This window comes from Homarus americanus, unplaced genomic scaffold (assembly GCF_018991925.1).
Source record: "Homarus americanus isolate GMGI-L3 unplaced genomic scaffold, GMGI_Hamer_2.0 scaffold26591, whole genome shotgun sequence".
Classification (NCBI taxonomy): Eukaryota; Metazoa; Arthropoda; class Malacostraca; order Decapoda; family Nephropidae; genus Homarus; species Homarus americanus.
Genome location: NW_024755595.1, coordinates 537,501 through 742,500, shown reverse-complemented (window position 1 = coordinate 742,500; position 205,000 = coordinate 537,501). Strand labels below are relative to the sequence as shown.

Here is a 205,000-nt window from a genome sequence, read left to right as displayed (position 1 = left end):
ATTTTCAATATTATTTAGTGTCAGACAAGTTAGAGTATCCTGAGATGAACATTGTAATTACGTTCCGAGTCTCAAGGTACGACGAGTTGACGTGTCGTACTGAATGGATGAAAGGAATATTGACTATCACACCATTGCTAGGCATCATGTCTTATCTTAGGGATGCCTACATGACCACTTACTCGAAGGGGTCACTTAGGTTATGTAGGTCAATTATTTTCCCTCTTATAAGCGGGTGAGTTGGGTTGAAGAGTCAAGTTGAGGCTCATAATCTTCCGATACCGTTCATGACGTTCAAGTGGCGTCACCTGCAACCGAATGTAAACATGATCGGTTTGTAATGTACTAATTCTCTCTGTGTTGCAGGTGTGTCCCGGGGCAGCTTAGTAGACCAGGTGAGTGAGCTTAACTAAGTAAAGAATTATCTTCCTATACTTTGTTGATTATCAAGGACGAATACTTTTTCGCCGCCTATGTAAGATTTTACTTTCACAGTTATCTGAGAGATTTTTTTTTTATTATTGTCATTTGAAGAAGGTTTTAAAGGCTTTTTTTTTCTTTGGTAACATTCTCAGAGTCGTCACAAAGATCCAGTAGGACTGTGGAGGATCTGGAGTAACGGGGAGGAAGAGGAAGGAGGAGGAAGGATACCGTCACGGTTTGGGGAGTTCCCTCAGGCTGCGGTCTCTACTGATGGCCAGCCTTGTGCTCAGGTCACAATGTAAGCCCGCGGGGTGCAACGGTGGTATATAGTGTTACAGCTCTTTAACACTAGTCTCTCCCTCTGTACTGACCTCCCTCCTCTCTCCTCAGGGATATCTTGCGCAAGAACGGCACGGCAGCGGACGCGGCCATCGCAGGACTCCTGTGTATAGGAGTGACCAACACACAGTCTGCGGGTCTAGGAGGGGGGTTCCTCATGACCTACTATGAACAAGCTGCAAGCAAAGCGTACACACTCGATGCTCGGGAGGCCAGACCAAGTGGTGGCTCACTGGGTATGAATGATCTTATACATTTATATTTTGTGAGAGAATAACTGAAAAGCATAAATGTCAACTTCAAATTCAATTTCATTATGTATACTGATGTGGACAAAAGGGACGATGAGACAAGAGAGGTCACAAGTTGTTTACCCTGGGGCCCCCATAACAATTGGCCCTCCGGCCCTGTGTAAAAAAGAGAACGTTTCCCCCTCTTGATGTGTTACAGAAGACAAGGGGGGGGTGGAGGCACTTAAAGACATGATTAAGCTTCAGTCTCACACAAATAATCTGTCTCCAACATGTTTAAATCCCAATACTGTACTAATGTTTTGAGCGACACTTTTAGAGATGTAACAAGTTTTAATTTTGACCGTGAATATAATCTCGTTCTCTCTCTCAGGCGGGTCAGCCATCGCCGTGCCTGGAGCGTTACGTGGCTACCGTCAGCTGTATGAGAGGCTGGGAGGTGGGTTACCATGGGCCGAGCTGCTGCGCCCTACAATAAAACTATGTGAGGAGGGCCACCCTGTCAGCCCGCACCTCGCCCGAACTCTCAGGACCCACGCCGACACCATCCTCTCCCACCCTACCATGAGGTCTGCCTGAAGGTGTTGCAGCTTAATAGTATATACTGAATTAAATTCATACTAGTCCATGTTATTGTAAGTTGTTTTTCTTCTTCATCTCAGTGTTTCATCTTTTATTCCTCTTCTTTTTAGCTTTTTTCAATCCTTTTTACTTAATAGTTTTATCACCGCATCACCGAATAAGTAAACTTTTTCTCGACAAGCAACTTTTTTGGCAAGCGTTGCCTTCCTAAGACAAGCATATACGGTATTATTTATCTATCTATCTACCTATCTATCTATCTGTTATGTGTTCTCTTTATACGAGCAGTGTGTTCATCAACCCAACGACAGGGACGGTATACCAAGAGGGAGACATTGTGACACGCCCCCAGCTGGCCAACACCCTACGTCTCCTCCAGCAGGACAGTGATGCCCTTTATACGGGTCCTCTGGCAGAAAGTCTCACACAGGACATCCAGAACCTAGGAGGGACGCTCACCAAGGAAGACCTAAAACAGTACAGGTGATGTCGGCCTCAAAGTTGTTCCTTAAATAAAAACTGATAAACAACTTAATTGTCAAGGTATAATAACTAAATCATTACATACTAAATTTTCCGACAAAATACCTATTGAGACTTGGAGGTGGGGGGGGGGGCAATTTCTACCTCCGACTCCCCTTTAGCTACGCCACATTTGTCACAAAATCCACTAGTCACCGATACTTGCAAGATGCATACTTTCTAGTACTTGAGGTATATGATAAACTTATTCAGGTAGATGTTGCACTAAACACTTTTTTATGTGAATATCTTAATGTTTTGCCTTTAATAATAAATTATATGCCATACTTTACAGACCTGTGTGGAAGGACCCTGTGAGAGTGAACCTTCAACATGGTGGGTTCACCATGTACTCTTCACCATCACCTAGCTCGGGTCTCGTCTTGGGCTTCATCCTCAACGTTCTGGACGAGTACGGACTCACTCCTGACAGTTTAAATGACCAGAATGTCGTCCTGACCCACCATCGTGTGGCTGAGGCCATGAAATGGGCCTACCCCAAGGACACCACGTTGCGGAACTCCGTGAATGTAACGGAGGTAAACCAACAACTCATGATACTTTTAAGATAGATGTATTTTTTTTTTTTAGGTTTAGACTTGTGCTTTGAAGATTCTCGGGGCAAACGTGTGTAATAATAATAATAATAATAATAATAATAATAATAATAATAATAATAATAAAAATAATAATAATAACAATAATAATAATAATAATAATAATAATAATAATAATTAACGGTTTATTAAGATAAAATGGCAGCCCGAAGGCTGAAAATATACAAAGAACAAAGATGAAAAGTTACATATGGTGAAATCGGGGAGTGGGTCACTTGATTGACAAAAGCTTTCAATACAAAAATAAAAGAAACATAGAGGCCTTGGGGGCGAAAATGTAATAATAATAATAATAATAATAATAATAATAATAATAATAAAGAACCATAAAGAAATACAAAATGAAAAAAAATCAAAAGTGAGAAACAATATATGCATGTTGCGTTGTCAATATCAAGAGAAACAATTGAGACTCTGCAATTGTGTGTAAATGAGGCAGAAAGTCAGATCAGCAACCTGGGGCTTGGTCAGAATTTTCGTGATGCCATGTGGCAGCAGAGTCTACCATAGACAAACACATTATGCTTCCAATTTCTTCCCAGGCGGTAGTACCTCCCTGTTTGGTAGCTGCCTAATATCTACTACCTACTTAATTGTACGGACCCTTCTATATGTTAACACAGGTGAGCGCTCCGAGAGAACAGCCCTTATGGAATTTTTTTCTTGATACTGTATAGCATTGACATGGCAGCCATAAATAAGTGAGTCCAGTTTCTGGATGAGGGCCATCTCACAGAGCAAGTAGCCGGCTATACCTTCTTCTGGATGGGTGAGCCTGTCAATGAGTGCTATTCAATTTACGGAGTCAGCATTGTTAATCACCACACCATCTTACACCCATTAACGAAATACTCGTACCTGTCGGTATCAACGAGTGTCTCATGAAGTTTTGTGTTACACTGAACAACTCTTGGCATGTCTCCTTCATCAATGCTTACGCCCCAATGCTTAAAAACAGGATGATGTCAAGGAGGCCTTTTATGTCGGCCTTGATAAGCTGCCAACCTCTTCTCGGTTCTTACTGCATTTGAGACAAATCTGATATATACTTTCGGCGATATAATCATGTTGTTATTGTCGCATTGTCTGAGCCACATGCACAGCAGCTTTGTGTGTGCAGCGAATTTTAGTTTGAATGGCTTTACGGTAGATATGCATTGTTTAATAATTCGTAAACTTTTTTCTCTCAGCTTCCACAGTACATGACCTCTGATGCCTTTGCTGCTAGTATTCGACACCTGATTCAAGATGATAAGACCTTCAATGACTTAGGGCACTATGGAGCCGCCCCTGCTGGTAAGATTGACCCTGGCACTGCCCGCACTTTTCTAGATGACCCCGACAGTGCCCACATCTCCCAAGATGACTGTGGCATTGTCCAGTTCTCTCTGATGGCACCCAACGGTGACGCAGTCTCTGTAACCAGTGGCATTAACTCATGGTAAGAAGATCATTATATATCAAGAAGGTACTGAAACAAGAGGGGGGCGGGGGGGGGCAACATGTTCTTTGCTCCCACTCCCCTCCCTTGGATGTGGTCCCAATTGTTTCTGTTCTGTATAACAAAATTCAATTGACTTATGTCCGATGATAATACTTAACTGACTTGTGCTTATTCTGTTGTGTTGTACCTGTGTTGTATTTGCTGAATATATTGCTTTAGTCTCTTTTATTACATGTACATTACAGTACACTGATACCTGGTACAGTGGCTGGCGAGTTTTGTTGACGTCTTAGTATATTAAGATGAATGGGCAGTAGTAACCTCTTTATAGTGGCACATTGTTCCTCTTTATGTAAATTGAAATTAAATAAGAAATTTCAATATTCATAGGTTGAAGAGGATAGTCTATGTGAAACGATAATATAGTGATGTAGTTGTCCTTACACAACGACTTAGTGCAAATTTCCTCCCCAACCCCCAGTATATGCTCCCTTCCCCCCATTTCCCTGCCCCCTCCGTCTCCTTACGTCACACCGCCGTCACCACCACCCAATTTTTATCGGATGGTAGGCAATGACGTTATATCTGGTAATCAGAATTTAATCTGTAACTATACTGGAAATATCAACATTGTTAGATGGAGAAGTTCTTTCTTAACACCGTTACCTGACCGCTATAAAGAGGTTACTTCTGTCCATCCACCTCAATTTGCTATGTCAACAAAACTCAGGGGGTTGTACCTATATTGAGGTCTCTAAGTACCTAATTTGAACATGAAAATGAAGAGAAATGTGACATTTTCTCACTCAAGCCTAGGTGCCAGGGTCCGATCCCGACAGACTGGTCTCCTCCTGAATAATGTCGCGGCAGATTTACCTCACCACCGCTCGCCACCAGCCACTAGCTCCTCAGGTGGTCCCGCAGGTGAAATGCTCTTAATCAGATTCTTATGTTCATTTCCCAGAAGTTACTCAGAAAATAATAAGTTACGAAATTGGTTTTGCTACTTCAAATAACATTGCTATTCCAAGAAACTACTTTGAGATATGGATGATTTAAGCATATGAAATAATGTTGTGCTTCAGCCTCAATGCGATTACGAACGTTTTAGAAAATTTTCAATTAATATTTTTCTGCATCTATTCATTAATGTTCCATATGTCTTTCTCATTCTCCTTCCCTGCCTCTCCTAGATAAGTCCCACGTTTGTCACATGAGCCCTACAGTGTTCGTGGACGCAAGGGGGGACGTTCGCCTAGTCATCAGCGGAGCAGGAGAGGGTTGGGTAGCCTGGGCCGCCACCTGGATGGCTCTCCGCACTCTGTGGCTGGGGGAGAGAGTCACTCAAGCTGTTCACGCTCCAAGAATGCACCTGCGGATGCACCCTATGGCCATCCTTTACGAGGAAGGACTCTCACCGGTATGTGTATATTATGTGAAGAACTATTTTAAATGAGGCAAGTGTTAATGCATCTTGTAACCTTATGGTAACAAGTAGGGTGTTATCTTCAACCACTTAGTACAGTATAGTTTTGTAAGTGACTCAGTAAATACAATTTACAATCTTCCTTTGTTATTATTGATAGTTAAAGTGTCATTTACTTGAAGTATGACTAATGGTTTGTAAAAATGGTTCCTTATAAATATAAAAACTTCTCACAGGAAATCGTTGCTGGTTTACACGCCAAGGGCCACAATATGGAGAAGCAGAGTGAAAATTCCGCCATTTATGCAGTTGCCAGGGAGAATGGCAGAAGGATTCATGCAGTGGCAGACTTCAGAAGAGGAGGCGCAACTGATGGATTCTAATACGATGATCAGCTAAAGTTTATATAAAAAATCTAACCTTTATTTTTTTTAATATTTACAAAAGAATCCTATCGTATCGTTGTTTCCCGGAAACTTAATATTCATAATTTCAAACTACAGTATAGCGTCAACGCTTACCCCAGAACACATTAGCATGGATAAATAACATTAAAATTGTATTTTCTTTGTTTCTCAAACCTCTCCACCTTGGGTGACCATTGATTAATTGCCTGGTTTGTGTCTTACAGGAGGTGGGGAAGAGATAGATCCAGTCTGTGTGGCTTATAAGTGGCGGCGTGGACTACTATGTAGAATGCACCCTTTATAATTTTACATGTATACATAATGCTCTATATTAAATAATTCTTCTGTATTGATACGAATCTCGTATTGATCTCAAATTAATTTTACTGTGACAGCAGATAATTTATTTATTGATGCACATGTATTATTGGAGCCCAAATCAAGATGAATCAACACTATTTTTTTATGTATCATCTCTTTGTTCATCTTACCTCTTATGGCAGTGCTGTGTACATGAAATATTTCATGGACATTTTAACAGTAATACTTATGCGTCTCTGATATGACAGGTATTTATAGTTCTCTAAGTGTGTACCTACTGTATAGTCACTTTTGTATAGTTCACTCACTAAACATGTTTGTACCAAAGATGAAATTTCCACACATTCTAGTATTGGAATAAAATACAATGTATTTACAGAACAAATTTATTTGATGGAAACATCAGTTGTGTACCTTTATCTAAACTTAAAATGTGTGTTTGTGTAGGAAAGTGTCTGCATGCGTTTGTTTGTTTGTTTGTCTGTCTGTTCGTAGTCTCTGGCTATAGTTTTGAAGATGGCGAGCTTAAATTTGGCACAGGGATGCACCCACTCCAAAAGTGTTCGGTAGGTGGGATTATGGGATTGGACCCGTAGAGGCCGAGCCCCCACCCACAGAGAAGGACCCCTCTTTGAAAATGCGTGACTTAACTCAATATGAGTCTGTTGATTATTCTGTCGTCTGCTTAGAGTCTAGTAGTAAAAAAAATTGTTGACAGAGGAAAGTCCTTTAAACAAGGAATACGAGGTGGCCAAGTATATCATGAGGAGCACCAGAGGTACTGGTAGTATAATCGTAACGCTCATATCTCTCAACGCTGTCATGGGTTCCAGTCCTGCTTGGCTCAGACACGTGAGAAGGATGTTTGACACGTAAGAAGGATGTTTGTAAGAAGGATGTTATCCAGTGTGACTACCAAACATCAAAGGTTTCCTCCGGGTGCTCCGGTGTCCTCCTGTACTAACACTGGACAGACCAATCGCCTGAATGACTTTGTAATCTGGTAAGTGGTGAAAGGACACTATTAAGAAGTACAGGTTGTGTCCTATCAGTCAAAAAATGGTGTGATGCAGCTAAGAATAGGTCATGTGACGCTATAATGTTTAATGGTCAATTTCTCGGTACTTTGCCAATGTCAATGATAAAACGTCGTGATGGGAGACAAAAAGTTGATTCGCATGATATGTTAACCTTAAGTCACGTTGTGGATCTTCAAGTTGGTTGTATCTTTCCAAGTGATTCTTGCTTGTGAATGATGTGTTCAAGAGATTTTAATGGAATATAGGTGAGTAATGGTTAAGTTCTGTCTGCAGCCTTGGAAAGGAGAATTGTTTTTTCTGCAAAGCTAGTCAGGAGGTAACGAGTAGGTAAGAATGGTGTAAAAGGATTGCGGTTGGTAGTGGTTTCTTTTGTGCCCTCTGACTGAAACCGCATATTGAGTGGCGAGGCTTCGTGTTTAATTGCGGATATAGGGTTGCAGGTTGGGGGTTATGTGGGTTGAGGAAAGGTAAGGGTGTCAGCCTTGTCGAGAGGTGTTGTGCTGGGGGGAGGGGTGGGGGATGTGGCAAAGGAGAGTTGGGAAAGAAGAATAGTCCCTAACCAGAATCACAGGGACCCCACAACAGAACATGCAGAAGTGATAACAGAATAACCACCCCCCCAAAAAAAAAATAAAAAAAATAAAATATATATATATATATATATATATATATATATATATATATATATATATATATATATATATATATATATATATATATATATATATATATATATATATATATATATATATATATATACTGTATATGAATATGATTCGTATGTATTAATTGTTACAAGTTAGCAAAATATTTTCAACGGACTGTTCATTACTTGAAATATACTGGCCGTGATGCCTAATCTTCGGTTAATCCTTTCAATTATTATCATACACCCAGTATCTACTAACAGTGTGCAACATAGAACTGGATAACCATTCTACTGCTCTCAAGAGTCTATTAAGTCACGGGAAAAAGCGAGTCGTTAGTGATATTATTGGCTAGGAATATTCACTGTCTTCTCGCCCAGTCAGATCATTCGCTGGCAGTACAGTCAGTGACGTACTGTAGACAGGGAACAGGTGTAGACTGTAGTGAGTGTGTAATGTAATTGGAGATGCAATGCGAATAGGTGATAGATGTACAGCAGGTGTTGAGCACCCACACCACCTTGGCTGCACCTGCTGAGAGCCACAACACATGCTGGTAGGTCGGGGTGTTGCAGTGTCTGTTGGTGTTGCCTGGAGTGTAGGTGTTGTAAAGGGTTTCACTGAAAGTTGTTGGTGTTAAAAAAGCTTCTTGTTTGACGTATGTGTTAGGTAGGTTGGACGATGCCTTGCAGTGTAGTGTGTCATCATGTAGGTGGGAGTGGCTCTTTGAACCAGTTAATGTTAGTCTCTTGGGCTGCACGACGAGTGTTTGAAGGTGGGGACTAGTGTGCAGGTAGGTACAATGGTTGCTGTCGAAGGCTGAATTACTCAGAATAGGCAAACTATACCTCAAGCTTTGTCAATAAATTTAAACTAAAAAAAACCTAAGTAGTGAAGTAAGTTGGGGTCCTTTTCGTTAACCACCCATCACATTTTTTCACATGAAAAATATATTTTTTCGCTAGTTTTCTTGCTGTTTTAGATGATTCTGACATTTATCTTTGGGGCAAATAATTTTTTGGGTGAACGTATAGTATCACACCGGTCTTTATTTTCGTATTAAAAATGTGTATCTCATAATGTTTACACAATTCTAAGACATTTTTCTTCTGTGAGATTTCCACCGGAAATTGAGGATAACCGAGATAATAATTTTTCAAGATTATTACTTTCGCTGAGTCACGTGACTTGTTTACTTATGGCAGAGGTGGTCTAACCCCCTGCTCATGCATCGCTCCAGGCCTCCGTCTTCGCTCTTTAAGCGACTGGGGCATGAACAACGGGTTAGGTTAGGTTTTCTTGGTTGGTAATATAATTTATTTATTGTAAAAAAGAAATCCAACTTTTTCCATTATGATTGTTGGGTTGTGGGGGGAGAGGGTATAAAAAAAACGTTATTTCCGGAGGAAATGAATATCAAATTCGTTCGAAACTCATCAAAATACATAGGAAAAACCTATTTTTAATATCGTTATAAAGACCGGTGTGATACTGTAAATTGTCCCGGTTTTTTTTAACATAACATAAGAATGGAGGAAACTGCAGCGGGCCTATTGGCCCATACTGGGCAGTCCCATTTACACCCAACCCCTATTGCTCATATAAGCATCCATCCTATGTTTGAAGCTATCCAGCGTATTCAAGTTAATGATGATATTTGGTAACTTGTTCCATTCATCCACTACTCTGTTTCCACACCAGTGTTTACCTATTTCACGCCTAAATCTAAATTTATTTAATTTAAAACCATTGTTACGAGTTCGCTCCTGGTTGGATAGTTTGAGTACCGTTAGGTTATGTTGGTTGGTTGCTTTGGTATGAGAATAGTTTATTTTAGGTGTGTTTTACTCAAATTTGACCTCCATTTTTGTGCAAATTTGTGGTTTCTGTTAAAATGAAAATTTAATTTTTAAAAAAAATAAAAAAAATAAAAAATATTTGCACAAAAAAATGAAGGTCAGATTAAAGCAAAACACCAAAAATAACCTATTCCCATGCCAAAGGAACCAACCAACCAACCAAACCTAACCTAAGCTAACCTAACCAAAAAAAAAACTAAGTGATTTGCCCCAAAGATAAATGTCAGAATCATTTAAAAAAAGCAAGAAAACTAGCCAGTGTGTATGGAGATTTGAATATTGCAACACAATACAGTACGTACTGTACTTTATTCAATTTGCAGTACATTTGATTGCTTAAAGTCATTTACTACCCATTAAGCCTATAGTTTCAACTACTAATATGCTTACTAAACAAAAATACACTAAGGTACAGAGGGAATGCCTGTGACGAACTGATGTACAGTATACAGTCCAGTATTGTTGCTACCAAGACCAAATAAAATGATAGGGGGAGCATCCAGTAACCCAACTGACACTATTGTCAGCCATCAACATTGAAGTTTTTATCTTAGAAATTAGAGTTTATTTCCAATGCTCTTTTGCAAAAAAAAAATAATAATAATAATAATAATAATGTGAAAAACCTTAAGAAGTCAGAACTGTGATATGGTATTATAGTCTTCCTTATGTGGCTACTAGCTAAAGGGTTAAAATGACCCAGCCACTAAAATAGCTTATGAAATGTGTTCAATTAAACAAAAATACTATAAGCGTATCTCCAGCAAACCATAAAAAAAATTTCAACTTGTAGTCAGAAGCACTAAAAGTAAATTTTTGTTTTTCTTTAAGTAGTTTGAGTTAATTAATATATTGTACCTTACTTGTTTCACAGATATATGCAACTTACAGGTATCAAGTATATTAGAAAGTGAAGCAGAAAATGATAGAGGGAGCATCACCAGTGACTCAGGCCCTCCTGGGTACCCTCTTTACTTGGGGTCTCACAGCAGCTGGCTCTGCTGTTGTCTTTCTGCTGTCGGGAACACAGGTTCGTTTCAAAACCAGAGTGAAACTTTTAATTTACTCAACTGTGTCACTATTTATGATACAGTATTATCAGGATTATATAACTGTGCCAGCATGCCTTGAGAGTTCTAAATGTTGGCCAAATTTGAAAATTAGATTAATATCCACTCTCATTTTGGACTCCATAAGAATAATGCTTATTGTGAAGGTACATACCTTAAAAGGGAGAAGTCTGAGGATTTTTTGTTGGTGAGCATAAGCATGTCTGCTCTGATTCACTTTTATTTAACATTAGCTACAAATGATGTCTTAGGGACCACTACAGCAGTACAGTACTTCAGATCAGTCTCACCTCTACACACAGAGAGAGGACACACTTGATTCTCAGACATGGTTTTAGACACAATTCTGAGAGTTAGTTTTACATTTAACATGTGTATGGTATAGTTTCCTGCTCAAGTGCTTTTTATGAATTTAATGTTCCTTATACTGCACTGTATTATCAAGTGTTTATTTTTCTAGAGAAAAGTTTTAGATGGCAGCTTGGGGTTTGCTGCAGGTGTCATGACAGCAGCATCCTTTTGGTCACTCTTGGCACCTGCTATTGAACTGGCAGAGACATCCGGCTCTTATGGCGAAAATGGGGAGTGGGCCTTTTTCCCTGTTGCTGTTGGCTTTCTCTTCGGTGCCTTATTTGTGTATGCTGCCGATGTGTTCATGAGCTCAATTGGGATCCAGTCACCAAATTTAATTTTAGGTAAAGGACATTTTTTTCATATTTTAGGAAAGGAAAGAACTATTTTACTGTATATAGTACTAACATCCTTATCACACCAATTCGGACCATATTGTCATGTTGATGTTTTTTAGGGCCATGCCCTCAGACCCGCCTTTAGATTTTAGGGCCATGCCTTCAGACCCGCCTTTAGATTGTTTTATGCCAATAGCATATACATCAGTCTTTTTTTGTTTTTTAAGCCTTCATTTTATGGTACTATTTTGTAATTGTCTAACCTTTTAGTACACAAGGAGATTCTTTCATGTTTTCCAATTGTATTTTTACATCCACTAAAACAAACCATTGAAAATGTTCTAACTGTTGACATTTTATATTAATGCCCCAGCCCAAAGAGACACTAAGAAAACTGATGGGGACAACGGTTACACCCGTCACTCTGTGTACTACTCTCAACAGTCTGGTAAGTTGTTCTCCAATTTTTGTATCGTACAGTGCTATTTAATTTGAGCTTCAGTTTGCTCTATTTATAAATAAATTTTTGCCGGAAGACTTGTTTATCTTGTAATATGGAACTGTACTGTATGTACCAGGTGTTATTCTTCAGTATTCTCCCAGTTACATACACAGTAATGTAGAATTTTGTGGATGTGATTCCTTTACATTAACTATAGAAGGAGTTGGGGTTTTATCCTGATCACGTACATGTGTATTGTACAATACTGTATGTACTGTATTTGGTCAGCTGGATCATGCCCTCACCATGACACCCAAAAACATTAGCATAACTTCAACATTGCAGTGTTGGCATCATGTGCTATAAGTCACTCAGGACAGTTGTAAGGTTTTAAGTAGAAGATTGATCATAAAGTGCCTAAGAAACCATTCCTTCTCTCAAGGGTATGGTATAAGGTGGATTATACTGAAGAGCTCACTGACTGAGAGATTCCTTGTTACGTGCACTGGTGCATGGCACATAAATGGCAAGACACAATAGCTTTTGTGTGTATGATGAAAACAGCAGTCTCTGAGCACCTTTATTTAAGGCTATGGTTTTACTTAGAAGGCATAACTAATTATAAAGCACCTAGTCACTTTTTCATAGTGGGTTATCATTATATTTTTGAGCTACACAATTTATGTCTCGCAACAGTCTCAGTTGTTAAAGGGGATTTGTTGGTAAATTTTCCATTTTATTTTTATTTTATATATTTTTTTTAGAGAAAATTCTTTATACGGTTACTCGCAATTTTGGGGTTGTGACCCCCAAGTGAGAAGAGTTAACTTAGCACAAGGAATTGATTAACTGGTAGCCAGCACAGTACACACCATAGCAGAAAAATGCCTCATCAATCCTGTCTGGTTCCAGGTGTGAACCCATAGGTTTAGAGGCCAGAGTGCTGCCAACCATTTCATGGATCCCCTATTTTTTTTATTATGTACAGTATTAATTAATTTGTTTGATTTTATTAGTTAAAATATATAACTACAGTATCCACATTCTCTCAGTATTGTAGTTGTAGTGTGAGTACTGTATTGTATTTCCCTTTTTTGTATTTTCCTTATGCCTCTGTTTAGTTTGTTTTGTTTTGTTTCCCTTATTTCTCCTCCCAAAGACTTTGATATCATGGAGCTAAACTTATTTGTTTTTGTAGAGTCATATGCATCACCCTATGTGGAATGTTGGAAATATCTCACATGAGATTAAAAACAAATGATAAAGTAACTTTTTTCAAGTGTAGACATCCATAGCATTACATTTATCTAATTACAGTAGATAAGTAACTCAACATGTTCTTTATTGATGAAATACTTGCTGTACCTCTTTATGTAAGCAAAAAACTTGATCTTTCTTCAGATATCAGTGAAGTAGGGCAAGGCTCCCGTGCCAATGCTTTCACCTCAATCGACTTCAGTATGTATAATTTTATCTAAATTTGTATAATACTTTTTTCTTTTTAATTTAATTTTATTTCACTCGGTGCCCTCTCTGAGCAACCTACATCTTAAAGCTTAAGTCCATGAATTGAAACCTGAAGTACACCTTGAAACATGAGAGGCTTGGACTAATTCATCAGTTTATTAGATCTTTCCATCTTAGCCAAGTCCCTGAAATGGAATCTTTCGAGACAATGCCACTATTTATAGTAAAAGACAATGAGATGTAACCCAGTTGACAGTTCAAGATACACACAAGCTGATGTGACATCATGGCTCTTTGCATTCTTCTTTAAATGGTGACTGCTGTTTCCAGAGATCACTTTTCTGCTGCTTGGTTATGACAGGGAGGCATAGCTTGTTAATTAATTTGTCCCAGCCTTTAATACATTAAAGTATACTTTGTTTTTTTATTCAGGGATATATTGCTATAATATACAAGTTGCTTAGTCGAGGCACACTTTTTAAAAGGGGTATCAGAATCATTCCTTTGTGTTGTGAATTACCAAAAAGTTGGAAGACATACCTCAAGAGAAAATGGGACCATTAATCTTGTTGTAAGCTATAGCTGAGTGCATAACTTAATAGGCTTATGGGTCCATTTGCCTATGTACTGTATTGTTACCTATCACATTATGCTTATTAGAATGCCAAAAGAATTTCTCTTTGCGTGTAATAACACCCATGTGCTTATTGATTGGAGCAAGCTTTAACGAATGGTAAGTTGTAAAATGTCAGCACCATACCAAAGTTTCTCTTTTTATTATTAAAAGAATATATAAATATCTATGTCTACAAAAATGGTTCCCAAAATAATGAGATGATGTTGATTGATAAACAAAAAGCCTCTAAGTGGTTTTTTTTGTATTAGCCGTTTAGTATGAAAACAAAAACTGTTTCCTGATAGACTGTTATCCCAACTGTACTTGTAGGGCTTTTGGGGAATTGTAATGTTTCAGTATATTTAAGTTCTTAAATTTTGTAGATTAGTGAAATATGTAATGAGAGTGTTACTACAGTAATGGAAGCCTGTATGTACAGTCACTAAAAAAATATTCTTGACCCATCTGGTAGCATCTGAGAAAACATAAACATAAATAAAGGCCAACAATTATGCATCAAGGTAAAACTTTGCTGTGCCTTGTTTTATTGAATACAGGATAGGGGACTGAAACATTGTAGCAAGATCTGAATGTTTGTGCGAGTACAGTAGTGCTACCAGACATGTCCAGAGTGCTGTATTTTGTTGGCAAATGTACATAAATAGAATACTATGACCTATTAGAGCCAACTTTAATTAAATTCTATGAAGGGAAAATTTTATCATGCTACTGTAGTTTTGAATTTAAATATTTGCTGAATGTATGAACATAGAGAAAGCTAGTAATAGACTCAGTATACTGTAAGTGGACTGCTTCTTCCTGTTTGTCCAACCCCCTCACCTCTGGTGCATCTTTCATCCCATACTACCATCCTCTTCTGCTTTATATACCCATTCTGTTTTTGCTACAATTCTTACAGTAATTACCAAATACTTTCTGTAGCATAATCAATGGACTTATATCTGTACAGTTTTCACATTCATTCATATCACCTCTCCATTTTTATAAGGAAATTATACCTGCTCTTGTTATATATATATATATATATATATATATATATATATATATATATATATATATATATATATATATATATATATATATATATATATATATATATATATATATATATATATATATATATATATACACTGTAGCCTGTTCACTCTTGTCATTTATTCTGTCATTTTATAATATGATAAATGGGTATACAGTATATGGAAGGTGATGGAGAGTAGGTAGGGGTTATATTGTAATAGTTCAGAATAGAGAGAACAGGTTAAAGAGCTCAACCTGTAGCTGAGGACTACATAACACAATCACCAAAAAGTGACCTGGAAATACCATATGTGGCGAGTAATTAGCATTGCAAAAGTAATTACAAATTTGCAGATATCATTTTGACAAGTAATTACACGTATACAGATATCAAACTGTGGATGACAGATCTTAATCAGCATGTTCAGGAGTACATACTGTATATCGATATATTTTTTTTTTTTAATTATCTAAGAATTGAAATTTAATATCTAACTACAGTACTCAAGTACATCCAAAATAACACATAAGCACCAAAAAGTGACCTTGAAAAACCATAGGTGGCAAGCAGGGGCCTAGATCCTTGGGGGGGGGGGAGATATACATCCCCCTCTACAATCAAATTGTAATAAGGTATTTCTTATATAATGTAATTCTTAATAAAACCATTGCATTTCCAATTTTCCAAGCTTAGGTCAAACTTCCCACTTATTGGAGCATGTGTCTCTAGCTGAATTCGAGGGGAATGCTTTGAGATTGTGAGTATTCATTGCTGGCTGATTCCACCATTTTGAAGAGACATCTAATGAAAATGCAGAGATAAAAAAAATAAATAAATATAGTTAATTTTGTGCGAGAGGTGTCCAGGCGCCAACGCTATTAGTAAGTTCGTGTTATTATATTTATTTTTCATAGTTTTAAGCACAAAAGTAATTAGTGGGTGTTTATCTTGGTAATTTAAGTATTTTAGTTTGCAATAATAACAAGCTTATATTAAAAAATTCGTGGATTGGGGGTTAAGGAAATTTTATGGTTTGTCAAGTTTTGTCCATTGTACCTTGGCTTACCAGAATTATATTCTTTTGTATTGTACAACATTTGCAAAATAATAGAATAAATTCTTTCTTATTTTTGTAGCTTCTTTTCATAGTCTAATAAACATGCTTAATGATGTCTAGTTTTATAGTTACAGAATACAGTGGTCCCTCCATTAACTAGCACAATTGGTTCCACAGAGTCACTCGTTAACTGAAAATCTCGTTACCTGAATTTATTAATTCAATGGTTTATTGGGTAATTGGTTCCAACTCACAGAATTCCCTTTAAATTAATTAAAAAGTGCATACAAAGAACTGTATCCCAGTAATAGAATTCACAAAACATTAAATATAAACAAAGTAATTGTAGACACAGTTGATGACGACATGCCATATTCTTTACAGAGTGCATTGGTTCTAATGCCTTCTTCGTATTTCTTAATAATTTCTTGTTTCACTTGAATTGAAATCGCCTTTCGATATTTTTTTGAACCCCTGCTTGATAATTTCACCAATAAAATTTTAAGTTCACAACAATTTATTTTACTAATTCCAATTTTTTTTTATTTAAACCAACACTGCACTGTATATATTATCAATATGCTAACCAAATTTCAGAATAACCAATAATTTTAATGTAAAAATGCAAAAATATTCAAGAGCACAACTTTTTCGATGTTTACTCCACTGGAACAAAGCTATAAACAGTGAACCGATTATTGGCAGACGAGTCCATCAGCTGATGCTCGCACCAGAACGTTTTTCTCATAAAGCTGTCGTTAATAGAATTTTTACTTGTTAATAGAACTGAAAGTCCTTACGGGAGGTAACTCATTAACTGAAATCTCGTAGATTGAACCGCCCTTTAATGGAGGCTCCACTGTACTGTATACTTGTATACATAGAAATACTGTATATATGTATAAATAATATCTCCGTTAGCCGGAATCCCTCAAACCCAAAACTCTCCGATAGCTGGAATTTAAATTTTCTCGGAAAATTGTTACCAAAGCTGGAATTTTCTGGAAAATTCCAGCTTTGGGAAAGATTTTCCGAGGGGCACATTTTCCGGAAAATTCTGAGAAAATTTTCCCTATACAGTACCTGGAAAATTCCAGGGATGGGGATATTTTCCAGAGTTTGAGAGATGATGTAATGGGCAATTTATGGAATTTCCGAGAAAATTTTTCTGTTATCCGGAAAATTCCAGGGATGAGGGATTTTTTCTGGGTTTGAGAGATGATATAATGAGCAATTTATGAAAGTTACGAGAACATTTTTATGTTACCTGTAAATTTCCGGGGATGGGGGATTTTTTTCGGCTTTGAGAGAGTTGTCTCGTTACCCGGAAATCTCTCATTCCCGGAAGTGCTCTGCACCAATTGCTCCAGCTAACGGAAATATCACTTGTACTTCATTTACATGTCTCGGAAGTCATCCCCACCTTCAGTCACAACAAATCTATGCCAGTGGTGCAAACATATTTGTAAATTCAGTCAAGAGTATTAGAGTGTTTAAGTGAAATCGGTTATATTTTTAGTCGTGCAGCCGAACTCCTCTTGTAATGTAAATTTGGCAATTGCAGACTTAGTCAAGCAGAGAAGGGGAGATGGAGGAGACAGGATGTCTCCAACAGATGAGATGATGAAGAGAATCGTCAAAAAATGCAAAATGAATTTCTTCAGTGGAGGAGAATACTGTTGCTTATCATTGCAATCACTGTGCACAACATCCCTGGTAATTATTGAATAAAGTTTACATTGTTTTTTTGTTTTGTTCATGTACAGTACAGTATTATATTCTTACCTCTAGCTGTTATGTTTAGAGAGTTGGAAGGAACAATACAGTACAGTATATCCATAAACAGGTACTGTGATACTACATACAAAATTAAAAGTATAATTATTTTTAACCCCCATGTGTTCTCTCTCTGCTGAATAAACTGATCTAATATTAGCCAATTAAAATATTAAAAAGTGGCAACCCCATAGTGAAGGGGTTAAGAGGTAAGCATGCTCTTGTTTATTTGGAAGTGAAATTTGATTCTTAACTGATGCCCTCTGTCAGTCAGCTCATGTTACTCTGTATGCCTGAGATGGGGATGATCCATCATCCTCAAATGAGAGAGGCTAGATGCAAAGGTTACACTCTTGAACCAGGAGGTCCTATTAATTCCGTTATCCACCCAGTCTGTACACATACCTGCCAAGCTGTACATGTCTTGATTCCAGGACTGAACCTCCATTTTGGATCCATTTAGTCCCTAGCTGACAAGCACCACAAACAGCCACACTTACACCTGCATTGCTGTCTGCATTATTTTAACATTTTACATTATCATGAACATAATGTAATTGAAAGTATTATTATAAAGTTAAGAGATATTTTTACTTATACAGCAGAGGTTATGTTCTTAAATATCTCTGTGAACCTCAAATCCACAAAATGAAAACTTAAGGGGTACAGTATTGGGAAAAATTGCTTTATGGACTTTACCCTTATAAGTTGTGACTCTCTCTCTCTTTTAAACTGTACCCTGAATCAAGGTTTGTGGATATTTTGTGGTATTTATTTTCAAGAAAAAAGTGAGAACATAAAGTTTATTATCCTGAAAAAAAAGTTACTGGTAATATGATCATGAACTTTACCCTTAACCCCTAGGCTTGGCTCATGTAATATGACGTTTTGTAATTTCATGGTACAGGTATACTACTTGAATTGCCACCTGAGCCTGGCTAGATTATGTTGCCAAGTAGGCATTTATCTTTTGTTTGCTCACACATCCCAGTCTCCATTCTTAGTAGCTTCTCAGCTTTTGTGATATAGGGATTTCATCCTTGGATTTCATGTGCCTCACCATGTGTTTCTAACCCCCTTCCCCCACCCACTACCCCAAGCACAAATGTAGTAGAGGACTCTTGACCATCAGTAGATTCATGATCAATTACTGGAGGCAATAATAATAATAATAATAAAAATAATAATAATAATTTAAATAGCTATAACATAATAACACAAGTGTCCTGTACCTTATACTCTCTCTACTGCCAACCTCACCCCACTGCCTCACACACGTACCACTTCACTCACATTTTCGGCTCCTCCCCATTTGATGACAACTTGTGGTAGGAACATGTATTTATTTACTGCTTATACAGTATCATGCATTGCCAGTTTGTAAATTTAATTTATTTTTATTTTTTAATTTTCCTGAATACCTGTATAGTACCCACTTGGGGGGGATGCCTACTATAGCCTAGTGCCTTAGGGTTAATGTTAATGATGATAAGTTTATCCAATAATGTGATGTTGAGGGTGACAATAAAGATGAGTTGATGGAGGTAAAATTCTTGAGACCTGCTTAGCTACAAGGTTTACCAGAAAACAGGTTTTTGCATTTTTCCTCTAAGTCTCAGAAGGAACTTGTGAATTGTTCTGAGTTGTAGTTTTCTTCAGGAGCACACCTCCTGCAGAAGCCTTAAGTTTATTATTTATGTTTCTCTTGCTCTTCCAGTATATTAATAGTTATATTTAGTAAATAAAAGATGCTACTGTACATTATATGTATTATTAGACTTAAAATTGTCTTCATTTTCTGCAGAGGGCCTTGCAGTTGGAGTGGGATTTGGTGCTATAGGTAAAACTCCACTTTCAACATTCAATAAGGCCAAGTAAGTTTCTTTTATAACCTCTAGGGCATCAAAGAGTGATCTTTGAGATCCATAGTATTAAATCTTCCATGGCAGAGCCCTTCTATTGCCTGATGACCTTGGTAAGAAAAAGGCAAGATATGTTTTCCACATAGAAGAGGTGGTTGGAAATTTTTTGGCAAGCATCATTTTTCACCCAGCCAAACCAGGGATGAAAAGTTTTGTCTTATTTGATCATGTTGACTCAAGGTCCAGCAAGGCTTCAGGCCAGAGAGTAGAATCCGTATCAGTCTTGCAAATTTCAAACCCCTTTCAGTCATAAAAAGTAGTAATTCTCCTGCCCACACAGTTCCTAGTTGTGTTGCCAAACTGACAACAGCTCTTTCATGTTACATAGGCAGTATTGAAATTCCAGCAGTATCTTGTAGTGGATCATCATAGAGGATAAGTGTTGTACTCACCTTACACTTATAGTATGTGTTACACAGAAAGTTATCTTTTTTAATGCAAAATTATGTTGTATTCACTGTTTATGTATTATATAGTTAATTTGCCTGTGTCATAGTGGATACTTGACACTGATAAGAAGGGAGTTAACGTATTCCTTGAGTATCAGCTTAGGCCATGGCAACATGTTTCAGCAGTCAGTTGCCACTCACGGCTCTGTGCTCTTTGGGGACCACTACTCGACTTTGTAATTAATTTTTGGTAACATCAACTTAAAACTATGGAGACTACAATTTAGGAAATTGGATTTGAAGTTTTATTCCATAAGTCATAGTATACAATATAATTCAAGAGTAATTTTTGTGAAACATATTATGACCTTAGATAACTGGAATGCATGGGGAATTGAGTGTGCTGGATAATCGTTTTTTTTTCTGGATGTTTGAGAGTTAGTCCTATGCTGTAAATACACATCTCAAACTCAAGAACATCGCCATAGTAAATATATTATAAAAGGAATAAAGGGGCTGTACTCACTCTTTATGTGGCACTGCAGTGGTGTGTGTAATCCTATTTTACAGTTGCAGATACAGTTACCGTACTTGTTGAGCTTGAGTAAATATGATTACAGTAATCACTTAATTCATTACTCTTTTTCAGGCTTCTTAAGTTACTTAAGATTATACTTAAAACAAATTTTCTTCATTAAGGGCACTGTAATGGTGTCACCCAGTGTGTTGGCCAACACGGAGGGCTCTGCGCCGCACAGCACCTTTAGTGGCCAGAAATGGAACCATGGGCAAAGCAGTGCCAAATTCAAATCATTTTTTCTTTTTTTTTTTTTAAATATGATTAGACATTACTTACTGGAAATTGACCCCACCCAAAAAAGATCCGGTTGCTTGAGTTCCAAATGGTTAATTGCTTGATGTCTGAGGTCTTATTGTAATATATTCACATTGAATCTGCACTATGTGCTTGATATTAAAGATGATTGTTGGCCTAGCAAATGTTACAAATTCTTTAATAACATACTATAATAATATTACCATATTTATTTTTTATTAAAACCCTTTCCAACTTCAGTGAAAGATACTGTAGTTGGAAGCAAGAGCTTACAGACTCTCATATGCTGTCATTCATTCATTTTAACCACTATAACAGGTGTGATCTGCCATGATGCTCCTCTATGAAACAAAAATATTAACACTTATTTTTCTCAATAGGAACTTAGCTCTGGGTATTGGAATTCAGAATTTCCCTGAAGGGATGGCAGTTAGTCTTCCACTGAGAGGAGCTGGTCACTCTGTGTGGTGGGCCTTTTGGTGAGTAGTACTCTCTGACTTTTTGTGAAATCAAGAAAGTTTACTGTTGAGTAACTTCCAGCTCTGAATTACAGTATCGAGGAAAATACACATACTACTATAAAGAAAGAAATTTCATGAACTTTTACTGAACCCTTTCCCTGTGGCTATATAATTACTAGGCACCCCCTGTGCAGTAGGATATAGGAAATTAAATATAATGTGTTTATCATAATTAAATTGTATAAATAAATAAATAGAGTAGTACTCACTCACACTCAATATTATGTCGGTCTCGTCAGGATACAGGCACCCTCCCTGTAGGTGTTACGTAATAACATGTGCTCTGGTTCCGGATGTAGCTAAGTCTGACTTATGCAGTAATTAATTATCGATATGTTTCATTTGATAACACCCCTTGTGCAAATGTTTGATCATTTTAAAGTAATTTCTTCTTTTTTTTCTTTTGGTGTTGTCTAGGTACGGTCAGTTGAGTGGGATGGTGGAACCCATTGCTGGAGTATTAGGTGCATTGGCTGTGTCTTTATGTAATCCAGTGTTGCCATATGCTCTAGGATTTGCTGCTGGGGCTATGATATTTGTTGTTGTGGATGACATCATTCCAGAAGCACAAACAAGGTAAGAATTGTGATGCATAGATTTAGATAATGCACTCATAACTAAATTTTTGTGACTTAGGTATCTTAAGAGCAACTCTTTATAATGTATTTGTGGTATTACTCAGCCTTCTATTGTGCTCGAGGAGATACCATTATTTTTAATGTTTATAGTGTATGGCATCTACTGTATTCCGTTTTGTTTCTTCACCACCAGGGACAACGGGCGATTAGCGTCAGGCTGGTGCATTGTGGGCTTCATAGTGATGATGGTTCTGGATGTTGCACTTGGATAGCGAGGGCTGTGTGATACATCTCATCTTGTTAGTCCACTAGTTTTTTATACATTGATTTTATTTTGATTATTGAACTGTTGCCAACTAGTCTGTTACTGTTAAAAGGTTGAGGGGTTTTTCTTAGATACATCAAGTGCATTTGCTTTGTAAGATGCAAGATGTGTGTATACATATTGTGTACCTACACTTCTGTGCATGTACATAAACACACATACAGTACTGTACATGCATATAGGGAGTTTTACCAATGTTTGTGGCTCTCCTGCATTGTGTTGACACCATGAGTGCATGTAGCTTTAGCTAACTTAAAAATAAAGCCTGGCCACTTCAATGCATCTTCAGGGATTGCCATAAATTTGGCATTCAACGTGAAAAAGGATGAACCAAAATTTTAAGACAAAGACATACTGTCTTTAGTTAAATGATTTTGAATTTACGGTAACTACAAAAGAGACAATGTGTGACCAAAATATTTCTAAACAGGTCAGTAACATTTATAGTTTTATTTTAAGGTTGTAAGGTGAGAAATTAGTAAAATGCTCCCTGAACAAGTTGTCTTGGTTGCTCTTAACAATGTAGGGGATCTGATTGAAGCCTTTATCATAGCTACAGTCTTGAGAATGACTCCAATGGTTGCTGTAGCCAAACCCATGGTATAACCAGTATCATACACTCATCCATCTCCACTCATCTTATGACTTGCAGTTTTATGTCCACACCGATGCCTTTCCTTGACTGCTAGGGCACATTACCAGCATTAATACTTGCAGGTTTTTTCCAGACATTATTTGCAATCTAACGTCATAATTAATTTCCACAATGCACCCTAATCAGAAAATTTAAATTTGTCGATAGATTTACAATCTACCACCTATGTCCTCACCACCTTATCATGCAACGATAACTTTTTTCAACTACAGGGTAATCATGAAGACATTGGCACCTTATATTTTATCTTTGGAGCTTAAGCAGGCATAGTGTGGACTTCTTTAAGACTGGTAATTCGTGCTGAATTAAGTCAACTTGGTAGTCTTAATGGCGATGACCAAATTTAGGACGTAGTGGTCACAGCTAATGCTTTTGTCATTTTGTTTTTGTTTTTTATACTCTACTGTAGTTAGGAGTTAGTGCCACAGTGGGGTAAACACACACCTTTCCGAACCAAAACATTCAAAACTGGCTGAGGCAGGTAAGATGTATAAAAGAATTATGTAAGATGTGTTAATGAGTGTTTTAATGAGAGGCATTGGAGGTAAGTCTAGAGAAACACCATTGTGAACAGCTCCCTCATCAGCATCAAACTGCCTTAAAATATCCAATTTCGTACCCAAGGCAATTATTTTCCTGGTTTTCTTTGTGCTACACACTGTATTGTTACTTGCTGGGCATTTCAGAGGCATGTTGTTGAGAGTCTTAACCAAAGAGCATAAAATCATGCATATTTCTGCATTGTACGCATTGCTCTGACCTCACTAACTGAGGCAGGAGCACTTCTTGGGTCCTAAAAAAGAAACAATGATAAACAGGGAGACTTTAAGCAGGGACCCCTTGTAATAGTGTCTTCTAACACAGTATCACAGCTTTTGTCTTCATTTGAAGACTCCTATTGTGGAGGTTTTGGAATAAAGACAAAGGCTTGAGAACTCTCAGTTTTTATTTTGTTGTCATGTATTTTATAAATGCGCGCACACACACACACACACCTTGTTTAAATTAGCTGTGGAGTATACATTTAAATAGATTTGTAGGAGGATAGGAATAACTATCACATTCCATATTATTTAGAGTATATTTGCCAAAGTTCACATTAAAGATTGCTTCACAAATTTTTCCACTTTACTTTATAAAGTGGCCATACCTGTAGTATACAGTACAGTATAGTGGAATATTTGATAAATTACTTTTATTATGTAATTTTGTTTAGGATAAGCATATACTGTACTATGTGTGCATTTATTTATTTTTTATGCTGAGCTAACATAGTACAGTATCCTGAATTTTCTCAACAGTGAAGAAAATCCATTTCCAAATTTTAATTTTGTATGTGAATTTCTGATCATTACAAAAAGCAACAGTGAATTTAAATTATCTTGATAGGGGTTAAGATGCCTCCAAAAATGCCCAGTAAAAGAGATAAATATACTGTATACCACTGAAAATAAGATGAAAACTAAATACAGTGGTCCCTCGGTTAACGAACACAATTTGTTACAGAAGGTCGTTCGTTAACCAAATCCATTGTTGCAATGGGATATTGGGTAATTGGTTCCAGCTCACCAAAAAGTACATACAAAGTAAAAAAAAATGCAATAAAGTACACCTACTTTGAGGTGTGTATGTAGAAGGCTCCTGGTTGATGATGATGATGGGAATTAGAAGTGGGGGTGGAGGAGAAGGGAGAAGAGAAGGAAGTGGGGATGGAAGAAAAATCACATTCTAGGGGACCCATACTTGATGCCGTCGTTTCACCATTAACATTTTAAGTTCGCTAGGTGTAATTCAAGATTATTTTCTTTTAATCAACACTGCACTGTGCTGTATATTGTCAATATATTAAATATATTTCAGAATGACCAATAATTGTACAGTACTGTAAAAACGTAAAAATACTTTGTGTTCAAGAGACCCACAAGTAAGATGTTTCCTCCACTGAACAGAGACACAAACTGACGCCTTGGTGGGTGAGTGAAGTGGCTGATGGGCGCACCAAAAACTAGTTCCCTGTACTGCAATTATGTTAAATATGTGTTAAAATGACTAATAATTTTATTATAACTTGGACAAATATTGAATAACACAACCTTCTTGATATTTACTCCAATGGAAACGAATATAAGCCCTAGAACCGATTACTGTATTGGCGGACTAATCTTCCAGCTGGTGAGCAAGCCAAAACATGTTGACACGTTTTCGTAAGATTTCTCCAATGGAAACGAATATAAGCCCTAGAACCGATTACTGTATTGGCGGACTAATCTTCCAGCTGGTGAGCAAGCCAAAACATGTTGACACGTTTTCGTAAGAATTTCGTTAATCGAAATGAAGATTCTTATGGAAAGTAATTCGTTAACCGAGGCACTCGTTAACCGAGGGACCACTGTTTTGTATTAATTAAAAACTAAGGTGGATTTATTTTTTAATGAATTTAATGATGGTTATGAACAGAGGCTCAGGGGTGTAAAACTTACCGTATAGGAAAGATGATATATAGGTATTCAGACAAAGAATTTGCCCGAATTATATATTTTACATCATGGTGACTGACAATCTATCCCCATCCTAATAGCCGTTGCCTGTGACTTAACCACCAGGATTAATGTCTGGTCCCAGTGAACCTCAATTCTAATGGCCACTCATCCTTATGGTGTGGTTAGGGTATGCTATATTGGGGCCCATTTTATTTACAACCTTATACTAAATTTTTCAGTGTTACAGTTCATTGTGTACTTAGTTGTATCTTAAACTGTCTACTGTCTAACCCTGCTATGCAGTAGTTTGTGTATTTTTTCCAAAATCTTCTCCCATCATAATACTGTACATGTTAGTTCGAGACCTCCTCCATAAACCATTATCGTGGCATATTTTTCAGGAATGTGTCAGCTTGGTTAAGCCTTTGCTCTCTAACTCTCTCCTTTCAACTTATTTCTCTCTCTCTCTCTCTCAAGTGAAATTAGTAACCTATTACTCTATATTTGGGTCACATTTTGTCTCTCTCCCTTTGGGTTTGTGTATTTTTTTACATAACTGACTTGCCCGTCGCCAATACTGATTCAGAAAACAAAGAAATATCAAATTATTAAAGATGTTATGGTTTTGCATTCCTGTTATAATAAGGAAGATAATAAATTGTTGGCTCAACACTGTGACTGCAATGTTGTTTAGTTAACCCATGTGATGTTATGCACTGATCAATTGACTAAAAATAAGATACTAAGCCTAAGGAGATTATATTCCAATTTTCTAGCTTTTTTTCTTTTCTCTTTTCTGATTTATTGAACTAAGAGTAATGTTCGTTTATTTCCATTTGTAGTTTACCCTTTGGTTAATAAGAGTGATGTTACTACTGTACTTATGTTAGGTTACTTTGTCTATTATTGGTCTTAACATACCTTGTACTGTATTGCATGTACACTCGCAACAAAAAGTATCGGTGCATACTGTAGTGTGAACAATTTGAGACCAGTGACGAATAGGTATTGGGAAAGGCGAGTTGTTCCAGCCGTATGTTGGCAGCCCTGATTGTCAGCCATATATCAACACCTAGTGGAAGGTGGGGGGGGGGGTGGTTATGAGGATGCACTTACCAACCTTCCCGACATATCACAGTGTATACGTAACGTTTCGGAACTCGTCGATCTCACCCTGCACCGATACTTTTTGGTGCAAGTGTACAGTAAATACAAATTGTTACATATGCTTGGTATTGGTGAACTTAGAGCAAATATTCTACAGTATTTAGAGATCTTTCAAGGGAACATTGTAGGTGACTCAGTTATATGGATGTTTTAGTGGGTATTTGGTTTTTTTAAGTGTGTTGGTGTTGAATAGTTCTGTTGTAGTGTGTTAACACAAATCTAGCAACTGACAATAGATTAAATAATAAATAACTATTGTGACTCTTTGCATGTCCATCTGCCAACTAATCAGCTGCCTTGGTACAAACTGACACTAGGTCTTTGTTGCAAAGTTCAAGTGAAAGGACTATTATCTGATTTATCCTGTCACTTTCTGCCACCTATCTTCCACTATTCTTTCTTCCTACACATTCATCCTCTTCAATTAAGATTTTTGTACTATTGGTCCACCATACAGAGAGATGAGAGAGAAGTAAAGAAAATAGATGAAATAGATTGATGTGAATTTCTTATATTCTTTTGTTCACCTCATCTTCACTCGTGTACTATTTTGTACGGCCTTTGGGAATGGACTAAAGCTGTTTGACAGGCAAACACCATAATGCAAGTCATTATATTCCATATGAGGATATTTGTCCTGATTAGAGTTTTTTCTCCTAGTGTTTAGCTGGAGATCATTTGTTTTGTCTTTAATTGGTAGACAATCAGCCATATAATTTATGTTCGGCATAGGGAGGTTTATTGTAAACAATTAAATTGTTTTGTTTGAAATGTCATTTTCTTTGCATAATACTGTACTGTATACAGTATTTTTTTTTTTTTCAGTTTACATCTTTACAGGCAAAAATAATTGCTAACAGCAAATTCAAGATAGAGAAGAGGATACTATGGTAAACTATAGGCAGGTTGTTATCTTATGAGTGATATGACTATTCTTTGTATTGATGTATTTTTGAGAGGAACTTTTAATTTATGTACTGTATTTATCTTTATAAATTTATTTATTTATGTATATTTCTTTATTTCCCATGTTAAGTTCATAATTTTTACAATCCGAACAAAGTGATTACTTACCTTATTACAAATAAACCTTGATATATTGATAGATTGCATTCCTGAAAAGCTGTCCATAAATTGAAAAGGATTTTCATATTCATTACTATATATTCCTACAAAAAGGAACAACTGTGACACATAATAAAATGACACTAATCATGTTTTAAACCCATTTTAAGGGAAGTATTATTTCAAATAATTTATAAAAAAATTGTACAGTACTAATGAGTTCATCCAAATTAAAATGTATTACTATCACCATATTGGCTTAGTGAAGTATCACTGCCAGTGACATTCTCCTCTAGTGTTGTTGACAGTCTTCTTGCAAATGTGCTAGAGGTTTACCTGCTGTGTACTCTAACAGAAGCACTTGGTCATTAACTACTGTTTCTTATCCAGTTGTCACTTAAACATACAGTAATACTGCTGTATAAGGTATAAAACAATCAGCTTACCCCAATTAATATCTTTATGTGCAATACTCCACAAACTCTTCACAAATGAAGCTACACACATCAAGGTTATAGATAACACTGTTCATTGACCTTGTTCAGTACATGAAGCTCCATATACCTGTGGCAGTGCCTCGGCATCTCTGGTGTTATGAAGAAATAATGAAAATGTTTTCATGACTCGGGGGATTTTCACCTGTAAATTGATGCAGTAGATAAAAAATAAATAAAAAATCTGCACATTGGATGTCTATGAATTGAGGTGTACTATACCTGTAAATGTTTTGAGCCAAATCTAAGATTAAAGCAGTTACCCTTGAGTTTACAGTAGTATGTAGTTTTTGTAGCCTTGCAGGTCAAAATATCTGTTGCTATTTATATCAGTATCATCATCATTGTTTTACAGCCATTTTCTGTGCTTGTGTGGGTTAGCCAAGAAATAGTCCATTAAAATTTTGATGGCTCTTATGATATTACTATTAGTGTACACCTGTGTTCTGTATCATTTGTTTTTGAAGACCAAGCATTGTCATAAGAATTATTTGTCCCCTTCCCTCCAAAAAAGGGTATTCAACCAAGGTAATTATTAAATCTGTTAATTATCATTATTATTATTATTATTATTATTTCTTTTTTTAAGAATGTATTATGAATACAATACTTTGCTTCTCAGTAGTTAAAGCATCCAAAATTGAGATGGTGCACTTGCCTCTCACCATTGTGTTCAGAGTTCAATCCCTTGGTTGGATGTGAGAAGGGTATTATCCAGTGTGACCCTACTAAACATCAAAGGTTTTCTCTGGTTACTCTAGTTTCCTCCTTTAATAACACTGGACAATAAAGGACAAAGTCATCAGGAACAATGGGGGATTAAAAAAGTTACTGGCCTATAGATACCTGAATGGGTAACAAATCATAAGAAAGCATTGTTTATTTTAATCACAAGAATCAAATGTTGTATTTTCTCTCCAGCATATTAAATTAGGGTTTGTCAGTTTTTGTCACTGCCAACCATGCCTGAACATTGCTTGGTTTCATTTTCAGTGCTTTTCAGTATGATAATAATTATGGATATTGGCACACCTGATCTAGAACCTGTCCTGGTGACCATACTACCATGCAAAAAAAAACAAAAACAAGAAGACGAAGAAGCAGTAAGGAGAAAAAAGGTGGGAGGGGGTAGGTGGGAGGGGGTAGGTGGCAGGGGGTAGGTGGGAGGGGGTAGGTGGCAAGCTGATAAGTTCACATCCAACTCGGGGCCTTACGAGGGTCACAAATCTCTCTTTTTAAACACGTACTTAGTTATATCCAGTCACAGGGCGGAGGATGCTGGGCCCAGGCCCTGTTTGCAAGACGAACATTTGTAACTACAGGACTCGAGTATTTCAATAAATTTCATAGGCTTTAGTCAGTGCCTAATGTGCCTATGGCATAATTCAGCCCTGCTGTGGGGCCTCCAGGAGTTGTTATACAAGATATAATGAAGTTAATGACATCAAGAGGAACCTGACCACTGCAAGCTGCTCAGCACACAAGGAACTGCAAATCAATAGATCAGACAACAAGCACCCAGATGGAATCATGCTACTCCCCTGGAAGGATGGTAAGCAGCTATACATGCCTTTGGAGCTTCATTGAATTTACAAAACCGTCACAGAACTTACATGGTTTTAAAAATCAGACTTTGTTCAGTGACGACTTTTTTCAAATTTGTCTTGAGTGCGGAGGTTACAGTATACAGGCAGTCCCTGGGTTACGAACGGGTTACATTCCTGGACCCTGTTTGTAAGCTGGAACAGTGTTAATGCCTGAGTTTAGATTAGGGTAGGTTAAAGCACAACCCTCTCCTTACAAAACAACAAGAATGTCCCATACATAACATACAGTACAGCATTGTACTGTATAATATAAATACTGTAAATAAAGTACTGTAATGTAAAAAATGGGATTTTACTTACAATTCTGCCCCTAAAAGCAACAGTAATATCCTATACTTAAAAAATATTGTAATATTAGTAGTGATGTTAATATATAATAAAGTACAGTAATGTGAAAAATGGATTTTTAATAGGAATTTTTGCAATGAATTTATTGGAATTCCACTTGTAAGTCTGGTGTTCATAACTCGGGGATTGCCTCCTTGTTTTCTAATAGCAGAATTGAATAGGTTTGTCAGTCAATGAGTATAATTTTGATTGGAGTAAACTCCACAGAACTTTTCCCTATGTTCCACAAAGTCCGAGAAAAATTAGTATTTATAGTGTGTATCCAGGTGAATGAATGAATTTTTGTTAGTGTATGTATTATACAGTATACTGTATATAAACGAATGTCGAGTGGTGATAGTGTTGTGTGGAGAGAAGCGAGAGACCGGAAACATTGACCAATATAAGTTTGAGGTAACGTATAATTTAAGCAGCTTCCCATCCGGTGGACATCTTTTGAATGAAATTGGCGCTGGCAACTTTTTGCGTAGATGTGCATCTCAACTGTCCTTTTGTTTGGAGAAAGTGGTGTCTTAATATTTACTCAAACTGTATTATTGGCGGAATAGGAATAATTAACCATATTATATGTATACTGTACAGTATGTGTGCTAATTCATTCGATATGAATTATTAATGTCCTACAAGACGACAATATTTAGGAACTCTACATTTATTTTGCAACAATGTTTAATACGCAATGTAACAACCAGCCGGTGAAATCTGCTGAATATTATCACGACAAAGTTAGTATTCACATACATTCCAGTATGTGCAGGTCTTATTATGATTACAATTAAATTCTATAATGCATAAAGACGAATTCAAAGACATTCATAAAGGCAGATTGATTAGAATCCCATTTTTAAAGTTAAAGATGTTATAATTTGATACTTTTCACTCTTGATACTCCTAATATAGACGTGCATTAATGACTTACAACATTCCAGTGTTCACTTTTAGCTAATCTATATCACAAAGCCCCATAAGCAATATTTTCTCTCTTGTTTTCCTCTTATGATAACATTGGGTGATTATCACCATTATTAACTTAAATTGTGATGGAAGAATGCAGGAGATGCAGAAATTAAATGTCTTGCAATTACAGATGCTTTAAACATTTTTATTCAGAATTTCAAGGGCATGTGCAGATATAATGTAAGGTACAATAATTCTCATGTGACAGTAGCATTATAGAGTTGGAGTTTTAACTTATATATTAAGAGAAATACACCTAAAAACTACATGAGTTAATTGCGTAGTGTCAACAAGAGCCAAAGCTGTCTGCTAACTTCCCAGTCAAATGAGAACCATTAATACACGCGGTTTATTTAAAGTCAAAAATTTATTTGGTACTTAACAGGAGTCAAATTTAACGAGTGTAAATATTAAATGCTACAATAATTTTTATACAAAGAACATTTTAATTCATCACCCAGCTTAAATAGATGTATAATGGTTTATATCCCATTGTAAATTAACTCAGCTCTGGTCTATGAGTGTTCATCTCGGTATACTGTGACCTTCATTGTAATACACCCGCATGTATGATATGAAATATAAATAGAGGATCATTTAGGAATAGCATTTAGATGTTTAAAAATAAAATAATACAGGTAAGAGGAGGAATAAATTAAATGTTAAGGTTCCCGTTCTCCCTCACCCTCCCCAAGTTACCGCCATTTTGTTTTCGTGTTGGGTATTGACTTTCGCTTCTTCATGACTATTTTAGTAAGTTCACATCATTAAAGACATACTAACCTGACCAATAGGCCTTTTTCACACCCATCAATATAGTTGGGGCGAGAGTGTGGTGCAGAAAACGGTCTTAAAAGTGTTAAAAAGCGATCAAAGTGCGAGGTAACAAAGACAGGATGTTTCCCTAGTCGCCTTTCAAAACAAACGGTTTCCTGGAGGGACGGAAATGATTATATTACTCCTGGTCAGTTAATGGGTTAATAGTGTCAGTTGCACAAGACGGTGTATAGTGGCAGGGTAAAAGATATTATTGGTTACAAGTGGAAGAAGAATTAAGTGATGGCCCGGACACCTGAGATGGACCATAATAAACACAGGGGGACACACAAGCCGCGGTGATAATTATTAGTTATCCCTCTTCCTTGTCTCTCTCGTGTCCCTCCTTAAACTACATCTGACGAGTGTTGACAAGTAACTGGTTTGGTTCTAAAGTGAGTTGTACATTAGTGTGTGTTGTAAGTGTTGGGTGGGTAGGGTTAAGGGGGTTGATGCCAGCCGTCCACAACACCTATCCTGCCTTATACAGTAAAGCAGGAGTTTGTCAGTTGTGTACCTTACTGAAAATAGAGATGGGACAAGAATATAACCCAATATGTCCTTGAGAATGTTGATAGTAAATATTTGAATACCACATAACACATGTTTATTCCACTGTAGGGTCAGGGTGTTTATGTGTAAATGGATAATATTAACTTAATAATTAAAGTTGTTATTTATTTATTATGTATACAAGACTATATTTATATACATTTAATATATATGAATAAACTCAAACTATATAATTGCTTGACACATGAAATTTAAACAGGTATTCTTCCTGTGTTTATGGATTACTAGATGTATCAGCCGTGTTTATGGTACTTGTTAGAGAGTTACTGTAGTTTGTGACACAGTAAAATATGAATGTAAACTTTATAATAAGGTGAACAGTTATCATACTAACCTAGACATTTATTGTTTATACCAAACACATTTACTTAACCAAACCTGAAGTAGAATTTGTTAGGTATTTGTCACATTGGTTAGGTTAGAAGGATAACTGTTTTACCATGTAAACTTTGTTTGTATTCCTCCATGTGTTGTAGACTATACTGTAGTGCAGCTTGGTGATGTAAACATTCTTTTCTTATTTCTAAATTTAGTCGAGTTTATGAAGCAGGTCACCAATTTATGTTTGGAATAGTTTGATGGGATGTTTGGTTAAATGCAGATTTTATAGTCTTGTGAGGACAACAAGGAAAAGTAAAACTTGAATTCCTGAGAATTGTGTTCAATCTCCATAGGAAGCAGAAACAACATTCCTAGTGAGGAATACATCTTTAGACCATTTATGAAGACAATACCGGTACTGTACATGTCATCTGCTATAGAAGTGGTTAAGAGTTGAAGGAGTGTGTCTATGTACAGGACTGATCTCCTTTTAAGGAGATGTAATGCAGGATTTTCATGAACTATGTTTGACTTTCTTGCTCTTCCATCAGCTTTATATATACAGTATTTTGTGTATTAAAGTAAATGGAGCGCCTATATAGCTGGGTACTGATGCCTCAGCTATTTCATATAGTAACAGCTTGTGAGGCCAGGTACCCTGGTTAATACAGTTCATATTGTTAACCAATTCTAAACCACGCTGCTATTATTTTATTTTTTTTACCTGGGTTGCAGAGTACAGTACAGGTATACGGTATTTATATGCAGTATATAATATATCGGTAGTATTCCAGTTCCCAGTCTGGTTGTACTTCAGTTATTGTTTTCTTTCTTTTTGGAAAAAAAATAATTAGAATTGAAGGTTAGGTATACAGTAGTTTCCTTTAAAGTTATATTTCACTAAGGACTACTGGAGACCTCTGGTATTATACTTGTGTGGTTATTTCCTGTGATGGGTCAGATGGTAAAATAGCCTGCAGTTGTATATAGCAAGGTTGTTTATTGACAATATATACTGTACCTAAGCTAACTTTAATCTAATTTAACACAGTTATAGGTTAGGTAAGGTATGTCATCAATTATAACAATAATCAACCCTGCTGTATACAACTGTTGTCTATTTTACTCTCTGACCCGGCTCAATAGTCACTTCCATTTCTTTATACAAGTTGCCGCTGTTTATTTAGCAGTAATTGGGAACCAAGGTGTTAATCAATTGGCAAATTGTGTTCCAGGTTCATGGTTCACCAGTGCAGTTGGTCAGTTGTCAGGTCGTATCACAAATCAATTTGTTAAATAAATTCACACCTAGGTGGCCTTAGGTACAGCCTTCCTCAAATATGAGAACTACCATACTTACTGTTTTATAGTGATGCTGATTCGTTATATAATTATTGGCACAAATTGTCGTTGTGTGTTGACGTTTGAACGTTTTTAATGGCTTCAACATGAAGAATAAACCATATACAATACTGTACAGTATATTGTTGCATTTATTTTGTATACAGTATTTGCAAACATAAATATACATTTGTTTTCAATGAGGTTATGGTTCTTTTCTTTTCAAAGTCCTGAGTAGACTTATTCTGCAACATGACAGCAGGATCACCATTGGTTTGTACCAATATGCATGTTTTTAGAGGTGCCGATGCTTATTAAAGGCTGTTCATGAAATGTACTCCCAGTATTTTTTTGTATTATACTGTAATTTGTTTGTGTATTGCCTATAACATTATATGTACAGTACAGTATACAGTACTGATTTAGCTCACATGGCTATTGCTTCTGCCAGTCTTATCAGAGTTTTTGTGTGGCTGACCACAGAACTGCCCTATCCACATACTACTGTGCAGTCCTGTAATGGGAACATTGGAAAGACAGTCATGGATTAATTCATGTTTGTTGTAATAAAAGTATCTTTCTTCTGTTTATTTATTTATTTATTATACTTTTGACATTGAAATCATTTATCTTGTTAATACTGTACTTTGGAAGAACTTGTGTAGCTGGGTACCTTGGCTATTTAACTCAAGAATTTGCATAGCCAGGTGCACCGCTCTCACAAGATGTACTACAGTATATGTTATGTTTATGTTTAACTGGTGAAGTTCTATACATGGTTTTGGATTTTGGATATAACAAAACAAGTTAAAAATGCTGGAATCCTTTTTTTGTTTATTAAATCAATAATATTGTCACAGCACATAACAATACCAGAATAATACCTGAGGTCTCCAGTAATCTTTCTTGAAATATTACTTTAAAGGAAACTAGACTTAACCCAACCTACCTAATGTAACCTTCACATAGGGAACTAAAACACTACAGTACTGGGTAAGAAAATACATAAAACTGATAGTTATCAGTGAGGTGAAGAATTAGTTGACAGTATTAACTGTACTGTACAGTACCTGTATTATACAGCTAGGCAAGCTGTTACTGTTAAACAGCTGGGATACCCGGCTCCGTAGGCACTCCGGAATACTACATTAGAGACTTCCCTAGCTGTGAGATACCTTGTGATGCTGCTGAAATCAAGAAAGCTTCTTGGGTCCAGATTACCAATAGGGTCAGTGGATTTGACCTGGTTTTGTGGGTGCTTCTTATTGTTGCAGCTCAGTCTAACCAGATTTCCTGGAAACTTACCTAGTTACTTGGGCTCATGTTATTTATACTGGAACCTGAAACTTACAAGTTATTCATGTTTATAGATTTAGTTATTCTATTTTAGAATAACTGAATTAAAAGTAACTTTGAGTACTGTATAGCAGATCAGAAATATTGGTACAGTATTCTCACTAGCTACCCATTCCTAGCCCAATGATTTCAGGGGCAGGGACGCTACTCGTTCCATATGTTTGTGTACTGTACATGTACAGTACTTTTCATATCTCCTTTGTTTTGTAAAGTGGCAAGGGATCCTTCCAGTCTCTCCTCCCAGTCCTTGATCAGGTTCATCATTGCCATGTAATGTATATCCATAACGACCTCATTTGATTAGGTATAAGTACCAGTACACTTGGAAGGATTTTCTCAGGTTTTGTTTAAAGATTTTTGGTGGTCTGCTCAATTTGCCTCTTGTATTTTATGGCAACAGGCTAAAATGTTGACATTTAGTATTCACACTTACGTATCTGAACATGCAAACTGCTTCTTTTGGGGACTCATTAACACATTTTAACCTTCAGTATGTAATGATTCAGCATGATATGTAATCCAATACTTGTACTGTATCTCTGCCAACTTATAGTTAATAGCTAAATTATTTTCCACTAAGGCTAATGATTGAAGTAGATCATTTATGAATTGATGGTTCATTTGCTTCCTTGTACAGTATTGCCACTTTTTCTATTGACAGCTACAATGGTACAGTAATTGGAGATAGCCTAATATTTTTCACTTTACAATATGAATAAAAATTCTGACCATTTGTTGTTATATTGACAGGCAACATGGTAATTAGGAGTACCATGAAGTGATCCCGTGCTCTCGTATGGAGCATCCAGATCCATACAGCACCATGTCACAACCCTCATCTGATAAGAGCAGAGATCCCTACCGCTCCTCATATGCAGAACATCAGGTACATCATGCAGTGTATGCAACAGTTTACAATATTTTATGAATTGGAAATCCTGAAGCTATTGTGGCAGGGCTGGAAGAATAATGAAACACTGATGGCTTATTTGTAGTTACTGTTATAACAGTGTAAATAAGTGTTAGAGAATAATAAAATAAGTTAGTAAAATGAGTAAGGAAACTAGTTGTAAAAAATTGCATTAATTTATTTCATTGTTACCAATTAAGTACCCCTGTACACAGTTTTTTTTTTTTTTTTTTTTTTTTTTTTTTTTTTTTTTTTTTTTAAACAGCTTTGGGGCTTTTATTAAATGAAAGACATTCCCCTGAATGATCAAAGTTAAACCAAATCACTGCACAAAATGTGTTTGGTGCCACTCTAAGAGAACAAATACATTATGGGAGGATGCTTGTGTGCAGAAGTGATGTGCAGTACACCCACATACTGTACTGTTCATTTTCCCACATTAAAGTACAGTATACAAATTCTTGTGTATTGCTAAATGTGATGGTATATTTAAAAAACATTTGTGTTTGTTTGAGTGGAATGAATGTTCAAAACACTGAAACATGGTCATAAGATATAGCTAATCTTTTTATGAGCAGTTGTTTGGATGCTTGAAAACTGAGTATTGCCTGTGCAGTACTTATGTACTGTACTGTAATAAGTTTTTGTAGGTTAAGGCTCATGTATTAAATGTTGAAACCAAATTCCTTTAAAATTCTTGTTGAAATATATGAGAGGACCATTTGGTATCCAAGATTTGATTGTTTTTATCTTAATTTTAATCTTTGTTAATATTTCTGTTTCACTACCATACTGTTTTATAAATCTTGTGCTCCATGCAAAACCTATACAGTCCCATCCATTACAGTTCTGGCTTATTTCTATGAATGCCTCCAATTATTCACATCCCCCAACCAGACTTACCACTTAAAAATTTTGATGTGTGTGTACTATATATATAAATATCTACATTGAGTATTTCCTGCATTCTTGGTATCTTTTTCTTCTGTGTTAAGACTTCTTTGTACTGTATGTCTATACATCTTAACTGCTTATCCACCAGCTCTGTGTAGGATTCAGTCATATGTTTTTTCACATGCTGCCTAAAACAGAATTAAAAAAAAATAAATCCTGGCCCATGATTACCTGGAAAATATCTTGCACACAGCAAAGAAACTTGGTAGACTTCTGCATATGTATATTTGGATTACCTGCATAGATTTTCTTGCTGTTTTATTGTTTCTGCAACATTGAAGCCAAATGTTAGTATGTTTACAGATACAAATTTAGTTTCTTTCTGATTTATTTTTTTTACCATATATCTGTTACTTCCATTTTGTAAAGATGCCAATGGTGGACAGGAATAACATTGTCACTTACTGTAGATGTTTATTTTATTTTTATTTATTCACATATTTTAATATTTTTTAGGATATGATGTTAAGTGAGGATGAGGAGGAGAGTGCTACGCTGGCTGAGCCCATGACCCTGGAGGGGGCAAAGCAGTTAGCACAGACGTCGGTAGTAGTGCCAGCTACGACCCCAACTCCGCCAGCAGCCTCCTTGGCATCAGTGTCCCCTCCACCCCATCCTCTCGTCGCTCCTCCACTAACATCTCCTCACCACTCGTCTCATCATCACCATCACCACCACCATCACCATTTGACGTCCCCTCCACCTCCGCCGCCACCGCCGCCGCACCACCATCACCACCACCTGACTCCGCCTCCACCACCACATCACCACCTCACTTCACCCCCACCACCACACCACCACCCTCATATCACACCCCCACTGCCTCACCATCATCACCACATGTGGGGACCGCCTTCAGTAGCTCATGAAGAGGAGGAGGAAGAGGAAGAGCCCCAGGATTTACCGTCAACAGTAGATATACAGGCAATTCGAGTGAGTTATTTTTTTTGTGTTAGTTGTTCCCTCTCAATTTTAAACATGACCAAGCTTAGTTTGAAATCTTACCTTCACATATTGTTTAAATGGGGATGAAACACACTGAAGCATTAGCTGACACTCATGTTTAATAGATCTGCAAATACTGTACAGTCACATTATGGGAAAGATTTGGACAGTACAGTATATTGTTATTTCCCAGCTTTATTGTATGTGTTAACTTTAGGTTTATTGACAGCTTGCATGGAAGACGTTTGAGAACATGAAACACAGAAATAAGATGTGGAAGTGAAAGAATTATTGGGCAGAGAACAAGTCAGGGTTGCACTTGTGGTATGGACACTGAGGGATTGAGAAGTGAAAGAGTGGATAGTATGAGATAGAGGGTAAGACCAAGCAGGAGATGGAAAGAAGTGGTGAAGGGTGCAACACAAGTGAGGGTAGACATCCAAGAAGCAGTTGCATGTGTGAGTGCGTAGAGCTTGGAGGCGAGTGATTTTTAGGGAAGCGTGTACACTATGTGAAGTGACAATAATAAACCAGATTTGGGACTTTTCAGTGGAAGGGGAATGCAATTGTAGAAAACATCTTTTATGGCAGTAAATATGAATGAAGAGAAAATGAGTGAGTGAGTGAGTGAGTGTGTGTGTGTGTGTGTGTGTGTGTGTGTGTGTGTGTTTGTCTATGCTCTTGTTTGCAGCCACCCTGCATAAAATTGGAAATGGCTTACAAGAGATTATAAAAATATATGTTCCACTGTGTTATGTACTGTATGCATTTTAACACTGTAATTCTTTACAGGACTCTCCGTCCCCCGATCATTCTAAAGGCCAGTTGATGACAATAAATGAAAACTGGGACAGTGTTGAAGATCAAGATCAAGGTGATGAAGACTCTGATGCTTATGAATCTGATACTGATGGTTCTGAATCAGACTCAGACTCGAGGCTCAGTTCCAGGTCTCATTCAGTGTCGAGGGAAAGTATTAAGTCTCGTTCTGCATCACGATCTCCTTCTCCAACCAACTCCAAGTCAGATAGTGGGAGTCAGGTAAATTACATGTGATTACTGTATAGGGTTTTAATATCTTAATGATGAGCTTTTTTCACTGTACAACAGATCAGAACCAACAAAGAGTGATCCATATTTTGTTGTGTTCATTACTCTCTCTCACTCATACCTTTTTAAGCCTCCCAGCTCTTAATGGAGGAAACAATGCTCTCTTGAGATAGATAACAATCCATCAAAGATTTTATATTTATTTTATTTATAAGTCTTGTTATTATCACTTGTTACAGAAATTATTAATTCTTTTACAACTTTTCTCCAGTATAATGTGAGAAGGCTGTTGAAGGAATTCTCTTTTTTGACATCCATTTTCCATTTGTTGGTTTTCTTGTGAACAAAGTTTTTCAGGCACTGTAAAGCTCAATGTTGTTGCCTTGATAATATTAATTTTTTTTTATCTTTTCCTGACTTAGTTTCTTGTATTATGTGAAATATTTTGTGTACCATTTCCAGGTTCTCTTAGTTTCAGTTGTAAAAGTTGTTAGATTTAGCTTTTGTTGAAGTTCTGCTGTTAATTGCCCTAAATCTACTTTCAGGATTCTGATTCAGACAGTTCAGATTGGAGCGATAGTAGCTCCTCTGCGTCTGATGATGAAAGGAAGAAGGGGTACGAAGATGGAGACTCCAGTCCTATGAATAAACCGTTACCGAGAAGGAAGCCACAACTCACCGCACCAAAGCTAACTCTGAGTGAAGGGTTTGGGGGTGCAGGTAGAATAGATGGAAAGGTAAAAGGATCGGCACCATGTTCTCCTGGGTCCCCTATGCACAAGTCATCATCTCTTCTCTATGAAAAGCATAAATCTTCACATGCATTCACCTCATCCTCTTGTGATTCCATAGCAACTGTTGGGTTTGGAGTTGGTAAAGTTACCAAGATGCCCGTGTCAGAGGAGAAAGGCTCTGCCAAATCGAGTATTTTCAGTGATGATGAGACTAGTGATGGAGTTGATAGTGAGAAAACTAAAAATGTAAATAAAAGTGTACATTTATCAAAAACTGATGAAGTTAAACAATTACAGCCAGTGCCATTGCCTAAAGGGACCGATGATAGTTCAGTTAGAAATGAGGAAATACCAGATAATAACTCGCAGATAGTGAAAGAGACACTAGCCAGTGAAGCAGAAACCAATAGTGTTGTGACTTCTGGTCTTGTAAGTGAACCAAAGTCAGAAAAGAGTGCTCCAGTCCTCGAAGAAAATATCACTAAATCAAAGACCATTAACGAAAGCAAGCCCAGTGTACCTCTCCTTGGTCTGAAGTTGGAAGAAACGAGAACAATTTCCTTTCAGCCTTACAAGAGAGATAGTGTGTCGCCACCTGAGAGAAAGTGTGATCCAATAGCTAGATGGGATGATACTGATAAGGACAAAACTGAGGATGGGAAGAACATGCCATTGTCTGTAGCGGAATTGGAAGAAAGAAGGCGGGAAAAAGAACTGGAATTAAATCGTGAATTTGATCGTTTACTTTTTAGCACAAAAAACCTAAATTTACAACAAAGCGAACAAAAAGCATTAGTGTTGAATGATTCATCCAAAAATCCTGAAAAGGCAGTGAAAGAAACCACAGCCAAGTACAATAAGGTTTATGACTCCCCAAAATCAAGCAAAAACGCAGGCTCTGATGCAGCATCTCATAACAGCAGCTTACAACTCAACAAAGTTTCAAATGCCAGTAAGAAAGAAATAACATCAAACAATTCCATTGAGCACTGCACTCAGACATTTCATTTAGAAAGTGTCATGGATGTGAAAGAAAATGGCCAAGATAAAAACAAAACTAAGTTAGAAAAGGGTGCTTGGGAGGAGAAGAAGAAAGAGCCATTTAAGACCGACGAAAAGTCAAAGGAGTTTGTCAAGGAAGTAGTGGATAAAAAGGAAGCAGAGAAGGGTCATACACCACAGGACAGTAGTAGTGACAGGACATTGAATAAGGAAGTGGCCACAGAAAGAAAATTTAATAAGAATTCTGTGTTTGAAAATAAAAGCAGTAGAGATGTTGTAAATGAAAGAAATTCAAGTAAAGAATGCAGTGCTGATAAAAGAATATGTAAAGAGTTTAATTCTGAAAAGAATTCAAATAAGGACATAAACTTGGACAAAACCACTATAAAAGAAACAAATTTTGAGAAGTGTTTGAATAAAGAATCCAATTCGGAAAAAAGACCAAGTAAAGTTTCATCTGAAAAGAAAACTGTGAAGGAAGTGAATAGTGAAAAGAAATTTAGTAAGGAAGTCAATAATTTAGCCAAAAACAGTAATGACTCTACTGTTGAATGGAAGTTAACCAAAGAGATGAACCATGATAAACTGACTAAAGAAGTTGATGTTGATCAGAAGGTGAAAAAAGATCCTTGTAAAGAAGTTCACTCAGAGAAAAGATGCACAAAAGATAACGGCTATGATAAAAAGACGAGAACTGAAAATGGTGAGGACCGAAAGCTAAATAAAGATTCACATATAGAAAGGAAAGGTGGCAGAGATTCATCTCTTGATAGAAGATTAAATAAAGAACTTTCTCCCGAGAAGAAGAAAATCAAGGATGCTGCCTCAGAGAAGATGCAGAGTTTAGATATGCCAATACTTGACAGAAAAATCATTGAGGACTTGTCCATTGAGAAGAAATCAAACAAAGAGTCCACAGAAAAGAAACAGCTGAAGGAATTGTCTTCTGAGAACACAGTAAGTAAAGATAATAGTCCTGGAAAGAAACTTGAAAAGGATGGAACATCTGAAAAGAGACCAGGAAAAAATACTACTCCTGAAAAGAAAGGAAGTAAGGGAAGTACTGCAGAGAAGAGAACAAGTAGAGATTCAAATAAGTCCTCCATTTCAGAAAGAAAAAATAAGGTTGTCTTGTATGAGAAAATTAGTAAAGAAATTGTTTCAGAGAAGAAAGCGGGCAAAGATTCTTCTCCTGAGAAAAAGCAAGGAAAGGAAGAAAGAAAGCCAAGTAAGGATAGGAAACAAAACAAGGATTCTGTTAAAGATAAGAAAGTAAGCAAAGAGACGAATTCAGATAAGAAATTCACCAAGGAGTCTTCAGGGGAGAAGAACTTGAACAAAGTTTCTTCCTCTCCTGAGAAGCGAAGTAGCAGAGATGCTCATGAAAAACGCTTAAGCAAAGAAACTGTCTCAGATAATAAAAGATTAAGTAAAGAGTTAATGATTGAGAAAAAAAATAAGGAAATTATTCCAGACCAAAGATCCAGTATGGAATTTATTTCAGATAAAAGATGTGACAGAGAACCCAGGGCAGAGGAGAAAAATAAAGAACTCAACTTGGAAAAATTGTCTGGCAGAGAGGTAAGCCTCGAGAAGAAATCGAGAAAAGAATCTAATTTTGAAAGGAAACACAGAAGAGATCCTGGTTATGTCAAGTGCTATAGCAAAGAACAGTTCTTGCAGGGTAAATCTGATATAGATCCTGGTCTAAGAAGGATTTCTATCACTGAGCCTCTGTTTGAAAAGAAATTAAGTAGAGATGCAAATTTTGAGAACAAATCCATCATTGAGCTCAGTATGGATAAGGTATCCAACTCAGAGCCTGGTTTTGAGAAAAAATCCCTTAAAGAAATTGATTATATGAAAAGATCTAGTAAGGAGCATACATTGGAGAGGAGTGGTACATCTAATGAAAAATTTATACACAAATTGTCCAACTCGGAGAAGAAATCAAATAGAGATTCTGGTCGTAAGAGATCAAAGAAAAAGAAGAAAAGATACTTGGAAGAAAGTTATGAAGACAAAAAATACAGCCAAAATTCATATTCCTGCAGCAGAAGTGCTTTAAAAAGGGACTCATTTTGTGAACACTCAAATAATAAGGAACATTCTCCAAAAGTTAAAGATCAGAGTGAGAGAGGTGTTAATAATTCTAATGAAAAGTCTAAATTATACCGGATAAATAAGTTATTTGAAAATCATAATATTTTATTAAAATCGTCTAATGTTAGTTCATCCGAATCACATAAATTTACCCCAACAAATAAAACAAACCATAGCAGTGATATTTCAAGTGGCATTAATAGAAAGGAGGACAGAGAGACTAGTAGAGCAGACGCTGTTTTACCTCTGTGTATAAAGGGAAAAGCGGACCCAAGTGAAGAATGTGATAAACTGACTCACAACAAAAGTGCCGGTGAGAAAGCCTTTGCTTGTGTAAGACCAACTATAGCGGATGTTGTGAAAGGTAGAGAACGGAGAAAAAGCACGGACACTGAGAAGCATAGTGGTAGTGAGAAGACCAAGAGAGGGGATTCTTATAGGGAAGACACATCAACAGACAGCGAGAGTTCTGAGGAACTTAATGAGAAGGTGGATTTGGACACTGAGCAGACTCAAACCTTTTCTGTCAGTGAAAGCAATTTTAACCAGGTAAGTAAAGATACTGTAATGTATTTTAACAGTAAGAAAGAATGCAGGACATCAAATGAAGTTATTTTGGCCATCTTGCATTACAATGGGAAAAGGTTGGAGACTACAAAATGTTGATTTACCTGTACAGTACCATACTATGAAGAGATATATCTAAGACTATTGATTAAAGATTTGTCAAATATTCTTGGTGTCATAACTTTTCAGGCTTAAGCAAGTTGGCTTCCACTAGAATTGTTTGAGGAGGAGTTAGTCCTTCCGTGGATTTATATGCAATGCTTATAATTTTCAACTCCCACTGTGTATTCCTAGTCAATTAGAAGGCTCGGTGGGAGTTGATAGCTTTTTTTTGGATTTTAATTGCTGGGATCAGATTGATCTCTTCTCCCTTCTCTCAAATTTTTTGAGTTAGCTTGAAGTGGAAGTTGAGGGCACTATAGTTGTAAGGGATTTCTATAGTTATAATTGCCTTTTAACTGAGCAGATTATGGTCCCCCAACCCCCTTGCTTCACCTTGGTTCTTCACCGTAAAGCAGAGCTACTCGGCATTTTACAATTGAATCTGAGGGTGGGTAGAGACTTGGTCTCTTGCCCAAGTTCCCATTTTGCAATTTACATGCATTGATTTTATAGTTCCTCTGTACATGGAATTTAGAGTTTATGAATACAAAAAACTTGGGTCATGTGACTCATAGGAGCCTTTATGTTTCCAAACCACATGAGTGTTTCCAGCATCCTTCCAGTTGTGTCATTTGCAATGAGAGCTGACCATCTGTATTACTTGACATTTTGTTTGAAAATGATGGTCTGTTGTGCACAGGGAGGCATCAATTAATCAGAAAAGGGATTTAGGATGTTTCAGCCCCCCAAAACCCTAAAATAATGAAACTGGAAATCAAGAGTCAGTAGACTGGGATGGAAAGTTTAATCAACTTCAAGTGTTTGTAAAAAAATGCTACTAGCTTGTGTTTCTGTACTTCTTCAGCTTAGCTACCCAATACAGTGTACCACTGCCCACTTGTATTGTGAATGATGACCATTCTTTGAAAAGTAAGAACTCAAAAGACTTTGATGAGAAATATTATTTAATTGTGGCATACTGTAATGAATAAAATAATATAGAGTACCAGTACTATATAACCTTTGCTAATCTGATTACTAAATAGGAAGATTAAACAAGGCTTATAGGTTAAAACTACTGTACATATAAAGGCCTCTGTGTTTTTTACATATTTCAACAGAAAGGAATGCTGTTTTGTGGTGGTCAGTTAAAATTATCCCTCAAAGAAAATATGGAAGAGGTGAAACTAAGAAGTTGGGAAATTTTAAGGCAGGTGATTGACATGGATTAGCATGTAGGCTTATGGTGATAAGATTGTTGAATAAATGTATTACTTGTATTACAACAGTGTCTTATGTACCTTGCAGGGAAGATTGACGATGAAAATTGCGGCAATGAAAATGGCAAAATTTGGGCGAACAGGTTTACGGGAAGTGACAGGAGCAGCTCTGCCAACGAGATCCGATCTTCACACACCTCAACGCACGGAAAACTCCATGAGCATGTCTTTTAGTCCCTTTAGACGGCCTAGAACAGTACCCCAGAAACCTCAGTCGGTCAATGCCCAACCTGAAACTCACAAGGTAAAGACCGTAGCTGAAAGAAAATCCTACACAGATGCTCTACCGCCAAACGGCTCAGTTCGCTCCGTCAACTCCAAGGTCCATCGAAAAAAGGTAAAGAATATTTTTTTTTCTATTACTTCTTCAGTTTTAGTCAGCATTTAGACCTTAGAAATTGGAGAAAAAAATATTTGATCACTGGAAAATATTGAAAAACAACTTAACATAATTATGCAAAGGCCCTTTGTTGTTCTTTTTTTTCATATTTGTTTATGCTTTTGCCAACATCTGACTTTGATTGCCAGGATGATTTTGATCAATTTTATGTATTTTTTTTGTATTAGGTTCTCTTATAAATGTTGTTTAGGAGTCTCCTCAACTTTGATGCTGCGATTTTTGAAAAACTGGCTTACTGAAGAACAGTATACTGTACACTATAATAAACATGAAAAACTTATATGCAAAACAAATGCATGAAAAAAAAGAGAAGATAATTTACCTACCAATATTGATCTGTAGGTGGTGGGGTGTTTAAACATGTGGGGCTGTGCTATTTTAAAGTGGGAGGGAGGGGCCGACTGCCACTAACGGTGATGAACATGTGTCTTCCATAATAACAGAGGTAATTGAGTACCCTATTGAGTTTTTGGTAACATGATGAGGTTTATTGGGGCTTGTGATGTGCTTTAATAGTTTGGTCCCTAGCAGTATTGTAGATGTAACAGAGAAATCAGTAGATGACCAGTTATGATCTAAGATACTGTTTACTTACTAAAGCAGAGAGCTTGGTGTTGAAGGTTCTTTGATAAATGAAATAGATCCTTGTCTTCCAGATAGAGGGACTGTCTGCATTTACTCAACTTAGAAATTTAATGCTAATATTTAGGTGACAACTCCTTTACCGGATATCAGTGTAGGACTGCATGATTCACTTGAATGACTGTATGACATCAAGCAGTCTTTGAAAATGTAAGTACTGTATATCATGTGCTACATCTGAAATAATGAACTAGATTATGGGTTGTTTCATGAGGATGTGAAGAAAACTGAGGGGATTTCCTATAACTTTCATAAAAGGAAGAGCTTATGTTTAGCAGAGATTTGGTTGAAAGGATGCTGATTACAGTAGACATATGTCTCGAAGTAGGAATTAGATATTTATGCTTATGAGACACTACTGAATTTCACTTGCCTCTGATGTGCAAGCACATTAATTTGCCTGAAGAAGGGAAGGTGCCATAATTTACTTCCAAAGGCAAGAAGATTTTTTTTTTTTTTTTACACTTCCTCCTTTTGCCTCACCTTTGTGTTTCAGCCTTTTTTGTCTTTGCTTCTATGCTTTAATTTATCTAATTTCTTTCTTTTTACACCCCCCCCATTTTTTTTTGTCTTTCCTTCCCTTTGCCTCTTTTACACTTCAGATTTTTTAGGCAATATCTTTGCATCAGAAAGTATCTGTTACACTAGGTGTAAAGTGCATAGCCAAGTTGTGCACGAAGAATACGTGGGAGGAGGAAAAATATAAGATGAAAGCTTGTATCACTGTGCACGATGACTGATTTAGGTGACTTACACATTTGAAGATCCCAAATGTAATGAATTTTGAAGACCATGAATATTCTCCTCATCTATAGTGAGCAGGTAACAGTATTACGTGCAGAGGTTCTTGAAACCCAGCTGGTGGTAGATAATGTAATTCTATTACACCCTATATGTGATAGTAGCTCTAGACCAACATAGCAGAGGTTTACTTATCATGTTCTCTCTGATTGACCTGAGTGTCAAATTCTGATTCACCAACAAACCAAGTTGTGAGGCCTTGTGAGAAGACCCAGTGATTGAGTTCATGGCAATAACATTTTGGTCAACCATGACAGCCACAAAATTCCCCATCTCCCATCTCCCAAGGGGAAAAAAAGTTGCGGTGATGAGTGTACAGCTGATGCAGAACTGCCTGAGGCATAGCTGCATTCCAGGACTTTAGGGAGGGAGGGCGGGGGGTGGTAAGTGGAGATGCTGTTGGGAACCCTCAGCCTTTGTTTGCCATACTGTTGTAGGTTATTCCTATATCAGTGGATAAACTTAAGAAATATCTGCCAAAATTTTTTTTTTTTTGAGTTCCTATGTATAAAGCTCAATGTAGCTCAATGTGCTTACCGTATACATTCTTACGTAGTACAATGTGGCAGTTTTTCTCACCGTCTATATGTACACTGACTGCAGCATTCACAGTAACTGTGGTCTATTAGCATTTGTGTGTGATTTTTATTTTTTCTGTGCACAAACTTGTTATGATTAGTAGAGATCATTCAAGGTAAATGCAATACTATTAAATTTGTAGCCTGTCTTGTGTATCATAATTGTTTCTCTGAACTTGATTGAGAGTGATTTATGGTAAGTTTAGATTGTCATCTATCAGAAAGGTTGTATTGTTGTGGTTTAACCCTTAAATGGCAGTCATCATCCACTAAGTAGGGACAGCGGCCATCATCAGTGGAAGTTTCTTGTTCATTTCACTCTATTTTTGTGCAAGTGGGAGCAGAGCAGAGAATCCTTAACTGCTGGTTAGTGAACATTGTGCCTGGGTGGTTGGAAGACTAGGTGTTATCTCCTTCAATCTCTTACACTACAGGTACAGTTATTTAGGTTTAAAAATTTAATATCCTGTAGTAAAAGACAATGGAGAGGATAGGAACAGTAAGAGCTGTTCTTTATCACCTCTCAACTGTTTCAAACAACCATAAGTTTGGTGGAGTTGATACACCACAGAATATATACTTGTGAAAATTCTGAAGACTTTGTAGTTGAAAATCAGATTTAGTTTGATGTGAAATATAGCGAATGAGCTACAGTACAAACTTGCATTGCATTAATATGGAAATGTAGGATGTAGGCAATAACATTATGGAATCTGTTTGAAAGAAAGGAAATACAGTACATAATATTATTTAAAAATTGATTTTTTCCTTTATCTGCAATACATCTTGACCATTAATGATTAGCTAATGATTTTTTATGTTATAGCAAGTTGTGTTCAATTTTAGAAGAACACCTCAGGATCAGCGTCCTTGAGTTGAAGGTGCACATTTTTTATAGCAGCCATGTTAAATCTTTTTTCAAGTGCACAACATTGTAACTGTATCATAGGTAATGACAACTAAGAAGTCTGCAATTTTGATAACTGCTGTGCAAGAGCCTGAGGAGCATCTCAACTTTTAGTAACATGTATAGATATTAAATTCTCTAGGTCTCATGTTTGCTGGTAATGATAAAAGGTAACCATAAATAAAGCTGAGCCTCACTGTCTGAGGACGATTGTCAGTCAGCTGGTGCGTGATGGTGTTTGCTTCAGTGCCAACTCTCACCAGGTACTGTGGATGGATTATATAAATTGAAGCTTAACAATTTCAATGCTGCTGTCATTGATGTTGCAGTACAGTATTGTACATACTTCTAAAAAAAATCTGTTATTTGTTGACTTAGTTTAGGTGTTATTGCTATAAGGATAATTACTTTATTCTGTGGTCATGGAGGTCATCTTTTTAGTGTACATTACCAGTTTGGTGCAGACTTAACTAATTTTAATGAGCCAAACATCACATGGGTTCATAATTAGCAAATGATTAATGGCTCATTAAAATCCTTTCATTGCAGCAGGAAAAGTCTATAAAGAACAAAGGTGAATGATACGGTATGTTTAGAAGGAAAAAAATCAGCATATTATTCCTATAAAAGACACAAATGAAGCCTTTACGCCTAGAATGAAAAAAAAAAAGTTAAGTATCACACTTCAAAAGAATAAAACTTCTGTAAAACTAGACCTATGGGTGTATGCCACACTTAATATTTTGTTTGGCTAACGCTAGACAATTTTATTAAGCTCAGGTGACACTTTACCCAAGGGGTTAAGGCACTAGTCTCAAACATTGGTACAAAGTGGTATTTGTAAATGAAAGAAATTGTTTGTCCAATACTGTACAAGTAATCTACAACACTTCAGTTAGAAGCTAATGTCTTTCATCTTTTTAAATTTAGAAATAATCAGTTTTATAGGCCAGGAAGAGGACAAGACATGGGTCATCTATGTCCATAATATTTACAAGGATGACATATTCAATTTATAGAAAGCAGTTGCTAATAGTCTCATTGGTTTACAGTCTGAGGATTGTGTTGGGCAGTGGTTCTTAAAACTATTTGTCCTTTGCCCATAGATGACGATCTCTGCCCCCACCCCCCCCTTCATATCCCCTGCTACTCTTATGGTGCAGTTTACTGAATATTATTACCCTGCAATTCATTAAGTGATTTCAACAACATAAGAATGTGTCAAGGACTTAACCTCCTTACTTACCTCTGTTGGATATTTTCAAATGATTTATGATGTATCATTAGGTTCCACTTTAACAATGTCTCATATAAAAAGGAGGATATTGACGAAAAAAATAAAAACCTATAAACATATATTAAGTAAATTACAACAGACAACAATGGCTGATCAACACAGTTCAAAGCCGTTACAAGTCGGCACTGAGGTAACAGCAGTGAGACAGGGTGACTCATAAGCCACACGGCAACGGCTTGTCATACACACAGCTCACCGCCGCACACAGTTTACCACCACACACAGTTTAACGCCACACACAGTTCACCGCCGCGCACAGTTCACCGCTGCACACAGTTTACCACCACACACAGTTTAACTCCACACGGCTCCAACACACAGTCATCAATCCCAAAAAAGCTGTCGAGCCAAAAATACCTTATCGAACTTATTCTTATGATATATAAAATAAGTGTCCAGTTCATATTACATCTGATAACTTTAAAACTAAAACACAAAAACTTAGAGAGTAGGGTAGAAGAGTAGCTCCTGGCAAGGCAGCTCTCGGCTAAGTGACGGAACATGCCTGGCCAGCCACACCTCAACTCTGATCTGAAACAGTGAACCACCTCGAGATTCACAAGAAAATGAAAATACTATTCAACTAGGAGGTAATCCCTTCACAAACAAAGATATCTTCCATTTACAATTTTAGTTGATAATCCATGTGCAAAACAGTACAGAAAATATTTGCAGAGGTAACACTAGCAGGTACTCTTATGAAAAGGATTGTATTGGTTCTTTTTACTTAATTTTTGTAACACAATAAAAACAATGCAGCTATATTCCTTTTTCAGTTCTAAAATTTAATCCACATTTAACCATTTGTTTTGCGATACAATGCTATTAAGAGGTACAGTATCACAAGTCTTGCTATATTTGATGATGTCTGGCTGAGTGCATATCAAATATCATACTCTACATCAGGCTTCTCTGCTTTGTTTTGATCCCAACCATGCTGAAAATTTTACTTCACAAATAAGTCGATGAAAAGGGGATAATGACCTGAAGGGCTCACTGGCTTATATTCTGGTACACTAATAGGTACTTCACCCAAAGCTTGTGTGTGTACACTTTTTGTATAGTAAGCCCTAAGTGGCAACATTTCTCCAGACCCCTCGTGCCCCTTCCCCTGAAATCTTCAGCCTCCTGCCTCTTACCACATATAATGGGTGACAAACAATTTGATTTTACGTCCAAACAAAACCCCTCAATAGTTGCCTGGCCGAAGGCTTCATGTCAACAAGGGTAGAGGGTGAGGGGAGTCTTGGAAAGGTTGATATCTTACTCGAAATTCAGATGATTAGCATCAGAGTGTCTACTCGGTCCTTCGGGATGGATCCCACATGTTCACACACACACATTTAAGTCTGGTGAATTACCCGGCTTTGTCATGCAGAAAAGTCACCTCCTTAGCATCTAGAGCATTCGCAAGGCCCTTTGGGAATGGAATGATGCACTAGGCAAGGATCTCTTGGCAGGAATATGGTCTGTCCCAGCTTGGGCTGCACGGGTTCATCACCCACATCATGTGGCGGTCAGTGAAAAGGACAAAAATGTCCACACAGTTAGTAGTTATTAACTCCCAGTATTGCTTTTCGCCGGGGGCTTCATTGGGAGTCTGATCGTACCTTGTCATTTGGGGAATTTGGTTTCTTGGTCACATAATTGAATGACTCGTCACTGACACCGACCTCACTTCCTACACTTGTTGACATGAAACCATCCGCCATGCAAAACAAGGCAACACCAACTATCGAGTGATTTTGTTTAGGTGTAGAAATACAGTAAAATTGTCTTAAAGCTGCTACATTTAGTTTATTTGTACCTCAATGGTTTGTCCGTTTAACGTTCGCTGTCGCCCTTAGTGTGTGTATGTGTGTGTGTGTGTGTTCTTGGTCATGTGTGTGTGTTTATCCGTGGTTATGTATGCATCCGATTGTGTGTGTGTGTATATCTGTGATCATTTATGCATCCGATTATTTGTGTGTATATCCATGGTCATGTATGCATCCGAGTGTGTGTGTGTTGCGTTACATGTACGCAATCCAATGTTTATGCATACGAGTATGCATGTATCGCCCCAGTGAGTGTTTTATACTCGTGTGAGTGTAGTCATTAGTTCTTATACGCCAGAGCCCATTAAATCTGTCTAACCTTGACCAAGATGACACCGTGGAGTATGGCGGAAGTGTTAACTGACGCGACCGCGGGAGTGAGCAGTGGTAGTAGTACAGTAGTCAACACGTAGGGAGCTTGGCTCATGTCTCCTCAGTCGCAAACTCTCTTCAGACAGACTTACATATGTAGGTACTGTATGGAGTTAGGTATGAAATATAAATACAGTATTTCCTGTGGTAACAATATCAATAATGTGGTGCTGTAACTTATTCAGAAATTTAAGTACACATACAAATTTAGATACAAGGTGGTGTCTTGTTTTAATGTGAATAGAAAGTTTTCTCATAACTAATTAACATATTCGTGTAAAGTATCTTGAGCTGAGAACAACAGATTATTGACTAAAAGAAACCCAGGTGTTGTACTGTCATTTAGGAGATGTTGACATTTTTCGGATTTTGTCCTGTCAGCTGGGTGTACATTGGCTTTATTGTTGTGGTAGTGTAAAAGTTTGTCCTTTTGGGAATTTGTCACTCAGGATTATTGTCAAGTCGGATTTGGTCTCGTGCTTTTCTTGGCTGGGATTTTTGTCCTGTAGGATTATGTCTGCATCGTGTGTGATTAAGCTCTGACTCGGGGTAATGAATGGGCGTGAACTTGGCCGAGCAGGAAATGGTAGAATAATGCCGGCAATTCCGTGTCCTTGAGGTGTGTTGTTGGCCGTGATTATGGGCCAGATTTATATCCCCGGGGGAGGCACGGCTCATGGTGGGGGAGGGAGGGAGTGTCGCCACGAGGGTGTGTGTTGCTGACACGCCACGCTGTCGCCAGTACTTTCTCCCAGCCACTGTTGCTCCCATAGTACTGTAGTTGTTCCTTCCCTCCCACACCACTGGTTCCTAGCAATCAACTTTTTCCACCTTCATCCTCCTCCTCCCCTCCTAAATGTTCCTTCGTCTTTTGTCGCTATTCATCCTTCTTTTTATTCTTCCTCCTTAATGTATTTTCTTTTTCATATTACTTATTTTTTATCCTCGTCCACATTCAAGAAATGTCTTTTCCTTACCCAGCTGCACAGTGCGACTTGTCTCTTATTTTGTTGTTATTGTTTTCCGTTGTGGTTTATCTTCTTGAATTTCACTTTTTTTTTCTTCCTGCACTGTCCTCTCCTTGCCCTTGCTACACCGTGCGTGTTACTACCTATCTTTTGCTTCTTTCCGCTCCTCTTTACTCTGTTGCCCCTCTCTCCCTCCCACTCGTTAAACCCACGTTATGACCCCCATAAGAACTGGATTTCATTGTTTACTTACGAGTATACAACGCTACCAGTATTCTCAATCTGACTATCCATGTCTGGCAGAGCGTAAACTGTCAAACTATGACCAACACTCACCTAACTTTGCCAGTTATATTAACTTAACTTGGTCGAGGTTGTACAGCATTACATGAGTTACAATAGATTGGTGGAGATTATTCGATGACGTCTTAGTCCATATTGTTTCCCGCAAAAAACAAAAAGTCTTGTTAGGTGTAGCGTCGTGTTTCTTATGGGTTTATACTTTTTTTTCCAATTTATAGCTCTACTTACTTTTTACGTTAGTGCTTATGTGATACAAAAAGTTTTAATTTTGTATCCTGTCAGACAACAGAAGGAATGTGGATTCGTTCCTGTTCTGAACAAACGCATGATTATGGACCCAGTATTGGTTTTTTGGACCATTTTCGAGCGTTTCATGTGATAAAGATTTTGAAGTGTGTGAAAATGAGGTTCGTAAAAGGTGACATTAGACAGACATTGACCAACACTTAAGTTGGCTTGCCCTTGGCAATCTGGCGAAGCAATGAAGTGTTGCTGCTGTTGTGATAATGGTGGCTGTGGTGTTTGTGGTAGGAGTGTTGGTGATAATGACTGTGTTGTCGGTTGGTAATGAGGGCGTTGCAGAGGGGGCACACAACACCGTCACCATAACACGTGACGTTTATGTCAACCTTGGCCCTGCCCGCACCTCGGCTAGTCAGTTAGTGTGGGAGCGGAGCTTGGACGGGCAAGCAGGAAGAGTTGACTCGCTCACCAGATGTCATCAACTACACCGGGGGTTGCCTGCCCTCCTGCCTCCCCTTCTTTCATTCTCGCTGTGTCTTACCTCCTTCATACAAATATTCATTTCCCTCTCCGTCCATACGTAAAGTCATGACTCTATCTCATATAGTACCTTAGTTTTCTCTTGTAATTATGGACATCCTCACACCCCGTCATATTGTACATTTTATATAACGATTTCTTTGCTATAGTAAATCTTTTATCAGTGCGAATTTCGTAACCGCATTGGCCCCAGATGTCTTGGCCAAGAACATTTTGCTCCCAAACGTTGAGACTAGGAATGTTTGCCCAAGACCATTTCAACCTCGAATGTCTACACCAGACGTCGTGGCTGAAACGTTCAGGTCCAAACATCCTTGGCCAAAACGTTGTGATGGAAATATTCATATATAATGTGTTTGAGGTTGAAACCCCTCTTGGCTAAAGTGAACTGTGCTGAAACATAGACTACATTCACTGCATCGTGGCCGTGCATAGTTAATCTGGCGACAAATGACTGACGTCGAAGCTTGGCAGTATGACACACGGGCCAGCCAGCCAGAGCTCGGGAGTGTGAAAAACCTCTTACGTTAGAATTTTCCCTCATTAAACTGGTGATGTGGGCAGGCACCTGTTACAATATAGCCCCAGTGCAGTTTTGACGCCCCTGGTTACTCATACCATCTTTGTGTTTGTCGTATCTTGTAAGTGGACCAGTTTCAGATACATTCTCACATCTCAAGTGAAGGGGAGGTGAGAGGGAGGAAGACTTAACTTACGAGTCTTTGAGAATCTGGAGCCCTGGATGTTGCTGGTGCCTTTGGCTTCTCTCAAGGTGAACCACTCACAGGAGGAGCAGCAGCAACTCCGACCCTCTGCTCTCCTCTGTCTCTGTCTAGCCTTTTGCATGTTGTATGTTGTCTCTGCTGTGTGTGTGGGGGGGAGGGGGTATGATTACAGAATGGGACTGTAGTATGGAGGTGTATGGGTTGTAGGGAAGAACTGTAGAGTGGAGTGGTGTGATTACTGTGTGATACAGAAAATAAGGATAAGTCTATGGTTGTGAATGTATATTATAGGTGTTTATTGGATGGGACTTGGACGAGTTTGTGACATTGGTTCGGGAGTGACGCGGGATGGATGGTCAGCTTGGGGTAATGAATGACGTGTGGCCTTTACCGAGGGCGAGGAACTCTTATTGGTGGGGGGAGGGGGGCGTAGGCCTATACCTCTTGAGTTATCGTCTCGCTTCTTGACATAAGTGTATTTTTATCTTTTGGATATTCATCCCTTTCTTTATCCTTCGTCTTCTTTTCTCCCCTTTCCTCTTTTTATCGTCTTCACTTATTCTTCTTTTCTTTACCTTCCTTATCATCATCTTTTATCACCACTCCTCTGATGTCTTGACGCGGGTTACGGGAGTAGTTGTAAACGACTACAGGGATGTACGTGAGACACCCGCCAATGTCAGTGGACGCGTCAAGAATGTGTTGTTACTGCTTGACACGACTTGTTGTCCTTTAGCGAGCACTTGTAAGTTTTTTGTGTGTTGGCTGCTAGAAAAGACGATGGGGGGGGGAGGTGGGTGATAATTGTGGTGGGGAGGAGGTTGATGTGGTAGGGAGGTAAATGATATTTGTGGTGGGGCGAGGATGGAGGTACGGGGATCAAGGTCATCCCCAAGGACCTGTTGCTTCTTCTACTGCTGAAGCTGCTGTTGGTGGAGATGGTGTTGTCATTATTGGAGATACCGTTGGAGTCACTGGTAATGGTGTTGATGATGGAGCTGTCGTCGGTGTTGGTGCTGTCGTTGGCGGAGGTGGTGGTGATGGGGTGGGGTGGTTTTGGACGAGCCGCTGAGTTGGTGATTGACAAAATGTGGAGGAGCGCCCCGCTCCCTCAGGGCTGGCCATTAAAAGGTTTGTTTGGAGGTGTTGGTGCTGTGGTGACGACTGCCACTTGGAGGTACAGTACAGCCGCTTCTCGCCCACAAGTGACGTTAAGTAGCTCTGTGTTTGATTATACCGAGTGGTTCGTCTTATGTTTGTCCTCTGTGTTACTGTTTTATGTGCTCAGTATTGTTCACTATTGTGTACACGATTGAGTTTACGTTAAATGGTCAGTTATGTTTAGTTATTGACATTTACTCTCACGGTGGTTGTGTGTGATTAATGTTTAGTTGATAATGATGAATTTTAAGGCTTGAATATGTGTTTAGAAGGTGTTTGTTGACTCTCCTAAATGGAGGAGAGGGAGTGGATCTGCTTCGTCATTGAAAGTGGCACTAAGGCAGTGGGAGGCATGTTGCCAGGGGGGTTTATAGCGCCTTGTCCTGTCTGTGTGTTAGAATGATTAGTGATGGAGTGTCCTTGTGTATTTACAAGTCAGACACATGAGATACACTAGACATCATTCGTTACACATGCGAGACACCACATACCTCCCTGCATGTTTTAATTAACTCGTTAGGCACGCTGTACAAAACACTTAAGATTAGCTGCGTAACACCATTATGCATATGACTTAGACACGCTGCTCTACATGCCTGATATAATGCTGTGTGGTGGAGGTGTTTGGTGCTCAGCACACCATCATGGGGGTTTACTGACCACCTACAGTACAGTACAGTACGTTAACGCTGTAACCAACACCTGAGAGTGGCTGCCCGACACGTTAATGCAGGTGAGTGAGTTAGTCACACACCATTTCTGAACCCAACACTCAGATCCGCCACCCAGCGACGCAGATGAATTAATTATCTAACACCTCTGCGTTTGACTCGTCAGATACGCCGCCCCCCACCGCAAAGGTTCCACAGAATCGTTACTTAACGTCTTAGCTGAACATATAAGTTTGGTTACTTGAGCACTGTTGAGCCCCATCAGTGCTTCATCATGCCACTGTTCGGAAATGACCAAGTTTATATCTTCGTGTCTCGGTTAAGTGACCGCCTTTGTGTTGTGTCGCAATTATTGTACGGTACCTCAACTGTATACCTAAAGCTGTAATTGAACTACTATTTCTGATTGTGACTCCAAACCAACACCTAGTGTCTCGGTGTACCACAAAACATCTCAGATGCTATACTCAAGGTGTGGTGAATGGTGAGGGAGCAGTTTTATATGTGTGCTGGCTAGGGAATGGAGGGAGGGGGTGACAGGTGGTGGTGGTGTTGCGACAGTGACAGGAGGCAGGGGAGGAGAGGGAGGGTCGGTGGTGTGTGACGGAGGGGTGAGAGAGGTGGGGTGGGGGGGGGGCTGAGTCAAGGTTGTGAGGGAGGGGGGAGACTGGCCCTGACGTGAAGGTTGACGTGTTTGTGTTAAGATTTGGGGGGGAGCAGATGGAGGAGACAGATTGATGATTGAAGCTCAGTCGAGGCTTAACGTGTGTTGCTTTGATATGAGTACTGTAATATATAAAGTGTATGACGTGACCGATGCTTGGGCCTTGGTGCCACGGTGAAAGAGCAAGTTTTATAAAGACCCCTGACATTAGATGAGTTGAACTTGACATAATGACTCCTGCTTCAGTTGAACTTGACATAATGACTCCTGCTTGAGTTGAACTTGACATAATGACTCCTGCTTGAGTTGAACTTGACATAATGACTCCTGCTTGAGTTGAACTTGACATAATGACTCCTGCTTGAGTTGAACTTGACATAATGACTCCTGCTTGAGTTGAACTTGACATAATGACTCCTGCTTGAGTTGAACTTGACATAATGACTCCTGCTTGAGTTGAACTTGACATAATGACTCCTGCTTGAGTTGAACTTGACATAATGAGTCCTGCTTGAGATGACCGAGAAGTGATTAACTAAAGTGATTGGCTGTAGGAGGTGAGGGAGAAGAAGAAGTTGCCTCACCTCCCTCACCTCTTGTTATCGGTATGGGTAAGTCATGTGTGAGTGGTGGTTGAATATGTATTAGTTGTGTGTATTAGCTCAGTGGACCGACCAAGGCAAGGCCAGTGTGTGTGAATGGTCGACCGAGCCACCCAGCCATCACAGACTTCTTCCATCACCCCAAGACTACAAAAGTGTTGAGAACGTGGGTGGGGGTAACTGCTGCGTCTATCTATCTGTTTGTCTCTTAACACGACCATAAAAACCTTACTTGATAACACCACCATCACTAAACTTGTCACAGCGGAAGAATTTCGTAAATATATCGGGTGTGTGTAAGCCAAAAGGTCAGGCATCAAGGCCAGGGGACGACATAAAAGATAATAGTCACTGCCAGAACCAAGTTATGTGCTACACGAGTCTTAATTGTCGGATCACAAGACCAGTGTCACACCACGGGTAAACTAGAACTGCCCCAAAACGTTGTTGAGGTTTACGAGTTGGTTACATATATCTCTCTTATGATCCAAAGGGTTATAGTGACAGCAAAATGTAAACAAACAGCTTTAGATATCACTCACGTCACTACCGTAGATGATATACAGACTCCCACACACAAACAAGCCGGGGGGTAATTACGTGGAAAAACACTAGGTGAATGAAGGTGGCCACAGACCGCCCCCTGGTTAGCACTGCGGTCACCTCTCTCTAGTATTTATCATGTAAGGCAATTTCCGGTACTTAGCAGGGGGAGGGAGGTGTTCAGTGGCGCCTCTCACATACTTGATGGTTGCCAAATTTCCTCCCGTAGGTGATGCCGTGTTTACCTCTTCTCAGCTGTCTGCCTCTCGTTCTCCCTCTGTCTGTTCCATTATTATTCTTTCTCACCCTCTTCCACTCTCCTCTCTTATCTTCCTCCTCACCTCCCACTGCCTCCAGACGTCATTTTTATCCCAGTAGTCCGTATGGTGTGGGTTAACCTTTTTCTGTTAGTGATACAGTTTTAAGTTACCTCAGGGAGTAATATTATTAAATCCAGATTAAAGGGAAGACACTTACATAGACGACGAACTTGTTGATAAAATAGATTTGAACTTTGCTGTGAATTCTTTTCAGTTCCTCTTCCATGTTTTGTAGAGTGAAGCTTCTCTGCCCTGGTGTAATTTTCTCAGTACAGTAGGTATGGTTTTGTTGCACTATAATTGTTTAAATATAACAAACTAACCTTGTTTGTTTTTCTGTTTCAGGTAAGTTGGAGGCGTGTGAAGGAGTAGCGGCCAGCTGGTTGAGTGAGTGTTGTTTATTATATTATATTTTATTACTGTATATCATTCTTATTATTACTGTTTTACCGTTGTGTAAGTATCGTGGCCAAGTACACGTCTTTGTCGGGGAACTTGCCCCACTTACCATGCAGAGAGCTTACCTTACTGGTTGCTCGGAAAGCCTGGCGCAGTGACCACTCGGGAGATGTTATGGCTTATTGACCACTGCCAGTGTTTACGAGTCAGTCCACGTGGGCCTCGAGTCAGGTGTCAAGGGATGGTAAAGGAAAGTTAAGTATGATCTGGAGACTCTTGTGACCTCTGTTATACTGGTCATTTTCCACCAAGATATTTGTTTTTCTCTAATTCGTGATTTAGACCCGGGACCCTTCGTCTGCTGGTCTGAAACAACGACAACTGCGCCACCGGGTTTGCTGTGGTCGGGGTTGTGACCAGGACAGTATTGTCAGCTCGTACCTATGGAAGACTATACAATTACCTACTCTTACACACAGTGGCAACATAATATAGAGGCAGATGAAGGTGTATTTACTCACACGTCATCATCACCAAGGTGTGGATGGGTGTACGGCAGCTGGACAGTGAGGGAGATGAAGTAGGAAATGACTGATAGAATAGCCACCCACACACCACACACACGCGCTATAATAAACATGCAAGTGACACACACACACACACACACACACACACACTACAGCTGGGATGCGGGCTAGAACAGGAAATGACATATTGACACACACACACACACACACATGGTTATTTGACATACGAACTCAGACGAGCCTCCAGACGCCCAGTTAAGGGAGTGTCGGTATATTTTGACGCCTTGGGTATTATTTTGTGCTATAGCTAAGATCCGCCAGTTGGATGCGTCTCCATTTATGAGGGATTTTTTTTTTCTTCGGAATTAGAGACTCCAGACTCTGCAGCTACAGGTACCGACACGTTGTCACCCACAGAAGAGGAGTTCCACCCCCCTCTTGCCTGCACTGCTTGTACCAAAATAACTACACTAGTACATCACCAGGGTGGGGTCGCCTGCACTCACAGTCATTTCCTTCCTGACGTGTGTGTGTGTGTGTGTGTGTGTGTGTGTGTGTGTGTGTGTGTACGTGGACAAGAGAGTATATAAACAAAGGGAGACCTGAGCATCACACCTGTTGGCTGGTCGACCACTGTTGTGTTTATGTTTGTGGCGGCGGCGACCTCGGGGGGGTGTATTGCCCTCCCTCACACACACACACGCTGCTTGTTGTGTCTACCGATGTTTTCATCATGGTTGTTCCCCTGGTCCTGCTGGCGTCCTGTGTATGGTTGTCGTCATTGCTGTGAAGTCCTCCTAGATATGTTGTCTTTCTGTCTGTTTTCCATTAGAGAATCTTAAGTGAACGTGACCTGTTATGTGTTGTAAGGGCGGGGCAGAGTGTAGGCGGTTGCTGGGATCTGATATGTCTCGGTGTGACTTCAGGTTGGTGTTGAGGGCATGACCTGTGTGGGTGTAACCTGGTGTGTGTAAGGTGTGACCTGGTGTGTTGAGGGCATGACCTGTGTGGGTGTGACCTGGTGTGTGGAGGGCATGACCTGTGTGGGTGTGACCTGGGATATATGTGTGAAGGCCGGGACAGCGCGTGGGCATGTCTACGGACCCCAGCCTTCAAGCAGAGCCTCTCTATAAGGAAGTACGTTTAGGAGTGTCGGCCACTGTTCACCCACTGATGTGGAGAGAGAGAGAGTGAGTGAGTATATTACAGGTGTCTGTAGTTCCTCTGGTGAAACGGGAGGAAGGACGAGGAGGCACCTGTTTTGTTGACCTTGCGGGTAGAGGTGCGTGTGTGCCTCCCCCCCCAGTGACCCCTGGTGTGTGATGCCCCTCTAATATTGGGTTATGTCCCCAGAGTGTGTGAGGTACCCCGAGGAGAGGAGTGTGTGTGTGTGTGTGTGTGTGTGTGTGTGATACCCCGAGGAGTGTGTGTGATACCCCGGGGAGAGTGTGAGGTACCTCGAGGAGCGTGCGAGGTTTCCCCAGGAGTGTGTGAGGTACCGCGAGGAGTGTGTGAGGTTTCCCCAGAGAGCGGTGGTGGCGGCGGCAGATATCGTTCTCATTATCAGGTGATGACCCTGGGAAGCTTATAGGTATAACAACAAGGCGTGATACTGTACACGTGACCTCACAGAAGGTAAAACGGCTGACTTCGATCTTTTTAGGTATTTTATTTTATTCTTGTTTGTGATATGTATTATTTTCGCTTCCAAAGTAATTGATGTCATTGGCTTTGACGATGATCGTGTGTGTGTTTGTCGAAGTAGAAGTCAAAACAACTTCCCGTCGCATCGTTAAGTGTCCCTGAGGAAGTACAGTACCCTTTAAAAATATATGGCGGCCCCTTAATATACAGTACCCCAGGTTTGGTCATTCCCAGGACTCACCCCCCGCCTCACCCCTTCCCCGCCTCACCCCTTCCCCCACCTCACCCCACTCCCCCATCTCACCCTCCTCCCCCGCCTCATCCCCTTCCCCCCAGGTTTTGCGGTGGTCCCTGGGACAGTGCGGTGCCCCCCAGGGTGTATGTGGTGCCCCCAGGAGGCCCCCCATAAGGCGTTGGTGGGTGTGCTGGGCGGACGCTCCCTGTCGGGTTATTTACCCCTGACAATCCAAGGTCAGGCCACCCCCTCCCCCTCCCTCATCTCTCGCTCGGCCCCGTCCCCTCCCTTGCTTGATTGCTTGCCTGCCTGACTGCCTGGTCCTACACCTCTCGCCCGGCCCCCTCCTCTCTCACCCGGGCTTGCTTGCTTGCTTACCTTTTCTTACACCTCTCACGCGGTCACGTCCCCCTTTTCCTTACCTTGCTTGAGTGCCTGCTTGCGTGCCTGGTCTTACTCGTTTTACCTGGCTCCGCCCCCCCCTTCCCTTGATTGCATGTCTGCGTGATTATTTGTCGACCAAATTATACACCTTTTGCGTGGTCCAGCTTTCTTTTTCCTTGCTTGCTTGCTTGTATCTTGCTTCCCTGCCTGATCCTGTACCACTCTCTTGTGTGCCTGCTGGCCATCCTCCTCCAGCGACCTTTCTTGTCCTATCACCTCCCTCCAGTCTCGCCCGACCTTCAATTCTGTTGTGCTTGCTTGCTTGCCTGTCTTCAGATTAACCTGCCCCCGCATCCCTTTTATCCCGGGTTGATTGCTTGCTTGTTTTGTGTCTCCCTGCACCTTCCCTTTATTGCTTAATATCTTGGTTACTTCCTTCCTACCATCTTCAGTTCCTCGTTTTATCTCCATCGCTTCTTACAAGGACTTCAGTTCCCGGATTCTCGAAGGTGTGTGTGCGTGTGTCGGGTTGTGGTTAAACGGTCACACTGTGGTTTACGGAGTTTAGAAAGATGGATACGCTATGGCAGGTCTGCTGAGATATGTACGTATAGTGTGTCCCCTGTTGCAGTGCCTCACCCTTCAGTGCCTTGACTCCCTGCTGGTGGTGTTTTGGTCCTCCTGGTGTAGTGTTGTAACCTCGCACGCTTCCTTCTGCCGCCTGTCGCAAACCCCGTCATTCTTCGTCACCTTTATCACACTACACGCTCCCACCGCCGCTACATGCCCACATTTGACGCGGGGTATATACTGTACAGGGTGTATTTGACGTAGGGTATATAGAGGGTGTATTTGACGCGGGGGATTACACATTTTAGATAAAGAGGGTTAATTCGATCCCAGTTTCTGACGGATTTTCAATAATGAGTGTATTATGCGTGGCTGTTATAGGTGTGTGAACAGTTAGGGTGTAATTAGCGTTGGTTTAGGAACACGTGTATATGATGGAGGTTTCCTTATTCCACTGACATGTGTGGGACAGGTGCTGGACTAGCAGCTCGCAGGTGTGAAGGCTGGACTGAGATGTGGTTGTAGTCACGGTATCAGATGTGTGTGTGGGGGGGTGGGGTGGAGATGGCTGGCGTCACACTTATGATAGTGGGGAGGATCCTGAGGCGTCCGTCGTTGCCCCAGGGGACGGTGGGGGAGGGGAGGGGGGAGGGAGAAGAAGGGGGTGGAGGGGGGAGGGAGAAGAAGGGGGTGGAGGGGGGATATCACTGGGAGCTGGAGGGAGGGAGGAAGGTGGGGGATGTCCTCGACCACCATGCTTGCTCTGACCCACTTAGTCCCTCCATCCCTCCCTCGCCACCCAGCCTCTCAGTAAGGTGTAACGACGAGGATTATCTGCCTGCTTCAACCGGACAAAATTCCACCGGTAACTTTCTCCCTTTAGAACAGAACCCACATCACTTCAGTCTACTGTACACATCCCAGTTTATGCCACCTGAAGATCAACCACCCTCTCTTACCCTCCCCTCCCAGGTAGCGTTAGGGGTGGTTCATCGTCAGGTGGATTAATCCAGAGTGTCTAATCTTGAGGTGATCCCAGAATCCCTCTGTGAGAATGGTAATATGGACGAATTTCCAGCGATTGTGACTCTCCTTTCGCTCTTAATGCCCAATTACGTTGGGTTCTGTTAGGTTAAGTGGGAGTTTATGGTTAGGTTAGGTGGGGGTGTTCATGGTACAGTTGGTGGTCGGGATTGAGGTACGCTCCTCCTGGCCTCCGACCCAGTGAGTCAAGTTAACAACACACGTCTCACACTGTGTTCGAGTCACATCTGACTCGAACCTTTCAAATATTATCCTGGAGAGAAGACAGTTTCCCTCTCCCTAAAAAGACAGCGAGACGTGTAACAGGTTTTGGCTAAGGTGGGAAAACCGTAACACCCACCGCTGCGTCACCTAACCTAACCATAAACCCCCCACTTAACCCTCGTGTGTGTGTGTGTGTGTGTGTGTGTGTGTGTGTGTGTGTGTGTGTGTGTGTGTGTGTGTGTGTGTGTGTGTGTGTTTTCGCCCGTCAATAATATATATAATGTTTTTGAGAGAGCCATTACCGTGATGGCTGGGTTAGGTCTTATATTAACTCGGCTTATCTTCCCAACAGGATTTATGTCTCCTAAACGTGGGGATTATATCAACAGTTGTTAGCCGGTGCTGTAAACTTATGCAACTGCTCACTGCACTGTAGAGAGGGGGAGACTTTGTGTACTTTTTACTTCTGACACACACACACACACACACACGGAAGTTTGAATTTCTTTGTTCTGTTTATCTGATTGACCCTTGAGGAATCCCCGTCCCCCTCCCCATGCTATGTCAAACGGTAACCTGTTCAAGTGGGTCTCATCTCTTCTAGACCCCAACCTAACCTAACCTGACTAATAAGATTGGACCCCGGGCAGACCTATTATCCATTACAACTGGTGCTCATTTGACCTACAATCTTGTCAACAGTTGGGAGCAAACAGTGTGGCGTCTCCTCAGCTGTCACCCGGTCTCCCGTTGTTTACTTTTTGTTGTTACACTGCCTCGTAACTCTTGTGTAAATAATTGTTGCTTTCTGAGAATTGGGTAAACACTGCACTGGATCTCACGTCACACAGATGATCTTGGTTACGTCATTCCCACCATTACAAATATACATTACAACAGAGACGTTTAAAGGGAAGGTGCTGTACTTTATGGTCGTCTGATACCCCCCCCTCCACCAAGCTCATATCACACGTTGATTTGATTTAATACTAACTCTCCCTGGGGTGGTTAGTTTAGGGGAGATTAGTTTAGGCTTGGTTGGGTTAGGTTAGGTTAGGTAGCGCTAGGGTGTTTAATCTTAGGGTGATATAGGCTGGAGGTTCTATTCTTTGGGTGATACAGAATTTCGACGATAAAATCACATTATAATGACGTGGATGATAGTTAGTGAGGGAATGACAAGAGAATGTTTGGTCAGTGGAGGGACACAAGCGAGACAGGTGACCGCTGGGAGGTTTAGTGATGGAGGATCAACCACTTCACGTGTTTACATTTTCTTTTTCTGTCAATTTTATCATAGTGGACAGTTGGTATCTTGTAGCGTTCATTCCTGATGTGTGTGTGTGTGTGTGTGTGTGTGTGTGTGTGTGTGCCAATGAAGAAGCTCAGGAGGCCCCACGATGTTTGTTTGACCAGTGAGGACGACTGGCTGAGTAAGTGCGTGCGCGCGCGCGCAAGTTTGTGTGTGGTGGGTCTCAGAGGCAGGCTGCAGCTGCACCCACGTGACACTTGCACGCACACAGAGGGAGACGTAAATAGAAAGACGGCGAGAGATATGAATAAAAAGCAACAGGAGAGAGAAAGCTCGAGTTTGTTGATTAATTTGATTTTCCTGGAATTGTTCCATGTAGCTGTATCCGTCACACCCGTCTGTGTGTCTGTCCATGTACAGTCTGAGAAAAAAACCCCGCCCTCTCCCCCCCCCCTAGCGCTATGTTCTGAAACCCATGACGAAGAATTTTGGTATACTTCTCTGTTCAGACGAAGCTTCGCTGTCACTTCTCCCAAAGTCTTCGTCATGGGTTCAGAACATAAGGTACGGTAAGTGTAACGTGACTGTACCTGCCTTGGTAACTTGTCACTGCAAAACCTTTTATGTTTCTGTCTCCATGTCTGTTAGGCAATTGATCATGAACTGTTCAAAAAACTTCTGCAGAGCTACAAACTTGTGTTTTTGTTCCACACGACATAAGGCTGATGTCTGGGTTCACCGCCTCCTGGGCCAGGAGTAATCCCCCTGAAACTAGGAAAAGACGAGCCAGTTTTTCTTCGACGGCCTTATTGTCTATGTGACGCCTCTCGTTCCTCAAAGGAAAGTGCAAACACGACTTAAATGGCCAGCACACGGCGAGGGGCACCCTATTGTCTATGCTTTGGGGGGTGCGATGTCTTCTACAAGCAGTGTGCACTTCGCTGTCCGTAAGCAGTGGCCACACTGTCATCTACACGCAGCAGGAATGTTGCAGCTTGCAGACAGTTAGCACGTTGATGTCTGCAGGCATTTGGACTCATCATTATTTGTAAGATGTGGTCGTGGCAGTGTCGACAGGTAGTGGGCTCTATACTGTCTGCAAACAGTGAACATGTCCTGCCTGCCAGCGGTAGGCACCTCACCGTCTGCAAGCGCTTGGTATGTCACCGTCTGCAAGCAGAGGAGCATGTGCTTTCCCATAATTTGTCCATTTATTACGTGTTTGTATTTGTGCTTGTAGTGATGATGATGATGAATGTAGATATGGTGGTGGTGGTGGAGAAGACTGTCTGGCGTGGCTCAAGATGAACCACTGAGGCTGTCGTCATCCCCGTGGACGTTGCCCTCACCCGCCCGCCCTCCTTGCTCCTGGTACTTGCTTGCTCACACACACACTTCCCAGACCTCCTGCCCGAATTGATTTACGGAATATCCCTCAACTCTGTGTATATACCAGTGTTCATGTGGCTCGTTCTCTCTCCAATTGTTTTATTTTCTTTGTTTCTTGTTATTTTTTGGTTCAATTTGCTTTCTACTATTTGTTGGATTTTATTAATTTCATCTGTGCTGTTTCTTGTATTTGGTTCCTTCTGTTATTGTATTCCCTCTGATCCTCCTTTCCTATTTATAATTTTTAGTCATTATCCTCCTCTTTGTTCGTGTGTTCCTCTTTCTACTTGTTTTCTCATTTTATTGCCTACTATTATCATCACACTTCTCACGTGTCCATAATTATCACAATGTCCTCTTCATCTCCCCCTCCTCCCTTTTTCCTTTCCCCCTTCCCCCTCCTCACCCAAACTACAGGTAGATAACAAGATAACTACCTGTAGTATTGGTGAGTCCGTATACCTGATCTATTAACACAGTGTGAGCCAGACTCCCTGTACACCTGCGTTAATTAACACTATATTATTTTACCTTGTTCTACAAATAATAATGTAGGTGTAATAAGGACGAATATACAGGTATACTTCCCTTAACCTAACCAAACTCCATTACACACTCTGAAAACAATATTTTCAAAAGACATTTAGTGGATTACTGACTCAACACCACCTCATCTGTGCTGTACATGTGTGTGTAGCTGAGTCACTGGGTGGTGGGCTGGGCTGGGCAGTAAGTTGACCCCTGGAGTTGTGGGTAAAGCATGTTTGTGTTAAGTCGGTGGGTGCAAGGTGGGCGGAGGCAGACAACCTTCAGTGTAGTAACGCGGCAGACTCTCCCTTCAGATACACCGCTACCATAACCTCCTTCATAACTACAGTCAAACTTTAATATAGCCAATGACAATAAATGTAACGAAACCTGACCTAATGTTATCCAATTTGACCTTAGATTGAGTCCATTTTGAGTGTAATAAATTGGTCAGGAGTAAATATGGCTAATTGGTACGATTAGTGTGTTACATAGGAGTTAAAGTTGGATTACATTATTGATATTTTGTTACATTTGTTGTTGTTGGGTATTACTGTACATATAAGGAAGGTGAAATATTATGCTAGGTTACATTTTTAAGGCGTGTGTATTATATTTAAGGTGATGATTACAGTAATTTGTACGTTGTTACTAGCGATCCCACCATCACTACGACACACACACACACACACACACACACACACACACACACACACACTAAAGCAAAGTCCCAAGCGTGTATGTGCGGTAATAAGCACCAACACGTGTATACGCACGCAAGCAAGCACGCTAATGCACGTTCAGAAGCACGCTCATACACGCACATTTATACATGCACGTACTCCCGCTTGACGTGTTCCTACACGCACGCAATGGCTTGCACACCTACCCGCCCATCCACTACTAAACACAAGCTACTGGTGTTGAGCATTTGTGTGTGTGTGTGTGTGTGTGTTATGATCAGTATAAGTTGTCCAGTAACAGTATGAGTGTCGGTCAGGGTATTCATTATGAACCAGCCACCCCCATCACCCCGACCCCATCACCCCCATCACCCCCGACCCCCCCATCACCCCCACCCCCGATCCCCCCCTTCGATCCCCATCGCCCCCCGACCCCCATCACCCCCGACCCCCCATCACCCGACCCCCATCACCCCCCGACCCCCATCACCCCGACCCCCATCACCCCCCCGACCCCCATCACCCCCGAACCCCATCACCCCCCGACGTCCCATCACCCCCGACGTCCCATCAACCCCCCATCACCCCCGACCCCATCACCCCCGACCTCCATCCATCACCCCATCCCCCTCGTCCCCGGTCTGATACCCTCCTGTCTGTTACCCCAAGACATTCCCCTACCATCGACACCTTCCCCCATCACCCCCACTCCCCCCTTTCCCCCTGACTAAATTGGCCGTTTCAACTGTCGTCTCGCCGGTCCACACATTGTTCCTGGAGCAACATCGTCATCATCATTATCATCTTCCTCCTCCTCCTCATCATCATCATCATATACTTGAGAAAGCGAACGACTTGACCTGACCTCATTTGACCTTTTCATCACTCGTCTTTGCGCTACTGTACTGTTCCCTGTAGTCGTAGTTTATCGTGACTTATTATACACGACAGACAGTCATGATGTGCGGTGGTCGATGGGTTACAGCACTCGCCTCCAAGGGTCGGTGGTTCGATCCCCGGACACTCCCACTACATCCAGCTGTACATGGGTGTACCTAAGTTACCAAATTAGGGAAGTGAGTGTGGTGGAGTGCAGTACCGGCCATATGCTGCCTCCTTGTGTACTGAAGGCTCGGTGTTACTGTATGGTCTTGCCTATGGGACCCCACTGTCACTCGACAAACACCCATCACGGTCCTCTTGGGTTGGGTAAGGTTAGGTTAGGTTGGTTGAGTTAGGCTAGATTAGGTTAGGTTGTTTCCCCCGTGTATGCCCCTGATAAGCGAGAGGCTCTAGTAATGCCTGACCACGTACTGTACGGCCGACGCTACACGGTGTCATACGTCCTACCCGTCCTGGTGGTATTCTTAGAAGACCAGGTGTGCTGAGTGCAGGTGTCACCTTGACTCTAGTGTGTAAGGAAGTTCGCTATGTGGTGTGTAGTACGTCTGCTGCTGCTGGGAGAGTTGGTTTTTGTTGTGGTGGTAATGAGGGTGATATATAGTGAGGTTGATGGAGGGTGAGGGAGGTGATGGTGAAAACGAAAGTGATGAATGTGGCATTGACGACTGAAGTACGTAATTGTGATGTTTGGCGATGGTAAAGGTCTTGGCAGCAGAGGTGAGGGAATGTTGCTGCAGATAGTGAAGGTGAGAGTGAAGATGGCGGCGATGGGAGCATAATTCCAGGTGGGCTGGGAGTGGCGGGGAGAGACCTGGGGTTGGGGCGGGGCAGGGCTGGGTGGCGTGCTTGATCAGTGCCGGGGGGCAAAGGAGCAAGTCGGTGGCCAGTGGATTGCACAATTTGTCCCCGGGGCGGGTGGTGGTGGTGGGGTCACACGCCTCCCCCGGCTTAGAAAACGAGAAGATATAACAACACGAGGAGAGAGAGAATAAATTGAGAAAAGAGACGGGGAAGAATTAAGATAAAGCCGAAAGAAGGAAAATATAAGTGAAGGAGGAAGGAAGGAAAAAGCGAGGGAGGGAATAAACGAAAGAAAATAGGAGAAGGAAAATAAACAGTAAAGGAGGAGAAAAGAAAGCGAATGAAGGAAGATCATGAGGAGGAGGAGAAAGAAGAAGATGCAGGAGGGAGGGAGGGAGTAGTAGCTGGAAGGCCCGGCAGCCAATTGGCAGACCCACTGGCAGGCAACAGGCGGGAGGGGGTGGTCACACATACACACTTGAGGCCCACATCACAGGTGCACCGCCAAAGAGAGAGAGAGACACACACACACACACACACACACACACACACACACACACACAGAAACCAACTTGGTGTGTAGGGTTAAAGTCTCCCTGTACTTTACATCTCCATTTTACACAGTGTTAGGTTAGTTGTTATTTATTTATTTGTGGCGGAGGAGGGGGGTGGGGGCCTCATCGTCTTGGTATACTAGGAAAAATAATAACATGTCTTCTACCTTATCACTGACGAGTAATGTTTTGGTTGGGGTTAATAAGGCCACTGTAAGCCCCCCTCCCCCCTGGCCACTCGAGCTGTTCCTCCCTGTTGTTTGGTGAAGAGAAACTCAGTCAGTGCCTAAATGAGTCTCTGTCTTGTATCACAGTGATGGGGAAGGTGTATTTGTTTTTTGTTTGATTGTTTTTATTCATTCCTGTCATTCTTACACATCATTGTGGTAGGAAATGTGTGTCTTAGTTGTCTCGCGGTTAGGTGCTGTACTGAGACATGTGACAACAATACTCGTACATTCCACGTCGTCTGTGTGACCTAATAACCAGTGACATCAACTTAACGTGTCCTGATAATGTACCGAGGAGGTTCACTCTGCTGGACTTGTTTATACAGTGAAACCTCTAACGGACTAAGTAGAGAGGAAATTCCGTTATATCGAGGGTCCGTTAGATGTGAGAGAAGTCCGTTATAAGGAGGTTCATAGTCGACACGATAACTGATTTTTTTAGGCCATTAGACACAACATAAACGTGGTCTTCACACACACAGAATCAGTACCATGTTCCTTCTCGAGTCATCAACTGTTCGTGTTAAGTCGTGTGTTTCGCTGTGGTGATGAAACTCGGTAGGAACTGTTCTGTATAATGGGTTGGTTACATATGTGTGTTAACTTCCTTATGTGTCATCTTTCTCGTGTGACCAGATATTTGAAATTGTTGACGCGTGATACCAGTTGTGTTTTTGTCACCTCAGTTCGGAAAAAAATGGAGAGTGGAGTAATTAATATATATTGTATAACATTCTTTTAATTTAGTTCTCATGCCGTGTATGGTGTGGAGTGGACGTGTGTAACCTTAACTGTGTTGATGATGTTTAATACGTTAATTTAAGTCAGCAGTTAGGTACGTTTTTGTATATTCACTTAGGAACAATATTCATCGTAGGAACATTTTGTGAATTTGGACCCCGAGGATTTTCTCCCTCCTCCTCTCCGCCCCCTTGATGTTTGGTGCAAGGGTGTTCAGCTCTGAGAAAGGGGAGGGGGGGGGGGGGGGAGGAGAAGGAAGGGAGTGCTATCGTTTCCTACCGCTCTTGTTAGTACAGTATATGTTTTTCTTTTCCTAGTGATGGGCGGTTTGGGGGAGGCTGAGAGGGGTGGGCGACCAAAGGAATGTCCGTAGTGGTGGTGGTGGTGTGATGGTGGTGAGTAATACTAACGAATTGGGCGTCGAGTCACCCAACTGTCACCGGTACCTGCCTGCCTATTGGCCTTTTGTCTCTTGGAATTTTATATTGTTATTTATTATTGCTATATTTTTTTTTTGCGTAAGGTCTGTAGTTGTTTACTTTGAATCATATCATCAATAAACAGCAATACTTGTTGAGTTATGGTTCGCCTTGATTCCTGGAACACGGATTACCTTGATTCCTATAATATGGAACGCCTTGATTCCTATGACGCAATTCCCTTTTTTCCTGTGACGTGAATTTTTTTGCATTCAATTTGTAACGTGAATTTCCTCTACTAACCCCCACACTCTCCCGCCCCACATACCCCCCTGCCTCATTGCAACCCCCCCTGCCTCACAAATTTCCCTGCTCCAATAAAATTCCTTCGCCCACAAAACCCCTGCCCCATTGTAAAACCCCTGCCCTCAATAAATCCCCCTGCCTCACAAACCCCGCCCCACATACCGTAATTTTTTCAGGTCTGTCGTCAGTGTTGGTTTTGCTTGTAATCCCTACCGTCTTGTACTGGTACAATGTGCTGGGAGGGCTGAGTCATTAAGATGCAGAGTGTGGTGTACAGTGATGGGGGGGCGTGTGTGCTTGAGTGGGGTGGTGTGGTGTATAGTGGATGGGGGGCGTGTGCTTGGAGTGGGGTGGTGGTGTTGTGAGGTGTGTGTGGGGCGTGTGCTTGAGGGTGGTGGTGGTGTATAGTGTGTGGGGGGCGTATGGTTGAGTGGGGTGGTGGTGTTGTATAGTGTGTGGGGGCGTGTGCTTCAGTGGGTGGTGGTGTTGTATAGTGTGTGGGGGCGTGTGCTTCAGTGGGTGGTGGTGTTGTATAGTGTGTGGGGGCGTGTGCTTGAGTGGGTGGTGGTGTTGTATAGTGTGTGGGGGCGTGTGCTTGAGTGGGTGGTGGTGTTGTATAGTGTGTGGGGGCGTGTGCTTGAGTGGGTGGTGGTGGTGTTGTCTAGATCCTGTTTCGTAAGTGATGTCAGTGGTTGAGGGTTGTTGTTGTTGTCGTTGGTGGTGGTGGAGTGGGGCAGCCACCTTGCCATCTACCTCCCTCCCTCCCACCCACCCACTCCCTCCCTCCCTCCCTCCCACTCCCTCCCACTCCATCTTTTCCTCCTCCTCCTACTGTCTCATCCACGCCTCTAGCTCGTCTTCAGTAGCTGCATCAGTAAGTGTATTCACAACTATCAGGAGTATTAAATGTTTATATCTAAATTACTGGCACTGTACAGTATGTATTTCCTCTGTGGTGACTTTCAGAAACTTCTATGTAAAGAAATTTATATTAAGTTTTTTTTTATGAGTTATTTATTGTAGTATGGTGGGTGGCTGAGGGAGTATGTTGATGGTGGTATAATGTTAAGGCAGTAGGTTGGTGGTGATGGTGTACTGTTGAGGGAGGAGGAGGTGTTTGTGGGGAGGTGCTCTTGTAGTGGGGAGGAGTTGACGAGTGTGCAAGGGTTGAATCTCGTTCGTGGTGTAACATGTTGGTGTAGTGGCGGCAGGTGCTTAGAGGAGCGCAGACGGGCCACAACAAGCAAGCAAGCAACAGCAACTTGGCCCTGCGTGTGTTTGTGAGTGTGTGTCCGTCTGGCCTCTGACACGGGCAGGACTCGCGCGTAACTTGGCAAGCGGCTGGCTGGTGGTAGCGGCGCGGCGGCAGGGCGCTGCTAGTCAGTCAGTGTGCTGGCAACGGTGGAGAGGTGTGAACGTGTGTGTGTCTGGGTAGCGTGCGCCTCCCCACATAAACACGCCCACCTCACGCGCTCAACCTCGTCCCATCACTCAACCACGTGGGAGGGACGTGTACGGACGAGGGATAACGTGGCGACCCCTTCACCCTCCGAGGAGGTCATTGTCTAGTGAATCATCGGCGTCACCCACGAGGATATTAAGTGATGAGAGGCAGAGACAGCTTGAGCCCAGAAACACGTGTGAGTTAGCTGGCTCCCTCGCCCGCCCGCCCGCTGGCAAGTGACCATCCGACACCACTATTTTTCTCTACACTTTTGGCTCAAACTTGTGTGTGTGTGTGTGTGTGTCTAGTGATGTACGTTACCAGGCGTCGATTGTGTTATGTAAAGTGCTTGTTGAAGTGTCCAGTGGCACACAATGACTCGTGGTGCCGTGAGTGCCACCTACACGCTCAGGGCTTCTTGTTGTGATGAGATTATAGATCCGTGTTTCCTCATTATTCTACGTGTGTTTTATGAAGTTGTGGTGATGTAGTAAGTGTGTTGCACCTGCTCAGTGAAGACAAGTTACCTGCGGTACCCACAAAGGTGTTGTCATTATCGGTTTATGCCTCCAAGTGTTAACAATAAATTGTCAATAAGAAAGTGTGAGTGCGACGCACCAGGCACTCGACCACCCGTTCACTCACCTGGGTGCCAGCTCAGGTGTTGTGAAATTGGACCTATTGTTCCCCCCTCCCCCCAGCTGACCATGTCTACTAGAATAATAGACCAGTAATGATCACTTGACGGGTCACTGACTCGTAAACAACCTGAGTGTGTCAGCAGACATGTGAGTTAAAGACGTAGACGAGAAGCTGTATAGAACCACCACCGTGTTAGTGACGGTGTGGCCACAAACCTTAAGTGATGGAGATAGTGAATGGACACTTGGGAGAGGACCGTTCAGGGTGGAGTGACTGGTGAGTGGAGCGGAGGATGAGGATAGTGGAGCCTTGGTGGGTGGAGGCATGACAACGGAGGAGGACGCCAGCACCACCAGCGCCTCCCCCACGATTGCATCATTTTCGCCAGATAAAGGTGAGTCATTAGGGCGCCCGAGACTGGGAGTCAGGCCACCCGCCGCCGACCACACGTGTGGGGGGGGGGGGCACAACACCTCAACTCATGTTTTACGCAGGCTTGTTATTTCTAGGTAAACAGATCCACTTATTGTTGTATAAACCTTTTGTAGTGAGGAGTTATGTTAAGATAAGATGTGGTTTTAGCGTCGCCTCGAGGACTCTGCACTTTAAAACATATATTTAAAGACGTGTGACAGAATTTACTTGATCGAGATAAGAATTTAGTCTCACTTAACCAGTCTGTTCAATCGTTCACGTATGTCAAGTAGAGAGGAAAAGAACACTGCCCTCGACACCTCCCCCTCCTCCCTCGACACACCTCCCCCTCCTCCCTCTACACCTCCCCCTCCTCCCTCCTCCCCCACACCCTCCCCGACACACCCTCCCCACACCTCCTCCCCTGACACACTCCTCCTCGACACACCCCCTCCTCCCGACACCTCCCCCACCCCGACACACCTCCCCCACCCCGACACATCCTCCTCTCACCTCGATTGACTCCCCCACCCTCGACACACCTCCCACCCCACACCTCACCCCCACCTCGACACACCTCCTACCCCCACCCCGACACACACCTCCTCCCCCACCCTGACACATTTCCACCCTCAACACACCTCCACCTCATACACCTCCCCTGCCACCCTGACACACCTCCTGCCACCCCGACACCTCCCCTGCCACCCTCGACACCCCCCTCTCCCCCACCGACACCTCCCCACCTCAGCACACCTCTCCCCACCCTCGACACACCTCTCCCCACCCCGACACACTTCCCCCACCTGACACACCTCCCCACCCTCGACACACCTCCGTCCACCTCGACACACCTCGACACACCTCCATCTCGACACACTAATTCTCGACACTTCACTCGATTATTATTCTCCCCACCCTCGGCACACCTCCCCCCCACCGTACCTGTAGCCCCGTGCGACCCGGTAATGGCCCACGTGACCCGCCGTGTTGTGAACCGTGAGTCACGCTGTTGTCACCCGCCAGGAGTCACGTGGTGGTCTCCGGGCCCCTGTAATGGCCCACGTGGTAGTGTACTTAATGGTCCACTTGGTGGTTTATTATGGTCCACTTGCCATTAGAATCGTGTGGTGCTTTAAATGCCCCATTGTTTTAAGTGTTGGTTTTGAGTGAGTGTTAAGACGAGGTAGGGAGGGGGGAGGTAGGGAGGGAGAGGAAGGGAGTGATAAAGTAGGGAGGGGGGGGCTACTCTGGGCCAGGGAGTGGGGTAGGGAGAGAGGGGTAAGGAAGGAGGGAAGGAGGGAGGACTCAGGGCCAGTGAGACGACGGTGATGGCGATTTAAAGAGCTGCTGAATAGAACAAGAGGGAGTTTGAGAACCTTTTGTATCTCTACTCCTGTAAATTTGCATATTGTACTGACGAGCTGTGTGTGTGTGTGTGTGTGGCAGGCCAGGGTGGGACTGTAGCAAAATTTGGTGGCCTGTATAAAGTTAGTATGTAGAGGGGAAGGGGGGTGACTGATGTGTAGTGTGGGGGGGGGGGGATAACGGGTACATTAGAGTGTGTTGTGGTTGTAGCCTGAGGGGGAGTAATTAGTATGTTAAGTGTGTCATACTTCCTTCATAGTATGCCCAGTATGACAGACTGACTTGGGCCGGGGTAGTATACATATTGGATGGATTAACTAGTATGTTAAGTGAGGTATACTGTAAGGCACTATGTGTGGGGGGCGTACGAAAAGCTTCCACGGTGGAGGGAGGGAGGGTGGAGGCCAGCTGGTGCGGAGGATGAAGGGAGGGGCATAGGTGGCCACAGTGCACCTCTCCACCCCTGAGGGTGATGTGTGAGGAGCCCAGGAGGTGACCTTCTCCCTCCTCCCTCCTCCTCCTCATTCTCTGACCCCAAGTTAATTTTGCTCTTTTCTTTTTTAATTTATGTTTCCTTTCTCTAACTTTCAGTGTTCTTTTTTTTCTTCTCCTCTCTTCCCTATTATTGTTATTATTTTTATCACCATCACCTATTCATAATTATTGTCCCCTCAACCTACTTATTATCTTTCTTTCTTTTTATTTTGTCTTTTTCGTGTTGTTGTTCTGCACCAACTTGTAATTTGACTTAATTTTTAAGTATTATTATTATAAGGGACACTTGGTGGAGGTCTTCCAAATATGAAATCATTTACTCTACTCTAAATATATTTGAACTCAATGTTTATTTACTTGTATCTCTTACTAAATTATTTATATATTTTACAGATGTTGGCCTAACATTGTGTTTTTTATGTCTATATTAATTTTTATATCTTTTTTACCGTTTTGATGTAATTATTTTTTTCTTTTGTGTACTATTATTATTGTTATTATTTGTTGTGGAATGTCGCTGTTTCGTTTAAGATTATGACATTGTGTTGCCTCTAGTGGACCTGGTATATGTATATTGTCGTTATTAACCAGGTCCTGTGATGTGAGGGTCCTGTGATGTGGGGGTCCTGTGATGTGAGGGTCCTGTGATGTGAGGGTCCTGTGATGTGGTCCTGTGATGTGAGGGTCCTGTGATGTGGGGGTCCTGTGATGTGGGAGATTACTGTGATGTGGGGTCCTGTGATGTGAGGTCCTGTGATGTGAGGGTCCTGTGATATGGGGGTCCTGTGATGTGAGGGTCCTGTGATGTGAGGGTCCTGTGATGTGGGGGTCCTGTGATGTGGGGGTCACCATGATGTGAGGGTCCCTGTGATGTGAGGGGTCCTGTGATGTGAGGTCCTGTGATGTAAGTCCTGTGGTGTGGGGTCCTGTGATGTGAGGTCCTGTGATGTGGGGGTCCTTTGCTGATGTGGGGGTCCTGTGATGTGGGGTCCTGTGATGTGAGGTCCTGTGATGTGATGTGAGGTCCTGTGATGTGAGGGTCCTGTGATGTGAGGGTCCTGTGATGTAGGGGTCCTGTGATGTGAGGGTCCTGTGATGTGAGGGTCACTGTGATGTGAGGTCCTGTGATGTGAGGGTCTGTGATGTGGGGTCACCAATGATGTGAGGGTCCTGTGTGTTACAGGAGCTCACCCAAGTTCTAATAATTATGCTTCCTACATAACCTAACCATTATATTACAACTAAGACCCATTAAGACTGAGACCATTAGAACCGGGTCACATAATGTTAATAATGGTTGTGGTAGTCTAGGGGTGTTAGGCTTATTATTAGACTGGTGCCATGATGGTGCCAAGAGGCTTTGTCACTATTTGGGAGAGGGAGGGGGGGGGCAATCAGTACTTGGTGATCGTCTTATGTGTGTGACCAGCGGGAGGCGAGCAATAATGGGGATGTGTGTGTGTGATGGTGGTGATGGTGGTGGTGGTGATGGTGATAGTGGTGATGGTGGTAGTGGTGATGGTGGTGGTGGTGGTGGTGGTGATGATGGTAGTGGTGATGGTGGTGATAGTAGTGGTGGTGATGGTAGTGGTAGTGGTGGTGATGGTGGTGGTGATGGTAGTGGCGATGGTGGTGGTGATGGTAGTGGTGGTGGTGATGGTGGTGGTAGTGATGGTGGTGGTGGTGGTGATGGTAGTGGTGATGGTGGTGGTAGTGGTGGCTGGTGGTAATGGTGGTGGTGGTAGTGGTGATGGTGGTGGTGGTGGTGGTGGTGGTGGTGGTGGTGGTGGTGATGGTGGTGGTGGTAGTGGTGGTGGTGGGCTACAAGGCGGTGTGGGAGTGTTGCTGGACCAGGTGTGCAGGTGGTACTCCCTCCCTCCTCCCTCCTTTACTGTACACACCCTCCTCTCCTCTTCTTTCTCCACTTTTATTGTACATCCTCTCTCCCCTCTCCCCCTTCTCTCTTCTTCTCTCGTCTTTCTCTTGTCTACTTATCTTCCTTGTACATCCCTATCTCTCCCTTTTGTACATCTCTTCCATCTCTTCCATCTCTCTCTCTCTCTCTCTCTCTCTCTCAGCCCTATCCCACTCACCCTCTCTCTCTTCTCACACTCCCTTCCCACTATCTCTCAGCCCTATCCCACTCACCCTCTCTCTCTTCTCACACTCCCTTCCCACTATTCTCCCTCCTATCATTCCTTCCACCCTCTCTACTTTTCCTTGCCCCGTCCCTCTCAGTGTCACTCACATTCTTCCATTCCATGTCATCCTCCACACATCTTCCCCTTCCGTTACAGTGTTGCCCCTCCCTCCCTCCTTAACTTTCCATTCCAGTGTTGCCCCTTCCTGCCTCCCTCCCCTTCCATTCCAGTATTGCCCCTTCCTGCCTCCCTCCCTCCTTTTCCAGTGATGCCCTTCCTTGCCTCCCTTTTCATTTCAATGTTGCCACTCCCTCCCTCCCCTTCCATTCCAGTGTTACTCCTTCCCCTTCCCTTCACGCGCTCCGTCCCCACACTCCTTCCCATCTTAACCCCACTTTACTCTTTTGCTTCATATCACCTCTTCCCCCACTCTCCCTTTCCTTCCCCATGTTACCTCTCTTCCCCCCTCCCGTCTCGTCCCCCACTCTCCCTTTCCTTCCCCATGTTACCTCTCTTCCCCCCTCCCGTCTCGTCCCCGCCCCTCCTATCTCTTATCCTCGTCGTGGTCGGGGGAACAGCACTGCTCGTCTTCCCCTGTTGGTGTGTGGTAGGAGGAGGTTCCCCCAGTTTCTTATGACTGCTGGTGGTGGGGAGGGCAGGGAGGCGGAGGTGTGAGCAAGCAGGTGGTGTAGAGTTAACATAGCTGGTGGAGAGTTAACATTAGTGGTGGAGAGTTAACATAAGTGGTGGAGAGTTATCAGTAGTGGTGGAGAGTTAACATTGGTGGTGGTGAAATAATGCAAGTGAGTGATATCTTGAAGGTCAGGTGGGAGATCACTCCAGGTTCCATAAGAGAGAGATTGGTCTGAAGTATACTGTAAGTGAGGGTAAACGGATCATGGACGGGGTGATTTAATTAGATGGATTGGTGGAAAGGTCGTCGAATGGATGACTAAATGGACGAGTAGGTACTGTAGGTTGGGTGAAGGACTACTGTAGCTACCCCAATCTTTAAGTAGGCCTTCCTCCTTCAGGTAAGTCTTCCTCCTGCACATAGGTCTTCCTCCTGCAGGTAGGTCTTCCTTCTGTAGGTAGGTCTTCCTCCTGCAGGTAGGTCTTCCTCCTTCAGGTAGGTCTTCCTCCTTCAGGTAGGTCTTCCTTCTGCAGGTAGGTCTTCCTCCTTCAGGTAGGTCTTCCTCCTTCAGGTAGGTCTTCCTCCTTCAAGGTAGAGTCTTCCTTCTGAGTGGAGTCTTCACCTCCTTCAGGTGAGTCTTCCTCCTTCTGGGTAGGTCTTCCTCCTTCAGAGTGGAGTCTTCGGCGCTTCTGCAGGTAGGTGCTTCACACCTCCTTCAGAGTAGGTCTTCCTCCTTCGGGTAGGTCTTCCTCCTTCAGGTAGGTCTTCCTTCTGCAGGTAGGTCTTCCTCCTTCAGGTAGGTCTTCCTCCTTCGGGTAGGTCTTCCTCCTTCAGGTAGGTCTTCCTTCTGCAGGTAGGTCTTCCTCCTTCAGATAGGTCTTCCTTCTGCAGGTAGGTCTTCCTCCTTCAGATAGGTCTTCCTCCTTCAGGTAGGTCTTCCAGCAGGTAGGTTATCCTTTTGTTGGTAGGTTATGCCCCTGCAGGTAGGTTATCATCTTACAGGCACATCTTCCTCTTACATAGTGACCTTCCCTCCTGGTTGACCTTCTCCTGCAGGTCGGTGGCGGTGCACGGTAGCTGCCACACTGTTACGCTTCACTGACTCACTACCTGTAAAACCTTGAACCCCCGCCCGCCCCTCCGCCCGGATCCCCCTCCCTTCACCCTTTGATATCACGCTCAGGTGATAATGAGCGAACCTTGAATCTTCGACGCTGTCGTCGTCGCCAGGGCCAATGAGGGGGGTGGGGTGTTAGGATGGAAGGGTAGAGTAAGGGGGATGGGCTAGTGGGGTCCGGGACGAGGGTCCGGTCTCAAAGATTCGTACATTATGCTTTTTTACTTTTTTTTTTTACAGAACCAGGATATTATAACAGAACGCATCTACGGTAGAATCTCGACTCTTTTTCTTCTTTATTGTTATTTCTATCTGTGTTTTGTTGCGTAGCTAAGCCAGTAACACACTATCTTGGGGAAACATATAATATATGTGTATGTGAACCATGAGATACCTTGTGATGTGTGAAGTAAGGCAGTTAGATGCCCACATCTGCTGAAGGGAGTAGTTGAACACCCTGCAGGTTATTTGAAAATCCATTTTTTCATCAATGCTAAAGTGGGTCAGTTAGCTTCGTCCCCGCGCAACTAGTCAAGGAAAGGAATTAGAATCCATCCTTAGTGTGTTAACGGAGGTTTAGGTCCACGCGTTCTCACTTCTCTAGTTAGGGAATCAAAATCTGTCCCCGGGTTGTAGTTAAAGTGAACCAGTTAAGATGCGTTCTCACATCTCTTGGGAGGGGGAGTGTAAAGTACCAACAACCACCGAGAATCTGGGGTCCGCCCGTCCGTTCGTCCAACCAGCCAGGAGCCTCGTGGGAAACCTTTGGGTCGTCATAGTATGTACTGTATGTGTGTGTGTGTCGGGTTAGAGCCATGGAAAGGTTGCCATGCACGGTTAAAGTAATACAAATTGGTCTACACAAGCAGGGAGGGAGGGGAGGCCAGCCAGTAGTCTCTTTTGATGCTCAGGATTTATATGAGAAATGGCAAGAGGAGGAGGGTGAAGGATGAAAGCAAGTGACGCCTCGCTTCCTGTTGCTGCTACTGGTGCTGCTACTGTATCCTCCGGGTGCTTCTATTGATGGTGCTTCTATTGCTAACCTTTGTTGATGATGTTGTGGCTGGTTGGTCGGTCCTGATCCCGTTATGCTCTTTCCTGTTGCTACCGGTGACACTGTTGATGCTGAGTCTCTGTTATTCCCGTTAGAGTCCTCACTGCTAGCTTGAGGCCTTACTATTGTCTTACCTGGTGTGGCTGCCTGTTTGTCTCTCGTTCACACACACACACACACACACACTCCAGTTGCTGTGTCTGTTGCGTTGTCTTTGGCGTTCTTTTATTTTAAGAGGCGATGGTCTACTTCTTTATCTCTCGCTCGTATCACTGTTTCTTCGCGCGTGAGAGAGAGAGAGAGAGACTGGCTACTACACCATCACCAGCGGGCCAGCCTGTCCTTCTTGGTGAACCAGAGCGCCTGAAAAACGGGTCTGGCTTTTTTATTTTTTTTTTTTACACCCACAAGTATCTTAAACTGACTCCTCGCTCCCACTTATTATTCTGGCCGCCCAGTCACCCTCGTTCTGGGGCTCGCTGTGTCGTTCTGTCTATCTGTCTGTCTGTGTTTATAGAGAGTAAGAGAGAGATTTCAATAAGTCAGACAGGGAACAGCTAACGAAGGTCGAGAGAGAGAGAGAGAGAGAGATATCAGTAGGGTCAGTGAGAGAGGCAGCTTGTAAGACACTTAATACGATGTAGAACTTTCACTGTTGTTTCTTCCCAGTCAACAAGAGGTGTAGGTAACAGTGTCTTGTCCATCCTGGGATAAATAAAATAGTTTTGACGTAAAACAACAACAAAAGATATAAGGTGGGGTTGTTTTTTTTTTCTAACCTATGGGCGTATATTTTTATTCCTAGGTAAATGGAATGTGTGGTAGTAATATCTCTCTCTCTCTCTCTCTCTCGTCCCGTTATCATCCTTTGTGGTGGCTAGATTTTAACGGCTAATCCATCCCGTGCGTGCTTGGGTGTGGGGGAGGGGGGAGTTTACGCACGCGTGACGGTGATGGCGAGCAGGGTGTGGAGGGGGCGGGGTGCTGGTCTGTTTTTATGGCATTTTTAGAAGCAGTAACACCTGGTTGTAAACGATGACTGTAAATATTGTGTGAAAAGGGGTAATGGTTTCTTGTTAGTTTAGTTACGGGTGGTATAGGTGGGCGGGGAAGGGGAGTTGGTGTTTGTGTGGGTGGAGGGGAAGGGTGTGTGTGTGTGGAAGCGGAGGGCGTTAGGTGGATGTATTGTGGAGATGATGTGGGTAGCACGTGCGTCTGTGACTTTGGAAGTGAAGTTCGCGGGTGGGAAGGTGTGGGTGGGATTAATTCACGCGGGCGGATAGTGTGTGTGGGTGTTGGGAATTAAAATATTTGGGGTGTAGTAGTGCGTGTGTGTGTGTGTAAAATTGAGCGCAGGTGGTAGGTTTGTGTTCATTGGTAGCATCACACACACCTGTCCCCCTCGTGACCAGCTGCTGACGTCACAATACTACCGCCTCGCCACCTGTTGACGTCATTGGTGGTAGCGAAGCCCCCTCTCCTCCCCTCCTTTTCCTCCTCCTGCTGCCAGCTGTACTCACTCTTTATCTCGTGTGTGTGTGGGAGGATTGGTTTACACACACACACACACACACACACAACACCACAACCGCATCCAGCCCATACGAGCACGAACTGATCGCTATACAGCCCAGTCCCAACCATTGTAAAAATTATCAATAACTTGTAATCAACCAGTGTATTCTCTCCCAGCCAATCTTACTTTTTGCACTGTCACTATGTTGAAATGCCCTGTAGTTTGAGCTTCTCCCCACCTAGTTAATATATATATATATATATATATATATATATATATATATATATATATCACTTATGTTACCTGTATATTATTTGTAAATCAAGAGACCCATTCCCCAATTATGCAACTGTATTTTCAGCCTTCCGGCTGCCATGCTCTTTCAGCAAACCGTTAATTATTATTATTATTATTATTATTATTATTATTATTATTATTATTACACACTCGTACACGCACACGCATTTAATCCTTAGGAACAGAACAGAAGTCTTTCTTATTTACACAGCGGTTAGTGGTGTCTGAAATGTCAAGGATAAAAAAAAGGCCCATTTAAACAGTAGAAGAGGTCTGCTGCCCTTCACCACTAAGAGATATAAAAGGTTTTCCCCTTAGGGTATTTTAATAGTAGTACCATTCACACTGAGGAAAGAAAACACACCATTTAAACAATAAGACAAGTGTGCGACCTTTAACTTGGCCTTTTAAACTGTAGTACACGTGTTTAAACTTTGCAGGAGTGAGCACCTAACATCTGCGTGGGTGGAGGTGGGGGGGGGGGTGACGTGGTGTGTATTTATAGCAGTAGGTGCGGGTGTGACAGTAGCGGAGTGACGACCTTGAGTTGGGCACGGGGGTGGTGCCCTCCTTGGTGGTGCGGTGCCTTACAAGGCCACCTGCTGGGTGTAGTGTAGTAGTGCGGGTGTATCCTACGTGATGCTGTGACCCTGGAGGAGGTATTGGCTTGCACGTGTACGGTACTTTATTCTTAGTATCTCTGTGACGGACGTAATCATCTGTGTGTGTGTGTGTGTGTGTGTGTGTGTGTGTGTGTGTGTGTGTGTGTGTGTGTGTGTGTGTGTGTGTGTGTGTTGGTTAGGTTAGGTTAGGTAGCTGAAAGAGGAAGTATCTTATTTTGTACCCCAAGATGTTTTTTCCTCGTAGGTAGGTGCGTAGGAGGGTAGGTTAGGTGTTTTTAAGCTGCACCTGTATTTGTTTGTCTGTGTCAAAGACTAGTCCATCATCACCGGACTCGTCTACAGGTCTGGCCATGAACACTACGTAAACATTACTTGTCTAAGGTAATAACTCAGGGCCACAGGACATGTTAAATACTCAGGGTCAGGAGGGATGTGGAGGGGAGGGGGTGAAGGCTACCCTGTGTTCCTTGGTTTATATCAAGGTTTAAGGCAGAGTTGTGATGGTTTATATTAAGGTAGAGTTGTGGTTTATATATTGTGGTATTGTATACTCCCGTGTCTTTAGCGTTTTACCATTTGGAAGAGGCAATACAGTGTCTACATGTTGAACAATATTGAGTTTCCCAATAAATAAATAAATAAATTTAAAAATAAAAATGGATTTGAAATGTCGACAATGAATTTGTTTTTATTATTATTATTATTTTTGATCTGTTTTTATGGCTATGACACGTAATGTTTATCTCCTGTAGAAAAACACCTGCTAACACCTGTATGAACCTTTGTTGTTGATTGTCGTGTTCACACCTGCGTCACTTTCGGTCCCCCCCTTCTCTTGGGTTTGTTTGGTTTCTGTTCACTGTTGTCTACTACCATTATGTCTACTCTTAGAATGTCACATATTCTCAAAAGGTCAGTTAATGATGACCTTACCTACCTTACCTACCTTACCTAACCTACCTTACCTTACCTACCTAACCTAACCTAACCTTACCTTACCTTACCTTACCTTACCTTACCTTACCTTACCTAACCTAACCTAACCTAACCTAACCTAACCTAACCTTACCTTACCTTACCTTACCTTACCTTACCTTACCTTACCTAACCTTACCTTACCTTACCTAACCTAACCTAACCTAACCTTACCTTACCTTACCTTACCTTACCTTACCTTACCTTACCTAACCTAACCTAACCTAACCTAACCTAACCTAACCTTACCTTACCTTACCTTACCTAACCTAACCAGACATAACTTAACCAGACATAACTTAATGGTAAACAACTACATCGTGTGTGTTGGCTGTAATGGAGTAAGGATATAGTTAATGGTGTAGGACGTATGGTGCAGGAAATGGTGGTAGTAGGTCACACCATCACCAGGGGAGGAGGGCAGTCAAGATCACGTACACCGTTTTACCACCAACCATCCATCTTTTTGTGTGCATTTTTTGTTGTTGTGTATTATTGTGTGTGTGTGTGTGTGTGTGTGTCAGCTGTTCCTCATCCCTCTTAGCTTTTTGTGGTCATTTGCATTTTTTTTATCTTTTTTTTTTTTTCGGGATAGGTTTGCACTACGCCGCCGTGCAGCGGAAATTATATACGCCGCCGTGCCTTGAGTACTATACGCCGCCGTGCCTTAGGTACTATACGCCGCCGTGCGCCCAGAGTACTGAACGCCGCCGTGCCCAGTACCGCCACGCCGCCGTGCGCGCCAGAGTACTATACGCCGCCGCTGCCTCGAGTACTAGACGCCGCCGTGCCTTGAGTACCATACGCCGCCGTGCCTTGAGTACTATACGCCGCCGTGCCTCGAGTACTAGACGCCCTTTGACCGACAAACCCAAGCATGGTGTTTCGACTATGATGTGATAGACAAACTCGGGTATCTATTGAGTACAGTCTGGGGTTACAGTGACCTTGAGACCCGGGTTTGTGTTTGGTCGTGAACCTCGGAGGGTACAGTCATATTACGGTACTGTTATTTCCTTACCAAAAGAACTCTCTGATTATATACTTCTTCAGAGCGTCGAATATTAGAGGTGTATGTCAGTCTGTTTTGGTTTCTGTCTGTCTGTCTGTCTGCGTAAGAGGAGTGTGGGAGTTGACAGCACGTTGTTGGCTCTATATTTCAGTGAACGTCTCAAGTTATTCTCTAGTGTAGGTAAGACTAACACGTCAAAAGATGATTGGCTAAGACTCGTGAATCCGAAGCATCTATGGACTCAATAATGCATCCGTCTACTGCTCCGGGTTCACGAATCTGAATCTCGGGGTTCATGGTTCAGGGGGAAGAGTTTTGTGGGCGAGTGTACTGGACGTTAGAGCCGGGTGGTGGTGGTGGGGGTTGCGGGCATGGTGTGTTTAACGCCTGGCTTGGTAAGTGAGTGAGCCTAATGGAGTAGTGGTGAGGTATGTTGGGAGGGCAGGGGCCTAGTCGGTCCTGTGCTGGTGGTCTTTTGTGTACCTTGTGTGTGTGGGAGAGGAACACACACACATACACACACACACACACACACACACACACACACACACATTGTTCATTTTTATCATATTTAACGGTGATGGTGATTAATAATGATATTTGGAATTTAACTTTGACTGAACTGTGTGATTTGGATACTTGAGGCAGTTAGCGTGTACAGGTAAACTGATATAGCCTGAGTGAGAGTTGCTCAGGTGTGGTGTGTGTGGCTGTCGTGCCGGATCAGGTTAGCCTCCCTGTAATTGGGTCTCTGGAAGGTTATCAATCACTCATCCTCTAATGTGTTTTATGTGTGAGAGGTTAGGTTAGGTTAGGTTAGGTTAGGTTAGCGTTGAGGTGGTTAGGTTAGGTTAGCGTTGAGGTGGTTAGGTTAGGTTAGGTTAGCGTTGAGGTGGTTAGGTTAGGTTAGGTTAGCGTTGAGGTGGTTAGGTTAGGTTGGGTTAGGTTGAGGTTGGCGTTGAGGTGGTTAGGTTAGGTTGAGTTAGCGTTGAGGTGGTTAGGTTAGGTTAGGTTAGGTTAGCGTTGAGGTGGTTAGGTTAGGTTAGGTTAGCGTTGAGGTGGTTAGGTTAGGTTAGGTTAGCGTTGAGGTGGTTAATCGTCAGGTGATCCGTTATTTGCCCCTTTTTGTGTGTGTGTTTGCGTGCGTGCGTGTGATTTGGCTTAAGTCAGTTACAAGGCTAACTCGCTGGTATTAGTCTTGAAGAGCGCTCCCCTCATCAGCTGTTGTGGTGGTGGACACGAGGGTGGGGAGGCGATGTCCACTTGTGTGTCTCTATCTGGCGTCCCATCTACTGTGTTTCCCCCTCCTCCCCTCCCCCCCCCCCACCCCCACAACTCTGTACGAATTCTGCTTCTTCATCCTCTTTTACTCTCTCTCTTCTTTCATCCTGCCTTCTTTACCTCCTTTCCCTTCCAGTTTGGCTCTTCACCCTTACCTTCTTCTCTCCTTTCATTCCTTTACCCACCTTTCCATCCTCTTCGCCCTCCCTCCCTTCCCCACCCCTCATCTCGCCTTCAGTCTGTGCGTTTGTTCATCCCGTCGTCATCTATCCCTCCCTCCCTCTTACTCTTCCTTCCCCCTCTCCCTTCCTCTTCCCCTTTTGCACCCCTTCCTCTCTCCTCCCTCCCTCTGCTCCCAGGTGAATTCGGTACAAGTCAGGCACCTCTCTCTCTCTCTCTCTCTCTCTCTCTCTCTCTCTCTCTCTCTCTCTCTCTCTCTCTCCTCTCTGTCTCTGTCTCTGTCTCTCTCTCTCTCTCTCTCTCTCTCTCTCTGTCTCTGTCTCTCTCTCTCTCTCTCTCTCTCTCTCTCTCTCTCTCTCTCTCTCTCTCTCTCTCTCTCTCTCTCTCTCTCTCTCTCTCTCTCTCTCTCTCTCTCTCTCTCTCATACTGTGCAGTTGTAGAATATATACCTTTATTTATACAAATTTTACAGGGACTAGCGACCAGTAATACTAATAATAAAGTTACTAAAATAGTTGATAACAACAGTGCTATAACACCAGAAGGTGATTGTGACGCTGACTGATACCAACTGTCACGTGAGCAGGTTGGTAAAGGAAACTCCCTGAATAATTTATTACATTAAAAGTGGAACGGATGACACAGTTCTTCATCCTTCTCGGTCTGGGTTGCATAAAGAGAGAGACTACCGGAGCGTCATTGGGCAAACTGAGATGCAAAATAATCCTAGTGGAATTAAATTAAATCCTGGTAGGTAGGGTATGGGAGGCCGTAAGGTGGGAGGAAGCCTTTATGAGCAGCAAGGTGTGCCCGTCCAGGTGGGAGGTCCCTAGTCCTGTGGGTCCAAACTCTAATGGTGAAGATTAGATTCGGTCAGGTTAGGAGCTGTTAAGGCTAGAGCTCATTTGACCTACACACACCTGTGATGATACCTGAGTGTTATCATGTTCAGGTATTAAAGGTGACAATTGTTGTTAAAGGTGTGATGTATGTGTGTCAGGCTACTGGGTGTACACTGTAGGTGTCAGGGTGTGATGTGGCAGCTTTCCAGGCATGCGGGGTGTTGGGATGAACGTATGATGTAACGGTGCTTGATTGGTTTTTAACGGGGATAAACGTGAGTGTTTGTGGTGGCAGTTACACGTGTGATGTAATGGTTCAGTCTTGGGGGAGGGAGGCACATGTGATGATCACCACAGGTAAGATGTGTAAGAAGAGTGGAGGATGCTCATGTGATGTAAGGATGAGCAGTGCAGGGTGTGAGAGGAGGGTTAAGGTGCACATGTGATGTAAGGGCGGACGGGAGGGTCGGCGGCGGCTCCCACGTGTGCACACCTCTACACGGGGGTTGTAAAGGTGGCCTGCAAGGGTCCCCCTGAATGAAACTGGGAACGGGTTTTGCCCGCACAAAGACGAGACACTCATTGCTGCAGCGGCGTCGTCGTGACCTGCCCAGACGCTCCGCCTTCCCTCCCTGCAGTGTGCGCCCGCCGGGGGGCATCATACCCACCACCACGTCAATCATACTCTCAAATATACTCACTATATCTCGCTTGTCCTGGTCTACCTTGATGACTTTTGGTGTAGAGTCGAGAGAAGGTTACGTTTGTAAAATTCAGCAAGGCAAGGCAGCGCCTGGACGAGGAAAAAAAATTGGGGGCGGAATATTGTGTTGGAGGGCAATAGGTAGCAACTTCCGGCTGGTGTGAGCGTGGGTAAGGGAGCGAGGAGGGGGAGGGGGAGGGGGAGGGGGGGTGAGGGGTGGACGGGTAGGGTGGTGAGTGTGTGTGTCCCTCTGGCTGATGCATAGTGGGGTGCATTCCTACGCTACCACCACCAGCACCGGGGCGGGCGTCTCTCACAGTGCGTCGGGGAGCTCTCACACTAACGCTCGCCGGGTGGTGGGGTGTGCGACATACATACACTAGAGGGGGACCACCACCACCACATCCACCTTATGATCCACTCCTCCCTCGCTGTCTACTCCACCATGCTGCTCCACGCCCTCCTCCACCAGCGTCAGGTACGTCCTCAACACCCTCCTCCTCCCCCACAGGTACACCTACACCTGAGCGATAGGTACCTCACACATTACACCTACACGACAGGTACACCGAACACCACCACCTTGTCGTCGAACACACAACATGTAATACACTCACCTCACACCTCGGCCAAGACAACACATCACCTGGCACCTGCATCCAGAAATTTGGAACATGTTTCTATGCCAGGAAGAAGCCCTCAAGTCACCACCTCGTCGGGAGCTGCAGTGAAAAATTCGTCGCCAGGAATACCTACAGTGTCCATCCCATGAACCAGTGATGTGTCGTATTGCACAGTGTTAGTGAAGTGATGTGTCGTGTTGCACAGTGTTAGTGAAGTGATGTGTCGTGTTGCACAGTGTTAGTGAAGTGATGTGTCGTGTTGCACAGTGTTAGTGAAGTGATGTGTCGTGTTGCACAGTGTTAGTGAAGTGATGTGTCGTGTTGCACAGTGTTAGTGAAGTGATGTGTCGTATTGCACAGTGTTAGTGAAGTGATGTGTCGTGTTGCACAGTGTTAGTGAAGTGATGTGTCGTGTTGCAGTGTTAGTGAAGTGATGTGTCGTGTTTGCACAGTGTTAGTGAAGTGATGTGTCGTGTTGCACAGTGTTAGTGAAGTGATGTGTCGTGTTGCACAGTGTTAGTGAAGTGATGTGTCGTGTTGCAGTGTTAGTGAAGTGATGTGTCGTGTTGCACAGTGTTTGTGAAGTGATGCGTCGTGTTGCAGTGTTAGTGAAGTGATATGTCGTGTTGCAGTGTTAGTGATGTGTCGTGTTGCACAGTGTCAGTAAGAGATGTGTCGTGTTGCAGCGTTAATGAAGAGAGATGAGTCGTGTTGCACAGTGTTAGTAAAGAGATGTGTCGTGTTGTGTCGTGCTGAATTATACAGTTACTAGATACATATATTTTCTGGTCGTTGTTAAGAGTGAAACCTGAGCCAGAGCGACCAGCCTCCCGCCCGCCAGATCCTATTTCAGCGGCGGCTTTACAGTGGCAATTAGTGCAGTGGTGTTCTTTACTTACTGAAAACAAGAGCAAAACAGCCCAGGTTAAGCCGCCGTCCCTGTGATGCTCGTACCGTTTGTGAAGATGCGGTACATACTCGTAAACCCGAACTGTACTGGTCCTTGGTGATTGGTGCGGTACACTTCTATCCTGTACTTTAGTTAAGACCCCCCCCCCCCCCATGCTGCATCTGTTATTCCCGTTACTGTTTTGTTTTTGGGTACTTTATACATGTACTGTACTGGTAAATATGTGCTGGTAGTACTCATGTTACTGAAAAATGTGTCGTAATTTGATTTTGCTTCACATGATAGATAACATTGTGAGGTAGAGATGCTTAACGGTGTGAGAGTTGGTGTTGCGGAGGGAAAGTGTGAGAGTGATGCACCAGGGGGAGACTAGGTACGGTGCGTGGAGGGAGGCAGTAACTGTGTGTGAAAGGTAGTGGACATGGGGTGGGGGGTGAAACAATGTGAAATTGGGTATGGTGAATTGAAAGAGGATTGCAACAGTGTGAGAAAGGGGCAGGGTGCTTGGGGGGGGTGGGCGTTTAATACAGTTGTGTAAGTGATAATGGTGAGAAGAGTTACGTATTAAGGTGGGTATGATACATCAGAGCTGCAGCATAGTGAGAGAGGGAATAATGCATTGTGGGGGTAGTGAGAGTTGCAACGTGCAGGGGACGGCGGTTGGTGGTGGTGGTGGTGGTGGTGCAGTAGCGGCGTGCAATCCGACTCGTGGTTGGCAGCTCTGCCCTCTACCTCACGCAACCCGACCTGTGTGTTGCTTCCTACATTCTTACCTCCAGCAGTAGTCCCTCTGGTGTGTACCTCACCTCCTGCTTCTCTCCCTTCTCCCTCCCTCCCCCTGACGATCCTCACCCGTCTCTCCCCCAGCCACTTGGTCCCCCTCTACCCCTCACTGATGTAGCGTACTTAATTGGTGGGGTGAGAGTGAGAGAGATTTTGTTTGTTTATTGGAACCGAAGCTCCATGGATAACGTTCACCTTAGCTCTGGGGGAGGGGCTTATGGTGCTCCTTCCCTTCGTTATGATGTATGACCTGGTGTGGGACCTCCTTGGGTGACCCTGCTGGGTATGGGACCTCCTTGGGTTACCTCAGGTTTTCTGCCTGCTGAGTAGGACCTCCATGGGTGGAAGAAACCTGCTGGTGTGGGACCTGCTGGTGTGGAACCTCCCTGGGTGACCTATTGGTGTGGGACACCTCCTTGGGTGACCTACTGGTGTGGGACCTGCTGGTGTGAGAGACCTCCCTGGGTGACCCTATTGGTGTGGGACCTCCTTGGGTGACCTACTGGTGTGGGGGACCTCCTTGGGTGACCTGCTAGTGTGAGACCTCCCTGGGTGACCTACTGGTGTGGGACCTCCTTGGGTGACCTACTGGTGTGGGACCTCCTTGTGACCTGCTGGTGGTGTGGGACCTCCTTGGGTTACCTGCTGGTGTGGGACCTCCCTGGGTGACCTACTGGTGTGGGACCTCCCTGGGTGACCTACTGGTGTGAGACCTCCCTGGGTGACCTGCTGGTGTGGGACCTCCCTGGGTGACCTACTGGTGTGAGACCTCCCTGGGTGACCTACTGGGGATATAACGTGGAAGACATTATTTTATTGTCACAAACGTAAAATAAAGGGACTACTTATACTGTAAGCCTTGACCGTATGTCTGGCACCTGACTTGACACTCCTGACCCAAGGTGAAGACAAGCTGTTTGGTGTTAGTTTTAACCTTGTGAGATGTTTGAATCGTACAGCTGCCTACTAAATGTCATGGGCTTAGGTTGGCCACCTTCTTCAGGGACTTTAGAGCGGGTCTTCAGGGTAATTGGTTGTGTCTGTGTCATCATTCGTATTTATATTAGACATTTGAGGTGCGGTGACTGTGTTGTGAGATCCACTGCTGAAGTAGTTGTTGTAGGTCGTGGTGGGTGGTGTTGACGCCTCTCTTGTAGATTCCTGAAGTAGCCTGCAAGGTGTCTGGGTGAAGGGCGGCCGTCTCCCGTGGGTGACGGAGAGGGGTACTGGGTTGACCTCGAGAGGGATAGTCATTGTGGTGCTTAGGTGTGTGTGATGACGTATAGTTATATAATATTTTCAACACGCACGCACGCAATCTTTTCTACTCACTCACTCACTCCCAGTCCACACAATCATTTAGTAATACACTCACTCACACTGACACACACACACACACACATACACGCACACACACACACACACACACACACACACACACACACACACACACACACACACACACACACACACACACACACACACACAGCCAGACGTCACACTGTAGTAGTAAACCTTACACAGACAGCCAGGTACCTGTACCTGAACACTGGTGATTTGTCTCATCTGCTCCACCCATAATTAAATGTCAAATATAGCAGTGTTATGATATCCCCACCCCCACACCTCCTGTTCTCGTGGTATTTCAGAGGGAGGGTGGAGGCTCACCTATCTCGCTTTCCTTTCCCTCCTCATCTCCTCCTCCTCCTCTTTTTTCCTCTTGGTTCCCATCGTCCTCCCGCCGCTTCCTCCCCCTTTTGCTTGCCTTTTGCCTCTCCTCTTCCTCCTCCTCCTCTCCCCCTTTCTCTTTTTCCGTTCTCTTCCCTCTTGCTCCCTCCCTCCATCTCACTTCTCTTACTTCCTGTTCCTTGCCTCTCTCTCTCCCTCCTCTTTCCCCCCTTGAGCTATCTCCCCCTCTCTTCACTCTCACCCCATCATCCCCCCCACACACACGCAAATTCTAGGTTGGATTTCCGATATATAACTAAATCTCATTTCGATACATAGCAATTTGTCATCAAAGTATATGTTTCTTTTTATCAGTTACAATTTTTTTTTTAATTTTTCCAATTTCATTTACTCTCCATTAATAACAGTTTTAATCGTATTTGCATTACATTACTTTAATTACATTGTTTTGTTTTATTTTTGTCGTTATATTTCATGGGTTGGGCAAGATTGGCTGAGGTAAAATGTGTGTGTGTGTGGGATGACAGATTCGGAATGAGTTGACTTTCTCATATGAAGGACGTGGTAGTGCTCATAACGTGCAGTACACTATGTTAATTAATTTACAATACCGGTTAGTCTGTCGTGTTTTGGGGGGATTAATTTGTGTGTTATTATTGTTCATTACTTTAGTGGGTTTCAGTTATTTACTCGAGCCCACACACACAGGCCGTGACGCAGCCAGGTGTCATATGGCTGGTTAGTCAGTCGGTAGCCTCGTCAATCACTGCCGCCGCCCTTATTATTGTTATCTACTACCGGGGACACCAGGTCGATACCGCCCTTATGGACCCCCTCCCCCACACTGCGGGACTCACTTGCCTTAACTCGTTTTGTTACACTGCTACCAAGGATTTTTTTTTTGTCATATAGTCCAACGGTGGGGTAGGGTGGTGGTGGGGGACAGGTGTGGAGTGGTGGGGGGCAGGTGTGGAGTGGTGGTGGTGGGGGGCAGGTGTGGTTTGGGTTGTGTCCCATGTTTGTCGTGTAGGTACAGGCTGGTTGTCTATACCATTGGTCTATACAAGTTGGAGTGCGTAGTTGCTTGCTTCCATACAGTATATTTGTGCTGGAGGTGGGGGTGGACTTAGTCAATTTGACTCACGTGGAACAGGTGTGTGTCTCTACCTGCCGCCTCAATGTTTTGTGTCTGTCCCACATAGCCTCCCCCCCCACCCCCTTACTGGCCCCCAGCTACAGTACACCCATCCTCCTGTCGCAGACCTTCCCTACTGCTCCCCACCCGCCCCAACACACACACACAACTCTCCCATGGGCACTGTTCACCCTCCTACACCCTGGGGGACCTCCCACGCACTCGCTCCCACCCTCCTCGCTCACTTCCTCTTCCTCCCACGGAAAGTGATTACTGTACGTTGATGTAATTATGGATTAGTATTCAGCCACAGTGTAGTATTGATTATTATTTTTCACGCCACGAGACAACGGCTGTAGTGAATGGCTTTGTGACCTAGTTTATCGTGTGGGGGGGCGGGGGAGGTTGGAGTGAAGTGAAGGAGGCTGGTTGCATAGGTGAGTGTGGGAGGGAGGAACAGGCCAGGTGTGTGGGGGGAGGAGGGAGGGAGAGGGATTGGAATGTGTGTGGGGGGGATGGAGAGAGGAGGAGGCTAGGTGTGTGTGTGGGAGGGATGGAGGGAGGAGGAGGAGGAGCCTAGGTGTGTGTGTGTGTGTGTGGGAGAGAGGGCGTGGGTGTGGGAGGTGTGTGTGCAGGTAGGTTCATTGCAGCAGTAGCTAATACACTTCTGGAATCACATTACACGTTATACCCCTCAGAGGCTTTGTTAGTGAATGATGTGTGTGTGCGTGTGTGTGTGTGTGTGTGTGTGTGTGTGTGTGTGTGTGTGTGTGTGTGTGTGTGTGTGTGTGAGAGAGATATACCTCGTAGTATATTTCGTTACGTGCACGAGTACCTTATTGTATGAAGGTGTGTTTAGTTTGCAAGTGTGGTCGTGTATTGAACGTGTGTATCATGGTAGTTATGTTGTGGTGTATTATTAGGCGTCATAATACATTGTTGATTGTTGTTTGCATGTGTGCTATTCCCACTCGTGTACACTTTATTCTGTGCTCTGAAGTGTGTGTGTGTGTGTGTGTGTGTGTGGAGGAAGGAGGGTGTGTGACGAGAAGAAGTGTATGGGTGAAGGTATGTGTGTTAAGGGGAGGGTGTGTGTGGTGGGAAGAGGCATGGGTGTGTAGTGGGTGGTTGCGGTAATTAAAAAGTGGGGCGTGGCGGGTGTAAAGTAGTGGTGTGTTAGCGTGATGATTGAGGGTCCCAGGGCGGTGGTGGCGGCGGCTCACCTGTGTTTGTCGCAGGTAATTGTTTCTCCTTGAGAAGTGGGTAGAAGAGGTGGATAGTTACCCTGCAGGAAAAAAGGGAAAGGGGAGGTAAGAAAGGTTGATTTGGACTCGGGAGAAAAGGAGATAATAAACTAGAAGGAAGAACAAATGGAGTTAAGAGATGAACGGAGTAAGGGAGGTGGTGTGTACACAGGCGTGATACACACCAGCAAGACCCTAGACACTAGTGACGCAATATTACTCCTGAATAATTCCACCTACTGTAGTCTGACCTGACTCCACAACACTTACAAGGCGGGAGTCACTAGACGCTGCTGTAGGCGACGACCTCATCATATGGCACCAAATTGGCCATCCTGGCCAGGTGTTTATTGTCATACTTGGCCTGCTGGGCCAAGTTGCCTTACCAGCGGCCTTCTCGTGGCGGCAGGGGTGATGGTGTGGTTGGCTGGGCGTCGGGGGGAGGGGGTCGCCGTGGGCGTCATGAATGTGGGCGAATGACTCATTGTTATGGGTCATTATTGATACCCCAGCAGGTGGGTGGGGGCAACACGTGCCGCTCCCGCCACCCTGACTCAGGCCCACACATGTTGTTGTTGTTGTCTCCACGGGTCAGTGAGTACTGTACATGTTATAGTCTCCCGCCACAGTTCCGTCAGTATAAGGCCGCTTGCTATGTGTTGGAGCCTAAGGAACTCCTGGCTCGTGTTTGGACGTGGCGTCAAATCTTGTTAAAATATACTAGTGTGTTAACCGTCGACAATGTTTATGTTTTATAATGTATTTTGTTGTGATATTTTCTTCGGTGTTTAGAGTTAGTCCCGAAGTTAATAAGAAAAACTAAACACCATTGAAGGAAGCGTCATTAAGTGTTACCCTGTTCTCTCCATAAGTTAACGCTAGTTATTGTTGATCAGTGTTGTTGATCAGTGTTGTTGATCAGTGTTGTTGATCAGTGTTGTTGATCAGTGTTGTTGATCAGTGTTGTTGATCAGTGTTGTTGATCAGTGTTGTTTGAAATGTACGCTGGTAAAAATGTCTTCTGGTGTTGGGTTCTAATTTTTGTTTTGTCTTTTTCAGGTATGTTCGAGTGTCTGGTACGGCTTCTGTAGACCGATGGTACGTATTATGACTATGTTACGTACTGTCGTAGATAGTTTACGTACTGTGATAAGTGGTGGATGTATAGGAAATGATCAGGAGGAACGGATAAGAGTATAGGATGAAGGATATAAGGAAGGAGGGGGTGGTGGCTCCCGGGGGGAGTATCAGGTTTAGTCCAATGCCTTGGATGCCAACTCCTCATAGACCAGTTTAAAGGCCCCGGATAAAATGTGCAGTGCAGTAGGTGTCGGGGTGAAGGCTGTGGTTATGTGGTGTACAGTAGGTGTCGGGGTGAAGGCTGTGGTTATGTGGAGTACAGTAGGTGTCGGGGTGAAGGCTGTGGTTATGTGGTGTACAGTAGGTGTCGGGGTGAAGGCTGTGGTTATGTGGTGTACAGTAGGTGTCGGGGTGAAGGCTGTGGTTATGTGGAGTACAGTAGGTGTCGGGGTGAAGGCTGTGGTTATGTGGTGTACAGTAGGTGTCGGGGTGAAGGCTGTGGTTATGTGGTGTACAGTAGGTGTCGGGGTGAAGGCTGTGGTTATGTGGTGTAGTACAGCAGTGTGTCAGGGGTGTGGTTAGTAGGTGTCAGGGGTGAAGGCTGTGGTTATGTGGTGCAGTGTGTTGAAGGCTGTGGTTATGTGGTGTACAGTAGGTGTCAGGGGTGTGAAGGCTGTGGTTATGTGGTGTACAGTAGGTGTCGGGGTGAAGGCTGTGGTACAGTAGGTGTCATGTAGGGTGTGGTGTATGTGGTGTACAGTAGGTGTCGGGGTGGATGTGGTGTACAGCAGGTGTCGGGGGTGAAGGCGTGGTGTACAGTGTCAGGGGTGAAGGCTGTGGTTGTGTGTGTGTCAGGGTGAAGGCTGTGGTTATGTGGTGTACAGTAGGTGTCAGGGGTGAAGTTAGGTGTGTGTATAGGTGTGGTGTGGTGTAAGGTGTCGGGGTGAAGGCTGTGGTTATGTGGTGTACAGTAGGGTGTCAGGAAGTGAAGGCTGTGGTTGTGGTGTTGAAGGTGGTTGTGGTGTACAGTAGGTGTCAGGGGGTGAAGGCTGTGGTTATGTGGTGTACAGTAAGTGTGGTGAAGGCTGTGGTTATGTATGTGAAAGTGGTACAGTAAGTGTCGGGGTGAAGGCTGTGGTTATGTGGTGTACAGGTGTCTGAAGGCTGTGGTTATGTGGTGTACAGTAAGGTGTCGGGGTGAAGGCTGGGCTGTGGTTAGGTGTGTGCAATTATGTGGTGTAGGTGTCGGGGTGAAGGCTATGTGGTGTACAGTAGTGTCAGGGGTGAAGGCTGTGGTTATGTGGTGTACAGTAGTGTCGTGAAGGCTGTGGTTATGTGGTACAGTAAGGTCGGGGTGAACATGTTAAGTGTCGGGGTGAAGTAGGTGGTTGAAGGCTGTGGTTATGTGGTGTACAGTATGTCGGGGTGAATACAGTAGGTGTCTGAAGGCGGATGTGGTGTACAGTAAGTGTCGGGGGTGAAGGCTGTGGTTATGTGGTGTGGGGGGTGAAGGCTGTGGTTATGTGGTGTACAGGTGTCGGGTGAATGTGGTGTACAGTAGGTGTTAGGCTGTGGTTATGTGGTGTAGTGTCGGGGTGAAGGCTGTGGTTATGTGGTGTAGGTCTAGATATGATCACCAGAGACTTTATACATATCTAATAATTTTTTACCATCCATAATATTTGATCCGATGGGCAGCACTACTCGCTCGCTATGGGGAGGGGGGGAGGGGGCAGTTGAGAACTTGGCCATAAAAACGAGGGGGTAATTACAATGAAATCACCTTGTGCGCTGCAGCCGGACCCGTAAATGATCGTTGAAGGTTTTCCTGGCTAGCGTTTTGTACCAGAGGGGAGACGAGAGGACAATAACACCGGAGTGGGGAAAGATTATTGTTGTTGTTGTGTGATGGTACCGGCCTTGTTTGTGGTAATGGGAGGGATGGGAAATGGTGGGATGGGGACGATGGGAAGGAGAGACAAAGAGAGGGGGTTGGTGGTGGTGGGTGGGTGATAGCTGGGTAGGGGATTGAGTATGGGAGGAAAATGTACCTATATATTGGTACTTGTGTGTGTGTGTGTGTGTGTGTGTGTGTGTGTGTGTGTGTGTGTGTGTGTGTGTGTGTGTGTGTGTGTGTGTGTGCGGTTGTTGCTGATACAAGCCTTGTGTGGTTGTTGGGGAGGGACGAGGTAGGAGGTAGGGGGGGGGTAGAGAGGTAAGGAGGATTGTAGGGGGGCATAATACTATAGAGACATTGTTGTGTTGTAAGTGGTAATAATTCGGGTCGTTGTTTGTATGGGCGAGGGGTAGTGGAGAAGGATAGTGGAGGCTAGTGAGAGGGTAGAATGAGCCGGGATAGGTTATTAAGAGTTTAGTAGAGACAGAGACAATAGCACTATGCCAGGTCAGTGTGAGGGAAGATTATTGTTGTGTTACTTGGAGGTGAGAGTAGTGAGTGTTGTCTGTATAGCAGATTATGCCATGGAGGGAGGGGTGTGATTGCTGTACAGACACACTACACTCCTTCCTTACACATGTTATTGGATAGATATTACACAGATCGATCATCACTGTAATTTGTATTAGTTTTTATTATTATAACTGTGTGGTGACCCAGGGCCCTGCTCAGGTGACACGCGTCCCGACTAACTTATACAAGGAGACCCAGGTGAGAACCCGTCGCTACCCCTCGTGTTGTGATGACTTATTAACCACCACAGGTAGGAATAACCTGGCCAGGTAGGAGTAGGATCCATGTCCCCCATCCCCTCTGTGTGTGTGTGTGTGTGTGTGTGTGTGTGTGTGTGTGTGTATAACTGATTTTTTTTGTGCTGTTGTTTTTTCCCCGATTTGTTTAATTTTCGACAAATTTTACTTACTTTGTCGAGTGTGTGTGTGTGTGTGTGTGTGTGTGTGTTTCCCTGGCGCCCTCTGGTGGTAGGGAAATATCGTCCCTTTTGAAGTATGATACAGTTCTATTATCAAAGCTCGTTGCTGTTCCCGGTTAACCTGACGCCTTCCTATAGCCGCTGGAACAACCGCGATTGGTGAAGGGCTGCGCCGCCTTTGTAGTTTGATACAATTTAGGTGTACTGCGTTACACAAGCATGGTTGACGCGCGTGTATTGGTTGACATTTCAATTTAATTCTCAACCAAGTTTTAGGGTTTGAAGCAGATAGTTTATTATGTTTTGTCTTGGAATTGTACTTAGAAACCTATCCTAACATAAGCTAACTTAACCTAACATGATGGAACGTGATGGAACTTAATCAAACTCCTTAATTAATGTTGTGCGAACTGACGGGGTCGTGTATGGTGGTCCCTGGTCACGAGTGACGGGTCAGCTGGGGTGAGGGATCCAATACACAATAATTTGTTCGTTTACCATTTTGTAACCGCCGCTTATGTGTTGTTGTCCAATCTGTTGTGTACCCCCCCGTTCCCTCCTTTTTCTGGGTTCGCCCAAGCCGATTTCGTGATGAGAGAGAGCAAGCAAGCAGGACGAATAACAGAGGAGAGGAGTTGCTTAGGTGTTCTTTTCACCCCGGGGTCAGCAGGAGATACAAAGGTACGCTGCTGGGGGTCAAGAGTACACTGCTGGGGGTCTCGGGCACGCTGCTGGGGGTCACGTGGGCACGCGTGTACGCGGCAGGGGTGCAGCGAGTCACGTAGGCGGACTGTTGGGGGTCCCGGGGTGGTTGTGGAGGTGTGTTGCTCTTGCTCTCTGGCCAGTGGTGGCTCCAAGACAGCAGTAGGTTAGAGGACGTGTGTGGTGAGGGGTGACAGGTGTGTTTATGGTGCTGTGTGAGACTGGCAGGTGTGAGTGTGTATGCCTGGAAGTATGTGGGGTGACAGTGTGTGTGTGAGAGAGAGAGAGCACGCAGTTGTGGGCAGGTGTGAGCGAGCCACGTGCCACCGCCGCCATCGTCAGCCTAGCGGATATCACGTGGGGGGTATCAGACGGATATGAACAGGAAGTGATTAGTGGTTCCCGCGCGTCCACTTCCGTCCTACGCCTACCTCCCTCTCCCGACCCCCTCCTGCTGTTGCTTCCCCACCACCAGCGTGACTACCTTGTCCTGTAAAGAGTGTGAGAGACACACACAAAGGTAATGGTGACAGTGATTGAGTGTGTGAGAGTGACACTTGAGGAACCGGACTGACGGGATCTACAGTATATTGTATTTTAAGTAGACTTCAGCGTCACCACAAACCAAATGTGTTCTTACTGTGATGATGATGATGACGATGGTGATGATCATGTTCCGGTGATGGATACCTGGAATACGTCTCTCTCTCTCTCTCTCTCTCTCTCTCTCTCTCTCTCTCGTATTATGAAGTTACACTTTTTTTTACGTGCAGGCCTGTAGCGTGGCTTGCTTTTCATCTAACTCAATCTCTCCTGCCGTAATAGGGTATTGGGACATGTGAATTTGAGGTGTTGTAACTTTGTCAACTTTTTTTTTTCATGCGTTTCGTGAATAGGCTTTTGACCAGTTGGAAGTTTATTGGGATTATTTTGCCTTTTTTTCGTGGCTCTTTTGTCAGTGTTTTGAAACTTTTCTTGGTGCCGCCTTGTTAACATTCTTACTGACAATGGCCCCCCCAAGGTGAGCATCCTGTACTGTTTGTAGTTCTCCTGACGCTACCTTGTGTGCCTTCACGCTGCGTCCTCCAGGGGGTGCTGCTGGTACTACCTTTTCTCTTCCCTCCCTCCCTCCCTCCCAAAAGAAATAAACTACATCACCTTTTCCTTCAAGAGGTTAACGAGTTATCCCTCCTTCCTCTCACCTTCACCTTCCTTCTCTTTTACACTCCCTCCCTTCGTCCGTTTATCACCCTCTCCCATTCTCTCTTTTCCTCACTTCCCCCACTCACTCTCCCTTCCCGTCCGTCCGTTTCCTCCTGCTCCCTCCCTGTCCATCCGTTCTCCCCCTCCGCCGCTCCCGTCCGTCCGTCCCCCTCCCGTCCCCGCTCTCCCTCCTACTCTATCCATCACTCCCTTTCTCCATCCCGCCTCCCCCCAATGGTGCCCCCCGCGGGTCGCCTTGACCAGCGAGAGGAAGGCGACGCTCACCAGCCACCGGAGGACGTCAGTTTTTGTCCCAACAACCATCGTTGGTCCCTGTCGTCGACCCTGACGACACCACCACCACACTACCATTACCTGTTTCACCACCTTCACCGCGACTACCACAGTTACTACCGCCAATAAGACACCACCACCGCTACTACTACACCCTCCACCTCCCAACAGTAATTATGCCTCCACTAGAGTAACTACAGTAGACGTCACACCTCTTACTCCCCACCCCTTAACCACTTCTCTCTCCCCCTCCTCCCTTCAGTGATGGTTCATTCGACGACCTCGTTGTGTCTGTGTCATAATTACTACCTTATGGTTCCCTGTTGTTGTAAAGCTGTGGTGGAGGGGAGGGGTAAGAGGTACAGGAGATAACTACGCCACAGCGTGGGAGGGGCCCTCGGGCTGTACACTTGCCTTCCCACTCACTGCACTTGTAGATGGAGGTAGATGGGATAGCTGCCGTGTTATGGTTAGCGATGGATGGACTATGATTGATGTTGAGGGAGGATGGTGGAAGGTGAATAGAGAATGGTAGGAAATTGGGCATGGGCTACGTTGTGGGCATGGGTGGGGTAGTTAATGAGGGCAGCACCTGGTAGTAGAGGGATAATGATGAACTTTACATGCCCCGCCCACCTGGCGCAGGTAAAGGTGGCCCCCTCAGTGCACCCAACTGTATGTTGTAATAATAATAATAATTTGTCAAATGTCAGGAAGAAAAGTTTCAAGTTCCTTTTGGTAATAAAGTTAATTCTAGGTGTAATTATTTATATACAGTAATATTTTATTTTCAGGGGATAGTAGAGTGGTGAGCGTGGGATGGGGGTGGGCGTGGAGTGGTGGGCGTGGGGTCGTGGGTGAGGGCGTCAAGGTGTGAGTTGGAGTAGATTAAAGGGCGAGGTACCGGATAGGACAGGTGAATTAGGTCGTGAAAAGTGAATGAGGATGTAGAGGGGTGGATGGGCGGTGTGGGTGGATGGATGGGTGGGTCAGGTTGTGAAGGGGTTGGGTTTGGGTGGTTATGGTAGTGGCAGAGACCGTTGGTGGACGTGGTAGGGGAGTGTAAACAGACAGACAGACAGACAGACACAGACACATGCTGGGGAGGCGGGACACTACACAAGACCCGCTCTGGTCATGCGTGAACCTTCCCTCCACTCCCTCGGCATGACAACCTGATGGCCCTCCCTCCCTCCCTCCCTCCAAGGCACTGTAGCCATTAAACGCTGCCCTCCATCACCACCGTGTGCCCACTGACCTCCAACAAGTCACACTCATACATAGAAATTTACCAAACTATTGCTAAACTGACTCGCTGCCCACCCTCACCCACCCTCACCCACCCACCCTCCCTCACCCACCCACCTATTTAGTGTCTATGGTTGCGTCCGTCCTCTGCTTGTGTGTGTCAGTCGGATTAAGTTTGTGCTCGTTATCGTGTTTGTTTATGTCTGCTTCTTTGTTGTTATTGTCTGTGTATGTTTGTTTATCTGGTGGTTTGTTTATCTCTGGTTGTGTGTATGTGCACAACCGTAAGAGCTCGGTAATGAAGGTTGGCGTCAGGTCGGGAAGGGTAGGTGGTAGTGGTGGTGGTAGTGATGGTGGTAGTGGTGGTGGTAGTGATGGTGATAGTGGTGGTGGTAGTGGTGGTGATAGTGGTGGTGGTAATGGTGGTGGTAGTTGTGGTAGGTAGCGGTGGTGGTGTGTGTTTTAGCCATTATATGAAATTCTAAGGTCAGAGGTGAGGAGATCAATAAGTTATCGGCAGCCGCTGGTCCAGGTTAGGTAGTGTGTTACTGGGGGCCGTCCGTCTGTCTGTCTATCAAGGTCATAGGTCAGTACTATCCAACACAGAAAGCCTTGGTCGGTCATGTCAGATGTGTGCTGGAGGTCATCTTCCCCTTAGTCTTGGTGTGGCTTCAAGGTCAAAAGGTCACGGGGTCATTGGGGTCTGAGACGTGGGGTGAGTAGCTGACTGGCTGGGGTCAGTAATGAGAGATGGTTATGTGTTAATGATGAGTTAAAGTCAAACGCCGCGAGTGTTAGAGGTCAGAGGAGGTCAGGACTGGCTCCATGTTTTCCTTCTTAACTGACAGGCTGATTAAGGAACTCTCTGTTTATTTAACGCCGGGGGATCAGAGCCGAGGTCACGAGGAGGGAGGGACGGGAGGCACAAGTAACGAGGGCGGAATATACTATACTGATTATTTTTGTCCTACATTGATATGGTATGGTTGGTGTCCTTGTTGTACAGTGCCGAGCAAGTTATCACCTACCCCAGGAGATGGTGGGAGTGTTGTTGATGATGTGCCTGAGTTATGGCTTAATTGTCTGTCCTGTGTTAATTGTCGGTGTTCTTGTGTGTGTGTGTGTGTGTGTGTGTGTGTGTGTGTGTCGGTGGAGGTTCTGGCACACGCAGCTAGAATTCGACCTACTGAAGCCGTAAGTAGGACTCCACTTGTATGTGTGTGTGTGCGCGTGCTAGTTTATATATATATATATATATATATATATATATATATATATATATATATATATATATATATATATATATATATATATATATATATATATATATATATATATATATATATATATATATATATATATATATATATATATAGTACGTCGATGTACATGAGGTGTTTTTTGGTTATATTAGTGTGACAAGTGCAGGTGACTGTGTGACAAATGTGTGGCAGGTGTGTGTGTGTGTGTGTGTCAGGAGGTTGTAACAGGTGCTGTTTGGTGGTGTGAAAGGTGCACGTGACAGAGTGCGACAAATTATTTTTTTACAGGTGTGTGTGTGTGTGCGTGCAAAAGCAGGTGTCTCATGCTGTTGGCAGGTAAGGTGAGTCTGAGCTAAATTATGTTCCAGATGTGACAGAAGTGTGACAGGTGTTTGTGGTGTGTTTAGAAATTATGGCAGGTAAGAGGTGAGGGGGGGGGAGAGGGAGACGAACAACCTCACCGACAACTATTTATACACTTACTACCACCACTCTGTTGCTAATAGTTGTGGTAGTAGTAATAGAGGTGTTGGTTGCATTGGTAGTGATGGTGGTAGTAGTGGTACGGTAACTGCAATAGTGGTATCTAACGTTAATTGTGGTGTTTTTGTTTTGTAGTTAAAATTGTGGTAGTTGTGGATGGTAGTGGTAGGTAGTGTCATTAGAGAGGCTGTGTGGCCAGCTGATGACCCACAAACAGCTGGTCTCTGCCCGACCTCCATCCCTGTGAAGATTCATTATTCCCAAACTTCTCTCACTGCTGCCCGGAACCACGTAGCAGGCACCCGGCGTTAGGGAGCGAGTCACTGTGGCTGTATGTATGTCATATACTAATACAACGTCATTCAGCAAATTGTGTATTAGTTGAGGAAATTAGTATGGGTTTTCTCGGGGACCAGGTATAGTGTATAATGCAAAGGTACACGAGTATATGGACCATACAGCCAAACATCGCGGTGAAGCTGTGAGCGAGCGAGAGGTGAGTGAGGTTACCCCGCGTCAGTAGTATCCTCCAGCAGGCCTTGATCCTGGTCGACCTCGTCCTGTAGGTGTTTGTGTGGCGCTGTAACCTTCCCTTCCACGGTGCCACTTTTCACGGCACTCACCTCTAACACTGGCTTCTTCACCACAATTCTCCTCCCTAAGCCTTATAACCTGTCAACTATTCTTCTGGGAAATGTGGGCCGCCTCTTCCTCCCTCTCCTACCCCCTTAACTGGATGAATCACCTAACACATTGTGTGACAGACACTCACTCAACCACTGTACTCCACCCCACTCCCTTGTTTACTCACCTGATCAGCCGGCCTCCCTCCTCCTCTCCAGACTTTAGTCTAATAATCACGGCCACACACCTTGACTAGCCTCTCCCCTCCCAGCTCCCATAATGGAAATATGGACAAGATAAATCCATTGTTTCTCTTTTCCTGTGTGGTTATATATATATATATATATATATATATATATATATATATATATATATATATATATATATATATATATATATATATATATATATATACAGTATATGTGTGTGTGTGTGTGTGAGAGAGACGGGGGCCAGACACACACACACAGTAGGTGGGGGATGGAGACTGGCTGGTGAGTGAGTGGGTGGGTGGGCACCTCAGTGGGACCGCCACATAACTATTTATATCTTTGACGCAAGAATAGCACCAATATGTGAAGGTGGATCACCAGTTTGTCGTGCAGGAGTGTAGCATACTCAGTGGCTGCTGTAGCCAAGTGTAAGGAACGGACGGTGTGTGTGTGTTGGGGGGAGTGTGAGTGAGAAGCGCGGGTGTGAGAGCCAAGGTTTAGCGGGCCAGATCAAGCCGACGATAACTGGGCAGTTGTACAAACAAACTTTAGCGTGTCGAGGACTCCTTGTTGCAACTGGTGTGCCTCTCTGCCACCCCACCACCACTTCCACCTTACTACTACCACCTTTGCTCTGACACCAGCCCACCAAGACCCCTTGAGATCGACCTGATGTCACCTGGGGTGGCTACACCTTGGTTGAGTGACAACCCCCCCTTACAACACACTCTCCCTCGTGAACCATCAGAGACCCTGGTGAGTGTGTGTAATGTAGTAAAGGTGTGTCAGGTGTCCGTAGCTCACACTCCCTGACTGGTGAAACAGTCATCAATACTAATGATTAGGTTAAGGTACAGTAGGTCGGGACCCGTTGTTATCATTGTGTTTCATCAGAGAGGACCTTCCACATGTGTAAGTGTAGAAATTTCGTTTTAGGAGAGAGAGAGAGAGAGAGAGAGAAAGGGGCGCCAGTTACCTGTAGCAGCAGGACGGCGGTACAGTACACCGACACGCCGGGCCAGTGACGCACACGGCCAGTGAGTGACGCAGCAGCGGCAGTGTGGGGAGTGACCTTGAAAACCCACAATCGATTCTAGTATCTGCGTGTTGTGCTGCCCGGTTGCCAGCGGCCCATTTTTAGGAGGCGTCGTGGGGAAGGTTAGGGTGACAGGGTCGAGGCACGCCCCAGGGCACGGCTTACACTGTGTGTGTGCGTGTAAATTGAGGTTCATGTGTGTGGTTTGTGGGGGGGGGGTGAAATAAACGTGGGCCGTAATGACCAGTCGTCGTCATCAGTGGTGACGGGGACAGCAGCAGCGGCGGTGCCTTCTTCACCCGTTAACATGTAGTACACATCTTTGTCACCCGCCCCCTCTGACCACCTTACCTGGGACCCAACCTTCACATGCACACCTGTTCCCACCACACACACCTTCACTTGTTCTATGCACACCAACACTCCTGAACGCGTTACACCCACACACCTGAACGCGTTACACCCACACACCTGAACGCGTTACACCCACACACCTGAACGTGTTACACCCACACCTGAACGCCACCCATTACACACCTTGAACGCGTCGCACCCACACACCTGAACGCGTCACACCACACACTGAACGCGTGCACCCACACACCTGAACGCGTGTTACACCCACACACACCTGAGCCACCTTACACCCAACGCACACCCACACCTGAACGCGTTACACCCACACACCTGAACGCACACCCACACACCTGAACGCGTCACACCCGAACGCGTCACACCCACACACCTGAACGCGTTACACACACCTGAACGTGTCACACCCACACACCTGAACGCGTTACACCCACACACCACACCTCGAACGCGTTACACCCACACACCTGAACACACCCACACACCTGAACGCGTCACACCCACACACCTGAACGCGTTACACCCACACACCCGAACGTGTCACAATCTCCACACACCTGAACGCGTCACACCCACACACCTGAACGCGTTACACCCACACACCTGAACGCGTCACACCCACACACCTGAACGCGTCACACCCACACACCTGAACGCGTTACACCCACACACCTGAACGTGCCACGCCTACATCTTGGAGGGAGACATAATAGATGTTAGTGGATCAATTAATCAATACGGGATGGCTGAGGTATAGGGGCAGTGTAGTGTATTAATGAAGGGTTAGGTGGTGGTGGTCTGCCCCGACACCTGGTAAGTGAACCATGAGAAGCCATCAAGAGCATCATTACGATCTCCTAAATGACGTGATTAGGTCATTATCTCAGCTATGAATCGACGTGAAAAAACAAATTAGATTGTTTGTGAGTAGTTCCTTCAGTGTTTAGTCTTACTTGAGTATGTCTGTGATCAAGTTTATTCACGTGAGTTGACCATAAGACCTAACGAAAAAGCAACATTGTAATATAACACAAACTAACCTAACCCAGCTAATTTTTCTGGTTAGGTCAGGTCAGGTCCTTACCACCGTGACCCAAACCAAAGGTACTACATGTTGAAGCACTCCGGGAGGTGTGTCGACCATACTGTGGCCTGACACTCCTCTGGTGCCAAGATGGGTGCCAAGTTATTTCTTAGTTTAATACTTTTTCTTGTCACTTTATCCTGGTTTAACAAGAGTTATTTGTCGTTTTTTATCTTGGTTTAACACGTGTGTTTTGTTGGTTAAACCCACAGTCTAACGATCGTGGATGACTATTTTTTACCATAGTTTATAATAACCTTGTCATTGTACCTTAGTTAAAGTTATTATTCTTGACAGTATGTTGTAATGTCAGTTTGTTCCACAGTTTAGTTGTTGTCATCCCACAGTTCCTTCTTGTATTAGTCTCGTTCATTGTTCCGTCAGTGGTGGCCGCGTCCACTCATCACTTCTGCAGCAGGTTAGTAACAAGGTGTTTAGTGGCTCCTCTTGTGCTGTTCACTTGGTGTTTGGTCTTGGTTTCATTCTTTTACTGTATTTCTTAACATGTACGTAGTGTGTGTGTGTATGTACAGCGTATCGTTCACTCATACACGTTCTTATACAGACATGAATACATAACCTATTTATTACACACACACTGTAATACACACACACACATGGCCACACACACACACCACACACACACCTACTCACCACACACACACACACACATACACACACACACACACACCTCTTACACACACACACACACACACACACACACACACTCTTTACACACACACTACACACACACACACACACACTACACACACACACACACACACACACACACACACACACACACACACACACACACACACACACACACACACACTTGAGCGTCGACAGATGTATAATGATCCTCTCTCCAAGTTCACGTTGTGTGTGGGAGGTGAGGGATGGGCCGAGACGTCTGGACGATGGTAATGTGACACCTGTATTATGTGGATAGGTGTGTGTGTCCAAGATAAGGAGGTGACCAAGGCAGGTGTAAGGTGAAGTGAGCAGGTGTGTAGGTAAGCTGCTTGTGAAGCTGAGGCAGTAGGTGAGGAGGGGCAGGTGGGTGTCGGCAGGGTGAGGGAGGAGGAATTTGGTCGGTTGAGGGGAAGGTGGCAGGTCGGCAGGTGAGGAGGAGGAATCGGCAGGTTGGCAGGGAGGGGAATCGGCAGGTGAGGAGGTGAGGGGGTAGGTGAGGGGGAATCGGCAGGTGAGGGAGAGGGATGACGGGAGAGATATTTGCGGAGGTGAGGGAGGAGGAATGCGGAGCAGGAGTGAGGGGAGGAGGAGGAGGTTGGGAGGGACAGGTGACAGACTGTGAGGGTGAGGTGAGGGAAGGGAGGAGGTGACAGACGGGTGAGGGGGGAGGAGAGGAGGTGACACAGGAGGAGGAGGTGACAGGTGGACAGCAGGTGAGGGAAGAGGAGGAGCAGGCAGGTGAGGGAAGGGAAGACGGGAGTTGGAAAGGTTTTAGTAAGAGGGAAAACATGACTGTCTGCGAGAAGGGAATGGTGGGGAGATGGGGTGACGAGACATGTACACAGGAAGGAAAGGATGAGAGGGTAGGGGAGGCAGGTGAGGTGAATGGTGAGGGTGTGAGGCGTAGGTGGCGGCGTGGTATTGATCCCTCCCCCCCTGTCCTCTTGTCTTGCACGCGGTGGACGGACGGACGGGTCCACTGGTGCTGGTGGTGGCACGGCTGGCCTAAGGGATAGTGATGAGGTGGGGGGGGAGGGGTCGTGCCTCCAGGCCGCCTGGCTGACGATGACCGCTGGTGGTGGGTGGCCTGCATGCACTTCGCCTGTCATTATCCTCACCCCCCCCCCCCCAACCACCACCACCCCTCCTCACCCCATGTTTGTCCCCGCTCGCCCTCATTCCATCTCTGCAGCCCCCTGGCCCTGTGTCCTGCATGTAAATTCCCTGACTGACTCCTGCTGTGCCGCCTACCCCACCTCATCCTTCTCCTCTGTCCTCCCCAACACATTCCCTGCCCTTCTGTTACCCCCAATCTGACTCAACCTGCCAGACACCCCTTGTCCCTCCCACATTCCCTCTCCTTCCTCCTCTCTCGCTCACACACACACACACATTATCTGCCTCTTTCATCCCTTCCCCCACCCCTTACCTCCCCCTTCCCCACTGAAACCCCACAAACCCTCCATTATTTTCCCCAACCCTCTTACATAAATTCCTGTCATCCTCCTCACGTGTCTCCCCTCACCTCTCCCTGTCCCTCCGTCCTCCCCCTCACCTCTCCCCTGTCCCTCCGTGTCTCCCATCACCTCTCCCCTGTCCCTCCGTGTCTCCCCACCTCTCCCTGTCCCTCCGTGTCTCCCATCACCTCCCTGTCCCTCCGTGTCTCCCATCACCTCTCCCTGTCCCTCCGTGTCTCCCATCACCTCTCCCTGTCCCTCCTGTCCCTCCCCCTCACCTCTCCCTGTCCTCCGTGTCTCCCATCACCTCCCTGTCCCTCCTCCATCACCTCTCCCTGTCCCTCCGTGTCTCCCATCACCTCTCCCTGTCCCTCCGTGTCTCCCATCACCTCTCCCTGTCCCTCCGTGTCTCCCCATCACTCTCCCCTGTCCCTCCGTGTCTCCCCTCACCCTCTCCCTGTCCCTCCGTGTCTCCCATCACCTCCCCTGTCCCTCCGTGTCTCCCTCACCCTCCCTGTCCCTCCGTCCCATCACCCTCCCTGTCCCTCCGTGTCTCCCATCACCCTCTCCCTGTCCCTCCGTGTCTCCCATCACCTCCCTGTCCCCTCCGTGTCTCCCATCACCTCTCCCTGTCCCTCCGTGTCTCCCATCACTCTCCCTGTCCCTCCGTGAAATCTCCAACTTCCCTGTCTTCAACTTTCTCACAATTAAAATCCCCCACTGCCGCCTCTCCCACAGTCACCCTCCCACACTCCCACCCTCCCACAGTCCCCCCTCCCACCTCCCACCCCTTCTTACATTTACCCCGCACCTCATACATCCCTGGCTGACTCATCATTTTTTTATTCCTTTCACCCAGCCCATCCTACAGTAGCACTCACTGACCTCCTGCCTCCGCTGCATTCTTCCTCCTTGTGGATGTCCTCCTCACCCCCGCCACTAGCACGTAAGACGTAGGTCACAGCTTGATGACAGTAGGTGGGTGATAACGAGTGGTGTTGTGGCGGTTCATTAGTGTGTGTTGGTCTTGTGTGTCGTGACGGACGTCCTTTCTTGATAACAATCTGTGCCGTCTGGTCACGTGGTTGTGTTTGTGTCGTTTGTATTGTAAGGTAGATGTGTGTGGGGGTGAGTCAGCGTAATACCACAAGAGTGAAGGTTTCAGCACTACGCTTACTGGGTGTAAGTTATACATCCTCCCGTGTGTTCCCTGTCTCTCCCCAGGTCCTTCAGGGCCCCCATCTACTCAGGCCTGGCGGGGCCCTTCTCACCCAGGGGACATAAGAGCCCTCACCAGGTCAAGTGAACCCGTGTCCCCATGGACCTCACGGACCCTGGCTACACCTGTTGAACCCCTCCGCCCTCTAGCTTGGTGAAGACTAAGACCAGCGACCTGGTGGGATTTTGTCCACTTTATAAACTTGGTGATGAGTTTTTGCTTAATGGTAAATTATGTGGTTCTTTGCATATTGACTTCTTCAATAAATTCAGGCTGTGTTTTACGAGGTTACCGTGAGCCAAGTGTCTCTCTCTCTCCCGGACCCTGACCTCTCGTGAATCATTGCTCGATTTACTTATATATTTTAAATAGAAGGATGATTTATTTATAATAATTATTAAACATAAAGAGATACATTTCTTGGGACCAAGTAAAATTTTTTACTTCATTTCTCCGGAGATGAAGATGAGGCCACTTTGATCGACGGGTCTGTATTGTAGGGACAGGTGAGGTGAGGTGAGGTGAGGTGCCCAGTTTAGATTGTGGCACCAGTTGTACCATCGTCTATACACGTTTCTCGTCGTGGAATTACAGCTGCCTTGTAATGATAAGTGTTGGGGTGTGAGGAGGTGGTGCGTCAGGGTGTGAGTGGGAGGGAAGACCCGTGATTGGCGGCCTCGACTCTGGGTTTTCCACCACAGTTCCGGGCCGAGGAGGTCGCCCTCGCCCACTACTGGAGTCTCCCGCCGGTGACGGGGCAGGATCCACGCGTATTCGGGTAACATGTGTGCTGATTTGTCCTTGTCAGCCATGACGCCAGCGTGTACTCGGACAAGGACATACACTACTTTAATTGGTTTAGTCATCCATGACAGTGTTGCAGCTACGGGTAAAGTGTTTAGTGATCAGTCTTTGTTTAGCACAGTGTCTGCTGATGACTTCTACACTACTCCCTGTCTATGTCTGATACACTAACCTAACCTAACCTAACCAAAATCCAGCGTAGTTCACATTGAACCAAATTGAGTAAAGGGACTTATAGCTGACGTCACGGTGGACAAAGAACCAATCAGCGCAGGTCGTGTTTGTATACGCGAGAGGATTTAGCGTTTTTCTGGCGTGTGTCCCTGGTGGGCGGAGTGTCGCCTTACCGTGGGCAGGCCTCCCTCGTCAATATTGCACCTCCTACGGATTATCACTCTACGGTCCCTGGGTGTGTAATGTATCGGTGCTCCCAGCGGACGGGGTCGAGGGGATCTGGCTGGCGGGGAAGCTTGTGCCCAACTGAGTCCCTGTTTAATTTTTCATCACAACCAAGAGAGCGGCGCTAGTTACGGTCGTTACAATACTATACGATCACGGTGTTATCTTGTGAGCCAGAGGAATGTGGATCGTATGGTTTGGGTCGGGGTGGTTAGGACCTAACCTAACCCCACCCTCTCACAGTCTCCAGTCAGAAACATTTAGTCAGGCTCACGGCGGCGTCATCCAGGTGGTGCTGGGGTCAGGTATCACATACAGGTTGAGGCTAATGGTATACACATCTCTCTCCCTTTATGTCTGGATATTTGAGACCAGTTGGCGGTTTTTTAACAGCTGTATTGAAGTTTAGAAAGGCATTAATTTGTTTGGGCGGGCCTGAAACTGTCTAATTAACGCGCGCTCACAAGCCCACATAGTTGGACATTAAATTTGCACATGTTAGTCGGCAGTTTTAGGAATACGTTAGTAATTAACTGACGTAGGCGAGGGATTGGGGCGGGGGGGGGGGCAGGACTTGGTTAGCTTGTACAGTATATTCATTTACCACCTGACTGAACATGGCCGCACCTCAAGGACTTGACCTTATCTAAATTAGTGACGGCTTGGGATAAAAAGCCGAGCGCGAACCTTCAACACAAATTAGGAGGTTACCTACTTTACCTGGACGTGACAACAGCGGATCTTTATTCTGCCGGTCATCACTAACACACAGTGGTAGTGTGGCGGAGGTACAGGTCTGTGTGTCCGTCTTGCTGGTCTCTCCTTTTAATCATATATCCAGCTCGGCTCGGCCTGTGTGAGCTTGAGACTGTGCCCAGTATCCAGCTGGATGACATAGTTGTGTTAACCTTGACTCCCGCTCTCCCTCCCTCCCTCCCTCCTCGGTTCACAAAGAAAATCCCGCTGGAGTAAAAACTTATTTGACAATTTCCCTCCTGGCAAAGTCCCCGACACCAAACTAACACAAGAGAACGTAATCCCATCAGCTTACTTTTTAAGGTCCCTTTAGCCGGCAAGGGTAGGTTAGGTTAAGCCAGGTTAAGTTTTAGTTAGGTGCTGTGTGTGGGGGGTGGGGAGGGGCGTGTATCACATGGGGTGGGGAGTGGGGGTACCGTGTGTCAGGTAGACGGGGAGGTACCGACATGTACCGTGAGTTGGGTGAGGGTGGTGGTGTCCTAGTGATAGATTCATGCATTGCGTGGCGGCGTAAGTAAGGTGGTGCCTGCGGGCATCACCACACTCAACTCTGCATTGATCTGCCCGCCTAGTTCCCACGGGAGTTGATGCTGCAGGCGCCACCACCAGCGGTGACTGTGGCGGTGGTGGCACTGCCCACTCACGCTCCCCCTGCTGCTGGTCACGACTCCCACGCCCCCACCACACTCCTCTATGCATCTACTGCCGATGCTTCTGCTTTGTGGTGGTCACTTATCTTGCATTTAAATGCTTCTTTGCTGCTGTTATTTGTACTGCCAGTCCTGAAACTCGCTTCACCCGGCGCTCTTTGTGGCACCGCTTGCTGCCGCCCACGCGAGTCACTGCCGCTGGTGCTTCGGTTTTACCAACCACTCCTGGTAGTGACTACACCAGCAGGAGGGTGTTGTATGGCGGCCAGGGTCCAGCTGGGATGATGATTGGTGGTGAGAACAACACACTCCAGGAATTGATGGGAGAGGAAGGTGCCACATGAAAGGTCGGTGAGAAAAACCACAACAATAAGGATTAATGGAAAAGAAGCCGCGACAATAACAACAATATGGGAAGGAAGCCGTCACGGTAAGGGTTGAAGGGGAGAGGGAATAGCAAGTGTAGACAAGGGCGACTGTGCGTTGGTGGGCGGGGTGAGTGGCCGGGCTCGCCTACTACAGCCAGCACCAGTGCGTGTAGTCCTCCGTAAACATGTGTACAATACCTGGTGGCTCACAAGGCCACCTAGTGGATCACCTGAAGATTGGGCACCCCAGTTTATTTCACCTGATGATGAAACACCCTAACGCTACCTTAGGCGATGATATACCTTGTTTTCAGTGTACCATTACCCTGGGTATAGTGTCTTATGTTATACCTCAATAACATAGGTATACTGGGTACACCTTCATCACCCTCCAGTTAAGGTGGGTAGCACAGGCATGGACGTCAGCCAACTTGGGGATGCAAATAGTGATGATGACAATTTAAAATAGCTCTGTGTGCAGTGTAATAATAATAATAATAATAAACGGTTTATTGAAAAAGTTTGCAGCCCGAAGGCTGAAAATATACATTGGACATAAATGACTTATTACATACATTGGTTGTTTAACAAAAGCCTTCATTAGAGAAAGATGAAGGAACATACAGTGAACATACAGATTAATGTTTACACACGTAGATCATGTGAGCTGAGGTGTTGAACAGCAGACACGGAGTGTAGTAACTCCCTCACAGATGGCGTTATGAGGGGCATCACGTGGAGTACTAGTTCCCTCACAGGTGTGTGTGTGTGTCGGGAGTGATAGTGTGTGTCTGTGTGTGTGTGTGTGTGTCGGGAGTGATAGTGTGTGTCTGTGTGGCGGGAGTGTGTGTGTGTGTGTGGCGGGAGTGATAGTGTGTGTGTGTGTGTGTGTGTGTGTGTGGCGGGTGTGGTAGACTGTGCGGCGGCTGTGGTAGACTCTGGTCATGAATGCGGTGGGGAGCAGAGAGGGGGGAGGGACAGCTAGTTGTCGTGGGTAGGGGTGTTTATTTTCGCCTCCCCCCCTCCCCCCTCCCTCCCTCGCCGCTCAATATAAAAGTTGCCGCTTGCCTGCCTGCCTGCCTCTGCTTGTTTCTGTTTCCTGATTTTTTATTTTTTTTTTTTGCTGCCTGTGGTTGTGTTCAAGGCGACGACACCTCTCCCCCGGTGGATCGCTGTTTGGCGGGCCTGGCGTTGTGTTGGTCCACTGTAACAGCAGCTGGTGGGTGATGTTTGGGCTGATTTAAAGTAATGTTTCGGGCAGTTGTGTTTTGTTCAGCGAGGAGGCGGGTGAGGGGAGGTGTAAATTAGGTTAGGTTAGGTTAGGTTAGGTGGTACAGCACGTGGGAGACAATTGGGAGACGCCTAAGGACGACAAGCTCCAATCAGCACACGCTTTACCCACATAGGCGTGGATTTTGCCAAACCTGCCTCGCAAGTGCTTTTGCTTCTAGACAACAACAAAATCAGTATTGACCTCCCAGAGTGCTACTGCATTATTCCTAGGCCTCCCCGGGTAGTGAGGACAGCGGTCAACTTCAATCAAGCACCCACACATTGCAAGCACAGTCGCTGCCGCCCGTGTGCACGTGACCTCGTTGCATTTTGCATTGATTGGAAAAGTTGGTTGGCGCGGCGCTTGTGTGTGTGTGTGTGTGTGTGTGTGTGTGTGTGTGTGTTGACTCGCTGCTTCCCGCCCCCTACCACCGCCTGCAGAGGGTGGGGGGCATGGTGCGAAAATTTGGGTTCGAGCTGTGATTTTCCGTTTGCCTCTCCCTCCCTCCCTCCCTCCCTCAGTGATGCCTGGCTATTGTCTTCTGTGTTTTCCCTCCACCAGTGTATTGAATGACAGTCTCTCTCTGTTTGTTTACTTCCATCTTAGTTGTTTGCCTTTGATTACCCTTTTGTTTACTCCTACTTTAATTATATTGTTTGATTGTTGTTTACTCTCACCTTAATGTATTTTTTTATCATTGTGTCGGACAGCTATTGTTTACCTCCCTGGTTTATTACGTCAGCTGCTGTTTACACTCCCCCCCACCCCACCTGGCTTTTATTATAACTGTGTGAATCAGCTGCTGTGATGAACTCTCCTCACCAGGTGTTGTGTGTCGGTCGCTCGTTCAATAACTCGAATGACTGTGGTTCATCTGTGGTGGTAGTGGTTGTTGCTGTTGGCATTATGACGAGGTTGTTGTTGTTGACGTTATGGCGAGGTTGTTGACATGACGAGGTTATTGTTGTTGTTGACGTTATGGCGAGGTTGTTGACATGACGAGGTGTTTGTTGTTGTTGACGTTATGGCGAGGTTGTTGACATGACGAGGTGCTTGTTGTTGTTGATATTATGACGAGGTTGTTGTTGTGTTTGTTGTTGTTGACGTTATGGCGAGGTTGTTGACATGACGAGGTGCTTGTTGTTGTTGATGTTATGACGAGGTCGTTGTTGTGGTTGTTGTTGTTGACGTTATGACGAGGTTGTTGACATGACGAGGTTATTGTTGTTGACGTTATGACGAGGTTGTTGACATGACGAGGTTATTGTTGTTGACGTTATGACGAGGTTGTTGACATGACGAGGTTATTGTTGTTGACGTTATGGCGAGGTTGTTGACAGAGGTTGATGCAGTTGGTGGTTTGTTTTATCTGTTTATCGCCGCTGTAGGATCATTGACCCCTGCGTTGTGGGGTCCAGCTGGTCTCTTAAGTGTATCTCTTGAGCCACTCTACACGACCCACTGCTCTCTCTCTCTCTCTCTCTCTCTCTCTCTCTCTCTCTCTCTCTCTCTCTCTCGCTCTCGTATACTACCACGGTACTATAGTCAAGTTGCTGTGTTTTATATTTAAATCTATAGCTATATAATTATTGGGACCAGAGTTGATTAGGTTACTCGTATCTAAAGGCACTGCACCCGTTATGGCAGTGAGGTATTTTTATAGTTCTGTCATCCATAGTTGTTTGTGACGTGGAACAAGTGAGTCGATCGTCCAGGATGCTGCTGAGCCTGACCCGACACCACTGTAATGAGACAAAACTCACAAGAAGAAGATTACATATAGGTAGAATATTGATAGTATAAGAGTATAAAGAGAGGAAGACTTTGGTAGCGTGGCCGTGATAGTTATTTACACTGTCAGTACACTTATCGTATCTTATACGTCAATACACTTCTATTACGTCTTAAGGGCGACTTCTCAAACACTGCTTCGTTACAACTCTTTATTAATTAACGACATGACATGGACACATTAATAACACCTTCTATTGAAGTTACTAGGACATTATGTTTACGTTACTAGGACATCATATTACGTTACTAGACACTCTGATTCTCGGACACGAACATGAAATGAATACACTTCCCACGTAAGTAACTCATCCCACGGAAAGCTCTGACAAACACTCACGTGACCTAGGGGAGGCCTAGCAGGGAGACTGCTTAGCGGGACCACTGGTGTCGGGCGGGCGCCTGCTTAGCTGGGACACCGGAGGGAAGTCTCGGTCCTGACCGGAGGCGGCTTGCCTCCGGCCCTGACTTCGCTGGAGCAGCACTAGTGGTGTCGTAGCTGGCCACCTTGTTACAAGACAACTACTTCTCTGCGAATCCGCGAGGGAGGACCAGGACGTCCTATATATTGGGAAGCGAGCCGTCAGGTTCAGCTGGCCTGGGGGGCGGCGAAGGGTCTCCTTACATTTTGACCCCGCAAATGTGCGGTCAGGCCTGGACTTTTTCAGAACTATCTGGGAAAGTCATCAGGTGGGGCCATGTGTATATTGGGAGAGCAACCGTGAGAGTTCCCCTACACTTGACTTCCCAAACGTCGTGTCAGACTGGAGTTTCTGAGATGTAAGGAGAAGTCGTCAGGTGGGGCCGTGTAACACGAGAGGCCTTGAGTTGGGCTCCAAGGGTTACAAGTGACCTGGCTAATTGTGAGGTCAGGTCCGGCCTTTGTTCAGAGAGTAGGTTATTGTATATCGGAAGAGGGTCAGCTGGTGCCTTCTTACATGTTTTGTTGGGGCCACATGTCACATGGGAGGGGAGCTAGGCTGATTTACCATCCTTGGTCAACCGCAGAGTTACCCTATACTTTTGCCCTCGGCTAATGTCCGGTCAGACTGGAGTTTCTGAGATGTAAGCTGTGGCCTGACAACCCCTCACTACACCTCCCGCCAAGACCAAAGCTTACATGCTCAGAGAACTGATGACACATTTAAAGTAGACAGTAACATCATGTGCAGTATCTAATATAGTCCCTGAGGCGATAATGCATCCTTACATTTTACAAATTATAACCCTAGAGATGTATGTTTTTCTACTGGCATAGTTTGATCTGACAAAGCTTACTATACCTCCCGCCAAGATTAAAGCTTCTATGACAGGAGAAAAAAATAAAATACATACACAGTAAGTGAACATAGAGTGATCTAAAGATCCTTCATATCTAGCATAGTGTCCGAGGCAAACTTGCAAATCACATTCTACAAACAAAAACAGGTGTTACATTGCCTAACCAGGCCGTGTCAAAATAATAATTCATCTCAGTCAGTAAATGGCTACAACATTGTGTTTGGTAATACAAAACATTGATCAAATGAACTCATAGAAAAAGTGACTAATCTTTTTTAAAAAAACATTCTTTGTAGTACATGTTAACAAAAATCAGAGAATTAAATACAAAATACAAAATGCTCCTACTTCACATGTTAGGGTGTTATATCTTTTTATTACACATCAGCAACATCAACAACATCAGTACATTTGTTGGGTTCAGCATGGCTCAAGTCCTCCATCCAGCTGGTATCTGAAAATAAGGAATGCTGGCAGCACAACAACGGTAGTCGATTGGTCCTTTTGATTATCCACCTTGTCATCGTCGACTTTCTTCTGATGTCAGCACAGCGTCTCTTCTGTCTTCACATAGCACGTTTTTCTTTCTTCAATACCGCACTTTGTAGGTCGTGTCACCACATCTGACTTCTTCTCACTTCCTCCTGGTTTCTATCCTATTCCAGATGATTTTTCTGTTCACCTGTTCTTCCTCTACGTTTAGAGCCTTTTCATATTCCAGACGATTTTTCTGCTCGTCTGCGTTTCTTTATACATCTTCGTTTTCCGTCATATTCCAGATGAATTTTTCTGCTTCATCTGCATTTCTTCTCTGCAACATCATCATTTTCAACATATTCCAGACGATTTTCTGTTCATCTGCCGTCGGCCCTCTCCGGCTGGGATGAAGCCGGTCCACTGTTTGGGCTGTCGTCTCATTAGATAACTCGTAAGGCAGGTTCCGCGGACCAGGCCTCGCCCTCCGTACGTGAGTGTCGGCGAGACCAAAGACCGTCCTGTCTTACACCTTCCACAGTGGTGAATCCCTCCCTGGCTGGGCTCACCAGGGTTCGTTGTGTGGCACTTCATTCCACACTCCTTAACTTCCTAGTAGAAAAATATAAACTCTTCTTAATCCTAGACCAGGTAGGACTTGAAAGAAGTGGGGGTGGTGCGTGGCGGGTGTGGTGCTGCATTCCTCACGCTGCATTCCTCACGCTGCTACTTCTCTTCTTATATGTGCTGTGGACGGATTCCGGCTAGCCATGGGGCGGTACTGTGTGTGACATTTGACAGAAACAATCCTAAAGGGATGATGGATTAGTTGGAAGTGCATTCGCAAAAAAAAACAGATATTTACTTTATAAGTTACGTCAATGTTTGGTAACTATTATTTCCGTCACGACAATTTTCTCATTAGGCTGGGTCGGGGAGTGAAGCTCTGCTCACTACATTGAATATTATTTATCACTACGCGTCAAAGAGTACATTACAAATCATACTAGCATAAAAACACACTGAGTGAAGCTCTGTAATTATCGCAATGTTAAGTAACACTAACCACCAATTTCGAAGCATAACTCACAGGACAAAACATTGGTGGTCACCCGGGCGGGCGGGGCGGGAAACATTCGGCCATGATGCGCGCGTGACCTAGGGAAGGCGTACCCGGGACGGGGCGCGGGGCGGGGCGGGGCGGGGCGGAGCGGAGCGCAGCGGGGCGGAGCGGGGCAGGGCAGGGCAGGGCAGGGTGGAGGAGGCGGGAACGGATGGGTACGGAGGGTGAGGTGAGGGTTAGGACAGGGAGGAGGATGTAGGTTAAAAGACATGTTAAGTTATAACAGTTAGTACAGACACCGCTTCTATCGCTAAAACACAATGGGTACATTTAACACTGACCGACAATTAAAAAGCACTTGGGATACTGAGAATTTCACAGAACGCGGGGAACACTGAGAAATTACGTTAAGCACTGAACATATTTCTAAACAAAAAAAAATTCGCGCATACCACGACGAGAGACATTTACTTGAGCTGTAACGGTGACACACTAGGCCACTTTTCACGCTACGACACGGGAATTACTTATTACACAATTGTAGACAAACTTAGACTGAAACAAATGAAGGATGAAACGAGCCAGGTGTTATGGCTAACCGAGGGAAGGCGTGAGTTTACGTTAAGTTCGCTGCTACCATTATAATAACTAAGCGAGGGAGGCGTGAATTACATATATAGTTCGCTGTCACCTATAACAAGAGACAAGGAGAGCGTGAATTACATATAGTTCGCTGTCACCTATATAATGTAACTATATCTTGCATGAACTCCTTATCACGCACTTTCGAACAATACTCAAACAACGAGTCAGGTGTTATGGCTAAAATGAGGGAGGGCATGGGTTTACGTTAAGTACACTGTTACCAATAACAAGGGACGAGGGAAGCGTGAATGCCACCAATATAATGTTACGAATGCAACCACCCTTGTACTGCCTGCTTCGTCAAGATAGTTACGAGATTACTTCAAAAGATTCTAACTATCACTGTACTGAACACTAAAGTTAAGAGGCGTGAGTATTACGTTAAGGCGCTGCCACCATTGTAATGCTACAAAAATTTACACAAGATGATTAATATATATATAAGAAGAATATTTAGTAAGAGAGTAAAAGAGAGGAAGACTTTGGTAGCGTGGCCGTGATAGTTATTTACACTGTCAGTACACTTATCGTATCTTATACGTCAATACACTTCTATTACGTCTTAAGGGCGACTTCTCAAACACTGCTTCGTTACAACTCTTTATTAATTAACGACATGACATGGACCCATTAATAACACCTTCTATTGAAGTTACTAGGACATTATATTTACGTTACTAGGACATCATATTACGTTACTAGACACTCTGATTCTCGGACACGAACATGAAATGAATACACTTCCCACGTAGGTAACTCATCCCATGGAAAGCTCTGACAAACACTCACGTGACCTAGGGGAGGCCTAGCAGGGAGACTGCTGAGCTGGAACACTGGTGTCGGGAGGTCTCGGTCCTGACCGGAGGCGACTTGCCTCCGGCCTCTGACTTCGGCTCGAGCAGGCCTGGTGGTGTCGTAGCTGGCCACCTTGTTACAAGACAACTACTTCTCTGCGAATCCTGGAGGGAGGACCAGGACGTCCTATATATTGGGAAGCGAGCCGTCAGGTTCAGCTGGCCTGGGGTGGCGGCGAAGGGTCTCCTTACATTTTGACCCCGCAAATGTGCGGTCAGGCCTGGACTTTTTCAGAACTATCTGGGAAAGTCATCAGGTGGGGCCATGTGTATATTGGGAGAGCAACCGTGAGAGTTCCCCTACACTTGACTTCCCAAACGTCGTGTCAGACTGGAGTTTCTGAGATGTAAGGAGAAGTCGTCAGGTGGGGCCGTGTAACACGAGAGGCCTTGAGTTGGGCTCCAAGGGTTACAAGTGACCTGGCTAATTGTGAGGTCAGGTCCGGCCTTTGTTCAGAGAGTAGGTTATTGTATATCGGAAGAGGGTCAGCTGGTGCCTTCTTACATGTTTTGTTGGGGCCACATGTCACATGGGAGGGGAGCTAGGCTGATTTACCATCCTTGGTCAACCGCAGAGTTACCCTATACTTTTGCCCTCGGCTAATGTCCGGTCAGACTGGAGTTTCTGAGATGTAAGCTGTGGCCTGACAACCCCTCACTACACCACCCATACCTGCAGTGTTATGACTCACTGCCTTCACACACCTGTCCTTATATGTGGCTCTAGAGGCGCTCTCTCACCCGCCCCCACATGGATGCTATGTGTGTCTGAGGCTGTAACTTGTTGGAGTGTGTGTGTGTGTGTGTGTGTGTGTGTGTGTGTGTGTGTGTGTGTGTGTGTTGTTATTGTTGCTGTTGTTGCTGTTGTTGTGGTGATGATGATGTCCATAAAGACCCCAAATTAATAATATATTCCAGGCCAGTGTAACAAGTTGTATTTTATCACATGTCAGAGATGCCGCTCAGCCTCCCAGTCCCTCCTCCCTCTCTGTAATTATTTTAAAAGGCCTGAGTAGGTTTACAGATGGGTGACTGGCGCGTGTGAGGTGGGAAGGGGCGGGGCGGGGGAGGAGGGGGTCTTGTGGAGGCCGTGCGGTCAGGTTTCACATTCTGATTCTTTATTAAAAAAAAACAAATCTTTCAAGCTCGCACGCCATTGATGAATAAGAGACAGGTGTGTGGCTTAAGGGTTTCATTAATAAAAGTTAAATGAATGTATAAACAACACCTACACTGGATTCTTCACTGTAAAGACGAGTCCCTTGTGTCATAGAGCCTTTTTTCCTCGGCCTAATAAGACTGAAAAAAAAGGGAATTAAAACTTGAAAAAAGAGCGACAATGAGGACACCAGGACAGACACGTGTAGGGGGTTAAGCGGAATGCCACACGTGATCAGTAAGCGAGTCTCCACACACACACACACACACACACACACACACACACACACACACACACACACACACACTCAACCCGTGGACCGCTCTGGGGGTTTAAGGCCGCGTTTGTACCTTTGTGATGGGGAATCGTAAAAGTACCCTCTTGTTCCTTTTTCTGCGGTAACTAAACAGGGATTGTAGAGGGCGTGTGGGAGTAGCTTGGATACACTGTGCAAAACCTCCACCATATGTTTAGTCCCTGGGTTTATGTGGTTGACGTGGCCCAGAGTGATGGTGTGGGGGGTGACAGCCATACAACCTTCAATCTCATCTTACCTCTTTGGCCTTCTTCTCTTACCTCTTACCTCCCTTGCCTTACTATACCTCCCTGGACCCCTACTTCTGTGGCCTCCAAGATTCGTACATCTGCCACACACACACACACACACACACACACACACACACACACACACACACACACCTTAGTATTTTTTCTGTCGTGTGTGGAGTCTACTGGTTTTCACTTCCCGCCCGTACATGTTTTGGGGTGGGGGAGGCGGGGAAGAGCGTTGTGTATTCGTTTCCTCTTGTGTGTCTCTACCGTGTGCGTGTGTACATATGATTTACCCCCAGACCCACATCCTCTGTTGCTGTGATGCCCGAGCTGTTCTGTGTGTGTGTGTGTGTGTCAAGGGAGAGGTTTTATGCCTGCTTATTTTGCCTGGCTGGGCGAGTCCTCCAGGTTTGGCAGTGATGTGAGCATCTGTCTGTCTGATTGTCGTCTGTCTCCGCGTCACTGGGATTTATTATTTGAATTGGGGGTAGGAAGTAAATAGCCAGGTGGTCGGCTGTATTATATAATCCATATAACTGGAAGTCGTAAACTTTTACGGCTGACTGTAGAGTATACTGTAGTCCAGTCAATAGCAGGTGTGTGTTTGTGTGTGTGTGTGTGGCTGGCTTAGTATATTCCTCCCTCTCTCCCGGCGTAACAGAGTCTCCACAAGCGTTACTGTAGCAATGCGTTTATCGCGGTTGTCATCTGAGAGGGGGAGGGGGGTTGATATGGAGGGCAGGGCCGGAGGGAGTGAAGGTAAAGGGCGGGGAGAGAGCGGCTCAAGGTAGGTAAAGCCACATGAGGAGCTGTGGATAGGGGCAGCGAGGGGAGGGAGGGAGGGGTAGTGGTGGTGAGGGGACCCGGGGACACTTCTCACGACCCAAGTGTTTCCTGACGAGGCAAAAAACTCTCCTACTATTACAAGGCAGGACACAGCTACCCTGCCTGCTGGTGCTACTGCTGGCGGTGATGGTGATTATTGTTGGTGGTGGTGGTGATTGCTCTTACTACTGCTGTTGTCATGGTGATGCGGCGAACGAAAAAAATCACACACACACGATCTCTCTCTCACTCGTTAGTTACTGACCCGTTTACACCTGCCTCTTTACCTACCTGTATGTCATGATGACTCGTCACCATCATACACATATATCTTAAGTACATCATCATCATCATCATCATCATCATCATCATCATCACAACCACCACCATCATCACCACCACCACCACCACCACCACCATCATCACGCATAACTAAATATATACCTGCTGTTTAAACCGACACCTGATGCGCCCTATACACTGCCCTACATATAGTACTTACCTTGTCCTAATTTGATCACGGACATGTACCCTACTGCGCTAGTTCTATCACGGTCACGTACCCTGCTTCGCTAGTTCTATCACGGACATATAGCCCAGACTAAACATATCTCCGTGACTCGGTCTGTGTCCTGCATACTGGTCTCATGTGTCTCGTCTCTTGGGGTGTTGCCAGTCATCGGTATTTGCTCTGGCTGTAGAGGATAGTTTTTGAGTGAGTAGCTGTGATGTGGTGATGAGTGTGTGACTGTGGTGATTGATGTGGTGATGAGTGTGTGACTGTGGTGATTGATGTGGTGATGAGTGTGTGACTGCGGTGATTGATGTGGTGATGAGTGTGTGACTGTGGTGATTGATGTGGTGATGAGTGTGTGACTGTGGTGATGAGTGTGTGACTGTGGTGATGGGTGTGTGACTGTGATGTGGTGATGAGTGTGTGTGTGTGTGATGGTAGGTGGTGTGAGGTATTAGTGCTCTATATTGCTCATAATTACACGTTATTGGTCACACCTGATGGTAACCCAGAGACAGCAGTATCACCCTTGTTACGTGGAGGTCACCTGTCTTGTCAACTTTATCGTGTTGTTTTTCTATAAGTGTACAGTGTATATAATTCCTCTAGTACTGTTAGTTTTTATATCATGTTTATTGGTAAGTTATCCCGTTGAGGCACAGTGCCCGCCCTTCCTGACCTCACTGATAATGTGGTGCTCCTAATTTTTTTTTTCACAAATGGGCTAGTGAACAGTTCTTGTTCATCCTTGATTTTGCACTTCTCCAAAACGCTAGTAATTAGTGAGAGGCCTCTATCATGGGTGACTGTGGCACCTGCTGATGGTGGGTCAGTGTCACCACAGTTGTAATGGTCACGTGCTGGTGAAACATCCACCAGTGTTACCTGTAAAGTATCCTTTATGATAACCAAACAAGTCTTACACCTCTTATGTTATCTATATTTATACGTGTAGTAATGTTTTCCAACAATCTTTGAAGACACGAATCTAAATCATCACCCATACTGTATACTATTCTGTGTACTGCAGTATTAGCTTGCGTAAGCTCTCTGTCATCTGGCCCAAGTAAAGGTGTACTGGGCAGTGCACGACTGTACTGTACTTGTGTACCGGGAATGTGAGGGTCAATGAAAGGTGCTTGTCCCAGGCTGGACTAACAAGGGTCCCCCGGGGAGACGTCAGAGTGAGCGCCGCAGCACCTTGTCTATCACACCTGTAGGTCCACTCACCTGTGTGACGCAATGAGGCACCTGGGCCAGTGTCTTTTGGCTGTGTGATGTGTTGTGAGGCGGTTGGGTGTAGTAGTAGTATAGTGGTGGGTGTAGAGGTGTAGTAGTTGCCGGAGTAATAGTGAGGGCGGCAGTAGAGCGGGATGTAACCAGGGGATTAATAGGTGTGGTGGCGAGGCCGGGGTAAAAACTTGTCCCAGCCAATATGCGCCAGGCCCTCCCTCCCCATCTCCCTCTCTTGTGCTTGTTCCTCTCCCTCCCTCCCTGCTGATCTTCTCCTGTCTCACCTTTCCATATTCCTCTTTTCCCACGCAGTTTTCATTTAATCACTACTGTACTGATTCATTGTCGTTATAAAGTCATTATCTCGATAGGAATATGACCAGACAGCTCGGTGTTGTTGACGTCATTGTAGAAAGTTGCAGGCGTCTGGCGGCCGACTGTCCCTTCCTCCCTGTGTTTACTCTCCTTGGCTGGGTGTCACTACCTCAACGGGGACATAAATATTCTTCCCCGTTATGGTGGACGGCATTGTGTATTACTGAAAATTGGAGACATAGGCGTCTACTGGCCCCTGTTGCTTCTCATCCTCCTCCAGTTTAACCTATAGATGTGTGTGTGTGTGTGGACCGTCCTGTTTGTGACCGCCTTTACCCTGCCTTCCCATCATTTTCTTTACCTTTCCCTCTCATATTTTCAATACTATTTTTTACTGCTCACGTCGTTGGCTGGACGCTGCTAACTATCCCTGGTGATGGTGTTACAGTCAGTGTGTGTTGGTGAAGGCTTTTGACCCTCCAAGCCTTCTACTATTCCTCTGTCTTGTATGTACTGAGTTCACTGTCGCGTCACTGTCCATATTGGTGTTTACGTCAGTGTGTGTTGTTGTAGGTAGGAGGCCTGGGCGTGTTAAGCACCTCCTCCTCCTCCTCCTCACTCTGGTCTCCGGGCGTCTGGCTCGACCTGTCGCCCGCCCACTACCTCTCTTGTTGTTGCTCTCTGTTGATGTTTGTTTTATCCTCAACCTCTACCTCGGTCTTGGCCTCCATTGTTCCCTACGATTATGTGTTGTTACTATGTTACTGGTGTGTGTGTGTGTGTGTGTGTGTGTGTGTGTGTGTGTGTGTGTGTGTGTGTGTGTGTGTGTGTGTGTGTGTGTGTGTGAGAGTGATCCTGCCCGAGGAGTGGTTATGGGGCGGTAGTAGCAAGGATGCAGGTGTGTGTCTGTCTTTGTCTCGTGTGTGTGCGTGTGTGTGTGGACACTAGTCTGTGAGAAAATAAGAGACCAGCAGTGAGAGTACGGATGGTTGCGTTAAGGAGTTCGTGATGATGGCTGGCGAGAGAGAGAGAGAGAGAGAGAGATCCAAGTTGTGGTAGTGTTAGCTGAGCTTACTACAACTTGTTCTCTCCTGGAGTTGCACACATCCCTCCCTCACTCCACTACGCATCAGAATAACAACACGGATACGTCTCCACCAGTTCACACGTCATTTTAAGAACCTGATAACAGTACACTCTAATTGATAAATTAGTTGAGCATGGCTTAGGTTAAGTCGGCTGGATTAGGCTAATTAGGTTGGGGTTCAGTATAGGTAGGTTAGGTTGTGTTAGATTAGGATAAGGCTATTAACGTTACGTGGCGTTTGGGATATTGTCGTACAGGTCTTTAAAACTTATTAGCTATCTTTGTGTTGTAACACGAGGCAGACGGCGTTAGCAACCACCTCCGCGTCTCTTCACCTGCCGGACACACACCTAACACCTGCCGGACACACACCTAACACCTGCCGGACACACACCTAACACCTGCCGGACACACACCTAACACCTGCCGGACACACACCTAACACCTGCCGGACACACACCTAACACCTGCCGGACACACACCTAACAATTCTTTGATACCATCACAGTTTGTTTAATGTATTTGTTTGTTTGTGTGTGAGAGAGAGATGACAACTTGGACCACTTAAGCAGTTGTGTTGGTGATAGTGGTGCTGGTGGTAGTGGTGTCGAAAACAAGCAGATGTGCGGTAGTTACTGGTGTACTGTAGCTGATAGTGGTGGCAGCGTCTGTCTGTTTGCGGTGGTGTTGGTATTAGTGTGTTGTGTAGGGCAAAAACAAGCCAGCAGCCGGTAGTTACTGCTGGAGGTGATAGTGGTGCTGGTGGTTGTGGTGCCTGGTGTTAGTGGTGCTGGTGGTAATAATGCTACTGATGGTGTCTGGTGGTAGTGGACTGGTGTTAGTGGTGCTGGTGGTAATGGTGCGTACGTGTGTGTGGATGTGCTTGCCTTTATTTGTTAGTTGGTGTTGCTTAAAGCTGACTGCGGCTGGGGTCTGGGCTTATCGTTCCTGCAGCAGCTTCCTGTGTCCTGGCTGGCCGACCCGGGACTCTCTCCACACAACAAAGTTCCCCCCTCCCCCCCATATACTCCACCTGTCTGCCTTTACGATGCCACAGAGGCCATTTGCCTTCCCCACTTGACGGGGCTCCCTGACAATACTTGCTTCTGTATGAAAGTAAAGTGCCACTGTGTGTGTGTGTGTGTGTGTGTGTGTGTGTGTGTGTGTGGACGATCGAGCTTGCGTCTATCAGCTTTATCTGTGTGATCTCACCTCTTTGTGCCTACCTACCCGGCCCACTCTCCACCCTCGCCCGCCTCGCAGTATAATTTGTCCACCTCGGGATTTTTGGTTGCCCCAGTCCGTCGTTCCCACCGCCGCCTCCTGCCTCTCTATCTCCCAGGTTTTGTACTAGATTCTTATGTATATCGCGCGCGCGTGTGTGTGTGTGTGTGTGTGTGTGTGTGTGTGTGTGTGTGTGTGTGTGTGTGTGTGTGTGTGTGTGTGACCAGATGAGAGATTTATTTACTAATTTACCATTTGTTTTCTCTTCTCAGGTATGTGGAGAGTGTGTGGCGGTGTTGACGAAGGCCCACGTGAGTACCTTACCTTACCTTACCTTACATTACCTTACCTTACCTTACCTTACACTCGTGCTGCCTGCCACCTCACTCACTCACACCACAACCTGCCACCTGTTTACACTGCCACAGATGTTTGGAACATACTTGGTCTATACTGGCCTAAACAACAGCTCTCAGACAACACACGCTTACATTATACAACATTCAACTTCAAGTGGTATAAAGACAACTTTTATTTACAATGCAACGTTTGTTTTTTATGTAACGTTTCACCCAAAGGATAGAATCCTAACAGTTATACAGTAATTGTCATTAACAGTAGAAAGAGATTGGCGTGTTTTACTCGCCTACACAACGGTCACTGTGTGTCACCTCTCAGTAGTAGACAGCTTCGGTGGAAACAACAGTTGTGCAATTATCTGTAGACAGCTATTTGTTTTTGTTTACACTCGGGTCACCATCAAGGGTACGAAGCTATTGTTTTCTTAACGGTAACCTCTAAGGGTGTAAAGCCAGCGGCTGTTTACATCGACACAGCTGATCCATTGTTTGTTTACACCCGATACTGGTAACACAGCAAGGACTGTAGCGTAACGAGAGACACAGACAGCAGGTAGGGCGAGAGAGAGTGGGTGGGTGTTAGCATCAGTTGTCAGGATATAAAACTAATGACCCCCTTAATCCCCACCCCCATCTGTCTCTCTCACACACACAGAGAGCGCATCTTGCTTGACCCCGGCGTCTAGATCCTGTCTGAATTCCCGTACCCAACTCTCTCTCTCTCTCTCTCTCTCTCTCGTGTACTTTGCATATTTACTGTGGAGTTACGAATTTGTTGTTGTTGAGTGGAATACCTTGAGTGGGCCGGGGCGGTACATTTAGTGGTCAGGTCGGAACAGTTTAATAGCTCTGCTTACTGGGACATGATCGCCTACAACCCGTCCGTCAGTCTCTCTCTCTCTCTCTCTCTCTCTCTCTCTCTCTCTCTCTCTCTCTCATAAGCTCTAACGTTCCTGATTTAACCAAATATATGAAGGTTACATTTAGTAGAGTAATAGGTGTGTTAAGTAGACCAGGAAAAGTGTGTGAGTATTTTAAGAGTGAGAGTTGTTTTGGTTTTTATGATAGAAAGATTTGTGGTAAAAACTGAGGGCCAGTGTTGAGGCTGGTGAGGTGAAGAACGTTTACAGTGTGTCCAGCAGTAATTAGGAACCTGGGTGTTAATCGATTTGTGGATGGTGTTCTGGGGTATGTTTAGCCAGTGCAGTTGGCGAGTTGTCCGATCTTATTATTCCTTAACACTGGGTCATGCAGCTCGTATACTTAAGGTTTGGCTGTTGTGTTGGCGACACCATCTACACTTTAACCACTTCACGCTTAAGTGGCCTCAGTGCCGGCCAGCCTCGAACACGAGGAGCAACCATTATTATTATTTGATACACACACACACACACACACACACACACACACACACACACACACACACCAGTGTTATCTTTCAGTAAGTGGCACCCTCCCCCCAGGCAAGGCACAGTGCCACGCATGAGAACCTCGCTGACTGTGTAGCAAAAGTTTCACATTTCAGTGAGTGGTGTTGTGGGACCAGCCTAAATAATCCGATTTCATAATTAATCTGACGGAACAAAAAATAATAGTCAGGAGTTTCAGACCGTTGGTTAATCGCATTTAAAATAAAACAATATTGCCCATTGCTCTGTATTCACCTGTAGTATTCAATTGCAAATGCCGAATTTAATTATTAACTTGCAAATTGAATTTTTTTGTTTGCGGAGAGTGGAAGTGAGGGATGAGGGAGTGTTTGGTGGAGGGACTGGTGCAGGTGAGGAGAGGATTATTGTGTGTGCTTCACCTTGTAGGAGAGTGAGGGTGTTCAGGATAGAGTAGATACACTTTTACCCTGGTGACCTTGACCGGTTTGTTTGTTCAAGGTCACACAGCGATGACACTTGTTCATACATCAGATACACACATACACTTGGATACATATTTACAGTTGGCGTACATAATTTCGTTGCGTCTTATCTACAGTAAACGTGTGCACTTGTAAGTATATTGGTGTTTAACTTCAAGAGAAACACACATACGGTGCAGAGACCATCATTATATGTAAACTTGTGCTTACAGGAGGCAGCCACTGGTGAAGGCTTTATACCGAACAGACGTGTAAGTGTACAACAAGTACTGGTAAATTGTCGTGTGTGTGTTGTAGTAGCTGCGAGATGACTGAAGGTGGCAGTAGTTGTGTGTCACCTGGTGTTAGTGATGGTGGTTCTCGTCTTAGTCTTGTTAATTCCCAAGAGATATTACTCGCAAGACCGACTCCATCACTGCTTTTGGTGCCGTCAACTAGAGGAGTCGTTGTCAGTAAGACTGTTGGCGTCGTTACCGCTGGTCGGCGGCCACAGGAAGCATGAATCTTTATTGACGTTGATTGTTGCCAAATTGCACCTGATGTGAATTTTTAGGGGAGGGCAGATTATAGGTGTGTGGTGAGCTACGGTGTATAACTCTGTGACTCTATTGGTCAGGAGCGCTTCTTACCACCTCACACGCAAAAAAAAAATATGCTCGTTTAGCGGGTCGCGACGACGGAGTGGCTCAGAGGCCACGCCGGGGTATCAGGATAGCCTCGGGTACTGTCTCTTACTGGCTGGCGGTCAGTCAGTTAATCAGATCCTTCACCGCCTTCAGATTGTCTCTGCTTACTCAGTGTCGTGAACGTAACAAGTTTTGCCAGATGTGTGGTGCTGCTACGGTCTGCACTAAGTACAGTACAGTACAGTATAGTACAGTACCTTGTTCAGAGTTCCTCAGAATTGTGGATGGATACGATTTGTATTGGAATAAGAAATTAGGACAACCAAGATCTTGACGTAATGTAGAGTTTGAAATATTAAATGGAAGATCTAAAATGTTTTTGTGGAGCACGTGTGAAGATGTCAAGAGACTCTAAGAGGTGGCGAGGGACTTGAGTGTAGAGAGAGGTGTAGCGGAGGGAGAGGAGTGTAGAGGGAGGTAAGGGGAGGAGAGGAGGGAGAGGACGGAGGGAGAGGTAGAGGAGGTGAGCAGGAGGTGGGGGAGGGGAGAGGAGGTGAGGAGGAGGGAGAGGAGTGGGGGGGAGGAGGGGAGGGAGAGGGAGGGGAGGGGAGGTGGGAGAGGGGTGTAGGGGAGGAGAGAGGGGTGTGAGAGGGAGGGAGGGGGGGGGAGGGGGGAGGGGGAGGGGAGGGTGAGGGAGGGGGAGGGAGAGGAGGGGGTGTGGGGGAGGTGGGGGAGGGGAGAGAGAGGGGGAGGTGTGGGGAGGGAGAGGGGAGGGTGTGGGGGAGGAGAGGAGGAGGGGAGAGTGAGGGAGGGAGAGGGGTGTAGAGGGGAGGGGGGAGGGTGTGGGGGAGGGAGGGAGGGAGAGGTGGGGGAGGGAGAGGAGGTGGGGAGGTGTAGGGGGAGGGAGGAGGAGGTGTGAGGGGGAGGTGAGGGGAGGGGAGGGAGGTGGGGGGGAGAGGTGGGGGAGGGTGGGGGAGGGAGGAGGGGGGAGGGAGGAGGGTGTGGGGAGAGGAGGGGAGGGAGTGGGGGAGGTGTAGGGGTGTGGGGAGGAGAGGTGTAGGGGAGGGGGGGGAGGGAGAGGGTGTAGAGGGAGGAGGGGAGGAGGTGTGGGGGAGGGGAGAGGGAGGTGGAGAGGGAGGTGGGGAGGAGGGAGGAGAGGGGAGGGGGGGAGAGGAGGGAGGGAGTGTAGGGGAGGGAGAGGAGGTAGAGGAGGGGAGGAGTATTCTCAACGTGTTTCTATACAAAGTTCTACCAGGCCACAGGTCGTCACAGGAGGGTGGAATCGGTTAGACGTGTGTGTGTGTGTAAGTAATGGCGGGGGTAAAGGGGGAGGAGGGGGTGGGGGTAGGGAGAGTCATTGCGGTCGTAATAAATTGGACAGGTCAATACTAGAGGTCAATATGCGAGAGAGTGGTATCCGGGCGAGCGTATCACACACACACACACACACACACACACACACACGGGCGATGCTGAAGGTGTGAGGGAAGGTTGTTACTCTGGCTTAAGGATGTGGGGGGGGGGGGAGCTAACTTAGTTTATAACCTAACCAGTCCTACCTCAATCTAATCTCGCAAATCATGTTACACTGCCAGTCTTAATGTAGCGTATCAACTTTATTTAACTTAACACAGTCTACCTTGGATCACTTGAAGATTAGGCACTCCATTTTAGGATAGGATAGGTTGGGTTAGGATTGGCTAGGATAGGATAGGATAGGTTGGGTTAGGATTGGCTAGGATAGGATAGGTTGGGTTAGGATAGGATAGGTTGGGTTAGGTTGTATAATAATCATCATGTATTATATATATGCCAGTGTGTCTACTGTAAGAAGACATTTCAGTTGATGAGGTTTTGTCCAAAGGGATATATTTTATGGTGGGATTTTGTCCGTCCACTGGTCTACCAATCCCTAACTCCAACCCCCAACACCCCTCTTCCTCCCTCATCACGTCCCCCTCTCTCCCTCCCTCAACACCTTCCTCATCCCACCCTCAGCACCCCCCCATACCCCAACACCACCCCCCCCCTTCCGTGACTCGGTGTCTCTCCACCACAATCACTACCACCTTTACTTAAGTTTTCCAGTGATTATGTCGACTTTGAATTCACTTCGCATTCAGAATATATTATGCCAAGAGTATCTATACATTTACAGTACACACCCAGAGTATTGAAGCACGTACAGAACAGGTACAGGTGCTTAGACGCATACAGATATAAACAGGGAGAGAACGTGAAGGTACAAGGGAGTACAATAAAAAAAATACAGGTACAGTGAGAGGTACAGCTGCAGATTTAGGTCCAAGTGCAGGCAGGCAGGTTCGTGAAGTAACACACAGGCAACTTACCTAAATGTTCAGGATTGTGCAACCTCTTGAAGGGAAAGCTTTCAATAATTTTCAATGGGCTGTGTTGCTTAAACGTTGTCAACAAACCTGACCAATGTTGTCAATAGTCCAGAGAGTTGGGATGGCGGCTTGAAGTGGTGGGGGGGGGGGTGAGGTAGCTGATGTGCTGGAGGGGTGAGGTAGCTGATGCTGGAGGGGTGAGTAGCTGAGCTGGAGGGTGAGGTGCTGCTGGAGGGGTGAGGTACCTTACTGGAAGATAATGAAAGGGTTTTACTGACGAACCTGTTGCTTGGTATATTAAGATGTCGGGTGACGGGGAGGTGCAGGTGGCATATAAAAAGGTGGTGAGGATGGGCCGATGGGGAGGTGAAGGTGACATGTATAAGGCGGTGAGAATGGGCCGTGGGGGGGGGGTGTCGTTGTAAGGCTGGGTCGGTGGGTGTATGTGTCGTGTGTGAAGGTAATCAGGGGCCAGGGTGGCGACGTTGGGGTGGCTGCCACACATACCATTGTTACCTAGTCATATAAATGCGTGGCGGGGCAACACCACCACCACCTTCCTTCCCTCCCTCCCTCCCTCCCTCCCTGGCTCGTAAATCTCCCGTCCGCTCCTCGTTACAGACACGTCTAGGTGAACACGCGGGCGAGTAGGTGGACGTTTTTACTTCAGAACCTCAACGATCAACCGCGCTGTAGTACATAGGCAAACCGTAACAGCCAAATTGATCTGAAGTGTTCCCGGGAAAAGTTTAGTCATGAACCAAGGTAAACGTCCGCCAAACATGGTGTGGCAGGTTTGCTGACTTGGTGCATCAACTGAAGCTCCCCTCCTCCCCGCCCCCATCTTATTTCCATTAAAGACTAAACCATCCATGCTAATCTAAACAAACTTAACCTAACATAATCCCCCCCCCCCCAAAAAGTGGTTAATTCAGATGAAATGTGGTGTGGTAAGGGGGGGGGGTGAATATTGAGGTGATTCGACTTAGGAGACAGGTGTGATGAGTACTTGTATAGTTCACCCCAGCATGAGTCATCACCCACCCCACACCCTCGTGACCATGTGTGTGTGATAATAAATAAAGTAAATGTGTTGTAAGTCATCCTGGCAGCGTCACGCTCGCCCCTCGTGTGTTATTTCTACCTCTGTTATCACAAGTACTGCACCAGTTATCATATGTTGCCGGTATTATCCTCTTCTTCATGCTAGTGTTACCTCCAGTTTTTCTTCTCTCTGTCTCTCTCTTACTCGTCTTCTGCTCGTTCCTAGTCTTGTATTTATTTATTTATTAATAGTTTCCTTTATCACCATTTTAGTTTCCTAATCTTTTGCTTCTCGGTCTTTCTCTGCAATTTTCTCCCTATTCTCCATTCATTTCCTTTCTCCTCCTATGAATTTGTTCTTTCTCATTTTCTATTGTTTTCCATTTTTCCGCAAAACTGTCGATTTCGGTACACCTGCAACGTTCACTCCTTCATCACCTCCGTCAGCTCTCCTATGGTTAAAATAGGTATTAGAATTTGTTGCTCACTTGAAAGATTTGCTCGGTAGATTTTCACCCTAATGATTGATAGCCCTGATGCTACCTGGCGAGTCTAGGTTATAGGTTAGTTTATTGTTGGGTTAGGTTAGGTTAGGTTGACTGTACCCCTCCACAGTCGACATCACACCAGCACCTACCTCACCTAACATGGCCATTGACAATGTCTTCCTCCTGTTTTTTATACACTTTTCTTACCAACATTTTAAGAAGTATTGAATAATACTTCGTGGGGATGGTTGGAGCGCTCACCAACAAATGTAGTATATCTTCAACAATACAATGACCTGTCTTGTATATCTGCGTCACTTGTCACAACGTACCCAAATTGGCAGTGAGAAGTGCGCACGTGTTTGAGTGAGTGAGTGACTGGGTGTCTCAGATGTGAGTAGGTGGGTGATGTTTGTGTATATAAATCTCAGGATGGTTGCTTCTCTCGTAGTGTGTGTGTGTTCGTCTGTATGTGAACCAGATCTAGTCAATACCACAAGAGGTTCAACAAGTCGAGACCTGACTGAAGAAATGACCTTGATGCGCTAGTGCTGATGTGGGGCTTGGTCCACAGTCTGACTTCAGGGTTACTTGTAAAGATCCTACTTCTGCTTGTACACTTAAGACAAACAGATGTACAGGTTAAAGGAATGATTAAGTCAAGTTGAACTAACAAAAGAATACTATTTTATAATTATGGACAGTTAGTGAGTGGCGCCTGGGAAGAGGTGTGGTGTTGTTCAGTGTCAGGCTGGGTGATGGTGGCGGTAGAGGTACTGGTGCCCCCTGCTTGATGGCTTCTGAGAACACCAGATTCAGACCTTTACTGTAAAAACGCGGGTGCCCCTGAACTCTGGGAGGGAGAGGGGAGTGGCAATTTGATCAACCCTCCCAGCATTTCCTCTCCACTGGGGCAGCTACTGGTCGCTTCTGAGGTAGGGAGGGTAGGTGTAGGTGGGGAGAGAGGTGAGAAGCATGCTGGTGAGGTATACGGAACCATACGTAGCGGCCTTGGGAATTGCATTTTTCCCTTAAAGAATAACATTATTTTGAATTTCCATTTGCAGTTCATATGGGCTTCTTTGAGAAACTGAGAAGATACTTTGTGTTAAGAATGTAGAAATTGAGAGGGGCTTCTCTCTCTTTAAAAACCTGTGTTTCCTTAATTACAGTGTAAGGAGTGCCAAGATTTAACTGTATGCTGAACACATGAAACTTGAGTGTAGGTATTCTTGAAAAATTAAATGCTCTTCATTAATGAGAGAAATGTGGTCAGTAAATTTTAGGCACCCATATAGCTTATCTGGGTTAAGGCCTGTGATATCATCACTATGTGGAAGTTTGTTTACCTGTACTTTGTGTTTAAGCTTTACTCTTGTTAATATATTTGAATTTACAATACTTTTATAATGTATCTTTTTGCAGGGTGGCGGTGTGAAGGCCGACATGAGAGTACCGGCAGCGTCTGTGTACCGGACGGGCGGTGTGGGCGGCGTGGTGGGGTGTGTAGGGGTGGCAGCGTCAGCCCCTGCTGCTGCACATCCACACATAGACCACGATGAGGAGCAGATCTCCCGCCTCGCCCACCACCTCTCACAGATCTCCGGCGACCATGATGGCTTGCAGGTGAAAACTGACACACACACACACACACACACACACACACACACACACACACACACACACACACACACACACACACACACACACACACACACACACACACCTCCATTTATAAAACAATTATAACCAATTTATCATTTTCTTTCCAAGTCGTTTATTTATACAATACAGTACAAACTAATCCAGCTCATAATGGAATTTAAATTACTAAAAAAAATACTCAATAGGCTATATGATATTATTGCTGAGGTACAGAAGTAGTAATAAGGATATGACATAGTAGTCTTAAATGCTTTCTTAGAATCTTAAAAAATACCATGATACCCAATATCATATTTTCTCTTAACTAATCTGAATGAAGAACATTGAATGAATTATTTAATATAACTCCTGTAGTTCAATATTGTACATTGTTGTTCATTGTACACATGCTCAGGTTGTCCTCCCAGGGCCCACAAATAGGCTGTATAACTTGTGGATACCTGTAATCTTTTACTCGCTTCTGTTTCATCAGATGTACAGTTTGCTTTGGTAGAGGGTAAAGGTTGACCAAGTCTTTTTAGTGACATTGGCACCAAGCATATTGTTAATATTATTTGTATTGTGAGATTCACTACTTAATATTCATTGGGTAATTATTTTAATGTATTTTTGTATCATTATATTGATATATTTCCTTCTTACAGGTGCTGGACCAGGAAGATTTGGCTGCACTGTTACCAGATGTAAGCAGTGGTATTGGCCACCAGGATGGGTCATCTGTGTCCCTTGATGGGTTCACCGATGACGTTGTAGTGTCTCGGACGGGCTCTGACACCGAAGGGGACGAACATGGTTCAGATGTGGCCGGTGATGACGACGACGATGACTTACCGGACGTTATTGTGCGTGAAGCTATCAACTCCATGGCTATTGTGGGAGATGAAGCTGCCCTCAAGTTCAACACAGTGCTGATGGATGATTTGGATGATGTTGATGGTAGAAATCGGAGTCGGCATCACCAGCACTCCCAGCATCAGCAGGGTCAGAGTAGGTTGGGGCAGCAGCAACGGACGGCAAGAAGTCCGAGGGCAGAGACGGGCTCGAGGAACCGGGATGAAGTAGTACTCGGAGACAAGAGAAGAAGAGGACGGCCACCTCGGTCACTCATCACAGGAAAGGATACTCATCAAGAAGAAGATCCAGATCCCCCTCCCATGCCAGAACTAGAAAGTTATGTTCCTTTAGACTGTAATGTGTCAAATGTTTCCCCAGACAGTGGTATACAGTCAGTGAGTGGCTCTCCTTTGCACCATATTGGTTCTCCACCACACCATCATTCTCCACTGTATAGTGCTGGGAAGTCTGTTGATGGCTCAGGAAGCCATAATCGGCCATATTCCCCCACATTAGTTTCTCAAGATTCACCTCCACCACCCACCTTATTACCAGCTGTTACTCCCCCACATTTGTTAAGTTCACCTCATTATGATTATGATTCCCCAAACTCCCCACAAATGCCAGCCCTGAAGTGTCAAGTAGATCCACCCCCTATACTGCAGGCTGATAATGCTAAAAGAACTAGTCTTGAGGAACAAGGCACATTAAAAAAGAGAGGACCAGGGCGACCAAAGAAGCAGCTAGAGAGGCCTAAGCGACCAAGAGGAAGACCCAAAGGATCTAAAAACAAAAGACCAAAGAATGTGGAGGGACCACTCACAGTAGATTTCAAGGAAAATGCTCAGAGCCTTCCGAGAGACTCGGACAGTTTCAAGTGTTATAGAAGTGAACTTGGATCTAGTGCACCCGTGGCCCATGTGTTGAATGTGTGTAGTGAGGACAAGTGGAACCCTGATATAGACACAGAGGACCTTCCTCCACCTCCAGAGCCCATCCCTCCTCTGAAACGTGGACCTGGCAGGCCCAAAAAGATCCCTCCAGTGTTAGAACCCAGTGTACCCCTCCAGGAACCACAGATAAACAAAGTACAAAGTGAGCACACAGCAGAGCCTTGTGCTGAACACAGTGCCAATCTTTCTAGTGCCAAGCCCAAAATCCAAGTAGCCAGTTTTGAGCCATCCAATTCCATGAAATTTAATCATAGGAAAACGAGAGACGAATTATTAAGGGGAAAGCGGCCAGTGGGTCGACCAAGGAAATACCCCAAAAGAGAAGAAGTAAACTCCTCAAGTAGTTTACCTGCCACTGCAGCTAGTAAAAAATGTTTCAGTGAAAGAATAATGCACAAAATTATCAATGAAAAGGTTCGTAATAGTGAAAAATCGGATAAATTATCTGTCCGAGTTGAGGATATTGAAGGTTCCATGGAACCCTTCAGTGATCCTTATGCATTTCATGACCTACCTGTCGGAAGCCTACAAGACGCAGAAAGAAAGCATCAGAAAAAAATCCTCAAGCCAAAGTTCAACAGTGAAGGTATCCCTCTGGAAGGGAAGAAGAAGAGAGGAAGGAAAAAAGAATTACCAGCAATATTTGAAAAGGTATATGGGAGTCAAGATCTGAAAGCCAAAATTAAAAGTGAAAGCGGAAAGCCAACATTCTGTGCAACTACATTGTCATTCAAACAGATACACAAAAAGAAGAAGAAGAAGCCCAAACACTTCAAGAGCAAACATAAAAATATTGTGGACCCAGTCTTTCTCGCAGACTTGGAAGATCTCACCAGAGGTATTCAACAGTGCTCCATATCTAAAATACCAATCCTTCAGCAAACAAAACCTGGTGAGGTACTTTTACCCTCAATATTTCGTTTAAGAAAAGTATCACTTGCAGCAAAGAAAAGACGTGGCAGTGAAAAAACCAGGACAAGTGACAGGGAGTCAGGAACAGAAGGGGAGAGTGGCAAGGAGAAAGCCTCAGGCAAGAGGAAGAAGAAATTACAAGAGGTGCCAAAGCAGGTTAGTTCTTTGCTCAGGAGAATTCTGTGCATTTCTCTTTATTGTATTGTATTTGCCGACTCTGTGAATACAGTATATATAATCTTGCCCTAACTCACTGATACATGTTTTGACGTGGCACCCAGCTTGCATGGCTATCCACAGCTAGTGTAGTTTATAACTAATTTGCAGTTGCTTTTGTTTTACCAGTAAAGGTTCAGGATATTAGATATAAATTATGACAAGTGTAATTATTTTTTTATTTTTTTTTTACATTAAGGTTGATACAGCTCCACTTCACTGAGAATGGAGTAAATTATATGAATGAAGCATTTTGATAACAGACAAGAAAGCTAATTAAGCATGTTAATGAATAATGAAAGTTCTTGGTGTGCATTTGTGAAAAGGTACTAGAGAGAGTTGAAGTGAGAGTTAATGCAGTAGACACATACTGTACATAGTGACTGACAGAGATTTGGCTATATTTTGCATCTATGTGGGCATGACAAAGTCTCAATCAAATCATTCAATTCGGAGTTGTATTCAGAAAGTTGGCTGATACAGTTGAAAAGATTGTCTGAGTAAAGTAAGTGTAGGTCTGGGGGAATAGGTGAAGTAATGAGTGAACACAGTTTGAACACTGCAAAAGCTGTTAATTTTGTAAATCTTTCTGTGATTGTGAAACTGATATACCTTTTCTCTCTCTTCAGGGTCGAGAGCGGACAGAAGCAAATGAGCAAAGGCTTCCTCTGAAAAAGCGACACCGCCACATTTCAACGGCAGTGCCTGCTACACCAGAACCCCCCAAAGTTGACAACGTAAAGAGTGAAGTTAGTGTAGCTAAAGCAAATGAAAAGGCAAGTTGTGCTGACAAAGATTCCAAAATTGAAAAGGAGGAGAAAGATAAATTGAACAAAATTGATCCTCGGTCAGAGAAGGCAACAGTTCCAAAGCCTAGTGTACTCAATGAAACGCCAAAGCCTGTGAGAACTGAAAGCAAAGTAATTAAACAGAGTACTGATGACATTAACAAGAAAACAGAAGAAACTATGATAATAGAATCAGTAACAAGAAAACTAGAAGAACAAGTAGCCAAAACTACCAGAGCTGAAGAAACTGTCCAAGTACCTGAGATCGCAAATGTTAAATCTACTGATGATTCTGAGGAGAACAACAAAGTTACCAGAGTTTGTGTCAGTGAACCAGTTGTGAACAAAGTAGTAGAAAAAACTGAACCTGTCACACGAGCCAACAGTGAGGTCCCCACTTCAACTCGTACCACAACCACAACACCCAAGAAGAGGCACAGATTGGAAGTAGATTTAGCTAACACTCCTGCTGCAGCAACAAGAGCCACAGCAGGATTAGTTAAAGGAAAGACTGAAAAGGAAGTGCCAAAGACTAAAGAAAGGGAAGTGTCTGTCAAAACTCCAGTAACAAAGTCTCCAAAAGTTACCAAAGATCCGGTCTTCAAAGATGTTGGAAGCACGCCTCTACCTAAGGTGGAAGACACCAGTGACAACAGTTCTAAGGTGTCTCTTGCAGAAGAAGGCAAACCAAATAGTATTGTAGGAGTAAATAAATCTCAGGAATCAGATGAATCCCCTGCACAACCGTCTAGTGTCCCTGAGACTGTGTTTGAATCTCAACCCCAAAAAGAAAGTTCTGGGACACACTCAGACAGTGATATACCCAGTGAACATGAGCCATTGTATGAGAGTGACCAGAGTGGTTTCATGTCCGATAAAGAAGGTCCCAAAGAAGTACCAATCAAACTGCCACAAAAACGACGTAAAAAGAAAAGGGAGTTAAGATCACCGATTCCAAAAGTAACAGATAAACTTCCTCCGGCAGAAGTCACAGAAGACAATGACCCTCCTCCATCAAAGAAGAAGAAAAAAATAAAACGAAGGAAAACAAATCGAACAGGTTTTCCTACAATTAGGAAAAAGAAACGGAAGGCCAAAGATTTCCCAGAACAAAAAGGAATTGAAAAAGAAGGGAATTGCCTTAATATTGAACCAACAAGTAAAATCAGTAGTCCAGAAGAATGTCCTAGCAGTCAACCCATGGAGAGCTCTAGCAGCATGCCTGTGGAAGGCTCCAGTAGTGTTTCAGGGGAAAACTCCAGTAGTCTTCCTGTAGAAAGCTTTTGTAATGAGAAACAACCCAGTGATCCAGAACCAGATAAAACAATAGATGATGATGATAAAGAAGCCCCAGATATTCCTGCCATTCTTCCAGAATTTGAACCCACAGTAACAAGGTCAAGTAGAGATAAGTTGGAAAACCCCTCATCTAAAAGTCCCGTCCCAGTACCAGCCCCCAGACCACGGGGACGCCCAAAGAAGACCAGTGCTGAAACCAAACCACAATCGAGAGCACCTTCTGTATCACCATCTCAGTCACCAGAGAAAGTTCCCAAACAGCTTCGAGAATCATTAAGGGAAAGAAGATCAACAAAGTTAACAGACTTTGCTCAAGGTGAGAAAAAGCCAGATCCAGAACAGGATGAACAACAACTTGAGAAGATGCTGGAAAGAGTTGCCACAGGCATTGGATGCAGAACACGGAGGAAACGCGACCTAAGCGAGGAGAGTCTCAAGATGATTCAGTCCGATGGAAAGAGGCAAAGAAAAGGAGAAGAGGAAGTAAGTTTTTTATAATTATTAACTCCCATTTACCTTCAGGGATTCCTCTGAGTGAATTATATCATAGTACAACAATTCAAACATGAGTTCATTAATTAAAAACAAATACTGTACTAACAATCCTCATCAGTTTACAGTATAAGTGCTTATTTCAATTACCAGAAGAACTATAAACTATAATATCAGTAATATCTCTTCATAAGGACCATTATGTTCATCATCTTTTCAATAATAACATTAATGATTGCTTCTGGAAAGTATCTTATGGTATATATTTACAAGTAAAATTTTTTTAATCATCACATTTTCACACACAACATACCATATAGCACAACAATCATATACCTCAATGAAAACATATACTGTACTGTCGTACAGTATATTATTATTGATATCTTAACTACACATAGTGATACTGTCTCGGCGTCCATCCAACCTTAATGTAGAACTATCTTCATTTTGTGCTGTTATTGTTTAATGTTAGTACAAGTGAACTACTTATCATGTAACCTAACTTGATCTAGCTCAAAGCACCCCTTACCTTTTAATTTTGTTATTATACAGTAATCTTTAAAGTACTACCGGGTAGCTCTCTTCTGTCAATTACAATTAATATAATTTAAAACTTTTCAGGTGGAGGATAGTGATGCTGTCATCTTGTCCTCTGAGAGTATGCCCAGCAGTGAGCCACCATCTGGAGATGAAAGTAACCGAACTGTACCTGGTAACAGGAGAGTTCCTCGTTGGCGGAAGAAATACCTTGTTGCGGGCCTCTTTTCATCTTACTACAAGGAGGATGAGTAAGTGTAGATTATTCTGTAAAGTTATATAATTATTTTAGGATTGCATTTATTATAATATTAAACCCTTGCTATTCATGGCAGTTAGGTTCCAAGGAATGGAGCAAGTTGGCAAGACTGCGAATAGTAACTACCTCAGTGCACTACTGTATACCTGTCCAGTTTATGAGAAGCCTAAGTCACCAATACTACTCTTCTTCATATGTGAAGTTTGGAGCTTGTTGAAGTGTACTGTACAGGAGAATGAAATCTGGTTACTGAAGCATAGGGAGGTCATCAGGATTACTGGTGCAAGCGGGTGCTGCAGTGGTGGTTGGTAGAGAGGCGGATGGTGGAGAGGCGCATGGCGGGGAGGTGGGTGGCGGGGAAGGGCAGAACATCACTTTTAATGGTGAATAATTTTATGAAAAGAAAACAGTGAATGGATGGAGGCTCACCTATGAATTAACTGAGTGTGGGCCATAAATACTTAGGTGTTCAATCATTGTGCAGTTTGAATAACCTAATCATACTCTACATAGTTTGATGATAATTTAGTTTTCCATTGCATCATTATTTCTTTTCACCTTGCAGGCCCCGAAGAAGAAATGGTGAAGTGTCCTTGCCAAAGAATAAGCTAACTTATGATCCAGAGGAGCATGTGCATGGCCTTCTTCCTCCACCATGCTACTGCCGTAAATGGCTGAGAGAGAGACACATTGACTTTGTGCTACCATACGACCTTTGGTGGCTCCATGAACACAACATGCTTCCTGGAAGAGATATTGTGCCATCGTGGAATTACAAAAAGATCAAATCCAGTAAGTGTACGATGAATTGGGCATTAAGTAATGGTATAATTATCATAGTTAATATTTGGTAAAGAATTTATAATGAAATTGTTTAAGCTGGTCAGTAAAGATCTTTGCTATATCCTGAAACATCATCAATATTTATTTTTTTAATTTGATATTTGGTTCTTTAGTTGCATATACTGTATATTACTTTACTATTAAATGGATCTGTTTCAGATGTGTACTATGATGTCAAGCCAAATCATGATTATGAATTACAAGCATGCAACTGCAGGCGCCCCACCAAACCTGGCGAACGTGGCTGTGGTGACGATTGTATTAACAAGATGATGCTTATTGAGTGTTTCTCGCAGACTTGTCCTATTGCAGACTCATGTGGTAATCAGCCTATCCAAAGGCATGAGTACAAAACATGTCTCCAGCGTTTCATGACTCCAAACAAAGGCTGGGGCATCAAGGCAACTCAGGAGATCAAAGCTGGAACATTTATTATGGAATATGTTGGTGAAGTGGTTAGTGAGAAAGAGTTTAAGGTGAGGATGCAGACTAGGTATGCCAATGACACTCACCACTATTGTTTGAATCTCGATCGTGGAATGGTCATTGATGGACATCGGATGGGAGGAGATTGCCGATTCGTCAATCATTCTTGTGATCCTAACTGTGAAATGCAAAAGTGGTATGTCAATGGCCAGTATAGAATGGCTCTGTTTGCCTTAAAGGATATTGATGAGGGAATTGAGTTGACTTATGACTACAATTTCTCTCTCTTCAACCCTGCTGAGGGACAAGAATGTAAGTGTGGATCAGAAAATTGTCGTGGCGTTATTGGTGCCAAATCACAAAGGGTAAATGGTTTTATTGATGATAAGAAGAAAGCTCCCAAGAAAGATATGGGAAAGAAACGTAAGCGTGGAACAACAACTGAAGCAGATAACAACTACATTCCCCGTCCACATTTCACTCCAATCAAGCCACTCTCTCACCAGCAACAACTTTTTATCTTGACTCACAGATGTTTCCTTATTCGCAATTTAGAAAAGGTCAAGAAGTCCAGAGATCGTTTAAGTCGTTGTGCTGAGAAAAAACATGAAGAAGTCTTGGATGACCCGGATGAACCCAGCACCAGAGTTGAAAAGTTTCTTACCCACTTTACTGCTCTTAATACTGCTCGATCTGTGAAAACACGACGTCTTGCTCAAGCCGAAGATGACCCCGAAATGACCCGATTAGCTAAACTAGCACAAATCTTTAAAGATATTTTTGATAAACTTGTTGCATCTAGAGATGGCAATGACAAACCCTTGGCCACTCCATTCATGACGTTGCCATCCAAAAAAAAGTATCCCACATATTTCATACGAGTTGGGGAACCTATTGATTTGGCTTTAGTAGAGAAAAACATTCTTACAGGCCATTACATTACTGCCGAGTCATTTGATCGTGATGTAATGCGTCTGTTTGCTAACAACCTTCGATTTTTTGGGCGGAACACAGAAGTGGGGCAGATGGCTGTTGGTTTAAGACGGGTATATAGTGAATGTAAGTTACAGTTCAAACCTTTACTTGAAGAAGTTCTGGGAGAAGATGCACTCCCTCCTGCATTTGCTAATTCTAGTCCCAATGAAGAGTTCGAGGATGAAGATGTGATTCGGTGTGTATGTAATCTACACCGTGATGAAGGAGTTATGATACAGTGTGAGAGGTGTCTGGTGTGGCAACACTGTGACTGTATGGGTGTGACGGACTCTCCCGACCACTACCTGTGTGAAGAGTGCTCACCACGCCTTATCTCTCCAGAGGTTCCCATGAATCCTCAGCCTCCAGATGCTCCCCGAGACCACAAGTATTTCATCACCCTGCTGAGAGACAACCTACAGGTCAAGCAAGGTATGAGAAATAACACAACCTTTGATGTTTAGGAAAGATTCATAATAATATTAAAGTCAACTTAGAAAATGAAACCCATGATAAAAAGACAAACTTATATTAAAATATACAAATCTGATGGAAATTGGCTTCCTTGTCATTTGTAAGTCGCAAGTAGAGTACTGTACTGTACTTATAACTGAAAAGGATGTCGGTGAGCTTTGAAATTTTATTGTTTTAATAAAAAATTGCCTTTTAACAGGTTATATTCTCAGACATTTTTATAACTATGCGAATAAAGTCTAATGGTATAAAGGTGTGGGTTCCCAGTATCCTAACCTGTTCTCTTAAACTAAATTTTGTTAAACAGTTTATTCTTACCAACCACACCACGCTCCTTGAAAGGAAACACAATAAGGCATTTTTTCTAAAGAAGAGAATGTCCCCAGTACTGTTGTGATATTATTGGTCAAATCAACCAAGCTCATTCTAAAATGTGGCTGAAATTGGTTTGGGATATATTGTATGTATTTCACGAGACACCTTTTTAAGGATTGCTTTTTCATTGTCATCTTACTCTGTAGCCACACATCAAGTGCCTTTACCAGTGAATCATTAAAGCATTAGACATGCTCAAGGTAGCTGCTGCTTATTCTTGTGACACTAATTGTATCATCTTATTATGTTTTTACTGGTCATTGATCTAACCAAAACTTGACTGTTCTCAGCAAACTTCTGGCTTTGAGTTTTGGGTTGCATCTATCAAGAGATGAAATGATGTCAGTAATTAAGATGATGGTAATGATAGTGATAAGGATGATTGTGATAATGCAAGTTAATACTAAAGCATGGTCTTTTGTCCTAAATTTCTTCAGTGATTAAATGTACGGTATATATAGGTATAAAAATATAATCCTATTTGTCTCAGGTGACAGCGTGTATATTCTGCGCGATCGGCCTCAGCAGAAGCCAGGAGAGAGACGGCAGCCAGCGTACCGCCTCGTCAAAGATGTCAAACCCCATGATCTCCTAATATTCAAGATAGAAAACCTGTGGATTGATGAAAAGTATGATTTTTTCTTTTCTTTTATTTATATTTTCCATTTTATTATACTGGACACTGTGGTTACTACCATTAAAAGGAAAAATTATCAGTTCACTATATGCAAAAATAGTTTCATACACTGTATTATGTACTGTATGTAGAAAATACAGTAATAGAATAATTTAAAGGGGTAAGAAATGACTGAAAATTAATATGATTCATATTTAGATTATGAATATTCAACATGGATATACAGATACAGTATTTGCATTTCTTATATTAATTGTTCTTTCTTTCACAACAGGGGAGACAAGTTTGCATTTGGTCACCATTATTTACGTCCACATGAAACCTTCCATGAGCCATGGCGAAAGTTTTTCCCAAATGAAGTCATCCGTTCACCACTGTGTGAGATCTTGCCCTTGGACATGGTAATAAATCATTGCTGGGTCTTAGATCTTAACAGCTACTGTAGGGGACGACCCATAGGAGCACAGGAGGACCATGTATATGTGTGCGAATATCGGGTAGACAAAGGTGCCAGAGTGTTCTCCAAGATAAGCAAACCGAAGTACCCTATCTGTATCAAGCCATATGCCTTCATCACCTTTCCAGAGAGGCTAAGACCACAACGGACATACACTGTGAGTACAGTTGTGACATGAAATTTAGTAATATTGTCAAGAAGTTTAAAATTATTTAGGTTACCAGTACAGTACTAATGTTAGAAAGGTTTAATTGAGATTTTTCCATTCTTATAACTATAGATTAAGCTATGATTTTAGTACTGCAGATTGTAATTCAAGATGATGGCGGCAGTGGTGGTGGTGGTTTACATGCTGTGTGGAGAGGGTGGTGCCGAGTCATCTGGGTTAGATTCCACATCACTTATAGTAGAAGTAGTCTGGATAACATCAAGGGGAGAAAGCACAACTATGGGACTGTCACCACCAGACATAAATAGAGGTAGAATGCTGGAGTGGCTGCAAGCTCCTGCAGCAAAGAAAGTGCAGTTGGGTGTGGAGGTTGAAGGCCCTTGAGAAGGGTGAAGGCAGACCAAGTTTTGAAGAACCGCATCATAGTTGTCTACCTTATCAAACGGTGCTTTTGAACTTACATCTCCCTGTAGGGTGCAAGGATAGTGTCTAAACCATGCTTAAAATGCGATGTTTTTATCTATTGTGGCCTGCATAAGAGCCTCAGCCTGTGATAAAAGTCAGCCACCTTCTTCATAGACAATTTTTTAACCTGAGAAACCACCTCTTGCTCCTGTTTATTGTAGTTCGTATCACCACCAGCCATATTCATGAGATCATCCCCATTCAACTTATTATCCTGGGAATCAATAAGTTCCATTATGTCTTCTTCAAGGCCTAAGAAGTCTACTGCATCCATCTTATGTCACATGATAACAACATGTTGCACTGCTGTTGAAAATTTGTGGAAGCCCTTGAAATCATTTACTCCCAGGAGTTGTTTAATATGATTCAGGGGCAAACAATTTTGTCATGGAACAAATCTCTATAATAGGAATCAATTAAAATAGGTTTCAAGTTATACCATTCTGAGTTATGGACAACATTTCAGAAACATAACCCTTCTGTAACGTGAAAGATGCCTGTACTCAGAATATATTCATAAATCTTGTTTATTTATCACTGTTCTCATATTCACCACAATGATATTATTCAATAATACAATCAGAATTTTTCCCTGTCTCTTTCAGCCTCATGAGGTGATATCAAACAGCAGAGGTCGCAGTGGAAGCAGTGGAGGATCGAAAGATTGTCGTGGCGGATCAGAGGAGCGTGGGAGCAGTAATAGTAGTTATTCCAGCAGTAACAGCAACACCAGCTCCTCTTCTACAGCCACAACAGCCACCACAAGCTCCATTGCAACCACAAAGTCCAGTGCTGCTAATAATACCAACACCATCAGTAATAATAGTGACACTGTTACCAATATTAACAACAACAACAACAACAATAGTAGTGGTACCAACAACGGAAGCAGCAGCAGTAGCAGCAGGAGCAGCAGATCTCGAGACCGAGGGGTTCCTCCGCCTCCTCCTGATGAGATAGATGATCACACCCCACTGGCTACTGTAAGAGCTGAGGCCAGGGCACAAAAGGCATGTGATAGCTGGCACCCAACCACCCTTGGCTTTTCTTGGGTTAAGCTCCTTACACCAAAGCTGAGACATTATAGCAACAGTGATTAGAAGATAATGTCAGCTTGATGTTGGGAGCATGACTAATTACTGATTTTCTTGGGTTAAACTCCTCACACCAATGCTAAGAGGCATTATAGGAACAGTGAATAGCAGATAATGTCAGCTTGATGTTGGGAGCATGACTTTACTTATTACTGATATTCTGTGGTTTTTCTTTAGCTTCGCATGAGGTCTTTGGTATGTCTTTACTTTTCATTTAGAAATCTGTGACAAGTCTTCTTTGTGTACCACAGAAAATCAGATCCATTGAGTAAATTTTTTTCTTAAATCAATAATTATCAATCTGGCTGTAACTATTTTTCTGTAACTACTTTTCATGAGAAACCTAAGTTTGCAGAGTATATAAAATCATTAGCTTTTTAAAAAAAAAAAGCTATGAACTTATTTAATTTTCCTTTATTTCCAAAATTATTGCTACATTTTTTAAGACGGCCCTCCTATCCTCCCCCGTAGGATTACAGCATGACCTATGGCTTGGGAATACTAAAAGCCTGTTTGCTTGTTTTGCTCGTACTCTACAACTGTGATGGAAAATATTTTCAGTAGTTCAATTACTTCATTGACTTTCTTTGAATACTGACAACTATGAATTAATTCTCTTGTTCATGCACATTCAAGCCAGCATGTAGAATATATTTTAGTAAAATTTAAATGGGGTAACTGGGTTATCTTTGCTTAGCTGCAATAAACAAACTACATTGACAATGTTATAAGGTCTTGAACTTATTTCTGGCTCAGGCAGAAGGGTACAGCAATTGCTAGAATTTGCACAGGACTTGCCTTGTTTAGGAATCTGACTAAGCTAACCCTCTTCTGTTTGAAAGGTAATGATATGCGGTACACACAAGACCACTAGTATTTGCCATTATTAATTTACCCTTACAATATCCCATGCTTTTTAGGCAGCCATGTGTCTTGAGTTAAAAAAATAAATAAATATAATTTGGTCTTAAAATGTATATACAGGTATAAGATATTTAGTATTCAGACTTTTCTATGAGGAATTGCTACAGAAGATTTGCATACACACTCTTATTATGCCTGACAATTATTAACACACACCTCCTTCCAACAGCGTGCCAAGAAACGTGTTCGGGTGAATAAAGTGGCAACAAGACTTCTCACCCAACTACCAACAAAGGGTGCAATAGACTTGAGTTATTTATTGGAGAACAACAAAAGGCAGCGCAAGAAAACGGCAGCTTTTACCTCCTGAGATTGGCTCATAGGCTGGAACGGCCACCTCACACTCAAGGAAATGGAGGGGCAAGTGTAAAGACAAGAATTAGGATAATTAAGTAATTAAAAATAAATTATTTTTATTATATATATATATAAAATATATATATATATATATATATATATATATATATATATATATATATATATATATATATATATATATATATATATATATATATATATATATATATATATATATATATATATATATATATATATATATATATATATATATATATATATATATATATATATATATATATATATATATATATGTTTTTTTTTTACAAATTGGCAGACAGATAGCACTCTGTATTCAAAATTTAATTTTGAGGTATTTCTTGTGTCGTGCCAGCCTTCTGTGATTACAGAAATTTAAGCAATAGAAAAAAATAAAATTTTAAGGTTTGCTCAAGTTGTGTGCATTACTGTTTTGCCAACAAAGGGTGTAACCTGTCTGCTAAGTTTGAGAAAAAATGTTTTTGAATGGGATGGAAAACAGACATTGGTTGATCTGACTCACATGAGGACATCTTACTAGAAGCTTGAAGATAAATAATAATAAAACCTTGATTCATGGATAATAGTTTTGGCCAGATGAGAGCTTGTTGTAATAAATCAGGTTGTTTATTATTACTGTGTCTCTTGCTGGGGAGTTTGTTGTTTTTACTTGTGAGTCAAGAAAAGCAGATGTTAATGGAATAAACACATTTTTATACCATTATTGTCTGCCTTCTATTTGTTATTGAATGTTAGCGTGTAATCATTATTGGTGTGAAATCCTGTATGGTATGCGAGGAACAAGATACTCTGCCCATACAGGAGAAGGCAGAATTCTTTGAAAGATACAGTATTCTTAAATGGACTGAAATTCAGAAAGTTTTATAAAATATGTGAGGCACTCTTAGTAATATAAAAAGTGTGGTGCTTTTGATAGAGATGGAAGAATGTTGAAAAAGATTGATGGGGCCAAAGCTTTACAAGTGACAGAGCTTTATATTCTTCTGTACATACAAATAGAAAATTAACCCGAGAGACTTGAAGTGGGGAATGTTAGGCTTAGGTTTGTGAAATTGAAGAACAAAGTAATTATCAGATAGTACAGATCTGACAAGGAAACTGTTAATCTTAGAAATTCCTATGGAATACTTACTTAGTATATATAGAAATGATCAAATTGGTCTTATAACATGGATGGTGATTAACTCCAAAAATTTTTACCTAATTTTTTTTATTTATTTATGCTGGAGTTTTAGTTGTCTAGTGGTTCATAACTTTGTGAGAAGAACCTCTGACCTGAAAATTTTCCGAGTTACCATTTATATACTGTACTTTGAATGCAGCTGTAAATTTTTTTATGAAGTTCAGATATGATTTATAATTAATAGTACAATATGATGCTTTTTCATATGTTAAAAAGTGTTAACACTGAAACTGTGTAGTGCATCATGTGGTCTGATTACATGGGCAGAAAAATGAGATTAGAGGCAAATAGAATCATGAAACAGGCAGCTAAAGGACAAGTTCAGTGAGTTTCGTGTGGGCACAAAATTGCACATGATGGTCTGAGGAAGGCTTTGTTCTAGCCTCTTTTGTACTTCAACTTCTTAACCAGAATATGCCATAGATATTGCAAAGGATTACCACTGTACTTACTGATTTATTGTTGTAAGTTCAGCACAATTACAAGGTTTTAAACACATAGAAATATAAGAAATCATGGCTGTAAGTTATCCAATTATATAATTGTACTGCTTGTGTAGATACATAGCTGTAAGAAAGTACAGTACAAAGATTTTTATTTTTTATTTTTTTTATACTAGTGTGTTAATATTAAACTTGAGAGCATGCTTTTCTGTAGGGTAACTAGTCACTGGACGAATTGCCATGCATTTGGTCGATCCTTCCATCATCCCTGTGTACAAGCAATGAAATGAAACTTGTTATCAGTATGATGCAAATTTCAGTATCAGATACTGAATTCACATGCAAGAGGAGTATGTAATACTCATGTACACTTTCATACTTGTAAATTAAGACAACAAATCAAAATTTTTATAAAACCTTAGAAAAGGGCTGGATTTTGTAGTAGATGTTTAATCTATGATAGTAAGTACAAGGATTTTTAAGTTATTTGATTGAGATTTTTAATATATACTTTTAATAATGAATTTTACACTAAGTCAGATTTCTGGTTTCTCTCAAGTATCTGTAAATATTGTTTGACTGGAGAGCAAGAAAGTGACTGAATGCTGTGCATTGTTGTGTGTAACATAGAAGGAATATTTTTATAATGATGTCCGGCAGCTCTTTTGTTCACGTCATTGTTATTACGGTGTCATACACCCTTCGCTGTTTCCCTCATGTTGTGTTTACGTTTGTCTACGTATCACCTGGCAAGATCAGAAAACACCCCCAACACTAAAAAGAAGATAAATTGCACAAAAAAAGGCAAATTTTAGAGATTCGTGTATCGTTTTTCTTGCCTTGAAAGTCAGATGACAACAGGTAGCCTCGTCCTCCCAGGTGGTTAGTTTGTTTTTTAGTCCGGAAGGTTTTTAGAGACGGGGAGGCACTTTTTCATCGGGGTTTGCCTAGGAATAATTGATTACAATAATTTAGTAACCTACCAAAGATATTTTGCAAAATTCAGAACAAATTTTTTTTGTTATCAAATTGTATCTATGTACAATTAATTGAAGTTGTTTTACTAAGTGTCTTTATGGTAAAGATTGATATTGTAGTGCTTTGACAGATAAAAATGCATGTACAGAAGTTGAGATTATAATTATTGTATAAAACAATTGCTTAATGTACAGATCCCATCGCATAAACTATTTTGATGCGTGCATTCCAAGTGTTCCTCCCCTACTAATAAATCCAGGCTGATGATAGCGCATATTTGTAGATATATGACGTATGAAGTGAGTGAGAGATTTTTTGCTACTGTTTGGATGTTGTTTATTCTTTGTATTTGGAGCAGTGGCAGAAGATGCGTGTTCCTTCGTCTCTGTTACCGTGTCCTGCTCCATTGTTCACTCCTATGTGTCCTGCTCCATCGTTCACTCCTATGTGTCCTGCTCCATCGTTCACTCCTACCGTAGTGTCTCCCAACATTTTCTCATGACTCACTCACAATAGAATTAAGCAACTGCAACAGTACCATTAGTTCAGAAAGCTTTTTGCCAGTTAATTGCTGTTGACGGATGTTGTGCATGGTTCACAAAAGTGTTTGTACATGTAACATTTGTTCAGTAGCATTGGACCATAGTTAACGTCTGTGGTAGCCATGTTGGCCCATTTACTGTGGCGGTAACTTAGTGTCACTTCTGCCTGCCACTCCATTAACTATGGTTTGCCCTCTTACCTAAGCAGTTTACAATTTTGCCCCCTAGTTATACTTATTTGTTGGGAGCTCCTCTGTGTCGTAGATTTTTAAAGTTTATGTTATTCAATCCATGTACAAGTGGCGGGAAGGTGCATACCCCTATCAATTACAAAGCGAATCTTACTTTCACTGTCCTATGATATGAATGAATACTGCAGTTCACTGAAAAATTATTTCCATGACAATAGCCCAATATGCATCTTCCCTTATCTCAGGACATAATGTTCATTTGTACATAACCATGAAATTCATCTCAGAATAAATTATAATTTTAATTATGTTTTTCAATATCCGTAGACCAACATAAAAGAAGGCAAAAACTGTGTATGGGTTTATGTATTAATTAAGTACTTCAGGCTACAGGAAAACCTCAGTACAACTTGTCTGTACCAACTACCGAAGGAAAAATGCCTTGGATACAAGATAAAAAAACTTGCCAAAAAAGTTAAAAAAAAATTTAACTACACTGAAACAATACAAATAAATCATTTAAGGATAACACAGTAAATTTTTTAAACAGAGATCTAACTTCAAATTTGGGCCTATCAAAGTAATGACTGCCATTCATTGTCTACTTATATAGTACTGGTGACAACTTACTCTCTCTGCACTTGAAAGAAAAACATTCCTAATTCTTCACTCTTTCATCTCACTTATCTTACACATCCCTCCTCAGTGCTACAAACCCCTTTGCAATTCCACACACCCCTCCCCAAGTTTACACACTTCTTATTCTTACATACTCCAATCACCAATCACACACACATCCCATAATAATAATAATAGCTGGTCTTTTGTTTCGCAAAAGTGCCAGTTCTTCTTAAGAAATCACGAGTGCTTGAAACCACAAATCAAAGACATGAGAATAAAAAGAAATACTGTACTGTAATAAAAGATCACAAAAAGTGACAGTTCAACTTCTATCATACATATGCCCTTAAGTTTTAATACTTCCTAAACCCTGTAATTCTCCATCACTATCCTTTTCAGGATCATTAGCTTAGAAAAAATAAATCAATCAAGGTGTGAAGTTGTTTCTTAAAGGCCTCCACAGAAGTTAGCTGCTTCATGGAAGCAGGCAACCAATTTTACAATCTGGGTACTGTATAGGAAAAGGATCAAGCACCAAAAGAACATTCCCATACTGCTTTAGGCTTCTCAAGGTGTGAAGGATCATCACTACTACTGCACAAAATCATTTCAGGATGTGTAGTCAGTGGAATTAGTAGGTTGGCCAAATACTTAGGCTCACCTAACATTAGTGTGATACAATAAAGCACTCAAAATATACACTAGAGAGCTCTGGAGGCAAGTGATGTCACTGCCTTTCAATCTTCGACCAATACAGTGTACTCTTGAGAAATTTATACCAATATACAGTATTATAATGGATGTACAATTTGTGTGGAAAAAAGTAAAATTAATCAATGAATATTATTTTCTAATGATATATTATGCCATAGTTCTGGTTCCGTGATGTTAATATTTGTGGACAACAGGTATGGACCGAGGCCTCTCATCCTGGTCAATTTATAGTAGAGTTGAAAATCAGAAAACCATAGTACAGTACTAGAAAAGCTATTATATTGCTTTTGTTGCCACCAACGGAATCTCGAATTTTTTTCTTTGCAAACAATAGTTTAGACAGGTCTAAGACAATGGCCCTAGAACTTCAGTTCAAATGTCAACATACACACCCAGGTCCTTTACACATTCGTTCTCTGTTAATGCTGTTTCTTTGTCCTGTTGGGAATGCCCACCCGCGGTGATATACCCTTATGGTGTACTAGAGTCTAGTACAACACTATAAAATTACACACCGGTTTCCCCCTTTGTGATCAAATAAAAAGATTGGTACTTGCGTCAGCACCAGAAGGTAGGAATGTGAACATTTCTTCACACCTTTTTCGGTAATATTTTCTGCAGGAGGAGGGTGAGGGTGGCTACTCCAACCTCCCCACACTACTACCTCACTGTCTTGCCTCTCACCTATTGCATTCCCTCATTAGGAAGTCTGGTCTCTGGCCTCCCAGCTCTAGAAAACCCTGTCTGTGGTACCGGTGTGGGTCTAAATGTCCTTTTTTTAAAGCGAGGGTTTAAACATTAATAGAGACCAAAATTTGATATATTTATCTAAGACCTAAGAATATTCCAAGGGGGTGATGGAGGGTTAGCTTAGGTTAGACTTGTGTGTGTGTGTGTATCACCAACTCTCTTTTTCCATTTTCTTGGCTGCCTTCCTAACTCGTGCCAGTGCCAATTTAGCCGGCGGGGTGGACATCGAGTACCGGATGAAGGGTCTTTTCAACATAAGACAACTCCAGGCAGGAACAAAGGTGTCTGCAGCTTCCTTTACTGAACTTCAGTACGCAGACGACCTCACCCTTGTCACTTACACTGAACGCGACTTACTGGAGACCCTGAACACCTACTCAGATGTGTATGCACACTTCGGCCTCGAGGTGAATGTACGTAAGACTCAGATTCTCTTTCAGCTTGCCCCTAGTTCAGACACACCTCCACCATCCATCCAGCTTAATGGTATAACCCTCTCTAATGTTACCCACTTTCAGTATCTCTGCTTCCACCTGTCCACCACCTCGGACATCGATGAAGAGGTTCAGCATCGGATTAGATGTGCATCTTAAGCCTTTGGTAGACTTCAAAACTGTGTCTTCAGCTGTATGGCAGCGAAACATGGGTCACATGCAGGAGGCACCTCAAGGCACTGGAAAACTTTCACCAACGAGTTCGCTGGGAAGAAAAGAGAACAATTGCCACTATTCTTGCTGACACCAACAGAAGTAACAGGCTATCATTATTCATGAACAACTATGCTGGACAGTCACCTAACCTGAAAAAGTGCCAAGTCGACCCCATCACCTGGAAGACGATTACTCCACACCTTAACGCTTGAAGGAGCACCACACAAAGTGTCAATACTTTCGAGTTCGCCTGACTTCATAATGAGGCAGACAAGCGCCAGCGTCGGAAAGACGCTGCCGCCGCCGCCCCTCCTGCACAAGATGTAGCCCCCCACATGTGCAACATCTGTGAACGATCCTGCCAGTCCCATAGAGGCCTCTTTAGTCACCTCAGAACTTACCAACGTATAGGTAGCATTCTTAATAACTCATACCATTGTATCATGGCTAGATGGTCGTCATACTCGATTCCGAGTGACAGCATAGTAGTAGTAGTGTGTGTTTGAAGACAGTAAAATGCTTTGGGCATGTATTTTGTTCATTTGTTACAAAGTAATCATTACCTCTTCTGTTGAGTGAAAATCGTAAATGAGTGAATCGTTAAAAATAATTGCGAGAAAAGGTTGTGGTTGTGAAATGTCACTTGTGGTTGTGTTTTATTTATGGAGGGTCGGACGTGAGAGGGGAGTGAAAATGACACACACACACACACACACACACATGTCTAACTTAACCAGTTGCTATTGGTTAGTAAGATGGGGAACTGAGTAAAGTAAAATGTGGTGATGAGTGAGTGAGTGAGGGGAGGTAGATGTGAGAAGAATGACTCCAAGACGATGAGTGAATGATTTAATTAAAGGGAGTATGAGAGCAGCCTATAGTCAAAGGTTCCATTTGTGTAGGTATAGGTCACGTAATGGGTGAGTTAGTTGGCTTTATAAGTTTTTTTTTGACCTATTAGTTGGCATGACGTGGTTGGGGGAGGTTGCTGGGGGGTATTTTAGCGAATGGGGTGTAACGACGAATTAAACTTTTATCTGTGAGTGATAGTGTACATCTGCTCACTTTCTCACAGTATGGAAACCCTATTTCCCCTTCCTTGTCTCTCTCCCTCCCCCTCTCTCCCCTTTCCTTTCCTTTTTCCCTTCCTTGCCCCTCCTCCTCCTTTTCCCCTTCCCCTCTCCCCCAATCCCTCACCTTTTCCCCCTCTCCTCTCCCTTCTCTCTCCCTCACCTCCTCCCTGTCCCCCATCCCTCCCCCCTCGCACCTGTCCCCTTACTTCTCATGACCATCAGTTAAGGCCAATTGAGATCTTCCTACTCTGCTCCTCACCCTTTATATTAACCCTTTCCTCCCACCCATGTGTCATGTATCAGCCACCCATGTATCATGTATCACCACCCATGCATTACCATTGTTATGTCATGACTTATCAACTTGAATTACGTTAAAGATTAATATGCTAATGAGGGCACATATGGCACAAAAAACAATTGGCAACTCAGCACATTTTAGCCCGAGGTTCAAACACAGCCCCCTCTTTATCCCAGCAGTTCAGGAGAGGAGCTTTGGAATCATTTGCATTACAAAAGATTCAAATACAATTTAATAAAAAAAAAAATCAGTGTGTAGGTTCCATAAGATAAATTAAATCAAGAGAATAAAGAATACACATAATCCTTAATAAACCACTAATACATGCAGTAAATAAACCATGAACTACTTTGTAATATCACCATTGATTGCTCTTTACACAAAATAAATAATAATAGAACAGCACTGAATAGATAATACTCAACTAAACCCTATTTGAAAAGGTATCCACCACTAACAAACTGAGGCGTCCTCCCAAGGCCAGCCATCGCGCCATATTCCAGGGGACTACAACCCTAATACTAATATTAATCAACTCCCACATTAAGCTATATAAGTACCTATATATACACACAGAAAATATTTTATTGTATCAATTATCAGCCCTGATTACACACAATTACAAAAAATATTTTATTTACACTAAAGGGTAACATGCCTAAATATATTTCACTATGCGCAACGCACCACTGTACATTACGCCATGCATAACACCATCCATGTATCATATATCACCACCCATGTATCTTGTATCAACCATCCATGTATCATGTATCAACCACACCACCCATGTATTATGTATCTACCACCCATGTATCACGTATCACCGCCCATGTATGTAGTGATGGTCATGGACTGGTGACGCAGGTGAGGTTGGTGTAAGGCGGGGTGAGGGTGGTGGCGGTGTAGGGCGGGGTGAGGGTGGTGGTGGAGGGCGGGGTGAGGGTGGTGGTGGAGGGCAGGATGGGGTGGTGATGGAGGGAGGGTGAGGTGGTGGTGGTGGAGGGCAGGGTGGTGATGTGGTGATGGAGGCGGGGTGAGGTGAGGTGGTGAGGTGTGTGGAGGGCAGGGGTGAGGTGGTGATGGAGGGGGGGTGGGGGTGGTGGTGGTGGAGGGCAGGGGTGGGGTGGTGGTGGTGGAGGGCGGGGTGAGGGTGGTGATGGAGGGCAGGGGTGGGGTGGTGGCGGTGTAGGGCGGGATGAGGTGGTGATGCAGGGCAGTGTGGTGGTGGAAGGCAGGGGTGGGGTGGTTGTGGCGGGGCAGGGCAGTGTGGTGGTGAGGGTGGGGTGGTGCATGGGGCAGTGTGGTGGTGGAAGGCGGGGTGAGGGGTGGTTGTGGAGGGCGGGATGGGGGTGGTGATGCAGGGCAGTGTGGTGGTGGAAGGCGGGGTGAGGGTGGTTGTGGAGGCGGGATGGGGTGGTGATGCAGGGCAGTGTGGTGGTGGAAGGCAGGGTGAGGGGTGGTTGTGGAGGGCGGGATGAGGGTGGTGGTGCAGGGCAGTGTGGTTGTGGAGGGCGGGGTGAGGGTGGTGGTGCAGGGCAGTGTGGTGGTGGAGGGCCGGGTATGGGTGGTGGTGGAGGGCCAGATAGCTTGCAGCGGTGAACCTGGACTGGCTGGCCACACTCCTTTCTTTTCCCCGACACATTTTTGCTTATATTTTCGTATTATAATTACAAGACTTTTTATTGGTCACAATCTTTCTATAAGAATATATTAAAAATAAATAAAACGACATAACGTTGCATTTTATCCGCATTACTAAATATAAATCTAGTATTCAGCACTTGAAAGCTTCATGACCCGTATTGTGAAAAATGGCAACTCGTGAAATACTTGACAGTTCTTTGCAACATGGAATCCAATTTATCTTGTTGAGCTTCTTCTCACGTATGTTTATTACATGGAGATGGAGGTGTGCATGTTTCACTGTGTGAGTGAGGAACCAGGCGTGTGGAAGGTGGGTGTGAGTTTCAAGATAGGAAAGTGGTTGTTGCGTTGTGATGGGTCGCGCAGGACGCTGGTAGACGGGTCAGCTGTTCCCTCCCGGCCGGGCCCAGTTAGTGGTCTCTCCGCTGTGGCAGCTGCTGGAGGTGTATGAAACGCGGGGGTCGCTGTGATAATGATAGTGATAACGAAGGTGATGGTGAGGGTGGTGATGGCGAGGGGGGAGTAGTAAATATGCAGTCGATGTGCGTACTGTGATAGTAAAGGGAAATATGTGTACTGTCTTTCGGTAGCCGTTTAAGTTTTCCGCAAGAAACTAAGCGAATCCCCTTTTCCGAGAGCCCTTGTATGTGGCTTTCCCATTACGTATTTGTATAAAATGTACAGCTGGAGGTATTCTCAATAGCCTAAGGTATCTTTAAAGGATAAGAAAAACGAATTGAGTGGATATCCTCTGTGAACGAAGGTCAATTAGCCACTAATAAGTGAAACCTAAAGTAAAAACCAGATTATGCCTATACGTGTCGTGTCGCCCAAGTTACCTCAGCAAGTCGTGATCACATCTTAGTAGCTAAGATTTGTATCCACGGATAGTAACCTGCGGGTAGACCAACGTCAACAACCATTTAAGAAAAAACCCTTAATATTGCAAGTAACGAAGAAGAGAGAGGAGATAAACAACTAAGCAAGATAAGGACACTGGAGGGAGAACGAGAGTGTAGCAAGGAACCAACTCACCAGGTCAGTTTCCAGCCTTTACGTCTTACTCCTTTGAGAACCACCATATTTCTCATGAATTTAGTGAGGAAACTTGCCATTAGGCATTATTGTGACCCTTGAAATCACTTTTATATTGGTTAATTATCTAAATCAAGAAAATGGAATTGGTTGAGACTTGCTGCGTGAGAAGTGTCGTCCCGTTAGCCACCTATCATTTGCTATTTCCAAGGCAACTGAAACACGTTGTGGTGGTGTGACTGTTAATACATATTTCAAGGATAATATAATAATCTCCGCCTCTTCAAGACTCCTTTCACATAGATGGTAAGTATAGTGTAAGGTGTTAGTATCATGCTTCAAGATTAACTCATTCTTCTTGAGACTTCATTTATAAGAGTTGAAGTTGTGTAAAGGTGGGGGAGAATGACGGGAAAGGAGGGAGTCGGTGTTTCCTGCTGATCCTAGTTACATTAAATTGTTATTATTCCTTAACTGACGAGTAGTAATGCATCAGTTAATCGTGTATCGTTTAATATTTCAAGGATATATTTAACTATGTAGGTCTTCCCTGATATTAAAACGATATACAAAAAATAATAATACAAAATAATACAAATAATGCATACGGAATTTCGTCACAACTTATTATTCATATTTTTAGATAATATTGGTAATGATCTCTAAGGGTGAATAAAGATACAAAGGAGGAAATAGATGATAATGACTGATGAATGTTATAAAAGAAAATAGAAACAAAGATGATTATGCAATAAATAAAACTTGACAAGACTATCAGGAGGCGGTGACACAGTGAGATGTTCAGTAAATAGCGATGCTCATAGTTAAATAATATCCACCAAAAGTTATACATAGATGGATTTCTATAGCTGGGATTTTATCCGTCTGTATATTTTGTAGGTTAGGTTACCGGGATTTCTATTTTTATTTGTGTTGAGTATTTTACGTTGCTGGGATTTGTTGAATATTGTACGTTGCCAGGAATTTATATAGTATTTATTTTGTTGAGTATTTTACTTAGCTGTTTTTTTTGTATCTTAGGTTGCCGGGATTTTATTTGTTTATTTTTGTTTTGTATCTTAGTTTCGTATTCTTAAAGGTCTCTGTTATTCCTTGTAACTGAAGAAGTAAGAATGTTCCCAAGTGGCTGATTTTTGCTGTGATTTCTATGGTGAAGTCGACCAGTTTGTTGCATTTATTACTTGTACAGTACTACTTGAGCTACTTCAAATCACCTGAACATTAACCCATCCATGCTAACCTAACCCACCCTAAACTAACCTATTCTAAACCAGCTTAATCCGCCCTAACCTAACCTAAACAAATTTAGCGTATCTAGCCTAATCTAACGTAACTTAAACTAAACTAACCTAATCTAATCTAAACCATCTTAATCCGTCTTACCTAACCTAAGCAAATCTATCGTAATCTAAGCTAATCTAACAACTTAACCTAACCTAAACGTAACTGGTCTAATCCACCCTAACCTGAGAAAATCTAATGTGATCTAACCTTATCTAGCTTAACCTAAACCAGCCTAACCTAAGCAAATCCTACGTAATCTAATCTAACCTAATGTAATTTAAACTGAACTAATCTTATCTTACTCGCCAGGTACGGTTAAGGGTTTTTAATCATCAGGTGGGTTGGGGGCTAATCCTTACGTGATCCAAATGTACATCGTCCGGGGTGGCAGGAGGTGGAGAGAGAGCGGTCCTACTAATTACCCAAATGTACCCAAATACTAGTCGAGAAATGATTGGCAGTCCGATTTATTCATGTAGGACCATTATTTGACTTCATTGCGGCTACATTTGGGTAATTAGTCGGACCCGGTGGAGTGAGGACAAGGCAAAGATTAACATGGTCTTGAGGTTACTAGAAAAGTTACCTTGTATATTTTCCGGATGTCGAGACCTTGCTTACCTCTTCGGTGTCCTCGTTCAATCTTTGGCCTCGTGTAGTGTTTTATGCCTGTGATTTGTTCTTCATGGTCTCTTGTGTATCTCCGATGGTTACTGTGTGTTTGATTTTGTTTTTGAAGGGTGTGTTGTGTTTTCGCGTGTGATTGTGTGTGTGTGTGTTCTTTTATGGTCAATAAAACAACTGACCATACCGCACAATAATAAACACCGTATACAGTCACTTAACACGCGGCCATACCATACAAGACTTACACAATACCACGCAGCACATAACACCACCTTAACATTATCGTAGATGTCAATCAAATCGGAGTACCGTCCTCATAACGTCCAACAACACAGACACACACCACACCATGATACCACACACTGTACACCACCACACCACACTGTACACCACACCACCACACTGTACACCACACCACACTGTACACCACACCAAAGTACGACACCACAGTACACCACAGTACACCACACACTACAGTTGACATCCGCCCTCTAGTCCTGCTTCCTGTAAGTTCAACAAGGTCTTCGTGAGAGAAAAATGTAGCCTCAGCTTATATTTTACTGGAGGCTTGACTTATTTTTCTTGGCTTAGTGAGTAGAAGATGGGACACCGCCCTTCAGGATACTGGTAGGGAGGGAGGGGAAGAGGAGAAGGGGGGTTAGGAAGTGAATAGGGATTAGGGCTATTGATGGGAGGTGGGGAGCAGTGTTGTATTTGGGAGTAGAAAGGTTGAGGATTGTGGCTGTGAACTTCGACACGTCTACCCTAGCCTAATTTATCCAAACCTTGACCCACCATGTTAAGTTGCCCAGCCATGAAGGTAGCTCAGCTTATCTAACCTAACCTATTTTACTAACCTTCGGCTCGGTGAAATATATTGGACGGTGTCTAGGTCGAGGACTGGCAATTGGTGACATTATTGATTGTGGATGAATATATTTGTATCTAATCTTGCTTTGAAATAGGGAACGCGAATTAAACTAAATGCAGCATGACTTAACCCTATCCTGATGAAACCAAGCCTAGCCAATCCCCGTAACTGTTAATGCTTCTTAACTAATGGGTCTTAACTCTAATTTCATTTATTTAATTTTAACGTAACCGGATATAGTTACATTAAATCATCCCCTCGTGTTTCTGATTTGAATCATAGTTATCTCAATTTATTTAAAAGAAAAGGATTGATTGGTATTAAATGAAGTTTACTGGCGCCTGAAAAAAATAATTACTCTGCCTTTCTCAGGTTGCCAAGATAATATCTCATGTAATTTCAGACTTAACCTTGGTTGTCGTCCCCTTAACCTGCTGCTGTAGATGACCACAACATACACAATAATACTGAAAATCTAGCCACAGGTTAAAGGATTCGATAAAAAGATTCTAACACTGCAAATAATGATAAAAATCCATCCTATAAAAAGATTCTAATTCTAACACTACTTGAAATCACCGTGTTTTAGCTAAATGGTGTTGGAACTCGAGAAACAGATCAACATAAGCAGTAGAGAGAGTCTTGCACTATAAGCAACGAACATAACATAAACAATGGTGTTGAAACTCGAGGACATAAATAAAAAGAGATTCGGTAAAGAGATTCTAACACGGCAATAAACAGACCACAACAATCACAGCCTCACGAGCACCAAGGGTAAGAGTTAACACCGAGGGTTAACATTAAGAGATTTTAATGCTACAAAGAGTGAGCACACGATAGATAGAAGCCTTAAGAAGAACCATAGAGACGAAAACTTACACACACAATAAGTTAATCTTTTACAATTAACAAAGGAACAAGATAGATTCAACCAGTCTTAATCTTCGCTAGGCTTGTTGCTAGGCTCGCTTTGTGATCGGAAGGCTAACCTTGGCTGTGTTACGTTGCTTTGATATTCTCAACACATAAGTTAGTCTTGGTTAATTAGCTTAGGTTCACGAGAGGAAAGCTGCGCTAAACGAGGCTAGCTGGTTAATTTAAGCCGTGGTGGCTCAGTTCATGTTTGTTTAATGATGAATAAACTGACACTGAGAAATGGAAGCTTATGAGATAAGCGAAGCAGGTCGTATATTGTATGTGTGTGTGTGTGTGTGTGTGTGTGTGTGTGTGTGTGTATAAGTGTGTATGTGTGTGTATGTATGTGTGTGTGTGTGTGTGTATAAGTGTGTATGTGTGTGTATGTATGTGTATGTGTGTGTATAAGTGTGCGTGGGTTGGTGTTTCTTCAGCAAGCACGTTCGAGCACCCATACCACACACACACCATCACCTCCAACGCTCACCACACAAGCCACAACTCGCCACCGTGACTCGTATGTAAGTATTTAAGTCAGTAGGAATAATGGTGTTGCGTTTCCTTGTACTACATTTAGGCTTCGTGGTGGTGCAGCGTCTGTCCTTGTATGTCAAGATTAGAAGCATCCATTGAATTCTGAGCCCTCATTATTATTATTATTATTATTATTATTATTATTATTATTGTTGTTATTATTGTTGTTGTTATTATTATTTATTATTATTGTTGCTGTTGTTTTTATTTATTATTATTATTTTATTATTATTATTATTATTTATGATTATTATTATTATTATTATTATTATTATTATTATTATTATTAAGTGTTGGTTAGGTTAGGCAAAGGCTGATTTAGTTTTTTTCTGGATTAACCTGGCCAGGTGAACATGGCCAGGTGAGCATGACAACACAACAGGCCGGGTATTTAATAATAAAGAGTAAGTTGCGTGGCTGACTAGGCTCGCTGCACCTCGCCGACCCTTCCTCCTCTCTCTCTCTCTCTCTCTCTCTCTCTCTCTCTCTCTCTCTAGTAATGACAACGCGACTTGGTTAATTGTTGGCGGGGAAGTCGTGAGGCATTCCGTGGACCACACCCTCATGTACTTATTGAGGAGAGAGAGCAGCAATAAGGAAGGGAGGGAGGGAACAGTAAGGAAGGAGGTAAGGAGAGAACAAGGAGAGGGAAGGAAAAGCAAGTTGGGAGGGAGAGAGAGGTCAACACTGGTGATAGCGTCCATGAATGTGTCGATCATAATGCTGGCTCCCCTCCTCACCCCACCACATCTGCTGCTGCTGTTGAACCATGTAATAATTTTTCTGTTGCTGTTGCCTCTGCTATCGCTGTACTGTTGCTTATGGTATTGTTGTAATGTCGCTGCAGGCGGTACAGGCTACTCGGCGCTTCCGCAATTGTATACGTTCTGTACTCTTCCTGTAACCTGCGGCGACTGCTTCTGTTGATGATGAGTCCATTTGCTGTAACTCTCCCGTTATTTGTATTGAATAAGCTTGTTGCTGCTCCTGCTGTTGCACCTCTCTGTATACTGTTGTTATTATACGTGCTATCCCTTTACTGTTGCTGCAGCTCCCGTCATGGCTGCTTCACTTTCTTTTGTTGTCCACTCGCTGTTGTCACAGCTCCGGCCAGCTAACAGTCACACGCGGTCTCACATTTCCAGTTAGGACAGTTTAACGTAACAAACTTAGATAATCCATTTTTGTGTCGTCGTTCAAGTGATATAGATAGGCTGCTGCGCCCTCTTATACCAAGTTAAACAGACTGAATATCGTAAGAGCGTTTATAGTAAGATTGATACGTTTTCACCTCTCGAGTTAAAAGGAAAATTTATCTTGAGAACCTAACCTAACCTCCCGTACGAACCTTTGGGGGTCCATCTTTATGTCGTAGTTTGAGAGAAATATATGCGAATATATTTAAGATCTGGCTTTGACATGTACGGTATAGTCAGAGGTAGAAAAATGACATCAGCGCCCGTCAGAAATCACTAAGTAGACAAGCAGAAAAGCGACGGTGTGGGTGGGGCCAGGGAGTGGTGGCGTGGTGTGGCCAGGAGCGGGTGTGGCGTGGTGGCCAGGAGCGGGTGTGGCGTGGTGTGGCCAGGGAGTGGGGGTGGTGGTGGCCGGAGCGGTGTGGGGTGTGGTGTGGCCGGGAGCGGTGTGGTGGTGTGGGGTGTGGCGGTGGCGGAGCGGGTGTGTGTGTGGTGGGGAGCGGTGTGGCGTGGTGTGGCCGGGAGCGGTGGCGTGGTGGCTGGAGCGGGGTGTGGCGTGGTGGCCGGGAGCGGTGGCGTGGTGGCCGGGAGCGGTGTGGCGTGGTGTGGCTGGAGCAGGTGGGCGGGGAGCGGGGTGAGGTGTGGTGGCTGGGAGGTGTGGTGTGGTAGGAGCGGTGTGGTCGCCCTGAGGTTGGCTGCTGGCGGTGATGGTGGTGACAGGCTCTGACAATATCACCCCACCTCCTTCCCTCTGCCCTGAAGCTCTGCATGTGTGTGTGTGTGTTGAGAGAGAGAGAGAGAGAGAGAAATCCCTCCCTATCACAACACAACAAGACCTCAACCACAATTGTATATCCACACACACACACACACACACACACGTGAGCACTTGACAGATTCGACCCCGGGGACGTGATGTGCGACTCCTGAGCCAGCTCCCTCACCTGCCACGGCACTCCCACCATCACTGTCCCCTACTACTTCCCCACCACCGTCCCCACTACCACCACCCTTCAATAAGCAGGTCTCGCCTCCCTGACCCCAACACCTCTTAGCCTTGCACTGTCACCCCAACGCCCCCTCTTCCACCTCTCCTCACTTAAATTTGTCTCTATTTTTATACTGAGTTCGTGTGTGTGTGTGTGTGTGTGTGTGTGTGTGTGTGTTTAGAGTCGTGAAAGTTATGGTCTAAGACACTTGTTCTCTTGTCAGCGATGTGATGTTGGTCACTGGAACAGCCCTCTCTCTCTCTCTCTCTCTCTCTTTATGTGTGTGTGTGTGTAATATCAGCCTTAACACAACTCGGACGAAGTAAACAGAGCTAGTCCATCAACTATTAAAAATTATATATAAGATACAACAGTTTATATCAAAGGATGAAATATACTGTATATCCGGATTTTCAATGATTATCAAGGATTCCCACGTTAAATTATCCTCATAACTAGAGTAACCTTTGCCACGCTCGCTTAAACTCCGACACAATGCTAGCTTCCCCAGCCAATTTCCCAACATTAATTTTTCTACGTATTAGGAGTTGTAAGAACACCTCTTTTTGGGCTAACGTAATAACCTACGTCACATTGCTTGTTCCTTGACGGTACTCTATGATAAAGTTTTCCACCATCTACAAATATCAGGAAATATTAATGTGTTCACTTAGTTTAGTTACGTCACAGATAAATTCTCGTGGCCATTCAAGGTGGATTTTCCGTATTGCTGTAGCTTTAACAATGTATTTAACTGACTCCTTTTTATTCGATAATAATAATAATAATAAAATAGTCTGAATTAAACTAAAAAAAATCACATACGCTGTAACTGTTATTGTCTCCCTTCTCTTCACCATATTAAAGGTTATATTATTACAGAACATTACATAAAATAGATCCCATGAAGACTGTAACTCAACTGTAACAGAAGCACCAACTTGTAATTTTCCACTGTATCTTCATTGCCATCTCCAGGGACCCAGAATATAAAGGTTTTTGATCACGTGTTCATTTTTAAGCGAGTTGTCTGCTTTGGCCGCCTATACTGACCTTCTGAAAGTGAGGAGTTTTTATTGTTGTACTTTTTGTATGATCAAGTGTTGTGTAATGTAGCCAGTAATCATGTGAGAGAGAGAGAGAGAGAGAGAGATGACATCTTCTCCTTAAGTTTGTCGTTGAAACATAATGGTGTGGGGGAGGAGGCGAGAAAGGTTTTTGAACGTATTTTTGTCATCTTTCTTTCTCCTTGTTTATTGATCTCCCTCTCACTGTTTCTCAGAGGGACATTGGCTGCTATAGAAAATTTGTGACCAATGAAGACAATGTAAACGACTCGACAGAACAACTTTAAACGAATCAGGAAAAAAACACAAACTTGGAAATCTTTGTAACCAATCAAGAGGAAGAATACAAATACGAAGATAATTTAACCAATCAGAAGGATGGTAACAGTGACTTAGGACTCCACCAAATGATAAACAGGAAGAGGTAACAGGAAAACAGCGTGTTGAGGCCGTTGAAACCAACAGAAACAACAAACAGAAGAACGGCGACAATTACCGACCGTTGAGGTGTTGAAGACAGTGACTCAGCGGATGTTGGCGGGTGGGTGTCATGTAAACCACCCGTCCGTTATGTGAGTCCGGTAGGCCTATGTTGGGTGAATCCGGTATGAGGGCGAGTTTGGTATGTGAGATGGAGTTCGGTATGTGTGGGTGAAGGGAAATGTCCACCTGTTGTTGACATACTATGGCAACAGTGTGTGTGTGTGTGTGTGTGTGTGTGTGTGAATTAAACATTGCAACAGAAAACTTTTACGAAGTCTTCATCTGATACGACTTGTTACGGTACCGGGTGGAGGAAGGAGGTAGAGGGAGGAGGGAGGGGCTGACAGAGGGAGGGAGGTAGAGGGAGGAGGAGGGGGCTGAGGTCAGAGGGAGGGAGGTAGAGGGAGGAGGAGGGGAGGCTGAGGAAGGAGGAGGGGGCTGGAGGTCAGAGGGAGGGAGGTAGTAGAGGGAAGGAGGAGGGGGCGGAGGTCAGAGGCGGGAGGTAGTAGAGGGAGAGGGGCTGGAGGTCAGAGGAGGAGGAGGCTGGAGGCAGAGGAGGAGGGGGTGAGGCTGGGAGGTGAAGGAGGGGTAGAGGAGGAGGAGGGGCTGGAGGAGAGGGAGGTAGTAGAGGAGGAGGAGGGGCTGGAGGTGAGGGAAGAGAGGGGCTAAGGTCGAGGGAGGAGAGGGGCTGGAGGTCAGAGGGAGGAGGAGGGGCTGGAGGTGAGGGGAGGAGGAGGAGGCTGAGGCCGGGAGGAGGGGAGGAGGAGGGGCTGGAGGTCAGAGGGAGGGGAGGGAGGAGGGAGGGGCTGAGGCTGGGAGGGGAGGGAGGAGGAGGGGGCTGGAGGTGGGAGGGAGGAGGAGAGGGGCTGGAGGTCAGGGGGAGGGAGGTAGGGAGGAGGAGGGGGCTGGAGGCCAGAGGGAGGGAGGTAGAGGGAGGAGGAGGGGCTGGAGGTCAGAGGGAGGGGAGGTAGAGGGGAAGGAGGGGGTGGGAGGTCGGAGGGAGGAGGAGGAGGCTGGAGGTCAGAGGGAGGAGGAGGAGGGGCTGGAGGTCAGAGGAGAGAGAGGGAAGGAGGGGGGTGGAGGTCAGAGGGAGGAGGAGGAGGCTGGAGGTCGAGGAGGGAGGTAGGGAAGGAGGGGGTGAGGAGTAAAGGGTAAGGAGGAAAGGGAAGTTTAAGAGAGGGGAGGAAACTAGGAGGAAGGTTTTGCTGGTAGTCTGCCTCTTCCCTCAAATACTAGATCACTTTTTCTGACGGTCAACTCTTCTGGGCAGCAGAGTGTGCAGCACACCGTACAGCAGCAGGGCACAACACACCGGTACAGCAGAGTGTACAGCACACCGGTACAGCAGCAGAGCACAGCACACCGGTACAGCAAGCAGGGCAAACACGTACAGCAGCAGAGTACAGCACACCGGTACAGCAGCAGAGTACAGCACACCGGCAGCAGCAGAGTACAGCACACTGGTACAGCAGCAGAGTACAGCAACACGTACAGCAGCAGAGTACAGCACACCGGTACAGCAGCAGAGTACAGCACACCGGCAGCAGCAGAGACAGCACACCGGTACAGCAGCAGAGTACAGCACACCAGTACAGCAGCAGAGTACAGCACACCAGCACAGCAGCAGAGTACAGCACACGCAGTAGCAGGGCTAACACACCGGTACAGCAGCAGAGGTTACAGCACTGGTACAGCAGCAGAGTAAAGCATACTGCAGTAGGGTACAAAACACGGTAAGCAGAGTACAGCACACTGCAGCAGAGCACAGACACTGGTACAGCAGCAGAGCACAGCACACTGGTACAGCAGCAGAGTACACACACTAGTACAGCAGCAGAGTACAGCACACTGGTACAGCAGCAGAGTCAGCACACTGGTACAGCAGCAGAGTACAGCACACTGCAAGCAGCAGCAGAGCACAGCACACCAGTACAGCAGCAGAGTACAGCACACCGGTACAGCAGCAGAGTACAGCACACCGGTACAGCAGCAGAGTACAGCACACCGGTACAGCAGCAGAGTACAGCACACCGTAAGCAACAAGGCACACTAGCACAGCAGAGAAGAAACACACCAGTACAGCAGCAGAGACAGCACACTGGTACAGCAGCAGAGCACAGCACACGGTACAGCATACAGGCAGCAGCACACTGGTACAGCAGCAAGTACAGCACACGGTACAGCAGCAGAGTACAGCACACCGGTACAGCAGCAGAGTACAGCACACCGGTACAGCAGAGTACAGCAACCGGTACAGCAGCAGAGTACACACACCAGTACAGCAGCAGAGTAGCACACTGGTACAGCACACTAGCAGCAGCAGAGTCAGCACACCGGTACAGCAGCAGAGTACAAACACTAGCAGCAGAGTACAACACACCGTACAGCAGCAGAGTACAACACACCAGTACAGCAGCAGAGCATAGCACACCAGCATGCACACCGGTACAGCAGCAAAGTACAGCACACCGGTACAGCAGCAGAGCAGCACACCGGTACAGCAGCAGAGTACAGCACACCGGTACAGCAGCAGAGTACAACACACCGTGACAGCAGCAGAGTACAGCACACTGGTACAGCACACCAGTAGAGAGAGCAGCACACGTCACAGCAACCAGTACAGCAGCAGAGTACAACACACCGGTACAGCAGCAGTACAACATACTGTACAGCAGAGTACAACACACCGGTACAGCAGCAGAGTACAGCACACCAGTACAGCAGCAGAGTACAACACACCGGTACAGCAGCAAAGTACAACACACCGGTACAGCAGCAGAGTACAACACACCGGTACAGCAGCAAAGTACAACACACCGGTACAGCAGCAGAGTACAGCACACCAGTACAGCAGCAAAGTACAACACACCGGTACAGCAGCAGAGTACAGCACACCGTTACAGCAGTAGAGTCCAGCAGCAAAGTACAGCACACTGGTACAGCAGCAGAGTACAGCAACAGCCACTCAGACTATATCCTGGGGACAACATTGACCACTGGACCACTTGTCTTATATTAGTCTCGTTAGCTCCCTCCCTCCCTCCCTCCTTCCCTCCACGTTCGTATGTTTACTGGTTGGCTGGTCAAACAGGTGTTCTCTTTGAGTTACTGTCCTCTCTGCTTAGGTCGGCATTGCTTAGCCTCCGAGGAACGAGATCTTCTGCCCCAAAGCCGACAACAGTCGCAGATATTGACTATGAGGCAACAGTCACTGAATGCCTCATAGACCTGCGGCTCAACTAACTCAACACAGCTAGGATAACTACTTATGTATTAGGATATTTAATATTAAAGTAATGAAATGGTGGCGAAGGTGTGGCTATTGGGGGAGGCTGGAGGCCATTAAAAAATAGTAGTAGTAATAGTAGTGCCAACTACCTGTTGCCACACCTGTCCTTCCTCTACCTGCTCCCCACTCACCGTCACAAAACCAATTATATTAATAAATCTTTCCCTTTTTACCTGTCCTTGTACTACCTTGACTACCTGGATCTACCGTCTACTGTCTACCGGCTTCAAAAGGGACAGGGGAGAAGGGGAAGGAGAGGAATGTGGGGTTGGGTGGTAGAATTTTGATGGAGGGGAAGGGGTAAGGGGAGGTAAAAATGTGGTCTGGAGTGAGGAAAGGGGAGAGGAGGGGTCACTTATCAGGTTTATAGAGACAAAAGGTCCATGATGCAGTTGCAGGGATAAGGGCTAGTTAGGATGTTTAGGAGAGAGAGAGAGAGAAAGAGAGAGAGGAGGAGAGAGAGAGAGAGAGAGAGAGAGAGAGAAAATTATCAGTCAAAATTATCTAAGCATGACCATAATGTTATAGTAACATTCTCCTTCCTTCAAGCTTAAAGGACCTCTTCCTCTCTCCTTCCTTCCTTCCTTCCTTCCTTCCTTCCTTCCTTCCTTCCTTCCTTCCTTCAAGCTTAAAGGACCTCTCCCTCCGTCTCGCCCTCAGTTACAGGTGATGTCTCTCAGTCTGTCTAGGTGCGGGGAGTGGCTCCGGGAAGACAGGGACGAACAATTACAGGCCCTCTGGTACATATAGGTCAGTCACCCCTATAATAGTCGAGGTGGTTTTCTGTGGATGACTATAGTGGAAACTGGGCCTATTGACGTGTGTGTGTGTTTTATGTTCAGTAATATCTCTGCTTCGCTTCTACACACACACACACACTCTACCTCACTCTCTCTCTCACTCATTCATCAACTCTCACTCAACTTCTCACTCACTCATTCTCTGGCTCTTTCACTCTCCTACTACACACACACACACACACACACTCTCTCTCTAGGCCTTGATCACACTTCCATTTAAGATAGAAAACACTGGGTTAATTGTGTTATGTGGATAACCTCGCCGTGGTGGTCACTCGTTGCAGGAACCAGGTCAGCGCTATCCTGCACAGAGCCCTGACTGCTGCCCCTCGTGAGCTACACTACCCACAGAGCCCTTACTGCTGCCCCTCGTGAGCTACACTACCCACAGAGCCCTTACAATATACCCACAGAGCCCTTACTGCTGCCCCTCGTGAGCCACAGAGCCCTTACAATATATCCATAGATGCCTTCGTCAGGCTCTGGGTTATACCATGAGACAGGAAGAGGCGTAGCTACTGTAGGAGTGAATGTGTTTATGGTCCGTTCGGTTTGGGGAATTTTCTCTTTCTCTCTCTCTTGATTGATTGATTGAGTGAGTGCAGGAGAGACGAATGGTGAATGATGAAAAGGGACGGAGGTGTGTGAGAGAGAGAGGGAAAATGAAAGGGTTGTAGGAGAAAGAGGAGGAGGAGGAGGAGGAGGAGGGAGAAGAAAAAGACGACGCCCTTATGAGATGCTTGGGGACGTGGTAGGAGGAGGAGGAGGGGGAAGACGGAAGGAGATGTTCAGGGTGGATGGAGGAGATAATTGATGGAGAGTTGATAAGTAATTATACTCTTTCTTTGCCTCTGAGTCATGTGTGTGGAGAGAGAGAGAGAGAGAGAGAGAGAGAGAGAGAGAGAGAGAGAGAGAGAGAGAGAGAGAGAGAGAGAGAGAGAGAGAGAGATATGCGCCGTCAGATGTACTAATATAAACACAGGAACAAGAATGCTGACCACCCGAAGGTAAACACTGGGTCAGCTGATTCACCACTTGGTCAACACTGCTACCTGCTCACCTCTTCACCTGCATGGGCTAGGCGTAACTGATAGGGGCGAGGCTCACTTGCTATGGGCTAGGCTTACCTGATATGGGCTAGGCTTACCTGCTGTGTCATGCCCTAAGGGAGATGTAGTATGTAAGTAAACACCTTCACACCCCGCCCCATGATAACAACCTCAGTTTTATCGTCTACCATCGGCTTGGAATCTTATCTGAAACTTTCCGGTAGCACTCCAGGGAACCGTTTTATCACCGAAGATGGTTCATGGATGGGAGTGAGCGGCTGTGTGTGGTATGTGTGGTCCCTGGTGAATGCTTATCTTCTGTATACCATTACGAATATTAACACCTCGACGCGTTATTTGATGATCTTGTTTTATTTCCTCTGTTTTATGATGCTGGTCTTGTTTCTGTAGTTTTTATACATTACTGTTTACTGATAGTTAAAACAGGTTATGTATAATCCAATGATTAAATTATACTGAATATAGTATATAAACAAGTGGACAAATGATAAGTGTTATTGAGTGATCACAGGGGCAGGGTGCGGTCGGCCTCTCCTCTCCTCACATCACTCAGTCAACACATGTCATATTATGACGCCCAGGTTTAATTTATCTCCCCTAATGGGTTACTAAATAACGGCTCATCTACGACTAGTGACACGTTCGGCGCGCGTGACGCCCATACAGAGGTGTGGGCGGGGATCATAGATGAGGCAGGATAACCTCTCCCATCGCCACAACACCAGACTCGTTAAGTGTTGATGAAGTGATGGGCGGGAGGTCTCATCCAGCGTTAGATTAGGTTAAGTGAAATTTGGTTAGGGTATAATATCACCATTAGGTCTCGCACAGCGGCCCCACGTCATAGAAAATGGAGGAAGGTTTGGTAACTAGAGAGAAAATGTATAATAATAACAAACAGAAGAACCTTTACAAAAATATTTTTATATATTCCTTAATTATACTAATGTAGAGGTTGTGTGTGTGTGTGTGTGTGTGTGTGTGTGTGTGTGTGTGTGTGTGTGTGTGTGTGTGTGTGTGTGTGTGTGTGTGTGTGTGTGTGTGTGTGTGTGTGTGTGTGTGTCCCGTGTGTGTGTGTGTGTCCGTGTGTGTGTGTGTGTCAAGATAGAGCAAACACACACACACTGGACCTATAAACAACAACACTGTCACCTCTGGTCCCGGATGTGCCCCTGTCAGTAAAACCCTCCGTCTATTTTCTTTCATCTCCGGGTCTGTTTTCTTTCTGACATAATTGAGTGATTGTCCCGGATGCTCAGACAGACATACGTACTGTAACAACCTGTAAATATTACGGTAGAGTCACAAGTGTAGTTTTAATGCCATTTTGTATAGCGTGTTGGGAAGTTTTGGCTCAGTGGGACGGTTTGTATGTCGGAACCTTTGAGGAGCTTGTGTCTCATACTCCACTTAACGTAACAACTTGTTTGCTACAGCTGTTGTAGGCGTGGCCACCACACCCACCACGCCCTTGTCTTATCCCTTCACACACACGCACACACGCGCGCGCGCTTATGCACCAGCAGAAGATTATAAAAAAGAACATACATTCTTCTCTCAGGGTCACAGGACACGGTGTGAACTGTATGTATGTATGTATGTATGTAAAGACGATGTACACACAGGTTCCAAAAGTAATACTGTGTTAACTGTAAACCCCCTAATATTTCCCCTTAAGCGGGTACAGTAAGGTACAGTCTCTTGTCGGGTACAGTAAGGTACAGTATTTTGGCGGGTACAGTATATTGTCGGATACAGTAAGGTACAGTATCTTGTCGGGTACAGTAAGGTACAGTATTTTGGCGGGTAAAGCAAGGTACAGTATATTGTCGGGTACAGTAAGGTACAGTATTTTGGCGGGTACAGTAAGGTAGAGTATTTTGGCGGGTAAAGCAAGGTACAGTATATTGTCGGGTACAGTAAGGTACAGTATTTTGGCGGGTACAGTATCTTGTCGGATACAGTAAGGTACAGTATCTTGTCGGGTACAGTAAGGTACAGTATTTTGGCGGGTAAAGCAAGGTACAGTATATTGTCGGGTACAGTAAGGTACAGTATTTTGGCGGGTACATCTTGTCGGATACAGTAAGGTACAGTATCTTGTCGGGTACAGTAAGGTAGAGTATCTTGTCGGGTACAGTATGGTCTGATCTCTTGTCCGGGTACAGTAGGTACAGTAGCTTGTCAGGTACAGTATCTTATCCAGGTACAGTATCTTGTCAGGTACAATGGTAAGAGTATCTTGTCGGGTACAATGTCTTGTCGGGTACGAAGTAGGTACAGTATCTTGTCGCGGAGTACAGTAAGGTACAGTATCTTGTCGGGTACAGTAAGTACAGTATCTTGTCGGGTACAGTAAAGGTACAGTATCTTGTCGGGTACAGTAAGGTACAGTATCTTGTCGGGTACAGTAAGGTACAGTATCTTGTCGGGTACAGTAAGGTACAGTATCTTGTCGGGTACAGTAAGGTACAGTATCTTGTCGGGTACAGTAAGGTAGAGTATCTTGTCGGGTACAGGTACAGTATCTTGTCGGGTACAGTAAGGTAGAGACGGTACAGGGTAAGTATCTTGTCGGGTACAGTAAGGTACAGTATCTTGTCGGCAGAGTATCTTGTCGGGTACAGTAAGGTACAGTATCTTGTCGGGTACAGTATCTTGTCGGCAGTAAGGTACAGTATCTTGTCGGCACAGTAAGAGTATCTTGTCGGTACAGTAGGCATCTTGTCGGGTACAGTAAGGCAGTATCTTGTCGGGTACAGTATAGAGTATCTTGTCGGGTACAGTATACAGTATCTTGTCGGGTACAGTAAGGTACAGTATCTTGTCGGGTACAGTAAGGTACAGTATCTTGTCGGGTACAGTAAGGTACAGTATCTGTCGGACAGGTAGAGTATTTGTCGGGTACAGTAAGGTACAGTATCTTGTCGGTACAGTAAGGTATCATTCTGCCGGGTACAGTAAGGTACAGTATCTTGTCGGGTACAGTAAGGTAGAGTATCTTGTCGGGTACAGTAAGTACAGTATCTTGTCGGGTACAGTAAGGTACAGTATCTTGTCGGGTACAGTAAGGTACAGTATCTTGTCGGGACAGTAAGTTCTTGTCGGGTACAGTAAGGTACAGTATCTTGTCGGGTACAGTATGGTCAGGTGACGTGAGGAGTGCGGTCTACAAGTCGCTGCCAGCGGACACTAGGAAAGATCAGTTTTGTTTCTTACAACACCCAGGCGGCCTTGTGGTGGTGGTGTGGTCTGGTGATAGTGGTGGTGGTGGATAGTGGTAGATGGTGGTGGTGTGATAGTGGTAGATGTGGTGGTGGTGTGTGGGTTGTGGTGTGTGGTGGTGGTGGTTGGTGTGTGGGGGTGGTGGTGGTGGTGTGATGTGGTAGATGTGGTGGTGTGTGATGTGGTAGTGGTAGATGTGGTGGTGGTGGTGATGAGGTGGTAGATGTGGTGGTGGTGTGATGTGGTGGTAGATGTGGTGGTGGTGTGATGGTGGTGGATGTGGTGGTGGTGTGATGGTGGTGGCAGATGTGGTGGTGGTGTGATGGTGGTAGATGTGGTGGTGAATTGTGATGGTGGTGGTTGTGGTGGTAGTGATGGTGGTGTGATGGTGGTTTAGTAGTGGTAGTAATTGTGGTGGTGGTGGTGAGTAACAGTGTTGTGGGTGAAGTCCGTGGTGTTGTGTTGGTAAACCTGTTATTCCGAGAAGTGTAATGGATCGTGTTATTACCTTACGAAATGACCTGAAGGTGTGTGTGTGTGTGTGTGTGTGTGTGTGTGTGTGTGTGTGTGTTGCAAGTAAGGTAAGAAAGGAGAGTAGGAGGAGAAAGAGAGGGGGGAGAAAGAGAGGGATGGGGGAAAGGGATGAGAGGGGAAGCGAGAGGGAGAGTGAAGGTGGTCAGGAGGAAATTGTTGGATATGTGTAACCAAGAGATACAGGTGAGGGTTGACTACTGTCACTCACCCTCATCTTCTCTCTCTCACTCTCTCTCTCTCACCTTGTCTCTGTGTCTCTCTCTTTCTCTCGCCCTCTTTCTGTCTGTCTCTATCTCTGTCTTTCTCTTGCCTTTTCTCCATCGGCGAGTGAGTGAGTGAGTTAACCTCCAACCTAACCCTTCCTAACCTAACCAAACCAAACTATCAGAAAAGAGGATGTTCTTAAGAAGATAAATAAACTAAAGAAGACAAAATCCCCAGGGCCGGATGAAATTTTCCCTCGAGTTTTGAAAGAGTGTAGGGAACAGATTAGCGGACCCCTCGTAAACTTATTTACAAAATCATTAGACACCGGAGTTGTGCCAGAGTTGTGGAAACAGGCGAATGTAGTACCCATATTTAAAAAGGGAGACAGATCATCTGCGTCAAATTACCGGCCGATCAGTTTGACGTCAGTAGTGGGGAATTTTCTTGAATCAATTATAGCAGATAACATCCGATCGCATTTAGAGAAAAGCAAATTAATCTACGACTCTCAACATGGGTTTACAAAGGGAAAATCTTGTCTAACAAATTTGCTGACATTTTTTAGGAAAGTCTTCGAGGTAGTAGATAATGACGAAAATTACGATGTTATTTACTTAGACTTTTGCAAAGCATTTGACAAATTGCCGCATCAGAGGCTTCTGAGAAAATTAAGACTCGCCAGTATCGAGGAAAGTTTTAGAATTGGATAAAATCGCATGGCTCACCGATAGAACGCAGAGGGTCAGCGTAGATGGTGATAAATCTGGTGGGGCCGTGTAACCAGTGGGTTCCCCAGGGTCAGTACTAGGCCCACTCTTGTTCATAATCTACATAAGCGATCTAGATACTGGGATCAGCAGTGACATAAGCAAGTTTGCGGATGACATCCAAAATAGGGCGGCAGATTAATTCAGGGCAGGATGCAAATGCAGTACAGGAGGATCTAAATAAACTGCAGGGGTGGTCTGAAAAATGGCAAATGAAATTCAACACCAGTAATTGCAGCGTACTTAATATTGGAAGAACAAATACTGTCAATGTATACAGCCTTAACAACATCAACCTAGAGAAGTCGACTTGTGAAAGAGACCTAGGGGTACTTGTAAGCCCGGACCTACGGCCTAGAAAACAGTGCGTTAATGTTCGAAATAAGGCAAACAGAGTACAGTATTGGGTTTTATATCTAGAAGTGTAAGTAATAAGAGTGCAGAGGTCTTATTGCAACTATATCTTGCGCTAGTCAGGCCGCACCTCGATTATGCGGTTCAGTTCTGGTGCCCCTATTATAGAATGGATATCAATTCACTAGAGTCGGTGCAGCGAAGAATGACGAAAACGATTCCGGGACTTAGAAACCTTCCATATCAGGATAGGTTAAAGAAAATAAACTTGCATTCCCTAGAAAGACGAAGAGTGCGGGGAGATATGATAGAAGTATTTAAGCGGGTGAAAGGAATCAATAAAGGGGATATAGATAAAGTTCTTATAATATCCGAGCAGGATAGGACTCGGAGCAACGGATTCAAGTTGGATAAGTTTAGGTTTAGGAGGGAGATAGGAAGAAACTGGTTCACAAATAGGGTGGTGGACGAGTGGAACAAGCTTAGCAACTTTGTAGTAAGTGCTGGAAAATTTCAAAGGGAGGCTGCATAGATTCATGGATGATAGAGAATGGTAGTAACTCTCGACAGGAGCTGCCATGCACAGGCCAACCTGCCTATTGCAGACTCCTTATTTTCTTATGTTCTTATGTTGTCGAAGGTCACACGAAAAGGTCAGAGTGTGTGTGTGTGGGGTGGGGATCTCCCTAATACGTCATCGGCACTATACATGACCTTTCTTAACACACACACACACGTTATCTCTCTCAAAGTACAGTACTGTATCCATAGTGTTGTGTTGTATTTCAACATCTTGTATATTGTATCATAAACTTTGTATTCTAAGTACAGTTAGGGGGTGGGCAGGAGGTGGGGGGAGTCAGGTGGCTTGAATGACGTACCATTAATAACTGTTACGTAACTCGGTCGTCTCGTACTTTTACTGCAGACAAAAGACGGAAGCTCTCTCTCTCTCTCTCTCTCTCTCTCTCTCTCTCTCTCTCTCTCTCTCTCTCTCTCAACACAGACAATGTCGACTGAGAGAAAATTCACACGAGTCCAAGATGAGAAAAACGTAGACCAAACTCGACCAATCACAGAGCACTTTTATCGCCAAGTTGAATACCATTGGCTGTGTAAGTCAAGAGTAAACAATAATAGAATATATAGCGCGGTAATACGTATATGGAATTACACACACACACACACACACACACACACACACACACACACACACGCAGTGAATGAAACTAATTGTATTCGTATTATTTTTCCCTCAGGTGAGTTACTGTGACGTCGCTGCCATTCTCTATGTCAAACACTGGTGCCACGTCTCCTGAACTCCCCAGTCTAGGACACTGGTGCCACGTCTCCAGCGTTAAAAGGCTGGTAAGCGTTTCATTTGACTGTTATGACTGGCTTGTGGTAGGCAGTCATGATTCAGTGTGTGTGTGTGTGTGTGTGTGTGTGTGTGTGTGTGTGTGTGTGTGTGTGTGTGTGTGTGTGTGTGAGTGTGTGTGGGGTAAAAGTATAAAGTGAACTACGTAATATCATTATCAGTTACAATTATTTTTTAAGAGTTTCAGAAGCGTCAAGCTCCACTAGTACCAGAGTCTTGAATGATTTAACTGGGATTATGTATGTGAGGGAAGGAGGTGATTCAACCACCCACATTGTTATCTCTCAATGGTGGCGCTCTAATGTGGCGTGTGTGGCTCCCTTCCTGTGGTGCAGGACATGGTGTAGCTCGCTTCCTGTGGGAGCTGGACATGGTGTGGCTCGCTTCCTGTGGGGCAGGACATGGTGTGCTCGCTTCCTGTGGGGCAGGACATGGTGTGGCTCGCTCCCTGTGAGTGCTGGACATGATGTGGCTCGTTTCCTGTGGGGCTGGAGATGTGGCTCGTTTCCTGTGGTGCTGTAGTACTGGACATGATGTACTCCTTCCTGTGATGCTGTAGTGCTGGACATGGTGTGCTCGCTTCCTGTGGTGCTGTAGTGCTGGACATGGTGTGGCTCGCTTTCTGTGGTGCTGCTTGCTGGACATGATGTGGCGCTTTCTGTGGTGCTGGACATGGTGTGGCTCGCTTCTTGTGGTGCTGGACATGGTGTGACTCGCTTCTTGTGTTGCTGGACATGGTGTGGCTCGCTCCCTGTGGTGCTGGACATGATGTGGCTCATTCCTGTGGGGCTGGAGATGTGGCTCGTTTCCTGTGGTGCTGTAGTGCTGGACATGATGTGGCTCGCTTCCTGTGGTGCTGTAGTGCTGGACATGGTGTGGCTCGCTTTCTGTGGTGCTGTAGTGCTGGACATGATGTGGCTCGCTTTCTGTAGTGCTGTAGTGCTGGACATGGTGTGGCTCGCTTCTTGTGGTGCTGGACATGGTGTGACTCCTTCTTGTGTTGCTGAACATGACATGGTGTGGAAGGATGGATATAGTGTGGTGGGGTAGACAGTGCCACATAAACTCTCTCTTGTGAATTAAAGTCAATGAATTACTTCCTGTAGGTAATGTGTGTGTGTGTGTGTGTGTGTGTGTGTGTGTGTGTGTTGAGGATGACTTAAAGGTGAGTGTGTTCCTGTAAGAGGCCGTAGGGGTGTGTGTGGATAAGAAGTATTACTTCAGGTGTCCGTGGCCAGAGGAGCGTCTCACTACTACTACAGATCACCTCATCGATGACTCTCCCCCCCGCCCTAGGTTAACAGCCTTACGTTAATCTTTGGGTGAAATAAGCTCTGGTGGCTAATATTCGGGGTAGGTTAGGTTAGGTTGGGTTAGGTTAGGTTAGGTTAGGTGGTGCACTGTATAGCAGGGCGGGAATCGTCTGTCTGGTAATTAGTAAACACCTGAAGAGGCTGCCAGGTGTTGTCATTCCCGCCACACAAACACACACACACACGATGTGGGGGTAGTACTGTGACCCTGGTGATGTATTGGGGGGAGAAATGATATTGGTGTGTGTGTGGGGGTGGTCGAGTTACTAGACTGGCTGATTTAAACCCTTGAGTACCGTGAATAAAATAACCCCTTGAATAAAATGACATGTTATTCAAGGCAAAAGGCCATTCCTATTCAAGGGTTAAAATATTGTATTCAAGCGGTTTGGGCGTGATTATTAGCGTGATTATTGGCGAGATATATTCTGGGTCTAAATGGTTTATACGGAACTATTAGCGTAAGAACACACAGGTAAATTAATTTGCATATTGGTTAATTAGGTGTTACAGGTGAATTAATTCGTGGGTTGAGTGAGTTTATTTAGATGCGTTGCTACACACACACACACACACACACACACACACACACACTACATGTTACAGGTGACTCGTTTTTGTATGACACCGGATGGGTGGATTCTGGTGACTACACCCGGCACTCTCACTCACACTCTTCTCTCTACGCTCTCACTCTCACTCACACTCTTCTCTCTACGCTCACACTCTCACTCACACTCTTCTCTCTACGCTCTCACTCTCCTCTCTCTACACACTCCTCTTCTCTCTACGCTCTCACTCTCACTCACACTCTTCTCTCTACGCTCTCACTCACACTCTTCTCTCTACGCTCTCACTCTCACTCTCTTCTCTCTACGCTCTCACTCACCTCTTCTCTCCTACGCTCTCCTCTCGCTCTCACTCACACTCTTCTCTCTACGCTCTCACTCTCACTCACACTCTTCTCTCTACGCTCTCACTCACACTCTCTCTCTCACACTACGCTCTCCTCCTCACTCCCACTCTTCCCTCTACTCTCACCTCTTCTCTCTACGCTCTCACTCACACTCCTCTCTCTACGCTCCACTCCTCACTCCTCTCCCTCTACACTCACACTCTTCTCTCTACGCTCTCACTCTCACTCACACTATTCTCTCTACGCTCTCACTCTCACTCACACTCCTCCCTCTATGCTCTCACTCTCACTCACACTCCTCTCTCTACGCTCACACTCTTCTCTCTACGCTCACACTCTCACTCACACTCTTCTCTCTACGCTCACACTCTCACTCTTCTCTCTACGCTCACACTCTCACTCCTCTCTCTACGCTCTCACTCTCACTCCTCTCTCTACGCTCTCACTCTCACTCACACTCCTCTCTCTACGCTCACACTCTTCTCTCTACGCTCACACTCTCACTCACACTCTTCTCTCTACGCTCACACTCTCACTCTTCTCTCTACGCTCACACTCTCACTCCTCTCTCTACGCTCTCACTCTCACTCCTCTCTCTACGCTCTCACTCTTTTACGCTTTCTCACACTCCCACAACAACCTCACTCCACCACAGTACACCACCGCATGTAAAGTGTGTGGCCATACATATGGCCACACACTTGAACACTACGTCCTCGACTGTGTGAAGATAGAACCTTTTAGGGACAGGTCCAAGCACACTGTGTGTGAAATGGCACAACACTTCATCTCTAATGGCAAGATAGCCGACATATTAAGATTGTATCCACTTTTTTGCACTTAGTAACTATATCATTCTCATGTACAGAACCAAATACGCAATGTGCTTGAATACCTCCCACGTAAATGTGAATAACAAAGTGTGAGGCCAGACATACTGCCTCACACGCCTGTTCTCACGCATTTGTGAATAAGTTACCCTTTATGTATAGAACTAAACAAATAATGTAAATGAAATAATGTGTAACATTCAGTGCCATAATATCCTGACAACGGGGGTTAATTATTATGACCCTTTGTAAACCCTACTCTGTGATCCTTTTGCCCTACCGCTCACAGGATGAGTGTGGGGTGCACAATAAAGTAGCCGCTGCAAGCGGCAAAATCAAAATCAAGCATTCTAACACACACACAACAACCTCACGCCACCACACTCACCCACACTCCATTCAGGGCGCTACACGTTGCTTTTAACACACTTACACTGCCACACACACACACACATGGAGGGGTTGTAGGCGCCTCTCACTTGTCGTCACTGTATCAGGAGTAGCGAGGTAGCAGGGCCTCTTTTTGTGTGTGTGTGTGCATGTGCGTGTAAGTCCGTGTGAGTTTGTGTGTGTGTGTGTATCCCTATACGTGTACGTCCATGTGGGTATATGTGTATATACATGTGCGTGTACGTCCGTGTGAGTTTGTGTGTGTGTGCATGTGCGTGTACGTCCGTGTGAGTTTGTATGTGTGTGTACATGTGCGTGTACGTCCGTGTGAGTTTGTGTGGGCCGTGTTAGTCGAGCCCTGGAGCACGACAGGTCCAGGCCGCCTGTCCGTCCTCCTCCTCCTCTTCTTAACTCGTTACTCCACATGAACCACCTGCTAAGTTCCCCTCCTAACCTCCTGATCCTCCACACCCCCTGACCCTCCTCACCCCCTGACCCTCCTCACGCACCCCTCACCGGCCAGCTGTAAGGTGGCGGCCCAGCTGGTCCCTAAATGCGTTTATGAGGCTCGGGAGGTCAGTGGGGGAAGGGCCGTTTATGACCTCTTAACGGGGTGTGGGACAGGTGGCCACTACGATACGCTGGCTTGTAGTATACCCAGAAGAAGCCTTGTAGGACCCCAGTAGAAGCCTTGTAGGACCCCAGTAGAAGCCTTGTAGGACCCCAGTAGAAGCCTTGTAGGACCCCGGTAGAAGCCTTGTAGGACCCCAGTAGAAGCCTTGTAGGACCCCGGTAGAAGCCTTGTAGGACCCCGGTAGAAGCCTTATAGGATCCCAGTAGGGAATATTTTGACAGTATCCCCCAGGAAGACACGTGTGTGTGTGTGTGTGTGTGTGTGTGTGTGTGTGTGTGTGTGTGTGGTTGATGGTGAAAGGTCAAGGCAGATTACCAGTTCTTAATCCCCCTGGGCCACGCATGCGGTCGGTGGTGGTGGTGATAGTAGACCGCTGGACGCGTGTACTTTGTCTGTTTCGGAAGGAACTGTGGAGGGAGTGTAACTTTCGCGCTACGGACCGTCCGTCACCGGCGGAGGGAGGAACTGCTACCCAAGAATGTTCATTGAGTGAATGAGTGAGTGAGGCCGCCCACCTCGTCGCCGTCGATGAGGTTGAATTGGGGCCAAGGACAGAAATAAACTTTTTTTTATTGGTGAAACTGTTTGTCAGCAGCAGGACCTAAGTGGTGATACAGCTGTGTGGTGTGAGGAGATGATGGTGGTTGTGCCGGGTGGAGGGCATCTGTGTGTGTGTGTGTGAGTGAGTGGGGGAAGTCCCTTTACACCCCTGGACCAGGCCAGTCCAGAGCTGGTCGGTGCGTCGAGTGGGTCTCGCGTTCACCACCACACAAACACACACCTAACCTTTTGCTGCCTCGCTACCTGCAGGTGAAGGGTACGACCTAAGGTATAAACCTACTGGGTGGTGAAGGAACTACCTGGAGGAGTAGTCACGTGTGTGTGTGGTGGTGCTTTGTTGACCCGGCAGTAGTGATGGCAGTAAACTTCAGTGTCTAAGTGTGTGACCAAGCGGTTCGCCCAATACCCCGTGTGTGTGCGCGCGCGCGCGTGTGTGTGTGTGTGTCGGTGGGCTGTTGCTTACTGTAGGATGGACATGACCCCGAGTGTCTTGGCTTAGTATGCAGGGGCTGGAGTCTCAGCGCCCCCTTTCAACCCCGCGCTGCTCCTGGAAACGTCTAGCGGAGTGGGCCACAAAAGTCGTCCATCACTGCTTCTCCACGACCCGTGCTTGTGATTTGGACGACTTGGTAACAGTGAATTATAGAGATGTCGTCCCTCTGTGTTTTGCACGACCTGTGCTTGCCTTAAGAGCAATCTCTTTAGCTTTTTACCACAGAGATAATCCTTAAGACCCAACCTTCTGTAGTAACGACCTTTTACTGTCGTAGCATTGAGAAGGACGACCTGTGAAAGCTATAATGATTGGTCGTCACACCCACGATATGACCTTATTTGTGTTATGTGGTCATGGATTTTACGACTCTGTGTGTGTGTGTGTGTGTGTACACATGATATACACACAAATACGTATACATTTCCATCTTATGTATACATGTGGTGTGTACTGAGCATTTTAAATATATCTGTAAAATGTCTCGCCATGCATGTGTACGAACGATGTATGGCAAGTGTGTATGAGGCTCCAGGCCGAGGTAACACAGGTACTGTACTTGAAGTTAGTTATTCTCCTCAGTAGCGGAGGAAATACCACAGTTGTCCCCCCGGCAGATGTGTTAATAACGCCCACCTGATTACAATAAGACACTGCTTTTGTTCACCTGAAGATTAACCGAACCTAACCTAACACTAACTTAACCTGACACTAAACCTAACTTTAACCTAACCTAACACTACCCGGGGAGTTAGGTTAGGTTAGTTAAGTTCGTGTTGGATTAATTTAGCGTTAGATTAAGTTAGTGTTGGATTAAGTTAGCGTTAGATTAAGTTAATTAATTGTTAGGGTTAGTAGGGTAGGTCAGGTTAAGTTAGGCTAGATTAGTGTTAAATTTAATTAGGTTAGGTTAGTGTTAGAGAGAGAGAGTCCACCATCCAGTGTCTTCCATTACCTGACCTTGCTTACACACACCTCCACCTGGCGTGATCACCTGAGTGTGCTGGTCATGTGGTCACCCCTTCACTCGGGGTGCTGTGGATGGGGTACAATGATTCAGTGGTACAGTGAAACAACGGTACAGTGATACATTGAAACAGTGATGCAGTGATACATTGAAACAGTGATGCAGTGATACATTGAAACAGTGATACAGTGATACATTGAAACAGTGATGCAGTGGTACATTGAGGCTACATTGAAACTGTGATACATTGAAACAGTGGTACATTAATACAGTGGTCCATTGAAACACGTATACAATTACTTATATCCCTTCATAAGTGTGTCTTGTAATCTCCAGCACTTAAATCTCTTGCACTGTGCTTTATAAGTGTCTTTCCAGCACTTAAGGGTCCTGTAAGTGTGTGTGTGTGTGTTGAGGAGATTGTCACCCAGGTGCTATAATTATAGCACAGGTAAACACACACCTTCAATAACACATCAATGTAAACACGCATTCCTGTGTACTATGTGTGTGTGTGTGTGTGTGTGTACTGTGTGTGTCTGTCTTAAATGTGATTAGTTACTTTGAAAATTATTGGTTGTATGAACTGATTATCTTAAGTGATTGCGTTTATCTTAACGGAAATTACCTACCGTGATTGGATTATACCCCAACAGTGATTAGTTATCGTGACCGTGAATCTTTATCTCCACAGCAGTGAATCTCCCATGTGATTGGTTATTGTAGCAGTGATTAGATAATTGTACAGTGATTATATTCCAAGATGGCGCAAATTAAGCACCACAGACCTATTAGATTTAAGTGAGATACTTACTTAAAAATAACGGAACGGACTTGGGTGTAGATGGACTCTTACTTACATGAAATTTAAGTAAGAATATAAGTGTTAGCAGAGTAAAACGTGATATAAGTGTAAGTTAAGTGCACCTCAAGGGGTAAAATATAAGTAATAATACCTGGCTTATGTAATGTTAAGTGACCAGGTGTGTAATGTATACTTAGAGTTTACTTACACATCAGTGAAGAGGTGTGTACATTGCTAAGACTCACTGGTGTACACAAGGAAGCTGAAGATTATACCAAAGAGTTTACACCAGGATTATATGCAGTATACCAGACGGGGGTGAGTATGGTTGAGTTTACCTGAGTAATTTAAGTCGTTTAATAGTGTACTTTAGCTTACCTGATTAATTTAACTTGATGAGTTTACCGGGACCACTTGAGATGATGGAACAGGAATCTTGGTTTAAAGACACCACTCCCTGCCCAATAGCCACCCACTAGCCCGTCCACTAACCTCCCATTGTCCGCCCACTGCCCACCCACTAGCCACTCTACTAGCCCGTCCACTAACCTCCCATTGTCCGCCCACTGCCCGCCCACTAGCCACCCACTAACCTCCCATTGTCGCCCACTGCCTCCCACTTCCGCCCAATAGTCTACTAGCCTGTCCACTGCCCACCCAGTGCCCGCCCAATAGCCACCCACTTCCCGCCCACTAGCCACTCTACTAGCCCGTCCACTAACCTCCCATTGTCCGCCCACTGCCCACCCAGTGCCCGCCCACTAGCCACCCACTTCCCAACCACTGCCCGCCCACTTCAGGGTGTAGCTAGTTTTTATTGCCCTGGCATTTTCTGAACCTGTATATATTGTATATGCTAAGTGTCAGCGCCTGGGGTGAATGTCAGCGCATATAGGAGTCAGCACTTTACTGTCAGTACCTCGGAGTGTCAGTCCTAAGGGAGGATGTTAGTTTTTATGGGTGTCAATACTTTAGTGTCAGCTCATGGGGAGGAAGTCAGCGCATGTGGGAGTTAACGCTTGGATGTCAGCTCTTACATAAGAACATAAGAATGGAGGAAACTGCAGCGGGCCTATTGACTCAAACTGGGCAGTCCCGTTTATACCCAACCCCTATTGCTCATATAAGCATCCAACCTGTTTGAAGCTATCCAGCGTATTCGAGTTAATGATGATATTTGGTAACTTGTTCCACTCATCCACTACTCTGTTTCCAAACCAGTGTTTACCTATTTCACGCCGAAATCTAAATTTGTCTAATTTGAAACCATTGTTACGAGTTCGCTCCTGGTTGGATAGTTTGAGTACCTTCGTAATGTCCCCTTTGTTTAACTCTGACTTCCATTTATACACCTCTATCATGTCGCCCCTACAAACTTGCTTCTCCCACGCCCTGCCATGTGTGTGTGTGTGTGTGTGGTGTACACTGGGGTCGGTGTTTACTGATGTTTGACAAAATGTTTTAGCCAAATATTAACTTTTGATTGATGGTTATTATTGGTTGTGTTGTGTGCGGCTCTCTCTCTCTCTCTCTCTAAAGTAAAAGGTTCAATAGTGTACATCTATTACTAACAACAATAAAATATACATTCATTTTATACACTTTAAATTACTGTACATAACAATAAATAAATTTAGTAAAGTGAGTTATGTTCAGGACACTAGTACAGTTTTCTTCATTAGTGGTCGAGAAAATACCTTGGAGAGTGTAACACATTTTTAAGGAGTTTTTGTTGGGTTCGTTATATTAATTGTGGGAACTAATGGCCCGGTGGCTGCTTCCGTGAGCCATGGGTCGTGGTGGTGCAGCAAGGTCGTCCAGGCTGCTCTGTTTACTCCAGGTCACAACACCAGAGGGTCGTGGTGGTGCAGCCACAAGATGGTCCAGACTGCTCTGTGTACTCCAGGTTACAACACCAGAGGGTCGTGACTTGCAGCAACTCCTCCCTGGATGATGTTATGGTTATGTGTAAATAGATTGAGTCTCCCGCCTCAGTAGCCTGGTAGCTTTGATTGGTTGGAACGTCGAACGTTATTATCCTAGAGGGCTGAGGGCTTTGATTGGCTGGAACGTCCGACGCCATTGCCTAGGGGGGCTTTGATTGGCTGGAACGTCCGACGCCATTGCCTAGGGGGCTTTGATTGGCTGGAACGTCCGACGCCATTGCCTTAGAGCGCTTTGATTGGCTGGAACGTCCTCCCTGAGGGGAACATGGTGGAAATATTAGTCAGATAAGGCCCACAGGCTCGCTAGGAACAGCTTTATGAATCCAGTATTTCCGGAAGAACCAACCAGAGCTGAGTGTTACTTCCTGCTCTCCGCTGTCAGCTGCTCTGCCTCACCCGCTCACGAAAGCATGACGTGGCACTCTCTGATTGGTTGTTTCCTCACCAGTGTTGTGGCAGCCGTCATGTCGTGTTTATATAAGTAGGAGCTGAATCATATCTTGTTATGGCATCATAGAAAACGGGAATTACCGGGAGATGAAGGAATATAGTTTGGGTTGGGGAAATGTTTTTTCCTCGAGTTAAGATCTGGTTTTGTAAGTCGTTATGTTTTTTGTTTTTTTGCAATATTTCTTACCAAAAACGTTTTATCCTTGAACGTTTGTGGTCAAGATCATCCTGAAACGTTTTGACTATTGGTAGCCAGCTTATCTTTGAACGTTTGTCTGCCACCTCGTCCGGGATTATTAAGTGTGTGTGTGACCTCTGACCTTTGAGAGAGAGATCGTCAGGGAGGGAAGACCAAGCATGATCCAGGAGCTTGTCTGGTGAGATTGGGGGGTCCTGCCTGCATCTTTCTAATACTTTTGTTCTCTCGGGATCTTTCTGTCTCTCTCTCTTTTTTTAATATTTCTGTCCATTTCTGTATGTATATCTGTTTTCTCTCCCCATTCGTCGGCAACCTCTACTCAGCTGGTCAACACTGGTTTATTCCGGCTATCAAGAGGAAGAGTTAATAACGCTTCAATGGGTCCCAGTTCTGATCGGTCCCTCAGTCTTAATAGACCCTAGTACCAGGTTGAGAGAGAGAGAGAGGGGGGGGGGAATACAATGGTTGGTTTACAATGTTAATTAAGGTTGTATAAGAGGTTAAGACAGTGCCACCCACCACCGTGTGTCAAGATGGTCAAGGTCCACACTTGTCACTCATACAGACCTGGGTGGGTTTTTTTTTATTAGGGAAAGGAGGAATGAAGGGAGATTAGAGGTGGGGAAGGAAGTTATAGTTCGGAAATTGAAGAAATTCAGGAGTAGGTAAGAGAGGGCGGGCTGACCGCCTAGCTAAGCTAATAGTGTGTTAGGGTTGTGTCATGGGTTAGTTATTGTCTGTCGGGGTAGGGGAAGGGCGTAGTATTTGTGGGAGGAGGGCAGGGCCGTCCCTAGGAGGATGCGGGGCCCGGGGCAACTCAGCCACTGTGGGGCCCCAGAAAATATATATATGGAGTCAGATTATGCGGTCAGAGGAACCCACCCCCACCAACCCCCATGGGACTGTCTCTATGGATGGTAAGGTCACGGTTACGATGGTGGCGTAAGCCGTTAGGTCAGATTAACCAGTCAACAGGTAATGTGTCCGAGGTCACTGGGTTTAGTGCTGCACCCCGCGGGGCCCCGGGCGGTCGGCCCCCCCCTAAAGGACGGGCCTGGGGGGGGGGGGGTGATGTCACCAGTAGGCCACACAGGAAAATCTGGTAAGGTTGACCTGTTCTGACCCGCCAGTCTACCTGTATTGTTTTGTTTATGTTTACTAAGTTTAATAATTGTCATGGAGGAGACAGCCGTAGTAACCTAACCTAACCTAACAAGGAGAATGGGCTATCACGTTATGGTCTTTCTCTCTCTCTCAGCAGTGTTTACATAGTCACGTTCGACACATAATAAAACACTGTCCCCTGGGTAATGTACATACAGGGTGTAGTAAATCATGGTGAGAGAGGTGAGGGGGTGACAAAGAAGGAAGTGAGAGGTGAGGTTATTCAGGTTAGGGGGAAGGTGTGAGGTAATGACGGGTGAGGTAAGGGGAGGGGCAGCCGATATCAGCTGGACTTTCTCTAAACTTGTGTTTCTTGATGACGCGTGAGGGTGAGTCTCTCTCTCTCACACACTCCTACCTTAACACCCCCCCCCCCCAGTCCTTGCTGTTACACCACCAAGGTGAACTCGTTTCTGTGGTGTTGGCGGTTGGGGTAGTGTGGTGAAGGTAGTGGTGCTGTATGTTGGTGGTAGCAGCGATGTGTGGTGGTAGTGGTGTTGTGTGGTGACATAAGGTCGTTTATAGACAGGAGTGGTCGGGCGGACACACATGTACAAAGTGACCTTTTTTTTTTACCTTTTGCAGTTACGTTAGATAGGACAATAAAGGAAGGAACTGATGTAGGGTGTTGAGAGAGTTCTCACTCGTCCATGGTTCCAATAATAAGTTTGGTAGTGCAGCGTCACTCCTCTACTGCCCCACTCTCGTAAAAAGACGAACACACACACACTATAGTTGCTTATACTTATTTATTAATTTTATTTACCTGTCAATCATTAGAGACAGAGGAGCATTATTTATTGCCTGTGTTGTGCGGTAGTCTAGTCCATCTTGCCTCTGTCCGTCCTCCGTCCGTCTGTCTTTCAACCTGTTTTCCTTCGTTTGATCCGCATAATGTGAGGTTTCTTCAGTACTGGCCTTGAATCGTCACTTGTCTGCCCCCTTTCCCAACACGAGGTTCACCTAATTTACATAATAACTCCTAATATCTTACCTGACATATTGAACTACTTCTTTACACCTGAAAATAATTATTACCTAACTATTTATAAATGTTAAAAAAAATAAATCCGATCTTATCTGAGAGGTTGTGTTATAATGTATGTTTTCTGACTTGTTATCGTGTGGTAGTTTTTGTTCTTGTGGTTAATAGCGGAGACAAACTGCCGCTTCTACAACATTTGTTTTCTTCTTACACACAACACAGACTAGGTGCTGTCTGGGGGGTGTTGAGTCTGGTTGACCTTGTGTTGTAGATGTTGCAAGGTAGTGTTGCAAGGTCTCTTATCTATAGCGTAGTAGATGTTGCAAGTTATTTTATCTTTTAGATCGTGTTGTAAAGTCTGTTAGGTGGTGTTGCAAGGTCTGTTTGGTAGTGTTGCAGGGTCTGTTTGGTAGTGTTGTAAGGTCTATTCTGGTCACCGTACTACAGAATGGATATAGAATCCCTAGAAAGAATTCAGAGGAGAATGACAAGACTAATAAGAACATAAGAATGGAGGAAACTGCAGCGGGCCTATTGGCCCATACTGGGCAGTCCCGTTTACACCCAACCCCTATTGCTCATATAAGCATCCATCCTATGTTTAAAGCAATTCAGCGTATTCGAGTTAATGATGATATTTGGTAACGTGTTCCATTCATCCACTACTCTGTTTCCAAACCAGTGTTTACCTATTTCACGCCTAAATCTAAATTTGTCTAATTTAAAACCATTGTTACGAGTTCACTCCTGGTTGGATAATTTGAGTACCTTTGTAATGTCCCCTTTGTTTAGCCCTGACTTCCACTTATACACCTCTATCAGGTTGCCCCTCGCTCTACGTCTCTCGAGGTAGTGCAAATTAAGATGCCTTAACCTGTCTGTACTCAAGGTTCCTAATGCCCGGGATTAGTCTTGTCATTCTCCTCTGAATTCTTTCCAAGGATTCTATATCCATTCTGTAATACGGTGACCAGAACTGAACTGCGTAATCCAGGTGTGGTCTCACAAGAGCAAGATACAGTTTTAGGATGACCTCGCTAGTCTTGTAACTAACACTCCTTTGTATGAACCCGAGTACTTTATTAGCCTTGTTACGAGCAAAAACACATTGTTTACTTGGCTTAAGGTTCCTACTTATCATTACTCCTAAATCTCTCTCACAGTCGGATTTCTCTATGGCATCGTTGTTCATCTGGTATCTGGTTTCCCTGTTTACATCTCCCATACTGAGTACTTTACATTTGTTGACGTTGAATTTCATCTGCCATTTTTCAGACCATTCGAAAAATTTGTTTAGATCTTCCTGTAGTTTTGCCGAGTCCTCGTCAGATTTGATAACACGTCCTATTTTAGTGTCATCAGCAAATTTACTTATGTTGCTGTCTATGCCGATATCTATGTCGTTTATGTATATAATAAATAATAATGGTCCAAGTACTGAGCCTTGGGGAACTCCACTTGTGACGTTGCTCAATGGGACTTAGTGCCGTTAATGCTCACTCGCTGTTTCCTGTCCTGTAACGACGCCCTAATCCATTTAAGGATGCCACCTTTGATGCCATGAGCTTCTACCTTTCTAATTAGTCTTTCGTGGGGACTCTGTCGAAGGCTTTGCTAAAGTCGAGATATACCACATCATAATTGTGCCCCTCGTCCACTGATTCGAAAACTGATGAAAAGAATGTTAATAGATTAGTTAGGCAAGAACGTCCGCTTGTGAAGCCATGCTGGGAATCATTGATCAATCGGTGCTTCTCCAGGTGATTTCGAATAGAGTTTGAAATGATTGCTTCCAGTAATTTGCCTACTATTGATGTTAGACTGATTGGGCGGTAGTTAGAGGATAGTGATCTATCCCCCTTGAGTACAGAGACAGATTAAAGCATCTCAATCTGCACTCCCCCGAGAGACGTAGAGTGAGGGGCGATATGATGAGGTGTATAAATGGAAGTCAGGGCTCAACGAAGGGGACATTACAAAGGTACTCAAACTATCCAACCAGGAGCAAACTCGTAACAATGGTTTTAAATTAGACAAATTTAGATTTAGGTGCGAAATAGGTAAACACTGGTTTGGAAATAGAGTAGTGGACGACTGGAACAAGGGTTGGGTGTAAATGGAACTGCCCAGTATGGCCCGCTGCAGTGTAGTAGATGTTGCAAGGTGAGCTAACTCTTGGTCAATACTTATACACACCTGCCCGTCTGTTCCGTTCCGTCCCGTGTGGTGTTGTGAGTGTCATTACTCAAACTATACAACACTTGGTTACTCTCCCCAAGATATTTAATTGATTTTTTTATGTTTTAAAAATTTCTTTACTTCTGTGTAAATATTATGTGCAATGTGATGTGCAGCGGGGGGAGGGTAAGGGGGTATCAGGGAGTGTAAATGTAGCAGGAAGGTGAGGTGTGAGGGTGTAAACAATATCAGGGAGTATAAGTGTAGCGGGAGGTGAGGTGTGAGGGTGTAAACAATATCAGGGAGTATAAGTGTAGCGGGAGGTGAGGTGTGAGGGTGTAAACAATATCAGGGAGTGTAAGTGTAGCGGGAGGTGAGGTGTGAGGGTGTAAACAATATCAGGGAGTATAAGTGTAGCGGGAGGTGAGGTGTGAGGACGTAGCCTTCACAACTAACCTTCACAAATGCAAAAACTTGATTCTGTATTGGCAAGTATCCCTCCTTCACTGTCTTTCTCTCTCTTTTCCCTTATTACCCTTTATTATTATTTATACTTTCATTTCTTTATTTATTTCTGTTGTTTTATGAGTAATTATTTGGGTGGAATATGTTTTGTGTGTGTGTGTTTTGTTGAAGATCTTACCGAGGTCGACCAAAACGTAAACATTCAAGATGGCCGCCGTTGACACAGTTGCCACGGGTCTTTTTATTTTTAAGATCGACTGTTGTGATTGTCTCCTCTTCCCCCTCTCTTCTTTCCTCCTATGTACTGTGTTTTCTGGAGGAGAAGGAGAAGGAAGGACGGGAGAAAGAAAGAAACAGAAGAGAAGAGGTTAACTCCTCTCTTGCTAACACTTGATAATTTCGTTTTTGTTATCCTGAATCCGTCTCAAGCTGGTCTAATTAGTGGTCCCCAGGTGTGTCCTCGCAGGTGAGGCCTTCAGGTCTGCCCTTTGATGCTTCCAGGTCCGTTCTGTGATACCTCCAGGTCGTTGTCATTTGTATTCAGGTCGGTCTTCCAAACAAGTCTTCTGTGAGGTAGCTTCAGGTCATGTTGCCTCCACACTGTTTTCCTGATGATCTGATCGTGTCACATTCAGGTTGTATCCAGATATCCCTCAATCTGCAGGTCATGTGTGAGTTACCTCCCTCCCTTCCCTAGGTCTTCCTCCTCCAGGTCACCTCCAGGTCCTATGCCCGCATATTTCTGAGCTAGTCACCACGCCCATGTTGCCTCCCTCCCTCGCTACTCCACCATCCTCTCCCTCCTCCCCTCCATCTACCTCTCCCTCCTCCCCCTCAATACCACCACAAACACAAAATTTTTTTTTCCAGTAACTGCGTCTTTATCACAGTATAACAATCACCACAACACTACCACAACCACTTAGTTTCATCACACTGCTGACCACACCACAGCGATCTCACCAACCACGCCAGTACGCCACCAACCATCAAGGTCAACCAGAATGAGAGAGAGAGAGAGAGAGAGAGAGAGAGCTCACGCGCACACACCCATTCCTGGCAATTTTACCTCGATGAACCAATTCCAGGCATTTTCCAGGAAGCATACATTAATTCTCGACGTTTTTCCAGGACTTGTCATTTCTAAACTCCTTTTCCCGGAGATTCGCATAAGTTGCAGACAATGGTAAGATGCTGGCCAGATTAAGGTGTAGGAAAGAGTGAGCGAGGGAAGCGTCATCTTTAGACCATTTTCCTCATTACTTTAACACGTACCAGCGCTTTAAAACACACTCAATTATCTTTCCATATTAGAGTGTGTTCCCAGCAGTTAACAGCACACTTATATATTATTTTTCCACTTAATAATTCCAGGAGTGTGTCTATTTAGTGTCGACTGTGTGTTATGTGTGTCGACTGTGTTATGTGTGTCGACTGTGTGTTATGTGTGTGTGTCAGTGTCGAGTGTTTGAAGTAGTGTGTTGTTGTGTGAGTCTGATGCCCTTATTAGGAGACTCTCAGGTAGTGGCTGAGAGAGAGAGAGAGAGACTGCACAATTTAAGACTTAACTTGACATGTTACCTTGCCAAGCCCTCCCTCCCCAGCAACCTTCGCCCCCTCCTCCTCCCTCCCACCCATTTCCAAACAAATCTTCCTCCCTCTTCCCTCACACCCTCATTCTCCTTTCTATCTCCCCTTTACCCCTCTCACATATCTCTTTTCTCTTTCCCGTCCCCATTCTCTCTCCTTCTCCCCTCTTCCTCCCTTCCGTCCCCCCCTCCATCCCCCATTCTCTCTCCTCCTCCTCCTCCTCCCGCGGGCAGGACGTGTTCTCTGGTCACCACCCCGGGGTACTTGGCTGGCCGTCCACCTGAGTTTTTCAACACACCTGGACCACGACCTGAGTCAGTTTGTTGAGCCCTGCCTCTGTGTGTGTGGGGGGGGGAGGGGGGTTGGGCACTGTTTGTTTATACGTGAGGTTAAGTGTGTGTCGGGTGTTTTGTGTGTAAGTGAGGCAGGGAAGGTTGAATGCATGTTTGTACACACACACACACCCCACACACACCAAAATAGGGCGGCAAATTAATTCGGGGCAGGATGCTAATGCATTACAGGAGGATCTAAATAAACTGCAGGGGTGGTCTGAAAAATGACAAATGAAATTCAACACCAGCAAGTGCAGCGTACTTAATATTGGAAGAACAAATACTGTCAATGTATACAGCCTTAACAACATCAACCTAGAGAAGTCGACTTGTGAAAGAGACCTAGGGGAACTTGTAAGCCCGGACCTACGGCCTAGAAAACAGTGCGTTAATGTTCGAAATAAGGCAAACAGAGTATTGGGTTTTATATCTAGAAGTGTAAGTAACAAGAGTGCAGAGGTCTTATTGCAACTATATCTTGCGCTAGTCAGGCCGCACCTCGATTATGCGGTTCAGTTCTGGTGCCCCTATTATAGAATGGATATAAATTCATTCGGTGCAGCGAAGAATGACAAAAATGATTCCGGAACTTAGAAACCTTCCATATCAGGATAGGTTAAAGAAACTTAACTTGCATTCCCTAGAAAGACGAAGAGTGCGAGGAGATATGATAGAAGTATTTAAGTGGGTGAAAGGAATCAATAAAGGGGATATAGATAAAGTTCTTATAATATCCGAGCAGGATAAGACTCGGAGCAACGGATTCAAGTTGGATAAGTTTAGGTTTAGGAGGGAGATAGGAAGGAACTGGTTCACAAATAGGGTGGTGGACTAGTGGAACAAGCTTAGCAACTTTGTAGTAAGTGCTGGAAAATTTCAAAGGGAGGCTGCATAGATTCATAGAGAGTGGTAGTAACTCTCGACAGGAGCTGCCATGCACAGGCCAACCGGCCTATTGCAGACTCCTTATTTTCTTATGTTCACACACACTAACTCCCCCCCCCCCACACACACGTAATGTTCTTTCAGTTTATCAGATCTCTTAAAACAGTATTGTCTTAGTTGGCTGCGACCTTGACTACCACCTCTCTCTCTCTCTCTCTCTCTCTCTCTCTCTTACGTGTATAGATCTACGTACTGAGCAAAGGCATCATTGTGTGGTGATGGTGGTAGTGGTGAAGGTGATGATGATCAACCTTATACCATGAACAAAACTACACAGTGAACAGTGCCAGTGACCAAACAGTGCCATCACAGCATGGAATCAAGCCTGACCAGAATCACCAGGTGTGTGTGTGTGCAGGGTAGACATGTGCATCCCTCGCTTAGCACGTAGTCATGTGTGTATGTGTGACATTATTGCTTCAAAAACCAGGTGGCCGCCGCCCATCCTGTGGGCGAACCTGACCCGCCCACACGCCCATGCGCACTCTGCTGTCAATCCCTGTAACACACGTGAACCCATCTGTCATATATATACACACCGCTCTTATGCGTACATGTGTGCACCCTATTGTTATATACTTGAGTACCATATTGATATATACACATGTACGACCAGAGCCGCCCCTAGGAGGGTGCGGGGCCCGCGGCAACTCAGCCACTGCGGGGCCCCAGATTATGCGGTCAGAGGAACCCACCCCCACCAACCCCCACGGGACTGTCGCTATGGATGGTAAGGTCACGGTTGCGATGGTGGCTAAGCCGTCAGGTCAGATTAACCAGTCAACAGGTAATGTGTCCTAGGTCACTGGGCCCCGCGGGGCCCCCCCACACGAACGGGGCCCCGGGCGGTCGCCCCTCTTCGCCCCCCCTAAAGGACGGGCCTGTGTACGACCCTCATGACGCACACGTCACGAGGCACACACGCATGTATAGCATACGTGGTATACAGGTGGTATACATGTGTGTGTATATAAAGATTGACTTACATCTCTATCACACACACACACACATGACTACTAGTAATAGGGGAGGCGGGTGACCTCGGGGTATACGGGAAGTGACGCGGATGGTGGTAGTGTGGTCGTGACGGGTCGTACAACAACACACTCGTCTTTCCTCTAATTAACTCTCTCCTTTATCATCTCTTAGTCTTTTGTTTGTTATTTCCCTTATTTATTTATTCCTTCTTTTGTTTATTGTTCTTATGGCCCGGTGATGCTCTTTTGTTTCATCTATTATTGCTTATGATCTGGTTATGCTCTTTTATTGTCTTGTTCATTCTTTCATTAATTATTGTGTATCTTTTCCTGATGCTCTTTTATTTGTCAATGTCTGATTCTTTCATTTATTACTGTTTATGATCTCCCGATGTTCATTTGTTTCTCTCCTTTCTTCCATTTAGAACTTGCTTTGATAATTCCTGATGCTAATTTTCCTTTTCCTCTCCTTATACCTTGTTCTTTCTTTTATCTAATAACTCCACTTACATCATTTAACGTCTCTTCAGTTTTTATCTTTATCAAGTTTTTTGTTGTTAAATCCAAACCAGAATATTTCATCATGAGTTGTTGTGTTGAACAGAAGAAGTCGACCAGGACACAGAGATCAGGTAATGGACGCTTATGTAAATCTTCGTCTCTCTCTTAACATAATAATACGTCATCGTCAACACAACGGTAATCGTGGGAGTGATTTACATACATCAGGTATCGTCGTCTTTTGCAACATATTTTACAGTGTTTCTTTTGTGTTTTTGTTTACAGTGTTCTTTGTTGTGTTTATTGAGGTGTATGAGGAAGTTTTACACACACACATACACACACATACACACACACACACACACACACACACACACATCACACTTCACTTCACTTCACTTCATCCACCGAAGGGTCAAGACGTGCCTGGCGCTCCTCTCGGAGCTGCCAGGTCAACTGTTAAGTTGACCCATACCAGCTCCCTCCCCTGAACCCTCCTCCCCACCGGAATATCAACAAGTTCACGCTAGAAGTTGCTATTTCATTTAGGAAAGGAATGGAACCAGTGTTAAACAGAGGTGAACGGTGGTGAACAGTGCTTGAGTCAGTGAGAACAACTCAGCAGTGGCAGTGGTACCCAAGTTGACCTTCACACAGTGAGGTCCCAGGTACTCAGTGATAACGGCCCGACCCAACAACAGCGATGTGTTAATCCGTCTACGATAGGAAGGCCTGGGACCACACCTCACTCATAGAACACCGTCTGTGAGGGAACTACTACACCACGTGAGGCCCCTCATAACATCATCTGTGAGGGAATTACTACACCACGTGAGGCCCCTCATAACACCATCTGTGAGGGAATTACTACACCACGTGAGGCCCCTCATAACATCATCTGTGAGGGAATTACTACACCACGTGAGGCCCCTCATAACACCATCTGTGAGGGAATTACTACACCACGTGAGGCCCCTCATAACACCATCTGTGAGGGAATTACTACACCACGTGAGGCCCCGCATAACACCATCGGTGAGGGAATTGCTACACCACGTGAGGCCCCTCATAACACCATCTGTGAGGGAATTACTACACCACGTGAGGCCCCTCATAACACCATCTGTGAGGGAACTACTACACCACGTGAGGTCCCTCCTAACACCATCTGGGAGGGAGTTACTACACTACATGTTTGCTGTTCAACACCTACATTAATCTGTATGTTCACTGTGTGTTCCTTCACCTTTCTCTAATGAAGGCTTTTGTTAAACCACCAATGTATGTAATAAGTAATTTATGTCCAATGTATATTTTCAGCGTTCGGGCTGCAGAACTTTTTCAATAAACCGTTAATTATTATTATTATTATTATTACACACACACACATGCAGTCAGTCGTGAAGAACCTGTGTCAACCTTTACGTGTGTGTGTGTGTTTACTTATTGTTATTAATTCTTGTTGTTGTTATTCCTGTGTTCGGTACCGCTGAGTGTTGAGTATAGATGGTGGTAGGGGGATGTTGTGGTTGTTCTGTTAGTGGGGGTGTGGTGGGGGCCATGTGGTTGTAGGTGTTGTGTGGTGGTGGTGGATGGTTGGGGGATACAACCACCTGGCCCTGGAGGAAGACGGTCGTTAGCTTAGTTAAGAGGTGAAGGCGGTGGTAGTGGTGGTGGTAGTGATGGGTGTGATTGCAGTGAAGTTAGTGGAGCTTCTGCTGTGGTCATTAAACACACACACGCACACACACACACAGTCAGGAAATCCAATAAATAGACATACAGACACAAGGACAGACAAATAAAGACAGACACAAGAACAAACAAAAAAGACAGATAGACAGACACTCAGACACCCAGAAAGACAGACAGAGAGAGAGAGAGAGAAAGAGAGAGAGAGAGAGAGAGAGAGATAATATGCTCACCTTGTCTTCATTAACAGTCTCCAGTATCCTCGACTTCCTGGTCACTGCACCTGTACCAATGAGCTGTTCCTACCTGTGGCTCACCTGTAATGACCCCCAGCTTAAGGTATACCCCACACACACACTGTTACTATGATCTTCTCTCTCTTGATTCTCTATCATTTCCTCCCTCCTCCCCCCCTTCTCTTTTCTCTCACTCTCATCATCTCCCACCACCTCCCTCTATCACCCCACCTCCCTCCATCACCCCCACCTCCTCCATCACCCCCACCTCCTCCATCACCCCACCTCCTCCATCACCCCCACCTCCCTCCAGCACCCCACCTCCATCACCCCACCTCCCCTATCACCCCACCTCCCTCCATCACCCCACCTCCCTCCCTCCAGCACCCCATCACCCCCACCCCCACCTCCCTCCATCACCTCCCTCCATCACCCCACCTCCCTCCATCACCTCCCATCACTCCAGCCCCACCTCCTCCATCTCCCTCCAGCACCCCCTCCCTCCAGCACCCCAACTCCCCCACATCACTTATTATAGAATGGATATCAATTCACTAGAGTCGGTGCAGCGAAGAATGACAAAAATATTCCGGGACTTAGAAACCTTCCATATCAGGATAGGCTAAGGAAACTTAACTTGCATTCCCTAGAAAGACGAAGAGTGCGGGAGATATGATAGAAGTATTAAGTGGGTGAAAGGAATCAATAAAGGTGATATAGATAAAGTTCTTATAATATCCGAGCAGGATAGGACTCGGAGCAACGGATTTAAGTTGGATAAGTTTAGGTTTAGGAGGGAGATAGGAAGAACTGGTTCACAAATAGGGTGGTAGACGAGTGGAACAAGCTTAGCAACTTTGTAGTAAGTGCTGGAACGCTGGAAAGTTTTAAAAGGAGGCTAGATAGATTCATGGATGATAGAGAGTGGTAGTAACTCTCGACAGGATCTGCCATGCACAGGCCAACCGGCCTATTGCAGACTCCTTATTTTCTTATCACCCCACCTCCCTCCATGACCACACCTCCCCCTCCCCCCATCACCCCCACCTCCCCCTCACCCCCCTTTCTCCTTTTCCGTTAAGAATGTAGTTAAAAAAGAAGCTGGCCGGCCTTGCCCCCCCCCTCCTACCCTTACCCCCTCCCACCCTTACCCCTCCCTCCTTGCTACACCTGTTTGTTTACGTGAGGTCCCACTCAGGCTTCTAGTCACTGTTGGTCCAGGCAGGTGTTTTGCTTGGCCTCATTACCTACAATACTGCACCTCTGACCTGTGTTGAGAGAGAGACCTCACTTGTACCAGACTCTGCCAGAGGTATTCTCATAAATACCATCAGATCCACTGCTCTTTCAACTCTGCCCTCCACTACCTCGCTCAGCCCTCACTTACCCGGCCTCCTGCTTGGTCTCCGTGTTCTCTACCTTGCGAGAGAGAGAGAGAGAGAGATAGAGAGAGAGAGAGAGAAGGGTCGTTTGCATAGGGTGGCGATCATGCAACTAAGCCTATCACCAGAGTGTGTATACCGTACAACACACACACACACAGGTAAGAGTTGATAAACCTTTCCTCTTACGGCACAGTGTAGGTGGGTGGGACCTCCTATACTCGCTTACCTCAGTCTCTGGTATTCTCTCCCTCCCTCCTCATCCTTCCTCTCACTTTCCTTCTCTTTGTCTTTGAGCTCTTATTCATTTTCCTCTTCCTCATTCTTGTCCTTACCTTACCCCTTCCTTCTTCGCTTCCTGTAATTTATCCTCGTCTTTTTTGTTCCTCCTCCCTTCTTCCTCCTTCCCCTCCTCTTCCCCCTCCATATCTGACCAGTACCTTACAGACTGTCCCAAGGAATCCTCTTCTCTGCTCACTCTGGCGTAAACGAGCACTACAGCTGTATGTATGTATGTAGCTATGTAGTTAGGTAGAGAGAAACTCCAGGGTATGCACACACCCAGGTTGGAGTGAGTGACCTTGATGCTTCCCCCACACCACACACTCTACACACTTTAGTAGATTATGTTAGGTCAGGTCAGGTCAGAGTTAAATTTAGGTTAGGTTAGATTTAAGGTGTTTAATCATAAGGTGAAATAAGCTGGAGTCTAATAATCAGGTGACCCATAACAGTAGAGTCGTTCAGGTGTGATGCAGGTGTCGCTATTTTGTTTACACAGGTAATGGAGCGTCAGCTGATCCCGGGAAGGTAAACATTATACAGGGAGTCACTACACCCCTGACCACACATTATACACAGGCACCCTTATACACACACACATACACCCTTATACACACACATACACCCTTATACACACACACATACACTTTTATACACACACACACCTGTATATACTGACACATACCACTGTACACCTTAATGCACGTACAAACACAATCATACATACATTGTCTCGTGTGTGTGTTACGCTTCCTGTCGTGTCGAGAAGGTGTAGTGTGAGGAAGGTCAGGAGGGGGTGAGGGAGGGGAGGGTGCAGAGGGGGGTGAGGGAGGGAGGGTGGAGGAGGGTGAGGAGGAGGGAGGGAGGGAGGGTGAGGGAGGGAGGTGCAGGAGGGAGGGGAGGGGGTGAGGGGGGATAGTGTGCAATGAGGGGGTGAGGGAGGGGAGGGTACATCAGGGGGTGATGAGGATGAGAGGGGTGATGGAGGGAGGGAGTGGAGGGGATGTTTTATACCTGGACAATTGAAGGCTAATGAGAGCATGTTAGTTCCCCCTCCCTTCCCTCCCTCCCTCCTTCCTTCCCGCCCCTTCCTCTCCTCCCGCGCCCTTCTCTCCTCCCGTTTTATTTCATCTCTCACCTGTTTGGGGGGGGTGAGTGAGGGAGGAGTGGTTGGGGGAGGTTGGGTAGTGAAAAAGTGTGGATGTGTTAGTATGGTATAATGCACTAATAAACTGTACCTATTATTATTATTATCTTTATTACGACTATTACTATTGTCAGCACCATTATTATTATTATTATTATTGTTGTTGTTTTAGTCACTGGGTAACTAAACTAATTCCGTGTTGTTTGTCACCAGGTTCCCGATGACTTGAGACAGGCCACCACCATGAACTGTCACATCTCCACCCCTTCGGTAAGTCACTTTTTACACCCTTTGTTTACCTTGTTGCGTCACAGTGTTAAGATGGCGGATTATCAAGTCTTGGGTGTGATGAATTGATAATGATAATGTGTTAGGATGATAAGGTTTCGCGTCTTATTATAATTATTTATCTCATTGGATATACAAATAAATATAATTCAGTAAAAAGTCCAGGTAAGAATACAGTAGTTTCTCCTTAACACGTTTTCTTTCTATCACAGAAAACGTGTACAGTATTACCAGACATGATAATATAACAAATTATTTCCATCATTATCATCATTATTCTTGAAACAAATGACTAACAATTATAGACAGCTTTGTACTGAATACATGGATTATTCTCATTCACAATGTATTTTTTTATGCATACATTATCCAAACAAGAATTTATCCCAAGTCCGTCTCCTCATATATTCTCAAGCAGAGGGATGTATTTAGTAAGTCTCACAAGCTATCTTTCAGCTATCGTAGAGATTGAAGTGGTGAATGTCTCTCAGCTATCGTAGAGACTGATGTGGTGAATATCTCTCAGCTATTGTAGAGACCGTAGTGGTGAACGTCTCTTAGCTATCGTAGAGACTGACGTGGTGAATGTCTCAGCTATTGTAGAGACCGTAGTGGTGAACGTCTCTTAGCTATCGTAGAGACCGTAGTGGTGAACGTCTCTCAGCTATCGTAGAGACCGTAGTGGTGAATGTCTCTCAGCTATTGTAGAGACCTTAGTGGTGAATGTCTCTCAGCTATCGTAGAGACTGACGTGGTGAATGTCTCTCAGCTATTGTAGAGACCGTAGTGGTGAACGTCTCTTAGCTATCGTAGAGACTGACGTGGTGAATGTCTCTCAGCTATTGTAGAGACTGTAGTGGTGAATGTCTCTCAGCTATCGTAGAGACCGTAGTGGTGAATGTCTCTCAGCTATTGTAGAGATCGTAGTGGTGAATGTCTCTCAGCTATTGTAGAGACCGTAGTGGTGAATGTCTCTCAGCTATTGTAGAGACCGTAGTGGTGAATGTCTCTCAGCTATTGTAGAGACCGTAGTGGTAAACGTCTCTCAGCTATTGTAGAGACTGGGGTGGTGAATGTCTCTCAGCTATTGTAGAGACTGGGGTGGTGAATGTCTCTCAGCCAGCTATTGTAGAGACAGTAGTGGTGAATGTCGCTGTCCGTAGTGGTGAATGTCTCAGCTATTGTAGAGAGTGGTGAATGTCTCTCAGCTATTGTAGAGACCGTAGTGGTGAATGTCTCTCAGCTATTGTAGAGACAGTAGTGTGAATGTCTCAGTTATTGTAGAGACAGTAGTGGTGAATGTCTCTCAGCTATTGTAGAGACAGTAGTGTTGAATGTCTCTCAGCCTCTCATTGTAGAGACAGTAGTGGTGAATGTCTCTCAGCTATTGTAGAGACCTGGTGAATGTCTCAGCTATTGTAGAGACTCTGGTGGTGAATGTCTCAGCTATTGTAGAGACAGTAGGGTGAATGTCTCAGCTATTGTAGAGACCGTAGTGGTGAATGTCTATTGTAGAGACAGTAGTGGTGAATGTCTCTCAGCTATTGTAGAGACCGTAGTGGTGAATGTCTCTCCAGCTATTGTAGAGACAGTAGTGGTGAATGTCTCTCAGCTATTGCAGAGACAGTAGTGTTGGAATGTCTCA

At 44.1% G+C, this 205,000-nt stretch overlaps 4 protein-coding genes across 19 annotated transcripts in view; all 4 read left to right on the top strand.

Moving 5' to 3' along the window:
• The window catches only part of LOC121856618 (scoloptoxin SSD14-like), an 11,077-nt gene extending 4,353 nt beyond the window's left edge, over positions 1 to 6,724 (top strand). For all 5 annotated transcript variants that reach the window (XM_042352274.1, XM_042352275.1, XM_042352273.1 and 2 more), the window contains exons 4-13: positions 367 to 395; positions 576 to 721; positions 814 to 998; positions 1,387 to 1,582; positions 1,884 to 2,078; positions 2,413 to 2,656; positions 3,925 to 4,175; positions 4,990 to 5,102; positions 5,372 to 5,598; positions 5,841 to 6,724. In XM_042352274.1, coding sequence (XP_042208208.1) covers positions 367 to 395; positions 576 to 721; positions 814 to 998; positions 1,387 to 1,582; positions 1,884 to 2,078; positions 2,413 to 2,656; positions 3,925 to 4,175; positions 4,990 to 5,102; positions 5,372 to 5,598; positions 5,841 to 5,987 — 1,733 coding nt within the window. In that variant the 3' untranslated portion in view covers positions 5,988 to 6,724. The remainder of the gene's footprint in view (positions 1 to 366; positions 396 to 575; positions 722 to 813; positions 999 to 1,386; positions 1,583 to 1,883; positions 2,079 to 2,412; positions 2,657 to 3,924; positions 4,176 to 4,989; positions 5,103 to 5,371; positions 5,599 to 5,840) is intronic.
• A 519-nt stretch (positions 6,725 to 7,243) lies between these two features.
• LOC121856619 (zinc transporter ZIP11-like) lies at positions 7,244 to 24,810 on the top strand. The gene is given in 11 exon segments (XM_042352276.1): positions 7,244 to 7,335; positions 10,770 to 10,908; positions 11,409 to 11,643; positions 12,011 to 12,085; positions 13,481 to 13,537; positions 17,823 to 17,899; positions 17,902 to 17,974; positions 19,839 to 19,908; positions 21,561 to 21,659; positions 22,119 to 22,277; positions 22,473 to 24,810. Coding segments are annotated over 10 exon segments (1,032 nt in total). The 5' UTR covers positions 7,244 to 7,335; positions 10,770 to 10,800; the 3' UTR covers positions 22,552 to 24,810.
• A 7,266-nt stretch (positions 24,811 to 32,076) lies between these two features.
• On the top strand, positions 32,077 to 150,001 carry LOC121856616. 4 transcript variants are annotated; one of them, XM_042352267.1, is made up of 17 exons: positions 32,077 to 32,130; positions 36,535 to 36,670; positions 38,105 to 38,581; positions 39,386 to 39,634; positions 40,189 to 44,031; positions 45,460 to 45,768; positions 128,320 to 128,358; positions 136,214 to 136,414; positions 137,098 to 139,308; positions 139,998 to 141,938; positions 142,572 to 142,738; positions 143,312 to 143,538; positions 143,749 to 145,422; positions 146,330 to 146,468; positions 146,751 to 147,090; positions 148,173 to 148,577; positions 149,755 to 150,001. In XM_042352267.1, exons 2-17 carry the CDS (start codon positions 36,581 to 36,583, stop codon positions 149,893 to 149,895), a joined length of 12,453 nt encoding a protein of 4,150 aa, XP_042208201.1. In that variant the 5' UTR covers positions 32,077 to 32,130; positions 36,535 to 36,580; the 3' UTR covers positions 149,896 to 150,001. The 4 variants fall into 4 exon arrangements, with proteins under 4 accessions (XP_042208201.1, XP_042208202.1, XP_042208200.1 ...); XM_042352268.1 differs by having other exon boundaries at positions 32,083 to 32,588; positions 148,173 to 148,550; XM_042352266.1 differs by having other exon boundaries at positions 32,083 to 32,588.
• Positions 150,002 to 159,257: 9,256 nt separating this feature from the next.
• The window catches only part of LOC121856612, a 119,129-nt gene continuing 73,386 nt past the window's right edge, over positions 159,258 to 205,000 (top strand). Inside the window, exons 1-3 of one of the 9 annotated variants that reach the window (XM_042352251.1) lie at positions 159,258 to 160,073; positions 179,566 to 179,674; positions 203,281 to 203,337. In XM_042352251.1, the coding sequence (XP_042208185.1) occupies positions 179,597 to 179,674; positions 203,281 to 203,337 (135 nt within the window). In that variant the 5' untranslated portion in view covers positions 159,258 to 160,073; positions 179,566 to 179,596. Of the gene's footprint in view, positions 160,074 to 160,117; positions 160,377 to 179,565; positions 179,675 to 184,465; positions 184,707 to 184,752; positions 184,958 to 186,482; positions 186,912 to 203,280; positions 203,338 to 205,000 lie in introns of those variants that run through there. The other 8 variants (XM_042352252.1, XM_042352255.1, XM_042352254.1 and 5 more) reach the window with 8 other exon arrangements.

Excerpts from the sequence above, each read along its gene's own strand:
- LOC121856616 (XM_042352267.1), top strand. The coding sequence starts at position 36,581 with ATGGAGCATCCAGATCCATACAGCACCATGTCACAACCCTCATCTGAT. Across the intron at positions 36,671-38,104 it reads CCTCATATGCAGAACATCAG|GATATGATGTTAAGTGAGGA; the intron begins GTACATCATGCA and ends AATATTTTTTAG. Across the intron at positions 136,415-137,097 it reads GCGACCATGATGGCTTGCAG|GTGCTGGACCAGGAAGATTT; the intron begins GTGAAAACTGAC and ends TCCTTCTTACAG.